General features: G+C 38.2%; 1 protein-coding gene across 1 annotated transcript; it reads left to right on the top strand.

The window, feature by feature from the left end:
- Positions 1-73798: 73798 nt before the first annotated feature.
- FAM135B (family with sequence similarity 135 member B) lies at positions 73799-196710 on the top strand. The gene is made up of 19 exons (XM_085221732.1): positions 73799-73887; positions 98361-98440; positions 130236-130375; positions 135953-136023; positions 137911-138084; positions 145997-146123; positions 167665-167818; positions 170794-170843; positions 173889-174044; positions 176078-176151; positions 179556-179710; positions 180762-182823; positions 183762-183928; positions 185140-185231; positions 188394-188491; positions 188793-188944; positions 189358-189468; positions 191824-191937; positions 193192-196710. Exons 1-19 carry the CDS (start codon positions 73811-73813, stop codon positions 193395-193397), a joined length of 4260 nt encoding a protein of 1419 aa, XP_085077858.1. The 5' UTR covers positions 73799-73810; the 3' UTR covers positions 193398-196710.
- Positions 196711-288358: the final 91648 nt, after the last annotated feature.

Below are 288358 nucleotides of genomic sequence, written 5' to 3'. Positions count from 1 at the left end.
ACATGTGGCTTTACCCAAGTTACTAAGTCCAGAGAGCCCTTGAGATTTATTAGCTCAGGCTCTGAGCTGTATGTCTGTGCCTATACCGTCAGCCAGCAGTGACTGGCTATTTTTGTTTTCTCTGCCTGCATAAATCCACAAAATGTATTCCGGGAGATCCTGGTCTGAGGTTTACCAGAAAAAAATTGTGGCTTGAAGAATAGCAGATTTATTTTTTTCAGCATTTGGAAGAAAACAGCTTCCCCAAACATCGAGGTACATTCTGCATAGCACTAAATGTTGTGTGTGTGTGAGACACTGCAGTGCCTGTATTTGCATTTATGCTGAGAGAGCAGTGCTGCGCAAGGAGGTGCATACTGAGACAACCTGAATTATAGCAGCCTGTTAGACTTCTGCTGGTGAGAAGAGACATGTTAAGGATGTGCAAAAGAGCATGACTGCTTTATCTCAGGTGTGATTCTGAGCTTTTTGTGAGGTTGTGATTGACTTTTTAGAAAGAGTATTTGTCCAGGCTGTCCTGCAATGAGGGTGAATTGTCTCAGACTATTATAGGATGCCTGCTTCTGGTAGCACTAGGGAGATAAACTTCAAATGTGCATAAATGTGCTTATAGCTTCTGATACGCATGTGACTTCTGCATCTATATCAGAAACTGCTAACAGGTAGGGGCAATAGAAATCTCATCTTCTCTCTCAAATGTAAGAAACTCAGTGCATGGAGTTGTAGAATACATGTGTGTTTGCAGGGGATGTAGGTCTGTGGTTTCTGGCTGGAGCAAGGAAGTGTAATGTGAAATGGATGCCAAGCAAGTGAGAGTCTCCTTGGTGAGGAGCTGATGATTGGACTAGATGGTTATAATGGTCTTTTCCAACCTTAATGATTCTATGGTTCATGTTTAATATGCAAACTTTAGCCCTGGATGTTTTGATGGATGTAACTCAGATGTGCTTGCAGTATCAGTATGCGTACAAAGGTATGAAAGATCCTTCTATTTGGTCTACAACAGATCTTCTGATGTCTATAGAGTTATTGCCATGAATGGTTTTCCATCAGCTGTAGGAAGCATAATAACTGTCCAGCCTAGAAATCCAGATTCTTTTCATTAACTTTCCTACTTTGGTTCTCAAACAATGCTTAAAAGAGAACAAAATTCTATGTAATTATGACCACTGGTGTAGATACTTGAAGTTAGAATACACTAAATTAATTACAGAGAGAGAGAGTACAAATCATGTGTTGGCGCTGAATGAGCTGTAAACTTGATGGTTTGTTTCTAATCTGCCCTCTAGTGTTCAGGACACTGTATCCTCTGGAGCTTATACACGTTCAAGGATTTTTATAAGCACGGAAAAGAAAAAAGAAAAAAAAGGAATTGGGATAAAGGTTGAAGTGGTGGGTTAGTCATATTAGAGGAAAAGGAGAAAAAGTTAAGCGGGAAAACTGATGAACAGCTCCTATCACATCTCAAATTTTGAGTCTTTTAAAAGATAAAGCTGACAAAATATTTTGTGTGTGCAAAATAATGAGGGGAAAAAGGCATTTTTAGATATCTATTTCCTTTTGATTGAAATAGGAACTTAAAAGTACTTATTTGTTACATTTAGAACATCAAAAATACAAATTTGAAAGTAGTTTAGAAAACCATTCTGTCTTAGGTGCAGCAGAGCTCATCATTTACAAGCAAAATTGTGTCATTCCTCAAAATTTTTTTAGATCTCCAAATCCAATTGGAAGAGAAATATCAAATGCAAAAGTATTACCTGGTGCTGGAAGCATGACATGGCACTGTGTACTAAATGTGTACTAAAACTGCATGGAACTAATGCAATTGTGCAAGACCCAAATTTATGTTTGTCCATCTGTATAGAAGGGCACACACACATAGACCTGTATATCAGTACATGATTATGGACTGAACTGTATTTTCTGTGTGTATGGAAATATGTATAAAAATATACAGCTTTTTAATATATTATGTATATATTAAATATATTAAAATAATATAATAAAATATATTAAAAAACATAAGGAACTGGAAAACTACAGCTTATATTTTGTTTCTGTTTCTAGAGGATTGGGTATCTTACCTTGTTGGTTGATTGTCTTCATGTAGATGGTCTAAATGGCCCCATCAATGTTTTCCTGCCCCAGCAATAAGAGGGAAGTTCCTGCAGCAGATCTAATGCATACAGTCCTAGATTTGTCAGTCTCCCGTTTCACTCTATTTGCTCAAGGTGTAAATCACTTCCAACTGCTTTTTGGGTGGCACATCATTACTCTGCATCCACCCTGACCCTGCTTGTCCCTCATGTTACAGCTGTAGCTCAGCAACAAATTTATTGATGTTCACCCTGAAATGAGTAATGGCACTATTTGGTTATAAAACACAGTACACCAGAAATGATCCCAGTTTTGTTTCAAGAAAAAATATATGCATGTGAGATATCTGGCCACAGTAATGAGTTTGTTTCTGCCTGGAAAGGAAAGGAGGAGCCTGTGCAATGTAATCAGGGTTTGAGTAAGTTCTCACAAGTTTTTTGCCCCTTTATGGCCAGTGATGTGCAACATGGAATATGTTGCAATTTTTGATAGAAAGTGGGGCTTGTCCTGGATTTGTGTTGCGGTCACTCAAGCATAAGATCTCCTCGGTTTTGCTGTGCTAAAACACAAACAGAATATGCTGGTTTGGGCTTTTTATGTAGATAGCAGGAGACAATGCTGACTCCTCATTCAAGCATAGAGGGGATATTAAAATTCATTGCCCCATGCAGCAGGGCAAACATGCCTCATGTTCTTTCATGGGAACTGGACAAAGCAACAGATCAGTTCTCACGAGACAAGCTACCACAAATACCTTACCTGCTTTCCACCTTAATTTCTTCCTCCTTTATCTTCTTTCATGCTCTCGTGTCTGGGTGTTGGCAGTGAACTGGATCATGTGGGCTTTCAAGGTAGAAGGAAATGTTTACTTTTCCCTTTATATTGAAGTCTCTCTCTTGCCCCATTTAATTTCAGAGCTGGGTAATGAAGCCAATGCTATTGCTGTGTTTGTGACTGGAAAAAAAAAAAAGGAGAAAAAAAAAAGATCATGATGTAATGCTCTGATAAATTCAGTGATTATCTTTAGCGTTCTGTAGTTCTCCTTTATATTGCTTTGACATATACCTGCTGTGCCAATCTGTTAGCCAGAATGACTGTCGTCATTGAGAAGTATGCAGGCATGCAGGCACGTTGTCTCTCTGTTTCTTCCTTTCACAGCGACTGTAACACAGGTCGCTAAGTGAAGATTTGGGAAACAGAGAAAGAGAATTCTGTAGTGAGCCAAATAATAAGTAACCTAATGTAATGCAAGAGGTCATCTCCCTGCTGAATGCAGTCAGCTGTGAAGTCAGCTAAGATTGCTTAAAGTTTGTTTGGCCCAGTTTAGAAAACCTCCAGGGATGAAACATGCACAATCTCTCTGGACAGCAAGTTGCACTGCCTGACTGCCCTTGTGGAGAAAATGCTTGAATCTCTCTTATTTAAGCTTATGCCTGTTATTTCTTGTTACGTGGTTCAATACTTACTATATGGTTTCCTTGTAAACAGTGGGGAGATGGTGAGCCCTTTGACAGTGCTTCCAAAGCAATCTCTTCTCCAGGCTAAAGAAGTTCTTATCCTTTTTCTGTCCTTACTGGGCAAGTGCTTCAGATCCCACTGTGTTGGTGGTCCTATATTGCACATGATCCAGTTTGTCCATGATCTTATTGAGCTGTGGGGACCAAAACTAGGGTGGTGAAGTCTGAAGAGTGCTGAGAAGAGACAGATAATCCTTCCCCTAGGTCTGCAAGCAGTGCTCTTTTTTCAATCCAGGAGGCTGATTGTATCTGCTATTTGCTGTTAAGTCTTAAATTCATTTTACTGTCCACCAGAGCCCCCTGGGCCTCTTCTGCAGAGCTGATCCTCAAACTGTAAGCTGTGGTCTCTGTGGTTTCCAGGGTTTCTTCCTTCCCAGTCTCCTGTAGCAAATGAGTAACTCCAAGGATACAGCAGTGTTTGCATCGGCCATGTTTTGCAGTTCTCTTCATTGATTGCTTGCTGGATCTAAATGTAAACAAGATGCTTTCTCCTTGGGCTATGATAGGGTTTCCAGGACTGAACTACATCTGTGTTGCTGGGACAGAGTACTGCTGGGCATCTCACGTTCCCACCTATGCTGTCTGCTATGGTGTCTATAAAGCATCCTACTTGAACCTCTGTGATAGGGAAGATCATGATGCATGCTCTGAAGATGAACCTTTGAGTCTGAGTAAAGCTCTGTTATTCTTAGTGAAGGTTGGATTTTTTCTAGCTGGGGTGGGATATGGCAGTGGGAACAAAAACATGTTTCTCTTTCTCCCCCTGCCACCAATCTGGGAATTAGAGAAGGCAAAGCTTCTCTCCTTCTGTCACGTGTCCAGCCTCTGCAGTAATCCCCTGGATTCTGACCATGTCAAGCTGTATGAAGTGTACTACAGCTGTTCATCAAGAGTAACATATTGGTATCAATATCCAGGCTGTTCAGGCTCAATGTTAAAGATATTCAATGAAAGGATGCTACAGTGCCATCACTCTGGATTAGCTCCATCTCCTCAGCTCTTCAGTCTTTGTCCTCCTCACTGAGGTAAACCTGTTGAAGGCATGTATTATCAGTGACTCATGTTGTGATATGATCTACAGAGGCATACTGTCAATTTAAGGGTATTGAATGCATTTGAATTTTGTATCCATGGACTTCAAGATAAATCCTGTGCTACAAAAAATCCATGAAGCCCTCTAGTTGCTCTCTGATCCTGTACTTAGAGTAGTTCTCATTCTCTCTTCAATAAATAACAAGCTATAAGATGATATCAGCAGGTGTCTACACAGATATTAAGATATGGTTCTGTGATTTCTTACATGAGGTAGTATCTTTCATCTTTCTTCAAACTGTCATGGAACTAAAGAGGCTCATATAGCTGTGTAGCCTCCTCTGTAAACCCTTTATGTTCAGATTATCTTTAAGGTAAAGCACACCTTAGTGCTTTTATAACCTCTTTTAGGTCTTGCATGCAAAGAGAAGTTAAGTTCTACAAGCTACAGGTAATTTTGGTTTATCTTGTTCCATTTTTCCAGCCACCCAGGATACAGGTGAGAATTAGTCCTTTAGCACTGTGTACCATGGTCTATGGGATTTCGGATGTCAGTAAGACTGAGACTCAGAAAGCATCCTCAGAACTTAAGGCAATTTACTGCCTCCATTTCTCAATTTAAATAATCAAGTTCAAAAGCTGTGAGGCACTTCAAGAAGTCCAGTGGTACTAAAGTCCCACTGTTCTACACAAACTGTTTATTTTCTGTCCACCAGAAAAAGTCCAAAACATCCTAGTATTTACTTTGATTTTCCAGATATTTTTTACAATGGAAATAACAAAGAAAACAAAAGTAGACATCAAAGGAAAAGCTCTCCTGAAATGAATCAATGACTACTCTATCTACAAAATTGTCACAAAACTCTCCTGGAATCTTATCCCCAGCATCTGATAATTCCTTAGACTATGTGGCACATGCACTTGCTATGGCTGTGTAAGTATGGGCCAGACATTTGCCTGAGTTCATTCAGGGACAAGGAAGAGCAGGAATATCATCCAATTTAACACCAGAAACACTACTATTTTTCAATTATTCTTATTTTTTGAAGTAAGATCTCATGAAATTTGAGTCATTTGTTCAGTGAAAGTCTCTCCACTATTAACAGTAGTGAAAGGTTTAGTTTGATCAGTTTGATCTAAACTCAGCTTTATGGTATACATCATCTTAATGCTTTTTTGATTACAAGCTCATTGCTCCTCTCTATCATTCCCTAGAGTACTCTATTGAAGTTAAAACTTGCTAACTTGCTTTGCAGGGTAGAACCTGAGGCTTCATTCCTCCCAATAACTCAAGAGAGGAGAAATGAATACAAGATAAAGAGAGAGAATTGGTAGTTATGTATTTCTTTCTTCTTGTAGAAATAGAAGTAGATTCACTTAAGCAGTGTACTGCTGCATTTGCATTACATTTACACTACCTGTGCCAGTTGTGCAAAACAGTCTGCAAAGTAGGTACACCTCAAAAGTTGTTACACTGAGCTCCTTCCACCATTTGATACTATGAATGCTGTAAGCCATTTTGAATACTAGGTAAGGAAGTTTGGACTAGCAGATTCTAGCATTAACAGAGTTGACTGGAACACTGAAAAATAGCTTCTCCTATTTTTGTTATAATGGTCACTGTAAAGATGTGGTTGAAAGTTGAAGTCATCAGTCATCAGTCTGGATAACAATATCTTAGGTTGCTCTACCCACACCTGTTAGAACTGTTTAGAGTTTGGTCTTTCTTCATAACATTGCTATTCTACCTTGATCCAAGGACAGTAGGAACTTCCATCTTGAAATGGAATTTGGAGTGTTGTTGACCTAGAAAGCAATACATTTTTTTGGAAGCTAGAGACCAGTGCTTAAAGCAACTTAAACTAACTGTTCAGATCTCAAGTACAGAACTCCACCACTGTTGAAAGTGCTTGTTTGTCACTCGCTTGGGTTCTGTACAGCAGCTTGCCATCATATGACTGAATAACATTCCATTTCTTGGATTCACTCTTTGCTACGTGATCCTTTTTCTACCTGTAACAGAAATTTCCTGTACCACAATTAGTTTATCTGTGCTGTGGTTGATCTAGAGATGAATGAGAATAATGTTTTTCTTCTACTTGGAGGGTTGCAATGTGAAGCTTATTGAATGAATATTGATATCAATGTACTAACAGACTGCCTGCCAAATGGTATTTTGCATTTAAAAGACGTATATATAAAACAAGCTGAAGAACACCAAGGAAGAGCCTTAAACAAACAAGCTCATCTGGCTTTTTAGAAAATTAATATGTATTTTAGGCTGGAGTGATACCAACGAGTGTTAGGGTTGTCCAGCTTTTCTTATCTTATAAGTTTGTTGTGTATTAATTGCCTGGGCTGAAATTCTATGCAGGGACATCTGCCTTGCACTGAATTCATTTTGGAAAACTGTAGCTAAAATACCTCAGATGTTTTCATAAATGAATCAAAGAGAAAATGAAATGGCTCATAGGCTTTCCTTTGGAAGACTTGCACTGATGTGCTTGGGAGCAGATATTAATAAATAAATAAATAAATAGTGTTTCACTCCAGCATTTGGAGACTTCAGAACAGACATTCAGAAAGTCTCAGCTGTGTGTGTGGGTGCTCTGAGGAAGCCCATGTGGTGCTTTCCCATGCATCAACTAAGTGGTAATGGCAGTCATCTTTCTCACAGAAGTGTTCAGAAACATAATGACTGTGATTCTGTGAGGTACTACTGCAACCTGTGAGGATGCATGTTGCATGATTTTCCACCCTCGATTACTCACATTTCCTCGTGGGCATGAAGCTGAATGGTAATGGTCTTCCATGTTTAGGCTTATTTTTTTTCTGATATCTATATTCAGGTGCCATGAGTCAGCTAACAAACATACCTGCACATTAATGTCCCAATTTTGTAGAGGCCTCTAAAAAGCTGTACTTAAGTAGATAGCTGATTCTGTTCACTCTTTAACAATGCGCATGTACAGAATGTGTTTATCTTTCATTCCTATGGCGCACCATGGGAAGATGTGTTATTTTTCCAGAACTTTGTTCTAAGGCACATAAAGACAATTTAGAAGTGGTTTTTGTGTTCCTAATGCTGCTACAGTTCAAGTCCTGTCAGCTTTTTGTATCATGTTAAGCATTTTAAATGTGATTAATTTGTTTACTCTGGATTTTCTATCTATTATGCAGTCCTTAAAGCTGTGAATGAGATAACTGTATTCCAACCTTTCCAATTGCCTGCCAGGTAACAGAAGCACTGTTGGGTAAATGCAAATTTTTCTAGGCTGTTGACTTAGCAAGGTTGCTGCAGCAAATAAGATGATGGGCTCTAATTGAATGGCAGAATGAAACAAAGTTTTGAATGGGTGGCAGCTGAATGAGGATTCTGTGGATTGATAATGGGATAAGTGTAAAGACTTGTAATGAAAAGTATAAGAGTATGTCCTTGAAGATTTTCTGGGATGCAGCTATAAGCAAGCCAAGTGTTCTTGATAATTGCATATATTTCATGGTACAGATTTTGTGTAAACTCAGCACTGCGTAAAATCATAGAATCATAGAATCATAGAATGGCCTGGGTTGAAAAGGAGCATAATGACCATCTAGTTTCAATCCCCCTGCTATGTGCAGGGTCTCCAACCACCAGACTAGGCTGCTTAGAGCCACATCCAGCCTGGCCTTGAATGCCTCCATGATGAAGTATACTTTATTGAGCAAGGGATTATTATTTTTCTAGTGCTATAGTCTTTGCCCTTAATTCTCCTGTGTGATATATAAATATGCTGCATGATTTAAAAAACACATTTACACATTGATACTCCTCTAGAATTAGTTATATTTCTTAGCTCTTACACCACTACAACAAACCAAATTTAGATACATCTTAGTTAGCCAATCTGGACACATTTGATTGAATAGCAGCATGAAAGATTTCCTCTGATCTCTTATCTTGTTTTTCTCCTTCTCCATTTGCGTAACTGCTCCTTTATTACATAGCATGAAACTAGATTATGTGAGGCTATGTTGCCTGTTGTGTCAGTGTTTCAAAAAATGCTATGGCAAGCCTTCTTAAAAGGGTCTTTGTCATCCAGATGCTCCAAGAGGGTCTAGAGGATCCAACAAAAATCAAAACCCTGAGATTTGAAAGTGCTGTCTATTCTTGGACCAGGCACCTTCTTCTTGGACTTTACCTTTTCTTGAAATGGTAAAAAGTAGAAAGCTTCATCACCATAGAAACTCTGCATCAAAACCAAGAGGTAAATTGAGCATCTCAATTAATTACATGAACAGCTTTTTCTGTGCATTAACTACTGAGCTGTTGAGTATCCTGCTGCTTGCCTGAAGCATGCATTTGGGCTTATCATCTGCTTGCCACCCATGGTATTGATGTTGCACTTCTACAATGTGGTGTTAAAGGCTTTCCTGTGCTGTATCTCAGGAAAGTTGAGGAAAGTTGAGGAAAGTTGTTGCAACCAGTATGGATTCTGTGCCTGCAACCAGTTGGGTGCTTCAGGTGGAAGCTTAATACTGTAGTCTTTCCCTGCCATGTGGGGTGAGTTGCCCAAGATGCCCTTGCCTCCTTGTACTCTATATATTTGTTTAACCTGCACACCTGTGTCTCATCTTGTAAGGTTTTATATACTAACATTTAGCTGCTAGGAGAAGTTTATGTTATCGATCTACTTCAATTAATTTATATATATATATATATATATATATAAATATATATATTATCCTGTTCTTACCAGAATGGATAGACTAACTATAATGTTACAGGTCAGGCAGTAGAAGATAGTGGAACAAAGAGGAGTCTAAAGTGTATAGAAATTATTTGCAACTCACCTTGGGCCTTGCAGCATAGACTATTCCACTGAACATCTGTTAAGTATATTTTTACCTAATGGGAATATCAATTCCAGGTTATTTTTCAGATCTAAGGTTATCTACACAAAGAATCCAGAATATGACATTTGGTGCTGTGCAGGCCCTGTGACATCAAGTGTTGGTGCCAGCATTTTGATTTTGTCTTTCATCATCAGACATCAGACCTCAGGTGGTTGGTTTTGCTGAGGCAACTCTTCCAAATAAGAATTAGGGTTGGGACTGCTTTTATTTCAGAGTGGTTGAGATAAGTACAGCTTATTTAGTCAGCCTTGGGGATCTGTCATAATGTCAGAGGAGAGAAAAAGTAACATAAGGGAAAATTCAGTTTGGATATTAGGATTTTTTTTTTCTCTCTGAAAGAGTAGTAATGCAGTGGAACAGGCTGCCCAAGGAGATGTCACCATCCCTGGAAGTGTTCAAGAAAAGGGTAAGTGTGGCGTTAAGGGACAGTGGGCATGATGGGGATGGGTTGGCTGTTGGACTAGATAATTTAGTGGTTTTAAATTAGTGGTTTAGATTTTATGATCTAACCTGATTTGTTACAGGATTTTACCTCTTTTGGCTGGAGACATGGTTGTGATGCCTGAACATAGGTGTGTATTAACATCAGTGTCCTCAGAGGTCTGTAATTCCTTTGAAACTGTGACACAGTCTCTAGACTTAAAAATGAAAGTTATGACTGAAAATGCAGGCGTTTCTCTAGGCTGTGTCACAGATGGTGGGGATAGGTCCTTCTTTAGAGAAATCAACACTTTACATATTGTACATGACTCAGTTCCCTATTGAACTAGTGCAAGTCACTACTCCCACCATGCCAGACTTTCTTGCATGACTGAGAACAATATATATATATATATATTTAATGTTGAAGCTTTACATCCATATTGTAATCCCTTGATACAGCTGAAGGTGTGCACTCTGCAGTTACCAGGCAGTGAGGTAAAGGAGCCATGTGTTTTAGTAGGCTCTGCATGTCCTTAGGGGTGGATATTTCTTCCTTGTTGCAAACCAGAGCCAACAAACGATTTAAGGTGGATAGATTGTCAGTGGTGTAACACAGCCATACTGATCTAAAGCATCTGAAGACAAAGGGTCTGACTAGTTTTTCTCATATGTCCTTTTGTAACTCAGAGATGTGGCTTTCAAGAAAAAGCTCTTACAAGCAAAGGTAAAAAATACTTGCTTTCAAGATGATTATATGTATATCTCAGTGGTCACATTTTGCAATACACTCCCTGACTTAGCAGGAATAAAGTCTGTCTGATGTTTTAGAGATCTTTTCATAAGAACCAGGCATTTTGCTGTCAGCTAAAGGGATGATTATTTGGATTTGCTTACAATTAGTTATGCAGTGAAATCATCTTCCCTTGCACCCCAAATCACAGCAGGGAAGCTCCTTGGCCATACATACCCCAAATACCATTTCTCAACTTTTGAGAAATGATTCACAGTACTATCTAATTTTACGTGAGCACCTCTTTTAAGGCTTAAAACAGATGATATTTCTTCTTCCATTTTTTGAGTGGTAGAAAAGCCCTTTGAGACTACTGTTCCTTATAGTCTTTGAGTGGGGATCAGAATTGTTGCATAAAGGGGCATTAATTAAAAACCTTATTGGGACAGTGGTTTATATAGTAAGTAGTCTTATAAGATATATAAAGACTGAGAAATGAGAAGTTACCCCAAAGAAAGTTGGATTTAACGTATGCTAGCTGGTGCATTTTGCTCCTCAGATGAGTGATTCCTGTAGCAATTAAATATATAGAAAATGCCTTTATTTGAATCATATTATGACTCTTCAAATGAACATGATGTGCACACACCATGTTCTAGAATACTTCAGGCAGAGATGCTGCCAGCACACATCCTGCAGCCACTAATTTAATAGAAAATACTTTCCAGCCCATCTCCTTGCTGCCTCAGGCTCAAAGGTTAATGCCCTCTGTAACATCCAGGCTGTAAAGAGAGCTTTGGCAGCAGGTAGCATATCCCTTTAGAAAGGTTCCACCAGTGATTTTTCTATTTTTGTAGCTTTTAGACAGGGTATCACAGTGTCCTGCAAACAGTACCAGCTCAGGGAAGAACTGTCATAGCTTATGAGCAGTATGCAGCATTGTACTGACATGTCTGGATGGAGGTGACATTTATTTGATTGTTGTGACCATGATGCATCTTGTGATGTTCCAGTGCAAAATCAGAGCCTTGTGACATGCGTATTTCATAGATAAATGGCAACTGAATGCCTCAGTTTCACATGTCTCTCTCAGTTAGGACTCCACATTTTGATCATGTGGCAGCCCATCTACCTTGGATTTTTCCCATCTTATTTTCAGATCCCTAGAGATAGGCAAAGTTCAGCTTGTTTGCTCCATGTAATTAGGCATGAATTATAAATGTCCTGGGCTGCGTAAGAGGGCTCCTTTTGGAGATATTTTTTCTGTGTTTTGTGGTGAGAGGTAGCTTTCTCACCCAAGGAGCTGGCTCCTAAGCGGATTTCTTTATACAAAAGAGTGCAGTCACAGTAGGGTTTGGAAGGGGCTTCTGCAGATCATTCAGTCCAACCCCCTGCTACAGCAGGTTCCCTACGGTAGGTTGCACAGCAAAGCCTCCAGATGGGTTTAAATCACTGCAGAGAAGGAGACTCCACAACCTCTCCGAGCAGCCTGTTCCAGTGCTTTGTCACCCGCAAAATAAAGAAGTTTTCCCTCATGTTCATATGGAACTTCCTGTTTTCCAGCTTGTGCTGGGATAAAATCTTATTTTTAAGGCCTATTTTTAACTCTTGTTTTAAAGAAAGAGGATTGACCTTCATTTTAAATGATTAAAAAGTTCCGACTTGCATCAGAACAGGAACTTTGAAAATTACTCCCTCTTCCACTTTACTACTTGTTCCCTTCCCTACAAAAATGCAGAGCACCCCCAAAATAACCTCCTGGCCTCCCAGAAGATGCTGTTTGACTTTCACAGAGATAGACTTCATTTCCGTGCACCCATTTTGGACACAGCGCGGCATCCCTGAGCCCCGACATTTCTCCAGAGAGCAAATGCCCTGCATGCTTCCCTCCCTCCCTGTCCCTCTGCCGGGGCTGTGGGGTGATATTGCACACCCGTGTCCTTCTATCCCTTTGGGTGACAAGGAGTTCAGGGTGCTGGGGCAGCTGTTGCGCCGAGTGATGCTGCCGCCGTGGAGTTGAGTAACCATAGCAACAGCATCATCGCCAGCATCCTCCTCCTCCTCACACGCTCTCCTCCTCCTCAGCATCATCAGGAGCAGCAGCAGCAGCCTTGGCAGGAGCCAGAGCCCGGCAGCCGAGGCTGCAGCCAGCCGCCTGCCTGCCCCTACCTGCACCGTCACCCCACCACAGCACCGGCCCCGCTGTTCCCCACGGGGGGCAGAAATAGGAGAGAGGGAGCGGAGGGATCCCGCACAACCCAGGTAAGAGCCTGCTGGCAAACTCCCCGCGATCGATGTGCTGTGTGCCTGCTGTGTGTTTGCGTGTGAGTGTTTGTTGCTAGTTTTCCGGCTTCCAATGGCAGTGTGATGACAATTCAAGGCAAGCATGTTTTCCGGCTCCTATTTCCCATCTCTGCCATACTGTACCCTCTCCCTCTCCTGCATCACAGTAGATGAGGGATAAGGAATAATATTTTAAAAGGTTGTTTGGAAACGAAGTGACTGGGGCACCCGATGTGATTAAGAGTGCTGAACGGCTGTGCTTCCAAAATAAAAGTGGGCAGCAGCCGCACAGCAAAGGTTGACATGGTAATTAATAACCCTTTAAAAAAAATGTCATGCGACAACACACTTCTGTCTCTGCCCACTCCACAGATAAATCTCTCTCATCGTGTTCAGCAGAGCTGCAAGCCAGAGAGGTGTGTGATAGCCAAGACCAGCAGCCTCGCTGTAGTCCAGCAGGTTCACCTTAAGTGCTTTAAAGCCAGACTGAATCATTGCAATAACAATACAACCATATCTGCACATATATATACACATATACGTATTTGTAAAAACACTGCTCTTATGTCTTTATACCTTCTAAGAAGAAAAATATATCTTCTTAAAGATGTGGGTGTGATGGCCAAGCAGTGAGATGCTCACTTCATCTCTATAAGAGAAAGCATGAATGCACACAAAAAGCCAGGAAAATAGCTCTAATCCAGAGCTGTGTGGGGACAATCCTTGTTGTTTTAAAAACTGAAGGGATTCAAAGCTTTGGAGTGTCCTTGTGAAGGAAAATGTCTGTGGATGAATACGTACATGCCTGGGGAGTGCGAAAGAGGAGAGAATAAGAAGTAAGTTTAAGCCCAGCAGTAAGTGTTTGCTATGTAATGACTGCAGAGAGAGAGCTCTTTCCACCTCCATGTAAGTAGTATTTGTACTGTTATTCTCCCTCTCACTTTTTGGACAGCAGTAAGGAGAGCTGCTGCTGTTGTCTCTGTCTCCTCTAACACCCGCTCTCTGTCTGATGTCCTTACGTTCCCCTGTCCTTCCCACATCATCCCTGTCTGCATGGCTGCATGCCCCTAGCTTAAATGATGATAAGCATTCTAACAGAAGGCTTTTGAGCTTGTCCCACAAGATGATACAGTCATTATTCTACTTCCTATTTATACTATAGGGACACTCCAGATATGACAGGATGCCAGGTATTATAGTAAAGGGGCATCTGTCTTTCATGTGAAACCTGAGTTGAAAATCACAGGGCTTTTTTTGTCAAAGCCCTGTGTTTTGCTACTTGCTTGCAGATCCCTCTACAACTACCTAGAGCTATAAGATAATCTGTGATTTCCAAAAGAGGTATAGAACAGAATTGGACCCATCTTTTCTCTCTGATCATAAACAACTTCCTCCTGCAAGCTACAGCAAAGCAAAGAATTTGGATAGGCAGGACCTTGTATTCTTATGCAGAAGTGTTGTAAGAATCATCTAGGGATGACATCCCATTGCAAGGAAAGTTGGTAGGATGAGGGATAGGAAAAGAAAACAGAGGCAAGGCTTTGGAATAGATGCTTCAATTAGCAAAATAATTTCCTTAAGAAGCCTGACCTTATCATCACTACAGGTCTACAAGGGGCTGTTTGACCCTTGTTAAGAACAGTGCTCATGGACATGAGATTTAACAGAAGGGGATGATTTTGGATTCTCGTGTTAATTCAATACAGGAACTGTAAGACCACAGTCATCAGGACGTGGAAGCAGCAGAGCCACATTACAGTGTATTTCTACATAAGGTTTCATGTCTGCCTGAAATCTAGAGAATATTTCAATTTTGCAACTTCCCCTTGACAATAGCAGAGAACAAAAATACCTACGAAAATGCCCCTGAAAAGATCATATTTCTGGCACAGGGACATCAGAGACAGGATTAAAACTGTGTTTATATGTGTTGCAGAGATCTGAAATGCATAATCAAGGGGCACCTCAGTATGGCATGGAGCAGTGATCCTCTCATCAGTACAGCAAATGACTGAAGGTCAAAGGGCTTTGGGGATTACATATTAACACCCTGCAAATATTCAGATGTAGTCTTACTTTGCTGCTTGCTGGCTTTGGGGAGATGATTATGAGGAAGGCAGAACTCATCCATGGACTTCTGATTACTACAGGGAGGCAAAACTTCTCCTAGTAATAGCTCTGGGAAAAGGAGGAAACGTGCATCTTTTAAAAGCAGTGTTTTGTCAGAAAATTCCTCTGTGGAAAAAGCACTGTAAACTGCTTTTGCTTATGGAAAGTTGGGGCATCGTATCTAACATCAGTGTAAACAATAAAGATTCTTTTCCATATCAAATACCCAATTTTTAATGCTTGGTGTCCCCCCTTCTCCCTTTGCTTAGATGGGAAAGCTTTTTTATTTTACCTTTTGTCTCGTTCAATTATACTGATTTGTATAGTAACTGTCTTTCTATTGTTTTGTGCACAGCTGTTAACAGCTGATCTCTTGATGACCACATAGTGTTGCTTGCTAGCACATTTCTAAGGGAAAAAGCTATTTATGTAACTAATGGTATTATTAAGCACCTTTTAAAATCCAGATCCTTATTCTCATTAGGCACCCGCTGTGTATCTTAGAGCTCGGAACAAAGGGAGACTTGTACTATAGTTGTTCAGAAGTCAGCATTTGCCAACAGGTTGAAACAGGCATTTCTGAAATGTGGCAGCCTGTGCTATTTTTTTTTATTTTTTATTTTTAAATAAGGAAGCTGCTGTTTTCCAGATTCTACCACACAGTAATCTGAGTCAAGAGAAGATCTGATGATCAATGTTGTACCTGGCATTCAGTTTAACAATGCTATTCATTTATTTTGAGGCTATGCGTAAACTGCCTTTTATTACTCCATTCAGTAATCATGCGCTGTGATTTTCCTTGTTGCAATTCTGTAATTGTCTGCCTCTACACTGTATGGAGATTGGCTAGATCTGCTGCTTAATGAGACAGACACGTAACCATGGAAAATAAAAGTTTTTCCTGAGAGCAAGGGGAGGGTGAGATCAAAGATTGGACACTTTATCAGCTTGTTCCCCTTGAAATTAGGAGGAGCTGTGGGGCTGATAAAGAAATAAACTTTTTTTTTCTCAATACCCATCTGGTGTTTAGTCTGGTATTGGCAGGTTCTCCTCAAGTCCAAACTGTGCCTGTGCTCGTGTAATATGGACATTTGTGTCCACTCAGAAGATACTTAACTTTTGGTTCACCCTGAAAAGGTTGGACAGTTGGGCATGGTCTTTGGATGTGGATCCCTTCCAAGTGAACTATGCTATTCTGTTTTGTTGTATTCTATACCTTCTTTAGCACTTGGAAAGACTTCTTTCTTGTCTATCGACTCAGTAGAGTAACCAGTTGGTTACTTTGTTCAGTATTTCCTTGCTCATTAGTTAAAACCTTCCCCAGGTTGGTGAGATGGGCTGTGAGTCCGCACTTCCTTCAGCACAGCCACAAGACTTTGACGGAACGGTGTCTAAGAGCATGAATAGTGCAGGTATCTCCCTGTGCATTTCCTCTTGTCTTCCTCATGTTGTTAATAGGTGGATGGCTGGATTAGATGATCTTTTTCAACCTTAATGATTCTATGATTCTATGAGTCCATCTTTGCACACTGGCAGTGCCCTACATGCTGCAATAAAACCAGGGGCTGTGACACAGCATGACCTTTGCTAACATTGCTCCTGGAGGCAATGGGTTGAAGCTGCCCATAGTAGTTGTGGCTGCTGGGCTGATCCTGCTTTGGGAGGTCAATACCATGACATGCCTAATCTCAATTTGTCAGGTGAGTGAGTCACAAGTTGGCTCCTTGCAAATCTAGACCCAAAAAGACATATATATATTTTTTCTCTAATCGTATTATTAATGTTAAGGATCCATAAGAAGAGGGGTGGCCAGCAGGGACAGGGAGGTGATTATCCCTCTACTCTGCCCTTGCGAAGCCCCGTCTGGAGAACTGCATCCAGGGCGGGGGGCCCCAGTACAAGACAGAGAGCTGTTGGAAAGGGTCCAGAGGGGGGCCACAAAGTTGTTTAGAGGGCTAATGCATCTCACCTACGAAGGCAGGCTGAGGGAGCTGGGCTTGTTCAACCTGGAGAAGAGAAGGCTGCGGGGTGACCTCATTGCAGCCTTCCAGTACCTAAAGGGAACCAACAAAGAGGAGGGCAGTCAACTCTTTGAAAGGGTAGATAACAGCAGGAAAATGGGAAATGTTTTTAGTTGAGGGAGGGAAGATTCAGATTGGATGTCAGGGGGAAGTTCTTTACAGAGAGAGTGGTGAGGTGCTGGAACAGGCTGCCCAGAGAGGTTGTGGATGCCCCCATCCCTGGAGGTGTTCAGGGCCAGACTAGATGGGGGTCCTGGGCAGCCTGGTCTAGTATTAAATGTGGAGGTTGCTGTCCCTGCCTGTGACAAGAATGTTGGAGCTTCATGATCCTTGAGGTCCCTTCCAACCCTGGCCATTCTATGATTCTGTGATTCTGTGCAGCTATCCAGAAGTTTTACTTTTCCTCCATCTGTCTGCAACAGATAGAGCATCCCAACAAAGTGTAAAAAAAAAGAATTCCTTTTCTGTCCTAAGATGCTGCTGGCATCCATGTGTTAACGCAAATCAGCAGAGAATCCCTTGCAGAGGGGAGTGCTCTCTCCAGTTCTTCACAGAGCTCCAAGAAATCTGATGGCATTTCCATGTCTGTCCCAAGATCAAACATGCCATGGTGTGATTTTCGAGTCATTGGAGCACCCATACCTCAGATATGGCTATACATTAGTACTGAAGTTTATATAGTTGTGTCAGAAAAAGGGTGATTCTAGTTCTGCAGGAGTCCACAGAAAAATTCTAAGTGGACAAACAGAGCCACACCATTTTACTGTCTGACTGTAGTTGAGGCAGTATAAGATAGATGTGATATCCTTTCATATCCTTGATGTGATGTGTGTTGTGTTTTCTCATCTTAGGATAAGGCCTGCTGGTATACATGTTTATAAAATTGCTGCTTTTGTACCTTCTGATTTGTGTTCAGTAGACATATTTATCTACATTTGTTCTAGTTTTTATTTGTGTAGTGTTCTCATGGATAGGGTAAAACAGGTTAGTTTTACCCTACTGATGATGTGTTGTTGTGCTAGTCATCCTAGGCTAAATATTACACATATTATTGGACTTCAAAGGAAGAATTGTAGATGTCAGTCTTTATACTGCATAGCTGTACTGATAGCGCATAGCAGTGGTGCTACAAGAAGTCAGCATCTGTCTCTTTGGCATGGAAATTTCAAATTCTGTCTTCCTGGAAGCAGTGTGGCTCTTAAAGATTCATAGCATGCAGCACGACAACAAGTGGGGCTTTCTTAATGTAATTTGGCTTGGGAGAGACAACTTATCTGCTGCCATCACTGAGCAGCATGGAGAGCAGCAGGCTTTTTCTTTGTCCAGTTTGATGGGCAAATGAATCTCTCATGTTGTGTTTCTATCCAGATCTGGTGACTAGGAAAGAATCTGGCTTTGCCAGAATCTTTTAACATGCAATTTTGCCTCCTAATCTATTGATAACATTGCATTTATTTCCGAGGCTAAGAAGCAGTGTGCCATGAGTTTCTTATGGTGAACATGAGCATTACTTGGAGGATGTGGCTTGAGCGAAATATTGTTTGCATCTTAGTCGATATATCAGCCCCTACTGCTAAAAGCACTGTTTCAAAGATGGAACAGTAGGAAAAGGAAGCCTTTTTTCCTGAAATTATTTCAAAAAGAGAGCAAGAGGACCAGTAATTCCCCTCCCTGAGTCTCCTACAACCATGGTGTTTCAGTATGAAAATATCCATTCCTATTATATTATCTCCCTCTCCTGTTCACTACATCCTCTTGTTGCTTCTCAGTGGCTGTGACATGGCTTCACTGCAGACAGATGATTATTGTGTATGTAACCTTATGGTCACACTAAAAATGCCCTTGGCTTCTGAGCACCAGCTTTTAGGGTGTCTACATGAAATCACAGTGAAATGATTTTGTCTGTGTAAGGAAATTTCCCTTTTGTTCTCTTCTAGAGATGATGGAAAAGAATAGGGCAAGAGAAAATTTTGGAAGAGTAGGTCTCTTTGAGTGACCCTCTTCTGGATTTATATGATCTAGCAAAATCTGTGTTGTGGCTGATTTTTTTGACTTCTACAGAGAATTAAAATTAACCTCTGAGCTACACATTTTGAGCACAAGGCACAGGTTTGCTAGCTGCTGATACCTGTGGCAGTTGCCCACCCTCTGTGTGATAGAGCACCTGAGTTCAGCAGGTACTGGCATAGTTCCCGACTCTCCCATGCCTTAAGACATGAGGGTCTCTGTGAGATAAATCACATGGATTTCAGTAGAGCAGAGCAGTGTCTGCTGCTGCTGGGGACTTCTTATAGGTGCTTGCAGGCTATACCACACTGCATTCTATGCCATGCAGCAATGCAGCTTTATTTATTTTCTTTGTCTTCCTGTCTTGGTTTAAAATCTCAGCTGAAAATATCTATTTTCTGTCCATGTATTCTCATTGCTTTCTTTCTTTTTCCTTCTCCCTTTGCAGCTGCATTTAAGCTGAGCTGTGTGAGAGTACAGTTTTCCAGGGTAGATGTTACAGAACATAAAGTTGCATTGTGTTAGGTTCTAGCATGCCTTGCTCAACAGCTAGCCAGTCCTTTCACTGCTGCAGTCAAAGGGATGTTTGCCACTGACCTCAGAAACAGTAGGATTTATCCCCATGCACAAAAGGCTTTTCAGAAGAAAAGATAATGCACAAGGGTGTACAGAAATTGTTGATTGAGAAAGGCATGGAAGCCTGAACCGTGTCAGTGGAAGGGCTTTCGTTGACTGTCCTGGGTGGATCAAAGTCACACTCCTGTTTCAATTTGGGATGTCTTGTCCAACATAACGTTCCTCACTTTTATGTGGGGAACTGAGCAGCAAAGTCCAGGGCACCAGGAGGCAGAAGAGGGACTAGGTGTAGAGAAGTTATGTCAGGAAGGCTACCCTTTTTTGCAAGAATAAACATCTGCAGATTGGCCCAAAAGAAAAAGGAACAACAATTCCACAGTGTTATGTCAAATGTGCCAAGATGGTGGGGAAGGGAGGAAGATGTTGGGAATTTGGGAATAGATTTAAATTGCATCAGTTCTTTTGTCTGTGGAGGGAAGAAACACTACTGTAGGAAAAAACAGTGAGAAATGATCAGCAGTCTCCTGCTAATTTTGAGTAGCACTGTAGATTAAGCCTTGTTTTCTTTAGGTGACTTGCACTGGTAGTGGGTGACATTAGTGCTTTATTAAACTTGCTGTGCCAAGCAGCTCATTGGTTTTGTGTAGCTAATAATAATACCCTAATTGTGAAACAAAGGTAGGATAACTCGGCATCAGAAATTGGAATGCAAAAATAGTTGCTGCCAGATGAACTAAAAATACACAACAGCATAACTCTTGCCTACAGCAGCACAGGCTGAACACACATCGCGTTCTGGCAGTGGGGACAAATGGCTTTCCTTTGTTTTCAGCAGCTGCTGATCAGTGCTGGCTGGTGACCCACACGAGCCACCGCCAAGCTCCGCCTCAGGTGTGTGCTAAGCCTCCTGTAGCAAGTCAATTAGTATCCTCAGCAAGTTAACCATTACTCAGAGCCATAAACAAGCTATGCAAGGTGACTACTGAAGCCAGTTTGTGCTAGCGTGGGCAGTGACCAACAAGGTGGGAGTGACCTGCAGCAGGGACAGGGGGTCTTCTCTTCTACCACATTCTCCTGCTGTGGGTGCTGTGGGGATAAACAGCAGATGCTACAATCCCTGCTGAACTGTGTGCCTTGGAGTGTTCTCTACACAAGGGTTGTTTGTTCTCAAAGTGATTTATCTGCTATTCTCTGCAGCCTCTCGGAGCATACCCATCCTGTCAACTTGGGCACTACAGGGGTGAAATCTGATTTACCATGTGCTTGTTTTTCTGCTATGAACTTTGAAGTCCCTGTGCCAATAAATGTAGAGTGGCATACATGCAATGGTGATGGGGGACCATGAAATAGGTTCGTTAGATTTAATTAGGAGACATCTAATGCCAGCATCAGCCATGCAACACAGAACATTGTCAGATATTAGATCAAAGACAGGGCACACACTCTAGAGTAAGAAAGGTGCTCTGTGAAAAGAGATAATTAACTGTATTGGACACAAGTGATGAGGCATCCTCCCTGGAGAACAGACACAAAAGCAGCATAGGGCTGAAAGAATGAAGGCAAGAAATTGAAATTCTTGCAATACGAGTAATAAATCCCAATTTTGGTGGGAATCCTTCACTATTTTGAAGACAGAGACATGAAGGGCAGAAGAGAATGACTGGTTTGCTCACCACACCTGCAGGTGGGAGGAGTGGCTGGTGGCTGAATTCTCATTTGTGCCTTGCTTTCTTTCCCTAAGTCAGGTGTCTGGTTACTATACAAAAAAGATGCTTTGCTCAGAGCAGAAAATGGCAGTATTCTGGAGAACTGTAGCTAACAGAATTGTTTGAAAGATTCAACCTACAGGTAAGCTCTTTTCTTGATGCACCTAAGCTTTTCTTCTGCCTGTTTTCCTTCCATGGTGTATTATTACAAGCACTAAGTCTAAGGACATGATTTTTCCTTGTATCTCATCTAATGCTTCTTGGTGTCAGAAAGGTCTGCTGTAGACAGGCCAGGAAAAGCTCAGAGGTTATTTATTCTGCTGTAGTTGCTCTTGAACTTCTCTGTAATGAAGTTATTCTGAATAAAGGGAGCATCAAAAATTAGAAACTACTTTCTGAGAGTGCTATTCTACTTATTCTTCAATGAAGGGGATGGCAAAAGCCTTTTTTACTCATAGGATAAGTTCATAGGATCATTCAGGTTGCAAGGAATCTCATGAAGTCTCTATCCCAAGTTCCTGCTCAAACAAGGGTCAGACTTGACCCTTGGATTCAGATTCATTTATGTATGGGTTCATGCATACTGGCTTTTTCCAGTACAGCTTTTTACCCATCTATAATGAAAAGCAGATGGCCTGTAAAAGCTTTGGAATGGTCAGGATGGTCAGCAGCATCTTTCATGGAAATATCGTATTCACAGATGGAAGAGATCTGAGAGCACATGCAAAGAGCATTTCCATGAGGATTTGAGGATTTCAGACCATAGAGGTGCCCAGAGGAAGCTGGGAGACACTGAGACATGCAAAGTGTGATAGAGGTGAAGAGGAACTTCTTAGATGCATCCTTGAGCTGTCATGGGTGGATTTATTCTTTGGCATAAGTGACTTCCTCTGGAGGGTTTTGGAAAGCTTTGCCAGGAGAAAAGTGCTGATTTTTATAGTGAAATGAGCTATGCTTCCTCTGCTTCTGTACATGGCAGACCACTCTTTTGGGAGATAATGCCTTATGTCAGTTATTCAGTTATGGCTGGTTTGGAGACCTTTTACCATCACCAAGATAAGGCTTGAAGGATGACTTTTGGAAGAATGATCCACTCAGAGGCAATAATCACCAAGAAAAGATTATTTTAGAAAATAATTGCTTATTCATTTCCCTCTTATCTCTTTTTCCCACCAAAAGCTCAGTTTAAAAAAGTTTCTGCTTTCAGGAGCAATGTCACTGATAATCAGAAGCCTCTCATTGAAAGAGCATTTTAGAAAGAATTTGAGGACCAATTATATAAATGTTTCCCTTTTGTAAAAACAGCTTGGGACTTGTAAACATACTTGGTCCACATCTCTCTAAATAATTCATTATGATGAATTATTTAGTTGTATAAGCCGTGTTTCATGTAAGGAAATGCTTTTCTTAATGCAGATTTTCAGATAATTTCCAAAGGAGTAGCTGTCATTTTGTTCTTTTCCTTCTGTCTGCAGTGTGATTGATTTTTTTTTTTTTTGTCATGAGTGTGTTCTTCAGGAGTGGCTGATCCTTGTCAAGGTGACTTCCTCAGCAGTGACAATGATGAGACCTTTCAGCAGAACAAGGCTTAGCAGAAGTCAAGGAGTCCACTTATTATTATAGATGTGAAGAGGGCAGATTTTAGAATCATTGTTCGTTTTCCAGAAGAAATCAAGGATGATGACTTCAAAACATAGGAGAGGAGTAAAAGAAATGCTGTTATTGCCCAAATTATTATTTTTTTTTATCAGTGCTCCTTCATTTTTGAGGCTTATCTGTGAAATTAACTCCAATTTTGTTCTATTTTTATATTTTGCTAACTCTTGCACTTTCTTTTCTCTCCTCTTCCTTTTTCCTCCCTCATAAACAGATGAGTTTGAAGACAGCATGAATGAAACAAAATGTTGGCATGGTCTAGCTGGATTTGCTGACAAGAAAAACATTGTTAAATGTGAGACATATGCCTTAATGTGTGACTGTAATTTTATAGAAACTTTTATATGTTATGGTTGGCAACGGAATCCCTGTAGCCTATTCTGGCTAGAAGGAACAGTGTTTCTTAGTTTTAAGACAGACACACAATCTAAAGTAAGCTGAAGTATGAGTGGTGGAGTGAATCTTTGTTATGAAGTTCCATTGTGTTATGTTTTATAAATGTAGATGGTTATACAACCATGGTGCATTGTGATGAAGGTTATGATGATCTTATTATCAGTAGTTCTCTTTTCTGTCTTCATCCCACATTTGACATTAAACTACCTGGAGGTACTGCAGCTCTATTTACTCCCAGTGTAGAGCTCCGACTTGCACTGGACAAGAGTATCTTCTCCAGGATTTCATGGTTGGAAAACCAGAGGGTTATTGACTCCAGGTTATCCTGTGAGACGCTGTTTGTGCAGCCAAGACCACTGGGGTGGAGATGAATACCCCCTTGCATTTGGGGTCTGGTCATGCAGTCTCGTTACTTGTTGAACTGCAATAAGTCAGCTCTTCCCGCTTGCTGAGAAACTTGCAGCTGAGCCCCATTCTTCCCTTACCTTCTTACTTAAGGGTCTCCATATAAAAAGACTATTGCTAATTCATGTATGGGAAGATGATGTCATATGAGTATTCACTTTCTAAATGAGATCCTGGTCATGGGTAGAATTGAATTTGCTTTGCTTCAGTTTTCTGTGGTGGCTTCAACTTCGTCTAAAGTTGCCAACCTTCTCCTCATGGATAGGGCAGAGGAGAAGCTATTTCTAAGCCATTACACAGATAGGCTTTTAAACACCTACTTTAGGATGGAAAGTTCACACTCAAACTTTGCATCTAAGGGAGAACCTGGACAAATAGTTGAGGAAGAACTATTTCCACTGTATACATCCGTCATTCTACCAGTTGTATCCAGTGTTATTTACTCTCAAAAGATGAAACACACCGTGGACATCCAGCCTTAGGCCAATTCTCCAGGTGCCTTTGCTACTTGTTTTTAAGTTTCCTGCAATATGCAGTATGGTGATCTTCTTGTTGCAGAAGAGGTCACATGCAGGCCTCCTGCCTTTGTCATTCAAGGTTTCCAAACTGTTCTGCTTATTGGCCTGGCAAGACACCCCTTCTCTCAAGACTAGTTACTTGCTGCGCTACAAGAAGAAAAAGAATGCTGAAACAACCCTAAGCACTGCTTCACATTACACACTGTAGCGGTAAGATGTAGTTAGGGAGTGAATGGTTTATTTGGAAAAAAATGTAGCCTATTTGGAGAAATCAATTTGAACTTTGAGATTGAAAAGGCCCATGAGTCAGCTTGGATAGTTGAAGCACTATAACTGCCTTAGTTTGGTGCCCAACTGCACCAGAACATCACTGCGATCTACTCTATATGGTGGGGTCCTCTAGCACTGCCCTATCTTAGCCATGTTTCCCTTGCTCCCTGTAGAAATTGTTTGGAGGCAGTTTATGCACACCTCTGCAGCGGTTTGGATATGCAGTACCCTTTGTTTAGAGGAGTCATTTAGTTCTTTGTGTGGGTGCATTTATGGGAACACACAGCTCCTCTTGAAAAGATACTTATGTATCTGGCGGTTGCAGAGGTAATGGTAGTACATTAAGGAAAAAAAAAAAAGATATTTTGGTGGAGGAAATTTCCATTATTCACCAGTTCTTTTGCAGGCCGCGTTATTAATTGTGAATATGTTATTTATATCTTAATAGCTTTTTCTGCGCAGGGGGAGAAGGATGGTGGGGATTTGATTGCCGAAAGGATGAGGTATAACCCTGGCCATTCTGTTATTCTGTGAGGTGCTGGAACAGGCTGCCCAGAGAGGTTGTGGATGCCCGGTCCCTAGAGGTGTTCAAGGCCAGGTTGGATGGGGCCCTGGGCAGTATTAAATGGGGAGGTTGGTGGTCCTGCATGTGGCAGAGGGGTTGGAGATTCATAATCCTTGAGGTCCCATCCAACACTGGCCATTCTGTGATTCTGTAATTCTGTGTATGATAGAACAGTTTGAGTTGGAAGGAACTTTAAAAATCATCTTATTCCAACCTCCCTGCCATGGGCAGGGACACTTTCCACTAGACCAGGTTGCTCAAAGTCCCATCTAATATATCAGCAACAGCCTTGTGAAAAGAATTGTGCATTAAGGTCTTGTATTTGCAAAAAAGTGACAATGAGCAACTCCTTTCCAGAAGGTGAATGAGCCATTCTGATCCCATCTGTGGCTCCTAACTGTGGTATGTGGTGCAGGCTGAGCTGATGGTGCTGATGCCAGTGTGAGGTGCTGTAGCTGCTGGAGGAAGCTGTGGCCTTTCTCCAGCCAGTGATTAAATAATCTTGTTGCAATACTACACTGCATGATGCTAATAGGGTACCTGATGGGACAAAGAGCACTGATCTTCCAGGGTGTTTCTTATTTTATTTTATTTATTTATTTATTTATTTATTTTTGTAGAGCATACTGCATTTTGGAAGCTTATTCCAGAATTTTCACTCCTGTTTAGTGTTCTCTTAGGACAGCTTAAACATTGCTGAGTATATGTTGAGAAGTAAACTTAAATGGTTGTTCTCTCTCTGCTGTTATGCAATATGACACACAACTATTGAATTCTGTGGCTGCTCTCACAGGGTCTGCAGGTCAGATGAGTGTGTTATCAGCAGGAATCTAAGCCAATTGTATAATATTTTTTTCTCTCTTCTTGTCTGGAGCAATGGAACTGCTGAGGGAGAATGTAAAAGGCTTTCTTATAATTTTGGGAACGCTATTTATCTCATTTTGTTTATGTATCCTTGACAAGTCTCAGCAAATCTACTGTGAGCATGTATTAAATCAACGATCTATAAAAAAAAGGAATGATCAGCAAAGCAATAAAGTTGTAAGAAATGTAAAATTATCGAGTTCAGCATGCGGAAACAACAAATCCATATGAAGGAAATAGAACTTCTCTGTTGATGAATACAAGGTAATAAACAATGGAAATAACTTGAATGTCTCAATACCCCTTGCTATGTTCTAATTCTCAATGCTTGAGGAGAGAACCTTAGGAATACTTTTCTCCATGTAAAATTTTTTGTAAGCAAGTAGAATACTTGGTGCATAAGAGCTGGAATGAGAATTATTTGTGAAAATAAGAATTAATTGTGATTATTTTCCCTCAAAGAAATGTTTGACAATTTAAAAAAAAAAAAATCTGATATAATTCTGTGGAAAGTATTGATCTTCTAAAACTTAGTTTGTGAATAAGCTGGAAACTAAGTGGACTCTAACCCTTTTGGAAAGCTCAGGCAGTTTTATTTTGAAGTGCCTACTTTTATTTCAATCTTCATTTGTCTTGGAAAACCATTCATACAGAATTGAAAAGAAAAAAAAACAAATTCTCCAAACAAACAAACCAAAAACAAAAAGACAACACAAATGAAACATGCTGATTCATTGAAACACAAATTTTCAGATCTATCAAGATATTTTAAAAAATGCAGTTCTGTGAGAAATACGGGGTTTTTATTTTGAGTCTGAACACATATAAACACACACCTACTCACACAGTCAGACAATTTCTTGCTATATGTCCCACAGCATGCTGCCCAAAACATTGCACTATATGGAATCCTCTAAAATAGTGTATTTTAATCTGGTGATTGTCTTCTATGGATTCTATATTTTAAGTAGAAAGTTTCAGAAGCAGGTGACCAGAACTATTAGTGATAGAAAGACTTCCATGCTTTGGATTTGCAAAGAATTAAAATGTTATTTCAGTTGTGAATATGAAAAACTCACGGAAAGTTACCCTGAGTAACTTTCACTTTAACTTTTACCAGGGAAAGTTATGGAGCAAATCATCTTGGGTGAGATCACATGGCGTGTGTTTGGTGTCCAGGGGATTAGGCCCAGCCAGCATGGGTTCATGAAAGGCAGGTTGTGCTTGACCAACCTCATCTCCTTCTACGACTGGGTGACCAGACTGATAGATGAGGGAAAGGCTGTTGATGTAGTCTACCTAAACTTCAGCAAAGCCTTTGACACGGTCTCTCACAGTATTGAGAGCACCCTCAGTAAGTTTGCAGATGACACCAAGTTGGGAGGTGGTGTTGATCTGCCTGAGGGTAGGGAGGCCCTACAGAGGGATCTAGATAAGCTGGATCACTGGGCTGAGATGAATGGGATGAGATTCAACAAGGCCAAGTGCCTGTCTCGCTCCAATTTATAGGAGGGAGAGGAGGTTCTTTTAATATCTTTTTACCCAGCATGAGATTAAGAAACAACGGTTCAAATGTTGGTCTGACCAGTTTATTACAAATCTTAATTAGGGAGATGGGGAAGGGGAGAACAGACACTATTATGAATTAGGGTAATGGGAAGGGAAGGAGGATGATAGAAAAGATAGGAAAGAAGAAGCAAGGAGTCTTAATAGGAAGCAAGAGGGAGATAGTCACCACCATGGATCCAGCATGGTATGTAGTTCAGTCATTGATCTTCAGTAGTGGTGGGTCATTGGGCATTGTTGTTCTGTTGACTACGACGACAATGGTGATGATAGCCCCTTTTCAATGGTTCCAAAGTGGTCGAGTCAGTTCTCCTTGGAGTGGCAGCATCTGGCTCTGGGATCTCAGCAGAAACTCCTTTGTTCCCACCTTCCGGGCCTTGCCAGCAGATAAGAGGGAGCAGGGATGCCCATCTGCATCCTGTTTCTCACAGGACACGATGGTATCATTGCCCGATCTTCCCATACCAAGCTGGAGCTATTTAGTCACAGGCCAGATCTTCCACCAGTAAACACTCCTGAGCACTCTCTTCCGGAGGCAAGCAGCTCTGGAGGAAGGGGCTTTCAAATGTTCCCAAAGTGATGTTGACTGTCACACGGTAGCACCCATCGCTTGCCTCCTCAACAAATCAATCAGAGTCTTATCACAAGAAATACCTCAGGAAGCAAGCTTTGAGCCAAAAAACAAAGAAGGATTCTCACAGTGCCGGATCCTGCACTTTGGCCACAACAACCCCATGCAGTGTTATAGGCTTGGGGAGGAATGGCTGGATGACTGTGAAGAGGAAAGGGACGTAGGGGTGTTGGTTAATGCTTGGTTGAACATGAGCGGGCAGTGCGCCCAGGTGGCCAAGAGGACCAATGGCATCCTGGCCTGCATTAGAAATAGTGTGGCCAGCAGGAGCAGGGAGGTAATCATCCCCCTGTACTCAGCTCTGATGAGGCTGCACCTTGAGTACCGTGTTCGGTTTTGGGCCCCTCAGGTCCAAAAGATGTTGAGGCCGTGGAGTGTGTCCAGAGAAGGGCAATGAAACTGTTGAGGGGTCTGGAGCACAAATCTTATGAGGAATGGCTGAGGGAGCTGGGATTGTTTAGTCTGGAGAAGAGGAAGCTCAGGGGAGACCTCATTGCACTCTACAACTTTCTGAAGGGAGGTTGTGATGAGGAGGGGTTTGGCCTCTTCTCCCAGGCAACAAACAGGACCAGGGGAAATGGCCACAAGTTGTACCAGAGGAGGTTTAGATTAGATATAAAAAAGAACTTTTTGTCTCAGAGAGTGGTCGGATACTGGAATGGCTGCCCAGGGAGGTGATGGAGTCACTGTCCCTGGCAGCATTCAAGAGGTGTCTGGATGAGGAGTTACAAGATATGGTTTAGTGCTTGTGGTAGCAAGAGTAATGGGAGGACGGTTGGACTAGATGATCATGCAGGTCGTGATTCTATGATTCTATGATTTTATGAACTCCATAACTGAAAAATCTGTTATTGAATTTTAAGCTCCTATCATAGAAATTAATGAAGTTAATTGAATGTAGAGGAGTTTTTACACCTGTTCTTAAGATCAGAAAGGTAGATGACTTGCCAGAGTACGTGCAGAAGTGCACTGCACAAATAGCTGCTGACTATCTAAGATAATAATCAGATAAATTATTAACATTTTCTTTTTACATAATTTTTAATAATGGAGGAGGATGATAAAATTCTGTGAAAGTGAAAAGCAATACACTGAATGTTGGTTAAAAAATATTTTTAAGCTGTGAAGCTTACCAAAAGGGAGGGGAGGGGGGAGGGGGGAGGGAGGGAAAGGGAAGGGAAGGGAAGGGAAGGGAAGGGAAGGGAAGGGAAGGGAAGGGAAGGGAAGGGAAGGAAGGAAGGAAGGGAAGGGAAGGGAAGGGAAGGGAAGGGAAGGGAAGGGAGGGAAGGGAAGGGAAGGGAAGGGAAGGGAAAGAAGAAGGGCTTAGCAAAATTTAAAGAAGGAAGTGAAAACAAACATACTGTTCAATTTTACAGACAGTGAAGACTTCCACAGTTACAGCTTGAAATTAAAGCCTCTTGTGCATGTGTAGAGGCTGAAAAAGAGGCTATATTCCCATCAGATTCATTTTTTGCATCCAGTAATGTCTGAGGGCAATTATGACAAAACTTGCTCATTGGTAAATGCAGTCTGTAACTTTTCATTGCAGGATTATTTTTACTTCTTACTGAATTCTCTTTCAGAGAATTGGTATTGCTGTTGCATATATATTTTCAATACTCATCTCCTGTAGACTGAAGTCAAAGGGTGATCTCTGATATCTATTTCTTGGTTCATCAGTCCCTATCCATACATAGAAGCCATTGTAGGTTTTTTCTTTATTTGGTGCTGATACTGGTAGGCTGGAGAATGTATAACATTAGACTTTATTGCATAGACAACTATATCTGTATTTTTCTTCGCTTCTTAAATGTCACAGTGCATTCCTTGTTAAAAGGCATTCATATATCCTGGTTTTGGTGCTGTGTTTCTTCTGCAGTAATGTATGTATTTTAAAATATGTTAATTAACTTTCTCTGGTTATTAAAACTGCAGTGTTCATGATTGCACATTTAAAACATGAAGGTTAAAGGCAGCAAAGCCTTAGCGGGCAAACTTCTTTCTTTTTTTTCTTCCCAGCTTAGAAAAAAGCTCCACACCTTGTCCTCATTTTTTCATCTTTGCCACCATCTTAGGATGAGAGACAGTGGTCTAAAGTGGCTAGGGGAAGTTCAGATTGAATACTAGGAAAAAATTATGCTCAGAAGGAGTGCTGAGATATTGGAACAGGACGCTTAGTGAGGTGGTGGAGTCACTGTCTTTGGAGGTGTTCAAGAAAAGGGTAGATGTGGCACTGAGGGGCATGATTTAGTGGTGGGGATGGGTTGATGGCTGGACTTGATGATCTTAGTGGTCTTTTCCAACCTTAATGATTCTGTGATCTACCTTAGGTCAGAGGTAGGATGGAAGGACCTTTCAATATAATGAAATTTTCATAGTGTTGGTGGCCATACCTATTTACCTGTCCATATACTGCAGATTACCAAAGAAACAAGGGAAATAATTTTACAACTGCACTGCATCACCGCTGCTTCATGAAGACTGGGCCTGAAATTAGTGTTGTTTCAGTAGGTAGCACAATTGATTTCCTCATCTCTAGCATCATGGACATGTTCTGTTTTATACCTCTTGCTAACTTGCCCTCAGCTCTAATCTCTTTGTTTTTGTTGCCTTTGCATGGAAACATGCCGCATTTCAGTTACATTTCAGCTTTTAGCCCAGCATGTTTGAGTTTGTTCTTCCTCTTACTCCTCTAACAAATAGTCAAGACAGAGAGCTGTGTTGGCTTGTCTCCTCTGCTTTTGAAGGTTAGCTTTTTTCTTTCTACTCTCCCTTATCTTCACAATTAAATTGTATTTGCCATAGAACTGTAGAATAGCCTAGGCATAAGAGACATTAAAATATCATCATGTCCAAACTTCTGTGAGAAAAGGGAGCCTAGATGAGATTATCCAGCACCTTGTCCAGTTGCATCTTGAAAACATCCAGTGATGGAAGTTTTCCACGCCCATTGGAAGGTTATTCCAGTGATTCATTGTTCACACTGTAAAAAAATTCTTTCTTACATCAAGACAAAACCTTTTCTGGTGCAGCTTGCTCACAGTTGCCCCTTGTCTTCTCCATGTGGCTCCTTATGAAGAGAGCCTCTGTTATCTTTGTAGCTACACTTTAAATACTGGAATACTGTGATGAGGTCTCCCCCAAGCATTCTATACACCAGGGTCAAAAGACCTGAATCCTTCAGCTTTTTTTTTTCTTCATGGGGCGAGTTCCACAAAGCTGTGATCGGATGCAGCACTTAGGGACATGGTGTAGTAGACACAATGGCGATGCAGTGATGGCCAGACTAAATGATTTTAATGGTCTTTTCCAACATTAATGATTCCACAATCTCTGTGGCCCTCCTTTAGATCCTCTCCAGTCTTTCTCTGTCTTTTTTGGATTGTGGGAACCAGACCTTGACAATGCTCCAGATGCAGCCTAACATGCTTCCTGATTCCCTGCCCAGTTTGGATAAGTGACATTAAAGGGGATTTATCCTTATGCTTCTTAATCACATAAGAAATGTTAAAAATAAAGTCCTTACTTTATTTGACTTAGGTGTTTGTCTCACTGGGAAGCAGAATGTGGGTATTCCATCCTCAATATCTTGTTCCGATTTAAGAATTTAACAAGTTCCTGCAATCAACTCAAGTCACTCAAAACTAAATCTCCTATTTTTAATTGTATCTGCAGCCCCTTCATCTTAGGTGGGCTTGGGATTGCTTTTTTTTTCTAGTATAAGAAGATGGATCATGTAGCATTTTAATGGGCACAGTCTTGGTGAGTTTATAGTTGGACTAGATGATCTTAGTGGCCTTTTCCAGCCTTTGTGATTTTATGATTCTATGATCATATGCATTCTTCCTTTAATTTGCTGGCTTCCTTTTCTGTACCTGCATTTCTTTTCCTTCTAACCTATGAGCAATCTCTTCTTCACCAAAATCTCAGCATCTTTCCCATCACTCTCTTCTTCTATAACTCTCTTACTATCTACACTCTCTGTATTAGGTAGAGGGCAAGTCCTGAGAGGACTTAGCTCCTCTGCTATCAGTCTTCTGGAAGGACCCCCCTCCTCATCTAATCCAGGGAAATTATAGAAAGAAAATGACAGCCTTTAACGTTGTCCTCTGTAAGCATTTGCAACTAATTATGAAAGCTACAGCTACCATGAGAGCAGATGATAAACTCCTTGAACGGGTCTCTGAAGACTGTATTAGAAGCGGATGAGTCACAGTTGCACCAGCTGATTGCAAAGAAGTGGGTGGGAGGGGAAGAGGCCATGTACTTTGTTCTGCAAGGTACAAATAAAAGAGCTGTCAGCAGGCCCTGGAAATGAGCAGGGGTGAGTTTAGACTGACAGCTCTGCAGCAGGGAGATGGAGGCAGCTGAGTCAAAAAAATGAAGCGTGAGCTTTTGAGTCAATTCACACCTTGGAAACATCCCATCCCAACAACAAAAGTGGGAGATCATTTGAGGAACTGCTGGGTTGTGGAGCTATGCAGTTTATCATGTGGAGTAGAAGATTTATTGGTCTTGCAGTTTGTATCTTCTTGAATATAAATGTTTGGAATTAGAATGCACTTCAATTTGAATCAAATTAGTAAATGCATTTACGTTCCAGCATTTAAGATTGGGGTGAAACTACATATGTGGCCCAATACCCCTTGCTTGCTCCATGATCTCACAGAATCTGGAGTGTGTTGTATTTGTTTTGCAGTAAAATTGCAGCATTTTTTGTGGAAAACTCACAGCACTGGAAGCTGAGAAAATTCCTTTCCACATGTTGCTGTTCGGCCCAACTGTAGTTCATAGAATCATAGAATTGTTTGAGTTGGAAGAGACCTTTAAGGCCATCTAGTCCAACTTCCCTGCAATGAACAGGGATATCTATAGTTAGATCAAGTTGCTCAGAGCCTGGTCCATCCAGTTAATGTGTTACTAGATCAGAAGAGATTTGTCTGCTGTATGAAGCTAAGCTTAGGCCTGTAGTTAGTTCCTGAGGTTTAGGGAGAAGTGTCACCATATGGACAAGAGATTCTGCAAGTGCTGCTCCACTGATGGATGGTGTTTCCCATGGCTCCCATTAGTTTGTAGTGTTCCACTGTGAACGGCTCTTTGTATGATTTGTGCTTTTTAATGATAAGTGCAACCACAAACATCAATATGCTACATTTAGAGATTATAGTATTTGGCAGTATCGTGGAGGGTGGTGCACAGGGTTCAGAAGATACAGACATGCGTTGAATGTGGGCTTTAGCAAGTTAGTTTTGCATGTCTTGTAAAATTCATCCAGCCTAGACTACATAGTGTTTTCTGCTCTGTATGGGGACATAATGTTCTTGTTTGACTCACCTTGCTAGGGTTTTTGAGGCATCACTTGGCCTTTTGAGATGTGCATCTTAGCTTGCTTTATTTAGTATGCCATATGATACATAAAGCAGAATACAGTCTTGCAGATGGATGGACAGTGGAGGATGGAGAGCCATGAGTTAAGTTTAGCATGGAGCCAGCAATGCATTTCATATTATGAAAATAAGAAGCTATGGAGGACTCATGACTGGGAGATGAAGGCAGTGTGAGAATGTAGTCTTCTTGCAGCCCAGAAAAGCAGTCCACAATGGTTGCTCTGGAATAAAAATCACAGCATTCTGGAGCAGGTCAAAACAATTCAGGCAGGTGCATCATCAATAACTGATTATTTGCAGCTAAAATTAGACTTGGAATTGGCATTTTGTATCTTAATTAAAACAAAGCTATCTTTATCAATAAGCTATGACAACTTTGAGGAGACATTTCCTAGTGAATGTTAATTCTTCAGTCGCTTTTGATTAGTAGATAGGATTATATTAAAATCGATCCTTCTCATTTGTGCACTCTTCCTGAGTATTGAATTACATAGCTGGCCTCGTTCCAGGAACAGGTCCCCCATCGAGGCAATGAAATCACAGCCACAGAGATGCTCATTTGTGTTTTACAGTATGCCATTTATTTATTACAATGGGCTCAGGAGACTTAGTGCCTTGGTGAGATGTTATCTTAGGCTTCAGATCTCTGTCAAACTTTATTACTTTCTTTTCAGTTCAGTTTGCACATAGCTGGCTTTTGAAGATCAGAGGGGAAGAGGTAAGGCAGGAAAACAATGTCATATTTAAAAAGTAGGCCTAGTGAGATTTCCCCGGGTTCACAAAATGAATCTCTGAATTTCAGTCTGGGATGAAATGTTACTGGAGGAAATCAGAGAAATGCATTACCTTGGAAAGATATGGGTCTTTTAAAAAGGTGTCCCCATCTGGCTCACGTGTGGGCTTTGGACAGCCAACCCTGAAAGAAGCTGTCTCTAAATTGTGCCAAGTTACTGAAATTGTTCTTTTAAGGTCCCTGTGAAGCTGGTGGGAATCACTGACATTGGTCCTCACTGGGCAGAGATGAGCTCTCATGTCTTTGTTTTCTGTTTCAAAGTTGTTTCTTAGAAATTGAGAGTAATTAAAGCTATGAATAATCCTTCCTAGGGAAACTGGAAAAGCTTCATGAAAAGTATCAGAGAAAAGCTGTTGACAGTCTGGGAAGTGTAAGAGCTGGACAGCTTTCCATTTTACTCCCTCCCACCTTTTCCATCTGTAGCTCTTGTCATCAGTCAACAAGCCAGCCAGGAGACGGTGAGAGCTAAGCGGTGTGCATTCCCTTAAGGTTCAAGACTACATCTTTCTTTCCTCTGTGATATCCTTTAATAGTCAGCGTGCTATGTTCCCTGACCTACGTAGTTGTGATCTGGAAGCTATCTTGCAACATCTGACTGGTTTGGTGGCACTTGGAGTTATATGAGTATCTCTTGAGAGTGGGAACTGATCTCTTAACTGAGCCTATAAGCTTAGTTCTAAGCCTGCCAAGGCTGAAATCTGAAGTGGAAACACATATATAATTTAGACAGGAAAAATAAAACATTATGGGATTCCTTACACTGTTGTAAACAATATTCTGTATCACTTTGTTTATGTGATTTGGCATCTCTAGCAAAATTAATGCTCTGTGATGTTGCTAAGAAGGATGCTTTGCCAGAGTGGAATGGAAGTAATGTGGGATGAGAATAACTGATATTCGTTGAAATGAGGAATAAGAGACACAGCAGAAGACTAATTATGTAGTTTGTCTTCTTTATTTTTTCAAGGAAGGTCACATTCCTAAGATTACTGTCAAATGGAGAAGTCAGTTATTCATTCTCTTGGTTCTGATTATTAGTAGATTTATCTACTACTCTATTAGTAGGTTTATCTTTATATACCTGTGAGGTGTCATAGGAGTTTCTGAACAAGCAAGATAGACATAATATCTTATATTTTGCAGAATGAATCTCTCGTGAAGATTCACCTTAAATATACATTCAATTTTAATTTTATTTACTTGATTTTATTTTTATTTATTTATTTATTTTTGTAGCAATACCTAGGGTTCAGAGTAGATAATTTATCATCTTGGACTGTCATTCAGCCAATATCTACCCTGTAATCCAGGTTGTGCAAATTCATTAATGAAAGTACAACATTTCATGTTTCCTGGAACTACACAAAATTCTGGGAGGTGATGTAATTGCAATTTTTTATTTTCATTTTTATTTTTAAACAGTGATCCTTTAACACAAGAGAAAGTATCCTTTATTAGATTGGTTAATACACAGAAACGTTAACCAGCTTTGCAAACTGAAGTTGATGATGATGATAATTCTCTCTTGGAAAGATAATGTGAACACAAACATATGTTGTTTTAAAACAGCTTGTGTCTTCTGCAGAATTATAGAATCATAGAATGGTTTGGATTGAAAGGGATCTTTAAGAGCATCTATTTCCAGCCCCCTGCTATGGGCAGGAACACCTCCCACTAGATTAGGCCCCATTCAGACTGACTTTGAATGCTTCCAGGGAGGGGGGCATCCACAACCTCCCTTTGGCAACCTGTTCCAGTGTCTCACCACCTTCACAGTAAAGAACTTCTTCCTAATATCTAGTCTGAATCTACTCTCTTCTGGTTTAACGCCATTTCCCTTCATCCTGTCGCTACCTGCCCTTATAAAATGTCAGTCCCCAGCTTTCCTGTAGGCTTCATTCAGGTACTGGAAGGCTGCTATAAGATGTCCCCTGGCCTTCTTTTTATCACTGATGTACCTGTAGAATTTCTTCTTCTTCCCCTTTATATCACTGGCTAGACTTAATTTTATCTGAGTTTTGGCTTTCCTAACCTTATCCTTAGCTGTTCAGACAGCTTCTTTGTTGTCTTCTCAGGTAACCTACTCCTGCTTCCACTCTATATAGACTTTGTGCTTAAGAAAGAAGCTCCTTGTTGACCCATAGAGGCTTCTTGGCATTCATGCCTGCCTTCCTTTTATTGAGATGCATGGAAGAGATGACTCTTGAGTACTGACCTTGGGTCCCTCTTCCCTCCAGGGCTTTATCCCATGTCACCCTGCCAACCAGTTCCCTGAGGAGTTAGAAATCTGCTCTCCTGAAGTCCAGAGTATCAAGCTTGCTGCACACCCTCTTTGGTACCCTAAGGATCTTGAATTCCACCATTTCATGGTCACTGCAGCCAATGCTGCTTCACGTTACTCACCAGCCCCTCCTTGCTGGTGAGGACAAGATCCAGCACAGCAGCTCTTCTTTTGGATTTCTGTACCACTTGGAAGAGGAAATTATCAAGACATTCCAGGTACCTCTTCAGTTTCTGGTTTCCTGCTGTGTTGTCCCTCCAACAGTTATTGGAGTGTTTGAAGTCCCCCATGAGGACCACATTTTGTGAATGCAAAGCTGCTCCTGTCTTTTTACAGAGGGCCTCGTCCAGCAGTCTGCACCCTTGGCTTCCTTTTAACCCTATCCCATAAGCTCTCTTTCAGCTCTTCATCTATCACCGGATGGAGATCTATGGACTCCAATTGGTCATTGATGTAGAGGGCAACACCCCTTCCCTTCTTCCCTGCCTGTCTTTCCTGAAGAGTTTATACCTGTTTATTCCTACATTTCAGTCGTGTAAGCCATCCCACCACATCTCAGTGGTGCCAATGCCATCATAGTCCTGAAGGCATGAGCATGCCTGCAACTCTGCTTGCCTGTTCCCCATGCTCTTTACATTAGTGTGCAAGCATTTGAATTGGGCTCCCATTGAGGCTGATTTACCAATTGGAGTTCCCTTATCTGGCACTTTAGGTCTTGCTGTCTTACTGATCTGTGATCTAGCTCCGGACCCAGGGCATCCATTACTATCATCAGCCTCAAAATAAGATGGTTTGAGGATCCCTTTCCCTGGCAACTCTAGTTTAAAGCCCTCCTATTATACTGGAAATTTCCCTCCTTGTTAAATTGGAAAGCTAGTTGCCAAAAAAGCTTGTTGCTGCATTGTGCTGAGGAGAGAAACCTCCCATGCAAAACTGAAAAATAAATGAAATAGAATACATTCAAAAGTACAGAACTAATTGAAAAAGTCCTTCTGATTGGTTTATGTATTTCAGATGTCTTTGCAAGGCTGTGGGAAACTTGCATAATCTCGTTTCTTCTGTTCATTTTGGGCTTCTGCAGTGTTGTTTCTTGCAAAACTGGGGCCTTTCCATGCTGTGTTTCCAAAGACCCTGTGGTGTACACCTGAGCTGTGCTTTCTTGGGACACTGTCTCACTTGACTAGTTCATTTTGTTGTATGATAGCTGACAAGGAGGATGAGAAATGTTGAATTTTCCTTTTTTATTTCAGTTTCTTCATTCTCCTGTGGCTAAATCTCTCCATGTAAATAATGTTTTTGTTCCATTTCATTTTCCTGGATGTTAGTGGCTTTCTCCCAGCTCTAAGAAAGCTTTCAGTAAGCAAGCTGATTCTCTTTTTTGTGCCTATCTTGCTGTGTGCAAGTTGGAAGTTGTTCATCACAACAGTTGGGAGCTTGCTGCAGTAAGGAACATTAGAGCCTTGAGGCTTCCACACACCTAAACTGTGTGGCTGCATTACACATACATGTCTCATCAGAAAAGACTCCTTCCTACAGTGAAAAAGGGTGTTTTTCAGGCCACTGGTTTATGTGAGGGACTGAGGGGAGGCTGCAGATCTTTGATTGCCGCAAATCAACTAGTAGATCTCTACTAGCTTTTAAAGCTAGTGGAGCTGTTGCTTAAATTTGATTTTACTAGAAATGTGAGGAAACACATTTTGGGAGCAATCAGTCCAGTAGTGCCAACTCAGTATTTGACAGACAACATGAAGTAATATCAGAAAGTAAGACACAGTGATTTGGAGCATGTTGTGATAGCTAAGTCTCATTCCCTGCAGATTTGCTTGCTCAAATTTAGGCACTATTTTTGCACTTTTAACTGGAGCTGCCTCTGCTTTGGGTGTTGTGCCTCCAAAGTCAGGTTAGGCTGCAACTGGGATTGAATTGCCATGCATCCAGGTTGATCTCAGTATCAAGTTTTGCCTGGAAAAAAAAAAAAAAGAAAAAAAACAACATGTTTCAAACAATATCCATGTATAAAACTTCTCATACCTGGTGAGCCTAGCTTTTGCACGTTGCACTGGAAGAGCATTTATAAGGCAAGTCATATAGACTTTCATTTGGTGTTTCATTAGTAGGATAATTTTACTTATTCCCTCTAGTGAGACAGCATTTTAGTTGAGCTCACTGCTTTGACATACAGAAAATAAGCATTTCTTAGGACTTCATCAATTCAGTACACGATAGTAAATAGTTTCCTTATAACTTCTGTAGTTTCTGAGCTACATTAACACTGTTCTTCCTCTGCTAGTGATTAGAGTTGTTAGTGGGTCTGGGATAAGACAGACTGGTTTGTGCCCAAGGGACTCTGTAGATCAGTGCAGAGAGAGGTGGCAGCAATCTGTGGCCAATTAATTGTCAGTGATTTGATAATATTGTCGAATATGAGACAAAGGAAAGGGCCAAACAAGAATTAAATTTTATGTGCATTCTAAGCGTACTCACTGATAACTATCAGCATAGTGAAAATATAAGGAGTTTCAACTAGTTATTGATATTTAAGTTATTGAAACCATACACATTTCTTCATACCTTTCCCCTGCAGAATTGCTAAAGCACCTGAGATGGACACAGTCAGTAATTACAGTCAGCCACTGAGGATGATAAGATGCTTCCTGAGAGGTGTGCTTACCTAAAACAATCTGCTGGAGCCTAAATGAAACAAATACTGCTACAAAAGTTCTTTTGTGAAGACAGGGATTCTCTGATATAAGGCCAAAGTATTTATTGGCTTGAATTAGACCAAGATTTCACCTGCTAGTTTTTCAGAATTAAGCCTTCTAATGCTTACTGTTGGACAATCAGTAACTTCTGCAAGAGCCACAGATGGGGGGCTGAATATCTCAGTAACCATTTCAGACATGAAATTCTTTTTCAGTTTTTGTGCATCCAGCAATTTTTCAATTATAGTACCCAGCACTTACAGTTATTTACCTCTTCAAAGCACTGCACAATTATTAGCAAATTAATTACTGCTTCATTACCCTGTGAAATACCCTGATAGTTATCTGATTATTGGACAGTCCTCCAGTGAATGAGAATAACCATGTAGGTTATAAGAATACGTCACGTATGGTAGAAAACTCAAATAAATATGTATTAAAAGCTGAGACCACCTGTCCTGTCTGTACTGGACCAGAATCTGAACAATTTGATCTAGTTGTAGATGTCCCTTTTCATTGCAGGTGAGTTGAACTAGATGACCAGTAAGGGCCGCTTCCAACTCAGACAATTGTGTGATTCTATGATGACTTGCACTGCAAAGTTTATTTGCTACATATAAATCCTGTAACGTGACAGATGATGTGAGAACAGGAAGAGTGAAGGGATGTTTCTGCAGTCATAGCAGCAGCCATGGGAACTTCTGTTCACTTGGAAATGCATTTTGCTGGGAGTGGCTTAATAGACAGAGTACTGTGAGCTCTGCAATCTTTTCAGAGAAATGGGAATGGAAATGCTGTGGTTGAAAGGAATAATATCTGAAGTGATGCAATTAAGAGGAAGGCTTGAGTGGACAGAAAATCTGACCTATCTTTTTGGAAGAGGGGAGCTTCCATTTAATTAGTATTCTTTCTTTGCCTTCTACAAATTTAAGTATTTCCTTCTAAGAAAATATGATCTAACGTGAGGATTAATTAGACTGTTAACCATATTTATCTCCTTTACACAAGAGATGATTCCCTGGTGAGGGGGGGAAAGGGATGTTTTATAACAAGTAATGAAAATATGGCAAATTAGAAAATTATCATAGTGTAGTGGCTGACGCAAATTTTTTTTTTTTTCTATTTATAAGACCAAATATGTTAGGCTGTCAGAGCCTCGAGAGCTAAATGCTGGGAATGATGGACCCCTAGTGCCAAGGCTGTACAAATAAGCAGAGGGAAGAGTTGCTTGCTGGGGGCTAAGAGGAAATCTAAATGACATGGGAATTGTTCCGTGCCTAATAAAGCTCCAATTTCTGTGCCTCCTTTTACAAAGTCTACAAGTTTTAAAATGCAAATGTGGCAGTTTAAATGTATTTATCATACTTAGGAATCTTTAGGATTTCTATTTGATAGTTTTGCATAGATCTTTTTAGGGTGAAGGTATGCATTTAACATTTGAGAGTGATAATGGGATTTTTAGGCTATTGGCATGAAAAGGCATCTAATAACTTTCTCATACTTCCTACCTGGATTGTCTAATGGACTCCATGCTGATTTGACTTAATAAAATATTGGGATTAGAAGTCACCAGCTGCCTTGTGAAGGATGCAAGCACACATCTATTGTAAGAATTAGACTTCCTCCTATCTGACAGTAAAGTATCTGGAAGTTATGGATAGGGGACACTAGCAAACACCTGCTTAGTTTTAATTTCTGTTGAGATAATAGGTTCTTTGTTTAAGATTATGTGTTCTGAACTCATTCTCTGTGTAGTCCTTCTTTTGTTCATTTCTCTCCTTGATGGATTTGTTCTCGTCCTTTGGAACTTTTTTTTTCTTACAGCTTCTGTTTTTCTTACTGCTTCTGTTTTTCCAGTACTATGTTTCTGATTTCTGATTTTCAGCTGGAGTTTGTGCTAGAGATACTGAATCAGTGATTTGGCCACTAGATGCTCTTGCCGGGTTTGTTCCTTGCCACTAAAATAAGGCGACAGCATGTTTCTGTGCTTTTCATTTAAAGGAATGGATCTTCCTAGCTGGCAGTACCCTCTAGTAAAAAGGATGTTTGTACTGTGAACATTGTTTATGCATATGAAATTATCTCATTCTGAAGATGTACTTAAGGTTCTGCTTTATGGGATTAGGAATAAAATCCTCAAATTTTTAGTTTATTCTAGCACTTTAAAATTTAGCATTTTGATTTTTTTTCCTCAAAAGGTTAATGGAGAAATGTTGAATAAATATTTGTGTACATTATATTTACATAACCCTTTTTCTGGGTCGGATTCCAGATTTTCTTGATTTCGTATGTTTTATAACTCCTCAGGAGAGACTAATTCTATGTTAATTACCATGTTAGGGTTGACTCAGTTAACAAATATAGTTTGTGATTTATATAACTTTAATATCACTTTACCTGTTAACTTTTTAATTGGATGTTTAAAATTCCATTAATCTGAAATAATAATAATAATAATAAATTTCTGTTCAGCTCACTGACTACATTTCTGTTTTTCCTGTTATAGAGTACTCTAGAAACTCTCCAGGCTCCACCAACTTTTAAAAGCAATGGGTTACCTAGGTGCACATGCAGGCACATAAACTCAGATATGGAGCCAAGTCCCCACATAGCGAGGTTCTTTAAATATTTTGTCATTGCATGGTAATATGTTCCTGATAGCTCTTTCTCTTTGTTTCACTGTTGTTGTGTCCTCCACATTGACTTTGAACACCAGTTCACAAGTATTTGATGTAATCTTCATAACATGGTGTTATCAACAGATATACTGTGACTACTTCATCCCATGTTTCCTTGTGTCCCATTGCATTATTGTTTTCCAGCAATGGTAACTATCTGTGTTACCTATGAGTTTCATAAATTGTTCCAAACTCCAGTAATGTTCCTATGACTTTTTGTCTACCAAAACTATCTTGATCTTATTCATTTCAGTCAGATGTTAAAAAGAAAACAAATTCTTGAAGTCCTCAGATGTAGCTTGGATGTACCCTACTAAAAAACCACACATTTAAGCTTTAAAATGGTCTTTCATTGTTTTATCTATAGTCTTGTCTTTTTTTTTTTTGGTCAATTTTCTTGTTGTTTGGTTATGCTGTCTGATGGAAAATATTTAAAAGCTACAACTGCAGCAAAAAATAGCATAAAAATCCCAGTGTCCATCTGTCTCTGAACTGATAAACTCTGACCAGGTCATAGACAATCATGGTGTCTGCAGTGTTTAATATGTACCTCTTTTAGTCTATGAGGACAGGCTAAGAGAGCTGGGGCTCTTCAGAAGGAGAAGCAAAGGTTCTGAGGAGACCTTATAGCACCTTTCAGTACCTGAAGGGGACCTACAGGAAAGCTGGGGAGGGACTTTTTATAAGGACAGATAGTGACAGGATGGGGGGAAATGGTTTTAAACTGGAAGAGGGTAGATTTAGACTAGATATTAAGAAGAAATCCTTTACTATGAGGGTGGTGAGACACTGAAACAGGTTGCCCTGTGAGGTTGTGGATGGCCTCTCCCTGGAAGCATTGAAGACCAGGCTAGATGAGGATTTGAGCAACCTTATCTAGAGGAAGGTGTCCCTGCCGATAGCAGGGGGTTGGAACTCGATGTTCTTAAGGTCCCTTCTAATCTAAACCATTCTATGATTCTATGATTCTACATTTGTCTCTGTATGTATTGTATACTGTACTTTCTTGAAGCATTAACTATTTTGAAAGACACCTTTTATCAGCCATGTTCAGAAGTGTTTAAAGAGGGAGTTCAGGTCCAGGAAAAAAATATAATGAGACTGCAGTCAAGAAAAATGTGGGCTGTGTATTTGTTGTCCAAGCACATCTGCCAGATTCCCAGATTGTCAGTTCTAAAGCCATTGCGTTAAATATTAGTTAAAGGAAACATAAGTTGAAGTGAGAATGGATTGTTGGCACTTGTGGAAGGCTGTTCAGTACTGTGAGCAAGCTGATGGAGTACAGATTGCCTGGTGTAATGGAAGAAGGAAAAAGTATTGCATCCAGTATCATTTAACTTATTCATCAGTGACTTGGAATAGAATGTCTCCATAGCAAGTCTGAGCAAGAACTGAAACACAGGAAGTTCTGTCTGAAGGTGTGCAAATACTTCTGTACTCTGTGGTGACTGAGCACTACCACAGGCTGCCCAGAGATGATGTAGAATTTTCTCCTTGACGATATACAAAAGAAGCCTGGCATACTTCTTTGGGTGTCCCTCTTTGAGCAGGGGTTGGACCAGATGGACCCAGGGATCCCTGCCCAACCTCAGCCCTTCTAGAATTAACTGATTCTATTTGAACTAGCCCAAGAAGAATTCTACATGAAACACTTTGCAGGGATTCATAACTCTCATGCCTGCGCATTTCATTTTAGCCTTTGAGCTAAGTGAGTGAACTGAAGAGTGATATTCATACCTTTTTTTTTTTTTTTTAAAGGGAGTAGAACCATGAAAAAGCTAAATGACTCATTCAAATCACCTAGAAAATATGTCACAACAGAAAAAAATTGGATTTCTTGTATCACAAGATTGCATAATGTTCTTTCAGTCATGCTTCCACACTGAGATGTGAGCATAATGCAAGGCTATTTTGTATTGAATAAATATGTATGCAAGAGTAGGGATGTGAAATTAAATTCTGAAAAGGATACAGGGGCTGCAGGAAGCCCAAACTGGAAAAACAAAACAAAACAAACAAAAAAAAGATAGATCAAGTTTGATCTAGCCAAGATACAAATTGGGGTGTGATCCGGGTGGTAATGAGCTCAAGTCTAATTTCAACACAATGGTGAGATTGAATAGAATGATGGTTAGAGTAACTTTATGGCTTTTAACCAATTACACTGGCTGAAGTGACTATGAGTAAAACAGAGTCAAAATCCATAGACAGAGGAAAATATTTTGGAGGTTCATAAGAGTTTCCTTCCTTAATATATTTTCCTTTGATTTCACATTGTCTGTTGAATTCCTTCTGCATTCTTATTGCCATCCAAGAGTGACAGCAGTCACCCTTGACTATCTATGAAAATCCACAGGAGGCTGGCATGTCATGGACAGATCTTAAATACATTTCTTCTCAGATGAATTATGAAAATTTGATATTTCTTTGTATAAACCTCAGAAACTCCAATTCATACAGAATACTCAAACATGTCTCTTCAGAGATCAGACAATCAACCCCAGGTAGATGTATTTTATTTTCTGTCCAAGAAGAGCTGAAACATTTTAGTTTTCAGTAGCATCAGACAACTACAAGACACCTCAGAGATCATCTAATGATGATGAAGAATGTAATTTGTTAGATAGCTCTTCTGATTCATTTGAACTCTATGAGATAAAAGCTCTTACACATATAAGAGTGGAATTTTTCAGTGGAAAACCAGAAGGTGACCTTCCAGAAGCTGAAGAGAGCTGCCTTGTGTCTCACTACTCTATAAGAATTATTTTCTTTGAGTGTTCGTTCTTTATTGTTGACAGTGAAATGATAGGCTAGTAACAAAAGTGGAAATGTTAAAAAAATAAAATTTCGGAATCCATAAAACTCTGTGATTCTGTAGCAGGAATCACAGTTGTATTGGGATTTCTCTTTTTCTGGGTTTCTAGCTGTTCTTGGAAGAGAAAGGCAGCAAATTCAGTTCTCATAGGGCTTGTTGCAGAAGCCCAGTCTGTAGCAGAAATGTACTTTGATGTCTGACTGTTTTCCCTTCTGTAACTTGTTTCAACATTGTTCATCTTTGTCAGCACCATTAAATTTGAGGGTGCCTTTTTTGATTTTGAGTTTGAGCCAGGGTGCTCCCTCAGCAGCAAATTCTAAAGCTCAGTGAAGTAAGAGATGAGACAACAGCATACTGACTGGCTGCAATTTGAAGCATTTCCAGTACAAATGACAAAAACACACTCTTAGAATTTCAGGGTCTGCTCTTCAGTGTTGACATACCCCTAGTATGCTTATAAAAGTCTTCATTCACCACCACTCTATGCTTCAAATGAGCGCTCAGGATATTTTCAGACACTCCGTGGTGGAGGATGTACTCAGATATGGAACAAAACCTTGCTGTTATCAGGACTGTTGCAGGGATTGCTAGCCATGTTCCTAAGCAAGAGGAATATGTTCTTCTTGAGGTTTAGATTTATCTATTAGATATAATCATCCAAGCAACAAGCTGGGAATTTAAATATAGAAGTTTCCTATATTTGCAGTATATAATTCAGCATGTGTGCATAATTCTGTGCATGTGTCTGTGTATGCATGCACACATGTTGGTAAGCATATGTCTTCTTTCAGTCTAGAATAAACATGTTTTGATCAAGCATCAGCCACAGCCACAGAGTTTCTTTCCTTCTGGTAGCTGTGGTCTGCTGACTAAAGAAATCTTCTGATAGTGACAAATCTTCATAACTGCTTAAAAGTTATGTCTGCTTAGGTCTTTAAGAACCTAACTATATTCCTTCTCCCTGCTTAAGACTGAGAAAGAAAATGCTATTTCTTACTGAAACATTTAGCCACCATTTTGTAATGACAAAACACTCTGGGCTGTTGACGGGCAGAGAGGAATGAAAACAGACTTCACAAAATACAGCATGTAGATACCTCCCATGCGTACTTCTTGCTGCAGTAAAGTGTAATAATACACTGACTTTCCTCAGCTGGAATTTTATATGTTTCAAAATATAATGTTCATATGTTTTAGTGTGAAAATCTCTGGGAAGGAGAGGTGGGAGCTGGTTCTTTACTTTCAGTTGTGACTGGGTACAGCAGGATTAAGAATTTAATTGTGAATTTACCTCAAACTCAGTTAGTTTGGGCTCTTCAAATTCAAGGCATTTTCCAGGTATTTCAGGTGTCATCTTGCTGGTTAAATGCCTAGGCATATCTGACCATATTTGTATACCAGATTGACACCTCTATCTGATGTCCAGGCTACACTGAGCTTTCTTTACTGAAATCCTGATTGAAGTGGATTATTGGTTTAGAGACTGTTAGATCAGATGCAATCTGTGGCTTTAGTTTGTTGTGTACAAAATAAGATGCAAAAAGGAAGAATTAACCTTAAAGTTTTCTGATGTTGTTTTAACTTATCAAAAAAGAGAGGCAGCATTTCCTCAGGGTAGAGAGAGGATTTTGGCATGGGTAAAAGAGAGAAATAACATTTTCCTCATCCCGTAATGAATCCCATTGTCCCAGGTATGTCACTGTGTATATACAGGCCAGGAAGTATGGCTCCTAAGGTCAATTTTTATGTGTACCAAGGTTTGAAGGAAGATAATAGCTTTTATGAGGAAAGGCTGAGCGAACTGAGTCTATTCAGCCTTGAGAAAAGAAGACTCAGAGGTGATCTTATTAATGCTTATAAATATCTTAAGTGTGGGAGTCAAAGAGATGTGGCCAACCTCTTTTCAGCAGTCTGTGGGGATAGAAGGGGAAACAGCCAGAAACTTGAGCATAGGAAGTTCTGCACCAGTATGTGAAGGAAATTCTTCGCAGTGAGGGTGACAGAGCACCAGAACAGGGCTGCCCAGGGAGGTTGTGGATTCTTCTTCTCTGGAGAGATTCAAGACCCACCTGGATGCCTACTTGTGCAGCCTCCTGTATGGGGTCTGCTTTGCAGGGGGGCTGGACTTGATCTCTGGAGGTCCCTTCCAGCCCTTACAATTCTGTATTTCTGCGATGCTGTGATTTTGTATTTTTCTGCAGCTGCTCAACTTGGACAACATTTTCATTTCATTAAGTCTGATGTTATGGGCTGCTGGTTTGGGGAGTTTTAAGTGGTTGACCAGCAAATATTGCCATACAAAAAATCATGTTCAGATGTCAGGGAAAGATGTAAATGACTTCAGTCAGTTCCTTTACAATCTTCAGTTGTGGTGTGGTACCTTCACTGCCTGATTCCAGTTTCTCTAGTCTGGACATGCAGCCTTCCATCTCATTGGTACTGAGCTGTGCTTGTCCTCTGAAGAAGTCATGTGTCTTCCTGAGAATATTCCTACTTCTGGTGGTAACAAAATCATAAAAGTTCTCAGAACTGAAAAAGAAGGGAGGAAAAATTAATTTCTTATTTAGATCACCTAATGTATATTTTCCTATGTAACTTTACAGTATTTTGACTTGATATTCAGTGAGGTTATTTATTTCAGTACTTAGTGCAGCAATAAGAAAAAATGAAATAGGACATCAACACTGGAAGGCTTTTATTGCAAATCCTTCAAAATTAACATCTTTCTTCCTAGATAGGTGTTGACCTTGGAAATCTTTTTTTTTTTTTTTTTTTTTTTTTTCCCATTGAACCAGATTCCTGGGTGTTAAATTTTCAGATGACCTCTGTAAAATAAAGAAGCAGTGACAAAAGCAAACTTAAAACTTAAGAGGAAGGAAACAAAAAGATTATCTTATAATCCTTCATGTAGTAATTTTTGATCAACAGAGGATTTTGAGACTATGTACATTGTCAAATTCATATCCTGCTCCCATCTGATCTGTGGTGATATTATTCAATAGCTGACTGCAGATTATAAATATAAATTCATGGGTGGAGGAATCAGCCATATGTCAGACATCTTCTGCACTTTCAGTTTTCCTTTATCCCTCTCCACTTTTAAAAATCTTTGTCCTTTCTCTGGTCTAAAAAGATATTTTTAAATAAATGCTCTCCAACTGGGATGCAGTGTAAGTAATTTACTGAGCAGGAAGGTTTTATATCATAAATCATGAGTATATTGAGAAGCTTTCATGTATCAGTGTGCTGTATTATGTTTGCTCTATGTGAGAAAAGACAAATTCAACTCTTTCTTCTACAGTCTACGGCTCTTATCAATTTAATGTCCAGTGATTACTGTTGATAGGAAAGCACCAGTACACTTAAATCCGAGAGGAATGTTATTTCCTCTTGACCACATCACAGATGGTTTCAGCTCAGAAGAAGAAATGCTTTACTGTACACCTGAAGTTGCAGAGCTCTCCTTAAAGCAATATCGGAATTTGTCACATTCAGATACATGTTATTTGAAATGGAAATTTATACAACAGACTGGTTCTCTGCATATGCGGTAGTCTTACGTACGTTCGAATCGATGTGGCCACACATTTGTTAGGTGGTTCCATACCTGCTATAATGAACAAGTTGGATATGCTCTGTTGCAAAAATCTTTTATTTCTTAAACAAGACAAACTGTGATACACTGCACAGAAATAGCTCGTTTGTGTATGTGTTTAGAATACATGTCAGTTCAACTAACTAAATGAGAGTGAATTACTAATAGAAGATTTTTACAACAAAAGAAAATAGCTTCTATCGTTCTCACAATTTAGACTATGAAAAATTCATTGAAATGTTAATCTACAACCATGATCACTGCTGGTTAACGGTTACGTTGATGTCCTCTTAACAAGAGTGCATAGCTCCTAAAGCAGCTATATTGGCATTTCAATCTTTTCCTGGTATAAAAATTATACAGTGGGTAGAGAGCAAGTTCTGAATTGGTGGATTGTTGAAAAAAAAGAATACACCACAAATATAATTTGTTCAGTAGCTATCTGAAAAAGCAGATGTGCAGATAGTATAATGAGCTAAATGAGGTGTTGAAAGTCTTAGGTTTGCACATGCATACTTCACTAACAACTTCCAGGCGGGCAGCGTACAGGTGGTTTTCAGTAATTACTAGTTACTGAGATTATTAGTGACTTGCTGATGTTAAAGTACCCGTGTATTCTATTTTAATGCACTTTGTGGTGTAGGTATAAGGGCTGATTTCCAGATGAGCTGGCCTTCCACAAATTGCAGTTAATGGGAGCTGCAGGTGTTCATAAGCTCTTAAAGAAAAGGTGAGCAGAGAGATTTTCTGAAATTTCTGATTTTCCTTTAGTGCTTTTGCAGCTGCCTGCTCCTGCCTGCCTCTTCCCACACTGGAGTCAAGTAACGTCAAGGCTCAAATGCCATCCGTAAGATTTTAGGAACTTAAAATCCTCTTTTCAGGTGAGATGAAGACTTCCCAAAGCAGAACTGTAACTCCCATTTCCCAGGAGAGAGCTCTGCCAGTGATGCAGAGAGTTGTCTGTTTTACAATGTGTCTTTCTTGATTCATTTTAATATCCTATTTTGTACTTTAAAAATTAAACACTAATGAGAGTGGGGTTGGAGCCAATGTCTCTTGCATGCCCTCCAAATTCTTTAGCCTTCACTTGAAGAAAAATTTGATCTGACTAATCATTTTTATTTTTTTTTAATTATTTATACATATTGGAATGTTTCCACTGGGGAAAAGCCAGAATGAAGCATTCTGGAACTTCCCTCTCATTACAGAACTGTGAGTACTGGGTTCCCTGCTGTGGTTAGGAAAGAAGGAGGATGTAACATTCAGCGCTTTGCCTATGTTGGGTGACCTAGACACCGGGATGAGGAGTGACACTGATCTCTTTTTATTCTCTTTTTAAAAAGTCTCTTGCTTGTAAATAAAAGTGCCTGGGAGATTATAAAAATGTTTCACCTAGCATTTATTTTTTAATTATCATATATGTTTGATATTTATTTATATTTTTTATAGTGGAGATTAAGGTGATGAGAGGAAGAACATTTCCATTTAGGTTGATCTTTATTTACCCCATTTGTGAACTTCTAAGTCTTCTCATTCATCCTCCTGTAGGATATTTCTCAGTGTTCAGCTACCTCACAACACATTATTAGAGATTACTCAGGAAAATGTTCCCTCTGTTGCAAAGGCTAGTGTATGGATGTTAGTAGTGGGCAAAACAGTACATTTACTTTTAACATATTTGCTCTCTATTTTGATTCGTGAAAATGTGCACTAACAAATCCTGTCCTACAAATTTCAAACAAAGTTCTACCAAGTAAGAAAACGGCAGCTACTAGTCAGTGTACTCAGTTTTCACTATCTCCCAGTATTCTTTAAGTTAAAAATATAAATAGAGGAAGTGATTTTACTGTGAAGAAGATTTTAATACAGGGATGACCCTGTCTGACTATTTATTGATTCACACATTGCTACAGAGGTAATCATTTAGGATTGCAATCATGACAGTCTCTCTCTAGTCTACCTTATACCAATGTCACTGGGTCTTTTAATCCCACTTCCCCTCTCTTGCTCTTGTACCAAAACTGTCAACCACAACCAAATTATCATTGACCTGGACAACTTGAGACAAGGAATGAAAGGTGTACCACAAGCCTCCAGTGCTGTAGCTCATCCCTGCTCTGGACTCCTCTCCTCTTCTCCCGCTGCTCTGTGTATGCGCTGCTTCAGTTACCCTTCTGCACCCAAGCAAGGAATGATTTGGGAGGGTCGGTCGGTACAAGCTGTGAGTCTCACAGTCGTGAGCAGCTCTGTGTAGGTGTTTGCCAGGAGCCTGCTATGAAAGCTCAGATTGCTGCAGAGTTTCCACCTACCTCCCTCTTGAGATCCTACATACAGCCCATTTTGTTTGTCTAATTGTTCTTAGGCTGTGATCTCAGCTTTGCAGAGTCCTGGACTATGAGGAAGGGACATCAAGGAGGTGGATCTGATAGCCTTTATGTAGAGCTTGAAGGTTTTTTTCTTACAGTTGTGACTGCTGAGTTACATACTCACTACTTGCTTTGAAATATTCTTGCTCCTGAAGACAGGACTACAAAATCTGTGTTGATGGTTTCCTCTATGTTTTATGTCTTTCTTTACATATGCCCAGCAAATATGATCCTTTATGATGTCCTTCCCCAGTTTATCCCCTTGTAGTAACAACACAGATGTGCAGTCTAAAAAGCCCTGATTTAGCTATGCCTCTTGGGAGGATCATCTTTATGCTGCATGTTTACAGCCAGCTTTAGCAGGCATCATGATTAGATTAAGCTCCTTGTCAGCATGACATGACTGCACAGGGCTGCAAAACATGGTCATACTTTAATAGACTAATTTTTGTTGGAAGAGACCTCTGGAAATAATCCGGTCCCACTCTTGCCCAAAGCTTTTGAAAGTTTGTCATGTTGATCAAGGCCACTTCCTGATGAATTTTAAATACGGAGATCCCACCACCTCTCTGGACAACTTTTGAGTGTACAACCACTTGTGTAGTGAAAATATTTTCCTTACCTCTGATCATAATCCCTTTGCTGCAACTCATGTCCATTGTCATCTAAGCAAAATATTTTGCCTGTCTCATACATTAAGTGATTCTTTGGTTATTTGTTTGTTGTACTGAAGGTCTTTTTTGCAGAAAAGAAGGGCAGCACTTAGATTGCAAGAATTTAACCTGTCTTCTTTGTAAATCTTTGGTGCACTAAGTGATGTCTTTTAGATCACAAGAACAATAGCTTCTAGCAAAAGGAGTAGGTTTTTGGTTTTACCCATATCAAGTGGGATAAAAAAGAGGTTAGCGCCATGACAAATTACTTTTCAACTGAATACCCAGTCCTATCAAAATCAGCTAATTCTTCATCTGTGAACCAAGCAAGCCTAATAAATTAGATTGAGGATGTTGGTATCAAAGTAGCATATGTTCAGAGGTACTTAAGCAACCAGAGAGGTAGTGAGTGAAATATTTGACTTGGCAGAGCTGGTAAGAAAGTGAGAAGTCATTTCTGCAAAGGGTCGAGACAGGAGAGCTTTAATAGATAAAAGCAAGTGGCTTTGAAATGTCACTACAGATCTTCTACATCATAGTGCAAGTTTGACCCTTTGTAAGTTTAACTGAGAATAGCTCCATTGCCTTCTCTGCATCTCCACTGCTTCAGGCTAGATGTTCTGAGTTTATTTTCACATTCATTTAGTGCCTGTGGCACAATGATATCACAGTTACTGTGCAGGGAATAGACTGTGCTGAACAAATATTACAGCTCAAGCTGGAGGAAGAAATTGTGATGGAATATTTTCATATCAGAGAATGTTGTTTTTGTCAAAAAAGGTAGTAATAGTACAAGAAGGTGTTGATTGTGATGAAATTTTGCTGTGAGGATAAAAAATAGACTGGAACTGAAACATCCTGAAATATATCAGCAATAACAAAATCATCTGCTTTGAAAAATTGAGTGTAAGAAGTTTCTTTTCACTCCAAAAAAAAACAAGACATTCTTCACTTCTATTGCTGTCAGAGGGAAGGGGATTATCATAGAATCATGAAGGCTGGAAAAGACATCTAAGATCATCTAGTCCAACCATCAACCCGTCACCACCGTGCCCACTAACCATGCCTCTCAGTGCCATATTTACCCTTTTCTTGAAAACCTCCAGGGATCATGACTCCACCACCTCTGAGTACAGAGGTATGGTCACCTCCCTTGTCTTTATGACTACACTATTTCCAATACCAATCAGGATGCCACTGTCCTACTTGGCTACCTGGGCACACTGCTGGCTCATGTTCAGCCAGCTGTTAGCTAACACCTCCAGATCCTTTCCCTTTGCACAGCATTCCAGACACTCTGCCCCAAGTCTGTAGCGTTGTATGGGCTTTGTTGTGAGCGAAGTGCATGACCCAACACTTGATCTTTTGAACTTCATTCCGTTGGCCTCAGCCCAGCGATAAAACCTGTTCAGATTGCTCTGTAGGGCCTCCTTATCCTCAGGCAGTTCAACACTCCCTGCTTGTTATCATCTGCAAACTTACTGAAGATGCACTCAGTGCCTTCACCCAGATCATCAGCAGAAATACCAGATAGGGCCAGCCCCAGCTCTGACCCCTGATGAATGCCACTAGTGACCAGATCAGCTGGATTTAACTCTATTCTTCACCACTCTCTGGCACTTCTTTTACCCTGATAGTTTTTTTTTAACCCAGCATTACCTGCCCAAGCTGTGGGCCACGTGCTACTCCAGGAGAGATCAAGAAGTAAAAATGAAAAAGGAAAATCAAAAATACAACCCTTCCAGGATTATTCTACTGTAAATCTGCCATGGGAAATGGCAAAATTCAAAAACAATTCTGATTTAAAATCCAGTCTTGAATTCTGAGAAATGACTTAACATTGTGTTTATTTGAGATATTATCGATGGACAGTATGGCCAGGGGCACTGATCAGGGACCTCGGTCATAGAAAACCCTTGCATCTGTTGCTTAGAGCTGGCATCTCTAAAGAGAAAGAACAACCTGAACCTCCAAGGGCTGACCATGTGGGACTCCTTCCTGGAGCTGTAGTCCATGCTTCATAATTCCATTTTATGTTCTCCAGAATAATTTATCATTAATACACTTGGAATCAGACTACTTTAGGATGACTTCCTAACCATAACCCTAATCGTTCAAATCCTTGCTTTAAGCAGAGCCACTTTCAAAGGTAGTGAGACTGCTCAGGACCTTATCCAGATGAACATTTTTGATAGAAGATGAACATTTCTACATTGTTTTGCATGTGAGATCTGGAATTTTAAGAAAAAAAAAAAAAAAAGAACAAATCAAAACAAATATTTTGAAATGAATCTTTTTTTTTTTTTTTTTTCCATGTCCCTTTTCCATTACCCCTCCTCTTACTTTATCTAGGATGTAGAATTTATGACTGAGCCAATTAAGTCTTTTGCAGAAAATGTCTCAAGGTTAAATTTGTAAATAAAAGAAATCAGAAAAAAAGCACATTGCAAATAGTTCCAGGCTGAAGAGTCTTTACAAAGTAAAACAGGTTAGTACTTCCCTTTAAGTTTTGAATTTTGGCTGAGTGATAAAACAAGCAGGACTTTGCCTAAGACAGTTGAATCCTCTCTATTGATAAGAAGGGTCTTGGCATCTCGTTGCAGGTTCTTAACAACTTTGGTAAATATTTAAAGCATACTGATTAAAAATTAATACAGCAATGATCCCCGGTGAAATGAAATAATTGAGCCTCTAGGCGCTACCATCATAATACAACTAATTAGAATCATATCAGAGAAATGCAGACCAAAGAACAAACTTCTAATACTGGCTCCATAAGACACTATGATCCATTGGTCTATTTGGAGTGCTTTGATCTTTTCTCAGCTGCTGGAGGTATCTAAGCACCAAAGAAGACAGAGAAAACACCATGACTGGTAATGTTTTCCACTGACATTCTCTTCTGTGCGTTTTTTCTTCCAGTTTCATGAGCATTACCTGCTTTCTGTTGAAAACACCAGATTCTTTTCTATTGTTTTGGGAATTTGTTCCATTTTCCTTCTTTACATGAAAACCCAAACCTCTCCAGATGTAGAGTATGCAGTAGCTACCCCAACATCCAGAAAGCAGGAGCAGAGCCCCATCCTTTAACACAAGGTCCCACAGCTGTGTGCTTCTGAGCAATTCATTGCAGCAGAGAAAGCACAAACTGGCAGCTTTGTCAGACCATGTTAACACACAGGAGGACAGGTAGTGAATGGGTTGCTACAAGAACTATTTATTCTTTTAGCCATAAAATTCCCACTTCTGTGGAAATTTGCAATCCACTCACCACCTGGATTTTTTTCCCTATTTCTTTTTGATTGTGAAGCCCTGCTGTCCAGGATGACCTTGCCTAAGCAAGAACAGGTTTGCAGTAAATAAAGCAATAAATACTTTCAATAATCCAAGCTACTTGCCCTGTCTTGGCTTCCTGTGGCTGCTCTATGTATTCTTTCAAGATGTGGGTTTTTGTTCTCCCTATGGCTGGGAAAGGCTGGGAAAGGCAAAGGAGAGATTTCCCAATATGGGGAATGGTTTAATCTAAAAGAGGGGAAATTCAGGTTATATTTTGGGAAGAAATTCTTCACTCAATGAGTGAAGCACTAGAACAAGTTGCCCAGAGGAGTTGCCCAGGGATACCTCATCCCTGGTGGTGTTCAAGGCTAGGTTGAATTGGGCTACCTGATTTAGTGGTTAGCAACCCTGTCAATGACAGGGACGCTGGAAATGATCTTTCAGGTCCCTTCCAACCCCCATTCTATGAATCTGCTTCCCCAAGGCTGCTGAAGTGTTATTTCTGCTTAAATTAATGTGCTTTTCTTGCATAAAATGACTGCGGTACTCTGCAAAGCTTTGTCCCTCCCACCCCCTGAACTTCCAGTCTCATCCCTTAGCTTTTCTACCATGGCAACATTCCTGCTGTACAGTCTGTTAAATATAGGCTGGGTAGTTGGAAGATAACTGAACGTTTGTTAAAGTAAATGAGGCAATAAATGTCTGAGGTTATGATGAGCAGAAAAGTCAAGGTATTTATCAAATTGCCACGGGAAATAGCTTTGCCAAGCATTAAGTAATAAACTTTCAATTATCATTTTTATACTCCTACTGCTGAACACTTTTCAGATCAGATTTGCTTGTGTTGGTTCAAATAGGGTGAGAGGTGAAGTTGTTTTGCTCTGTGAGTAGAGAGGAGACGAATGTCCTTGTGTGAGCATATGTACTCAGAGGTATGTCTATGCATTATGATTTTGGTGTTGGGTTTTTTGTTGTCATTTGTATTTGTTTGTTCATTTCTTTGTTTCAGTGCTTTTTTTTTTTTTCTTTTAATTATTGGGAGCTTCCTCCTGCTCTGGATTAATAAATCTGCATGCTGATTTTGAGGATTTCAGGATTATCTATTAAATGGCTCTTAGGAAGATACTTACCTTTAGATGCAAAAAAGATGACTGTGCTTGGTTGTTGTTGCTGTTATCACTCCAGTATTATCTTCTGCCTGATCTGAAATTCCCAGCTGTAGGCCAGCTTCTCTGTCATCTTCTTTCTGACAAAAGATAGAAGGATTACCTTCTGCTTGACGCCTGGTTTGACAGGCTAACTATCGAAGCATACTGTGTTTAATATCCACCTTTTCCTTAATTTCAGTGAAAATCAAGTGAGGTCTAGGTGATTTTTTTTCTGTAGGAACAGCGTTTCTTTGGCACTTGGTAAGGAAAAGTGCACAAGGAAAAAATCCTCAAAACCAACGTGTCTAGATGAAAGGTCTAAGATAGTTGCTTAAAGCATAAGGAGGTATTGAAAAGATTGTGAGAAATTCTTGACATCTCACTACTGAGCAAAAAATATATATATAAGTAAATAAAAGGGAAATCAGGTAGGTAGTAGTGGAAATTAATAACTAAAAAACAAATATTCTATGCCATTATGTTGTATGCTATCAACAGTGCACGTGCATCTTAGGTATGGTTTGTATTTATGTCTCCTCTGTTTCAAAAAGAGCACAGAGTAGGGAAAAAGTAATCACAAACATGTCATAGTTTTGCAAAAAGAGAGTTTAATAGGCTGTATTGAGCTTGGAGGGGAAAAGCTGTATATTTTGATTGTTTATGAATGTCCCTGTGGCACTGGGGCACTTTTCTCCTGATATGCTCATAGCGAACATTTCATGGCCTACACATAGTTATAGAATAAAGATGATAATGTGAATTAACCTCCAAGGAGAGTATGGAGTAGAAGTACTGCTAAAGTTTCCATATGACCAGGTTTTGCACAATTACTAAGTTTTGCCACTCATATGTTTTCATTTCTATTAGGAATATTAATGGAGTACGCTGTTTCATACCGGAGTCTTTACATGTAAGTGTTCATTGGCTTAATCAGAAAAAGTCCCACAGGGTCAGTTGCTCTTGACATATCCCAGAATCATTTTAGCCATGCTCCAAAATTTCCTGAAGCACAGAATCAAACTTTTCTGCTCTTCAGAGTTATTACTTCCCCTATCTTATATAGCACTGTTGCAATATTTAACACCTGCTATATCTGGAATCTGCTCCAGCACCTGGATGCTTAGCCAGCAGCTCACAGGCAGCCTTTGTAAAAGCAGACTCTTTCAAAACCAGTTTGTTAAAAGCATGTTCCTCACAAGCTTTCTGGCGTGCTGAATTCCCACTGAAATCTGACGTGTTCTTTTATACCTCTGAAATAGCTGGTGATTTCAGAGGGAGTCTGTGATGTGCTGGTTCTGTAGAATTACAACCTTAGCAGCTGTAACATCACAAAAAGACTTATTCCAGAGAAAGACTGTGTCATAAATGAGGTGTTCAAAGACTGAAAGTTCCAGCTACAGCTTGCTAACTATGCCTGCTACCAAAAGTGATACTTCCCAGGAAAGTACTACTCTACCCATATAGATGATCCTTCTTTTAAAATACCCCAACTGTAGAGAGCTTGAAATCCTTAGTGAGGATTTTTGTTGGTTTCTAATACAATGCTCATAATTTCCAGTGATGAGGTCCCGGCAGACGAGTTACTGTAGTTAGATCTGTGAAGACTGAGAATGCTGTCATACTTATGTCCCTCTGTCCTGCTTTGGAAGCTTTAGCTAGGTTGTAACTAGATGGCCTTTGAGTTTCCTCCTAACCCAAGCCATTCTGTAATTCTATGATTCTAGGATTCTGCAGTTTGTACTCCAACACAGAAACTTCTGGTGGAAGGCTGAGAGTGACAGACGGGGATCTCTTTGAGCATCAAGACTAAAACTGTTGAAGTCAAAGCCAGGAATGTAAATGTAGGAGTTGCAGTGTTTAACCAGACAAGGCATAAGGTGGGGAGATATAACAATAATGTTGCAGACTATGCTTAAGCTCTGTCTCTCCCCTCTCATCTTTAGGGTGCTTCTTTTGATTCCCCAAACAGCCTTTTCAACCAGCATTTTAGGTTGGGGTGAAAATTTTCCTAGCCACTCTGGAGTATACTTTGCTCTTGTCTGAGTGTTTTAGGCATGCCCAGATGATGCTTGCTCAAAGGACTTCATCAAAAAGATGCATGTTTTGAAGCTGCCTTGTCCCATTCAGCTGGGAAATGGTAACAGATCTGCTCTGCCAAACTGATGTTGGTCAGGTCTCATACAGAACTGCAGGTGTCAAGGGAGCTTTGTCAGCAACAGCTTGGAGAAGACACTGGCTGAGGTGGAAGAAGTGCAGACTGGATCCTGGTCTTAGTTTTGGCAATGTAGAGCTCTAAATTTAAAATGAGTCATTTTGTGCGTCTGGATTTTAAATGTTGGAAAATTTTGTGCTTTTTATTATGCCAAAAAAATGCCATAAAAAACAATTTGGAGTTCATTTGCTTTGCAGATGATTTTACAGGCGCAGCAATTGGGATAAAACAGAAGCTAATTTTAATTCAAAAAGGTTGATTTTGCTTCAGAAGGGGTTGTTTCAGATTTAAATCAGTGTTTTATTATGTTCCAAGGGTTAATTACATATTGTAACTCTGTGTCTGCGGGGCTTATTAAAATGGGTCTTCTGCCTCAGCTGAACATTCTCAGAGCACAAATCGCAATCATATTGAAGAAATACAAACCAAACAGACAAAAAGTACAAATTTCACAAATTTTTATCCAAAACAGATTCCTGCCCCTTTTCTTCTCTTTATGTCTAATAATGGATCCTTGAAATATTTTTAAATCCAGTGGTTAATTTTAGAAATGTTTTGATCTTTTCTTAATGCTGCTGTACGGATTTGGCTGAGAAAAGTGTATTATTTGTTTCAGAGCACAATTTCAAATTTGCATTGAGCTGAAAGGATCAATAATAAATTCCACCTCAAACTGTGAATCTTCTGATGTTTTTCTAAATGAAATCCAGAGTTGTGTCAGGGATATTTTTATCCCTCTGACACAGAAATCGTGTTTTTCAGGAGCCTCGGCTTCAGAAATAATGGCTTATTATAGGAGAACAAAGAAGGCCAAGTTATTTTAAAGATATAGTGGGAAATATCCTCCCATGGCATAAGTAGGCAAAAAATCCTTGGTCTCAAGCTGTACTTATATGCACTAGCTAAACATCTGACTGCCATGAGAAATATTCCAAGTATATTTTTGTGCAGATTACCTGCTGTTTGATAATTAGTGCTTTTTGTACAGTAGCAACCCACAAACCCTTTCAGCTTGACAGATTCATGAGAGCACTTTTTGTAATTTTCAGTGCTTTTTGTACCTTCTGAACTTAACACTGACATGTAGCCATATGCAGAATTTTTCAAAATAGCCATTTTATTGCTTTGGGTGGGAGTGGGACCTTTTCTATTTTATTGATGGCCAAATTAAAAATGTTTCACAAGGGAGCCACAGAATTCAAGCAATTTTTTAATAACATAGACATGGAGGGTTTCTTTCTCGCTTAGCATGTGCATGAAATAAGGTTATATGCTATAAGTAGTGCTCAATATAACTCATCATATGGCTGGATGTATCATTTTGCCCATGCAAGTAGAAAGAAATGTTTTTCACTATTCTGAGAAACAAACAAATAAAGCAATTCCAACATATGATATTGCAAGTTATTCTATGTAAAAGAAAGAAATCTGGAAAGGTCAGAGTCTACACTGTGACAGAAGGGAGTGTATGACATTAAATGTATTATTCAGCTTGCAAAATACCGACACCGCTTTTAATTGAACAGAGATGGTGTCAGAGTTCACTTGATATTTTAGATGCTCAATATCAAATTTATGTGAGGAGCTAGATCATTAAATTAAGAGTCTTTTGCACTCTCTAGTGCACACAGTGTTGCTATTGATAACATCTTAACCATGACCTCAAGTGCAATTTTGGAGTAGGAAGAGGGATATAGTGGTTTCTTTTTCTCATTTTTCTGTTCTCCCTGAATAGGTGTTTAACACTCATCGACAGAGTAAGAACCTATTCTCTTGATGCCAGTATGACCAGAATTGTATCCAGCGTAGTTACTCTTACTGCAATCAGTACATTCCAGGAATCACTGGGCTATTACTCAGTGTGTGATGTTGTCTTTGCTGCCAAGATTTTATCTCAGAAGACACACAGATGGCATGTTTCTGCACATAAACACAAAGTAAAAAGTGCTGGAGCAGCATGAAACATGCTCATCTTGCAAGAAATCCTGCAAACAGAATTCAGCCAACACGAATTCTCTTTTGAAGGATGGAATCATAGAGTCATAGAATTATCTGAGTTGTAAGGGACCTTTAAAGATCACCTACTCCAATCCTCCTGCAATGAATAGGAACACTTACAACTAGATCAGGTTGCTCAGAGCCCCATCCAGGCTGACCTTGAATGTCTCCAGGGTTGGAGCATCCTCCACCTCCCTGAGCAGCCCCAGCTCTCTCTGTCCTCATAGAGGAGGTGTTCCATCCTTTGGATCAGGGCATAACCCTCGACCAGTGAAATGCATATCCTGGCCAACAATATATTTTCTTCCTCTGGGACCTGTACGTTGCTTGGCTGTTCTGAAGCATAAAACACACAGTCAGGAAACACGCTACTCTCTTTATGTCTACAGTTGGGATGTTGTGGAAATGTGACTGCATTCTCCTGATGAAAAAAAGATGTGAATAGTTTGGGTTGCCTGTCTTCATCTGTTTCATTGCGATATTTACTCAAATACAGGAGAACAGAACATTTCCCAGTTTGCTATATATGGCCTGCTGTAGTTGTGTTCTCCCGATTTTCAATGTTGTATGAGAATTAAATTCCATGGATGTCTGGTTGCTAATAGGAGGATGAAATTTGAAATCTGTGATTAATATTTACTCAATATATGTTCAAGATTATTATTAAAACTCTGAAGGCCTTGCTGAGATTTTGCCTCCAAATATCACACTGTTTTCAGTTTTAGAGCTCTTTCTGAAGGAAGAATCTGGTAAGCCACTGAAAACTGATGATGACTCCTAAAGTTCAAGAAAATAAGCCTTTATGTTTTCCTGCCCAGAATGATAGGCCATCACTCCTGGGGAAGAATTAGCTTGCTGCTTTGTTACTTTGTACTAACAACAATTCACACTAACTTACGCCAGAAGAGCACCAAAATGTTCTCCAGAATGCGTGTATTTCATTTCTGTCTGTGAGATGAAGAAAGCAACTATTTTGTAGCAACAAAACTAGTAATAGTTTGCAAGAGACAATATAGCAGTGGAAAATTTATTCTATAGTATACATAATTCCTGAAATTGGGAGTTAGCTGAAGGTCGCTATCTTTTCCTCTTGTGAATGAACAGAGTTCACTTTCATAATGCAGTGCCTGTTGCACTTAGGGTACTTTTTGCTTTTGTTTAACCTTAACTTTCCTTTCTACAGAGTCACAGGAAAATAGTAAAATATAAAGAAGACCAACAAATGGGATTCCATTCAAAATTACTAAAACTGATGGATGTGATGTTCATACACAATGCCCCTAATTCAAAGTTTTGGATCCATTTTTAAATCCCATTATTTCCTCTTCTGTTTTAGGCATACTGTCTATAGACAAAGTTCCACTTAAATGCCTAGCAATAATTTTTGTTTGTTTGTTTGTTTTTGCCTGTTGTGTGTATCATTGAAAATTCTGTTTTTTTTTTAGAGAATTGTTTTGACTTTTGTTTTGGACACCATTGAGATGAAGCTATTTAAAATTTAGTTTCAAGTGCATCTTAGGTACCCAGAGATGGGTGTAGATGTCTGGTGATGTTTCTGAGAGGCAAGTGTCTAGTCCTTAATCTCTACCCACTGTTACAGAAGTGGAATTTCTTATCTATCTTTAAAAAGTCTACACCAGATATGAGCACTGAGATTCCTTGCTAGATAAGGGATGTGACTCATTTCAGTGTAAAATGGATGTAGAAATATGGGTTAGAGGAATGTGTTTCTAAATGTGTCTGCTTTTTTGTTGTTGTTGTTGTTGTTGTTGTTGTTGTTTTTGCTAGACAAGCAACCTATATCAGACATAGAAAATATAAATACCTAAAATAAGTAAGATGAATTTCAGTTTAAGAATAGGATGCATTCCCAGATTGAGGCACCTACATTTAGGTGTTAGTGTACACATCATATATATAAGTCCAAGTGTTTGTGCTTCCACTGCAACCACGAAGTGAAAAGTGAAGTTACTGAAAGTGGAATGACTTCAGCAGCAGGGTTACTCAATTGTTGTCTAGGCTTTCTTTTTTTTTTTTTTTTTTTTTTTTGTGCTTGTAGGCTTTAGAGAAAGATTCAGCTGCCTACTGAATGTATTGCCAACTCAGATGCTTTAGGATGTCTCATCTGGTCTTTAGCTGCTGCTTCAAAAGGGTGCTTCAACAGAACTCCTCTACATCGTAGGTCAGCTGCCAGTTGTGTATGATTTTATGCCTTCACATGGTATCTCTATGTTTAGATATTGCAATTTCTCCCAAGGCATTTAATTGGTATTAAAAATAGAGCTTTAGAACTTTCATATCTAGTGTAATGGAAGAAAATAGTACCAGTTTGTCATTCTGGCTATGCATCTGTGCCTGAAATATCCCAAATTACACTTTTCCCAAAGTAGCTTACTTGGATTTAAATTTGCTGAAGTCAAAATGAGAGATGAAAATAACATTGCTTTTAAAAAGGTAATAAAAAGACCTTGGAGGCTTTCTGTTCATTGCATCTTGTTGATTTTCAGATCAGACTTGAACTATTTCCTTGCACAGCAAGCTGGTGTCTAAAATTCAAACTGAGATTCAAACATGAAGATAGTTTTCATCCTGCAGGCACTTCAACCTTTTGGTTGAGTGTTCTGCAAGCCAAATAACGCTTCTGAAAAAAATTTTAAGTTCTTCATCTAGATCCTGTACAACAGAGTTAAAATGAGGTTGTGGGAAATCCAATAAATCTCTTGGATTCTGTTTATGTTTTGTTAAGCTGTATATAGCTCTGTGTGCACCATGAATTTTCTTCATGTTCCATATATTGATTGCATTTCTAATATAAAACAATGGGGATTAAGTTTTGATTATGGGACACCCAAAATGATTCATCTGTTACCAATAATCTGGCTATGAAAAATTTGCAGAATTTGTGCTAAGTATGCCTGAACAGGAATATTATAATGACAGGGACTTTTATTTAGGTATTGACGTATTTATTTTTGTGTATAGATTTCTGGCTAACTGCATAATTTTTACTTCAGTTTCATGCATACCTCACTTTCTTATTTGGAGACTGAGGAAAGGCCCTCTGCTTGTTTTAGCGCAGATACTTGATCTGTGCCCTGCATTAGTATCTCATTTTACTCCAGAAGCTTTTAAGATGCTCTCCTAGGCTGAATCTTCATTGTTAAGAGGCCATGAATGTTCTCCATTGTGGTATGTAAATACAAAGAGCTCAAAATTTTGCAGGGTCAGGATTTGGAGACTAGCCCTTTGTAGCAAATTCAGATACTTAGGAAGTAATGTAAATAATTTTAAAATGACACTGTAAGCAAATGACCTAATGAGTTTCAGGGTACCAGAAGGATGGATTTGTCTTTCAGTATGACATAAAACTAAAAACTTAACTGCTTCTCCATGTTTGCTAAAGTCGTTTTATCTTGTTGTTTTTTTTTTTTCAAGCCAGTAGCTTGGATTGTGATTGCGTAATCACAGTGTTGTGTGATATGTGTGTCGTTATACATTTTCATCAAGATATGCTTGTTCCTGGAATTGCATTTTAGCAGCGAAATGAGAACAAAGAAATAGAAAGAATACCTTTTCTGGCTACAGTTTGGTCACAATGTGTACATGGTGTTGGCTGGGTGATTCACTTAATTCTGCTGATATTACCCCACACAGTGAAAAGAGCTAGGACAGCACCTTCTCCAAGATGAGAAATTTCCTTTTTTTTTTGTTCAAACTTGATGAATATATCTAGATGGACCAATGTACCAGTGTATACCAGTATCTCTGTGTTTTTGTTAAATGGATATCTATCATTATAAAGACATGAGAATGTGCTGATAAGCAGAAAATGGAATGCAGAAGGCTCCTTCTGACCTCTGACCATCTGAAAGTACTGTTGTGTTATGAAGGTGGCTGAGCACTGGCACAGGTTATCCAGAGAGTCTCCTACTTGGAGATCTTCAAAAAACGCCTGGACATGGGCCTGGGTACCTGCTCTGGCTGGATGTCCCATTTGGAGCAGAGGTTGGACCAGATGGATCAGTTAGATGTTCTTGCTCTCCACACACATTACAATTGCTGAGCAGTGAGAATTTGTATTTCCTCTTCATAGTGCTAGGAAGGCAGATCTTCAAGAAACAGCAAGGGACATGGCAGGACTACTGTACTGATGGTTCAGCAGCTGCCTTTCTAGAAAGCTCCCTGTCTGTGCTGCCTAACTTTCCGTGGCTTGATCTAATTGGGCAAAGGCAAAAAGATTTTCAGGGAAATAAACAGCTTGGAGTTGGTTAGTTTTTTTTTCTTGTTAGCATATCTTCTTCCTCTTCAAGTGCTGTTCACTGTGCAGCTACTCAGGTAAGGACAACACCAGAGATGACATGTAGGTGCTTTGGAGAATTAATGATTCACAGAACAGTATGGGTTGCTGGTGCCTACAGTTCTCTGAAGAGAAATGCAGCTCCTTCTCCGTCTGAACTGCAAGAGCTCTGCATTCATCTTACAAACCCTTACACATTGCATAAGAGTCATTAGCTCCGTGAGATGACAGAACAATGTGATTGCACAGTGGCAGAAGTTTGTCAGGCAAAGCTTGAGGGTTAGCTGTACTGAGATAATGGATATAAGAACCAAGGACTCCAGGAAAAATTACAGCTTGGCTTTGCAGGACCATCATTCCGGTGAAGTTTACCAAGATGCTGGCCTAAACTTGAGAAATAAATATTTTTCTGCTGTTCTGATAGACCGCTATCCTAATTTTATTTATCAGCTGAAATATAGGCTCTGTTGTGTTGGTCCCATGTCTAGCAGTGCCTCACTTGGCCCCTTCTTTCTTTTTCAGAGATCAGGCAGTGCCATGACAAATACATCATCCTTTTCCTCTGTTTGTAAACTACTTAATTTAGCTTTTGCTTTACAGCAAAACCTGTTGCAGTTATTTATATCAACACGGCCCCAAGCAGTTAAAATAAGATAACATTCTGATTATGGCTCTGCATATTTTACTGCTTATATTTATATCGTGCTGCTCTATACCAACACCTGTTCTTCCTTTACCAGCATTCCGGTTTAACAGTCAGTGTTTGTCCAAAGAACCATCATGATGAAACTGGCCTACAGATTGTTGTTTCTATAGCAGTGAATGTCCCTTGAAATGTATGATTTTTTCAGAGTTCTCATGAAATTTGTTAAATATTTTAAATCTAAAGATGGCTATAAAATAATAATAATAATAATAATAAAATTAAATAGGCCTGAAAGCAAAATACCATGTTGTATTAATTTATGTAATAAAAATACATCCTCTTCCAGAGATACCAGGACCTTTGTTCTGATGTTTCTTTTGAAGGTCTCTCTCTGTCAAGTTCTTTTACCTTATCTTTTACCTTATCCTTATTCTTCTCCCTCCATTCTCCCAGCCTGTAAGCAGTTTTGGTGACAACATTCCAACCCATGACTTCTTGTCAAGCTTTCACTACTCTTGTCTTGCTTAGTGTGTGAGAGCATTGCACTGCCTGCAGTGGTGTTGTCTTTTGGTTCAGCATTACAAATAAACAGTTCAGCAGCTCCTTAACAGAATCACAATTTCCACCTGACTTCATGAGAAACTTCAAGGCAGGTTTTATCAGTGTTTACTTTGTTATTAATTTCAGAGAGGTTAATTAAAGAAAAAGAAGTAGGTGTTGATGGTCACATGAATCTTGTTGACTCTATTTGCTAGATTTCTATTGATTGTAGCAGGACTCTAAACACCTTGTTCATAAGAAGGAAAGTCTAGTTAGTGAGATTAATCTCATGGGCAAGTGACCTCGCTTTACATCTGTCACAAATAAAGATAATCAGTGCAATGAAAGTAAACTACTTGCTCTTATATGCTTAGTTAAATGTCCTCAGAACATATAAAGCAGACAACAACTTGCCAAGTGAAATTTTGAAGTGAATTTGATGAGACAAAATGCAAGATAAGCACTTATAATTTGACAAGGACAGCTGAGTTTACAGCTGAGTTAGACAGTAGATTGAAATTTTCTACGACCAGAAATGGAAATGCATTCAGAACAGTGCCAAAGAACATATTATTTATTAGCCTTTCTGTATGAGACTGTCTCTGGTCACTTACATTCAAGACACACAATTTGGATTCTTAGGTAACAGCTCTTTTGACATAATAGTTTGTCCTCAAGATCAGGTAGCTCTTTGAGTCACAGAATCACAGAATATCCAAAGTTGGAAGGTACCCACAAGTGTCCAAGCCCAACTCCTGGCTCCACACAGTATCACCAAAAATCAGTTCCTATATCTGATAGCATTGTTCAGATGCTTCTTGATCTCTGGCCACTTGGTACCATGACCACTGCCCTGGGGAGCCTGTTCCAGTGCCTGCCAACTCTCAGGTGAAGAACCTTTCCTGATATCCAACCTGAAATGAATCAGGCAGTCAGTCACATGGCTCAGCAAGAGCTCTGAACATCACCTTTCCTCCCCTACAGCATCTGATTACAGAATTTTCCAAGGGGAATCTCAGTCTACTTGTTTATCCTGTCCAGATGTGGCCTTCAGAAGACAGAACTGTCATTTAGGTGTTGCTTAGGAATAGAATGGAGTTAAATATCTTGATATACTCCCAAGTACTTAGTATAGACCTGTGTCCATGGAGTCTGGAAATCAGTCATGTATAAACTTGAATAGAATTTAAAAAAAAGTCTTTTTTGGCAGTTTTAAAATTGCAAGAGAATAATATGTGGTCTGTTTTAGAGCTCTAATTTCCTGTTAAAACTAATAAAAGAACCCAGATCAAGAAGAGTATAGCTCCTTTAATTACTGAGAGGACCATACTCAAGCGTGAGAATGATGAGTAATTCTGACTGTGTCCTAAATCAAATCAAAAAAGCATCAAATAATTTGCTGCTTTTTCTAGTGTTTTATGATTTTAAGACTGATAGAGAGAACACCAGGAAAAAAAAGGTTCAGGTGAACAGTGGGAATAAGGGAAATAACTGTTGAAGATTGAAGATGATGATGTTCATAGGTGTCAGATTTTTGGTTCTTAGTCATGAGTAAAGCTTTAAAACCTCTTCTTTTGGATGTTTTAAGACAGAGATACAGTGTGGGGAAGGAAGAGGTAAGGAGGTGAGGAGTATGGTGAGGATTATGCATCAGTGGGAAGCTAGTTCAGGTGAAAGTTTTTTCCTTCTGTTTTGCACTCCCTCAGCGGTCTGAATTTTTCCTGCTATTTCATTTTGTGCATGGCGTCAAAAGCAAGTTATTATTAACTTTGTAAGCAGATAGTAATTTGTGCTGAGCTGAACTCAGATCTGGTGTCCTGACAGGCACGTGCTCACAGAGGACAAATCGAGGTTGATCTTATTCATTTTGTCGAGTGATCTGACCTAAATTTGCACAGCTGTGTTCACATTTAATCCCATCTAATAGCTCAAAGGCTTTATATCTCGTAAGAGCAGCCTACTGGCACCTAACATTTATTCTGGCCCTGATTCAGTTTTGCCCTACAAATCCTCTGGCACAACCTGGTATTTTTGTTTTTCCCTGGTAGATTTATTCCTCCATCTAAATACCCTTGAAATGAACAGTCTCTGAATGGTATAATCTAGACTGTCGGTTTTCAGCCTTCCTGGCTTTGCTGACCTGAGCAAATTCTCCAGTATGGATGGGTCATAGGCAAAATGGGAGCGGAATTGAAGTAAGTTTCTGGGTTTTTTTACTAAGTCACTTTGTTCAGATTCCTGAGCTGCACTGTTTTCATCCATGACTATGTGGACTGTATGTTTAAGACTGTTGATATGGTGTGAAGGTTCTCTACTGCGACATGCAACTTTTTTTTTATTCTGGCAATCTCATTTTGTTGCTGCTGGTTAAATGAGTACTTACATCACTCTTCAATGTGAACCAATGAGCTAGGTATCATTGCTACTTTGTGAATTTTAGCTGGCCAAAGAAAAAGTGTAATGGATCTTGTAAGTGAAATAAACCCGACAAACATAAATAAAGCAGCTCCTTTCTTATTTGCTCTATTTTGAATACTCTTTGGGTTATGAGTCATTTTTTAAGGCTCATTTATTATGTCTTCTGTGTCTCTAATTCATAACATTTTGGTGGTAGAAATCAACGAACCTTGGGAAAAGTGATTCACAGTATTGCGCTGTTTATGAACATATGTCTACTGAGTCTGACAAAATTGTGGATATTGATTTTCCAAAGAATATTAAGCAGAAAACTTTATATATGCGGGTTTTTTTTTTTTAACATTGAAAGATTTTTTTCAGGGCTTGCATCCAAATTGAGTTACGTGTGTGGAGTATAAAACAGATCAGTCTTTAACATTTTGAACTAGGCTAGATGCTTACATGGTGGGGGAAAAAAAAACACAAAAAAACACATTTAATGGGTTTGTTTGAATAAGAGCCTTGCATTTGTTTTTACCTGTGTCACAAGTCTTTATTTTGGCTTACAGATTGAGGAAAACTTTCAAAGGTTTACAATAAACTGGAAAACCAAAAACCTTAGCAAAATAGCTGCAAGGGATTGTTGCTCTCTTTTGCAGTGATGCTATCTCATTCTGTAAGCTATTCTGGTTAATGTTAGATGATTGTAAAGACTGGAGATTTTATAAAGTAATCCCTGATAGCTCCTAAACACAGAGTTAGAAGGTTTCTCATGACTATGAATAACAAGTTTTTTTAAAAGAGACTTGAAAACAAAGTTCTAAATAGTAATGCATTCTAAAACAGAAAAATCACAACCAGGCAGTGACCCCAAACTTATGGTTCTTCCTAAGTGCACTTAGAGAACAAACAAAGGAGCATTCTGGTTGAGTTCTAAATTGGGTATGGGCATAATCTGTGCAGATTTTATTGCATATATTCTTTACTTCCAACTTAATAGAAAATTGTTGAGTGAATCCATACATTACATAACACGTCTGTGTTTCATTGCATGTAGATATTTTATCAATCTAATGCAGTACTTGTGCCTGAACATGGGAGCCTGGGTACCAGGTAGTACTTTTTTGATACAGTTGAAGCTGTGGCAAAAGGCGACTCTGCAAGGCTGTTATGCTTCATTGGCCTTACCCTGACTCAGGGTAAATTCTCTCCCTTGTTGACTATGCTATAGTAAGATGGATCACCTAATTCAACAAGTCAAACTTATCCTTGAATCACTTCTCTAAAGTAAAAACCAGGAAGAAAGAAGTTTTATGATAATTTCAGTAAAAATTGTACCTTCCTGTGATTCTTTAGCCTTGCAAATCAAAATGTTTAAGGAAATAAGAGGCATTATACATAAAAATGAAGGCCATGAGTGGTCAAAAAAATATATTATTTGTCCAAGACTTCCAGATTCTAGTCACTGTTAAATCAACAATTTGGATTGCATGTGATCATTTCAAACTGGCGGTAAACTGAGCTCTAACACATTGCTTTCACACTCCCATTCTTCAAAAGAACAAGAGTAAAATACAAAACATTATAACTTTTTATTTAATAATTTTTAACTATTAGCACTATTAGCTATTAGCACAGCTAAACAAGCTGTGTTGTTTCCTTGTATCTTTTCATACTGTATTTAAATTGCCTCGTTTTATAAGTTCAAAGGAAATATCTTTCTATCTCCCAAAATCTTAGAATTGCCAACTCTGTTAATTGTAGAATCATAGAATGCATCATAGAATGGTTAGGGTTGGAAGGGACAGTTAAGATCAACTAGTTCCAACCCCTCGCTATAGGCAGGAACACCTTCCTCTAGACCAGGTTTCTCTTCTGAAAAAAAATCACAAGAAAATAAAATATGCTCTAAAAGCAGTAAGAAAAGTGATGCTATCTTGGAGATAGTATGTGCTGTTTCCTGAGAGGCAGTTTTATTCTCCTAAATGAATGTTTTGAGGTTTATGAGTCATTGCCCTTTATCACATGGTGCTTTGTTCTTTTGTCCTCGGGCATTTTCTTTTTTTTTTCCCTTTCATTTTTTTCCGGCTTCTGTGACAGAGATGGACAGAGATGGTGAAAGCACTGAAGAGATGTCTGGTTTGTTTTACACTCAGATGTAATTGCACAAATGCTAGAAAGTTCATAGCCTGACAGAATGTGCAGTGGCCTGTCCTTATTTCCACCCTGTGCTGTCCCCATCTTCCCTTCTTCTTTTCCCTTGGTTTGGGCCAATGCTGATTGCCATCTCAACAGAGCACTGTCAGACTTTTTTAGCTTCAAGATGTTTAACAATTAATTGCGTATGTGTAATATGCAACCAATACCCACCTGCTGTCAGGAGGCTTGGCCAGTTGACTCTATATCTAAAATATCATAGCACAAACATGAGTTACAAAGATTGGTGATGGCAATGGAGGATAAAGATAAATAAAGCCATTGCATTTTAGCTAGTGTCTTACATTGAAAAATCCAGAAGTTACCTCTATTGAAGAGGAGAGGTGCAGAGGAGAGTATAAAATCAAGTCTTCCTTTAAAGGAACAAGTGGGATGCTCTCTAATCTTTGAATATATAGATTTTTGTAGGGCTTTATATCTATAAAAGATTCTGATTTTCAGTTAGTGTCTCCTTGCTAGAAGGAAAATGACAAATGAAATTGATTATCTATTTCTAGGACAGAACTCTTGCTAGAAGGACAAACTGTCCAAGTGGTGACCTGGCTGTTATCTTCAGTGCCTTTAGGACAGCACAGCACAACCTGTGGTGATGGCAGCACCTTATGAAGCAATCCATTGCTTTGAAGCTGATGATACTGATAGTTGGCATTGCTTTTACACAAGCATATGGCCAAAACACTTCCCAAGCATTTTTTTTCTAGCTTTGTATGAAAATTTGCTTACATCTTCTTCAGTGCTCTTCTGGAAAATTCAAAGAGTGTAACTTAAATATGGACATTTTGGAAGAACTGATGTACTATAGCCTTAGCAAGAATCACCTCTGTATTTCTCTATAACTGCTTATTAGATAAATTCATGATACTACTTTAGTAATGGCAACAGTCTGTGTTGTTTTTCAATGCTGATGTAACAACATCCTTCAGCTCAGAGTTATTTTTACCAACTGTTCCTCTATTTATAGCCCAAGGTTTCTCCCCATAGCAATCAGTGAGTAAGGGATAGTCTGAGGTCCTATACAAGCCCTGCATTTTGAAGATCTGTGATCAGCTGCTTTTAAGGAGCAATGTGGTATAGCAGTGAAAACTTGGTGAATCATTTTAAGTACTTGTGTTTTCCCCATCTTGGCTGCCTGCAGCTGTTTTGTCTAATTTTGTAGCTTTTATTTCAGTGAAACATAATGGCTATGTCTCTGAGCAATTTTTCTTTGAACCTTGCTAAGTGCTGTGATGAGTAGGTGTGCCAGAGGCTCCTTTTATCAGATGCACAGAAGGTACTAGGCCCTGTTGGTGACAGCTCAGTCCCTCTAGCCTTCACATGTAGATTTACATGCTCTGAGCCTCTGTTTTTCCTGTGGAATGGATGGATGTCCAACTTGGTGTGACAGCTATTTCCCTGTTCATTCTGGTGATCTGTGGGGGAAATTAAGCTACAGAAACTTTTTTTTTTTTTCCCCCCAAAGACTGTTCTCCTGTATCTGCTTTGAAAAGGTAGAAAGCAAGTGAAATAAAAATTAACTAGACAGAAGACCTGCCTGTATATTTCCATGTATTTAATCTTTACTTTTTCATTCACCCTAGCTGATCTTAGCCTTATGCCATTTTTTCTGTCTTTGAAAACATTGGTGCTTGTCTAAATGAACTGGCCACCTATTCACACCTCCCCTCTTTAAAATGTTGTCTTCAGAAGTACAATTATATCCTTTTTTATATTATATTATATTATATTATATTATATTATATTATATTATATTATATATTATATTGAGATTTTGTTCTGGAGAAATATGCCTGAGACCAGCATACAAATTCATGTAGAGGTTATTCTTCTGTTTAGGAGGAACTCTCCTCAAGACTGAATACCTTGCAAAAGCATTTCTTAGTGTTGTGTGATTTTTCTCTTGGCTTCCCCCACACAGTCTGATTTGCTTTGATGCTGTACACTTGGACAAGACTATCACATACATTACCAGGAAAATGTGGTATTTGCATGCCCTATAAGCAGTATGCAGCTCCCTCAGGCTGTGCAGAAAGGCAAAGTCAGAAAGGATTAATCTTGTTTCTGTTTAAATTGTAAAAATAAATACATAAATAAAATAAGGAGAGTGGTCAGATAAGTAGCATAGCAATTGTACTTCTTTCTCATATATTGCATGTCCCATTCTTGTCCTTCTAGAGTCAACATGTCTAACTTGTTTCTTTGTTTGAGGAATGTGGATGAAAAATCAACATTTTAACTCTGAAATATCTAGTTTTGAAAATGCCAGTGCTTGATAGGACAGACAGAAAGAAAACAATTTAAAATAATTAATATAATAAGCCAGTCTTATCTCAGACCTTCATATATCAAACTCTTCTTCTTTCTTCTTTCATTGGAAGCAATGGTCAAATCTTTGAGTGCCATGGAAATTACAGGTTAGCCTTTATGGGGATATTCTTCCCTTTGAAATCTGAGTTTGATGTTTCCTTAGAACCCCATGTGTCTCAGATGAGAATTATTAATAGCCCTCACATGGGACACCCCCATAGATGGCTGCTGTGAAAAAGCTACACAGGGGTGCTTCTGAACTGTGCTAATTAAACAAATCTGATGGCTATCTTGTCCCTGATGCCATAGACAATTTCCAGCCAGCAACATCTTGCAGGTTGCCAAAAGAAGACTTTCAGGAAAGGAGGAAAGAGTAAATGGAAATTTCAAAATCTATCTAAAAGCTCTTGGCTTGTCTCTGCTGCAATAAGGGGAACGTCAAGGGTTTACAATGGTATGTTAAGTAGTGATAGATTGGTAACTGATGTAGGTAAATCTTATTTGAGTAAGGTATGACCTCCAGGTATTTCTTCCAGCCTGAATAATTCTATGGCTAAAAGGACATATGAGATATTATCTGTAAGCGGTTGTAATGCTTCAAAACCTTGATCTGTCTTTTGTGGCTTGATTATTACCATTTTCCTTAGGAGAATCTCTTCCATTTATTATTCTTTAAATTATTCATATTCCCTTAGAAATTTCTCTTCCATGCCTTTAGTTAAGCCACAGAAGGGGTCAAAAGCACAAGAATCCTGAATTCTATTCTCATCTGTCTCCAAGTTATGTCTTTTTGTCCTCTGTTTTTATGGAAATGGGCTCTGCTGTTCCTGCATGTCTGCCATTTGATAAAATAGGATGAAAAAAAAAAATCAATTTCCCATATAAGAGTAGCAAGACAGTTAATTAAAATTTGATTTGGAATTCTTGCACAGAATATATTATTTACATTTTTGCCTCTTCTTCTTGTATTTCCCATAATACTATCATTCCATCCTCAGGCCTAATTGGATATTTTAGCTTTCTTAATTACTGCTTTGATCTTGTTTTTGGAAGTTTTTGTGAAGACGGAGCTCAATGAAGTAATTGAAAAGATTCCAGTTGATATCAGCTTTGCATGAACCCCAAGATGCCAAACAAAATGTGATTACGTAGTTGAGGATTTTTTAAGAAAAATACTTCAAATGTTTATTATCCCTCTTTATATGTGTTGTTTAGGTGATGACCTGAAAAAATCATGTCTGAGGTCCAGGGTACAGTCGAGTTTTCTGTGGAGCTACACAAATTCCATAATGTGGACCTCTTCCAGAGAGGGTGAGTTGATGTCTCTGTTAATTTGCAGCTGATTACAGAAGAGTTATTTTCAGAAAACAATTACAAACCAAAACAGATAATTTTCTGCCAAATAGAGTTGTATTTCATGCAACCTCCAGGGCAAGGAAGGATGTCATTGGGCTTTCTCTGCTGTCAGGAAGGATCAATGTCCATTACTTTCACTATAAAGTCAGACTGAGTGACTTATTTTTGTAATAAAGTATTGTAATGCTCCAAATTATTTTAAGCGTCTGTTCAGATATAAGCACAATAACCACTTTAAATGCTTCTGGGTTGGTGTTGAGCCTCTGTGCTAAATTGGTAACTGCTTTGAACTTTAATGAAAATGCATTCACGTAGAGTTGTAAACCCTACGACTATTCTTTTAATTATATTAATGGATGTTAATTTAACTCCACCATTTCAGAGAGGAATGTGAATATTCCTGTTCACCTAAAGTTCTAGTTCGGATAGCCATATTGTATTTTCATGTCCCTTTAAGTTAAAAGAACATGTACAACTTCTACTTTACTCAAAATTTTGCCCCCATTCTTTTGCACCACTTTTCCTGATAGCCTTTATACTAACCCATTGGCTGTTGAATGGAGAAGCCTAACCAAATGTGAATAATTGTTCTACTTGCATATTGGACCCCACATTTTTTCATGAAGAAAAATATATTATACTAAAATACTTGACCAGATGGGTCAAAAGAATGTACTTCATGGACAACTGTGGATCTTGTGGAATATTATTTTCTTTCATCTAAGACAACTGAAGTATACTGCACATAGAGTATAAAGAGTATATTGCATATACTCTTTAATGCCTTAGTTTTGCAAAGGAATGGTTAATAGCTGATCTGTCCATCTTGAATTTCATTTCTAGTGACAAAAATATGGAATTGGTTCAGGTGCTGGGATGAGTTAGTTAAAACTAGTTTCCATCTAGTTGTAGGCTTTTTTTAATTTGCTTTTACTGTGATGATTTATGTGTTAAAGATGCCATGAACTTGGATGAAGGAAGCACAGCTGTATTTTGTTTTAACAGCTGGCATCTGACATTCTGTTAATGCCTCCAAGTGAATATCTGTCAAAGTTCCATTGGAAAGCATTCTGACTATAACAAGTGCTTATATTAAACAGAAAAAAAGTCCTCTGTGTTTGAGGTGTTTGGTTTATTTGCATTATAAGTGAAGATTCCTATGTACCTTGGCGTTCATGACCTTAGAAGACAATCCTTGCCTGTAGATTCTTAATTTGATGGTCAGTGTAATAACATACTTGATCCTCCTCACATTTGAAAATGTGCACCCATCTGTGGCTTCAGTGATTTGTTTGGATTTCAGTGGTAGGATGCTCAAAGCTTAGACATCTCACACTGCTGAGCTACCTTTTTTGTTGTTGTTATCATATAGACCTGCATCTGTGAAATGTTTTCTTTGGCTTTGACAGTCAGATCAAATCTCTGGTGTGGGGGTAGGCCTAGCACTAACACAGATAATATATTCTGCTGTCACACTAATGAGTTCCTAATTACCCTTCCTTTTTTTCTCCCTCTGGTGCTTACCCTGCTTTACTGATTAATATTCCAAACATGCAGGGCTATAGGTTATACTGCAATAATTCATTTATTTAATTTTTTATTTCTTTGTAACCTGCACAGTATTATATGTATTTGCTTTTCTTTCATAATTTTACTAATTACATTTCCAATAATATCCTTTACTACATTTCACACTTGCTGATCAGCATCCTCTGTCTGGCTTCATCTACTCAGTAGCTCTTATCGCTGTAGCACGAGAATGTGAAGAAAATGAGTAAATGATTTTGCCAAATTTCATTTTAACTTGGGCACAGTTATTTTTCCTCTACTACTGTTGTTGATATTCACAGTGGACATCTGGAATATCTTGGATTGACATATAGTCTCTCCGGATGAGAGGATGGTAGAAGTAATGATAACAGGAATTTTCTATTTAACTAATGTTTTTCTTCTCTGAGTACCTTGTAAATTGAGTCAATATCGTTCTGTCTCACTGAAGGCCAGGAAGGTAATTTGTGAAAGGTTGTCCATCAGGATAGCAGTGGACCAGAAATGAATCTTAATTTATCTGGAGGCACACTGCTGTGGTTTTTTAACAGCAAAAGCAACAATGAAGAACATTATTAATTATTAAGCTAATAAGTAAAAAATGAAAAATCAAAACCAAGGACATGATTATATATCCTTAGAAATACATAGCAGCCTTGCTACTGAAATCAATAGAAGTAGACTGGAGCTTCAGTCACCAAATTCTGTGGAACACCACTAGATTTGTGTGCCAAATTGACATTGGACCATATGGTTGAAATTCCTGAGTTGGTACAACATAGCTGCACAGAAATAGGAATGAAATTTCCAAAGCACTTAGTCTTGGCTATCTGTCCTTCTTGGGAATCTGGACTGGTCGACTGAATGTTGTCCCACATTTCAAGTAGGGCAAGAAAATTTTCCTAGTAACTACAGGTCTGTCAGTCTCACTTCAGTGCCTGGTAAAGTTATGGAGATTATAATGGCAGTTACTGAAAATCACCTGAAAGACAATGTAGTTATTGATCATAGTTTATGAGAGGAAATTCCTGTTGAATTAACTACATTTTCTTTTATGATGAAGTTACCCATTTAGTTGCCCAAGGGAAGCCAGAAGATGTAATCTTTTGGATTTAAGCAAAGATTTCAATAATATTTCTCACAATATATTTCTGGTCCTTAGAGAGGGATCTGGAAGTTCTGGCTGATGGCAAGTTGAATGTGAGTCAGCAGTGTGCTCTGGCAGCCACAATCACCAAGTGAGCGTTGAGGTGCACCAAGCCCAGCATTGCCACTGGGCAAGGGGAGGGGTTGTCCCCTCTGCTCACCTCCAGTGCTCGGGGCAATTCTGTCCTCAGAAAGACATACAACTATTAAAGAGTGTCCAGAGGAGGTCCATCAAGTTGATGAAGGGTCCAGAGGGCAAGGCATGTGAAGAACAGCTGAGGTCCCTGGGTTTGCTCAGCCTGGAGCAGAGGAGATGAGGGGAAGCTTGATGGTGGCTGCAGCTCCTCACAGGGAGCAGAGGGGCAGCAATGAACTCTACTCTGTGGAGAGCATAGTTGAGCCAACAGCAAGCCTGTGAGAGAAGAGTCCTTAGTGCAAATAATGGCATGAATAAATCATCAAGGTTTAGCTAGAGAACCCTGGAAGAATCAGCCGTTCTGGAGCCATTAGGTGTTGGTTAGTAATCAGACTGATTAAGAAGATGGTCTGCTAGCCTAAAGCCACAAAGCCAAAGTGTTTTAAAATGTTAGTCCTTCAGTAATGGTTCTGGTTCTATTTGTGGTTGCTCTGGAAGCTATTTTGAACTGTGTAAGTACGCAGAGGCAGTTGCCATCTCTCCTTTCCCATGAGATGTGGAAACTCCTTAATCTACATGAATTCTACATTGTGATATTTTAATCATTGCCTTACAGTCTAAAACTAATGTTTCTTAGCCTGTATAAATGGTTAATAGAGACTGATACAGAAAGCACTCGGGGCTTTTATAAATACTTACTGTGGTTTTATGTTTCTTCTATACATAACAAAAAGGGTCATCAGTAAAATATATGTTACAGGTAGTCTGATCAATTATTGCTGTTAAATTTGTCTTTTTCTAAAGCACAAACAAAACAATGTCAGAATTTGCCAATATCAAAGTTTAAATGCTGTAGGTACTGATACACAGGAAGAAAGAACCTTTTCTTTGGCCAAGCCAAAGGATTTGCAGTGCATTTTGAAAGACTGAGTAATAAGTAATGCAACTTCTGCAAGAAAAAGTATTTTTAAGTTTTCTCTCCATCACGTTCCACTTAATAACTGGTGACAGATATTTTCTCAAGTGAAATCAGCTGACTGATTCTGATTTTTCTTAGTAGAGAAGGAAATAAAATTATCCATGACTTCCAGAAATCAATTAATTGATTTGTCTGGTTCTGTCAGAAGCAATTCTTCTGCACCTCTTTTTCTTAAAGCATTCCAAATATGTATGATGGATTTCCTTACTTAATAACAAAACCAAACTAAAAGCAACAGAAAACATGCTAGTAAGTTCACAAGATAAGTAACTTTTGAAGTCTGGGAGGGAATAGAGAGCACAAAGAAGGTGATATTCTGTCTTCATAACTTTGGGATTCTGGCAATTATATGTTAAGAAACAAGGATCAAGGTATGTCCTTACCAGTCACAGGGTGGAATCAAAGTCCTTTCACTCCTCAAATTCAGGCTGTGATTTGTAAATGTCTGACAGTTACACTGGTGTTTGTGTTTAGAGAGTGACGATAAAAATCAGGGGAAAAAAAAAATATTCCAGCTTCTAAACTGGATACAGATTTGCCCGAGTGACCAGAGAAGTGGTCTCAGTGTTTCTGGTACCTTGCATGAATCAAAGAACTCTTATGATCCAGACCTGTCAAAAAGATGATGGTAAATCTTAGCAGACAAAGTCTTTACATAGTAAAACATCGCTCTTGCCTATTGGATGGACAGCAGTGTTTCATGTAGTCAGTTATGACATACTGCACTGTGCCACTGACATGAACTATCTCCTTTCCTCAACATGCAGGGGTTCTGTAATTAACCATGGCCTTTTCTGCCAGAATGCATACCTTGGAAATACAAATTATGATCAGAGATTTAGACCTTACTTCTTGAAGACTTGTAGGTACAGTGTCAGAATGTACAAGTAAATAAATAAAAAGTTTAGGACAGAAGAAAATCTTGTTACTTTTTTCCCATTTCTTAAAACTTCTAACCTGTAATGAAATATAAATCACTTTTAGATTGTAAATCTTTCATTTTGAATGTACTTACCTAATTTATATAAGATGCATGGATTCTTTTTAATATAAATGAGATAAAAAGAAAATGAAGAGCTAACAGGCATGCCAGAATGATGTTTTTCTAGAATAATGATTGCTGTCCCTTGGAACAGATATATTGACAGAAATGACTTTTTTTCTTGTCACAAAGACATATTTCTGTGACTCTTTATCAGATCTTCACTGAAAGGCAGCAGATTCTGAAATAAAGGGCTCAAGAATAAGAAGGCAATGACATAGTCTTAGTGATAGTGTTCAGAGCCTTATGCACTGAACATATAGGATTTAAAACTGCATCACCAACCTGTATTCATCAAAGCAGCTGGGGTGCAGGTGCTCAGACAGCTAAATATCAACATCCCAAAGGATAGCAAATGCCTAGCTTTTGGAGAATAATATATACTGATTTATTTTCATGACTATTGGTCAAGACAGTTCTCTTATCTGTCTGTCAGTGCTGCAGCCTTCAATTTCTCACTGATTACTGATGATAGGTGGACTTTCCACTGCCAATGGAAGGGGGAAGAGATTGAACCCAAACAGGATAAAACATAACTTAAAAGACTGTCGTACAGGTGCAGAACATCTTCTCAACAAACTCCTTCAACACTTATCAGTGTTGAACATTGGAAATTTTTCTTTCTCCTTCAAATAAGCAATGTTCTGATGTTTCTTACGTGTCGCTGTCGTGTCACTTCTTTGTTTATAGAGATATCTAAATAACTAATGGTTTTGAATTTGTCAGCTACATATGGCAATATCACAAAATATATGCAATCTGAATTCAGAAATAAAGGGCCTGGATAGAAATAGAATGATGGAATCATTAAGGTTGAAAAAGACCACTAAGATCATCTAGGCCATCAACACCATGCCGACTAACCATGTCCCTCAGTTCCGCATCTACCTTTTTCTTGCAAACCTCCAGATGGTGTCTCCGTCATCTCCCTGGGCAGCTTGTTCCAATGGTTGGTCCATCTTTTAGAGAAGAAATTTTTCCCAATATCCCGCCTGAACCTCCTCTGGCACAACTTAAAGCCATTACCTCTTGTTCTGTCTGATAGGAAAAGATGGTATTCAGTACTCAGAGTATCTGATGGTATCTGGTAGAATAGACGGTACTCAGGACTCTGAGATTTTTCACCTGCTAGATGTGGAGAAAAACCTCCATCTATCCTTTCTGAAATGCAGTGTACAATGATAAAAACTGTGCCCTGCCTGCTGGACCTCCTTCTTCTGTGCTCTACTTTGGTCATTTCCCTTTGCATATTTTCCGCCATTTTTGTGAAATGTTTGCAGATTGTACAATTAGCCAGGTGGTATAAAATCAAGTGACAACATTTTGCAGAGAATATGAAAATTCATCTGTTGTATATTTGTGTCACTCTATAGTGGTTCAGTGAGTAGCTGAAAAAGGAGAAAATGAACCTAAATAAGACACAAGCTAGTAGTTAGAGGACAATTTCTTGTAGAGTAAGGCTCTCTATCCTTTGGTGAAAGATATATGTATCCATAGCTGGTCTGTCTGACCAGCAGCTTAGGACTGTCCCTAGGCAGCTTGCTGATAATAGCCCTGGTCAATACACGTCTTCCTGATACTGCTATCTCTATTTGCTTAGGAGATAGCCTCTCACAAATATTCTCGTGTCAATTATTCAGAGCAGCAGAACGTCATTTTTAGGGAATTACCATTGTTACAAAACACTCCACAAAGGTTATTGTGATCAGGTTGGGTGCTGCATCATGCAAGAAGCCAGTGTAGGAAGCAGAGGATAACTTACTGTTTTCATAAGGCTTTGCAGTCAGTGACCAGAATCTAGTTATAGGTGGATTCTTTACTTCAGGACTGAATTTGATCAGCATTTTTTTTTTTTTCTTAGTTTAAGCAGAATAGAACTTTGTATTAGGAATGGAAAATGTATCTGCATGAAAGATGACCTCTTCCCTGAGCCTGACTGGAGTGGTGCAGTGAACCCTTATAGGATAAGGCATTATCTCCAAGGGTGAGGCGTGTTACAGCTGATCTGCCATCTCTGACAAGAGTACACAATACATAGAGTGAGTGTGTGCTCAGAGTATAGTTAAAATAGTTAAAATAGGAAAACTTCTGCTGCTGAAATTTCTCCCCAACAGGAGAGAATAACAGAAAAAAATGTATCATAGACCTCAGTCTTGTTGGAAGCACTGCTGAGGATTGCTCAGATATTAGTGATGATTATCATGTGTAATATAAAAATTTCATTATTAATGAGCTAAAAAAAAAAGAAAAAAAGTCATCAGCTTGTGTGTTTATGTATGTGTTAGTAACTAAAGAAGGATTTAAAATTTTGGATGTATAGACAAAGCCAGTACAAAGCAGTAAGTATCCTTTGTAATGATCTTGTCAGCAATTGGTTGTGAAGAACAGATGAATAAAATAATACAAGCATCTACATCTCAGAAAATATATGGTTTTCACTGTGCTTCCAGTCTCAGTTTTCAAGACTGATAAGTACTCAGGAAATCAATTTAAACTATGTGGCACTTTAAGTTCTTCAGGCTTCTATAGCCTTGTTCAAAACCATTGACATTAATAGGTGTCTCCATCAGCTTGCTGCAGTATGTCTTCTCTGATTTAGAGGCTGACAAGCAATGCATCTCTGAAACTCTTGCCTCTGAAGAAGCTTTTTTGTGATATCTAATATTAAGCAAGGACTGAGTAAAATTTCTGTGCCAACTTGTAACTGAGCCTTTGGCAATGTCTGTGCTTTCAATGCAGATCTTACACTTTTTTGAAAGATGTTTCCTGGAGTCAGGCAATTAGAGAAGAAACTTGTATTATTTAATATTAACCTGTCAATGCTTATATATGCTCTGGAAACCGTAGAAGGTAGTATCTTCCCAAATAGTTTCATAGTCATTTATTTGTAAAAATCTATATTTTTAAAACTAAGTCCAGGATCTCAAGTATTAACCAACCCTTGCTGGTAATCAGTTCTGGAAGACTAGAAAGCAGGGGGGATCCTTGCAAGCCTTTTATTCTGAAAGAAAGAGTGGACTAGCTGTTGTAATTCGTTGACCAAAGAAAAGACCTTTGCTCCCTTAACAACTGGATACTATTTCTCCAAGGAAAGCAAATGTCACCTCAGACCAAGTGACATTTACATTGCTCCTTTGATAACTTTCTGAGTGAATAATGTCAGAAAGAAGCTTCAAATTCACCCAACATAATTTACATTTATACAGAGATACACTTCAAATGTTGGCTTCAGTTCCTAATTCATAAAGCTACAGACGGACCAGTGTCTACCAGTGGGAGTCACTCACATCTGCGTCTCCGTTTTTGCATAAGGGAAAGGAAAGAACTGAACTGTAGAAGAACGAGATGTAAACACTACAGCAGCACAGTGTCAATACAGCTATTCTAAACAAGAGGAAGAGTGCCATAAATTACTGAATGGACAGCTCCAGTAATTATAAGATGCTATGGAATGGGAAGTTATTCTTCAGTTTTTCATATGAGAGTGCATTTTCGCCCTTTTGGCACTTTTCCTCACTTAAGCACTTTGCAAACAGCAACTAATTGAGGCAGATGAAGTTGTCTGTGTTCAGAATGTGTTATCGCATTGTTACACTCTGTGCATATCCCTAGAGAAAGTGTGGCATAATCGTCAGTAGCAAATGCAGTGTTTAAATATAGGACAAGCTGTTCAGAGAATAGCTAAACCTGGTTCTTTCCCACAGTTACTGGTTAGAAGGGAAAATGAAATCCTATGAGAGTAGTCAAGCACTGGAATTACTTGTCCAGAGAGACTAGAATCTCTGTCCTTTGAGATGTTCAAGACCTGACTGGACACGGCCAGAGGCAATCTGGTCTGAATTCAGTGTTGATCCTGCTTTGAACAGATGATGAGCTGATGGTGTTCCATGTCCCCTCCAGATTAAATGAATCCCTGAGTCTAGGATGACTGTGATCTTAACTTTCCTCAAAAAACAGAGACATCAACCTTGAGCAACATCAACTCAGTATCAGCCTTTGTAGTAGTTAGTAGTTTCTACTGGTTTACTGTCAGAACCATGGTTCCCAGTAGTTCTTCTAGCTATCTAAATTGTAGCTCAAAACAGGTTGATTTTATTAACATTAAAAAGTTATTTTAGCTGAGAAATGCATCTCACAAATAAGATTAAATTCTGCTTTCCATTGATATTCAATGCTCCACCCCTTAAATCTTGATATTTCTGAGTCCAGATCCTCACCATCTTGCAAGTTCCTTCCCTGTCCCAGAGAAGACCAATTTTTAATGCTGTGCTTAATGCCTTCTGATTCTAAGAATTTTTTCTTTTTTTTTTTTTTTTTTGGTCATCGATTCTCCACTATATCTTTTAGCACAAATACTTACTAGTTAAAATAATTAGACTTGAGTGTGTGAATGAAGAGCACAGCTCCCTCTAGAAGAGCCAAGAGTGAAAAGCAACTATTTATTGTACAACATCTATTTGTTCCAATAGAAATTCACCACAAAGATATGACTTCAGCCCATTAAATGAAAATCTTTTCTTTGTTGAACCAAGAACTTAATCAACTTTCTTAAGGGTAATTAAAGCCACTTTGTGATACTCCAGACAGTACTCCAGAATACTTCTAACTTAAGATCTCTGCTTACAAAATATTTTTATTTTATGAAGTATATTTATTAAAAAGTGGCAAAGCACTGCCCAGTTAAACTCCAAAAGCTTTGAAGAAAAATTTATAGTAGCCAGTTGTTAAAGTTATAGGCAATGGAATAAGCTGTCTTGCAAGTTGATGACTGATTAGCTTTAAAAGGTGTCTAAACCCCAGATTTTCACTTTATTTTCTTATCTTCTTAACTGTATTATCCCCTAAGATTTTCATCTAACATCACATCTTGCATTTTGTTTCCTAAGAGAATGGATTCCATCTGTTTGCATGACATTCCTCTTGGCTATCACTGTCTGTATGATATATTTTAATGTTTGTCTTTCAAGAGAAAGCACCACAGCTTCTCTGTCTGCATCCTTACCTCTTGACTCCTGAATTTTCCTGGTGTGTGCAAAACTTTCCACCCAGGTAGACAGACTATTTATACCAAACTGTGCTCTGCATAAGTATCGTCACCTTTTATCCTTGTATCACAAATCACTTTACAACCTTCACTTATCCTTCAAAATGTCTTTCCTTAGTTCGAGCTGTTTGTATTTTACAAATGAGAAAAGCTGATACACAGAATACTTTCAGAAAGAAGGCAAGAAAGTGAATATTTTGATTCACTAAATCGTACTTTTTTTTTTTTCTTTCTCAAACTGTGACTCCACAGAGGCCAATTTGCTGAACGTTTTGCAATGTGTACTTACAAATCATTTGTTTTAATGACTAATCAGGATTCTAGCATTCATGACCAAGAAAAATCAGCTGCACTCCCACGTGGGAAAGGTGACTGAAGTAAAGTGAGCACACTCTTCCTCACCAAATGACTCAGCTAGTTCTGACTAGAGAAAGACAAGTATTGAATGTGGCTCATCTGGGCTGAAGTGAAGTTGGGTTTGCAGAAGGAAGGGATGCCATCCAAAGGGATCTTGATAAACTCAAAAGGTAGGCCCATATGGATTTAATGAGGTTCAACAAAGAAAAGTGTGAGGTTTTGCATTTAAATCAGGTTAATCTCAGATATATATACAGACTGGGAGAACCCTTGAGAGTAGTTCCTGCTTAGAAGGACTAGGAGTCCTGGTAGATGAAAAACTTAACGTAAGCCAGAAGTGTGTGCATTCAGTCCAGAAGGCCAATGGTGTCCTGAGCTTCATCAGAAGAGGGGTGGCCAGCAGGACAAGGGAGGTGATTGTCCCTCTCTACTCAGCCCTTGTGAAGCCTCATCTGGAATAGTGCGTGCAGGTCACACCTTCAGCACAGGAAAGATGTTGAGCTTGTGGAGAGGATCCAGAGGAGGGCCACAAAGATGATCAGAGGGGACCTTTCCTACAAAGACAGGCTGAAGGAGCTGGGCTTGTTCAGCCTGGAGAAGGGAAGGCTGCAGGGAGACCTCATTTTGGCCTTCCAGTATTCAAATAGAGATTATAAACATGAGGAAAATCATCTTTTTACACACAGTGATAGGACAAGGGGGAATGGTATTAAATGGAAGAAGGGAATTTAAATTTGATGTCAGGGAAGTTTTTCACTGAGAGAGTGATGAGGTGCTGGAACAGGCTGCCCAGAGAGGTTGTGGATACCCCATCCCTGGAGGTGTGAAAGTAGAGTTGGATGGGGCCCTGGGCAGCCTGGTTTAGTACTTGATCTAGTGGTTGGCAGCCCTGCCTATGGCAGGGAGGTTGGAACCTGATGATCCTTGAGGTCCCTTCCAATCCAAGCCATCCTGTGATTCTATGAGTAGTGATAAGATGAAATTTGGAATTATCGTAAGCTCTCAAATCAATATAACATTTATGGCCTCTCCAACATGTATTTGTTTTAAGTAACTACACTGTTCAGAATTTTCTCTCTGATATTGCATATGCCTGGCTTCAGTACTTTCTTAATGACTGCTGGAAACTGAATATGTAAAATTTCAACTAGGGTTGAGCAAAAATATGGTAATTTCTCTCATTATCATGTCACTGATTTAGTGCCCCACACTCATCTTTTTAAGAGGGAAAGCACTAAATAGTGGCTAGGAGATGAGAGTTCAGGTCTATTTCTTTGCCATATGCTTGAACTAATCCATTCTCTTGGCAGTACTATCTACACACTTTTCCACAGTCTTGTAATTTTAATGCAAGTATACTGTATGGGAACTGTTGAGTCACGGCCCGAACCACTGATTCATCATCTGAGGGAAAGACTGGGTCAACTGCGGGAGCACAGGCGGAGGCAATTCACCTGTGTGACCTCCTAGACCTCATTTAAGAGCTGACTAGCACTGGCGAAGGATCTCTTTTTGGAGATCCCTCCTTTTTGGGAGCTTTCCACCACTAGCCTAAATCCTCAGACATGGGTAAGCATTTCTTCCTTGATTGTTTCTTTTTCACCACGATAATCTTTCCTACTATAAAACTTGTGAAGTACCATCCTTACCACGCTAATCTTCCAATTGTATGTGTACCAAACCCAAGTGATCTATGACTTTTATTATGTGCTGGAGTGAGTGATGAGTTTAGGAAATTTCTTGAGGTGGGTCTGAACAGCCTTTCAGTTCTTCAGCTTTTATCTGCAAACATGGGAATAGTAATAATTTTTCAGAAGATTGTTCCCAAGAGTAGAATACAATCACAAGTACTCAGATGATGAGGTTATAGAAAACATTATTGGCCACGGGAGAAGTTTGTCCCAGACTGTCTCTGGCTCCTGTTTTCTAGATATTTTTTTATTCTGCTTAAATCATCCCAAAGTCTAATTTTCAGAAGGGAAATTTGTACACTATCTCCATATCAGATGTCTTTAAGATGGCTTTGGTGAGGATCCCAAAATCATTACTCTTTTTGATGCTTCATCCTTTAGAGTCGCCTTATGTTAATAACTGCTTGTGTAACTGGGTAGTTTAATTCTATGGATGAAATCAAAGTATATAGAGTCTGTACTGCAGACAAGGTGCGCTTGAGATGCAGTGAGAAAAACAATTGGCCTTTGTCCTTGCTTTAATGGAGTTGACTATATGGAGTGTCTGGATGGGAAGATCTGTTTTAGCACTTTAATTACTTAATGTACTTGTTGCAGCAAAAGTGCATTAACAAATGCAGATCAATTTCTCCCATCAATCTATGTCCACTCTGTTACTTCAGAACAGTCATTCATTTGTGGGATAACATCTGCCAATGAGAGGTGTTACAAATCAAATGCATCTGAAAAAATGAACTGTTCTTTAGTAATCTCTTGTTCTCATGTGGTTATGCATGATAAATATTTATAACGGTATCCTGCAATAAATGAGAAGTCAGTTTATAATGTGACTGTTTGGTGTGATGTCTGCAGCCAATCAACAGCAAAATTGCTGAGGATGCTGTGGCTGTGGATTTTTAATTCATTTTCTGAAATTTTTGCTGACCAATTTAATACCAAGCTGTGTGGTGTGGTCAACATGCCTCAGGGATGCGATGCCATTGAGAGTCATCTAGACAAGTTTCAGGAGTGGGCCCAGGTGAACCGTATAAGGTTCAAAAAAATTCAAATGCAATGGCTTGCACCTGGATTATGGCAACAGCTGCTATCAGTAGAAGCTGGGGAATGTAAGGAAAAGGACATCAGGGTACCAGTGAACAGCAGCCAGCAATGTGCCCTTGCAGTCCGGAAAGCCAACCATAACCTGGGCTGCCTCTAAAGAAGAGTGGTTAACAGGTCAAGGGAGATGATCCTGCCCCTTTGATCTGTGTTGGTGAGGCCTCACCTGGAGTACTGTATTCAGATGCAGAGTGCTCAGTACAGGAGAAACATGGTCCTGTTGGAGTGTATCCAAAGGAAGGCCACATAAACGGTCCTAGGGATGGAATGCCTCCCTTAGGAGGACAAGCTGAGAGAGCTGGGGCTGTTCAGCCTGGAGCAGAGAAGGCTCTGGGGAGGTCTGAGAACAGACTTTCAATATCTAAAGGGGAGCTATAGGAAAGAAGGGGACAGATTCTTTAGCAGGGTCTGTTGTGATAGGACAAGGGGAATTTCAAACTAAAGAAAGTGAGGTCTAGATTGGAAGAATTTTTTTTGTCATAAAGGTGATGAGGCACTGGAACAGGTTGCCCAGAGATGTGGTGGTTGCCCTGTTCTTGGAGGCATTCAAGGTCAGATTGGACCATGCTCTGAGCAGCCTGGTCTAGTTGTAGGTGTCCCTGTTAATTGCAGAGGAGTTGGACTACGTGGCCTTTAAGTGTTTCTTTCAACTTAAATGATTTTATGATTCTCAGGTAAGAGCAACTCTGTCTTGCTCAACCACTGGATATGAAAAGAAGGCTTACTTGTGCCAGTGGGAATAATAGTTATGCATTCAGATTTAGTACAGATCATTTCATTTAAGCTGAGGAAAATTCAGACCTATGATGGGTCTTATGTCTGGTGTTTTTATTGCTATCAGATATTTGGGTACTTTGCTTTCCAGGATAGAATGTACGAGTTCAATTTAGGTTCATTTATCTGATATGTAGTGAATGGAGGAAACTAGTTAGGTGAATAATTATATTCTCAAGCAGGATGAAGATTTGGAGGTATAAGGATGTGTCTATTTTACAATGCTGATCTGAGATCCAATTAATATTTTTTATTCAATAAAAACAGGAAGAGTTTCAGCAGGAGTGAAAACAGTACCATATGGAAAAGAACAGAAAAGGCATAGATGATCTCAGACATAGGAGGGAACTGGACCCAGCTGTATTGAGACTTAGTTACAATATAACTGCAGAAAAGTGTCAGCCCTCTCTTCTCTAAAAGGACTCTTTACAGACTTGGTCTGAAATGGTATGATTATTGAGGAGTACTTGATTTCTGCATTTTGATTGAAGAAAATGTAGGTTTTATTCTTAGTTATTTAGAAAATCACAGAATCATAGAATAGCCTGGGTTGAAAAGGACCACAGTGATCATCTAGTTTCAAACCCCCCTGCTATGTGCAGGGTTGCCAACCACCAGACCAGGTTGCCAGAGCCACATCCAGCCTGGCCTTGAATGCCTCCAGGGATGGGGCATCCACAACCTCCCTGGGCAACCTGTTCCAGTGTGTCACCACCCTCTGAGTGAAAAACTTTCTCCTAATTTAAATCTCCCATCTTATTTTAAAACCATTCCCCCTTGTCCTATCACTATCAGCTCATGTAAACAGCTGTTTCCCCTTCTGTTTATACGCTTCCTTCAAGTACTGGAAGGCTGCAATGGGTCTCCTCGGAGTCTTCTCTTCTCCAGTCTAAACAAGCCTAGTTCCCTCAACCTTTCCTCATAGGAGAGGTGCTCCAGCCCTCTGATCATCTTAGTGGCCCTCCTCTGGACCCGCTCCAAGAGCTCCACGTCCTTCCTGTACTGGGGGCCCCAGGCCTGGATGCAGTACTCCAGATGGGGCCTCACAAGCTGAGTAGAGGGGGACAATCACCTCCCTCTCCCTGCTAGCCGCCCCTTTTTTAATGCAGCCCAGAACAGTTGGCCTTCTGGGGTGCAAGCGCGCACTGCTGGCTCATGTCCAGCTTCTCATCTACTAGGACCCTGAAGTCCTTCTCCACAGGGTTGCTCTCAAGGAGATTGTCAGCACTCAGTCCATTTAGAGAGCTCTCTCAGTTTCTTGTAGTATCAGAAGAGTTCTACTTGTATTCAACGTACATCTTATATACCATTCACTTACAAACAAGAAATTCCTGTTCCTCTAATCAGTTAATTAGCCCTAGCTTCTCCCAGAGAACAGTGCTGAAGGATGGAAGGTTTCTCAAGCGTCAAGATTAACAATGCATACAGAAGAACCTACTGTTTACCTTTAGACGCGAACAGATGCCGTTTGCTCTCTCTGTTACACTCCAGTCTCCCAAGGTTTCACAGTGATGCAGTCTATCTAATAGTATGATAAGCTCTTTGGTGACTCACTCACAGTTAGGTCTTCCTGCACAGGAGATCTTTCCCCAGCTTGTCTAAAAATGTGGGATTGCCCTGACTCAAGTGCAACACCTTGCACTTGGCCTTGTTGAACCTCAGATTCACATGGGCCCACTTCTCCAGCCTGTCCAGGTCCTCTGATTGGCTTCCCTTCTCTCCAGTGTATTGACCGCACTGCTCAGCTTGGTGTCATCAGCAAACTTTCTGAGGGTGCTCTCAACTCCATCATCTATGTCACTGATAAAGATATTGAAGAGTACCAGTCTCAAGACTGACTCCTGGGGACACCGCTTGTGACCAGCCTCCAACCACAGAATTCCAGAGTGGCCCCAGTTGGAAGGGACCTCAAAGATCATCAAGCTCCAACCCCCCTGCCACAGGCAGGGCCACCAACCTCCACATTTAATATTAGACCATGCTGCCCGGGGCCCCATCCAGTCTGGCCTTGAATACTTCCAGGACGGGACATCCACAACCTCTCTGGGCAGCCTGTTCCAGCACCTCACCACTCTCTCTGTAAAGAACTTCCCCCTGACAGCCTAAATCTTCCCTCCCTCAACTTAAAAACATTTCCCCTTGTCCTGCTGTTACCTACCCTTTCAAAAAGTTGATTCCCCTCCTGTTTATAGGCTCCCTTTAGGTACTGGAAAGCTGCAATGATGTCACCCTGCAGTTTTCTCTTCCCAGATCCCTCAGCCTTTTTTCGTAGAAGAGGTGCTCCAGTCCTCTGATCATCTTTGTGGCTCTCCTCTGGACTCTCTCCAACAGCTCTCTTTCTTGTACTGGGGGCTCCAGACCTGGACACAGTACTCCAGATAGGTCTTCACAAGAGCAGAGTAGCTCTTGCACAAGAGCACCTCCCTGTCCCTGCTGGCCACCCCTCTTCTGATGGAGCCTAGGATGCCATTTGCTTTCCAAGCTGCAAGAGCACATTGCTGACTCATGTTAAGTTTTTCATCCACCATCCACCAGGTGGCATAGAACTGGTGATCACAACCTGTTGGCTGCATCCAGCCAACCACATCTTAATGCATTGAACTGTCTGTCTTTCAGATCCATACTTCTCCAATTTAGAGAGAAGGATGTGATGTGGTACCGTGTTCTGCTCACACAAAGAGCATATTTGCAACTATTTTGGAGATATTACTTATATAAGCTTAAGGAGCTATGAACTCCAGGCACCTCCACGATTTGGTGGTATCTCAGGTGTCATATAATTTGTTTCTGCTCTACTTCTATTTTGTCTTCTTTAAAAAAAAAAACTAATACTGTGAAAAAAATTCTGGAATGACTCTCTCTGAATTTTTACATGATTAACATTTTGAGGATTAGCTCAAAAAGAAGGTCAGAGCTTTAGCAGAGGCAGCAGATTCATGAAGCAGTTGGGAATCAAGACTCTATTCACTATTCTGTACAGACTTTCTGTAAAGGAGAGAGAACTTGTATCAGCAAAAACATTCCGAAGAGAGGTTTTGATGCAGTTGTTAATGATACATCCATTCCACAGAAAACAATAATTTGATCTCCAGAGCTGTGAGGTTTATTCCAGAACAGAGTGTACTTTTAGAAGAAAGTATTCAACTTTCTTGGAAGAGGGGTAATAGTTCCTTCAGTACTGCCAATACTTCAGTGAGAAAAATAGGTAAATTTGGGTTAGTTCCCACACTTACTAATTTTATTTGTATGGAGTGAGTGGGAGGAAATAGAGATGGCCCATTTTCTGAAACAATAGAAAAGAAAACCTGGAGCGAAAGAAGTAAAAATGAGAAAAATAAGGAAAAGGGCATAAAGAGAAGGAGGAGGAGAAGGAAAATTTCTTTAGAGGGCAATGATTTGGTTGTCTTCAGTCCTTCTATCCCCTTTAGTGAACTCAGTCCCATTGTCTGTATTGTTAATGAAGATATTAAGCAGTATAAGTCCCAGTACAGATGCCTCAAAAACACCACTGACCTCCACATGGGTATCGAGCCATTGACTACACCTCTTAGAGTGTGGCCATTTGGTCAATTCCTTATCTGCTTTCTAGTCCACCATTCAAATACATATCTTCCCAATTTAGTGACAAGGATGTTTTGTGAGAGTGTGTCAATGGCCTTACAGAAGTCCAGGTAGAGGACACCAGTTGTCCACCCTTGCCCACTGACGTAGTCACTGTCATGAGTCACTGTGTGTCAGATCACTCTGTATCTTGGTCATGTTCCCAGGCTTCTTTCTTTTGGAAACAAACTCAGGGACAATAGCTGGGAGACACCCAGGTTTTGTATTCATTTGGGATTGGAAAATTGCCAGGTTGTGCATAAACTGAAAAATATCTTCCTGGTCTGCTAGGTTAGATATATCCATTGTTTCCAGTGAGTTTGCAAGACCACTTTGGCTTTCAGTCTTCTGGGAAGATGTGAGAATCATATCATGAAAAGGTTTGTATGCTTTTTAAAGGCGCAGCCTTTCTCAGCCTTCTGAGAAGCCGTTTTCTGGTTATCGTTTTCTGTTGTCTCTTCCAAATCTAAACACCTGCATATACATCTCAGTTTACAAGTGTTACAGAAAAACTTCAGAAGTCATGAGAGTCACCATGTTTGTCTGGCTGTGCATCTTATGCTTGTAAAAAAAGCTGTAATGTAACCATTTGAACTAAGAATGAAAAGAATGACCTTCAGAAATATTTATCTCCTTTTATATCTATTAAATAATTTCCATAGAGTGCCTCTTCTTGACACCCAGAACAGCTAAGGGTTATGTATCTCTCTGAGATTATTTCAGTGTCAGATATTTCAGATGCTTCAGCCAGAAGAGCTGAAAATCTTTCCATCTCTAGCTGCTCATATAATTTAAAAACAGATTGAAAAATGTTACTACTTGACTCTGAGACTAAATTAAACCATGTTTCCAAGGTTTCTCATTGCCTTTGAGAAAAGAATATAAGTGCTCATATCCTTATTAGGGTCCTAATTTTTCTGCCCTTTCCTTTGCCAACCTCTCTTGAAAACAATAGAGCATGTCTACTTTCATTTTACTCTGCTGTTCATCATTCCACTACCTGCTCTTCTTCACCTCTAATTTGCCTGAAATGGAAGAAAATGGCTGATTGCTTTAAGAGTATGGATATGGAACCAAATTAAAGACAGCACTGCTACCTTGGTGAGCGTGAAAGGGCAAGAACCCCTGAAGTGAGTGTAAAAGTAGATGTAAAGAGTGCTAGTTGGTCTAATTGTCAGAGAGCTGCAGGGATGCAGGGCCTGGAGCTTTTATGGCCTGTAGAGTTGCAAGGTTCTGCAGAGAAAAGATCATCTGATGGAAAGGTACAAGAAGTTAGAAGTATAAAAATGATCAAGGTTCTGGCTTACCTGGATCCAAATGAAAGCCTTGCATCAAAAGTATCAAGTGCCAAGTATATGCTTTGATTCAGTAACACACTGAAGTATGGAAGCTCTTCTCTTAAACTTAATGCTTGAATGCCAAAAGGTAGTATATCTTTTCCGCATTTTATTCAGGCCCACTTAGTTTGAGAGTTTCCAGCCCTACATCTTGGGCTCAAGATTTCTATTCAGGCTCAGCATGTCTATTTGTATTTGATCTTGGGACATACTAAGCATCTTCAGCAAGATCCTGAGATCCTTTGCATACTGTTTGCTTGGATGATAATGAATCACATAAATACTCTGTAGGTTTATAAAGCTTAATACAATTTATTGTTATAACAATAAATGAAAAAGGAAAGAAAAAAGGAAAGGAGAGGAGAGGAAAGGAGCGGGAAAGGAAGGAGAGGGGAGGTAAAGGGGAGGGGAAGGAAGGGGAGGGAAGGAAAAGGAAAAGGGACTACCAAACATTTATAACTGGAAAATTTCCTTTTTCACTTGCCTGCTTGTCTACAGCCTCACTGTAGATGGCCAGCTTGCAGTATATCAACTATGCCCTCAAGCTAGAGATGAGGGCTACATTATTATACTGCAAGGAGGATATGGATTGTTCTTCTCATTTTCTATTAATTTTAGATCCACCTTCATCAAAAGTTAAAGAGCCTGAGGATTTTGTAACGGGCTGCCCAGGGAGGTGGTGAAATTTCTGTCTCTGCAGGTTTTCAAGAAAAGGGTAAATGTAGCACATAGGGACATGGTTTAGTGGGCATGCTGGGGATGAGCTGATGGCTGGACTAGATGATTATAGAGGCCTTTTTCAACCTTAATGATTCTGTATCTTTAATGATTCTTTCCTCTATCCTAGATGTAAAACTATTACCTTCTCTTATTCTGTCTTTGAATACCATACAGAACCCATCAAAAACAATATGCTATCCAAATCCTATGCAAAATAGACCACAAGGGACAGAGGATGGACAATGCACTGCTATTTGACTCACGCACTTTATAGACCTGTGAAATACTGTTGACTTGTCAGATATGTAACTGTTTTTTTTTGTTGTTGTTTGGTTGGTTGGTTTTTTGCCATGAGCGAGGAATATCCTTTTTTGTTTGATGCAAAGTTACAAAATCTTTCATAGCAATGTTTCCAATCTGTCTTACTGATGGGAAAACAGAAATACACCTGAAAGACAGAAAAGTATTGTTTTTTTAATTTTCATGTTTTCATCATGAAGCTAATTTGCAGGTATGCCCTTTTTTCAGCCCCCAGTGTCTGTACAGGAACTAATAGCTTGTATTTATTTTCTGACTGATTGTTCAGTAAAATCCTAGGTGCTGTATTTTTCTAGGAATCATCCTAGATAATTACAGTTGTTTCATCTGACCCTGAAAATCTTCTGGAATGTATAGCAACTACTTGATACATATTTAGAAGTCCTCATAAGGGAATAATCATCACAAGACAAAAAAGGCTTACTAACATTACCAGAGATGGAATATATGTTCTTTCCTGCAGAAAAATAACAAGTTTAAACTCCTCTTATAGCCAATGATGTTACTTCTTGGATAGAGATTTGGGGTCTCATGCTATTCTGGTGGAGAAGTCTCTCTTCCTCATTGTTTTCCAAAACAGTGTGCTGCTGCAGCTCCCTAGCAGCAGTAATTCAACAGAAGTTTTGCTGACAGGGACTGCTGGAGGGCATCTGGTCTGAGAAGCAACAGGAACTCCAGGCTGAATGACAGGACTCAGCATGCAGTCAGCTTGTTTGCAGTATTTACTAGCTTAAGGCTTATTTATTAAAATGCAGCCAAAGTCAGGATGAAATTCTAAGCCTTAGAGTTGGTCAGGTATAATTCAAAATAGGCAGAAGCTATGTAGTTTATCCTGTAGCATTGTTACTGGGCAACTTTTTTTTTTTTTTTCCAGGCTGAAGGAATAACTGGATAACTCAGGGCTCCTAATGGGAGTGATCCAGTTTGATAGAAAGATACATCAAATATTATCCACCAAATTTCTTTTCTCAGATTCACCAACCCTTCTTAGCCTAATCTCTATTATGCCATCACTGATGTCATTGGCAATGGAAGTCAAGTACATAGCACCTTGGGAGATGAGATGATCTGGCATTAATCAGAGAGGAGTAAGCAATGGCAAGATGTAGTTCAAGTGTCAGAACAAGGCTGGTACCAGCCTTCTCCCTCGTTGCGTTTTTCTTCTGTTTTTTGTTGTGAGTCCTTTGGGATTAGGCACTGCCTTTTGTAAATCACTAGAGATGACATGATGAGCTTCCTGAAGTAAAAACATTTGATTCGCTTAAAACTAAATACTTCCTCTGTGCATTTCAATACGACAGTAACAGTTAACAGAGAGTGAAACAAACCTCTGCACCTTGCCTGAGCATTAAGTGAGCAGTTAACATCTGAGAGCGACATTGGTTCTCCTGAGAGGAAGTCTGACCACTTCTGCGCTGAGAAGCTGGAAGGTGCCAGTAGCTCTGACTTCTGAAAGGGAGAAGCAAGGAGTGGCTGTATAACCCAGCACATCCATTAGTAGAGTCAGGTTCCCAACGGAGGTTCCAGTGTCAGTGCCCCAGGTGAGTCAGTAGAGGTCATCAGGGATCAATGAGTGTCCTGGCATGGAAAAACAAAGTTAACATTCAAATTATCAGTCATCTTAAAGATGAGCAATTCACAAATGGCCAGTGAAAGTGATGACGGCAAATTCATTGCTACTGGGTTGACCTATGCAGACAGTCTCACTGGAGAGATGAGATTTGGACTGGTACAGACTGCCTACGTAAATAATGCTGGTCCTGAAGATGGGAAGGATCCAAGTCCTATAGATCATTCAGAAATTTACTGTGTTTCCCCTAAAAACAAATTGGCTTTTTCATCTCTGCTTCTACTAGGGGAAAGTTTCACAATCTTGTTCATTTGCTAGCTACAACTTCTGGTTTCTAAATTGCATTTATTCATGGACAGTTATATGTAGTTGTTCTTGTGCCAATGTTGTACTTTCTTGTACCTTGCTCTCCTTCTTCCTTCCTGATGTTTTTCCTTTCAGTGTATTTATAGATATAGAGGGGATCTGATTGCTGTGTTTTGCTGAGCTATGTGCCAAGTTCCTTTAGATCTTTTCTTGAAATCAGCTTGCTGTTTCCTCATCTTTCCTTCGCAGCACCTGTTCCTCATTATCCATTTTTCCATGGTATTCCTATTTTACTAAATAAGCTTTTCTGCACTGTTCTTATTTAAAAATAACATCCAATAATAACAGCAACAGCAACAAAAAACACGCACACAAAAATGCTATCATCTGTTTACTCAAAGAGGAGTACCACCTAACCTATTTCTCACATGCCAGGTATAGCCTATGGACTGGACATTGGGTTAGACTGGATACTAGGAAAAGGCTCCTCACCAGAAGGTGAAGCAGGCTCCAAAAGCAGTGATCATGGCCCCAAGCTGTTGGAGTTCAAGAAGCATTTTGATAGTTCTCTCAGACACAGGGTTTGATTTTGAGTGGTTCTGTGTGGAGCCAGTGGTTGAAATCAATGATCCTTATCAATCCTTTTCAACTCGGGATATTTTGTTTCCCCTGTTGCTGGTCAAAGGAATGGAGAAAAGTAGGAGTGATGGAGTGCTGTTCAAACTGGGAAAAATGGCATGGAATGTAGGTAATGTTTGGTTTTGTATCATACTACCCAAACTGGCAGGAAATCATATTAATTTTCTGCAAGGTGACTCTATTTTGCCAGTGATTGTAACTAGTAATTGACCCCCCACTCTTTATTTTGACCCACAAGACATTTTGCGATATTTTTTCCAGTTGTTTTGCTGAGGAGAGTGGTTGAGAGAAAGGCTGGGACTTTGACCCTTAGCCAGGGATAACCCATCACAATTCCATGAGACAAAAATCTAGAAGAATTACAAGACAGCTCTAGGAAGTCATTCTTAGATAAGTATACTGGAAGTGACATGAAGTAACATTATATTAATTCCTCCATACTGAGTACTATCTCATTTCACTGCTGTGGAAATCCACTAATACCATATTGGTGTGATTTTGAAATGCTAGAACTGTGGATAAACCAGTTAGGGAATATTTTTTTTTCCAGTTAAACAATGAAAATATGGAAGGTTTTAAAACATAATTCTTGTACTTGTTTTGGAAGACATTAACACCAATAAAATTAATTCAAAACTTCCACTGTTGTGAAAGAACAGTGTAAGGAATAGAAAGATCACACAGTTAAGCTTTGGTTGACAGTCTTTTTAAGTGGCTGTTGTGTGTTTAGAATTCTGTAAACTGAAGAACAAATGCAGAGTTTTCATTTCCAAGCTGTTGCCTAAAATGGATACCAAAAATTGCCAGAGATCATGCTGGGACTATTTCCAGGTGGACAAGGACCTACAGGGTTGATTATGTAGGGTAATGTGAGCTTTCTGCTGTGGGGGACAACGAGTGAATTTCCACTAAAGACTTTTTTCTCTCCTCATCAAACCCCTTCCTTCAGCTTTTAACCCAACAGAGAGATCTGGGTTGCTCACTACTACATGGCAAGTAAAGATGGTAAGTGTAACTTCTGTGAGCTGTTGTTTATTCAGCAATTCAAATAACACTGGGCTTTCTAACAGTTCATTTCCATGTACTGTTGTATGTACTTTCCTGAAGAAGTAATTCAGCTGTCTTAAAGTCTTCAGGATAGATCTTTACAATTCTAATTTTTGTGTTTAGAGGCTGAACACAAATCAGGATGAAAATATCTCCAACTACTTGTGAGATAACCCTGTTGTGAGGAATTTATAAATGAACAGACCAAACACACTGTAGGAAGAAAATGCGAAGAGAGAAGAATTGGCACTAGCGTGGTTTTTCAGCAGCTCAGTGGGAGAGCTGCAAATAAACAGTAGTGTCCTGTGCTACACAACAGCTTATATGCAGTGCCTGTTATTCCTTGCTTATGAAAGTGCTGACAAGGGAAAATTCTATAAGTTTCTTTCTCTGTTTAGACTGAGCTCTTGTTTTCAAACTTTCTGAAGTGTCCTGCATCTGTAATGAGCTGGTGAAACTGCTGGTGTTTTCTTCTCTTTTGTCATCCTTTTGTCATCCTTCACTTAAAGTAGGAATCACCTACAGAATGGCAAATAACTAGAACACAATTGCTTTAGATATGATTAAAGCTAATGACAATATGTCGTGTTCCTGTATGGGAATGATAATCCCTATGTATGAAGTGAGTTTTTCCAGGTCTGAGATTAGAACATTTGTTTTCTTTCCGCAGAAGTTTCCTCTTCCCTTATTTTGTATTAAATATTTGTCTCTCTTTATTTGTCTCCCTGATCAGTGTCTGATCTCACTGCATTTTACCACAGATCTTTCTCGACTCCTTTTTTCTGTACAGAAAGCCAAGATCTTTTTACAACCTATCCTTATCATTGGAGACACATTTCCTCTCCATGTCCACTCAGACTGCTGTAAAATAGAATGATCCTGATTGGCAGCAATATAAATTATAACTGTAGCTAAAATTATACAGCAGAAGAAAAGGTTCAGTATTTCTGAGCATTTCGGTTCTTATAGGGGCTTTTGTTTGTCTATGGATACCTAAGATGTTTTTCTCAAAGATTTTTTAAGTCAGATCAAGCCAACTGTGTAACAGCATGCCATCTCTAATCCTTTCTTTGCAGATATTACCAGATAAGAGCTGGACTGAAGATTCCATCCAGGATTCCCCACAGGCTGTTTGCTACAACTGCAGGACAGACAGGTAAACTGGTCCCTGAGGAATGGGAAGTGACTGCAGATGGTGTGGTACAGAGAAGGAGGATGTGTGTGGGGAATGGGTGAAGGATGGCCGTGAATTTCAGAGTCTGGCCTGGATTTTCTTAATGATCAGTGGCTGCTCATGACTTCATTCTGGTGTGGGATGTTACTGAGTTAGACTTCAGGTGTACAGTAATGGTCCAGGAGAGTATGGTGCAATCCAAATATTACTTAGATATATATATATTTTTTTTCCTGGAGTTGCAAGACCTGGGGGGCCTTATGAATTGGGCTGGGACTAAAAGATGGATGAAACAAAATTGCATACTGTGGGAAAACTGTTCATACAAAGACAATTCTTCATTCCTTGCTGTAAAAATGTACACAATATTGTGTAACGTCTCCCTGATGCCCTATAGAAGTGGGTACATTTAAGTTACTGAACACTAGTGAGTGCTGACAGAAATTTTACCAAATCCATGACCAAGTTCAGACTGAAGGAAACTGATGCAGACTTGGATGTATAATCTTTAGTGTAAAGATATCTACTGATAAAGCGATGTCCTACTGTAGGTCAATTGCAGAATTTTCCGTTAGATGTTCTCCATATATATCTTCATAATTTTGACATTTCTGGACAAACATCAATTAATTTATTGCAACATTGTTGTTACCAGTATAGATTCTATAAGTATTTGTAAAATTTAAACTGAATTTTCTCTGTTGGGATTCCATGTCAGAAAAGCTGTGGAAATTCATGCCATCTTATTTTATATGTGATTTTCCTTGCTGACAGTGGAAGAAGTTACTTTACTGTTCTATGAGATTCCTGGATGAAAATTGTGTCAGTGTTAATGACAGACTGTACAAAAAACCAATAGACTCCTTTTCAGTATTGCTCAGAGAAGACAAAAAACTGTGAATGCAAGATTGATGAGTTCTTGAGTTTGAATATTACATCAAACATAAAAATGTATTTTTTATTATTTTATTACTTTTTACCTTTGAACTGATCCAATTTAACATTCTTTCATGGATTAAATGTTCGCATCCTTTAATATTTTTTTCCAATTTGAAAGTCTGGTTCAATGAACTTAGATTTAATTATATACTGAAATATAAAATAATTATACAAACTATATTTTTATAAAATACAAATAATTATAAAAAATCCAAAGATGTCTGAAATAAAAAATTCAACAACTCAAACTCTGAGTAAAGAAATTGTTTCTGAAAAAAAAAATCTATTTCAGTTTGATATAGCTTTTTGTATGAAAAATCCTTAAGGAAGTAAGAAAATGATTTTTCATTTTGTTCCAGTGTCCCATCCAGAATCTCATGGAGTTCCTTTATTCTCTGTAAATGTCCTAAATTTTCAGCAGATTCTGGCATAAGCAGTCTAGAACTAAAATTCTGGAGGCTGGTGACCCTGCCTGTGGCAGGGGGTTGGAACCTGATGATCCTTGGGGTCCCTTCCAACCCAAGCCATTCTATGATTCTATGAAATATAGCTAAAACTTTCCTTTCTATGGAAGTAACAACAACAACATCAACAACACAAAGAAACAAACAAAAAAACCACACTCCTGTTCTACATTGCTCTAAGGATGGCAATTTTATGTAAAGAAAAAACTGAACTGTTTTCTCTCTTCATGTTTTAGTCAGGTCAGTATTTTCTTCTGCCTGATACACCTGATACACAGTGTTCTGTTTTCTTTCACCTCTTCTCAAAACAATTCATATTAGATATGAATAGGAGAGAGGCGAGTCAGGCAGTGTGGTTACAGAATTAGCTGCTGACTTGCACAGTGCTAACGAAATCCAGACTGGAGTTTAATAGCTTTATAGAGCTAACATCAAGACAGGGGTTAAAGCTTTAAATGTTTTTTTCTTGGCTATCTATGCAAGTACTTAATTGATTTCATAGGTCTGTGAGCATTATTTAATGGAACTGAACTTAATGGCAAGCAGGCTATAATATTCTTCTAATTCTCATGCCAATGAACACTCTCCGAGTTTGGGCATAGCTGGGAGGTAATTAAATTTCTTCTAGTGTTTCCTAGCATAGTAGTACTATACTAATACAGTGTGGCATTATATAGAATCACAGAGTCATAGAATGATTTGGGTTGGAAGAAACCTCAAAGATTACACAGTTCCAACCCCCCTGGCATGGGCAGGGCTGCCAAACCAGTAAATCAGGCACTAAATCAGGGTGCCCAGCAACCTGTCCAACATGGCCTTGAGCATTTCCAGGGATGGGACATTTACATCGTGAATAAACTCCTAATTCACCAAAAAGAATGAAGGCAAAAATAGTTGAGTTTGGTGTAAATGAAATCTTTTTGATCTTTTCCTTATCAAGTTCTTAGCATCATGAGAACTAAGTAAAACTTTCTAGAAATCAGTAGTAGTAATATTTTTTTTTTCCAGTGCATGCAACATTTTTAATTAACTACTGTGGAATTTACAATAAAACTGTTAGAACTGACAGCATTAGCATATACTGCTAGGTATTTTCAGCTGCATGATCAGAAAAGACATAGTTCTGAAGAATTCAGCAGAAGTGAAGCCACCGTGCAGCAGTCTGCCCAAGGCAGAACTAGCAAGGTGTACAGGAGTTCTAATGAGCTACCACATGGTCCATAAGTCTGCTGCATCCTGACTATGTTGTAAGAAAGGAATGAGCTTTGTACACCAGCTAAAGCAATAGGAAACTGTGCTGAAAACTAGTATCCCTTGTAGCTTGGCAATGTAGATCATATGTAGATCATTAATGCTGCACATTATCTTGTGTTGACTCAGATGCAGCATGTACATATATACATGTAAATATAAATACATAAAAGTATATACCATTATTTAACCCCTCTCATAATTATTAGTCACAGAATCACAGAATTGCAGGGGTTGGAAGGGACCTCAAGAGATCACTGAGTTCAACACCTCTGCCATATTAGATTCCCTAGAATAGGTTGCACAGATAGCTGTCTGGGCAGGTCTTGAATATCTCCATAGAAGGAAACTCCACAACCTCTCTGGGCAACCTGTTCCAGTTCTCCATCACCCTTACTGTAAATAAGTTCTTCTGCATGCTAGCATGGTACTTCCTTTATTCAAGTTTTAGGCCTTTAATTCTTGTCCTATTGCTATGCACCACCAAGAAAAGAGTGTGGTGCATTTCCTTAAAACCAAAAGTAGACTGGTGACTAATGACTTCCTCGGTGCTGAAGAGGAGAAAGGGAACAAGGCTGGTTGAGCTTTGGTTTCTTTTATGTTGGTTTTGAAACCCCATGAGATTTAGCTTCGTGTCTCTGAATAGGCATCATGACTGATGGAGCCTGCTTTTGGCTTATGAAGAGGAAGCTATGCTTACTACTTTTTCTTGGCAGTGACATCAGTTTCAGCATCAGTTCTGAAGGGCTGAGCTGATGGATGTGCCTTAAAGCCAAACTCTAAAAGCGCCTTTTTGAGTGGAATTTTTTATTTTTTTCCTCTAGTGTTTTTCATCAGAATGGCTTATTAAAACTGTGGTACAATTATGTCTACCTGCAGCATACATTAGGCTGAATGTGCAAAAGCACACAAAATATCTGGGAAAGTGAAAGTACCATCTCATAACAGCATATTGGTGTAATTCACTAATTGGATGAGTTATTTTGTGATAGGCTAAATGTCTTCCAGAAGTGTTGGAGCTGTTGTATAAATTTTAGCACAGGAATTTGGAGAAGTATGAACATGCATTAAGTGTTTTCTAGGCTATAGGTAGAAGATACAAGGAGCTTATCTTTAATATATTTTTAAAACATTTTTATTTTAAAATTTGCCTATGAGCACACACGATCATTGGTGAATGGAAGAAATAATAATGATCTGAAGCATTTAAGATTAGATGTTTTTATCTTAATTTCCTGTACTACGGAAGAGTGGAGAGCAGTGGAGACCAGATCAATACAAGTGGAGATTTCTTAAAGAAGGTGATGTGTTGGGGTAAACAAAGGAAGTTGAATTACATTGTTGAAGAAGCCAGTGAAGACAAATCTCAATAAAGATTTATTTTTGAGTTTTCTCTGCAGTGTTTTGCAGTAGTATACATGCCATCTGGATGCATTACTTTTTTGGAAAGAGATATATTCTTTATTAGTGAAATTTGCAGTAAGATTTTGCTGTGTGAACTGTTTTTAGATCTCCTGTATCTTATTCTTATACACCATAGCAATGAGTAGCTGCTTACTTTTTTATGTTACAGATGAGGGTAAAATATTACGTGAACATTATGAAAGAATTACTTAGCATATAGTTTATATCTAAAGAAATTACTTAGGACTTCAATTTGAGTCCAGATTTCCTTTGCTTCTTCCCTGCAGAATCACCGCATGAACAGTTTTCAAGACGACTTTCTAAGCAGACAAATATTTTTGGCAACTTGTTCTGAAAATATGAAAAGTAATACAAAGTGTTTAAGAGAAGTTGTTACCTATCAGTCTAATCTTTAGTAGACTGTAGCAGTATTACACCTAATTTTACTCAGTTAAACTGGGCTATTTGCTAAGTGAAAACCAAAGAGTGACAAGGAATGTGCATTTCTTTGTTAGTTATCTCCAACAAGGCAGTGGAGACAAGATATGATATTATACATTAAATGTTTTGATGCTGTAGGGATGTTTAATGCACATCTGAGTTGATGATTTCTTATAAAATGGTATAACTGACATTAAGTGTCAAGGAAAAATTAATGTTATACAAATGGGACACTCAAAACAGGCATTTATAGTCAGTTGCTCATTAGAGCACGAAGAAACAGCACCGTGACTTGTGGAATAGTGTGAAATTGCAATCATTAGTTTCAATAATTTTTTCAAAGATAATTTCTGCCTCCATCAAGTGAAGATAAGTTTACTGCTTTTGAAACATGAGAAAGGGGGCTAGAGATTCAAATTTTAGCAAATATATGTTTTTATTTTCAAGGCTTGTTAAATTAATCTGAAATAAATACATATTTTATATGTAAAATAAAGCATACCTGGCAAATATGGATTTTATCTAAAGAGAATCTTCTTATTAGAAGAGTTGCTTTGGGGATTGGTTATTTTACAAAAACTTATTACCTTTGAGACCTTAAAAGACACTCAGAAATTTTAAGAATTGGTATCAGAGAATTATAGAAAGATTTGGATTGGAAGGGTCATTAAAGATCATCTAGTTCTACACCTCCTGCCACAAGCAGGGTTACCACTCACCAGATCAGGCTCCCCAGGGCCCCATTCAACCTGGCCTTTAGCTCAGAGATGGGACACTCACAGCTTTGTGGCCCTCTGCTGGACACACTCCAACCGCTTCACTTCTTTCTTTTAAACCTAAAGAGAGGGGTAAATATAGAGGTGGACAATTATTTCCCTTACTCTTGTGTAAAGCTTCTTATCTGCCAGGACCCCTAAGTCCTTCTCTATAGGGAGAAATATGAGCAAAACAGAATTCAGTGATATTCAGTAAATGAGAAGAATGTTGATCTGCACACAAGAAAAAGAGGAAGAAGCAAAAGATATCCTTGACTTACATGCTAGTTCTGAGTGTATGTCTTGTAGCTTTTCCAGTCAAAGGTTTACCTTTTGGCTCAAAGTATACAAATTGGAAAGGAACATTTGTGACTGGGAAATTCTCCCTTGCGGACTGAAATATTCCTGCATATTTCTTCCCTTCCTTCTTGCCAGAAGCTGAGACATGCAAAGTGGATGGCAGAGAAGCAATGGAATAGACCACTGTATTGGAGCTGCTGAACAGCATCTGAAATTGAGATGAACTGAGCACAAACTGACCATGATCAGTAAAGGATGCCATAACTGGAAAGGGTTTGTAAGCACCAATATATGTCACAAGGTCCTTTTCCCTGGACAGTATGTCTGAGGAAAAAAAAAAAGGTCTGGTAGAAACAGAAATCTGTTCTTCAGATGCAGAGTGCCCTCAAAAAAATTCTGATACTTGAGGCTAATAGTGGCCTTTAACTCTCTGATGAAGTGGACCAAAAATTTTTTTCAAACTTTCTGCTATGATGTGAACTGGACCTTCAGAGAGGTGTCTTCCATTACAGGTCTACTTACATGTATCTAATTTCTCCATACAGAGAAATACTAATACTTTCTGTCTAATGTAGAGTCTGACTGTGAAAGTCCTTCAATATCCACCATCCTAAATTTTGAATAGTTCTTTTCACTAATTCAGTGAGTGAGTATTTGCATCCAGACAATTGCTTCTTCCTGCTCTGTACTGAAGCAAAAACAAAAACAAAAACAAAACAAAACAAAAAAGCTGTGTCCTATTGTGATGTCCTTTACTTTATTTGGGGAATTTTCTCATCTGAATTAATATTTCAAATAAATGTGTAGAGTATCTGCTACACAGTTAGGTGACAAAACAAGCAAATTTTTACTAAACTAAGTTTCTGAAGTTATTTTTAGAAGTGAATCCTGTAACTGAACTCCTAGGGAACTGGCAGTGAGTTTGAAAACAAGAAGGAAACGTTTTTAACAAAACATTTTAACAAGCAATTTGTAACAAAATGAGCTAAGAACGCACTGACAAAACTTTATGCTATTGATAAGTACTAAGTTATTCTACCATCCCACATGTCAGCATGTCTGAGAAATGAACCTTGGTTATAGAACAGTATGGTGATAAGAGACTGCATTTATACAAGGCATCATTCATAGAAGGAAATGAATAGGTTATCTTGCTTTTTATCCTCCCTGAATCAATGTATTGGTAGAGAGGACATTTTATTTAATTCTTTCCATGAGGCTAATTGGAAGTGTCAAAAGGCAAGGTTAAGATAAAAGATTCATCTTAAAAATATGCAGCTTTAATTAAAAATCTTACTAAGGGAGAAAACATTCTGGACTTTTTGATCAAGCAATTTAAAAATAATAGTGTCTCCTTTAGAAATTATTTAATCCAAATATAACTTCTGCATTTCTTCTAAATATAAATATACTAAATTTAGTATTTCAAAACTCTTCAAACATTTAAATAGGGAAATGATGATGCAGTGAAAATGTCTGTGCCTGAAAAATGTTGCCTTGGCGCTCTCAAATTCAGCTTATTTTAGCTTAATAGGGAATCTGTGTGAGCATTCCTCTGCTGAATAATGTATATGCTCAAGCATCAGCAACAGCATTTTAAAACCTTCAGAAAATCATCATAGAATCATGATAGAATCATTAATATTGGAAAAGACCTGTGAGATCTTCTAGTCCAACTGTCCACTATATTGTCCACTAAATCTTCTTTGTAAGTACTACGTCTTCACCTCCAAGTACAGGAACTCCACCACCTTCGTGGGCAGCCTGTTCTGATACCTCACCAGTCTTTCTGAAAAGGAATTTTTTTCTTAATATTCAACCTGAACTTCCCCTGACACAGCTTAAAGCCATAACCCCCTCCCCTTATTCTTATAGATTTTCACTTGTCCAACTTGTAAATAAAAGGGCATAGATAACTTTGTTTAAGACTGTTAGTAACCTGTTAAAGGGAGAATCTTCCATGTGCCAAAAGTGTTGAAGAGAGTGAGTGGTCATATTAATGAGTTGTGTCTGCAGCCATGTGTTAGAAGGGCTTCCCAATAAGGAGCTGACCCATCACGATCTGTCACCTCAGTCTCTTCATATGTTTTACTTTCAGGTTCAGCAGGTATTTCTGGTTGAAGATTTTTGTGATAATCTGGAGACTTTACCAAACATCTGAGAAGAAAGATTTTAGAGTCTAAAGAAATAAGAACTAAACGAAAACAATTCAGGAAGATGCAATTTTATTTTTATATGAGGAACATGAGCACTTCTTCAGACTTTCTCTAAAAATATTTATGGATGGTGAATTTTTAGAATAAGAGGTAATGGCCTCAAGTTGCACCAGTAGAGGTTCAGGTTGGATATTAGGGAAAGTTCATTCTTAGAAAGAGCAGTTTAGGACTGGAACACGCTGCCCAGGTAGGAGGTAGGGTCATCGTCCTTGGAGATGTTTAAGAAAAGTGTAGATGTAGCACTGAGGGGCATGGTTTAGAGGGCAACATTGGTGATTAGCGGACAATTGAACTAGATGATCTTAGAAGTCTTTTCCAACCTCAGTCATTCTATTATTATATCTCAGTGTTCTGGTCAGTGAGCCATTATAGGAATGCTGCAGGAAGCGATGGCTTCTTGGGAGTATTGGGATATCCTAGTGATTGCACAAGAGAGAGGATTTGAGGGATAAAGCAGTAGACTTGGGTTCTGGAGTGCTGTTGGCAAGCTTTCTCTCATGACTGTGCCCCATCAGTTGAACAGAGGTGGTAGTGTTCATCTCCATGAATTTATCCTTAGATAAATTGATTACATTTTTATACAAGAACCTCATATTCGTTATCTGAAATATATGTATGTACTTTTAAGTTACAGATAATATTGGTTGTTCTTCAATGAGGGTGCTTTGCACAGTGAGAGTATCTTGCATTATTTACATGTAAGGTTCTGAACAAACTTTATTCTAACAAGTTTTTGATACTTTCAGGAAATATTTGTCTTATGTGTTAGTTTGTATTCTATGAGGAGGCAATAAATAATCTGCAACCTGAATTATGTCTGTGAGGTGGAAGAAGCCATGGGAACCTGTGACTAAGTGTAGGAATCATCTTATCTAACTGCTGATGTCTCCGCTGTGAGCATCTCCTCCTAAGCTAATCAGCTGGGCTACCTTTATAGTCAGAATAAGGAAATAGGTAATTTGAAAGAGTAATTTAACGTGTCTATTTTAAGATAAGTTGAATCATTCCTATGTCTTTCAATTTACTATAAAAGAAGTTGCAAGAAGTTTTGCAGAGAGAGACAGTTCCATTGTGTTTGTAAAAGGGTTGGCACAAAAAGGCTATGATTGCACTGTGTGCTTCATGTCTGTATGCAAATTAGGAAGTAATAATAAAAAGCAGCAAAATTGAATCAGGCAACATAGAGAGCAAGTGGTGCCTATGACGACCCCAGCAAACAATAAGAAATGATCATAGAATCATAGAGTTGTTTGAATTAAGAGGGACTTTTAAAGATCATCTAGTCCAACCTCTGCAATGAACAGAGAAATCTACACCTAGATCAGATTTTGCGTAATGTTTTGGCATAATTTCTCAATTTAAAAAACAGAAACAGGAGAAGCCTACAGTATGAGATCAACATCAACTTGCCTTTTCTTTTCTTAAGATTTTATTCCAGCACTAACACACACAAAAAAAAAAAAAAAAAAAAAAAAAAAAAAAAAAAAAAAATCTGAACTTCTCTACATATCTGGTTCCAGTTTCTTCAACAAAAATTATGGCTGGACAGTACTCAAAAAGCTGCTATATGAGAACAGGGACACAAGGGTAGTGATCTAAACAATGAATTCATGTTTTCCTTCTGGAATTTCACAGTGATTTATTAATTAAAAAATAATGGGCATTGTGTAAATAGTGGTTTATTTATATTTTATAAGACTAAAAATACAGTTATATTTTCACCACATATTTGGTAGATGGACAGAAAATATACAGGGAAGTCGTAGTCAGGATTGAATTTTGATGAATCTGGAATTAAATTCAAGGTTCAGCAAAGCGTTTTGCACTCTTAACAGTTGTGTAGGACACTGATCTATGATTAATAGCCCTGAAGATTAGCATTATATATTAGATGTGAACATAAGTTGGAAAAATGAGAGAATTTTCCGTGCATTCAAGTGTACTCATGGGCTTTTCAGAAATATTTACTTTATTTAATATTCCAGCCAAGGAGTGCTGGTTGGTTTAATTTCCCGTTGGCAGGACTGGCAGGGACAGCTCAGAAAAATCTTGTGGCCTACAGACTGAAACAGAAGACATAGACAGAAGGGCAAATGGTTTGTCCTTGTCTCTGTCTTATCTGTAAAATGATGGTACTTCTTCAAAGTTGCAATTATATGAATGGCAATAACTTTACAAATGTGTAAGATAAACAACAGGATCCAAATAACTAAAAAGCTGTTCCCTTTAGCAGGAGATTTAAAATCTTCCATCAGCAGAAAATTTATGTTCCAGGTAAAGATAATGATGTCAAGATGAGAGGGAGATCGTACAACCGTGGAATCACGGACCCGTTTAAGTTGGAACAGACTCTTAAAGGTCACCTAGTCCAACTCCCCTGCAATGAACAGGGATCTCTACAGCTAGATCAGGCTTTTCAGAGCCCCATCCAGCCTGGCCTTGGATGTCTCCGAGTGAGGCATCCACGACATCTCTGGGAAACCTGTTCCAGAGCTTCACTATCCCTATTGTAAAACACTTTTTCCTTATCAGGTCTCGCCAGAGCCTCCTTTTCTCCACGCTGAACAGCCCCCACTCATTCATTACTTCTTTTGTTTCCAGAAGAACCATTTTTATAGCTGGTCTGATGCCCTTTGAACCTCAGCTCCAGAACCTCAGCTAGTGCTTCCTTATAGAAAGCACAGGTTTAGTTTTTGAACCATGGCATATCTTTATAGATAGATATTCAGGGCTAATTTTTTCCACTTGAAACAAATGGTTGGCCTGCTATCTGTGAAAAGGTTTTTATAATAAACAGAAATGGAACACCCGTTGCCTTTTTAGCGGCTGTAATCAAAGAGATTTGATGTCGGCTTCTTTTGTCTTTGTCTTTTTTTTTAAATAGTCTTCACCTTCTTGATGTTCTTCTTCTTGCTGAAAGGAGGCAAAAAGTAGAAATTGTTATGACCAGCATAAACAAAAAAGTATGGATTTGAATGTAGTTACTTCAATTTTCTTTTTACTGCAGCCTTATTTATCCATTCTGTGTGAGAAGAAATAAATAGATCCATTTAAGTACAAGCACTTTTCCTGGTCTGGGATTACCTTTTAAGACCCTAGATTTCATTTTGATTCTTAAATTGCACAGAAGGTCTATGTGTGATGGTGTAAAACTCTGTTTAGAGTCAAATCACTTTCTCACTGATGATCCGTACATTGCCCTTAAAGAAAGGTCTTTCTGCGTGGGTGCTTTCATCTCTCTCAGTATCCCACCTGTAGCAGGACCTTTGAGACTTCCTGTAGGCAGCTTGTCCAGCAGTGCCTTGCAACCTCCTACAGCAATGCTTATGGTACACTCATCAGTCCTGGCACTGGCCTACAGGTCCTTATTGGAAATACCCAGTTTTGATTTACCCTTTGTTCCACAGCATCTGTTTGCATGAAAAACAAGTCTGGTCTTAACAGCAGCCTTGAACCCTCCTCTAATTGCCAACTACAAGACTTGAGCTTTGTATAACATTCTGAAGAGTAGAAGAACAATCCCAACCTTCTTCCTTTTTTCGACTTATATTCCTTAATGATGTGAGACAACAGTTAGGTAATGCTGGAACCCACCACTTCCTTTCCTTAGATTTCTGCACAAAGCAGTAATGTAATGCATATGTTTATAGATTTAGTCAAGTACTCTTCTTCTCCTCTCTTTGTTGAAAAGTGATAGAACACAAGGGAATGGCATGAAACTACGACAGGAGAGGTTCAGATTGGATATCAAGAAAAAGTTCTTCATCAGGAGTGTGTTCAGGCACTGGAACAGCCTTCCCAGAGCAGTGGTCATGACCACAAGCTTGACAGAGTTCAAGGAGCATTTGAACAGTGCTCTCACATGTAGGGTTTGATATTTGGGTGATATTTGTGGAGGAGTTGGACTTGATGATCCTTGTGTGTCCCTTCCAACTCAGGATATTTTGTGATTCTATTATTCTCTTTTTGTCTTCAATTTTGTGCAAACCTCACATCTTTTATGTGGACATGGAGCAGTCTGCATTGTCTTTGCACTGGCACGATTAGTTAGGAAACAAATGAAGTGGAATATTAAGCCTAATGGCTCGAACAGCTGCAAGATATTTGGGAGATTAAAAAAACTCACAAATTTACAAATTTTTGTTTTCTTCTTTTCTACATTGCGATTCATGTAAATTCGGGTCCTTATTCATGCTTTTTGACAGTATCACTGTTTAACTTGCTTCACATTATATGAAGCCTCTGAATGCGACCTGATCTGTTAAAAGAAGATGCCTCCTCTGGTGGCTGTTGTAAAATTCTGCATAGCAAAATGCTGGATTGTGACTTGAAGCTTGAAAACAGTCTTGTTTTTGTTTGTTTATTTTTAATGGATTCTTTTTTTTTTTTTTTTTTTTTTTTTTTTGGATAAGCACTTAGAATATTGCTAGATTAAGGATCAGTGTTACAAAAACTTTTGATTTCACCTCGACTCTAAATTATATACCTAGTGGCATAAAAATATGCAGTGCATTTGCTTACATTCTGTAGAAAACAACAAGACTCAAAATTGCATGCTTGGCTTTTATGAACAGGTAGTAAAAGGTCACCTTCTACTGCAGATACCATGCAACTTGATCATGTGGGTGAAGTTATAGTGCACATTAAAAATGTGCTACCGCCACACTATTCACTCGTAAGATCATAAACTCCCTGAAATTGCTCTGCATCCATTTAGATGTGCCTCCAAGTAGTGCCTCAGAATAGATCAGGAGTAGATCAGTGGAGTAGTAGACTTGCTGTGTCTTTCTCTATAAGGGAGAAAGTGATGAAGTTACCTTGCAGCCACTGTCGGCCACACTTTTTTTAATCTAGTATTTCAGACTACAACCTTGAAAGATCTGTTTTGTGGAAGTTTATAAGTGCTCGGAATGACATTTGACTGGCAAAGGAAAGCATACGAAAACCTGCATGTAGATGAAAGATGGCACTGTGACTTCTTATTTCTTCATAAAGAAAGAAAAGATATTGCACATCATTGCACGTTACCAAACAGACATTGAATGTTAGAGTCAAAAGCTGATACAGAAAAAATAGAATCTAGGCAACAAACGCAGTATCCCTTATGAATAAAAATAAAACTTTCTCATTATATTAATATAAACAGTCATGAAATTGCACAATTGAGATTGTTGTTTTCATCAAAGAAATTTATTTTAGAATTTGTTGCTTTTATAAAGAAGCCTGACTATGATAGTGTAGATGATCCTTGTATTATTGATGTTGTGTTTGGTTAAACTAATAGAGAAAACAAAAACAAAACCATGGCACAAGTGGATGGCAACTAGTATATCAGAATTTAAGCCAGTGAGTAACGGAAGTCAAAATCTCAAGAAAGTGCTTAATGGAAGCAAAAGCCCCTGAGTGTTTTTAACAGTGGATTAGCATGAATTTATAATGTATGTTATGTGGGACATATGATAACTGGAGAATTTGAAGACCTGGGAGGATTTACTATTCCTTAATTTCTATGATTGCTGGGCCCTTTTTCCTAGTGCTGTTCTTGAGCAATTAGCCTCTGTTTTAGTTTCCACTGTAAATGTAATGGGGTTAATTGTATCTTATCATAAGGGTATTGTGAAGCTTAATGACTTGTTATAAAGTGCTTTGAAATTCTTGGACATGTGACATTGTAGGAGAGCAGAAGATCATTTGTAGTCTTGAAAATTTTTATGAGTGGTTCATCCTTTAGCAAGTGATACAATGGATCTGAAGAGGGAAATGTCTGACTTATGATTTCTACTAACATTGCTTAATGACTTGCCATGATAACAGCAACCTGGGAGTCTGTTAATGTAGTTAAAACTACTGACATTTCTTTAGGTGGGAGTTTTTTGAATATGGCTCATGTCCTAAATGGAAGAGTGCTTCAATATCATCATTGCTGCTGCACCCCATCCAAAATTAGGGGAGTAATCCTGTTCATGAAAATATTTCTCCCCCACCTCAACACATTAACCTAGCAGAAATAACAAACGTGTGTTTGGTAAGTCTTCTGCAGCAGTTCACCACTTTAGGTTTTCACATTCTGAATGCAGCTGCTGGCACATGGCCAGAAAAAAAGGATTAGTTTGGTGGAAGGTATTGGTCGTTAGCACTCCAGATTTGGTGACATAGTAGGGGGACCAGAGGTGTCTAGCTAGGACACACTCTTTTATTATGTGAGAAGGAAACTATGAAGTTGCATCCTTTAAACACAGATTTAAATTACTGTCAGTTCACAGCAGAACTCCAACATGAGAGACTCCTCACAGTGCCTGGTGCCTTGGTGTGTGATGGCCACCTCTGCAACCAAATCCAGGGGGTGAATCATGGACTGAGTTTAGATCTGTCCTAGCACACTGCTCTATGGTTCTCTGTACCCATCAAAGCATGGGGCTGAGAGGATGCTGAAGATTCTTTAAGAGTATGAAACAGAGACCAGATGTGAGTAGTGTCCTATCAAGGGCTATTCAAAGAGAAGGAGATTTAAGCTGCAACCAGCTAAAAGTATTGTTCTCCCCATATTAGTTATGTCCCTACTGCACATTGACTGAGAATCATAATATATGCAACCAGATGCTTCCTTCCTAGAAAATTTATCTTTAACACCTTCTTCAACTCAAGGCTACCCTTAGACAGATGAAATCTTTGTGTTTGCTGGGCAATGTTCTTCCTGGGAAACATACACTAAATGCCTGTCATGTACACAGATATCTATGCAGATGCATATTTATGTGTTCTGAAGATACAGAGCAAGATAATTAAAACATGAGGGAAAAGAACTAATTTGTTTTAAACAGCTCAAATACACTGATTAATGATTTTTAGTATTTGCATATTACTAACTACAAGATCTCGATACTTCTATGTAATACTTCCTATCTGCACTGATCAGCATGCCTCGTTATTGTGAGGTAACTCAGACTTAAGGCCAAATTCTTAGGAAGAAGGAACTTATGTTTGTACTATGAAACCCAAAAACACGATTGAAAATCTCTGCTATAGCTTTGACCTGATACACTTCTGCAAGTGAGTACAACTTCTTTAAACCAGCTTACTTGCAATGTTTCTTTGTCCTGGTGGAAGTTTACTGAGTATAATCTTAAGGGTATTTACATCATGCTTTGCTGTGCAGATGTTGATCTCATACCAAGTTTTTTTTTTCACGATTTCCACCAAGAAAGACCAAAAACCCACAAAGATGTATGACGAAAATATTAGGTTTTGTCTGTTAGAAGCTTGAAAACAGAACAGATATTATCCATGAAAGTTACAAAAAGTATAGGGTGAGTTTTGTATGCAACTCCTCCTGAATGTCCCCTGTTCTTACTGAATGAGATATTCCATCAGTGATGGTCTTTGGTCAAGGTTAAGGCCTCATGCAAGACTACTGTTGTGTTGAGTGTACTCTAGTCACAGTAACTAATATGGTTATTTCCTGGATTTGTCACTCATCTTACAATTCAATAAGAACATGTTTATTTATAGAGTGAATATCACTTCACTCTGGATTTATATTTAGTATGTGTCTACAGTTTCTGTCATACATTTGGCAGGGTTCAGCTCTTGCGTCACTGTTTGTAGTTCTTGACATCAAGCTTGTGATCTCAGGAAGAGGGAACGGATTTCCTCACATAATCTTAGCAATAGTTACAGACTAGAATAGTCTTAAACAGAGACTGAGTAGCCCAGGATGATAGTGTAAGTTTTCTGCATAGATTATACTGGGAGGATTTGATTCTGCGTACCTGAAGGATGAATTTTGGTTGACAGTGCCTTTCTCCTATTAGGTGTTTCTTTCTGTCTATGGGTTATAAAAATAATCAGCTTAAATTTGTTGCCTGCCTTTTCTGTGGCTAAAATAGGATACAACAGATCCCAGGTTATACATTTTATTTAAGGTTAACATGTTTAACTACGTGGTGGTACTGGTTTGATGTAGATCTGAGGAGCATTACTAGTAGACTCTGTTCTAAGAAGTGTGTGGAAGTTAGGACTTGTCACCATGTGACCTACTCAGAAATATCAAGGTTTAATTTCCTCTCCTGTAAGCACTGAGAAGTACCATAATAACTCAAAACAACCACTAATAAAGTAGGTATTACATTTGTGGGGGATGAAAAATCTCTTCTTATACAAATAACACAATAAGGATCTCTGTGGTACTAGCCATAATAATATTTGATTAAAAATACACTCACCAGAGCTCAGAATCTCAGAATTTAGATTAGAAGAAATAACACAGGACCTCTGATGGGATTCAAGGAATTAATATATGTTGTCATGACGGTGTGGCAAGCAGGAAACCAAAGCAAAGTTTTATCATGAATTTCTTTGGTCTGTGGATTGTAATAGGCTGGTTTTTGGGAATTGCATTTTAGATTTTAATGAAACCAAATTAAACTACAAGTTACTGTGTGTTTTGATTTCCAGTAATTGAAGTTTCTACAATATTAGGAAGAAAGGAAGAGGACAGGGAGTCTAGACTTTTGCTGGACAGTGAGATCTGGCTTCAATTTCCTACTCTGCAACAGACTTCCTCTCCAATGCTAATCAAGGCACTTTGCTCCAGAACTTCTAAGTCCCTTGAGTGCCTGACTTTCATTGGCTTATACTGAATATTGAGGAAACAGACCCAAGCCACCCTCTGTCTTAGGTTCCTACCTGTAAAGTGGATATGAGTAACAACCACAATCAGCATCACAAGTGATAATGAAGAAAGTGAAGAACTCAAATTGTGAAGATGTGATAACAGGCATAAAAATGTTCATGATTGTTGCCAAGCAATTCAAACAACATTGAAAGCTTTCATGTCTCATCAAATAGATTTAATTCATAGTGCTGATCACTTTTACATTGCATAGTGCCTGGTTTAGGTAGCAGTTAGTTATAAAAAGAAATTCAGTGAATTTGAATTATACCATCTACAGGTAGGTTTTTATCCATTTATTATAGCCCTTTTGGCATAAAAAGAAAAAAAAAAACATACCTGAAAATCTTTGTTGTATTTTTTTAAGCTTAGGTTGTCAACTCTTTTCCCATCCTGATGTGAAAGTTATTTAACGTTGTTCATCTTTTAACTTGTGAGCTGTGAAAAGCCAATGGGAGTGATTGGAAACTTCACCTCCATTTATATAATTGCTATGCGAAACAGGAAATTGGCTTATGTGAGAAAGAAATCTGAGGCTAACTTGTGATGAGCATCTTTAGAAGTAAAAGTACTCACTGACACGTTGTTTGCCTGCAGAAGGAGGATGTTCTTAGGGGATACATTTCACATTAGCTAGCTGACAAACAAAAAGCTCAAGTGAACTGAATTTAGTTCTTGCCTGTGTCTGTGAGGGTACTTGTTTGGTGATTGCAAACAGAAGCCTGATAACTGTAATCATAAAACAAAGTAAGATGGTGAATACAAACTCAGGTGAGCATGGGAAGAGTTACTGCTGTTTCATACAGTGTACTCATTATACGCTGAATGCTTCATAGGTTGATTGGTAATGTAGAATATGTATAAAAACTGTACCGAATCCTCCCTATTTCGTAAGACTCTAGCTATAAATGCAAATTCTGAGGTAGCAAGCCTGCTTTCCACACAGGATTTTACTGCATTCATTTACACTTGTGGTGGTTTCACCCTGATGGGCAGCTAAATTGTACCACTTTGCTCTTTCACACTCCCTCCTCAAAAGAACTGAGGGAGAAAATACAAGAAAGAGCTCAAGGTCAAGATAAAGTGATGGAGATGCTCATCATCCTGGGCAAAACAACCTCAGTGTAGGGAAATCAGTATAATTTTTACCAACTACTAACAGACTAGAGCAGGGAGAAACTAAAGGCAAGCTAAATAAACCTTCTCTCCATCCACTCTCTTCTACTTTCTCTCCCAGATCAGTGTGGGAGAACAGAAAATGGATTATAGTCAGCCCATAATACTTTGTATTTGCTCCTTCATGGTCATTCTCTGCCCCGAAACATGTGTCTCCCTCATGGGATGCCATCCTTCCCTAAATGATACTGCGTGATCTTCCCAAAGGCTACAGCTCTCCAAGCACTGCTCCAACACAGCTCTGTGCCACAGGGCCCATCCTTCAGGCACTGCTCCATACAGTCCCCATGGACAGCAGCTCCCCCAGCCTTTCTGCCTCACCATGGGCTCCTCTCCATGGCTGCCACTGCAAATAGGGTCTGCTCCTGTGGAGGCTCTCCATGGACTGCAGCTCCCCCAGGCCTCATCCAGCGCTGACCATGGGATCCTCCATTGCTGCATGTGGAGAACTGCTTCATGTAGTGCCCATGGGCCTCTCCTGGGCTACAGGGAACTTCTGCTCTGCATCTGAAGAACCTCCTGCCTTTCTTGAACCCCTTTTCTGACCCATCACTAGAGGAGGGGGTTAGCAGTGTTTTAGTGGTGAACTTGTGAAAACAAGGAATTATTAAATGCCATCTCATGTTTCAAATAATTCAAGAAGGACCAGTGTCTCTATGAGAATCAGTCATAGGGTCCACACATTTTACAATCCACTGAAAACCTTATTTTCTTTTGCCCCAGGTGCCTTTGTTTTTAGTATTACTTCAATCTCTCCAAATATAGTCCAACATAGGCCAAGGGGACTAGAGCAATTATCCTTAATTTAAAAGATTAAAAAATGAGAAAGTGGAAAAAAAAACCCTGAAATTTAAAGGATGAGCAGCAGATATGACTGGATAAAATAAGCAAAGTATCTTCACTTTTACTCTGGCTTAGCAGGGGCTTCTTGTTAAAAGTTTAGTGACAATCCGAGTACAAGTCAGACCTCAGTATATGGCCACTACCAAAAGGAAACAGCTTGAAGAAAAAAAGTTTAGTAGTACAGGGAGCTGTATGAAATGTTTCAGTGGATTGTAGCAAAGAAGAATTGTTCTACAGTTGGGATTACTCTTTAAAGCTTGCAGGTTTGAGTTAAAAGTGATCTTTTTTTTTTTCTTCATGTATTTTAAGAGTTTCCAGAAATGACCCTCTAGGAAATGATATGACAGTGTTCTTGAAACAGGAATAGCACAGCTGTGCTGAATGAAGAGATGCCGTCCTAATATGAGCAGTCTTCAGAGGTGCTGACCCAGCTTTAGAAATTGTGCTTGAAACTTGTAGACCTATATTTTTTTACTGAAGCAGTATTTCTGGAAAAAAAGCATCCAGTGCCATCCTAGGGCTTTTTGAGTTTGAGTAGTGTCAGCAAGGAAAATGTAGAAATTAAGAAAGTGGCAAAATGATACTAAATAAATATTTACTAGGTGTAGATATTATTGTCCTTTAAATTCTTTACTTGATTGTTGAAAAAAAGATTCAATAAACTGCTCAGCCCCAGTTTTGGCTGATTTAGCATTTGTGCAGAAGTCATTTTTGCAAGGCACCTTCTTGACCTTTTCTTCTTCAGAACTTCAGTTGCATCTAAGAAAAAAATCAGAGCCTGTTGTTGCTACTTTACTTAGTTGACTATTTTCCCAAAATTCTGAATTGTTTACATGTCTGTCTTCAGAAAGTTCTGAAAAGTGTTTCAGAGAATGAGGCTCCTTTAAATTTTTCTACTTTTGGAAATAGAAGGGTTTGTGATGGTGGCATTTGTACTAATGATTCAGCCTTTTGAATATGTGGCCAAGATTTTATTCCAATCACATGTAATTTACTCAGTACTACAGAAAAAGTCTGATTAAACTGGAAGGTTTAAAGGTGTTTCTTGTTTCAAGTTCAGTGCTGAGGTCACTTGAACTGAATTAATATTTGCATTATGGTTTTATTTTTTCCTTGTTATCTTTTTTTTTTTTTGTAATAAATAAAGGAGAAGCACAATCTCCCCAAATTAAACACCAGTCAGCTGTGCATGTCTTCTACTACCTTGTAAGAGCTTTCATAGTACCTCCTACTTCCAACTTCTTCCAAAGACTAATCAGTCCTGACCATTGTGAGAAGAGAGATTGATTCACAAACTGATAGATTGGCAATGGGATGGAAATCTTGAAAGAGCTCTGTGAAAAAAGTTACATCCACAATTTCTGACAGAAATGTTAGGCAGTGTAGAAAAAAAGAACCTGTCTTCGGTGCACAGAAGAATATAGCAAGAGTTAACACAGAAAGAGCAGTGTAATAAAACAAACAACAACAGGAACAAAAAAAACACTAAATAACAGTTGTAGGGTTTGGCCAGACAATCTATAACAGCAAAATATTAACTAATGCATTGAAATGGTTGTTGTGATCTATGGATAAACTGCAGTTCTGAGTATCTTCAACTGCTGAACTCTTCCAGCTGATGATTCTGGAACTTGTCTTATAAACCATGTAAACAAATTCTGAGCTTGACTACTGAATTTCAGACAGAAAGAGAATAGAAAAGTATCTGGAGATACTGAAATAACACAAACTTAAGTGTCATCAAAGGAAATTTTTTGTTGAGACAGTAAGACTGAAATTCTCTGGCATCAAATACCATTGAAGTCTGTATTAGCTGATAAAGGTGCATATGAATACCATATATCTCAATAGAGATGTAAAAAGTAAAGTGAAGTTGTGTGTATGAATCTCTCAGATATATGCTAAGGAAGCAGTTAGTTGTCCAGTTAAATTTTCCACGTATTTTCCAGGAAAGCTCATGCACTGAGGTGTTTCTTATGCAATGATGATTTAGTCATGAGAAAACCTATAGATTTCCAAGTCTTCCTTCCTTCCGTTTCATTTTCTTTTCTTTTCTTTTTTTTTCTCCTTCATTTTAATTTATGAAGGCTTTTAAAATTTCTGCCAAAGGTTCTTGCCAAGCCTATACTGGATATTTTCCAGTTTCCCCTCGGTTTTTCATTCTTGCCTGTGTGAAAAGTTCCCATCAAGTCTTTAAATTCCCTCTATTAATTATAAATAAGAACAAGTTAACTCTTAGGCTGTTTTTTTGTTTGTTTGTTTGTTTTCCTGTAATTCATATCCACAGGCTTTCTTATGATTTCCCATAGCCTTCTTTTTCAATGGGCAACCATCCTTAAAAGGACATGGACATATGCAGAAGACTTAATGCAAAATGAACAGTACTTTTTTTCTCTTTTTTTCACATTTTTTGAACAATCTCAACCTAAATTACTGTTCCTGGAGTAATGGTAAACCAGCATTCTGTTGGCTTACAGCAATTATAAAGGCACTGAAAAGGGAATGGAGTTTGTTTCTATGACTCTTGTTTCCTCTTACCCTACTTTATAGATTGGCTTGCTTTTCTGATTACTCTAGGGTATTTGTCACTTGGGATCTCCAATATTTGTTCTTCTCTTAGGCTTTCCTGCCACTGAAATCCAGAGGAGCAATATAATTATGTGTTCATTTTCTTCATTCAATGTAATATCAGAAATGATAGGCTGTTTCCAAAGTTGCATCAGTTGAATATTTACTTCTTATTGTCTTATTCTTTAGGAAAGAGGTTAAAAACTAGGAAAGAAACTGTAAACTGCAGCAGCACAGTTCTGATGTTTTCTTCCTTGAACTTTGCAAGGAGTGACAATTTTTCCAGCAGACAACTGTGTAGATTTGGAGATCTAAGAGCCTGAAATTCAGCTTAAGTCAGAGATGCATATTTGTCCTGTGGACTACACTTGGGATTGTTGATCTCAAAATCATTAGGAGTGTTGATGAATCAGTTTACATGATGAAGGAAGAGATTCGAAATGTTATAAAGCTAATAGGAAAAGTGTAAATGATTGTCACTTGCAAAATTATATCGAGGGAAATATCTGCACAATTTATGTATTGTGAAGATAATCAAAGGCTTCCATCCTAGGTTCAGTAGGTGTTTCATAGCTAACTTAGATACAGAGACTGATAGTCTGTGATAAGCGTTGTAATAAAACTCAGGGCTAAAAATAGCAGCTGCAGACTTTAAGTGAAATACAAAGTGAAGAAATAATTAACCTGTGGGAAAATGAGCCACAGAGAAGCTTCATGATTTGCCCAGTATCTCTCAAGGGGACAATGATAGCACTGGGCATCTCACGTGCTGCACAGTGTTAGTGTTGCCATTTCAGAGCATGTTTCTGTTTGATGGTAAATAGAGACCTTTCTTTACACTGAATTAGAGTTCATTTCCAGCTCTACCATTGATTCTCGGGATCATCTTTTGATTCACCATATTTTTGTGCAAGTGATTATAAGATGGTGGAAGTAAAAATTTGGTAATCTTTATTTTTAAATGCAATTAAACCCTTTTGTCTCAGGGTGCTTACGTGAGATTTTTTGGAGAGACAAGATGCGGCCCATTTCAGTCACAGTATCTTAAATGGATTTTGTTGAGGAAGGCTAGGAGGAATAGACTTATGATCCTCTAGTCTTATAGTGCTAAGTTGTCTTAAGAGCTTACTGCAGAACCATGAGATGTACACAACGTTTGTGTCAAACAAAAAGACAGTCTGTTCAGAAAATGGTAAGAGTTCCTTTTCTTGAATGACCCTTAATTCAGACTGAAGGCAATGAATAGCCTTACCAGACATCAATCCAAGGAAGAAAAACTAATGATACTCTTGGCACATCACTGAGAAAGAGAACATTAATGCAGTTTAATGAAATCCCAGACAGAAAGCCAAATGGCTTGTGCCTGACATGCATTGACAAAGTATGATAGGTCTCTTGCTGATTTATGTGCATGTGTGATCCAGATGAAGCTGCAGGATTTCAATTGAAAATAATGTGCATAATTAAAAAGCAAAAAATTTACTGACGGAATGGCAGAGGTTGATGGAATCTAATTGGAGAAGTAAGTGAGTAAGAAAAAATAATTTTATTGCATATTTGTGCTGAGCTGTATAGAGAGTTCAGCAATTAAATCACTAATCATACAAGAGCTGGCTGACCTAGGAGAGGAGCATTCTTATGCCTCAGCTGATTAGAAATTAAAATATCTGCTAAAAGATACAAACCATACAGAAGAAAATTAGGAGTTTCTGATTAATCCTTCCACTGAGAGTCTGAAGTCCTTTCTGCTAGATCCTCAGTCTTTTTGTTTTATGGTGGAATCTTAGAGACTACCTTTCACATCTTATAATTAAACTTACTGTAATATTTTTGATTGTCAGAAAAAAAAATTTTTGCTTATTTAATTCACAGTAATTTATCCTCTGAGTCCAGAAACTCTAAATTTCTCAGAAACTAATATATCCCCAGCTGGGAAACCTCGAATCTCTAGTTTGCTGTAAAGGCTGTAATTTTAGTTCAGGATTTTTCTGATTCAGTTACTGATGTTGATGAGATGATGCCAATTATGCTATGTGAGCACTGGGAGAGTAATTAGTAGGTCCTATGCTTGCTATGTCTGTAAAGTACTTACAGACTTACAGTCAGGATTGATTTTTGGTTAGGTTTGGGCTTTTTTTTTTTTTTTTTTTTTTTTTTTTGTATTTCAGCTCTGACATATCTGAATCTATAAATATTTGTGGTGAGAAAAATGGAGATGTTTTCCTCCCCTCCCTTTTTTTTTTCTTGCTCTGATCTCAAACAACATGCTTTAACCTTCTTGTCAGGGCATTCTCCTTTTGTGCACCACTAATTCACACAAAGAGTTTGTGAAATTTTTAATGGAAAGCAGCTACCTAACTGATGATTGAAATTAAGTAACTCAAAACATACTACTACTTTCATTTGCCTTTCTTTTCAGAAAATCTTAATTTCTGCCAGAATAGTACTAAATTGACTAGAAGGTCGGCATGACATTCTGAAATTTCTGTATTCCTGTGATGCTGAAACACATACCTAGCGTTTGGGTTATCTTAAAGGCACTTCAGCAATTTGTTCTCCATATTTAGGACTGAATTCATTTTTATCCTTCATTTTATCCTTTCTCATTGCACAGCAATGCAAAGTGACACTAGCACTGGAGGCAGTTATAAAACATTTGATTGAATGGTGTTAATGCACATTTATACAAGTAGACATTTATGCAAATACCCATTGGACATTAAAATGAAGTCTTGTCTTTTTTAAGCTTATTAAGAGATTTACTGTACTCTAAATAGTCTGGAATCTCTCTTCCAAAATTTAATTTTAGTATTAGATCCTTCTTTTCCCAGGTTTCTCAGTTCTAAAAATCATATATGTTTGTGACAAGGGTATTTCTTTTCTTACTTTGATTATGTGGAACAGCACAGGGACAGTGAAGGAAAACTCAGAACATTTGGAGCTCTGGTAGAGTGCATAGCAATGGATATTCATTAGACAGTCACTCTCAGTCCCAAGGTCTCTATTGCTAATGTACTTTGTGTGAACTCTTCTTTGATGCTTATTGTTCTGAATTTATCTCATACCTTAACACAAACTTGTGCCTCAACTACAACTACAGTATACCAAGAGCAGAGAAACAGAGTAAGCTCACTACCTCAATGTCTGTTTTAGGAGGAATTTTCATATAGAATAAATGAAATTTCCAGCTGAAGTTTACCACAGTTTGCACTATTTGATTAGTTGTGGTGGAGACCTATAATTATCTCTTATTTAAGAAGACATATGGTTCCAACAGATGGTAAAGGGAAAAAAGCAAGTTAGATAAACACTGCTATTTGCACAAGGCTTTCTGATCTTTGGTTATGTTTTACAGTGAAGAGCATAGGTTCTGGCAAGATAGCATACTGTTCATTCAAGGAATGTCCACATGTCTTAAATTTCACTAAAAATAGAAAAATTAGCATGGCCTACAAGTGTTTAAGAAATTTGGCAACAGTAAAATAAATTACATGACACAGGAACTTAGTAAATACATATGTATTTTGTAGGAACTCTAAACAAGAAACATCTCTCTTCTGATTAGGGATATTAGTGGGAATTTTGTATGCCAAAGATCAGAAGAACAGTGTGTCTGGACAGGAAAAGGTAGTCAATCAGTAGACATACTGGGGTTATGTTTATGACAGTACTAACTGGGAAGATACATGCCGTAGAAATAATTCAAATTACATGCAGGTGGGATACAGGTAGTCCAGACTGAGATTTTAATGACGTTGCTATGTGTACCCCTCAGTGACCCATCCTCGCCATTGAGCTGTGTGAGAAGACTGACTGTTTCTAATTTGCTTCAGGGCAAGGGCAGTGAGCTCATTTTACACTGCCTTCCTCTGTGATGCTCCAACAGATGACTTTCTACTCAAGAAGATTAGGAAAGATCACAGGAACCGGTGACACAGCTTGTCTGCGTAGGTAGTAACATAAGGCCTGTGGGTAGGAAGGTATTGAAGTGCTCAGAGCTCTTTCTCAAGTGAGTGTGTTGCAATGCCCTTCATCTATCTGTGCACGAGCGACCAGGAGAATGAAACTGTATTTGAAGGGATGTGACATTTACTTGTGTGGGAACTCAAACATATAGACTATGATACGTTTCTTGAGTCTGAATTAATCTGAGATATAAATGCTTCACTCTGTGCTGTTATTCATAATGAAATGTTCGTGGTAAAGCTCTGTTTACAACTACAGCACCTTGGTTTGCCCATGTTATTGAAGAGTATATCTTTCATTAAATCAAAACTTAGCAGAACTCTAAATTTCCATTTATTTGAGCAGCAGTGTAATAATACTTTCCTCAGATGGCAAGAAAGATTTAGGATTTTTCTAGTAATTACCTTGTTTCCACTGCTATGGATGTAAAGGCATTAAAGAGGATAGATTTGAAGTTAGATTACTTTTCCATATGGATTTTTTCCTGTCGCTGTAATCACTTTCTGTTCTTTTTTAGACCTCAAACACAAAACTCAATAAAGAGCAGAGATAGAATTCTGGAGAAGGCAGAATGTAAACCTGAAGTAGACTTTCAAAAAGGCTGTCATACTGATATTCCCTGGAGCTGTGATTTTATATTTAGAATAACAAATATGACTTTGTTTTCTGCCCTGCTTAGGGAATAGAAAGTGATGTAATCTCTCCAGCAGCAGAGAGCTGGGACCAAGTCATCACATTTCCTACTTCCTTATTTTGAAAAATTACTAATTTGTCTTGCTTCTCTGGGCTAGTGAATAAAAGTGAGAATAAAGGTCAGGGTGAGTCTTCTTTCTGATCTTTCTTTGTCAGACCCCGGGATGAAGTGTACTAAAAGTGGAGGTAATGGAAAGTTATAAGTATGGTGTTTTCCCTCTATAGTTTTCAGTAAAGCTACAGCTGACATGTTCTACAAGATTAATAGAAAAATTGTATGTGGGAAAATAAGCTTTGCAGGAGATTTTAATATATTTTCTCTTATTCATACTGCTTTTTCTTTACTCAGAGGGTGGTGAGGCACTGGTACAATTTGCCCAGAGAAGCTGTGGATGCCCCATCCCTGGAGGTGTTCAAGGCTGTGTTGGGTGAGACCCTGGGCAGCCTGAGCTGGTGGGTGACAGCCCTGTCCATGGCAGGGGAGTTGGAACTGGATAGTACTTAATATTCCTTTCAACCTAAGACATTCTGTGATTTTATGGTCCTATGATTTTCATGTTTCACTTATGCCTTGTTCTCCTGGTAGTGTAATCTGACATTATTTAAAGTTAGTAACAAAGTAAAAAAAAGAATAAGCCAAGGTTCTAATACCAAGGCTTTCTTCATTCCTCTGGTACCCAGTGGGACCAGAAAGTAAAGCAAAGTGATGTAGCGATAGCCATTCTACTTGTGCATGGTCTCTGTAGCACTACAGCTGAGTACCTCTTCCTTTCTAATGGTTGATTTTTCTTTAGAAATTCTCTAAAATATATTGCCGTTCACCCATGGCTATGTTATCATCTAATGTGAAAATTTGGGTTAGGGACTGTGTTAGACAGTTGTTTGTTTGTAAGCCCTGATGAAATAAAAAGAAACACAGCTCCATCATTTCTCAAAGGTCTCCTTATACTAAAGTTCCCAGGCAAGTCTGGGTCTCAGGCAGGGATGCCTACTGTCCTTGAAAAGGACTGTTGCTTAACATTTATTCCAGTTTCCTTCAGCAGGAAGGAATAGCAGGAGGAAGCAAAATTGAAAATGCAATTATGGAAATAATTTAGCTGATGATATTGGAGCATCCTAATGGCTTATATGCCAAGCAGATTGCACAGAGCTTAAGAACTGTCCAATCCTATTGCTAGCAAACAGCAAGGATCCTCATGACTTCAGTGGCTCTGAGGGATCATTCATCAAGTCTCCACTACAGTAAGATATTGCCAGTTCAGAGTCCCTCCTTGACAGAAATCAGAGGTTGAGATATGCAAGTGTCATTATCAGTTGAATTTGCCAAGGTGAAATGTTATTGAACCTTCTCAAGCCATTTTCATAGACATTAAAAACAAACAAACAAAAAAAAAAATAAAAATAAAAATAAAAAAGAGTGAGTACACAACGATTAAAGTACAGAAGGTAAGAAAGGAGATAGCTGACGCATAATAAGAGGCAAAGTAGTAGAAGTAGGGGGTTAAAAAGGCTCAGAGTTGAAAAAGAAGAAACTGATAAAGCTGGAGAGGACACTAGGGATAACTGGCCAGTGAAGTCTAAGAGGAGACATATTCTATCTGCTTTGTGTACTGGGGTCTTAGAAAGGTCAAAGGAGCTGTTCAAATTTGAACAACACTGTCTTCAGATGTTCTTCAGGTCCTAGTGCTCTTTCCTGAGGATGTTAAACAGGTTTGCTTATCCACTGCTAATTAATTACTAACTCCTACTTTCCCATCCAACTCATCTCTATGTATTCTGAGATATTATGGAAAATTTATTTTCTAGGAGCTTTTTCACATCTGCCACAGACAGCTCCCTATTCAAATTCCTTTCTCCTGGTGATGGTCCTCAGAACAGTGTAGTTTCTATTCTCACTAAGTTTGGCTGAAGTTAAAACCTCAATTTGTTACTTAGCTGTTTCACTTTGCAGATATTTTGAAGGCTAATTTCACCCAAAGAAGAGAAGCAGTAAAGAAAAAGCCATTTAGGAAAAAGATGCGGGAAACAGGATTCCTGGTGGTTTAAGGGACATAGCAGGTGTCACAAATACACCTCCTGACAAGAAAATTTACTGAGCAAAAGCTAATTACTGCAAGGTTAGTCTTTCCTTGTTGAATTTACCAAAACTTAGGTATTTGAAACTGTGGAATAAGGAGCTAAACACAGGTCAATATGGTCTTAACTCAAGCTCTCACCAGGGATTGAGAGCTTCCAGCAGTTTCCACATACCTCCTTGGAGAGCACATGGCCTGTGAGCAGTGCAGACATAACTCAGAGCTGCATGGGTACGTGAGGTTTTGCTAGAAAGGGGTTTGGGAGAGCTTCAAGTTTCTCTCCCACCACCTTATGCTTTGTGCTAGAGGATGGAGAGGGGTGTATGTGCGCATGTGTATATCTGCTATGTCACAGAATCACAGACTCACAGAATGGCCAGCATTGGATGGGACCTTAAGGATCATGAAGCTCCAACTCCCCTGCCACATGCAGGGCCACCAACCTCCACATTTAATACCAGACCAGGCTGCCCAGGGTCCCATCCAGTCTGGCCTTGAAAACCTCCAGGGACGGGTCATCCACAACCTCTCTGGGCAGCCTGTTCCAGCACCTCACCACTCTCTCTGTGAAGAACTTCCCCCTGACATCCAACCTAAATCTTCCCTCCTTCAACCATTTCCCCTTGTCCTGCAGTTATTGAATCTTTCAAAGATTTGATTCCCCTCCTCTTTGTAAAGACCCCTCCAGTCTTTAGGTACTGGAAGGCTGCAATGAGGTCACCCCGCAGCCTTCTTTTCTCCAGGCTGAACAAGCCCAGCTCCCTCAGCCTGTCTTCATAGGGGAGGTGCTCCAGTCCACTGATCATCTTCGTGGCTCACCTCTCCTGTGTCTTCTTCTAGCAACCATCATCATAGGATTATCATAGAGTAGTTTGAGTTTGAAGGGTCATCTGATCCAACAAAGGTACTATCAGGTCTCTGATGGATGTCAGCCATGGTAAATGCCAGCCTTCTTGCTACTGTGTCTGTTAGCTGACAAGTTTGTGCATTTAGGACAACGTAACTGTCAGGAAGCTTCCCGAGAACAAGGAGAAATCTGCAAAAATTACTGGGATGATGGTGGTGTTTTTATGGAGTAGACTACAGACATGTCTGTCTGGCTTGGTACCACTTCTTATGAGTGAAAAAAGCTTGAGTATGGTCATGCAGCCAGGTATACACTGCCATTCATTAATGTTTGCTGAACATTGAAGATCAAAAACTGCATGCGAGTACAGTGAGGTGGTGGGTAGTGTGTTTCAGCAGTGGTGACAATAGGCAACCTCCACTAAATGCAGATTTTTGCAAGCACAGCATGTTGGCTCTCATTCATTGCTGGTGAAAATAGATAGTTGGATAGAGTGGTGGTGACTGATGAAAAAATCATGTTTTGTAGCAGAGAATTTCGTCTATCGAACAGTGTAATTCTCTTTTTATGTGTAGGAGTTTCCATGAAAATAAATTGAAGGCATTACTTTTGGAGTGACCCATATAGATCTGTTCTTAAACTAAGCAATTTTTGGCACTGTATTTTATCTGCATGTCTTTGATTTTTACCTTCCCAACAAGAGAAATGACTCTTTATGCCACCTTGCAACTCTGGCTCCTAAAGCAATTACACACTAGCAGTGGTCTGTGCAGAAGTGCATTTGAAAAGTAAATGACATTAAACTTTCCATCTCAGAAGAGTAGCGGTATATCAATATCCAAATCAAATAACATAAAGCTCCCTTTGTCTGCCAGATAGGAATAAGAATGCATTATAACCCTAATATGATTTTTTCAGTGTCTCTAATATGATGAGGTTTAAATTAAAATAAATATGACTGCATGCTTTGAAGGACTAATCAGGCTGAAATGTTCTAGCCTAATGGGTGTAACACTAGGAAATAAATGTATATTTCTCTAGGCTGCTTGGACTAAAGCAGAAGTGCTTGGAAGGATATATGATGGGAAGGCAATAGCAAGGTGAAACACTTTGTCACACGGGTGTTCTTGGTGAAAGTCATTAATAGGAAAATGATTTTAATTTAGTTTGGGTTGACATCCCCGTGGTCCTGCTAATTGATTAGCAGAAGTCTTATTGCTTTTTAATGAACTCTTTCCCACTGACCCTTTTCATTAACTTATTTATTTATTTATTTATTTATTTATTTATTTATTTATTTATTTTTAGAAGGTACTTCTTTGTCTGCAGTATTCCAGTTCCAGCAGACAGGCATCACAAAACCTAATTATTACAATTGATTCAATTGATTATAATGTCAAGGCTCCATTCACTTATCTGTTGTGACATTTAGTACTCTTTTCCTTCCTTCCTTCCTTCCTTCCTTCCTTCCTTCCTTCCTTCCTTCCTTCCTTCCTTCCTTCCTTCCTTCCTTCCTTCCTTCCTTTCTTTTTTAAACTCTTCTTTTTGATTTTTTTCACTTTAAACAAACTTTACCCTTGGAAATTTTTAGTGCTTTGTCAGTATCAATTCAACATCTTCTGATTGCAAATTATGTATGATATTTGCACATGAAGCAAAGCAGTAGCTTTAGCAAGGAAGAACTGACCAATCCTGATTTGAAACTCCTGACAAACCAGCGGTCCCTAAGCCTTTTTGACCTAGACTTTTATCCTATCCCAGACCATGGGCTCAAAACAATTCTGCAGACCCAAATGTCCAAAAGTTACTTTCTGAGATACTTTTATTCTTTTTAAAAAGCGTGTGCTTTCTGGCTTCCTGACAAGATCTGTCTCTCTCTGAGGTACTGATTCTGGTACACCTTTTTTAAACACATCTCGTCAGGAGAGTTACAAATTACCACTCACTAAAGAATTAAATTTCAAAAGCTCAGGTTCATCCAGCACTGAAAGCTGTAAAACGATGGAAGTGACTAAAAGTAAATTTTGCAATTAGTTGCTCAGTGTCAATGGAAGTAGCATTAACAAGTGATTCAGGTTAACTGCCAAGACTGAATTGGAAAGAATCTCACTCTGGTGCTCAGCTACTCATTAGGTAAGCACACAGATATCACAAACTCCTGTGGATGGAACTCATCATGGCAAATGCTGTTGCTTTCAGTGTAGTTTTGAAAGCTAAGCAAGTCATGCTCTGTACTTGTCAGTGAAAAAAGAATTAAGAGACAGTGGACTTCAGGTAAAAATTTGAATTTTTCTCATTATAAATATTTCATCCTTTTTTGTCATATCACTAGTGTCTTAAAACCCATGGGTTCCTCTGTAGTCATAGTGTTGTCTTAAAACCCACAGGTTCTTCTGTAGCCAGAGAAAACTGCATATAGTGGAAGAATTCAAAGTTAGGAAAGGCTAATTCTACCTGTGTATTTGTGAAAGTTATTTGTTCTCCTGTGACATAACAGCACACAGGTGAAAACTTTGTCTGAAAACAATGGGAAGAAGCTTAGGCTTGTGGTTCTCGATTTCCTTTATTCAGTCTGTTTTGTGTGGGCCAACTTGGCATCTCTCACATGGGCCAATGGCCTGTAGGATTGCACAGGGCTTTCATCTACTTGAATAAAATGTACTTCTATTCTTCTATAATTTCAACCAAGGTGCCTCTGCACTTTGGGGTTCCTCATTTGAAATGTGCTATTAGCTGTTGTTTTCCCTCCCAGTTAGTGACTTCTAGAAGCACCAGAGGTAACAAGAAAGTTCCCTTTTCTGAAACATGCTCACTGTAGACAAAAGTTGAAGTATTTCAGGTGAGCATCCATAGCTCATGCTTCTGAAGATTCCCCGGGGAACATGTGATGCTTTAGGTTTCATTAGAAATAAAGTTAGGGTAACTGCTGGTTTAGCTATTCTCACTTTGAAATCAAACCTTCCTTGTTCTGTTTAACATTTTTTTACTTTGAATACTGTGGTTGGAAACCTGCAACAACCTGCTTCATTAACATTAATTATTGAGAATGCAAGTGTTTAATCACGAGTTATAATAAAACTGGCCTAAATAATCATGAAGTAAAAGCATAGGAGAGAAAATAGTCTCCCTGCAGAAATCACACCAGCAGTCTGTTTGTGTTTTGTGCAGGTGATTCCAGCCTTTGCTCAGCCTGTGTGCATGAAAACAACGTTTACAGCAGAATATTTCAGATTTTGTACAGGAACGAAGAGATCATTCTTAATGAATCGATGAACTTCAGAGTACATCTGCTTCTGGATGGTGAAAGGGTGAGTTGTCTTGGGATGTTCATAAAATACAGGAGGGTTGGGATTCCTCATACCTGACTTTAAGTGTCCATCGTATAAATGCCTCCACTTGAGATATTACCATGGAATCAATATGCTGTCACAGGTCTCAGTATTAGTGATGGAGGTGAGTACATGAGTTATCTGACCTACTGTCAGCATCTGCATTAGGAGATCCTGTACTTATCATATACATGTGCTGATGAAGGTGCTTGGGATAATTTGTTTAGATGCAAGTGCCTACGCTGTTAACATCTATATTAGGACAGATAGAACCTGGGCTCTGTGCCTGTTATCAAATATGTCTACACCATGGCTTTCCAGTGGAATATGTTGATATCCTGCAGTGTGTCAGTGAATCAGAAACTCAAACTCAAGCGTGTCAACTATAATTTGTCATTTGTGCACTAGATCACCCATTCTACGTCTGCATAGATCAATCTCACCTGACAAAGTCTTCTGCATCTTGCTTCTCCCCTTATCATATATCACTATTATCTTCTCCTCTTTCCTTGTGTTGTTTTTCCCAGTAGCAACAATATTGTGACCAAGTTGCTCAGTCCCTTTCCATCAAAGTTCTCTTAGCTTTTCTTATCACTGTTCCAGACAGCAGGAATGTATGTTGCTACAGCTTACTGTCTCTATTGCCTTCCCGTTGTGTCAACTCCCTCAAGCCAAGAACCCACGCAAATGAAGTACATAATCTAAAAAACTCATCCTGTGAGGGATATCTGACTCCCTCTTATTGATCAGAAACCAATGTCTCCCAGTGCTTTTCCCTGTATCTTAGAGTTACAAGACAGGAGTAATGCTAGAGTACAGGGAGTACAATTTTTCCAGAATTTTACACAGAAGGAGGAGAAAGATTCATTTGAGCATGACAATTGATTGCGGCCCAATGTGCCATTTCTGTGCTTTGCCTACACAACGACTGGTACGGAGTATATGGCATTAGGATCTTCTGTCAGTGATAATGAGAGACAAATGACATCAGTTGTTTTTTGTCAGATCAGCTTGCTGTCAAAAATAGAACCTATTAGTTGAACAGCCAGCATGAATCGTGTGCTGTGCATTGGGCCAGAGATGCTCAACGGACCTTTATTCTATAACTTTGAACATAAAGATATTTAAAATTTCTATTTGCACTGATTCCAACCCATATGTACTTGGATTATATAGAGAGCTAAATTAAAATGGGTAAAGAAACTAATTTAAACTTATTTCTCATATTCCATTTCCTTCTCACTTTTCTTTTTATTTTATCATAAGTTGTGATCAATTCATTCCCCCCTTGAATTGTTGTTTGAATGCTTACAAGAAAAAATATTAAATGTATTAATATTCATTAGAAAAATGTTCCAACATTTTAACTGAATGATAATTTTATCCTTCCACAGTGGAACATCTCTGATTAAGCATCCCACCCCTCAAATTACAGCAGTTTCCACTCTGTTAAGCGGCGATGATTTCTGATGATGTTTGTATTAATATTCAGAAGAGCTGTGGACCTCACAAAATTGAAGAAATAATCCCACAAGATTCCTCACAGTTAAAACTCATCCTGACTCTTCTGTCTGATGTCCATCACACTCACCTTTATAGAGGAGGCCCCCTGGGAAAAAGATAACTGCCCAATTCTATGTTTGTACAGAGAGATTTTATAAAGAGAAAAGTCCCTTATCTCTGTATGATGACTGTTCTGACTTTTCAAGTGTGTAGAATATGATGATTAACAGGTTTCTTGGCCCCAGATGAGCTGCTGAAGATATTCTAAAGAATCAAATGCAAAAAAGTAAGGGTTTGTAAAACTTTCTGCCTTAGGTGGTTAGCAAAATTCACTTCTTAATGCTCCTAGGCCTCTGATTTATGCTGTGTTATTTTATCCTTCAGGATTGTAAAAATTCAGTATAAATGTGGGAGGAAGCAAAGAGTGCTGCTTAATAGGGCACCATGCTCAGAAGACTCTTGGTGATTCTTTGATTCTATGATTCTATTATATTTGCAACTACTGCTGAGAGACAGTATTGCATAGTATTGCATGTTTGTCACATAATCTGATACGTCTGATGCAATTCTTGCAGTGTAGCTTTGTGGAACTACGTATAGGTCAGTAAATTCTATTCATCACTTAATTTATTTAATACACAATAGATGCCAGTTGTATTCAAATCTGTTTAGTGCTATGGTATTTATTTTTGACTGAGGGTGAAGCATTTGTTTGCTGCTTTTTTGTCTAACGATACGGTAAATATACAAGGTAGTTAGGCTGCAAAGTGGGGGTATTGAGTTTATACGCTCCAAGTTGTTTCTGCTGCCAGAACTGATGCTATCAAATATTACATCAAGGAAGCAGTCTGCCTTCTCCTCATGGTGCTAGTGTAGTTTTGTTGATGAGTTTGGCTCAATTAAAAGAAAAAACATAAAACAAAAAACAAACAAACAAAAAAAAAAAACAGGAAAATAGAAAAGAATAGCCATGGGCATGTTAAGATTAGATTATTTGCTACTGTTTTATTTCTGCATAGGCCAGGTGGATACTCAGATTTTTTGTCTGATGTTATATGGAAGAAACCTCAATTATCCATATAGAAGTGACACTTGAACATACTTTCACCATTTAAATGGTGCTCTAAAACTGTATTATTAAATGCCTTTTTCTATGTCATTCCAGAATGCAGTACTCTTTGAATTTGAAACAATTTTGCAGACTTTGTTGTTACAGAGAACTCTAATTTTCTTCTCTGTCTTTTTTTTTATCAAGCAGTAAAACAAGTAACTTGTCTCCTTGCTTGCTGGCTCAGTTGGAGAACAATTTAGTAGCTGAAGGTGGATAGAATGAGGCATGCTGAAACATAACAGTACTTCTATAATTTGTATTTTCCAGAGAAATTTAAGATGAGACAGCCAGATCATTCAGACTGACCTCCTGGATAAACTGTTAAATATTATGGAAGTACATCACAACAATTATGGGAACTTCACTTATAGAGTTGCTCTTAGAAAATAAATCAAAGAAATAAACATAAACCTGAAAAAAATAAAATTCAAATTTGAAATGATGAATTTGATTCAAGACTGCTTCAAGAGAAATATGAATATGTTAGTTTGCGTATACAATTTACTGCATGAAATGCTTCTTTTTTTCATATACAAAACTTTTTACTGAATAGATTCCAAAGAGTATTTAATAAAGTACATTTCCCTACCAATGTATTCTTTTGGTGATGAGAGAGTCAGAGGGTAGAAAAGAGCCTGAATTCTAGGCAGTGTTTCCTGGAGTATTTTGTGCTCTCAGCCAAAAATGCTGTGTTTTTTTTTTCACAAGCTTGGCCAAGGTTGGAGTACCAGGGAAATGTTGACTCAGACAGTCCAGTAATGAAAAACTTTCCATGAGATACAAGTTAGTGTTACAAGAAACCACAGGGCAACATTAGAACTGATGTAAACAGTTTAAATTTCTATATTCCCACAAAGGTATTTATCTCCTCTTTCATCAGTTGTAATTTTAATCGTTAATACAACTTTTCAAAAAACACCAGAAGACCCTTCACAGTGTATCTAGGAGCACTACTTCCTGGCTTAGACAGTCAAACATGAGTTATATTTCAAAGAACTTTTTCAGGCTAATTTCTTAAGTAGGCTGGTTTAAAATCTTAAATCTTTACTTCCGGGAAAAACAAAAATAAAAAGAATACAAAAAAATTGATGGTATGTCAAACTTTTGGACAACTATGCATTCTGTTGATGATAAATGTGGAAATAACCATGACAGTAACAGAAGTACTAAGAAAAACAATGAATATTTCATTAAAGACAATATTATTACATATTGAAGACTGACAAATAGTAGAAATTTCAGTGTCTCTTCTGTATGAACCATGGGAAGGACATTTCAATTTTTCCCTTGTAAAGGATCTAATGCTGCTATGGTTCTAATACATGAAAATAAGTAAAACACAAGAAAATCCAGCAAGAATCAAAGTGGTACAGTAACTTTCACCATATAACTTTTATATGTAACTGTCATGTCTTAGAGTTGGATTGGATTCTAGATAATGTGTATAATGTGTATAATGTGTAATGGAGAAAAGAGATTTAGACATTCAACCTATACATAAGCATTTTAATGTTATTTTCTCCTAAAGATTTCATTTGTTTTGAATCCACAGTCCAATTTTCACTAGCTTTATAATTTAAACCTCCAATATACAAAGGAAAATGTATAATCTCTGTAGTGAGTACTATGGTATGATTATATGTGGGTTCTTGCACTGTGCTGAGCAATCTGATTTCAATATAGTTGTGGAACTAAAAATAAAGTTGCTCAGTTGCACCTTAATGCATGATCCTGTGCAGAAATGAATATCTCTAAATCTCTCAGATACCTACTCATTGCCTGAAGATGTTCTGGGCAAATGTTTCTAGCCTGCTATATCTGAAGCTGTTCAACTTGCTTAAACTCAAACAGATTCAGTGACAGCTGAAGGAGCTCAGTAGTTCTTAGGCACAAACCCAAAATTTCAACCCCTCTGTGGGCAGATGAGGTTTCTTTGTGTGATGCTCTATAATTGATTTTAATTCCTAGTTTAAATTCAGAGTGTAACTTGAATAATGATTATTTCTTTTGCAACTGCCAGCAACTATGATTTTGGTGACAACAACTCATTAAAAAGGAAAAAAAAGCCTTTTTTTTCTGGAGACTTACTTCCAGATGTTTTGAGACAAACACAAAAGAGAAGGCACATTTTTAGAGAACAGAGGCTGGAATTTTTTTCTCACATCTCAGTGCCTGTGATTATGCTAGGAGAAATACCATATTAGAAGGCTCTATATTTTACATCTTTAATTATTTTCATGAAGTACAATCAATCCTTGTCTATAACTGTTCTTGCTTCCACAGGAAAAGGCGCACTGCAGATGGAGTTTGAGCTTTGGGAAATGTATCTAAACTTATTTTATTTCCTCTAGAAATCCTACTAGTCAAATTGTAGTAGATTCCTCTGACTGTCTTTGGTGAATTTTTTGAATATTCTGCTAAGAAGGTGCTAACTTGCTGGAAAATGTAGAATTCATCTTGTCTAATGTAAGCCATCTAAAATTGAAGTGTATTTTCCTTTGTATTTTACAAAGAATATGGTTCAGGTGCAAATCAGTGAGAAACTTCCTTCTCAAGCTGTCAAACGCTGAGAAGAGTGGCTGAGAGACTGGATGGCATCAGCTTGATGAGAAATTAGCTAAAAGACAAATTATGAGAGACCAGAAATTGTCAAAAGTGTCTGAGCAATTGATATTTGAGTCATAACAGTAGGGAACCAGAAGGTTTCATGGCTATTTATCAACCAAGAAAAAAACCGTTTTTGACATGGAAAAAGTACCTTCAACTGCTCTGGCTCCCTGACTCCTTCAGTAGTTACTGCTATTGTATTTGTTCTGTTCTGCCATGGCAGAGGGATGCTACTGTTGCTTAATATTTTTGCCTTTGATTTTGTCAGGAAAACCTTTGCCTTCAATGTTGTAGGTCCCAATTTATGAAGGCAGCCTTTCCTTTATCTTTTGTAGGTGGAAGATGCATTGAGTGAGGCAGATTTTCAGCTCAAGTTGGACCTGCATTTTACTGATAGTGAACAACAGTAAGTGCTGTTTTAAAGCTCACTTGGTAATATAAGGGTTTCTTCGTTTGGAAAATGGCTTCAATGAAGTGAGAGTTCTTTTGGAAAGAAGGGCTTTGAAAAGAAGGGCTTATGTCTTTCATTTGCCTTGATGTTGAAGTCTTTCCATTTTTCCTCTCTGTGTTTGAAGAGTGTATCTCATAGTCCTTTTCTAAAGAACATTTTCATTTTTAAGTGTGTGCTAAATGTTGCTCTATTTCTTCTTGCAATTAAAGTCAAAGGAAAATATCGTCATTGACCTCCGAGAGGGGCTGGGGTTGAGGAATGCATTTATCGCAGGAGTCAACCAAGTGGCTGAAGTTGATTGAAAAAAAGTTATTCTAAAATAGTCATAAGCAACATCTATTTGAAAATTTTAATTTGTATTTTCTGAAAATAGAAGAACCCAATCCTAAATGTATTGTTTCTCTGTGGTTACTTCGCTTACTCCTTTGTTTGACCTCCTGCAAAAAGTTTTTCACATAAGCTATGTAGAAAGATACTCCAAGTAGTGATGTTCCCCAGGGATCGGTATTGACTCTGATCTTGTTCAATATCTCTGCTGATGACCTGGATGAGGGAATAGAATGAACCCTCAACAAATTTGCTGATGCTACAAAGCTGGGAGGAGTAGCTGACACACCAGAAGGCTGAGCTACTATTCAGCAAAATCTAGACAGACTGGAGTGTTGGGCAGAGAGGAACCTGATGAGATTCAATGAGAGCAAGTGCAGTACATTCCTGCACAGGAATAATCACATCCGTCAGTGCATATTAGGGACTAACCTGCTGGAAAGCAGCTTTGTGGAAAAGGGTCAGGGTGTTCTGGTGGACAACAGGTTGGCCATGAACCAGGAGTGCAGTGTTGTGGCCAAGAAGGCCAGTGGTATCCTGGGGTGCATTAAGAAGAGCGTGAGAGAGTTCAAAAAATATAGGGAACTTCTAGAAAGAGTCCAGTGGAGGGCCACAAAGGTTATTAGGGGCCTGTAACCTCGCCCTTATGAGAAAAGGATGAGAGAAATGGAAATGTTCAGCCTGGAGAAGTCTCAGGGAGGATCTTGTCAATGCTTATAAATATATACGGGGCAGGAGTCAAGTGGATGGGGATAGGCTCTTTGCAGTGATGCTCAGCTTCAGAACAAAAAGCATTGGGCACAAACTGGAACACAGAAAGTTCCATATGGACATGAGGAAAAACTTTTTTACTTTGAGGATGATGCAACACTGGAACAGGCTGTGCAGAGAGGTTGTAGACTCTCCTTCTCTGGAAATATTCAAAATCTATCTGGGTACTTTCCCCTGTAACCTGCTATAGGGAATCTGCCTCAGCAGATGAGGTGGATTATGGTCTCCAGAGGTCCCTTCCAAAATCTACAATTCCATGATTCTGTGATTCTGTGACTTTGTCTTGCTCTCTCTGACATAGGACTGCTTCTACCTCTCACAGGCTGCCTGAGGAAAAATACGTTATTGTTACATTAAAAACTACAATTAGTGATCTGTCCTGGCTTTTAACATTCAAATAAGCTGAGCACTTTTCTACCTGCCTGTTACTTTTTATTAACACTTGATGAGTCCAGAACTGGTAGATGAGTGGACAGCAAGGATAATCACCAAGAGAAATTGGATCTGCATCACATCTATTTCTCTTAGTACATCATGTTTCTATTTGTTACATTTGTGATTATACTAGGTAGAAGTATAATATAAGATACTCATCAGTTATGTAAATCCTTTTGAAGCTGTGAATTTTACCAGGAAGTAATAAATATTCAGCTCAGGCCATCTCCCAGTCTGCTACTTGTAGCATGTTATAGGCTGTGACAACTCAAGCTTTCACTAATCCTTGTAAACTGCCTTCTTTTCTAGGCTGAGAGATGTTCCAGCCATCCCCATGATCAGCAGCCGTACACTGTGTCTTCACTTCCACCCCCAGAGAGGTCTGCACCACCATGTTCCTGTCATGTTTGACTATTTCCACCTGTCAGTGATATCTGTCACGGTGCATGCGTCACTGGTAGCATTACACCAGCCTCTGATCAGGTAAGGGACACAGAAATGTCTCTTGAAAGACAGAAGAGATCTCTCTTCTGAATACATTTCCTTATTGTATGGAAGGAGTGGAGATTATAATTTATTTTCAAGATTTTTAGATCTGGGCTAGGTTACTAGTGACTGGGGATTAGTTTCAGACTCTGACATAAGCTCCTTCCCTTGGTAAGACATTCAGGATCTGACCAAAAACTATCAGAGTCTGCAGAAATTTCAGAGACATGACCTCTTTATTCTCCACCTGTGACACTAGTGAAATTTCTCTTCTCCTTGTTTGTCTTTTCTCTTTAGTCAAAAAGCACCTGAGAACATTAACATTTTTTTCACTTACTTTGTAAAGCATTTAGGACAGTAGGTCTCTAATCTCACCTCTGGCCTCTGGGCATTAGCATAATTCATAAAAAGGCTGGAAGTAGGTATGCATGAATTGGTACTTGAGAAACCTTCTGTTGAAGTTTTACCTTGCAGGATCATCTGATTTGATCGTGCAGCAGTGTAACACTAGATTACACAGTGTGATTTGTGTTATCTGAATCATAATGGCAAGAAAACAGTTCAGAACTCCTTCAAATAAAACAGGACTAGAGGTCAATATCCTCTACTTTTAGAGCAGGTGAGGAGAAGAAAATGTCTTTAAGGCAATTTACTTTCTGTCCAATCTGGTCGTCACAGAAGATAAGAGTACTGAGAGGAAGAGAGCTCTTTGGGTTCTGGAACAAAATGCAGTGTTCAGCACTGTTCAACTTTTTTATTCTAGCAGAGCCTTGCTGTGTGCCAAATATCTATTGAGTGACAGATATGAAAGAAAAAGATGCTTCTCTAGACTTTTTTTCTCAGGATTCCTGTTTTGACTTAATATGTCTTTTCTTGTTTCTTCATTTGTGTAAATGCATGGTGTATACTTGGTGCCATACAATAAATTATGGTTATAAAAGGTTGAGCTGTGACAGCAGTGTGAGTTGCATTAGCCCATCAGATCAACAGATCTGTCTTTTCTTCCTCCACTGAGGTGCTGGTAACTGCTGTTATTTCCTCACTGTTACATGTGGATATTTAAAATAGTGAATTAAATTGTATCAGACTACTCCTAGCCAGATAATTTTGCTCAGATAATTTATCCATTGTTCTACTATACAAAAGAATGGAAGAGCCATAGGCTTTAATTGCTGTTTTCAGTGCTTTGTTATCCTCTAATTAATGGAACTACAGAGAGTTGTTACAGCTATTAGGCATAAATCCCATAATAAGCAAATGTTCTACAGTCAGATTATTATAGCTTTTAGAGTATAATTTTGTGGACATTTATGAAATATACAATATTTTTACTTAATATAATGGAATGAAGGTTTTGACAACACAATATAGAGTTTCATTTGCTTAAGCCAGTAAAATTGCTTTAAAGTGCGGTACTGAGGATTTGTTTTATTCTTGATAAATATTCAAAGTGTAAAGAGTTCTTATATCATGCATTCTATACATATAAATCAGGGTGAAGTCAATAGTATGAAAGAAATGTCACTGTGAAACATTTTGAAACAAAACCAATCCAATAAAGTTTATTTTCTCTTCTCCCCTTCTCCCAGCTCCAAGCTTACTTGCTTAGCACTTGTCATTGGAGCTTACTGAGACCATGGAACAAAAGGTTTAATTTTAAAAGCACATTATTATTTCTAATGCAACAGAAAGAACCAGAATGATTGGAAAGTCTTTTTTGTGACATTATAGTAAAAATAAAATTGTTGTATTGCCTGAAAAAGACACAAATGCTGCATTTTACTATGTTTTATTTTACTGCCTTAAACTGTTCTGTCATAATATTTTACACATATATACACTTTATTTCTACACATATTTGTACTCATATCTATGACAGCAAGGATTCTTGTTAGACATACCTTGGGAACAAAAAAAAAGACCTCATATTATTTGGAATTAAAATTTACTTCTGTTTTGAAGTTATCCTGGAGAACAACTTTGCCTGAAATAGCTGTCCACTCACATATTCCCTATGGGTCAGATTTTCATATTTCTTAGATCTGTTGGCTAATTAAATACTCTTCTCCAAATCCTTCCCAGATGCCTATATTTAAATAGTAGAGAAAGCAGTAGGATTGATTCTGGCCTTTCCCTGCTGAATAATGCTCACCAACAAAAAGTTCCAGCAGATCAAACCTAATTTTTAGAAAATGAATATTTTGATAACAATGTTTGTCCTGGTTAATAATTTCTTATACAGTAAATATAATTATTAGGTTTGATATTTCAAAGCCTTCATCTCTTATAGATCTGAGAATAAGTGAAATTCTGGATTCAGTGATTCTTTGTAGGACTCTGATGGAAAATTTTGACCCAGCTTTTCCCATAGGCATAAACTTCAGATTTGTAATGGGGTGTTGGCAATCTGATAATGATTTTATGCATTTACTAATTGAGATGGGAGCCTGGATCAGGTGATGAGGAAGGCTTCTAGTCAACTCACATTGCCCAGCTATGTGGTGGATACCCTATCCCTGGAGGCATTCAAGGCCAGGCTGGATGGGATGACCAGGAGCATGTTCGGATGCTTACGTTCTTGAATCAGTTCCTTTTGTTGCTCCTTGGACAGCCTAATCCCTCTGAAACACTGGTACAGAGAGGGCTCTGAACAGAAGGGAAGGGGCAGGGAAACTTTGACTTGTCCTTACAGAGCACACAGACATAGCTTCATTAAAAAATCCCACTTCAGGCTCCTCTGACTTTTCTAAAATGCACCCCAGAAGTGGTTGGAGAAACTGGGTCATGTTGAACTGCGTCCAAAATTTTGGATTTCCTGGCAGAAATGCAATAATAAGGAACAAAGATGTGAGGAGCCTTGATCTGAAACACTGCTTCCCTCATCTTTTCCATTCCTAAACTTAAACCCTTCTGCCAGGCACCAGAGGGCTGGAGTTCTGCTGCTGCAGACTGCAAGCAACTCACCTTCCCTCCAGGAAGGCCACTGAAGAAGAAAGATGAGCAAGTCCAGTTTTGGATTCCAATTTTCTACTTAGTCTTTCTTTCATACCAGTTTCATTTCTGGCCTCAGTCATTGACTTTTCCTTTATCTCCCTCTCACTAGCTTCACAACTGGTCCAGTTTATAAGCAGAACAAGCAGCCAGCAGCCCAGCATCAGGAATTAGAAAAGGTGCTCTGATCCAGTTTAGCCCAGACCTCAATAAATACTACTTCTTTTCCCAGTGGGGCACATCCATTTCTATGTTGTGCAATTTAATAAGTCTTAGGCATGCTTCATGCTCAGTTTCTTTCTTAAATTGGACTATTTTAGGACACACACAGAAAGAAGCATGGTTATGTTCTTCGTTTATTCCAAAGACCTTTGGACCACTCCTTCCCAAGAGGAGTTGGCCTAGTGTACTGTTTGTTAGAAAAAATACAGCTTGTGGATAATCTCTGAAACAAGTGCAACATTCTGTAAGTGCTGAAACCAAGATCTGTACACTGATATTTTACTGCCCTGAGCTTACTGCTGTAGGAATAAGAAGCAGAATCAAAGGAACATTGGGTATTTAAAGGTTTCAGTCCTGACCTAATTCATCTCAGCTCTACTGCACTGAGGAATCAGGACAGCCTTGGCCATCCTCGAGTAATTTTATCTTAACTAAATCCTTTTTTTGCCCAGGCATTTCCTGTTCCTCAAAACCAGCACCAGTGACATATCTGTGTGATATACACACTATATCTATACCTTCCTGTGCACCTTGAATCTGAGCGCTGGGTCAATTTTCCTACAATCCTGAGTGTAGCTGGCTCCTACTTATGGGCAGCTTATGTCTGAAACTGCCACAGAATTAATCCCGGGTAGCAAAGGTTATGACTTACTTTTCCTCTCCCTCATTTGCAAATAATGTAATCTGTAGAAAGAAAACTGAGTATTTATGTGGGAAAGAAATATTACTTCCATAAAATGCTTATTTAAAAAATACTGTTCCTTTTTTTTTTTTTTTTTTTTTCTCAAAGAATTCTTGAATAATTGCTGGAATAATAAGTGTATTTTCTTTTAATTTGTTGCTATTTGTTTTATATCTGCAATGGTGAACCTCTGTTTTGACATGCTGTTCTCCTGACCTACAAACCAAGAAATCACACAAGAAAAAAACTATTTATGAGTCAAACTCTAAAAACAAACAAATAAGCATTAATAATTGTTACCATCTCTCTTTGTCTGATTTCAAATTTTATAGCAAGCTATGTTCAGGGCAACTTAACCAGTATTTTCCAGCAATCAGAATCACTACAGATTGCAATCTGGATTCCACCCTGACTCTGTTTGGGATCTAGGGATTTTTTTTTTTTTTTTCTATTAAAAATGCTATTTTAATAATTCTTAAGAGCCTTACTCAAGAAGCTCAAAGCATTTTACAATCACTGATTATAACCTTAGTGAAAATCCTTGTGTAAGAGGGAGTCTAGGGGAACACAACCTGTAAATATCCACCTATTATTCTAAAAAACATAAGCAAGTTCCCATACTGAACTTCCATTCTGGTACTGTCACAAGACTGTCATTTCTTGTAATTGGAAATGTGAGAGTTTTGTTGTTGTTGTTTGATTTGTTTTGTTTTACTTTGTAATTTATAGTTTTACCTTTTCATATAATGCATGATCATTTTTTGCAAATAAGATTCAGAGCCCAATCTCTTACCATTTTTCCCCAACTGTAATGAAAGCTACAACAAAAATTTAAAAATATCACTTAACTTTGTATCAATTTAGTGGAGGAGGGAATATTTTATTTTATTAGTATCCTGAAGCATTTATTCTGAATTACTTCAATAACATATCCGAATTAATATTTATCAATAACAATCTATTTCTTGTGCTAGGGAACTGTTATCTCATTTATATGTTAAATAATAGTCCACCGAAGATAAAACCTAAGGAATGACTACTTAATATGTTGTGCAGTGCAGGAACTAGAAGTGCCACATTCAATTCTGCAACAGTAGGTTGAAAATGAACAGAAAGTCTAGCACATATTACAATATGCAGTTATTTCCATAAGTTTCTGTACAGGCTAAAAGTATAAATCAGAAGGGCTTGGAATCAAAGTCACGTAAAATAACCATGACTGCAGAAATGATTGCATAAATATAACCTCAAAGTCAGAAAGTTCTTCCCAAAATGTCATTCTAGGGTGGTGCAAAACTTTCTTTTTTTCAGTTTAAAGCTCCAATTGAGCAAAAATGTCAGTTACATCTTCCTCAGGAGAGAAGCAGAGGGACAGCACTGAGCTCTGCTCTCTAGTGACAACAGGACTCAAGGAGATGACATGGAACTGTGTCAGAGGAGGATCTGGTAGGGTTAGGGAAAGGTTCTTCATTCGAGGGTGCTGTGGAACAGACAGTATGGCTGATGGAGTTCAAGGAGTGTTTGGACAATGCTGTTAGATACAGGGTTTGATTTTTGAGTGGTCCTGTGCTAAACCAGAAATTGGACTGGATAATCCTTGTGGGTCTCTTCCAATTCAGAATATTCTGTCATTCTCTGATTTTATGATTAAGTGCTTCAGAAGGCACTAGGGGAACCTCAACAATCTGTAATACATCCAGTTAAACTTTGCCTCAACAGTCAGATGACATTTTGGCAGGTTTCCCAAAAAAAGGTTTCTGTTTTACAGTGCTATGTGAACTCAATTTCCATAAAACCAGCAGATTAAAATCCCTTCTCAGCTGTAAAAGCAAAAGATAAATAAATAAAAAAGCATTAAAAAGTGCTTTTCTCTCCCTTAAAACCTTTGAAAGCTTTGCTAATATTCAAATGAGTTTTTCATGGGTAGGCGACATTTATTTAAGCTTCCCTCTGTTACCACAGCAATCATTTTTTATTTCTACTTCTTGAGCCTTTCCAACAGACCAGAGCACACATCACCATCCAATAACAGCAGAAATTGTTCAGAGCACTGTTCATCTTTTGGCTCTTTGTAATTGCTTTATTTTATTTATTTATTTGCATCTTAAATGTAAGGAAAGGCTTCCTGCTGCTTGGAAGCAGCAAGCTAGCAATTTGTTGGATTGCATCAATTAATATACATTAACAAGGCCAGATAGCTGCAAAGACTTTCTATACCATCCTCCCCCTCATGGAACGTTCTTTTTGTTAGTATATGACTACTGTGGGATATACAAAAATCAGCAGTTTAGAGTTAGAGAGGAAGTGGGTATTTGTGATTAACCTAAAATTTTTCAGTTTTCCTGATTTTACTTGAAATCTGTTTTCTATTTTGCACATTACTGAGTTTTCCTGCACATCAGAACCTCATCTATTATTTGGGTGATAGCGAGTATTTCTACTCCTCTCTTTTGTTTTAGCATAAACACCCTCTCCTTGCTGTTAACAGTGATAGAATGAGAGGCTTTAAGTTGTGCCAGGGGAGGTTCATGTTGTGTATTAGGAAATATTTCTTCTAAGAGTGGTGAAGCATTGGAACAGGCTGTCCAGGGAGGTGGTGGAGTCACCATCCCTGGAGATGTTAAAGAAAAGGGTAGGTATGACACTGAGAGATGTAGTGAGCATGATGGGGATGAGTTGGTGGTTGGACTACATGATTTTAGAGATCCTTTCCAACCTTAATGATTCTATGATTCTGTGATTCTTTCATTTGTCTGTGTTTTTGTAATGCAGTCAACGCTCTAGTCCATCCTTAAAAACTGAATGAAGTGTAGAGATACATGAATTATGGCTGATCTGAACCGACAAAGCCTCATGATAAACACTGAGTTAGGGGTATATGCTAAAATTGGAAAGTTTTGGCAGAGTAAGTGCTATTGCCCTCTGGCCTTTATTTCTTTCAGTTTATAGTTGGAAAATGTTTTTTTGTGCTCCCCCTCACAGGAGGTAATTTGGGATACCTGGGTGGGAAGCACCATTTGATGGTGAGTGGTGTTCCTGGTCTGAAAGCTGTAGCACAAGCTCAGTGACATTACATCTGCACTGAGTATGAACAGCAAATATGATGGAATTTTTTTCTTCTGAGCAATTATTTCAATTCCATCTTTACCTGTGTGCTTTTTAAAATCAACTGTGGTAGCTTGCATTGGTTTTTAGACTCAGATTTTTTTTTTCTCAATGTATTCTCCATGAGTAGCCTGATTTCTCTCCAAATCTTGATGTAGTTTATGCACAGCACATGCTAACAGCATTTATATCACCTAATTTTGGTTGTTTATAAGGCAGTCATCCTCACCTCTCTTTATAGTCCACAGTAACAACTAAGTGCTTTGGGAATGAAGTTCATCTGACCTCTTTGATAGGACCACTTCAGAAAGAGATGACTCACACCCATTCCTCTCCAACCTACATCATTAGTGGAGATGTAGACTTTGGTCAGATTAATCCAGAGTAAGTTCCCTAGTTATTCATCAGGACTCTGGTGGTTACAGTGCTGAATAGACTCCAGGCATGGTTTTTCATTATTAAGAAATTCATCCTATAAGACAGGAAACATACAATTCAAACAAGAAGAGTGATATGATTAACACCAGAAAAATGCTCCTTGAATCAAGATGCAAGCTGATGAATAGTTGTACGAGAACGTTATCTATGTAGATAAATGAAAAGATCATCCTGTTGAGATGTTAGGCTGGAAAAAGGCATGTAAGAAAGCAGAGGAAGGACTGAAGGAAAAATAACATCTAACCCATTGGACTGAATGCCAAGAAAGAAAGCCCCATTCACATAGTTTTAGCTAGCGCATATTGAACAACGTTCATTTAATAAGGGAAACACGGTATCTGGAGTTATGACATCGACTGGAAATAAATAGCCAAATAAATAAATTCTGCAAGTATTTTCTTCACAAGGGAGGAAATGTCTCTTCTTTAACAAAACTGTTCTGATTATTTTTCTTATTTTTTCTTCATTTAGTTTTGCTCGTCCAGGGAAAGGTTCATGGCTTGGTAAAGGCAACTTGGATACAGGACCAGACCAATCCAGTATGTCATTAGAAAATCTTGTGTTTGGAGCTGGCTACTGCAAACCCACTTCATCAGAGGTAAGAAGGGTGGACAATAATACTTCACTTGTATTTGGTCACACAAAATGTTCATGTTGTATTGAAAGAATATGCCCTGGTTTATGTCACTAATATAGGGATTTCTTTTGAAGAATCCTTCATTTCTCTAGAATTACCTGGCATTTGCGTTCATAGTTACTGGGTGCTCAGATCAGTCTCAGAAAACTTCAGGAAGTATGGATATTCCCCTGATTACCAATTAACTTTCAGGGTTGCATTCACTTGACAAGATGTTTGCTTTAGGGTGAAATTAATTATTCAGTAAAAGATCCTTGTTTTCAGATCTTATATTTACCAACCAGAGCCCTTGAGTAGTTACTAATAATGTTGTGATTAGCAGTAAGCCAAAGCTGGTGGCAAGAAGGAACTTGGAAGGACTTGTGTCTGAAATACTGAGGAATGAGTACTGTGTGTGTGTTGTTGAAGGGGTGTTATGTACCCGGCCTTACTTGAGGCAGGTCCCATAATTAGTGTATGCCTTTGATCTTGCTATTTACTGTAGATGATGAACAGAGATTATTATGCAGCTTTTAGAACAGAGTCATCTGTTTGAAATAATGAATAATTGGATTTTGTTTGTTTTTTTGTTTAGCAGGAAAGTGCTAGCTTTGTAGTGTTTTGCTTGCTTGTTTGTTTTTGTCAAAAATATTTTGTCAAATCTAGAGCCCCAGCCTAGAACACTGGAATCATCTCATTGTTAGAAAACCTAAATTCAAAGGTTCTGATTAAAATGCTGCCCTTAACTTCTCTCAAACTTTCTGTTGAAAGTATTCTCGTCTACCTATTAATAATATACTAACCTCAGGCAGTTGGTGCAGAACTGTCAGGGAATTAACACAAAATGAGAGAATGTTTGGCCTGAGGCTGTTGTTGGAGCTGTTGGGTCACTGTATGCTACTGACAAACAAACTGACCTCTACTTCTCTAGTAGACAGTCCCAACGTATCAATTTAAATAACTGTTTATCATAAAAAACTAATGCCTGTATGTCTCTACATAAGAAGAGAGAGGAGAATGGTTCCTACTTTTCATTATCCTCTGGAAAAATCTCTGTTTTAAGAAGATAAATGTAAAGGCTAACTACCAACTCCTATTTTTCATTTCATTTTCTGCAGAAAAATCTCTGTTGTTGTTTAGGAAACTTTATTTCCTTACCAAATATTTGCCTCAGGTGCAAACCCTATTTTCTATCCACTTTGACTGACTAATCTTCTTTGATTACAGATCTTTTTTTTTTTTTTTCTTTTTTTTTTTAAAGACAGCATAATTATTGTCCTAGCAGGTGACCTATCAAGTACTCTATCATGAATAGGCTTTAGCTCTCTGCTATGCTGCAGGTCATCTGAGCATCAAACTGGTCAATTAGAAATATAATTTTGCACACTCCACCTCTGCACGTCTAGGTGTGTATTTGCTTAGCTTGAGAAACCTATATAAGTCATGACATCTATTCTTGATCTGAATATTTTAACTTAATAGACTGTGATGGCCTATGACTATGGATTTTGCATATGCTATACATGATTTATGATAATAAGTGAAGACTACTTCTCTTAGTGTAATGTAAAAAGTACAAATTAAGAGCTAGTAAAGGAACTGCTCTGAGGAGGTAAGCCTGAAACCAAGTGAGGGCCTTATGACTAGCTGCTGTTTTATGTTGAAACTCATATCAAGCCATAGCTAATTAAAGAATGAGGAGTAATATTTCTCGCAGTGCTGCAATGCTTTATATTGAATAGAATTTATATCCCTTTAAAAGTGTATAAATTCCCTTCAAGACTGTTTGAATGCATTTATAAAAGATAACTTCATCTGGACTATAGATGTGTCCAGTATTCAGGAATTATGCAATCACCTTCAGTGGTCATGAGAATAGATCCTTCTTAGACAAAAAACACAGACTTTTCTATTCCTCTTTATATATTCTTGGTTGGACATTGCCTGTTTCATGTCCAAGTCAGTAATTCTTAGATACCTTAGCACAAGATATACCACTACATTTTTTGTTTAGTTGTAAGGAACTACGGTTTGATACAACCAGTTAAAGTCTAGGCTATAACAATCAGCGTATCTTGTCTTCTAAGACAAATAAGCAGTTCACTGAGCAGAAGGGCATGGAAAAATCCCTGCTGTTATGAATGGTAAGGAGACTTCAGATAATTTTCTGGAATAATGGAATATAATGCAGGAAAACTGTTTGTTTTGGAATATAGCAGATTTCATGTTTTAGTTGGTTGTTTTTTTTTTGGGGGGGAGTTCATCTCCATAATCAGTTCTGCCGATTGTGTGTATTTCTGTGTTGCACTTGATCTGAGAAGTCTCTGGTTCTGTGACCTTAAGAGGCATCTGCTGGCCAAGTGTTTTCTTTCTGATGCTTATTGTAGAGAACTGAATCTGCTGGTTCTCTGACATGCTGTGAACAATAGGGATTTTCCAGTGTTTGAGGTCTATCTCTTGTCAGCAGACAAAAAAGAACTTTCCCCTCCACCATCTGCGGCACAATTAATATTCAAGAATAATTCCATGTGAGTGGAAGTTTGTAATGGGTAGGAGTTCTAAATCATTCTTATTGCACCCTCATCCTCAAGACTGGGAGCTGTGTAGTTTAAAACCTCGGCAAGTGGGTACTTCAGTATCTCTGAAGCACTTATTAACTCAATAATGTATGCAATTTCATAGGCTTCATAAATTCTCCACTGTTGTGAAGCAGACTTGCTCACAAAAGTCAGTTTTCTCCTCATTAGTGTTATCATACTCAGTAGATGATTAGAGTTATGGTTCAGACAGAACATGAATGTTTAGCTTCAATAGCAGCTGGATTTACATTAGTGCTGAGCTTTAAGGAAAGCTAGAATTGTTCTAAAAATCTGATGTCATGCCTCCAAGCGCTTCCTGTGTATGAAGTACATGGTACTTATCTTGATATATCATCTCTAGGTCATACAACCAGTTTTACCTTTTTGTTCCTCATGAAACTCAATTTTACTCAATTTGCTTTTTTTTTTTTTATTAAAAGTACACATTACTAGCTTCATTACCAAAGAAGGTTCATATCTATCATCAGCTCCTCTCACCACTTACAATGTTAATCATCTGCATTCAAACTGCTGAGGTACTACTACTTTGTGATACATCGTGAAGGCTCCGCATTCTGCAATTCTGACTTATCCACATGGAGGCTAATTAAATGACAGCAGCTCTGGACTGTACCTATGTGATTTTCCTAGCTCTCCACAGGTGACTGCTAAACACCACTGACAATATTCTCTTCTCTCAGCTCAGTGGAAAAGTTGTAGTAATTGAACCTCTCTAAGGCTTGATATTTATTTATTTATTGATTTATTAAGATTTCCACTCTTGTCCTACATAGGAAATAGGAATCTTCCCTCCTCCACCCCTTTGTCCATATCTCTCTAATATTTTCTCTCTACCTGCGCACAGGAAGTTTCTTGAACCATGCTGGAGTGTAGGACAAAGTGATTTTGTTTTAATTCTGTGCCATGCTCTTCCTTTCAAGAAAAGTTATGACACCAACACTATTTCTTGTTGATTACTGCCTTTTGCTGTTAGATAAATATGAAAGAAAATGATTTTCTGGACAAAAAATCAGTAGAGAATAATCTGCAAAATAAGAAAATGTACTATTACTTCCTAAGGATCTCTTCAGCTTATGAAGAGATCATGGTATATGCATATCAGAGGGGATTAACAATATTCAAAAGGACTTGGGAGATGTTGTGGCATAAAGCAGACCCATGAACTGTCTGTGACTAATTTCTCCCAGGGCATCTCAGTTCCCAGTGGTGACTGGTAAATTGTTTCTTCCCATATTTAGGGTGCTGCTCTGGATATTTGGATGTTGTTTGGATGTCTCAGAACATCACACAGACTCATGCTTTCGTGTGATAAGAGCAGCCATAAAAACTAGACAAAGAAAAATATCTGCAGATCCTACATCTACAAAAGAATAAAAATAAAATGTCCCTTGCAGAACTGAAAATTACTGGGCTAAAAACTGAAAACTATATTGGCACTCACACTTCTGCAATTTTGTACCTTACTCTCCACCACACACCTCTTCTATATTCACTGCTGTCAGGATGTTCTTATGACTTTGTAATATTGTGCATCACGTGCCTGCTGTGTTATAATCAAGACATATTGCAGGTTATTAATAAGTTGTACTCACAGTAATCTTGTTTTCATTTGGCTAGCAGATGCACTGCAGATAAGTTGACTTGTAGGTAATCAAATTGATTAATCATATGATTTCCCACTAATAAGGCATCAATGTCTGATGAGAAGTGTTCTTCTCCCACCTAGCATTAATGTAGCTATCCCAGAAGACTTAAGTTTATGTCTGGATTAATACAAGAACTAGGAGTGTCATTTATATAGAATTACAGAGTTCTTTCCCAAAGACAATTTGCTAATACTTTCTTCTTCCTAGCAATATATGAAAAAATGAGGTTATTTCAGTATAACACAGAAACAAAACACCAAACCCCATGCTTTTATGTCACACAGAAGTCATTTGCAATTTGTTCTTATGGTCTTCTACTTGGTGCTATTAAATCGCTACACGTCACTTTTTCAGATCAAGGCAGGTTATAACAAGAGAATAACCCACATAAGACCCATCATGGGAATTGCAGTGTGTCCTGAAAGCTCAATTTATTTTCAAGAAGAGACATATCTTATACTTTCCAATTCCTTCCATGCATAGAAACTATATTGTAGATTTTCCTTTTACATCTTTTTATATTTTTTTCTCCTTAGCAAACACCTTTCTAGCTTGTTTCCCTTGCTCCTTTTCTCAAGGAATCATAAAATGATATAAGAAAGACATAGAAAGGGAAAAAGAGAAGGAAGAAAATGGAAGAGAAAGGAGATCTCTCATGCTTTAGCAATCATTCTTAATGGGTAGTTTTAAAAGATTAGGACTCTTTCAGTGTCTTGCTTAGGCAAATGGGGATTAGTTGTGACTGGGACTCTAGCAGATGTCCAGTACATAATTTTTCTAAAATAGCAAGAGAACTGGTATACTGTTCCTTGTAAGATATAATGACAAGTATCTTTAATCAGTATGCTCAGGGCACCATTTGTGATAATCACTGATGAAGTCTTTAATCTTTAGTTGCCTAAAAATAAATGGCTGATCTTTAGAAAGAACTGTAAATGATTTCATTCCTCTAGCAGAAAACATGCTAACTAATAATGTGATGCTAACTGGTTTCTTTAGTCATTGACATATTTTTTTTTTTTCTGACTCTTATTTTTTGACCTGACCTGCAGAATACAGCAAAGCAATGATCTGCATTTTGAGTTCAAAACATGGAATAAATTGGCATTAGGTATAAAATGTGATGTTGAAAAATTTAGCAGTATTCTCATTTTGGTTCTACTGTCATGAAATAATCTGAAGATTCCAGGAAACCTCTAGGCAAAGTGACGATGGAGTCCTCTGGAGAGAATCCTTAGGAATTGCTCACATTTGGTTCCTTTCTGAAAATCAGTGGAGTTTTCATAGGAGTTCCAATTTTCTTACTTGATTTTACTGTTTTTCTACTGTACACATGTATTGTAGAAAAAATCAAAATGCTGCAATCTGTTAACAAATATCACTGTTTCTCTACATGTGTCTGTGAAAGTCAATCACACCTTGACTTGTGCAACTGTAATAATTTCTTATACAACTAATTTAGGGTGATTTTGAGAAAAGTAATAAAAGTCATATTCCTCACATAGAATTTACTTCTCTTTTGTAGCTATCATTAAAGTTATATCCTGATCACTGATTACGGTGATGGTCTACCATCACTGTAATTTCTTATTTTGGGGCTGAAATCCATTGACATGGCTTGTACTGTTATTTACTTGACTGATATTTTTTCAGTTAAAACTTTCCCTTTCTAGAGATTGCATCATTGATTTTTGAGGCAGCTTACGGAAGAGGGATTGGGACAGATATTTCTTTCTTTCTGTCTTTAAATGGAGTGCAGAAGCAGCAGAAAAGTCCTTTCTACTCTTCACTTTGGGATGTGGACTTGGTTGCTCCCTTCTTTTAATCGAGCACTCTATGATTCAATTTTTCTTTCTTCTCAGTGCATTTCCCAGTGGTTCTTTGTTGAAAAATCATCTTCATATGCCCTAAAGAACACTGCAATAATTCCCACTGACTGATGGTGAGAGAGTTGTTGAAAGGAGTCCGAATCAAGTCTCATAACTTCTGAGTTGATGGCCTTTCCAACAGTAGCACAGATGCCAACAGCATCACAGCCAAGATCCATCATCTGGAGGCAAACTCTTTGCTGTTGGCAAGAGTTCCAGACAGCAGTTCAGGGACTGGCAATGAAAAGAGAGATTCTCTCTTTTTCCAACCACTTTGTTATATTTTGTGGAAACAAATCTTCAAGTGACAACAAAAGCTTGTACCTCTGTTCAAAGCCAGAATGCCAGTCATAATGACCTACAAATAGTTTCACAGCAAATATGAATTATAAGTTCTGGTGCAGTGCTTGAGAGGACTTAGAAATGCAGTACCCACAGCATCAGCTTATGTACAGGAGCTGTTTCTGCTCCACTATCTTACAAGTTATCTGACAAACTTCAAGAATCTGACAAAAAGAAAGAAATGGACTGAGTGAAAAGAGATGGGTCAGTGATTCTCAAGTCTTCCCAGTAATAGCAGTTGTCAAATTTTTAGTCAGTATACAAATAGTGTTTTTAGAACTCCGTGGGCAAAATAAAAAAAATTTGAGAAGTGCTTTAATTCAAGAATGAAATCCCTCACAGTTGACTGTACTTAACCCTATGTTTACTGAGTGTACTGGAGTGCTTTTATAGATAACAAAAAAATAAACAAATTGCTGGGTAGAATTAGGTAATGCTTGAAGGAAAGAAGGGCAAAAATGTTGGAGAAAAAGACCTGAGATCAGAACTGCTCTATTTGCAACCCATCCCGCTTAGCTCTGTGTTGAGTTCAGTTTCTTTTTCCAAGCCTATCTGAATCAAAGTAGCTTTAGAGAAAGCCTTTATCATTTATTTACACTAAATGATCTGATGATAAAAGCTAGTTGAGTTGAATACAACTGGCAGGTACATTTGGAAATGTGTCTTGGACATTTATGTTCTTCCTACTTAATGTTCCTGATAACTTGAAAGAAATTCTTCAGCCACTAAATCTGTTACTACCTTAGTTATAATTACCATTGTGACTGCAGTGATTGCATTTCAGGTGTCTGATCTCCATGATGACACCTGGGTATGCCAGGCTCAATACCACTTATCTATTTTGTAAATGTTAACTCCATAATTGAGCAGGAGAGTTTTCAAGAGGCAGCAGAACTAGCATCAAGCAAAGAATGTTTAACTTCCTGTGTTGCAACAAAAAACTTTTCAACGTCTTGACTAAGAATTGGCCTGAAATGAGCAGAAAATAAAAGTTGCTTCGTCACTGTAGACTTGGTAGATCTGGTACACTGGGGTGAAGTGGGATAAGCAGGATGCAGACAACAGGGGAAAGTGAAAGGTGTAAAAGCATAATATATCATTACAGGGTACACATAAAAAATAAAAATTAAAATTAAAAAAAAAAAAAAAGAATAACAAATCCATAGCTTCAGGTCTTCACATAACTGAGATATGTGTGTGAGTGCATTCAGGCAGAGATAAATGAGTATCTGAGTGAGAATCTAGGACCAGAGGTTCTTCTAGGGTAAGCTCAATGTGTCTGCTATGCATATAAGCTTACACTACTTCCATGACTGGCTTAAACCTTCTTTCCATACTCTTTTAGTGAGAAAGAGAACGCCATAGGGTAAGTGGAGACATGATGGGTCTGTTCTCTGATGTCCCAGATGAAAAATCAGGATCATCTCACAGACTGTGTTATATCTTGGAGCAATCTGTGTGTCCCACTGGAGTAAGATCTACTTGACATTGCCAGACAGAGTTGCTTGAGGCAAGAGTGAAGGCCTAAATGGGACAGAGGGGTTCCTTCAAAGCAGTGCTGAGTATTGTTCCTGCTCTACATATTGTGCCTTTCTTGTAAACAAACATGGTTTGACTCTCCAACTGTCAGCCAACTCCCAATTTCTTTTCTACTAAACTGACTGGAAATATTTCATTTAAAACATAAAATGATGGCCTACAGAATAAGCGGTAAGTGACTCGTGGCTCATGAAATTTGATTGCCTTTGAGGGCAAAATGACTTCAGGGCTGGAATATGTACTATGCATAATATAGGAGGTATCTACTGGCCTAGGAAAATGAACCTGTGAAAATACAATACTTATGCAAATTTATACAGCTCCAATTATTCAAAAATTCCCTGTTCTGTTGCAGTAAATTATAGCAAAATGATGTAATTGTCTTTAAGTAATATACCCAGGAAAGTTTCCGATTAGCCATTACTTCTGTTTCAGTGATAACATAGAAATTGTGGATTTCTGAAGTGATATAAAGGGCTGTATATTGTTTTATAATTGTATTTGCAATTTGATGTATGTGTATATGCATGTAAAAGAGATATAGATGATTCATTGCCTGAATATGTCAGAAGTGAAGACTTCAAGAATGCAGCATAATGACAGCATTAAGCACTGAGTTGTTTCTTGCCTTAGAAACCATGTCCCCTCAAGTGTCAAAGAAAACAGATCAGCCATACAGCACATAGTAAAGCATTTCTTGAGTAGACTGTTTGCAAGAAAGAAAGGATTAGTACCAGGGCCACTACTGATTCTTTCGTTGTGTGATTGGTTGAAATAAAGTGTTACTCCAGAAAGAGCAGGTTCTGAAACATTGCTGTGAGAAAAATCCAATAGATCTCATTTGGTCGCTTAGAAAACTTGAATTATGTGAGTGATGGAACTCTCTGAGCCACATAATTATCTTCAGCAATATAGCTGAGAAAGAAATGGAAACTGATTTACAGCAAACTTTGGAGTAGTATTTTGCAAAAGAGCTTCTGTTCATTGTTTTCACTATATAAGGATGGACAAAATTCATTTAAGCTGAAAAAATAACTAATAAAAGGATTATTTTTTTCCTCCAATTTTATAGACCATAGGAAATTCAGGATAACATATTGCTGGAAGGTGCTTCTGTGAGCTTAGAATTTTCTACTATTGAGAGAAATGACAGTGCTGTCAGTGCCTACAGGCATTCTTTGGAAAGTGAAGGCATGTGAAGGGTGCTGCATGAACCAGTATTTGGGCATTTTGAGACATTGCCAAAAGGCATGCAATTTCAGAAACTATCAGGGCTTAGATTTGTGGGTTTTTTTGTTTGTTTGTTTTTGTTTTGTTGTTGTTGTTGTTGTTGTTTTTTCTTGGCTTACAACTCTGTCTATTTAATGCTTGACTACAATTGGTTCCAAAATATAGACTTGTTGAACTTCAGTTCTGTTCCAGTTTGACAAAGCATATGCAAAACAGTAGATTTTCCATCTTTGAGGGAAGTTGATTGTGAACCAAACAGAAAAAAGTGGGTATGCAAGACCATTCGCAAATAATAATAAAAAATAATAATACTATCAATAGAATCTTGATTACTTCCCACCTGCTTATGACTCACTGGAACTTATTTGGTAACTGTGATTGAAGAGCAGACTTGAAAGAAACAACAAAACAAAAAATCTGCCTTAGTAACAAAATGTTACAATGTTTTAAAAAATAAATCCATAAAGGTTGAAGTAATTTGCCACTGAAAAATGACAAGTAGGTATTTCCTCCTTAGCCATGTTTTGACAGCGCTTTTAGTGTTAAAAGTTTCCAAGTTTAAGAAGAGGTCAGTAGTGCTATGATTGTTCTCAATTTTTATCTCAATTTGTGAAGAAGCTAATTAGCTTGCATGCAGAAACTTCTTTGATTATGGAGATCTCCACATTGAATTCTGGACAAGACTGTCAAGTAAATAGATTTGCATGGGTGGGGGTGGCTCCATCTACCTTCTCTCCTTTGAGACTGAGTTTGATTTGGGATTGGATACAAAAAGGAGCCAATGAGAAGCAATTTTCAAGTAATAGCCATTGTAAAATTATTTCATAGGCCAAGTAGATGGGAGTAGGGGAAAAAAATCAAATTGATTGCTACAGGTGGACTTCTTTAATGAGACCAATGAGTTGATTTTATGCTTAACAGTGGGTTAATGATGTTAACGATGATACAGCACCTTAAAGGTAGAAATCATAAAATGCTTTAACACCATGACACTCAATTTTGAGACAGTTTTAGTAACCATTTCAGAATGACAAAACAGGAACTAAATTTCAGAAAACCTGAATGGAGTAGCAGTGGGGCAAGTGCACTGGTTTCTTTCTCAGAACTAGGTGACATGCAAAAAAATTCATGTCAGCATAATAGTTTCTTTATATGTTGTATCCCATTATTATACCATTTTCTTAACAAGTGGGAGAGCCCAAATTCTGTGGTCAGAGATAGGAAAGGATGATAGAATCACTGAGTTCAGTCCACTACCTTGGTGGGAAACAGGGAAATAAACATTTATTTCAGTATATTGAAATATATTTTCCACCAGAACATCCTCTCTGCATCCTGCAGAGTACTGATTCTCAGCTTAAAAATTGCTATGGCACGTGGCAATTTGTCTAGTTTTGTGATATTGAGGAGTTTAAGGTATGCTTTAATTAATATCTTTAGTTTGTTAAGAGGGTGTATGAGGTGGGTTATGGTACTTAGCTGACAAGTCTTGACTTGTTATGTCACAATAATGTGATAAATTGCAATCATTATTAAAAGTGCTATTGGAAAGAAAGAAAAGTTCATTTCATTTCACTATGAACAAAGAAATGATTTCTTTCTGAGTTAACATGTTATTTTTTCCTGGATTAAGACTCAAACTGAAAAATCAATTATTCTCACAAATCTCATGAACAGAGATTCAGGCCTGAAGTAACTCTCTCTTTATCAGTGACTGTCAGTATTTAATACAGCCTGGCATTTCTAAATAGGAATCTGTGGTCCTCACTATTACAGAATCACACAGAATCACAGGGTTGGAAGGGACCTCAAAGATCATGAATCTCCAATTCCCCTGCCACATGCAGGGCCACCAGCCTCCCCATTTAATACTAGACAGGCTGCCCAGGGCCCCATCCAATCTGGCCTAGAACATCTCCAGGGACAGGGCATCCACAACCTCTCTGGGCAGCCTGTTCCAGCATCTCACCACTCTCTCTGTACAGAACTTCCCCCTGACATCCAACCTAAATCTTCCCTCCCTCAACTTCCATTTTCCCTTGTCCTGCAGTTATCGACTCTTTCAAAGAGTTGATTCCCCTCCTCTTTGTAGGCTCCCTTTAGGTACTGGAAGGCTGCAATGAGGTCACCCTGCAGCCTTCTTTTCTCCAGGCTGAACAAGCTCAGCTCCCTCAGCCTTCCTCATAGGGGAGGTGCTCCAGTCTCCTGATCATCTTTGTGGCTCTCCTCTGGACCCTCTCCAACAGCTCCCTGTCTTTCTTGTAGTGGGGGCTCCAGACTTGGACGCAGTATTCTAGATGGGGCCTCACAAGAGCAGAGTAGAGGGGGACAATCACCTCCCTGTCCCTGCTGGCCACCCCCCTTCTGATGGAGCCCAGGATACCATTTGCCTTCTGAGCCACAAGGGCACACTGCTGGCTCATGTTAAGTTTTTCATCTATCAAGACCCCCAGGTCCCTCTCCACAGGGCTGCTTTCAAGGGCCACTCCTTTCAGTCTGTATGGATGCCTGGGATTCCTCCAGCCAAGTGCAAAACTCTGCACTTTGCCGTGTTGAACCTCATCAGGCTCACCTGGGCCCACCTTTCTAGTCTGTTGAGGTCCCTCTGAATGGCATCTCTTCCTTCTACCGTGTCAACCGCACCACTCAGCTTGGTGCCATCAGCAAACTTGCTGAGGGTGCACTCGATTCTGTCATCGACGTCATTGATAAAGATGTTAAAAAGCACTGGTCCCAAGACGGACCCCTGGGGGACGCTGCTCGTTACCAGCCTCTACCTGGACATAGAGCCATTGATGACCACCCTCTGTCTGCAGCCTTTCAACCAGTTTCTTATTCATCAAGTGGTCCACCCATCAAATCCACATCCCTCCAATTTGGAGATAAGGATGTGGTGGGGGACCATGTCAAAGGCCTTGCTCAAGTCCAGGTAAATGACATAGGTCGCCTTTCCCTTGTCCACCAATGACATCACTCCATCATAGAAGACCAAAAGCTATTGATTTTATTAAATAAAGAGCATTTCAGAGTGAATGTTTGCTCTAACTTTGTGCATCAGAAAGCAAGACTGAGACTATTTCTGTGATGCATGAAGCATGATACAAGTTCTATAAGTTTAATAGCATATTGTGGCAAACACTATGAGAGAAATGTCACGTGCAAGGGAACTGGTTTTAACTAATTTTAGGGGAAAATCACAAGAGAAGATCATGTAGGTGTAGAAGGCCAAGAAATCAGTCCACTTCCACCCTTGTCCTTCTCAGGCATCAAGGCTCATTCAACCCTGTGTTCAACCAAAATTTCTTTCCCTTGAGGAAACTGGCACCAAGCTAAAGCAAAATGATGCCAGCTCAAATCCTTTAGGATTTGCCCAGGAGGCATTTTTCCTTGTAGCAGATTTCTTTTGATAAAATTTTATTCTTTAGACACAATTCCCTTCCCTTCACATTCCTTCCCTTACCTTCTTCATCTTCTCTCCTTCTTTTCTTTTTCTCCGTGTAACTGAGCTGCAGTGAGATTCACTTAGTCGATCTGGTTCCTGTGAACCTTGGCAGAGCTGAGCTATATGTCCACAGCAGAGAGATGCTCTGGGAAAGTGTTGTCAGTTGACTGTCATACAGACTTATCATACCCTCCTGTAGGGGGGACTGGGAGGATGACACAAGATGGGACATCCATTTCCATACATACATCTTCACTTCCCTTCAGTTACAGTTTTTTTCTCTACAAGGATTCCCAGAGACACACTGGGACCAGACAAATACACTCTCCTTGGAGCCAATAGGTTATGTCTGGGTGAAGAATGCAACTCATGATGTCTGAACAACAAAAAAAAAACTATGGAAACTCAGAACACCCTACAGTTCTCTCTCTTTGCATGTACCTGGAAAGAGATAATCTTTCTGAGGATTATTTTCCTTAAGTGTAAAATTGAAAAAATGCTACTGATTTATTTTTGATGGACTTCCTATTTAGGAAATAATAATCACTATAAAATATTTGAGTACTATCATTTATTTATTTATTTAGGATCAGGCAGTACACAGCAGTGGGGCAAAGGGCAAAATTCATCCACAAGCTGCTGTAGTACACAAGTACATGACATAAGGACATCTCTACTGCACCCAGAGCCCATGTCCTTCCATATTGCTATTTGTCAAAGTTGAATCAAAACATTTTTTGTACTTTCTGTTGTCTTTAATGCAATTTCTAGTGGTGCAATCTCATTACACTACTGAACAGCACATGTGCGTGAGTTGTGTACATAATGTGTGGGAGAGACACAAAAAAAAATTACTAACAAGTTTCATTTTGGAACCTGACTGGTTTTATGCCTGCTACCTGCAGTGATGTGTTATAACAAGGCAGTTCTACAGCTCAGGGGTCCTTGTTTGATCACAGCAACAGAGTGGATTTCTTTCCTTATCTGCAGATAAGCAGCATGGGCTCTACTTAATCAGAAAGGGCATTGCACTGAAGTCTTTTTTGATGTCTCCACTGTGGTATTTTGTTTAGGAGCTCTGAATTTACATAATGTGTTGTGTGTTTGTGTAAATTTAAATATATATATTTTGTAATTACATATGAAAGTCAGCTTTTTATATATTCATAGATGTCTGTCTGAGATTTTGTTGTTTTTTTTTTTCTGGATAATCTATTAAGTTCAGAGAGTTTGAAAAATCAACCACTACATTTTCCCATAAAATAATTTGTCAGTATTGCTGTACCTCTTGGCCAACAGACACCTCAGAGTACTTTGTGACTATCCTCTAAACAAGACTCTTAACTACGACATAAAGATATGGATTAATATGTGTCATTTTGATACACACATCTAATAGAGGGAAAGGAAAGCATGACTTTTCTTGTCCCAGATGATTCAGTGCTCATCTTGGAAGAAGTATGCCTCCAGTCAGACACCTGCTCTAGCTTTCATGAGACATCTTCTCCAGTGTTTAATTTATTGCTAAAGAAATATTTTTATGGCTTTAATTTTCCCTATAGCGATGTATAACCTTAGAGCTCAGGTGAAGGAAATGATTTTCTTCCTTATCCATCATCAGCAGAATTTTGTTAAGACTTCTAAGCCTTTTTAGTTTGCTTTCATATGAAGAGCCACTGTGGTAGTAGACACTGCTACTGATATGTTAAGATGTAACTTGACCTTTGAGGCCTTGGAGAGGTTCACTTTTCAAGGTGATATGTGAAATAAATTGGAGGCAGACTGAGAGACTTCAGATTTTTGCTTAGTTTCTATTGAAACATAATTCAAAAACTGTGAAATCTCTTCTAAAAGTAAAATTTGGAGGGGGGAAAAAAAAAACAACACAACCAAAATCAAACCAAGACACCTGAAAATGGAAGATAACTTTATTTTGCTTTGGACTTTTAAAATGTATAATATTATGCTGAGTATGAACCTGACAAAAGAAAAAAATAAAAAAATTTGAGACTTTATTTGAATTGAAAAAATCAAAATGTTTTGTTCTGAGGGTGTCCAAATGAGACATTTGAAATCCTGTCAGGGTTTTACCAAATTTTCACTTAGAAAAAACTTTAATGGGAACCCTTGAGGCCGTTGACACATTTTCTTTTTCTAGACCGATATTTTTAGATGTAAATTGTCCTATCAACACTTTATTGCCCGATTTGTCTTTCTCAGCCATTTATTTTCTCAGCCATTCTTAATGTAGAAAATACAACTTGTGTTTTTTAACAGTATCTTTTAGTATTGAAACCCTGAGACAAAACAGTTAGAACCTACCAGGATAATTCTCTTCTGCCTGTTCAGATAATGCTTCATTTTCAAGACGGATGTTTTTTATTTTTCAAGGGTTTGAAGTCAAATATTATCTTCATGCTAATTTCTGTACAATGTTAATTATCATTAAATTTGACTTCAGTCTTGAGCAATTTTTCCACTGTACTGTCATCCCAGTGGTTTTGGCAAAATAACCCTAACTATGAACTATTAAAATAAATGCCAAATTGTATCTTTTATTATGAAATACCAACTAGAATTTCTTTTTTTTCATAAAAGATTTAATGAGAGGCAAAGCATTAATGCTTTCCTATATTGTCAATAATGTATTGTCAGCTATTTCCCATTATTGACACTTTTGGATTAGTGTTGCTAGTGTCATGTAAGTCAAAAGTAAATACAGTATAGTGATTTTACTTTTATTTTAAGAGTTTTGAGTAATGAAACATCATATAATAATAGAATAGCTTGGTTTGGAAGTGACATCAAAGATTATCAAGATTATCCCCACATTATCTGCTTTGGGGAGAGTAGCCACCAACTACATCAGGTTACCAAAGGTCCCATACAACTTGTTGATTTTCCAGCAAGAATTCGTTGACTGAGAGAGAGAAGGGAAGGTCAGAATAAATTATTTTTTGTTGTTGTTTATTGTTTTTAATTTTATTATAAAATATCAATATTTCCCTTTGTTATGTGTTTTCCTGTACATGTGAAAGAGTGTGCTTCTGCCCCTGTGCTTCAGTCATATCTCTTAGGACCAGAAATAATCTTTTAATCCTTTCTCAAGGATTAAAACTCAGTAACTATCATTCTGTTTCCAACTACCAGCTCACAGAAGAGCTCCTATCATGAAAAGCATTCTCTGTGGTAAATATGCAAAATCTCCATGCTCACTGGTTTTGAAGCTATACCAAAATTAATATGTTAGGTGACAAATGCAGGCATCCAGATGAATGGGCAGACACCATGCTCTTAGGGACTGCATTCATCTTGAGATGCTGACCTTCGTTACTCTGTTCCAAGCAGATATCTAGATCTTCACTAGAAGATGATACTGTCTGCTAATGAAAAACTACTGGAAATGCCAAACTCATCTATTTAGTCTGCAGTAGTTTCTTAGTATCTTAGAATTCTTGACAAGCATTTGAATTTGAATCTGAATTACGAAATGCTGTTTTGAATTAGATTAAATGTAAAGAGTCTAATTTACCAATTGTTAGTACTATTGTTGAATGTTTCACACAATTTACATAGCTTGTGAAATTACTTTAATACAAAACAAATACCAATAACTGTGTATAACAGAGCATAAAATCCAATTGGTGCCTTTTGATATTAGATGGATTTGGTACACTGCAAGTGGTTACTCACAAATTGTTCTTTGCATTAGAATAATGAATTAGCATGAACCTTATTTAAATTGTGTTTGTTTTTCTCAAGTAATTTTCCTTTCTCTTGTTGTAAAGTACATTTATAAAGTAATACACTGTAATTATAGGAGAAATCTATTCACTAAAAAGAACATTACACAGGACACATTCATTTTAAAGGGTGATTTATTTAAGTCTATTTAGCAGGGGTATTGTCAGGAATGTTTTGCTTATTTTGAAGTTGTTGAGTTTTTAGGCTATTTTCTTTGGCTGAGTAAATACTAGAAGAAATTTTAGAGGACAGGTGGACAAAATACAGTATATATACAGGATCTGGTTTTGCAGAACATGGCCAAATTCAACTGAAGGCTGAACAAACCAAGTGATCTCAGCTGCTCATCGCACACTTTGCCCTCTAGATCCTTCTCCATAGCTTCTTCAAGTTCTCCCTTTGACTGACTATCTCTTAGTTTTATGCCCTTCTTACATCATGGTGCCCAAAACTGCACACAGTTCTCCAGGTGAGGGTTTATCAGATACATGTTGGCAGCTAATGGGACAACTTTATTCTTACTTTCATTTGGGATCAATACCACTGATATTTTTCAAACACCATAGAAAAACAAACTCTTAAAGCAACCATTGCATTCTGAAATTATTGGTGTTATTTGCAGTTCTTTGCATTGTTTTCCTGACTGACCATTTCTGTCTGTTTTTCTATCATCTTATGGCTTTCATGATATATTTTGTCTCTGATGCTGTTGGCACAATAAAAGTTGTACTTTTCTCTGGTGTCAATACTAGTAGCTTCTGTATCATCCTCCATCACTGCTGTTGGAGTACATTTAGGTGGTAGGTCTTGAAGTGAAGATTTCTAAGACGTTCATTTGCTCACAAACTTTTCAGAAGTAAATGAGAACAAAAGCCAGAGATATTCTGCTATTGCAGAGAAGTTCATGGAAAAGGAAAGCAGTACAGATACATTTTGAACTAGCATAGAAAATTCTGTTCTTACTTAAAAACCAATGAGAATAAATTAACATAGACCAAAGGAATTTACTCAAAATGTTCAAGTAAGCTAATGTAATTTCACAGTGGATTTTACAAGCCCAGACAGTCACTATGTTTTGGACAAGCTTGGATTATCAGCTTCACTATGTAAACTTGTTTTAACATGGGTTGTGTCTTAACCAGAAGTAAATCCTTTGGAATAAAAGGTATTTGTCCTGATTCAAGGAGCACAGATTTCTGAGCACTTTGTAGTTGTTTATTGGGTCATGGACAGTATTTTTCCTGGATTGTAGCTTTTCAGTACTCTTTTTCATTAGACTACTATGTTCCATGATTGCTACTAAGCTTCATTTTTTAGTATTGTGTGAAGCTAGGCTATAACCAAGAAAATGGCAACCACTTAAACAGTGTAGTAGAAAAAGCAATTAAAAGTAAGAATGTGGAAGGTATGCAGTCTTCAGACCATCCCAAAGGAAGGCATTTCTTGACATTTCTTAGATTACTGAACTGTGACGGATAGGTTGATTAAGCTACAGTAGTTTATAATGGTCTTGTCTGACAGATGCCTACTGTGTTTGGATCCCCAGCAGACAAGGACGCACAGGCCTTAGCTCACATTACCTAAACTGTCCCTGAAGTGGGTTTAATAATCTCTCTTGTATCCTGCTTTGCCTCTGTGTGTGCAAAAACTTTCCAAAGAAGCAGTCTTCTGAAGGCAGTAATTCCTTACTGTCACTGAAGCACCAGGGATTTGGACCTTGATGTCTTTTTTTTTCCATCACTCTTACTTCCCACCTTGACAAAATGATATTTCAAATTAGGATCATAGAATCATAGAATGGCTTAGGTTGGAAGGGACCATAAAGTTTCTAGCCTCTGCCATGGACAGGATTGCCACCCACCAGATCAGGCTGCACAGGGCCCCAACTAACCTGGCCTTGAACACCTCCAGGCATGGGGCATCCACAGCTCCTTTAGGCAACCTGTTCCAGTGTCTCACCACTATCAGAGTAAAACATTTCCTCCTAATACCTAATGTAAGTCTCCCTTCTTTTTCTTAAAACCTTCCTTCCTTGTCCTATCACTAACTGTCCATGTAAAGTTGATCTCCCTCCTGTTACAATCTCCCTTTAACTCCTGGAAGGCTGCAGTAAGTCCTTCCCACAGCCTTCTCTTCTTGAGGATGAACAAGCCTAACTCCCTCAGCCTTTCTTCATAGGAGAAGTGCTTTAGCACTCTGAGCATCTTTATGACCCTCCTCTGGATCCACTCCAACAACTCCACTTCCTTTTTTTGCTGGGGGCCCCAGGCCTGGGCACAACACTCCAGATGGGGCTGCACAAAGACAGAATAGAGGGGAACAATCCCTTCCCTCTCCCTGCTGCCACCCCTCTGTTGATGCAGCCCAGGATACTGTTGGTCTTCTGGGCTGGAAGCGCACACTGCTGGCTCATGTCTATCTTTTCCTCCATCAAAACCTCCAATTCCTTCTCTGCAGGGCTGCTCTCAAGGAATTCCTCTCCCAGTCTGTATACACACCTGGAATTGCCCCAGTCCAAGTCCAACACTGCACTTGGCCTTGTTGAATATGATTAGGTTCTTGTGGGCCCACATTTCAACCTCATCCAAGTCCCTTTGGATGTAATCCCTTCCTTCTATTTTGACAATAATGACCAAGTTAAGCTGGTAACACATAATGTAAACTATTTTGAATAATAATTGTTTTCCATTTTGTGTTTTAGTACTATGTAAATCTTTGCAAAGTATTCTCTGAGGAGAAATTCTCCTGAACTCCTATGTTCTATAACCTAAACTATTCACTTCCTAAGAAATTTTCTTTATTCAGCACTATATGAATATTAGACAAAGACTAATGCACTTAAGGAAGAATAAACTGATGAGGATTTTCAACATCGTTAAATCACACATTTTGGAGCCCACATGGAGTTGCATTTTCCTATTATTTTTTACTTTTAGTTTTAAACAACAATTTATTCCAAGAAAGGTTCTGAATACACCTATTGAAATTTAGACTTGTTCAACAATACTGTGTTACAGTACTGATATGAACTATGAAATTACCTCACATTTTTCCTTCTGCTTGTCAGTACAGAACTTAAATGCCAGAACAATTTTTGCTTAAAAAATCAGCAATGGATTATGGAGCAGGACATTTTTGTGACATTGTGTATCAATCCACATCAGATTTTTTTATTATTCCCAGCAGCATTTGATTATGCTCTTTTATTTTTTTCTGTTTTCCATTGCAAGAATAAAATTTGAGAGTTTTGATACCTTCCAGGAACAACTAATACAGACAATCATCACCAGATCTTTGTGGGTCAAGCTGAGAAGTCCCCATTTTGTCTACCACAGTACACTATTTAATATCTTGATGATACACAAGAAAGTTGATAAATGCATCCCAGCTCAAGTTAAGACCCAGGAAATGCAGGTTTACTTGGGGACTCAAAGATAGAACAGTGTGGGAATTACACTGGCATGTGGTTGGTGAGTCTTCACTGTTCTGGGAAATGGCTGTTGCGGCCATTGGCTTAGTAACTACTAACTTACTCAATGTCCAAAAAGGCAGACAGTACCTAACCATGGTGTAGGAATTATATTCTTACTCCATTAGAGATCAGTTGTGGAGTAAATTGCAAATTGTTCTTGCTTCTCCATATCCATACATTAGTGGGAGCATCCTGACTTATGCCTTTGTGCAACTCATCTGCTGTAGATCTAAATATATTCTCAATTTACCTAATGTTTCATAAAGTTAAGGATAGAGTACCTTGGTGGCTTGCTTTCTTTGTCTTCATTATCCTTGTTTCTTGTGCAAAGCATATAAATTATTCCTTGTGATGGAACAAGAACCAGCTATTATCATTGATTGCAAGCTGTAACAGATCCTTCTGCTACACTATTACAAGCAATCAAAGAGGATGACAAGTCCATGATCTGGCTAAGAACTGTAAAATGCATTGCTTACAGAGACCTAGGAAATATAAGCTGTTACTGACAATTGTCATAATAATTCTTAAAACTCTCCATGAAATCCTGGTCACAAAAGCACAGTTTAAGAACCAGTTTTAATTTACATCCGAGCCTTGCAAATTTCAAATTTACATTATTTCTCCAAGTGTTTTTGACAGAACTGAAAACTTTGATATATGGTGACTTTATGCCAACTCAGCTTATGTTCAAAGAGTAAAGAAGTTTGGGAAAAATTTTGAATAACTGTGCTGCAGTCTGTCCATTGACATCTCTTCCCACAAGAGAGATCATAATCCCGGTGTTTATCCTGGAGGACAAAATGACTCACATTAGTAGACTGAATATCATTACCATCAGCATTTTTTTTTTTTACTAATATTCATAACAAAGTATGGTTGTTGGACTACATAATATTTAAGGATCACTTCCAACTCAAATGCTTCTAAGATTCTGTGATTCTATCCCACAATGACATCAAACTCCAAACTTCACAGAAGGGCTTAAGACACTATGAGGAAAATGGAATTTAAATGTAGTCTTCCTTTTAGTCCTCTCTATCCATTATCACTCAGAGGGTGGTGACGCACTGGAACAGGTTGCCCAGAGAAGTTGTGGATGCCCCATCCTTGGAGGCATTCAAGGCCAGGCTGGATGTGGCTCTGGGCAGCCTGGTCTAGTGATTGGCAACCCTGCATGTAGTGGGGCATTGAAACTCGATGATCTTTGAGGTCCTTTTCAACCCAGAATATTCTATAATTATCCTGTAGCAAAGGATGTGCCATTGCTTACACTGTCTGCTCCGTAGGAATATGTTTGTTCCACAATGGGATATGGATGAAAAGCAGAGCCAGACTGATATGTTGGAGCATTTGGACTGAATGTTTTAGTACATGGGACCATGTCCACTTAGTTCATTTCCAGGACCTACTCATTTTGCTATGGTTTGGGAAGAGCATGCACAAAGAATGAGATACTATTGTAAACATATGCCTAGATATTTAGCTGATTAGGAGGTAGGTCTGAGTGCCAAATGCTTGATTAGAAGTGAAAAGCTGTTGAGAAAAAGATTTTTATGGAAACCTCCTGGACAATTGGAGAGCAAGAATTTTAATATCTGTATTTTTCTATTCTTTTTTCTGATACTTCTGTTATATAGGGAAGTTTTTATGTCCCATCTGAAAACTGCATGCAACATGCATATAAATGGCATAAGGATCTCTGTCTTCTGCTCTTGAATGCTCAAAGAGGACTTCACGTGTACTACACCCTCATAATGAAGGAGGTTCCTGATTTACCACAGCTGAAGTTGGGTAAGAGGACATTTTAGATCACTGAACATAATCCACTGCTATGTTTTCAATATAAGTTTCAGTAGAAAAATTCTCGACATGTTGAAGATTTTAGAGAATTTTCTCACCTATTTTCTGATTAGTGTTTACTTTGGCACAGTACTGCCAGACTACCACTTTCTCAGTATATGAATATCCTTTCATCCCCATCTGAACAGGGCCTGATGAGCAGAGAGGTAAAAATGTTCTGGTATTTTTCTCAAAATACATGCTTTTGAATGATATTTTGACTCATTTGCTTTAACTTCCAGTTCTGAATCATCATGAGGTTTGGGAAGACTGGAAATTTTGCTCAACTGTGTTTTAAACTGAAAACACAAATTGGAAATAGTTGATATGAATGCTTTTGAAACACACTCCCTTCCTCATACTTTGCCATACTTTTTCTGTCAATAGCATACTTACATCTTGCTCTTTAAAATGACACCGTTCTTCTTTCTAATTCATTTAATAGATTTTCTAGCTTATGGGCAAAACCATTTTTGGCTGATCAGGCTGTTTGGGTCCAACATGGAAGCGCTGGTTGGATTGGTGGGACAGAGCTCTGTAATTTGCATTTGGTCATGTCTGTAATGATAGTGTGAGCTCCTATGAAAATAAGGAGCATCTCTGACTAATTCCTGCTCTCCCTACTATTTCTACTGTTTCTTTGAATTCAAGGAATGTGTCTCATCTGTTTTTGTGACTTTGTATGTCTGTATACACAGCTGTCAGATTGTTATATTGCAGAGTTAATTATATTAAGAGTATGCAAGGCATTAGTGAACAGATTTTAAAAGGGAGGGAAAAAAAATTCTCTGTGTAGATGCTACAAGCTTTCAAATATAACACATTATGCTGTACAGACTTATGGGCTTGATAGCTTCTATTTTCCGCTTCATGTCTTATTCCCTGATATATATTTCCAGTCAAAATAGCCTGCAACTCATGGAGTGGGGAGAACACATACTGCGTTATTCCATTTAGCTACAGGAAAAAAATAAAGTTACAGCATTTTTATTTGCAACTTATGAGCTGTCAAACAAAATCCAGCATGCAGCAAAACCTGTACTTCAGGCATCTTGGTTATCAGGCACATTTTTAGATGATTTATGTTTTACCTGAAAAGGCTTATAGAAGGGGAACTGGCAGAGTTAAGTTTGGTTGACCACAACTGAAGAACAGACTCGGATATGCATGTATTGGCTTTCTGAATACAATTGACTTGGTTTTCAAATGACTTCTGGTACTGAAGCAAGCACTTAATTTGCAATTGTACTTGTTGTAATACATGCAGATTTGCTAAATGCAAATACCCTTTCTAGCTGCTTGAGCAGAGCACTATTTGCATCATTTTATTCACAGCCTGAACATCTACTGAAGATTTGATTTTAAAGACAGACTTCTGAGGCCAGTAGCAAAGCCTAGCAAAATCATGGAGTATAAGATTTACCCAGTATGATGAATGTCAAGCTTGTTTTTGTGAGACAGTTGCCCAGACTGTTCTTACAGTCACTAGGGAGAAACAGACTCATTTAAGACTATAAAATATATTACAGACAAATAGTGCTTTCTACCTTAAGATGACATGAACAGCACCTTCTAGTTGCTCATTTTTCTACACTGACCACTAGAATGTAAATGACTCATTCAGTTTTAGACATCTATATTTGGTGAGATTAATCTCATCATAGGTTTCTAAAGATAGTTAAGATAAATACAAGACTATAAATCTGCTCTGTGGACTTTCTTAATTCTTTTTTTTTCCCTAGCCTTCTGAATAGTATATTAAAATTTAATAGTCTAGTTAAGACATTAAAAGTGGAAATGATTGTTTCTCACATTTTGCCAGCTAAAGAGAGATCTCAGTCTCTGGTACTATTTGAGAAAAATCACTTGGGATTGGGAAGGGAATTAATTTTAATTAATTAATTAATTAATTAATTAATTTAAATGTATGCTATTGGAAAGTTCCACATCACAAAATCTAGCTGCAAGAGTTGGAGAGTTGATATATATCCTCCCCTTCTTCATAGTTTGTTGTGCATTTAATGTGGAGTGTCCCTATGCTGGATTCTCTCAGGACTACATCAAAGCAAAGCTGCATGCTCTAGGCAAAGTTCTTCACATTGCACAGAGCAATACAGAGATGTTCATCTATTACCATTCAAATGTGCAGGACTTATCTTACATGGCCTTGTGTAACATGATATGGAGAATTATTTATTGTACATCATTTGATCAGATGTTCCAATGGTGAGACAACATTTCATTTAGTTGAGCATGTGGCCATAAATCACGGAATGACTGAATGGTTTAGGTTGGAAGTAACTCTGGGTCCATTTGTCCAACCCCTGCTCAAGCAGGGACACTCAGAGCAGGGTGCCCAGGACCATTTCCAGGTGGCTTTTGACGATCTCCAAGGAGGAGATTCCACAGCTTCTGGGCAACCTGTGCCAGGGTTCCATCATGTGCACAGTACAGAAGTTCTTCCTTGTGGCTGGGGGAATATCCTGGGTTCTGTTTTGTGCCTGTTGGCACTGGGCGTCACTGAAAAGTTTCTGGCTCTTTGCAGCCTCCCTTCAGATATTTGTATATACTGATAAATTTCAAAAGCTAGTAAGGAAATTTCTATTAAGAGAGAGAAAATAAAAGCCAAATTCTATCCTGTATCCTGGCAACAACCTTCCAGAATATCTACAGGCTTAGTTTTCTAGGTCTCACAAGCAGAAATTGTACCTGTACCCCTGCAAGTACAAGTTGTATTGTGCATGAACTTGTCCAAATTGAAACTTGTCCACTGACAAAGAATGTCTTATTTATTGTCTTATTTATTATATGAACAAACAGTACAGCTTAACATTTCATATCTACTATTCCTAAATCTGATCGTTTCTTTCTCTGTTTTTGTTTGTTCATTTGTTTTTTATTTTGTTCTGTTTTGTTTTTTCCTCTAGAGGAACTACCTGTGGAAGATACGTTATCTCAGTTCTGTGCAGAGCTGCAGGTATTGTCTTTAACAGAATCAGTTGGTGCTTTTTTTCAAGTCTATTTTTTAAGTGCACTGAGACAGCACAATCATGTATTGGAGTAGGGAGAAAGGTAATTTGGTGCCAGAAGAAAGTTGCTGGATGTTTCTTTTCCACCAATAATTTCACATAATTTTGATTATTCACTTACATGATGTTTCTGTTATTTTTAACAATTCACCAGCTGGAAGCTTCAGCATCCTCCAGTGAGCCCAGGCAGAATGTCAATAGTATTCACAAAAGTTGATTTGGGGTAGGTTGCAATCACAACTTTTGTGCTGACAGGAGAGAATACCCCTTGGCAGATTGTGCAGCCACATTTTTTTCAAATAAAAACATCTAAATGTCTAAGAAAGCTTGTGGGAAGAAAAAAGTGATTTTGACACAGCAGTAACTGAATTACTGTCTTGAACTTCTGCTGTTTTGATTTCAAGTGAGACATAGGCAGTTATCAAGGGAGCCAGAAAGAAATGCAAACGTCAGTTGATCACTGGGGAAAGTGTTTTATAATCAGAGATTTAATACTTTTGATTTGCTCAGTTTATTAGCAGGAAGACGGCACAGGAAAGAACAATAAAATAGCAATTAATGGAGCTGAAACAAAATCAAACTACACTTGTATTTACACTGCAGTTACAAGTGGTGAGACAATGTTTTTTAGCCATATGTAAAAAAAAAGGATTGAAATAGCAAATTTCTTAATTTCAAATCAGAATTGGATTATTAGAAATAAATCTGATTTCATCTAAATTTAGAGAAATGTAAGTTATGGGACACAGCTCAACTGGACTGCAGAAATTTAGAAGCCTTTAGGGTATTGGCGGTCAGACAACATTATCTAGAGTCTCTTCGGGACCAGTAGGTCCAAGAAAGTTCATATTGACTTGGCATACATCAGAAAATGTCATGTCTAATTTCTCTGTATTTTCAAATTCCTGTCCAATTCTTGTTCTCGTATTGACTGGCTTTGCATGACCATATTTATAAAGCAGGCAGTTTGTTTTTAAATTTCTGGGAAAAGAGTAGTAACAGATAGGAAAACACAATATCTACAACAGCTGTTTATCTAGAATGATATAAGAACTTTATTATGGTTTTCATGTATACCATTAAAAATGATGGTATTAGCATCCCAAAACAATGTTTTTTGATGATTAATGACTGAATTTTCAGAGACTAATAAGACACAAATGATGAATCATTGTACAGTGTTGTTGGGACACAGGACTAGCATTGACCAGCTCTGCAATTAAGTGCAAAAGTCACTGAACCTCTGTATAGTTTTCAGAAGAGTAGTGGCCAAGCTTTCCGAGTATTTTGCCTCTAGGAAAATGTGAACTGATACCATTTCTCTTCAGCAGAAAGTACGAAGGACAGAATGCTATTAAAACTACACAGAAGGAAGCCCGTGGGGTTAGTTTCCCATTACCACTGTGTTACCAGGGTCTGGTCCATTTTTAAAATTAAATAAAAACAAAAGAAGAGAAGAAGGTGAATTTTGCCCTGTTTTGTATTTAATCCAAGGACACAGTAGCTATTCAAAACAGGAAAAAATAGAAGGCTTGTCTTTTTTTAATTTTGAAAATGATTTTTAAATGGTCAAACATAATAATTTCTCCAAAATCTTTTCTAAATTTGTTTTGACTAACAGTATTGTTAAAACCAGACCACACAGCACAAAGTACATGAACACAATAGCCAGAATTGTATTCACTGGCCATTTTAACCCATGTGCAATGAGGAACGAAGTCCTTGAGAACTGACCTGCATTGCAAGGATTGCTAGGCTATTGCCCAGCTGGGCAGCTAAACTCTCAGAATTAAAGTACATAGTGCCTTCTCCCTCCCTCCCTCCCTCCGTTCCTCCCTCCCTCCGTTCCTCCCTCCCTCCTTTCCTCCCTCCCTCCCTCCCTCCCTCCCTCCGTTCCTCCCTCCCTCTCTCCCTCCCTCCTTCCCTTCCTCCCTAACTTCCTCCCTTCCTCCCTCTCTCCCTCCCTCCCTCCCTCCGTTCCTCACTCCCTCTCTCTCTCCCTCCCTCCCTCCTTCCCTCCCTCACTTCCTTCCTTCCTTCCTTCCTTCCTTCCTTCCTTCCATCCTTCCTTCCTTCCTTCCTTCCTTCCTTCCTTCCTTCCTTCCTTCCTTCCTTCCTTCCTTCCTTCCTTCCTTCCTTCCTTCCTTCCTTCCTTCCTTCCTTCCTTCCCTGTGTCTGTTTTTGGTTTATTATTTCAGAGCTTTCAGCACCATCTGGTGGATAGTTTGGAATCTGCTGTCTTTGTCGTTTCCCCCCCCCCCACATACACCCCCCCCTTTTTTTTTTTTTTCCCCTTTCCCTGTTTACTACATTTGCAGTAAAGTTTCTGTAAAGATTGAGACTATTCCCACCTCACATAATCAAGGAATGGATGTGTTTTGAAGGTCTTTCTGGATCCATCTGACCCAACACCTGCTCAAGAACAGACACCCAGAGCAGGGTGACCAGGATCTTGCCCAGGCATCTTTTGAAGATCATGAAGGAGAAGGCTCTGTGAACAATTTGCACTAGTGCTCCATCACCCACACAGTACAGAAGTGCTTCCTGATGGGTAGAGGAAACCTCCTGTGTTCCGGTTTGTGCCCAATACCTCTTGTTCTGGCACTGGGCACCACTGATAAAAGCCTATCTCTGTCCTTTCTGCACTCTCCATTCGGATATTAAAGGACACTGATGAGATCCTGAGAGCCTCCTCCTCTGCAAGCTGAACAGTAGCAGCTCTCTCAGCCCTTTTCCCCAAAGGAGAGATGCTCCAATCCCATGGTCATCTTAATCTTCTTTCGCTCCAGCTGTTTTGTTTTTTTTTTCCAAAATGTATGACTCTTTAAGGAGCCAAAGTTTCACTTACAGGATTTTGGGTAAAATAGTGCTTTAGTAATAATTCTAAGTCAGAAGGACTTTGTTTTTGTTTCTAAAAGGACTTCATCTAAGAGGCTAACTGATTTTCTATCCTGCCATTGTCTTGTTCTCAAAAAGCCCTTTCTTCCCTGTAGCTGTTGAGCAACCCAGAGAAGATAGCAGAACAGATAAGCAAGGACCTCTCCTGGCTTTGCTCCCACCTCCTGGCCCTGTGGACCCAGTTCCTGGAGGTGGCAACACTTCATCCAGAAGTCACAGCTTATCTGATTCAAGAACATCATATGCTAAGGGTAATGTTAGGAAGTTAAAAGCAAGTTCTGTAATGCTAACCTCCTGAATGATATTAATGGTGTATATGGACAGATATTTCTCTTACTCTTATGCCTTTATGAATATTTAAGGGAGATGAATTGGTAAGACAAAGACGAGAAAAGAGGATTTAAATACAGATTTCAATTTTTGGAATATTAGAAAGATGTTGCTATTACAGTACCCATAATCTTGTATGAATGTACTCTGAACAGCAGAATCCAGCAGGGAACATGAGGTGGGTGGAAAGAGGTAGAGATGTCCCATATTGGTTACTTATCCAGCAATCATAAACATGTTTTAAAAGGCACAAACCACAATGACAAATAACCAACAGATGAGTTTCTTTCAGCTTCTTTCTCAAAGCACAGAATTATGCCATAAGGAATGCTCCCTTCACTAAGTCACATATATACAAGTAGTTATTGCCCTTCTCCTAGTAAGTTTCACAAAATGAAATATTAATACTCTTCATGTGATTTTTTTATTTATTTATTTATTTATTTTTGTAATAAAGGCACAAAAAATGATTGCCTTTTGAACTGACTTTGTCAGATCTGCCTACCTGATTAGTGAGCAAGTGCTGTGCCTTCCATGAGGACTTTTTTGGTTATTGAATGTGCATCACTTTCATCACTTCAGCTGAGCTGAGCTCCTAGGCTGATCTAATCATTAGATTAGAAGCATACAGAAAATGATAGGATTCATCTTGCTTTGCTTTAGATGTCTAGAGTGTAGGTATTAGCATTCCAGCTTATATACTGATAGTTATAATAAGTTAAACTTATTACTGGAGGTCCATTATCAATGAAGTTGAGAGAATGTGAATGCCTGAAAAAGGGAGACATAAAATTCGGGAAGATATGAACAATGTTGAGACTCCCCTCATTATTTTGGCTTGGTCTCCCTTCATTTTGAGAGGTCCAGAATCAGCCAAAGAACACAACTTGACAGGTCCCCAGCTTCAACAAGGTGAATTTCAGTATCAATGGATGCCTACTGCTGGCATGACCTGTGACAAATTACATATCCTCACATACTTCAGTTTCTCTCCATGTAAGCTGTGCAATAGTACTTTCCCAGTTATGTAAAGCAGTTTGAGAGCTCCAGATAGAAAAAAACGCAGTATTTTAAAGGGTGTTAGTCCTTCTTTTATTAGAAAAGCCATTTGTTGATGTATGACTGGGATTTAGTGATATGCTGAGATCCTATGATGTGGTTTTCACTGCCATTCTCTGACACCATAATAGAGATGGCTCTTACAGATTTTCATAGTAACGTATAGGCTGCAGCTCGATAGTTCATTACTATGCACATTATGATGGATTGACTGAAACTCAACATTTATTCCATATCAGACAGCAATACTGAATTTTTTATAGCTTATTTTGCACTCTGTCCTCTGCCAGATCTTCAAATCTGTGACCATTTTTTTAATTGATTATGCAATCTACTGTCCTTAAGGAGATCTGAAGAGCTCTAATTTGTATATACTGTGATGTATGCTGATATGTTTCTACCATTATAGGGCTTATTCTCTTCTGGGATGATGTGTAAAACTTCCTTTAATATCTCGGGAATTGTGACTGTTCCCATAGAAAAGATGTTCAATTTTTAATTCTTCTAATTTGTCAACTCACTCCACTTCTGCTACGATTTGTACAGTGGGAAAGGAAGAAGTCTTCCTCATTTTAATATTACAGAGAAAAATGTTAAATTTGACGCTTTAAGGAAAGTAGTGGGAAGACACACAAAAGAAAGTCTTAGTTTACTGTCAAGGGACAGTTCTTCCAGCAAGATATGCAACAACACTAACAGCTTTGTACTAGAATGGGAAAGTAAAGCAGAGTTGAGCTCTTTATTTTCTTTCTGACACCAGAGCGGTGCAAAGCAAATGAAACATTAAGGAATCTAGTCCTGACAGTCACTGCTCTGCTTTTAGCTTAATTTTAGCTTAATTGCTCCTGGCACCTTTCAGTAGATCTTAGGTTTAACTTCCGTGTTTCTTCTCCAGGTAAGGAGATTCTCAGAAGCCTTCTTCTACACTGAACACAATAAACTTGCAGTGCTGACGTTTCAGGAAGGCCTGTAAGTAACTGATTGAATCTCTCTTGCCACTGATATAGCTGAAAATATAGTTGCTTAATATATTTTTGTACAAAGAGTGAGATTTTTTCTGCTGCTTATGGGCGGGGTTGTTTTGAGAGAAGTCACCAGGTCTATTCTAGCTCCATGCAGTAAATCCACTGAAAGCAATGTCCAAAGTAAGATGATGCCTCAGAGATGACTACTTCTAAAACTCTTATAATTCATATAAGAGAGTTCTTCTTCTTACTCCCTCTCTTGCATTACTTTCAGATTCAGGGAACGACTGAAACACTGTAGCAAGAGCATTCAAGTGATAGGATGTAGGAGATCCTCTTTCCCTTGTTATTTCCCAATTGGATGCATATATCTTAGAGCTTATCTACAACAACACCAATATCAGGGCAGACAGAAATGTCTTTTATGTCTTTGTTCAATTAAATTTAATAAACTTCCTCTACAAGATTTAGTAATAGAAATCTTAATAGGAGGTAACTGTTGGAAAATAACAAAAAAATAACATTTATGAATTTGTTTTCTACTCTTCCTTGTAACATATTTGGGTGTAGGCATTCATGAATTTATTTTGATATTTTGTCTATCCCTACTTTCCATAGCAATGAAGATCTTTAACTGTAGAACCTTGATTTATTATATGGTCATTGCAGAGATGTGAACATTCACTGGATGCAGCACCAAATGAGGACAACCACCACATTAGCTAGAGGAAGTGAAAGAGTGATGTGAGCTCAGGGTTGATAATTAATCAATTAAGAATCATAGAACCATAGAATGATTAAGGTTGGAAAAAACGTCATCTAGTCCAACCAAGAATTGACAGTGCAAAACAATCTGGAAAAATAAATGTTGCACTGGGCTGCATTTGCAAGAATATGCTATGAAACATGAGCAAGATAATTACTTCCTTCTGCTTGACACCTCTTACTGCCTATAAACCCAAATGTACAGCATGGGTAATGCTCATGACTCGAACCCTGAAAGCAAAGTTCAAGGAAAGCTCTGCAGATTTGAATTTTAAAATAATGAGGGATGTCCAGATGATATCTGCATGAACATGGGAGAAATACAACATTACAGAAACAGAAGCCTGTCTTTCAGAAGTGGCTAAAAGGCCATGATGGCCAATTCTGTCGTGATGACAGGGCTAAAGTGAGACATTTGTTTCCAACCAAGATCAAAGTAGAACATGACTTTCTCAGAGCTATCACTAGAAACATTAAGGCCTATTTGGTGCTGGAGGAAAGCTCTGTGGCTTCATTAGTGAACTAGTTATACAAGGCTACCTTGTTTTGCCAAATTATAGCAGAGTCATGGCTGCAAGGGCCCAGCTATGTTCACTTAGTCCTCATTAAGTCACGTTTCAAGTGAGATGTGTACAAGAAAAGTCCTATGTCAGGACCCTGTTGTTAGGGCAAATATCACTCATGGCCCTATCTAAGCAAACACAACCCTGCACAGAGGGAAGCCTAATTGCATGAAGTGCTTTTATTTCTCCAAACAACCACAGAGCTAACCCATTTCCTGTAGATAAGCATCATTTTTCCTCAGTGACTATCGAGGTGAGGGAGTACAAAAAATAAAATTATTTAGCAAATGCTAAATATTGGTCAATTGCAGTAAATTTCATTAATTGGTCTATACAGGCTTCATGTCAGAATCCTGTTTTCCTTTTGATTGGACCATGTGGTGCAATTAGAAAAGCAGAATAATTCTCTGGTAGAAAGGCTGCCAGAGTATTATTTCTGGCGGGGGTGCCAGCAGGGAGTTTTAATTGGGTTCAGAGAGGCTTCAGATGAGGTCAGCTTTCAGTGTGCCAGATACTGTACAAACACTTCAAATATGAACATAGTTTTTCCCTAATTCTGTTTTTCTTGTTACCAGACAAAAACATTTTTTTTTTGCCTCCCATACTGTGGTTGTAAGTCCCTAGAATCACAGAATCATATAATTATTTGAGTTGGAAGAGATTTTTAAAGACCATCTGGTCCAAATTCCCTGCAATGGACAGGGACATCTACAGATACATCAGGTTTCTCAGAGACTTGTCCAGCCTGACCTGTGTTAGGCCAGACACCTACATGCATGGCAGTTTTTTACTACTCAAATACAACAAGAAATACCATTTGAGATGGACTGGGTATCACACAGGATGGCAGGTGACACAGTCTCCCAATACTTTACAGAGAAAATTATTGGTATTAATGATTCATTTTTCTTGTGCCAGAGAATGGTCTCAGAGAATATTTATAATTTTTTACATATTGCCTTTAGTATAAATGCTGGTGCTATTTATTAGTGTCAATAAGAACTTAATTATGGTGCTAAGTTTCAATTCCAAATACCCAGATATTGATGCAAACAAGAATGAGCATTTAGATGTTTCTGACTTTTCCCTGAGTCATGTTTTAGCAACCAATAACTCGCTTATCTCTGAGGAAAAAATATCTGGTAAGAGCAATGGTGGTCAACAACAATTATGTTCTAAAGATGAGGCCAATATGATGGTTTGCACAATTTTTAATTTTTATTTATTTATTTATTTGTTTGTTTTGGTCTGGTTGTAGGAATTTTCCATGCTGGCATGAGGACAGATCAACTGAATTACAAATATTTTGTCTGAATAATTCTTCATCTAAAGAATGTTTCTTCTAGTTAACTAGCACATGGTGATTACCTGCCTCCTACCATTGATAATCTGAAAAATTGCCAAAATGTGGTCCTGACTCCATTCTTTGCCAGGCCCACACTCCTCAAGATCACAAACTCAGCCAGGGCATGCTTGCTCAAGCTCAAGGTCAAGCTGCCTCCAGTCATAATGCCTTTAACTATCCCCTCTGCATTTATGAGCACCAGGTCCAGTAATACTTCACCTGTGGTTGGCTGGTCTGTCCAATACCCAATCCAGAAAGTTATCATCAATGAACTCCAGGAGTCTCCTGGATGGATTGCAGCTCACTGTGTTGTTTTCTCAGTAGATATCTGAGTGGTTGTAATTCTCCATCAGGGCGAAAGCCTGTGAGAACAACACTTCTTGCAGCTGAAGCAAGAAGAACTTGACAACAGACTCCCCTTGATCAGGTTGCCTGTAGTAGACCCTGACCACCAGCTGTCCTTTATTGGTCTCATCCCTAGTCTTAACCCACATGCTCTCAACCTGTTCCTGGCTGTTTCTCAGAGGGATCTCCTTGCAGTCCATCCACTTCTTAATCTGGAAGGCAACCCTTCAACTCCTCCTACCTTGCCTGTCCATTCTGTAAAGCTTATAGCCTTGATATCAATTGAAAAGCATTACTATTAACTGCCTTTGCTGCCTGGCTTGCAGGAGTGACTGAGAAACAGCACATTAACCACTCAAACACTCAATTTCTTTTGCATTTTGCTGCCAGGATCCAAAGTCATGCACAGATTTCTACAGAAATTCGTAATTCAGAGTACTTCACCAACATGCCCCCGCTGCCAGCAGAATGCCTAGACATCGATGGGGACTGGAACACTCTTCCTGTTATTTTTGAAGATAGGTACATGGATTTGCCTTGCAAAGGTGAGTGAAACATCCTGAGTGTTCATGAGACAGCTGGAACTGGGGACGTTGACTTCCCTAGCCCAAGGTATTTGATCTCATCTATCTTGAACTGGCTCTGACTTGGATGATAGCATAATCCTCTACAAAATAGAGCTGAAGTCACCATTTTTTTTTTATATATATTGAACTTTAAATTATTTACTGTAACTTCGCATTTTTTTCATTTAACACAGTGTTTAGTTGAAAGGGCTGGAAGCAAAATCCAGAAAGAAAAAAAAATTGGATTTTTGTTACATTAACAAACAGAGCAACAAATTTCATACCCAGAGTGACATCTAGCGTTAAGAAAAGTCAGAACAAAAAGCCTTACAGTTTCTGTGAAGACCAACACTGTCCCCATAAGGCAGTACTGCTTTTCTTAAAAATAATTTCTCCTAGAGTGCCTAGGTGATTTTTCATTAAGATTTGTCATTAAGAAAATATTTAGTTCTGCAACGCGGAAGTACAAACTTTTAGTTTTTGCTTCCTTTTTCTTTTTAAGCAACTATTAAGATTAGCAGAGAGGTAATACATATTAATAAAATAAGCGACCATAGTCCAGTAAATGTAGCTTCTTATTCAGAATTTCCACTCTTCCAGAGCTATCAAATTGCCTAAATTTTGACAGTCATAATTACTAATGTTTAAGCCATTCAACTGTGTAATAAGCTGATTGACAAACAAGATCTACCCTACATATAATGTGGTACAACAGTAAGAACGTAAAGTGCCGTTCTGATTAGTTTATCAGTGCTAGAAACTAGCAGTTTAGATAATATCAGTAAAATATAGTTCCCTCAGTATAATTCTGTCTTTTTTGGTCTACTTTTAACTTGTTTACTGATTATAATTCCAGTTAAATGAACTCTGGTATTTGCATTTGTAATATATTTCTAATGTAGATATAATTTATATAGTATAAATATACATACTTTTCTAGGCCTTACAATTACTGTTCCAAGTCCCATATATGTATGTAGCGCTGAGTGGAAGTTGCAGATATAAATTCTTTTTTTTTTCTTTCTTTCAGATCAGAATTTGGATTCTTTCCCAGATTTTGAGGCTCCTGCCAATACTCAAATTGATACAATACATGAGAAGGAAAATCTTGCATCAAATGATGACACTGTAGAAATGAAAGGAGACTTTGGGAAAGGTACTTTGCTAATACACACAGACAGGATAAATGGGAATCCTTGCCTGTATAGTGATTCCAAAGGTGTTGCTTTTGCAGCCAAGAGTTTAAACCAGCACTCCACATCTCAGGTATGTACAGCGAACAAAGAAGGCCAAAAGATACCTGAAAACATTTATGTTTCAAGTAAGGAAACTACTTCTGTCTCAGAGCTAAGCAATACAGAATGCATATCAGAAGAGTCTAAAACATGCAAGGAAGTTTTATTAAGAGACAGTAGGCATTCAGTGGGTATTACCTCTGAAGAGAAGAAATCTAGCAATAAGGGTGCCCACAAAAGTGAGCCCGTGTTGATTGTCAGTGCTCAGATTGAGTGTGGGGCATGCGGAACTGATGGCTTGGAAGGCAGGACTGAAATACATAAAATGACTGAATCTGGTCATCCTGAGAATAATTTCAGTTCTGAGCTTGCACTGAGTGAATTCACCAGGCTTGAAAGAATACCAGATGCAGATAGCAAGCCTCTGCAGCCTGTTTTGAAAGCTTTGCCCTCCCACAGCTTGGAGGTGAAGTTGTTTGCGAAGGAGCAACGAACTGAGGAGTGTGAAGAATTTACCCTGATGTCAGGGGTCATAAAGAGATCCTCCTCTATTATATCAGATTCGGGCATCGAAAGTGAACCAAGTTCAGTAGCGTGGTCTGATGCTCGGAGCCGGGCTCTGGAACTGCCCAGTGATCGAGAGATCCTGCACCACTTGGTACGGAGACATGCCATCCACCGGAATTCCCTGGAGGGTGGGCACACAGAAAGCAATACCAGCCTGCCCAGCGGGATACAAGCGTCTCTCACATCCATTAGCTCTTTGCCCTTTGAGGAAGAAGAGAGAGAAGTGGAGCTTACCAAACTGACTAAATCTGTCTCAGCTCCTCAGATCAGTAGCCCAGAGGAGCCTTTGGAGGAGGTGGACATATCTAAACACATTGAAGCAACCTCACGAGACTCAGGAGGATATTTAAAAAGCTGCAGGGAAACAGAGAATGGAGATGGGCAATCAATGATCGATTTTTCTATGTGTCAGCTCACCACTAAAAGTGGGCAGCTAGAACCAAGAGAACCTCCCAAACCCTCTGCCAAAAACAGAAATGACAACATAGAACTACAAAGGGAGGCAAAGGAAGATTTCTCAGAGACTTACTGCAGTTTGGAATGTGCAAAACCACCTGCATGTAATCCTCTCAGAGATAATGACTCTGAATGTCAATCACTGGAAAGCAATGATGGGTGCAGCTTAAAAACACCAAGGGCTAATAATTACTTGGACAAAAGCATAGACGAGTTTGATAAGTACATTACAGATCCAAAGGATACATCTAAGCCGGACAGCTTAAAAATAGAACAAAACTTGTACATCAATGTGAGAAAAACAGGAGAGGACAGTTTCTCACAAAGCATAAAGCTGGTTCCACATATCTGTAATCCTGTTTCAGGTCCTTCAGAAACTTCAACAGAATTTGGCTCAATGCAAGAAGAATGCAATAGCTTTCTTGCTGATGAGAGCCTGCTGGTGTATGCAGAAATGCAGGGGTTACAGGAAATTGAGCTCAACGACTCACTTGCCTTAGCAGATCCTGCTGCAGAATCCTGCCAGGACAAATATCCTCAGGAACTTGACAACCAAGGGCAGAAACTTGTAGCTAATGGCACTGGGTTTCACTCAGTTACAATGGATGGGGTAACACTGGAAAGCAGAAAGGCTGTTGATGTAGTTAACCTCTCTGTCTCTTGCACGGCCACATGTCTTCCCTTTTCTTCTGTGCTCAAAGAGACCCCTGCGATGGTTGGCTTCTCTGCAAAGCAGGCTGCATTTCCCATCACACGTCAGCCTCTGGGCTCTTTTGGAGTTGTTTCTTCCCATTCAAATGAGGTGGATGAAGAGGCCAATGAAAGGATGCTGAAGTAAGAATGTCTGATTAATTAGTCAATGTTGCTGTCATATCATGACACCTTGAAAAATTTCAGGACCCTAGTATGGAAATGGGTTGTGATGAGGGGAGCGTCAGCCTTTTCTCTCAGGAAACAGCAATAGGATATGAGGTAATGGCCTCAAGTTGTGCCAGGGGAGTTCAGGTGAGATACTGGGAAAAATTTCTTCTCAGAAAGAGTGGTGAGGTATTGGAACAAGTTGCCCAGGGAGATGGTAGAATCACTTTCCCTGGATATATTTAAAGAAAAGGTTGGTGTAATACTTACGAACATGGTTTAGTGGGCAATATTGGTAGTACATGGCCAGTTGGACTAGGCGATCTTAAAGGTCTTTTCCAACCTTAATGATTCTGTGATAATGAAAACTTGTATTCAGAGACAGTTACTACCTGAGAAATTATAGTCTAAGCAATCCAAAAGACATATGATTTATACATAATAAATAGTCTAAGTAGATAGGAGACACAGAAAGACAGAGAGACCCAAGATCTTCAGAGAAGTTAGGTCCTTAAACCTCATGGAAATGAGTGAGATTTGGATGTGTATATAGTCTTTAAGATTTTGCCCTCCATTATGAGGTCATGGTTAGCCAGACGTGAATATTGATCCTATATAATTGCAGTGCCATAGCTTGTTTTTCTCTTCTGCTTAATTTTACCAATTAACTAAGCTATGAAGGGGGATCACAGATGGGTTGTAGGGATTAGCTTCAGTTTCTGAAACTGGAAAATGGGAGAATGGATGTTCACAGTACCTGGAGAATAGATTCTTTTTTTCCCCTTCTCTTTCTTAGCCTATTATCTTCTCTACATCCTGATTTCTCCCAATCAGAATAGAACCTTCTCATTTCTAGTTTGAGGGTTGGCTATTGAATACCCAGTTCTACTGTGATTAATTAATGTATTCTCCAGTTTTTATCAGGCCAAAGAAAAATTTAAAAAAGAAATGAAGATTGAAGGATTTCTGTACAGTGACTTATCTGTACTAGCTTCTGATATCCCATATTTTCCACCAGAGGAAGAGGAAGAAAATTTGGAAGATGGAATTCACCTGGTTGTCTGTGTCCATGGATTGGATGGTAAGACCAGGAGCAACAGCTGTGTGTAAAAGTCATTCTGGTGTAAGCAACAGTGAAAAATGCAGATCTACAGGAAATGTGAAAGAACATTTATCTTAGAGTTTAGCTTTTTTAAGTTATTATAATAAAGAGTCTGGGAGAATATTAAGTATTTAACAAATGAGTACTGCAGCATATTTTTGTCTGTTTTATTTAGGCAGAATTCTGCACCAAATTACATCAGTCCTTCAGTGTACAGTATGAGTATATTACAGTAACTCTTCATGTTTTTTTGGAGATTGGTTGTTTAGCCAGTTGTTTATCTGGTTGTTTATGACACCAGGATGAAAGCATTACTTAACAAAGTATACAATGTTGTAAAAAAGATTTTTGCTGGCTTTAGAATGTTGAAGAATAACACATATTCACTGTAGTGGAAGGCTGGCCTGGAATATTTTGAATACTTTCCAAGCAGAAAATGGATATGTTAAAGTTGAAACTTTTCTTAAAGTTATTGATTTCAGTGGGCTAGGTACAGGTGTTAATGTTGAGACTACAGAGAAGGAGGGACCAAGCCTCAGAAGCGTGAAATTCTCCCTGATTTATGCAGGCATGTTTGCCATTCAAAATCCCAATGGCAGCAATGTATTTCTCATAAAAAGTAAATCCTTTTCCAGTAAAATAGTTCAGAATAACTCAGAAATTGTCTAGTACGAAGTTGGGGCATTTTGGTCATCTTCCAAAATATTTTAAGACCACATTTCAGAATCAGGTTTAATTGCAAGTACAGAGAGGCAGGCTATTCTGCATGTGATTACCCATCCTTATACTCAAACACAGGTGCCAAGGACCCTTGAAGGTCTATTATCACTTGGTGCAAATCGCAAGGCACAGACATCTACCTTTTCATGACCCCTTGTCTTATCTACACTGTTCAGAAAATAGGGGACTAAGTTATTCTGAGCTCAATCTTTGCCCTGTCCTCCACACTACTTGTGCAGCTCATGCAGTGCCCAAAAGCAGGAGGTGAGGTCCAGCCGTCCTTGCACAGAAGACAATGTTCTTGCTCTCCTATTATTTCAATGCATGACCCTATTGTGTGGTAAGCTGTCATGGCAACACTTAGCAAGAGCTTCCTGGTGCAAAGGTATACTAGAAGATAAACGCATTAAATCAAGTCTCGATTATTTTTTCTGTCAAATTACATCTTATAAAGTGTCATTTGTTTCTAGGTAACAGTGCAGATCTCCGGCTGGTAAAGACTTTTATAGAACTGGGACTCCCTAGTGGAAAACTGGACTTCCTAATGTCTGAAAGAAATCAGGTAGTACAGAGCTAAATTTTGTCTTCCATTAGATCTCCTACAAGCTGTTGGTGTTGCTGAAACATGGCCTTCAGGAAGGCTTTCACAAGCTGGATTAAGCAATAGAACTGGGGAATTCAATGAGTTTTAGTAGGATTGAGCTCAAACACCTGTTCTTGTGTAAGATGGTAGGGAGATTGAACCTTTTGGAAATATTTAGAGCATTGAAGTCAAAAGGAATTAGGTTATTACTTAAAAGACTAGAACCTACACAAAGAAAATTGATTTATCTTGTGAGTTTGAAACCTTTCAACCTCTGCCTGTTGGATGCTGAGTGACACAACACCAACAGAAAGCAACATTTAATGATGTTAAATTCTCTGGAGGATGTAAAATATCCAGAAGGTGTTGTCAGCTTCTTTTGGTGCATCAACCATTGTTTCACCTGTTAGAATATTTGTGATATTTATATTCTTAAATGATAAAGAAATATCTTTCAGGAAAATGCAGTGCCCGTCCAAGCAGAGCAACAAAAATAAATGCAACACTCTGCTTTGCAGTGAACTCATATTTATGATACAGAGGCTTACATTTATGCATAAGATAAGGATTTCCATTGCTGGATCAGAGACATTATTATGATTTAAGATGAGCTGAGAAACTTGAGTCAAAACTTTCCACCCTTTACTCAATAGCTTTTATACTTACAAGTGATTAAGTTTGTGTTGGTCTATGAATTTGCTGCCTTCAATGAACATTATCATTATCCTGAGGTCATAATTGGTACTTTCAATCCTACAGTGTGAAAAGATAAGAAAGTTCCTATAGCACTGGAAATACAATGTTTTTTGGCTTTTTATTTATTTATTTATTTAAATTAAAATTGATTCTTTAAAGATCCAGTCACCTTTTTTCCCTGCTCTGGGAACCATTCTGAAAATGACCCACAAAATCAAACGTTTAGCTGAATTTTCCTTAAGAGAGGAAAAGTCAAGCCACCTTTTTTTAGGCACTCCTCTACTTGACAAGCTCAGTTAGGCTGAGATACTGAAGATACTGAAGGATAGATATATAACCTGGTGAAATATGACTTTTGATGTGTTTTAGTTGTGATTAATGTCCAAGCTGGTATTTTTCCACTTTTAAACAACCTGAAAGATTTGGGATGATGAGCCTGAGAAGAAATCATTAATTATCAGTGCAGACTAAACAAACAGGCAGGAGGTTAGTGGACTGTTTGTAGTTTATGTGAACGTTTATTTTAATGCAGTATTGCAAAGTGAATATGCTCATGTTTTCTTTTGCTAGAGTTGCAATTAGCAAGATGGGTTGTGTCACAAAAGCATTAATTACTAGATATGTTTGCTCTGAATAGCTGCTCCAATATTTGATGATTGTTTCTGTGGCAACTCGTTAGTTATTTGATTTAGAGTCCTGTTGGTTTGTCAGATGACACAGTTCTGAATAAGATTTGCCTGTAAATGTGTAGATCAAACTATATATATATATATATAATTTTTTTTTTTTTTGTATCACAATTGTTACTACTGTTGGAAGCAACAAATTGTTTAAGTCTCTCTCTGGCACTCATTGTCTTTTTATTGATATTGTTGAATATCCAACACACAACATTCACACAACATTTCATTAAATGGCATAATAATTTTGTGATCACATCCTTAGCATCAACATCAGCCATGTATGTGTAATGCATGTAGGTTGCTCCGAAAGTAATGCTTCCTATTTATTTTCATGGAAACCACAACAGATACAAAGAACACGATGACACTATTTGATAGACCAAATTCTCAGGTACAAAACACCATTTTTCTTTATAGTCACCAGCATAGCTATGCATTTTCACCAGCGATGAACAGAAGCCTGCATACTGTGCCTATAAAAATATGCAACAGCAGAGGTGACCTGCTGTCACCACTTCTGAAACATACCACCCACCGACTCACTGTGTTCACATCTACTGTTTATTCTCCATAAAAAATCAGTAAGCATCCATGAATATCAATCGGTGCAATTTTTTCCACATGAAGGAAATCAGTGACACACCTTTGTTTCATACACACTGACTTCCATGTCAGGCGCCATTCTGTCAGACTGCCTCTCTGCTGCCATCTGTCACACAGCAACAAAATGTAGCAGAACAGAGCTTCAACCTCTACTACCATATCACCAACATCTGCCTCTGACATTGTGGACCAACATAATAAGATAGGATGTATTACTTTCAGAGCCAACCTTCTATATTCTGTAAATTATTTTATCATAGTAATCTATGATTCAATTCTAAAACGTCAAAAGCTTTTATTTTGTTATGCAGAATATGGCTCAGAGGCTGAGCATTAGCAATTCTCACCACTATTAAATCAGGCCACTTCAAGCCTTAATTATGAAACAGAATCACATAATTATAGGGTTTGGAAGGGACCTCTAGAGATCATCGAGTCCAATCCTCCTGCAAAGCAGGTCCCCCACAGCAGGATGCACAGGTAGATATTCAGATGGGTTGTGAATATTTTCAGAGAAGGAGAAATCACTCAGCCTGATATTGTTAGACTTACTGTTAACAAATTATAGGCCCAGGCTAATATTATCATGCCTAAGTTAGAGGCATTGTCATTGGAGAAAACAGAAGCAACCACGGAAAGTGATTTAACCCCTTAACATACTGTCTTCTACAGGGTCCTATTTCCACTTCCCATGAAGGAAGTGTAGGATTAATCTTGTTCGTAATTTAATACTCATGTTATGTGTCTGAAGCTAGAAACACAAAATAGGGTCAAATAAACTCTGACAAAAGATTTTGCTTTACCTCACCTGAGAGCTCAGTGAAGAAAGTGAATTTCCACACAGGCTGTACTGACAGCCATGTGATCGATAGTAACCAGTTGTTTCTGGTGATGTGAGAAATACTTGAGTAAGTATGCAATGTTGCCTGGAATATTTTTCTAATAAACTGAAAGTGATTTACAATTGTTTTCAAAGAACTTAAGTTTTTAGAAGGTCAGGAAACTGAGAAAAATTCTGACCCCATTGAGCATTCATATATAAAATTTGGAATAGTTATTACTTTTGTGCTTATGATTTATTTTGAAAATAACAATAGCCTGGGATATATGTATGCTGCAATAGCTTTTGATTCACCTACTCAAACCTTTTTTTCACCAGACTGATACTTTTGCTGATTTTGATACAATGACTGACCGATTGTTGGATGAAATTATTCAGCATATTCAGTTGTATAACCTCTCCATATCCCGAATAAGGTAAGCATTCTGACTGAATTGTCTGTAGCTATCTGTGGCCATGAGCGTCATTCAGTAAAATTAGCTTTTCCAAAACTGTCCTATGTCAAATGCCATTGAGGTCAGTGAGCTGAATTTTTACATTGTAATAGGTGGTAGAGAGTAGTAATGAGGCTTAACAAAATATAAAACGACAGCTAAATTATACTACTAAAAGCCCCGATAGAGGCCAATTGAAAGCAATTTATGTTTCCCCTATACTTACTTTAAATATCATATGCGTGTTTTTTTGTATTTATATTATTCTGGTCTTTCCCAACAGTTTTATTGGACATTCCCTTGGTAATGTCATCATCCGATCTGTACTAACTCGCCCCAGGTTTCGCTATTACCTCAACAAGTTGCATACCTTCCTGTCCCTCTCTGGGCCTCACCTTGGAACCCTTTACAACAACAGTACTTTGGTTAGTACAGGTAAGAGTTAATGGGAGGGCACCTATGCATGGTTTAAGACTGCTCTCTGGAAAATCCATAGGTGTAGAGTAACGAAAGAAGAACTCGCTTCCTCTGTGTTCTTCCACTTCTTTTTGTACTGACAATGGATAGAGGCATCTCCAAAGCTGAAAAAAAGACCGTAGTGTGAGAACTGAATGTCCCAGTGTTTAGCCTTCCTGGATGTTTATGTCACCACAACACTGGACGGTCCAAATGACACACCTAGACTTTTCTCCTTGTTTATTACCAATTCAGGAGGAAACAGAGACATAAAATAAGTAGTTAAAGTGCTAACCTTACTGAATTCACTTTATTATTGAAGGCATGTATCTTTAATCCCTTTGGTTGATAATTAGCAAAAAGGTAAAAATATAGTCAAATTTTCATTGCAGGTCTATGGCTCATGCAGAAATTGAAAAAATCAGGGTCACTTTTGCAGTTGACCTTCAGGGACAATGCAGATCTGCGCAAGTGTTTCCTTTACCAGCTCAGCCAAAAAACAGGTGAGTGAGGCTTAATGTAATTGTGCAGATGTTGGGAATTATTCCAAAGGATTCTGCTAGATTGCTGTGTCCTCCAAGGAGTAAAAAATATGCATGCTATTACATACATCTTTATTTAAATGTTCTGGCTTTTGAGAAGGACAACTCTTTCTAACTTTAATATCTGTTTTATTTGTGCCTTATTTCTGCACAGATATAAATGAATATAGTTGCCAAACAGTTAGTGCCCAATTAAAGCCTCCAGGATGAAGCAAGCCTGCGCCTAATTTCATATTCTTCAAGCAAGAAATAACAGGCCACCATCACTTAATTAATTTTAATAGATGCAAATCATTTTTTCTTCTTTTTTATTATTTTTAAAATTTAACATTGCTTATCTCTAGGAAATAGGTGCTGTGAAATGAAGAGCAAATTTTATTCATGTCTACTGTGACACCTCTATACTGCAGAGTGAGACATATGGCCTCACAATGCAAAAATGTTGTCTGCACAGAGATCATATTACCCCTTCTTTGGTCTACCATGAATAAATGAAATAAATTATGCTTTCCCTAAGAAAAGAAACTTAGCATAATCCTTCTGTTCAGGCAAATGTATCCCTCTAAGTGTTATTTTTAATGTTGCATATGAGCAAACTTGTGCAAAGTATGCATTTATTGATTTTGTTTCTACAATTTTTGTTTCTACTGTTACTTAATCATTTGTTTTGAGTACTATTCCATTTTTAAAAGAAAAAAAAAAAAAAGCTGTTTCACAAAATGAAACAACAATTTCTACTTTCTTAACAGAATTTAGACATTGAGTTACCAAGGCATTTATTGGCATTTTAAGTTTTACTAAAAAAAATAACAAAACAAAACAATTCACCTGTCTTGCTCCCAGTTCCAGATTAGATACCAAAGCTGCAAAAATAGAGACAGTATTCATGTTCTCAGAACCTTCTTTCTACATGGAGTGTCACTAACTGGTACTTAATTTTATTTCTTTTTTTGCACTCCATTATATTGCTGTTAGAAAATGAAAACTGTGTAAGATGAGTACAATTTCTTAATTTTTTTTTTTTTTTTCTGACAGACATGGAGCTGTTTAATAATTTTCTGAACAAAGTATATGATCTAATTAATGTTCCTTATGCTTGTCTGAAAGTGAAAAACATTATTCTCTATTGAGCCACTTCACATAAGATTTTAGTTATGGTAAAACTCAGTGATGCTTCACCTACATCTTTCTCCAAAGCAAAAGCTACAAACAAAATTGGTTTGATTACACAGGAAGAAAATGGTGGTCTCAGTCATATTTAGTAAAGGGAGTTGGCAGAGCTCTCCTGTGGTGGTGATGGTCAACTTTTCTATGAAATCTAGAAAGCCGAGGAATCGGTTCTGGACCTAATTTCTATAAGGAGAAGGGAAGGATGAAGGTCAAACACAGCCCTCCTGTGTTCAGAATAATCTCTGACCTACCAGCCTCCATCATGTGTTCATTCTCCAAGTTTTCCCCTGAATGAGGGTGTTGGAGGCCTCGAGAAACCACATACAGAGCAAGCAGCAGGAACATTTTTCTGTAGCCAGTGGCAGCCCCATTGCCTCCAGAGAAGAGGGAGAATTTATGGTTTTGAGTCCATGTACCATCACATGTATTTGTGACTGAATCCCAAGGCTTTTTCCATACTGATGAAATAGTGTGATGTCTTAACAGTGAAAGTGACCTATTTCCTCTCTCTCTCTTTCAATTCTTTTTTTTTTTTTTTTCTATTTTACTAGCTATTGGGTTGTTGGTTTTTTTTGTGTTATTTTTTGAATGTCATCCCCAATTATGTGAATTGTAAGTACACAGTGTTTCCAGTATTTACAGGCGTAAATATTTGCAAAGTGAAGATTCTAATCAATCACTATTTGAAACCAAGTCAGTTCTTGCTTTTTTTGTTGTTGTTGGTGGTTTTTTTTGGTTGTTTTTTTTTGTTATTGTTGATATGTAATTAACCTATATGCGCACTGGTAAGTATTAAATAGCTCACAAAAGGAGGATAAATAGTTTTAAAGCTATCCTTATGAATTTTAGTTTGTGCTTTATGTTTTAATTGTTCTTTAACTATTTTGCAGTATATATTTTAAAGTGTTATTTAACATAAATGTGTTTGTACTGCCCATCATTGTGCTGGACCAAAGAAGTTGTGAATGACCCATCTCAGGATGCATTCAAGGCCAGATTGGATTGTGCCCTTGGCAGTCTGATAGAGAGTCTGTTTTAATGGTTGGCAACCTTGTTCGCAGCAAGGGAGTTGGAATGGCTTCTATGATTCCATATTGGATTCTATGATTCTATGATAAATGTATTCAATGCATTTGTTTATTACAGGTCTTCAGTACTTTAAAAATGTTGTATTAGTGGCTTCACCCCAAGACAGATATGTACCCTTTCATTCAGCAAGAATAGAAATGTGCAAAAATGCACTCAAAGACAGGCATACAGGTATGTTTATGTTTCTGTATTTGCAAAGCTGTTGAGAAGTAGTGTTTTTGTGTAACTGAGTTTGTTGTATCACAAGAGTATTTCATCAGTGATCAAAACTCAGATGCATATTTCATAAGGAAGAAAGTGTTGTTTTTCCACAGGAAATTACTAAAATAAAGAAAAGCTTTTAATGATGTTATTTGCTTGATGAATATAAATTTCAATTAGGTTGTGATCAAAGATTTCTTATTGATTCTTTCCCTTGCCATCCTAATTTTTTTTTTAAACTGATGAAAATAGATCTAGTTCTTAACAATGCTCCTCTATAGTTTACTGAATTATTAGTATTGTCTCATACAATGAAATCTCTCTCAGCACATCCTAAGTTAATGAGTTTTCTCTTTGTTTTCAGTAGTGTTTGGGTGATTGCCATGTAATTTGAGAGATCTAAAATCGTATTGGTTTGGAATAAAATCATGCAAAGCACATCAGGACTCAATCCACCAGGTGCCTAGCTCTCCTGTGAGCACAGCTGTGCACTGTTCCTAGTATTGCCTTTGTTACTTACAGTTTCCCTCTTTTATAGAATATTCCATTGTTTCAGTCTGATACTAATTCCAGAAATAAAGTTCAGTATAACTTTATACATGTTTCACATGTATGATTAACTAGAAATTGCAGTACTCCTTGGAAGTAGAGATACCCAAAAGTCAACATGGTTGCCTTCACACAGTTCTTTCTTTTTTACCCCAGATATGTACCAGGGACATCTTTGGTCTAGTATATGCCAGATCTACAGTCAATGTATGTTCATGAGTACAAGTTTTCTGAGCTGTTGTTGTTGCCCTATAAACTCCTGAGCTGTCTGCAGAATGATGATCTTCCTGCATCACATTCCCCAGAGAAACCTGAATAGGACTCTATGTCTTACCAGACCCTTTTGCATTCAGTTTCACAGACAGCATTAGTCCAACCCTCTTCCCCAGAGAAACGGGAGTATTTCCGTCCATCTCAGGAGAAATAGGACTGAGAGATGTGTCCCACTCTTTGTGCTAGGGGCTTCATTAGACTACCCTAATAGACAGAATAGATAGACAATGAAGAATGACATTTGTAACATGCTGTTACTTGGCAAATCTTTGTAATAAAGTGTTTCTATTGAGTTTTGTCCTCATTTCCATTTTCCACTGAGACTGTCTTTATATGACATGGAAAGAAAGAGGAGGTCTGACATCTTTGGCACGTAGGTGTAACATCTAAAATCTTTTGCAGGTCCTGTTTATGCAGAAATGATTAACAATCTACTTCAGCCTTTAATTGGGGCAAAGGACTGCACTTTGATCAGACACAACGTGTTCCATGCTCTACCAAACACCGCCAACACATTGATAGGCCGAGCTGCCCACATTGCTGTGCTGGACTCTGAACTTTTCCTGGAGAAATTTTTCCTCGTGGCAGGACTCAACTACTTCAAATAGTGCCTGAAGTGTGGGGTAACTGAAACAAACCATTTCATTGAATGGAGGAGAATCCCTTAGCCAAAAGCTTCTAGTATTAGAAATGAGATCAGGTGGGACTTTCAGACTCTCCATTTCCATTTCTGTTTCCAGAAAATAAAGTGCTATGGCTTTAAGGCATTCAGGCTTCCAAATATTGGTGCTTTTGGAAGAAACAAATTCTTTTTCAGTTTTTATGTCGTTTGTCTACATAAAGACATGAGTGAATTCCGAATGAGAGAATCAGAATATAGATAGTTAATTATCTAAATGAGGTGTGACCAACGTGTTTGCAATTTCTCTCAAATACTAACCCAGGAACTTAGCTGTTCTTGATTTAATGCTTATTTATGTATTAACAAACACATCTGTAGCACTTTGGGATGATTAACACAAGAGGAAAGAAACGTATATGAACTCAGGTTAAAACCTCCTTTATGATGAACTGAAAAGTCAACATTCATGAAAATTTCAATGTTTCCATTTCTCAAAAAAAAAAAAAAAGATTTCATTATTCATAATTATTTGTAACATGCACATATTCATATCATGGAAAGGGGGGAAATATTTAACATAGAATGAAAAAAAATCTTGATATTTGTCTTTTTTAAGAAACCCTTAAATTAGTTGGACTTTTGTTCAAATTAGAAGCTGCCAAACTGGTAAGAGACTATTGGATTACTTGTGAAATAACAGTGGCATCTGTTAAGACTTCTCCTGTTTACATTTATAAAATACCATTATTGTGCTCGTCATTATAATCTTAGAGTTAATTTTTTTACTTTTACATTTGTATCCAAATACATTTACCCCAAGATAATTGTTTCTGTATATCATTCTGACCCTGAAATTCGAAATTTGACCAGTAATGCCCCTGTAAAAATAATCCAATGGAAATGGATCAGTGACCAAGAGCAGGAAGGATTACGGAAAGCTCAAAAACATAAGGCTTCCTCTGCAGTGCTCTAAGAAGGTTTTACTAATGCCCATCTGTAGTGCCATGTGCAATCCTAATTATTTTATGGTTACCGCTTGTTAAAACATGTAAGAATTTATTAATACAATGATATCAGAGTTCTTTTTAAGAGTGTGGAAAATAACCCATTTTTCACTTTTCTATTTTGCATTTTTTTAAAATTAAAAGTTACCAGCATTTTAAATGACAAATTTCAATAAATTTCTATAATTTTTCATACCATTTTAATAAATTTTCAATGTCACAGCAGCTTTTTCAAAAAAAAAATATTTTTGTCTGGAAGGAAGACCATTTTTTTTTTTTACTGAAAGTGTAATTTGTTTAGAAACATAACTGACCAACCTTGTATAATGAAGGAAATGAACATAAAAAGTGACAAAGTTGGTTCCAGATGTCAAGATTGTCAACAGAGATCTAAGATAAAGTGGTGTAGATTTCTGAAATAGGAGGAACCCCCAGGGAAATATTTGTACACACACAGGATAAAACTTGCTGCGTTCTGAAAAAGAAAAGTGGGAAAATTACATAAAATTAGTTCAAGAAAAGAGTTGCTAGCAAATAGAAGTGAAGATGATCTAGTTTAGGCATGTTTTGAAATAGAAAGGAATAAGTAGGAATATACAAAAAGCTGAGACTAAGATCATGTGAAATCAGGTAGGTATATTTCACTTAAAGATCATCTTCTGCCCTTCAAAAGTGACACAAATTAAATAGAAAGAATTACATGGTGCATTTCAATAGTGACAATTTTTGTAAACATTAAATATTGCTGTAATATTTGAATAGGTGGATACTATTGTTGGTTTTTTTTCTTTGTTTGTTTTCCTTTTAAAAATTAACATTTTAAAGCTAGAAGCTGAATTTACTCAGTTAAAGATAAATTCTGTGTCAGGAATCAAGAACTTCTGGTATCCACATCTTGGTTTTGGAAGTCTTTATGGCTTTTCAGCCTCAAAATTTTAGTGCCAGCTAAACCTATTTGTCAGCATCCTTCTTCCTTGGTAAACTATTTACACAGTGTTAAACATACTGAGACTTTTAGGTTAAGCTTTTATACAATGCAGTGGTTTTGATCTGAAGCCACTGACTTCCATGGAGTATGTGAAACGCAAGGAAGGAAAACAATCCCCAAATATCAGCAGTCTTCAGTGAATTCTGTAGTGATCTGTTACTCTTTTAGAAAATTTTCATGAGTCTACACATTGAAAATTTTTGAAGTTACTGAGAGGCCATTTTATACATATATACATACTTAATGCATGCGTGTATGTACGCAGTGTATACAAAGAAGTACAACAAAAGAATAGTGCTTATTTCAAAGTCTCATAATTCCATTCTTTTTTTTTAATCCTGACTATACTGAATATGACAGCATACCAGTATTGTGCTTCTTAAGCTTAGATTGATGATTGCACATTAGACAGCATTCTTAAACTTTTGTCCACATGACTGTAAGGTCTCTTTTGTATTATTACAGAAAACTGGTGGCCCTTTCAATACTCTACACTGCTAACAATGCTGGGATTGATAGGTGAACATACCTAGAGGTTTCTGTGTTCTTATACATACAGTGTTCTTCCATGGCCTGGTGTCTGATTTCAGTGGAGTTTGATTAGGTCCATGCAGCTTGCCCCTTAGAGGATGTGATAGAAAGCTTCTACAGAGCCTCCAAAAAAATTTAGAAGACATCATTCCAGTGAGATGATGTAACACAGATTTTATCTTCTTTATGCTGCCAGAACATTATGGGAAATATTAGCAATAACTGTCTAGCTTATCTTTCATTTCAAGGTTCTCAGAATAGTCTCCCTCTTTTTTTTTTTCTTTTCTTCTTTTTAATAGGATATTGCCTTGTTAATAACACAGGATGTTTTAAGTCAGCACTAACAGTATAAAACATCTAACTGGCTGGACTTTGTCACAATATAGCAATCAACATTGACTCATTTTTAGAAGGTTTTTATATGTTGATTTATATAGAGAGAAATATATATTAAGAATTAACTTTGTAGCAAATATCAGCTGTACAGTGAGCATCTTTTGTGTTAACGTTTGGAATTTGAATGTATTGTCCTTACATATAAAGCTTCTTTATATAAATTTAATTCCATTAGCAGCATTGATAAGGGTTTCCCTTCAAACTGCAAACATTTGCTTTGATATATCTTTGGAGGCTGTGCTTATTTCTTAAGCAAAACTCTTACATTCACAATGGAGAAGGCAGTTTTTCAAGGCAGAGTTGGGGACATTACTGTATTTGAAATGAAACTCATCTCTGTGGGATTCTTCTCTAAAGAAGGAGAAAAAAAAAAACAAAAAGCCAACAAACACAAATATAATGTTTCTTCCAGGCTCCAATGAGTAAAATAAGTTTGTCTAGTGAGGTTTGACAAATAGCCCAAATGAATAAATTCTCTCAAGGAAAGATGATAGATCACAAGAAGGAAAAGGACAACAAAGAGTAAGGATCCCAGGACCTTGAAGGACAATATTAAAAGCTAAAGGGAAGGAAGGAAGACAGGAAAGTGCACTTAATGTAAGACGTTTTTGGGTGCCTAGAATGTATGTGAAAACTGGACTGAATCACACTTGTAATTATTAGCTATATTATTTTATTCTTTGAGGTTCAAATTTTCACTGTTACAGCTGGATAACAAGAAAACACTAGAGACAAATCATGATCATTTAAAATTTGGCTTGAAATGAGTCTTTTCTCAGCCTGCAATGATGCCCATTTCTCTTTAACAAAATTGTTCACTTGTTTTCAAAATCAGGTCTTTCCACTGACAGTAGTGGAAGCTGAAATGGATTAGCTTTAAAAGGTTGTATCCTAAAGGTTTGAAACCTTAGCACAGAACTTTAGAAATCACTAGAAGGAATACTGAGCTTTTACTTCAAAGTGCTTCATAAATATTCACTGACCAATCCTCTTTATTATTGGCCTTGCTTAAGATAGGCCAAGCTTGAAAGAGAAAGCTATTATATGGTTATACGAAAACTAGGAATTCAGGCTTTCATTAGGACTTGTAGGTTCCTCTGGTGCTTTCTGCGTGTTAAGAGAAGATCTCTTCCTTCCTACTGCTGCATTTGAAGTAGCTAATTGGTGATACAGGAGGAAAGTGAAAACTTGTAACAGTGGTATTAGAACCTTTTGAAGGTTTATGTAAGTATCTCATTATATAATGATTAGTCATGGTGCACTTCTGCAGTAGTCATAGCATGCCAATATGTATCAACCTATCTGAATGACTGTTTTCTTCATAGACTTAAATTTCCATTTGAAAATTATCATCAGGACAGACCATCATGTTTCACTCCAGCTGGTCATTTGGATGCTAAATGTCATGCCCATATAGAATTATCTTGAGAGTGTTTTAATTCAATACATATGCACAACAATTTTGATTTTGAATGTTATTAATTGCCAATTCCTGGTCAGTCTTTAATATTTATTTACCCCTTCCTTTTGGAACAAATGTTGTGACCACGGCAAGATCTTATGATTCCTCTAATTTGCTATCTCTTGAGTAAGTTAAATTGCCTTAAGCAATTCTGCTTTGCCCAGTCATTCCAAAGTTTACACAGTTGCTTTTCCATTAACTGATTTCATCTCCTGCTTTTCTTTCTGGCTAAAGCTTCCATTAATGCCTTTTCTTTTCATCCTTCAATCCTTACCTTCAAACAAATCTACAAAATTATCTCATTATCTGAATACCTTTGATGGTCTCAAGAATAACCCTGGTGACTGCACCAACAAGTGTATCATATTGTCACCTTTTGTAGACCTCTCTTTTAGCATGTAATACATCTAGGCCTGCTTTGCACTCCTGCATTCCCACTACGATGCTAATTCATGTTTTTACATGTTTTATTTAATGTGATCTTAGTCACAGTTAATCTTAAGGTAAAGGCTGTGATGCATAGACACCTAATGCGAGTCATCTCCACCTTGGCATTAGAGACAGCTGTGTTTTCTCCCTTTGTGACCATCAGACCTATGGCATGCTGCTTCTCAACAGGTTGTGTGATCTGAAAGAGCTGCTGTTTCTTCTTTGTTTTAGTAAGACTATATAATACATGCATGCTTCCCTAAGAGAAGTCCATGCACTGGGTAGAAATGGTTATGAAAACAATTTCATCACTCTGGAGCCATTTTAAATGCAGATGAGCTAGGCTTTCTCTGTATAGGATAAGAGCATAAAGAATAAATATGTATAAGCTCTGCTTATGCAAAAGTTCAGGCTGAATTAACTTCTATTACAACCTTGAAACTGATTTATCTGCTTTTGTAAATTCAACTCTCTACTTCCACACAAAGCACTGGAAGATCCTATTATCTGTGCAGGAAACTAATCACATCTGTGCAAAACTGATTCCCACATGTACATGTGCGTGCCAGAAATCCATTAGGTATATGCATGAAGTTATACATCTTCAAGCAACTTCTTCATTGGAAAAATAAGAAACTGCGGCATAGTAAACAGGACTGCTCTTATTCACTCTGGCAAGTGGTTCAGACTTGGAGAGTTATCAACTGCAAACAAATGGTTCATCCAAAGGAACAAAAAAACCAAAACCAAAAAAAAAAAAACAAAACCAAAAACAAACCCACCTCTGTGAAGACTAGCTAAAGTCCAGTCTCAAATAACTTTTTTTTTTTTTTTTTTTTTTTTTGGTCAGAGTTGGTACTCTGTGAGAGCCTGATTTATTCTACATTTCCCATACAAAGGTTAAGTAGAAAAGCCAAGAGCCCCAGTATTTCAGTTTTCATGATGGTTTATAGCAATTAATTTAAGAACCTTTTCATTCCTTCCTGAATGCTAAAGTACAAGTAAGAATCTACTTTTCCCAGTTCTGGAGAAATGCTCCCTTACATATGTGGATGTCTACCTGCATTACTCCTCATGGTGGAAAGGTATCAAGTTATTTCTCATACAGTGTTATAGATGCAGCTGTATGTGCTGCAGATCTTTTTGATCTAAGATGTCAATAACACATATTTTAGTTCTTGTATTCCCTACATACCATTTGAGTGATATGCCTAACACACCTATGTATATAGAAAGTGTCTTTTCCATGATGTATGTTATATTCTTACATGTAATTAATGTATATTGCCGTATGTAGTGTATGTATATCAAACTGTACTTTGAAGCTGGTTGTGACTACAGAGTCTAATAGGTTTCTGTTCCCTTTGAGGGAACATTTTTGTTATCTTCCAGAGCTCCTGTGAAGGAGAATTTTGCTGGTTTCCTCACCTCACTGGAGGAGAGATTGGTTTGCACAGAGGTTGCCTCTTGGCAAACCATTCATTTAGTAATTTTATCTAAGCAGCTTTGAATTTGCTGTGTGTTATTTACCAATTCTGTGGCTTCCATGGTCAGTGTAACATGTCAAACCTAGCTGCACTGTCTTTTGAGACAGGAAGGTTGCCACCATTTTTAATTTTTTCTTGACATCCACCCTTTTCTACTAAACATTCATTTTTAAGCTGATAGGTCAATGATTAGTAAGCTCTGTTTACTTGCTGTGTATATTTGGCTATACATCCAGTTTGGGGAATTCCTTCTGCTTTAAATTTTCTTATGAAGTATGTGAGAGATCAGTCTAGACAAATCATGGCACTGCATTTTGAATGCGTGTTTGAAAGTAAAATCACATAAACAGTAGTTTATTATAGGTTTATTATCACTGTTTTACCAAGAAAGAAGCAATACTGGTGCTTGGGCCCATGTGTTTCAGGATTATCCTTCTGAGTGAGAATCTGGATCAGTATATTCCTGAACACAAAGTTCAGAAATAAACTGAAATTCATGTCTATGTCTTGTTATTTGTACTTTAACAGCCAGCTTTCTTAAATTATGAACAGCTTAATGGTTCAGTTTAATGCAGGGTTGGATTAATATTGAATTGGAGTAATAATGAATCCTTTTAGTACTGAAGAATTTTTCTAACCATCTAGGACTAAAACCTCTATCATCTATTTAAATCTATCAGTGCATACTCATACTCAAAATGGAGTACTCTGAGATTAAACTTCCATCTTTTAAATTTCCCACTTATGTTCAGACAGTCACAGCATCTAGAATATCAGAAAAACGCAGTTTTCTATGTAATTGTAATTACCTTTAACAAACAGTACAAACTTTTGTTGGGAGCACTTGCTTTCTAGGGGACTTTTGGTCTTGTTCGGAGAGAACAAGAACGAAGTTGTGACAAGAAGTCTGTTTAATTTAAGCAATTCACAGGAACAGGCGAATCCCCACCTCTGTCCTATCCCTCTATTCCATGCAGCAATTTTCGCACTTGGATGTATAAAATCTGAAAATTATGGTTCATATTCCAAACAAAACACATCTGTGAATCAGGACTTGCTTGTTGTCATATCTTTCCGTCTATGCGATGTGCATAGGGAATTACTATTTTTGACATTGGAACCACTGTTTTGCAAGAGTCTTGAAAAACTTGATGAAACTCCCTTTTAAAAAGTATGAAGATTATAACCCTCAAAATCCAGCTGTAAGTTTTTGATATTTAAAGTTAGTGAGGTCACCAGCAGTAATTTCTGCTGCACAGTATCTATTCAAGTAGAACACCTTACACTGCTGGATTCACTCTCAACTCAATGGTAACACATTAGACGTAACCTTTACTGTCCTTCAGCTGACAAATGGAATAGAATTTGATCAAAAGGAACACACTTCTATGAAGATACTGTGGGTTGTTTTTTTTTTTGTTTTTTTTTTTGTTTTTTTTTTCTTTTAAATAACTGACAAATACTTTGGGGCTGAGTTTCAAGTTATTAGTTGCAATTTTAATCAGCTCAATGAAAGTAATAGTAATAATTAAAAAACAGAACAGAACAAAACAAAAATACCAAAAATGAGACTGACCCCAAGACTTAATAACCATTTGTACCCATCCTAGTGGTTGTAAAATACTAGCACTGGTTAACATGCCCATGTTTGTACACACAGGCTGCAAAGCAATGCATCTGAGATACTTTGTTCTCAAAGTACTGTACTCCAAGGCTGATTGTTCAGGGCGAGAAATATGCATGATTAACTGGTCGATGTACCATCTTCTGCAAATTTGGGTTTAAAGCCAGTAATTTTATATGGAGGTTGAACTTTGCAGATGACAAATCTCTGGTATTTTTAAGTCTAACTATTTCTGTTGTCTAAATATGAGAAAAACTGATTCTGTCATGTGGCACTGGAGGTTGTATTTTTAAATTATATATTATTACATTTGATTGAGGAAGTTATGTTTCTTTGAAATTATATTTCAAATCAGACAGAAGAGGCAATAATTAGGGTCTGTGAGCTTGGAAATTTTGTACTGTGTATTTATTTATAAGAATATTCAAAGATTTACAACACATGATCCGTTCTGATTCTCTCTAATTTACTTTCTTTTCCCTAATAAGTATTTGTCAATTGCCATGTACTTCAATTTTCTTTAACTATGTCTGTCAAGATATGAGAGACATATTAAAAAAAAAAAAAAAACCCTCACAAAATGGCAAAATGAAAATGAATGAAGTTGAATCAGTTCCATGACATTTTGGGGAAAATGCAGGCATGAATCAGTTTTCATGAAATGTACATTCTGACTCAGCATTCACAAGGTCTTGACTAAAGTTCTGATCCTGAGAAATGCTGCTTAAATGCACTCTTCTATAATGGGCCAGATCCTCAACTGGGTTAATGTGGTAAAGCAGTTTATACCATGCAAGTATCTTGCTGAAAGGCAGCCAGTAGCATTCATGGCATCTCATAGATGGACCATCAGAAGATAAAAAACGTCCTGAGTTCTTTCTATGGCCAATTTTCCAATTGGTCAATTATGTTTTAGAAGTAATGTCTTTTTAGACAAATGCAGACCTCTTCAAGGGATCAAGTCAATGGATTAATGTGGACAGATCCTTATAGGTTAAGGGAAAGGGCTTTTAATTTTTAACTCTTCTAGTTAGAATCATGATCATACAAAAAAAGTGAAGAAATATCTGACATGGTCCCTTGTATAAACAAGATTATGAATGTAAAGCTTATAATGCCACTGTGAAATTTTAATGCTTATTTATTATGGTTATGAGGAAACCTGTACTATAAGATGATGATAATAATAAGAATAGTCATCAGTGCCAATATGATTCTACTATTTTTCTACATATGCTTTATTGTGGCATTTTGTGTAGCTTGTGTTCTGTGTAAAGAAATGTCAATAAAATCTTTGCTTCCTTTTGTCTGTACTTTGTGTGATTCTTGATATTTACACAAGAAGTCCCAATATATTTTTGTCTATGTACTGTGAGGGAATAGGATGCCAGCAATAAAGAGGAGTAGAATATAAAATTCTGAAAGCATGAAGCAAGAAAATGCATGAACTGTATGAGGAATCTTGGCCAATTTGTATTAGGAATTTCTGCTTGAAAAGACAAGAAAGCACTGAATCAGTACTGCATGGAAATTATTAAATAAGCTAATCATGACTTAGAAGGCTTTGAATGTGGAATTCATATTGTCTGATTAAATGAATCTGGAAAACACTGAAGGCAGCAACTTATTTAGTGCTTGAATGCTTCTTTTATAGGCTTTTGTATGTCTGATGTTTAAGAACTAATTTCAGGAATATTATTCATAACCAGACTTCTCTGGTACCAAAAAGTTGAGGCAATGAATCTATACACACTTGTATACCATCACCATGAATTTACATTAATTGTTAGTGGGATGGGGATGTTTCTGCTTCTTCATGCCTCTTTGGCAACGTCTGTACCAGTTAACTGTACAAGGAAAGGGCATTTCTGCTTTTTGTCAAGTTCTGGTTTTATCCCAAATATTTCCAGAAAAATACATCTATACTAAAATTGGTCAAAGGTTTATGGGAACAATACAAGTATCTGCTTTATCCTCACCTAAAATGACATGGATATATTCCTGTCTATTTGATTAATTTTACCACAGATAGGATTACTGATGCTACCAGTGATATAATATGGCAGGATGGGATCCATCACCTTGTGAAATGAAAGGGAAGTGAGGAAGAAATGTGTGCAGTCTCAGAAGAAATTTCCCTTTTGATAATAATTACATTGAAATCTCACAAGTCAGAAAATGGATTGACCCTACCGTAATTCCAACAAGTCATTCATCCATCCTTAAAATATTAAGGAGCTGGCATATTTTCTGGAATTTGACAAAAATGCACTTCAAAGCAGTCCAGATAAGCAGATAAGTAGATACTTTGGACAAGGTGAAGAGACACTTATTGGTACAACTGTTCTAGGAAAAACAAACCAACGCTAATTTCATTATGTCTAGTCCAAATTGGTTGATTTGGTCTGTTGTTTCCCTAAAGGCTAAATTCATTGTATCATTCTTGTAAGTAAAAATGTGGTTCTGTGTTGTAAACTATATCCTCATCAGACTATATGTTCTGCTGGGGATTCCTAGTGAAAAAACAGCATTGCTTGTTATCATGACTGTCCAAGATGAAGTAGATGCTTTCCAAAAAGAGCTGTGACACAACCTTACCTTGGTTATTATGATTGGAAATCTAAAATTGAGTAGTCAGGCTAACAAAATATTGCTGTATACAGCCCTAGGTGAATCTAGGCTAAAATCTATTAAACATCCGGTAGCAGTTCATTCTGCGTGACACCAGCCTTGCCACAGACCTTAAATGAAAGCTTGGTTGTATTTTTCCATTGGAAAATGTGCTAATATTGAACTAGAAATGGAATGAAAAAGGTTGAGTTTTCATCCCACCCAGATGTAAGATATCTGTAGCCATAACCTGTGTCCCTTCCCGTAGTGTTTATAGGCCAATTTCTCTCTCCTTTGATGATGAAAGATTGGCTGAAAAAGTCAGGAGTCAAATTTAAAACTAAAGAGACTGGGTTAGAGACAACACAAATACCTACTGACATAACTAAGACTTGTATTCAGCAAACCAAGAAGCTAAACCTGGTTTGCTGGACTTTGAATTCATTACAATGCTGGAATTGAGGCCTAATTACTCAAAAAAAGAGTAAGTGCGTTCATCCTTTCAGATGTCATTTATCAGATGCTGATGTGTAAAGTGTGGTCATATTAGCAACCTGTTCTTCGGCTTGAATGGTTCCTGGGAGCTCTCACTGGCCTGATCAGGTTTTAGTTATCATGCCCCAAAGATTTTTCCTCTCTAATTTGAGTTAGAAAAGGAGTGACACATAAATTTACATGTGCACTCCCCTTTCATAATAGCAGCATCTATCTTCCGTACAGTTAATTTTGCTGTAGGCCTATGTCCAAATAAGCCAGTTAATAGCTTCATATTCATACAAAACTGCACATATTTGGAAAGCTTGGGATACACTTTTCTTCCTTGAGCCATGAAATTGCAATTAAGAATCAACATCAAAAGCACAATTCCAGCACTGCTTACTTTTCTCCCTCTCATTACGTGTACTGCATTTTTTAGTCAAACTCAGCCTCTACTTGGTCATTAATAACAGTGGCAGCCTGTATCTGCATATAGAGCAAGTTCATCCCACAAGCACCATGAGATGAGATTTCAAAACAATGCTCATTACAGGGACTGCAGAGTGATGCTGTTCTACTGAAATTGAGGAAAGTCTGCCTTGCACCATCCAGTGGAGTTAGATTATTTCAGGTAACATGCACTATGCTCCAATGACTTGTGACTTGGATGGAACTTGGGCAACAATGTCATAGAATATATGATTATACAACAGAAGTATTCCACGTGCATAACTTTTTGTATAATTCAGAGCTGCCACAAGCTTTTTAGCTGCAGTTATTTATGGATTACCCTCTCTGATCTTTTATATGGAACACAAACAGCAGCATTTCTGAACTGCTGCACTCCACTGTGCTAACTGTAAAGAAGCAGCAGGCAGCTCAGAAAGAGCATCCGTAAGAAGCTTCGATAAATCATAAAGCCAATCCCTATGTGGCAGGAGGACACAGCTAGCCAAAATGAAACTATTTTAAATCACCACTGATAGTAACTGGAGACTTTCTCTGTCTAGGGCAGCCTGGGTTTAATGGGAACTTTCCCAAGAGTATACTGTGCTTCACAAAGATGTGATTGTGTTATGGCACATTGTCTTGGCTCCTTATGAATGTCTTTGGCAAGCAGTGTCTTTAAAATGGCTAAACAGACAGCAAAACTCTTTTACTGTTCATGGCAATAAGCTTTCCAGCCATCATAATGCCCATATGGCCATGTCATCTCCTCTGTAGCTGAAATGCCACTGACTACACAAGTGAACAAGCAAACTGTTGTTACCAACACTAAATTAACTGCAAAATAATTTTGTGCCTAACATGAAGGATGATCCTTGTCTCTGGAAAATTTCTGAATCAAAACAAGAGAATATGTTTTTGTTTTCCTTATGCTGGTTTACAAGCTCCAAGTCACTAACATCCATTTAGAAAGCACAGTGACTGATAGTCCTATGCTCAGCAAGCCATGAGCGAAGCCCGAAGAATTCGCCCTTTGCCAGGCAGCCACACGGTGTCAGTGTTGGATCATATGGACACAACAAGTTGCGCATTTCCTTGGCTGCCACTACGCACCTGTGCGAGACTGTGACACGCTAAGGTTAGGACGTCAGGAGGAACGCCAGGTAGGTGGCATACTGCTTCCAAGACCAGAAACAGAGAGAGTTATGTGTTCTGATGTGTAATTTTGTCTTCAATAAATCACTTCTCTTTTCTCGACTCTCATCCTGTATCCCAAGGATATGTGAATCAGTATTTCCCTATGTTTTTCCAGTCATAAACCATTTGAATGTAGAGTTTTAGAGCCAGCACATCACAAATTTAAGATTAGTGCCCATAGGCTTGCTCTACATCATTAATTTCTCAGAAGTTGTCCACAGAGTTCTTAGAAATTCTATTTCTTTTACAGTCTGTTAAGGGCTTGCTGCATCCTATTAACAATGCTATGAGCTCACATCAGGCTATGGCACTGTATTGCATTGTATTAAAAAGCACCAGGGCACAGAGCCTGCTGGAATTTAACAGGAAGCTTTCAATGCATCAGACTCTGAGCACAGGAATTGCCATGAGGCATTAATCAAATACCACCCTTGCGCTACTACACTTCCTCATTAAATGAATGGTGACTCTTTGATATGGACATGGCCTCCAGCAGAAGGGAAGACTTGTCTGACACAAACCTTAAATGAAAGCTTGGTTGTATTTTTCCATTGGAGAATATGCTAATATTGAACTGGAAATTGAATGAGTTCGTTACTTTCACTTGGCTTATGAACTGACTTTCCTCTTCAGGGCTGAACATCCTTAACTTTTTAATGAACAGCGCTGAGAGCCTGTAGTGAAAGCTTAATACATTCAACTGGTAATATGTCAAATCTCAGCTGAAAGCATATGCTGGATACCTTCTTATGTAAGCCTTCTTATGTTCATAAGGTTTCTAATGTTTTGCATTTTTTACGAGATGATTGATATTCTGAGAAAGATTAGCACTGCATTAGGACAGCCCTTTTGTTAATACTTATATAATTTAATGTTCTCTCTATTTCTATATTTTTTCACAGCATAAACACAAACTACAAAAAAAGGTCAAATCATCGTTAAATACTGAAATCCTCTTAAACCCTCTAGTGGGCAGCCAGCTGTTGGAGTTGTTGTCATTAAGCAACAAATTTGTATTTTGTAGCATGATATTTGTTTTAAAGTCTTCCACTGTTGTCCTCTCTGGAAAAACAGATACAGCAATTGAGCCAACTTCTCACCATTTTGCCACCATCAGTTATTGAAGATACCCTTAGTTGTTCTCCAAGAGTGTCACAACAGCTTTCTATGTGTCTTATGCTTCTTCACCTCTTTTTACTGTGATAGATGCAAAAAGATGGCAATTAGAAACACTAAGGTCTTTCTAGGCTAGAGGTGTCTTGGAGAATTATGGAAATGTCTTGATATTACAGATTTTTCTGCTTGGGATGCAAGCCTATTTGCTTAGTCTGGGCCGGTAGCCTTTGCTCAGATCAAATTCAAACATCACACTCCAGAAATGAAAGCCAGGGTGAAACCATGTCAGAGCTAAACTGGGAAGTATTTCAGTCTTTCTGGCTTCCTTAGCAAATAACAGGATCAAACTGCACCTCTGTTCTTCCTCTTCTTTTCTCTCTTACTCTAAAGAGAGGAGGGACAAGACATACAATGCATAATATTTATGTTCCAGTCATCTTTTCTAGATAGTACTTGAATAATTAGAAATGTACACTAGAAATAAAGAGGGAGAAATAAAACAAAACAAAAGTTTTAGTCATTAATCTTGGCTCCTTAATTCAGTGTGAAGTAAAATAAAATAAAATAAAGGAGGGCAACACTCCCAGACATATGGTTTGATTCTTGAATGATAATGTGTAGATCCAGGAGTTGGACTTGTTGATTCTCTCATCCTTCTAACCTGGACTATTCTGTGATTCTCATCTTAGAAGAAACTCACCTTCACATAGTAGAGGTCCTATTATGCAAACTCAAAGCCCAACACATACATCTAAGATTCTCTCCCTCTTCAGGATTACTCTCATCAGCATAATGTGCTCAATGTCTCCAAGGCAGAACTGAATTTTTTGGGAATAGCATTAATTTACTGATAGAGAGTTTGGCAGTTTTATTCCTACATTCTACAATTTCTGCCATAGCAAGTCTCTACAAGTGGAATTCCTACATGGTGATCCTTGGCTGTTAGAAGAGTTTGTGATACAACTTCAGAGAGGTGCTGAGAAATCCACGTTTCCCTTGACTTTAATTTGATATGCTGTTTGTACAGAATATTCCAATTCAGTGCAGTGTTCTTGAATGTCAGGTGTACCAACCTCCTTTTCCCAACCCAGGTGGCAAATGGCTGAATAAGACATCAGACAAAACCCTCACTCCCACCTTAAAGTCCTAATGTAGAAACTCATGTAATAGGGGAAATTAAAATGAGATGCTGTAGTAGAAGGAAAAGCTTTTGTAAAAAATATTAATCTTTCTATAGACAGTCAGTCAAGACTCTGTCAGAGATTTTAAAGGCTTCAGACACTTTAACCAAGGTCTTTCAGATACCTCTGCAGTGTTCGCCATTCACACCATTGTCAGGCTCAAGTGCTAAAAGAAACAAGGACAGTACAAAAGAAAAAAAGAATCATATCATATCATTCTCAGTCCTTTCACCATCTGGTTTATCTTCACTGGGGCAATTCTGAAGAAATATTTCTATTAGACAAGAGTAGTTTAAAGGTTTTTAAGAAAAATTCCTGGATGGTTCTGCTATCAGTGCAAATATTGACCTGAACCCCTCCTTTGAACAAGATAAGAAGGAAAAGTGAAATCAATTAAGCACATCTTCTGATGCCTACGTACAATGTACAATGAAAGGTTTGCAATCAGTTCCAAAGAAGTTCTATAGTACAGTATCAGTGCTCCACTTGTTCTCTCAGGATAAAAGTGTTTTCAAAATTCCCTCAGCAATTTTATAGATTATTTCCTTGAGGAAAAGAGGATCATACTGTTCTGCTAAGTAATTCAGCTGGAGTCCAATTTCATCTAATTTGATGGAAGGGAAAGAGTTCACTAGGATGTTACGTTCTCATTCTTTCTGTAAAGAGGAAATTCTGCAAGGAAAAAACAAACAAACAAAAAACTAGCACAAAAAAATCAAACAACTGAAACGTGTGTCTCATTTTTCTGCTTTCCTCAATTTTTTTTCTTTAGCACCAGAGTTACTCAAGTTAGAAAAAAATTAATTTATCCTTTCCGAACTCACATGATTATTTATTGCTTTTGAAATTAGTATCTGTCAGTATGATGGCTAAACTTGTTAAGTACTTCCTAAGGTTCTAAAGTGAATAAGGAGACCTTGATCACTCCTCTTTCTCTCATTTTTTCCCTTAAAATTTATAAGCACATCTAACCTGCTTTGTTACTGTCCAGGCTTTTTGGTTCCTTCTACTTTTCTCTGTACAACAGTAATTGAGTTATTGTACTCATCTGAATGCTAAAACAACTTTCACCTATGCTATATATTTTAGGGGGATTTAAATCTTATAATTGTACAAAGTTATAATTTATATGCCACGAGAAAAAATGGAAGAGATAGAAGTTATAGATAAAAGCTGAACTCTAGGATCTGTCTGAGATTTATGTCCTGCATCCATAGAAACATAGAATCATTAAGATTGGAAAAGACTAGCAAGATCATCAAGTCCACCCATCGACCCATCACCACCATAACACTAAACCATGTCACTCTGTGCCACATCTACCCTGCTGCATTGTGTTACTGCATTGACTCTGCCTTCATCGATGGATGGCTTTGTTCCTAGGTAAAGAAGAAAGATACAAAATTCAAAATCTTGTTCATCTGTTTTCACCGGTGGCAGAGGTGGAGAATGCCCTCCCTGGGCAGCATGTTACACGCAGTTTGTGAGTTATAGACAAGTATACCAAATGCAATTTGGAGAAAAACGATTCTAAAAGTATCTGTGACTTCAGTGTTCCCAATCTCTTGACCACAGTGGCTATGTGCTTTCTAATAAAAAAAAATGTTTATTGTCTGTTGGAAAAGCTGGGAACAAAAACCTAATCTCTCCCACTCCTGCCATCACTACAGGAAGGCCAGCACTGTCTGATTAAGGCCAGCACTTACTTAATTAATATTTCACAGCCTGATCCACTGTCCCTTCCAACCAGGTGGAGAGTTTTGTCCTGGAGCCAAACTGGAGCTGGGTGACAAACTGTTCCTGCTTTGCTTGGTTGCCATCTAGCTGGAACTGATGGCTTTTGACAAAGTGCCTGTGCCTGTTAAAGCTCTCAGATGCAGAAGACTCCTGATAATCTCATAGCACAGGCTCCGTGGTGTTTGTATAATGGACAGTTAGTTCAGCTTTCTTGGCTCTTATTCTCCACAATGCTGTGGCATGATGAATAGCAAACTGTCCATGTTATCTTTTCTCTTCTGAGGCTTTTTATTTTTAGCTGTAACTGGGCTTCTGGTAGAGCTGGCTAGGACACCTTACAAATGAAATGTAATTTGAGGGAGGATTATAAGTCTTTTCAGTGCTGGATCTAAATTACACAGCTCTGCTTCAGCAGAGCAGAATATGATTCTTCATAGTCTGTGGCTGCTCCTTTGGCCAGGAAGTAGTTATTTTGTTCCATCCCTGCTGTTATAAAGGCTATGTAATTATTATAACATCTAGACTGCTCAATAGTCCTGGCTGGCATTGGTCCCCATACTGCTGAGCTGTCTGAAGACTTCCCTCTGCATGAATGGGAAGTTTATAAGCTGTTGTCTGAGGTCTTATCTACTCAGGGAGGTGAGGCACTGGAAAAAGTTGTCCAGAGAATATGTAAATGCCCCATCTCTGGAGGTGTTCAAGGTAAGGTTGAATGGAGTCCTGGACAACAGAGTCTAGTGACTGGTAACCCTGACCATGACAGGGGGTTGGAACTCAATGATCTTTAAGGTTCCTTTCAGCTGTCCTATGATTCTGTAACACATAAGATGTGACTGGGAAGACAATCAGACTCCAAGCACCTGGCTCCTTCTATAGTTCCTCCCTTTGAAAAGAATTCATATATTATAGAAAACTGATCAAAATCTAATGATTTTTTCATCCAAACCCATGGTTCATGTGTGTCCATAAAGAACCATCAAGATGACTTCGGAACTAGAAAAAAGGAACACAGAAGGAAGGATGGAAGAAAGAGAGGGAGAAAGAGAGGAAGGCAGAGAGGAAAAGTGAGAAGACTGATAACAGATAACCAAGGAAACTGGCTTCTAATCTGTGGGAAATACAACATAAAAAGTCCAGAGCAGACGAGCTGCTGCTTTGCCTAACAGAAAGCTACGCTATACAAGCTCAGTCAATGTCTTTGCAAGACAGAATTGAGTCCTAGAGGCAAAGAAGTGATTGCGAATAGATACAGATCAATTTGTTGATCTGATTAGTACACAACAATTGAAGGATTAAGAATAAAGATAAATAAATAAAAGAATAAAAGAGCTTGCAAAACTGATACAAAATTCCACAGAAGACAACAAAACCCAAGAAAAAATATTTTAAAAAATATTAATTTAAAAGACACATATAAGGTTATAAATCTATCTGTTATACTACGTACGAGTGAACCTCATCTGAAACTGAATTTACAACTCTGGCCACTTCTGCATAATTCATGCTCAAAAAACACTAAATGAAACGAGGACGAAAGATTGTAAAAAGGGAGTAACGTCACAAAATTACAGAATCATAGGGGCTGGAAGAGGCTTCTAAGGATCATCTGGTCCAACCCCTCTGCTAAAGCAGGTTCCATGCAGTAAGTTGCAAAATACAGAGAGAAGGACAGCTCTTTCAAGATCTACAGAGCTTGGCCTTAATCTAAAAAACAAAAAATAAAAAAAAATCAATGTCTAAAGATAGGAAGGTTGCCCAAAATGTTAATGGTGAGGAACTGTACAACTGAGGTTCCAGGACACTGTTTCCTGCAGTAAAAGCGAGATGAGCTCTAAGGGCTAAGAAAGAAAGTGAAGTTGTGACCATTTGATGTATCATTTTCAGATGTCTGAAGAATGGCCAAAAACATGGGAAAAGATTAAGAGTGCAAGATAATATTGACGATCAGTTCTCTTAGTGATAAAGAAAGGTGAGAAATATTCACATTTGTAAACATAATAAAATTCACAAGTAAGTTGAAATGTGAGAATTGCTATAAGAGAAAACTAAGATTATTTTAAAAAGACGTTCATTCACAGTTGAAATTTGCAATGTTGCTGAATGATTTAGTTTAAGTCCCGCCTTCACATAGTTACTTGAAAATTGAAGTACCATTCGCCCTCAAAAAGATGCAGGAGCTTAAGACGTTCAAATACTTTAAAAATAAATATCCTCTGGTTTATTCTGCTGTCTTTGAAGGCACTTTGTTTCACGGCAGAGAAGCTGTGAATATGAGATGCTGACTTAAAATACTCCTAATTTATTGTCACAAAGAAAAAGGAGTATTTACAGTCATTACTAGTGCAGTACATTATGTAAAAGTACAATTCTTATGCCTGTTAAACACAAGCATATGACTGCATCTTGCCCTGGTTATCAAGCTGTCACTTAATATGGATACCCTGGACTTGTAACTATCAATCTTTATCTGTGATCTGAATGTCTAACTTCAATTTTGAATCAGCCATCAGTGAAGATATGAATAGGCTGCCCAGAGAAGTTTGGATACTCCAACCCTGGAGGTGTTCAAGGCCAGGCTGAATGGGGCTCTGGGCAGCCTTGTCTTGTGGATGGTGGTAGGCAACCCTGCCTGCAGAGGGATTGAAACTAGACAGTCTTTGAGGTCCCTTCCAACCCAAGCCATTCTATGATATACAATTAACCACCCCATCATGCGCGTGAAAACATTAAGACAGGTCCAAATTTTGGACCTATTAACAAATATTAAGCCCAGACCAAATCACCGAGAGTAGATGAATATTCTACTAATAGTGGAGTTTCACCTGTTGTTGAAATGCATTACATCCTGATTTTATCCACAATGTGTTAAGCACTGCAACTTAACAAAGTTACAAAGAACAACTGGCAGTTTCTGCCCTCAAGTCCCTACAATTTCTAAGTATGACTAAGAGGTGACTGAGAACTTTCAGAAATGGATCAAGCTATGCAGGATAAAACTGTCATCTTTCATGTGCTAGACGTGCAATTGAATTACCTTCTTGAGTTTGATTTCACTTTACTGGGACCAAAACAGGATGCAATCTGTAGTCTTTGAGAGAAAAGCCTCATCAGCAAAATGAAAAGGGAAAATAACTCTGAAAATAGTGCTGAGGTAAAAGCCCTTTCACTCCTGCTTATCCTTCCAAATGTCCGGGGGTGAGAAAGAACACGTTGCTAACAATGTAATGAGGCACAGATTGAAAATTACTTAAAAGCCTGTGCACAGTAATGGGGAGGATTTTACCCAGTGGCACTCTGAGAAAATTATTGTAATTGCACTTTTTAGTTATTATCAACTTGGTCTCCAGGACCTTGGTAAGTGCCATTAGACATCTGCTGTGGGACTGTTCTCAGCAAGCAAAGACAGCACCAACTCCTTTAAAAAATATAAATAAGTGGGGAGCACAATTTTTTTTCCTGTAGATATGCCTTGAAAGCAACATTATAGAGAGCTTTCTTTTTATAACTTTAAATATTGCTATTGAGGTTGGTTGTCATTTGTTATTTGACATAATGAGTGCCTTCCAGGTGAGATGGATAGCATTTATTCTACTCATTTTAATAATTATCATAGCTGAAAATGTGATTACAGTGAATTTTCTAAACAATTAAAGAAGGGTATGCTATAAATTGATAGAACTTGAGTGTTTAGTGCACTCACTTTTGAAATTGCTTAACAGATATTTGCTTTAGTTCTTCCACTGGTCTGAAGAAAGGAGAGGATAGTGATTAAAAAGGAATCGAATCTAGAAAAGAACACATGGATTTAAAGAAAGAGTAATTCTCTCTCCCAATAGACCCCAGGCTGCAGCCCATGGTATAATAGGCTGTCCCTCTGCTCTATGGTGGATGGGATTGTGATGTGAGCATCCAATTTTTAGCATCCCTCTTGGATTATTTCAGATTTGTAACAAAAGTGTTTCTAGAAGAAATACATTTAGGGTATACATGCCCATCAAATGAAATGTACTGGCATGGAGTAGTCAGTATCTATATTAAAACCTCTTGCTTTCAAGGTACAGTAGCTGCAGCCAGTCCCAACCACCAGCCATTTGCAGCCCAGGCCAAAGTTACTGAATTACTGGGGCATAACAGCACAAAACTCATTTTCATAGCCAGGATGATTGAAAATATGTTTTTAAAGGGGTTTCACACTAAAACATATTTTCTTATGATATATATATGATTGAAATGTGAAATAGATTCGTAGATTACCCTGAGTTGGAAAGGACCCACAAGAATCATCAAGCCCAACACCTGGCTCCACACAAAATTCAAACCCTATGTCTGAGGATGTTACCCAAACACCCCTTAAATTTCAACAGTTTAAAACCATGAATGTTGCCTTAGGAAGCTTGTTCCACTACCGAACTGCTTTGCAGGGGAAGAAATTCTTCCTAATGTCCAATCTGAACTCCTCTGTTGTATCTTCATGCCAATCCTATCCACTTTGTAACACATTTTTCTTGCATTAACTTCCTACTTCATCTCAAAGAAGCATTTGCTACTTCTTCCTATTTGTAACTCAAAAGTACTCAAGCACTTAAACAAAGCCAAGTTTTTCTTCCCAACAAAGCCAAGCAGGGTAATTCATCCTCTCAGAGATCTATTCTCTGGAACTTCCAGAGTTTTAACACATCCTAAGTATTTAAATACATTAGAGGAGTATTTGATGACTGGCATAGGTGAACTTACATGTAAACATGCAATTAATTGATTAAGAATGTGTAAAATCATTAACTTCATTTTTGTAAAAGCTGTTTTGATTATGCAGTATATAAAGCAATAGTTAATAAAAATGTATAGAATATGAACGGTGCATTTTCCAGACAATTTTAGCAAAACAAATATCTATTAAAACTGCACTCAGCTGTTGATTAATCAAACTTTTGTAATTATGGCATTAGACCACCATCAGGTGTTGCTATGAGTTTTAAAACTCACTAGCACATATGAAACCACTCTGTGGCTAATGAGAGAGAAAACACTGAAGTAGAGAATGATTGCAAGGTGGATTTTAAATGGACCCAAGTTGGTCAGTCCTTAGACTGACTAACATTCTTTTTCAGGCTAGTGTTGATTAAAAGACAGGAGTCTTCCTTTGCAGATGGAGTCTTTCCCTTGCAATAGCCGCATAGCAGAAAATGCTTAGCTGGGATAGCAGGAGGGCATGGAAGAATTCACCCTTCAAAAAGGGAGCTCACTTCTCTCGCTGTTTGCTTGAGAAAGGTGACGTGGTAGGGCAACAATAACCACACCGTGACTTTGCTTTGTTCCATTCTGCTATATATGTGCTGGCCTTCACACATCATTAAGGCTCTGGGCAAAAATTAGGACACTGAATATAAGCATAACTAAGCCTTCTCACAGAAGTAAGATCTCGGTCTCCTGCTTGTTCCTTTTTTTTTTTTTTTTTTTTTCCCCTGGAGGCCTTACCCGAGAATCAAACACAAAGATGTTCTCCATCCTTTGAAAGTTGGTAAGACAAAATGGAGTGCCTTGACAGGAAAGGTAACTGCAGAAGAGCAGGCAGCCATTCACTTGCAAATCAAGCCTCTCGGGCTGTTCCCTGTATTTTTTGTTCTCAGTTCCCCCCTGATCAAAGCGCAGTCTCCACAGTCTGCATAATATATGAAGCTGAGATAGCTAACAGCATGCTCTGGCTCAGAGAGCTTGCATGTGTGTAGAGAGACTTTTATGTCTGCATGCTCCGAATGGCCCTAATATCTGCTCTGCTCTTGTTTGCCGCCGCACCCCACAAATTCCTGCTCGGGAGCAGAACTGCAGAATTACAATTTCCTGACTTTGTTGACTAGGAAGGTCTTTTTCTCTATATAGGAACCTAACCCTACTGGTGCTATCTAATGCCTAATGAAGCAAGTGAAGGACAAGAATCCTATCAACGCAGTGAGGAATAAGAGGAGGAACAGAACTTGTTTAGAGACAGCAGCAGCGATGGATAAATACAGGGCACTGTCTCAGAGTGGAGCAAAAAACATCCCCAACTACTGCAAGAAAGAAAGGGATTAGCTTTCAGAGTTGAAGCCATGCTTTACGGCAAGCTTCTACACTGCTTTGAAGCACAAGCCTGAGAAATTGAAAAGGAAACAATCCTTAATCCTACTTTTTTTACAATTTAGTGATAAAGTCAAATCCACTTTGCTGTAAGTAGCTCAGCTGATTTTTAGAAGCCAGGCTATTTCCTGAGATACAAGGCTTTGCTTATATAAAGAGATTAACATTGTTTATTGGGGCGAGGGGAGGGGAAGAGTAGGCAGTGGTGTGGGGGAGAAGTTTGGATCATCTCTGCAGAGGGCTGCCTCTTGGTTTCATTATTGGTATTCCAACTATTTATTTGCTGCATGATTCAGGGAGTAGGGGATAGAAACGTAAGAAGAAATATGAGAGAACAAAGAATACAAGTGGCTTGAGCAATGTGAGATATCATAAATATATTCCTATGTTAAAAAAATTGAAATTTTAACTATTTTTAACAAGAATGTTATAGTTTTAATTATGTATATGCCACCCTGGAAATCCAAACCAACCTAGTAGCCTTTTATGATGGTCAATGGAGAAGGGAAGAGCCACTGACCTCATCTATCTAGATTGCAGTAAGGCCTTTGACACGGTATCAAAATCCTTCTCTTCAAACTGGAAAGATACTGAAAGATATGCAAAATATGAGTGGACTATTCAATGGATGAAGCATTAGCTGCAGAATTGAGTCCAGAGAGTGGTGGTCAATGTCTCAATGTCTGGATGGAGATCAGTGAAGAGTAGTGTCTCATAGGGATCAGCACTGGGACTGATTCTCTTTAATATATTTTTATCAATGACATTGGCAGTGGGGTTGAGTGCACCCTCAGCAAGTTTGCTGATGGCAAAAAGCCATCTCAGAAAGCCAACCATGTCTTGGACTGCATCAGAAGATGTGTGGTAAGCAGGGCGAGGGAGGTGATCCTGCCTTTCTCTGTGTTGGTGAGGCCTCATCTGGAGTACTGCATCCAGATGTAGAGTCCTCAGAACAGGAGAGACATGGACCTGTTGGAATGTGTCCAGAGGAGGGCCACAAAAATGATCCAAGGGGTGGAACACCTCTCCTATGAGGACAGGTTGAGAGAGCTGAGGCTCTCAGCTGTTCAGCCTGGAGAAGAGAAGGCTCCAAGGTGACCTGAAAGTAGCCTTTCAATAACAAAAGGGGACCTACAGGAAAGAAGGGGATAGACTCTTAACATGGTCTTTAGTGACAACAGTGGGAAATGGTTTCAAGCTTAAAGAGGATAGATTTAGGTTGAATATAAGAAAAAATCTTTTACTGTGATGGTGGCGAGGCACTGGCACAGGTTGCCAGAGATGTGGTTGATGCCACATCCATGGAGACTTTCAAGGCGAGGGTGAATCAGGACCTGGGCAGCCTGATCTACCTGTGCATGTCCCTCATTGCAGGCGAGTTGTACTATCTGATCTTTAAAGGTCTCTTTCAACTCTAAGAGTTCTATAATTCTATGAAATTAATGCATAATACACATACACACATGCACACACATTCAAAACACAAGTTAAAAATCAACGTCCACTCAACTTCTTCCTCAATAAGGCTGCTGTGTACACTGAGGATCTTTACCAGTGCATTTCAAGGGCTAGTCCAATGACAAAAGTTAACTGCAAAGAGATAAGCAGCCATAATACCACTAGAATATTGTATAAACACCGTTAATCATAATTGATATTTTAAATCAGGAAGCTTTTGTTGATCCACCTACTGAATACAGGAAAAAAATAGCTTGGGACAAACGAGAAAGGAAAATACACAGTTATAAATTCGCAGTCCTACTATTGATGAAGGTCTTTACATTGTTTATTTGGGAGAGAAGAATAGGTAAGATGATGTCGTAAAATTTAATATTGGCTAAATAATACCACATTTGGTAGCAAAATCTATCAAAAGCTTTAAGTGCAAGCTGAAAATAAAGATGTCACATACATCACATTTTAGCATCCTGAGAGCAGAATACATTCATAAATTAAAATAAATAAAAAGGTTTGAGACATAAAACATAAATATGACAGTCCTGCATTTTTCCATTTTTGGTAAATGATTTTTGTTTCAACATGAGAGCACAAATAAATTTTTTTTTGTTTTATAATTTGCAAGGAGCACGGATCAGGATTTCTTCCATAAGTAAAAAATGAAAATTATTAAGTTTTCATAGTGCTTTGTTTAATATCCAATTTCAGTGGACTCTGCAATTTATGAAGTCACCAGATGGCTTCAAATTAAGTGAAATGATATCTTTATACCCTTCTACAAAGACCTTATCAGTGCTGTTTTTGAAGCAGTCCTATGAATACATATACATTCCTAACTTTTCCTTTGTTGTTGTTTTTCTCTTCTACCTGTACATCCTCTCTACTACATTTGATGCTTAAGTAACCTGAAAGTTCAAGTGGACCACTGCATAATTCAGAGTTATAGCTCAGAGTAAACTCTTTAATTGCCTCTTTCATCCTAGGCATCTAAGAAAACCATTTTTCTGTAATGCATTATAGTGGTGACAAAGATCTGTCTCAAAGATCATCTTATCTATGACATCTATGACAAAGATCATCTACTCCTATGACAGGCAGGTAGACAATACACTTTTCTCTCCTCCATTGCTTCTTCCTCTGTTCTATATGCCTTTTTCCCAAAACACTTTTTTTTTTTTTTTGCTATGGAATTTTCACTAAGTAAAATAAGTTAATCTTGTAGAGATAAACTTGCTAGTGAAAATCTTGAAGGAATTCTGGAACTCTGCTTTCGTGAAGAAAGATTGCTCTTTCACCTGCAGCTGAAGATCTGACAAGAGAAATCTTGATCTGTGAGGAGGACAGAATGAAATACAAACAGTAAATTAACTTAACTGGGGAAACTCATGTTGGACTGTCACAGATAAGTCAAAGCAATCCTGCTGAAATGCAGGCGTATCTTCTTTCACTTCTTTTTCTCCACTTTCATTTTCTGTCTTTCATTCACCTTCACTCATACGTGCCCTATGATTCATAGTGTGTTGTCAGTTGCTGTCTTCATCTGGAAGAGGGTGTATGACTTAACTGGAAACTGGGCCATGGTAAGTATCTGCTCTCACCACCAGAAGTTTGTCCAGGGGCTGTACTAAGCCATATCTTAAAAGATTAGTGATATTATTTTCTTACTGTGGCTGCCTTCATCATACTCAAATTCTTGCAGGATACCCTTCCAACTTAACCAGGGCTACAACAGAGGACAGAGTTGCGTATTCTGCTGCCCAATAACTAAACTACTTAGTGCCTGTTCCAGTACAACGGTGGTCTTAGATATAAATAGTATCTCCTACATTAATTCAGAGTTAATTATGCAGTTATTTCTTCAGTCATTAATCTTTTTCTTGTTCCACTTTTTGCAGGGACAAACAGAAAAAAATGGTTTCAATCTGCTGATACAATGGACATGATCTAACCTTGCAATCTACTTCAGGATAGTCTGAATTGCAACCTATGTGATACTGCATAACATTAACAAGAATGGAAACAATAAGAAGAAAGGGGACAAATCAGAATGATTCTTCTGAAATATTACTACAGCCAGATAACTATAGTAAATACAAATGTAGAAATGTTTTGTAATGGGAATATATTAAGTAGAAAACCGAAGTCAAATTCAGTGAAGAAATTCAATATATGCCTGTAGAAAAAAACAGAAATAATTTACTTTTTATATTTATCATGAGATGACATGATTAGATCAGTTTATTCTCCATTTTATACATGGAAAATATGTTGAAAAGCCATTAGAAAAATTGCTTGTCAATATAAAAGAAAATAGAACAATATATGTGACAAAAAACATGGACTAAATCCATGGTATAATTCCTGTTACAACCAATTGTATCCTGAAGTCTCCTATTCAAAAAGAGACCTCAAATCTGTAACTCAAGTGGAAAATCTTCATGCTACTTCAAAAATGCATTTTTACTGTAAAATATTTTACTTTCAGGTAGATATCATTTCTATGAAATGCCAGTTTTTAAATATTTTTTTGCTTTTATAAACCTTTTTAATATTATGATAGCAAAATTAGTGTTTGATATTCCTTTTATGATCTCTCAGGCAAATACAAAGGTTAAAATATCAATTAAGTGGCGACAGTGGTACTGTGCTACTATGTAGAATATGAAATTAAGTGGTTAAGAATGAACTTTTATAAAATAACCAGTTGAGGCAGTATTTGAGAGGTCTAGTTCTGAGTTTGTTGTCTGAAAATCTTGATCTTCACATAATAATTTAAAAAATATTTCAAGAAGAAAATGAGTGCCTTTGCTTCTGTTTTTGAGAGCACATGTGCACCAACAAAATATGACGTATGAATAAAACAAAGACTAGACATAGGGAAACACAGGTTTTCCTCTAAACCACCTGTGTAAATCTAGGCTCCAGTTAACCGACTTCTTCATCCAAAACAGAGATGAAAATAGACGCTCATCTTTGTAGTTTAGGTAAGTCCTTGAGAGCTTGATGTTGAAACTGAGATAGTAAAGATGTTCAATGTCCATTACATTTTACAGTGAAGATGTTTTGCTCAGTACATGAGTACTTTCATATACAATGTCAATTCTAAATTCATGTGGTCATTTCAATACTGAAATTGAGTGCCACGTGATATGAAATGAACAACTTAGTCTCTTCCTGAACTTGATTAGTAGTTTTGTGATTATACAGACTCAGCTATAAAAATATTTTTCTGGGAGGTATCTAACTCAAAGTGCCTGAAACGTATGTGTTTAGTTTCCTGGGCTTAAGAGGGTCTGTTGGTGCAAGGCAGGCTCTTCAGAAAATCAGAAAACCCAGAGTCACTGGCCACTTCCAAAATTTACCTCTGATAATCTTACAGCAGAGAAAAAGGAAAGATGGGAAAAAGACTGAATCTTTGCGTGAGCTACATTTATCAAAAACCTTGAGTATTCACTGCTCGGTGTGGGGAAATATATTACCATACATTAATCTTTGTTATCAAAGTCACCTGGTGACATTTGATGAAGCCAATTAGACATTTTGAAAACGACAGTTTAAAGCATTTTTTCTTCAGGAAACTGAATAAAGCAACCTTGTCTCAAGTTGTTCACCCCTTTCAGCAATAATCCCTCTGTTCTAGATGGCTTCCTGGGAAGGGAGGGTCTTCTATTTTCTCTTCCTGATGGGTTCCACAGCAGGACAATACCCTAATCCTTCTTCTCTGTTAAGGTTTCTCCTCATTATATTGTAAGTGTTACTACATCTATCGCTATTCCTTTGATCCTTGCCAGGTCCCTATGTCCCTATATCCGACTAAGGCCCTTTAGTCGGATAAAAATATCAGTGCATAGTCTTTGACAGAATTAAGACTTACGTCTCTACATAGCTGTTAGCCCAGGCTCGGAACTCCAGTAGCATGGTATTTTATCAAATTCCACTCCTGGCTATGGCACCAGATTGCTGCATATCCTTAAACAACTTCCTAGCTAAGTTATTTCAGCGTCTGCAACTCAACTGCTAAAGCAAGAAAACAAATGCATGCAATGTCATAACAAAGGAGTTCGGTTTCTATTCTATCTCTAATGTGTACACATTAGCATTAAAGTAAACTCCTTAGGTTTTGAAGGCTTTAGAACAGTCCTTTCATTGCTATTGCCCCCACATTAGCATCTCAGCAGCTTTCTGGGTTCCGTGCTCGCACTGTGTTGTGCGTACTATTCCGTGCTAAAACTAACTGGTTGCTGTTTCTCCAGAATTGTACATCAACTTCTGTTTATATTTGATAAGCACTCTGCCATAATGCATACTCTGTGTACCATAGCATCACTGGACGTATGGAGATTTTTTTTTTTCTGGTTGAAACAAAACAGGAATGTGTTTTGAGATGTAGATAAGTTAATGAAAGTATGGTGCCTGCAAATCCTGCTTTTTCACCCTTTCTCCACTGTGTCTGTTAACTGTGAGGAAAAAAATAAAATAAAATTAAGTGGCTGACACGATTTTCTTAGAAAAGATTCACTGCCGCAGGATAATTAAGTTCTATGTGTTTGGTTGTTTGGGTTTTGTTTTTTTTAAAAAATGCCTAAGGGTAGAGTAGGTGTAGTCAATGGCTTTCATGTCCTAAAAATGTAGGAAGAAGAAATAATTCTCAGCACCAAGCGTGAGACTAAAATGATGAAAGCGCAAAAGATGTGGAGAGAAGGAAGGGCTCAGAAGGAGAGCATACAGACCTGTGATTCCTGTAGAGATTCCAGTGACATAAATAAAGAACTCAGAGTTGTTATTACAGCAGAAGCTCTCTAAGGGAGTGATCATCCCTGAGGAACTTTAAAGGGATGCATATTTTTTTTTTCCTTGACAACACAATTCATCTGCTATGTATTACACTTCCATAGCAACATAAATGTACTTAATGAAACAACTCCTTTTTGCACAAAAGAAGGTTGAGTATGCCTGAGTACATTGATGCAGAGAACTGCACGTGCCCTCCCACACCAACTGCATGAAGGTCAACATGTCACACAAACGTGGATGGAAGAGACTAAATTCTTTCTCATAAAGTTTTCTCCGGAATTTATTTCCCCAAGTAATTAAACATTTAAACTATACTAAACTAACTGTACTGACTTCTGTCTGCCATCTGCTCATGGTGGTCAAGCCTTCTGATCAATGCAGAACAGAAATGTCCATGCCTGAAACCACTTCTGGTTCCGGAAAACTGGTTCCTCTATTTTCATATTGTTTTTCCTTTTTATTTCTAGTTGAAAATGAAACCTTTTTTTTTTTTTTCATCTTTTCAAAAGGTAGGAGTGACTGAAGATGGAAAGACTCACAGACATTATCAAGAAAGTTATATTTCAATTTCTCCAGGATGGAAAAGGGAATCTGGCTGTCTCGTGCCCTGAAATAAAATGCTGCTTGACAGAGTGATATTTGTTATCTTTGCTTCCATCAAAACTTGTCTGAAGAGTTATTAAATACAGAGAATTTTTTTTTTCTAATTTCAGTGCTGTAGCATGAATGAGCAGGAAATAGGTAGATACAACTAAGAGAAAGTCATGTATTAGACAAACAGAAGCAAAGATGAACAAGATTATTTTTTTTTTCCCTAACGCAGCTGTCCAATCAAACCTTTCAGTATTCTCTTTTCCATTCTTTCAATTTATTCGTAACCAAGCACAGACCAAAATACAGTAGTAGGCATTTGCTATTTCATATGTTAAGCTGTGCATGACCAGTTTTATTCAGTTCCCATTGGGTGGATGCCTCTGACTTAAAAGCCATCATTATGTCTGCCACCAAGAGAACTGTCTGAGTATATCCCTGCATGACTGTGGTCAAATAGGCAGAGGTGATACTTTTAATACTAATTCAGAGTATTTGCTTAGCATGGATATCTTCAGGTTTTTCTTTTTTCCTTTGAATTGAAAGTCATTGTGCCCGCTTGCTCTTCTCTCACACAATGACAATCCATTTTTTACCTAAGGTACAAGATGGGAACACGGTACTAATCAGAGCAGATGTCCCTTCCTGAAGATCTAGGTCTGATAATGTGTGGAAGGAAAAAACATGCAGCCTTCTCTGTCGTTTGATTACTTTTCCTTTCATACTTTTTCACTGGGTCCTATTTTCTTTCCACTGGCTCACTGAGTTTTCAACAGCTTGATTATCCTTTCTAAATGAATTATAATGAATGCTGGGTCTTCTGGTAACAACTGGCCCAAGTCTGTGTACAACATGACTCTAAAGCTGTAATTGCATTAATGGTGTCCTTTCCTTTGTTCACAATGTGCTCTTTCCTTAGCTTTAAATAAAAAATGCTCTCTGCAGTTCCTTTCTTCTTGAACTTTATATGTTCCTCCCTCTCCCTCTCTCTCTTTCACACTTGGTCAAATAATTATAATTCCTCCCTTCTAAGTAATTGGCTTGCTAATTCTGAGAAGCTTCCAATCCACCTACAGAATTGTAGCTCAGTGAAGGATGTGCTGAATTTTTACCATCACCTCATTACTGCTCACACCTTCTTCTAGGTTTCTATTTGCTGTCTCTGTTTTCTATGCTCTGTCTCTTTCTTCTTAAAGAAGCTTGCAGGTCTGTCTTTGTAGAGTCCTTTCACATGATCCTAGTTAACTGGTGATGCTTTACTCTGTTTAATTATATTCCACTAGCTGTGAAATCTCTTTGGTGATTACAGCATCAGCAGAGTATACTCTGAAATGCCAGTTCCATTAAAATAAATGGAAAAAAATATTCACCCTGGGATTTAATATAGGCAGAATTTGTGCCAATTTATTTTTTGTTACACGTGATTTGGGTTCAATTTCTCTGTATCAACAGCTTTCTTCAGGAACACCATTTGCTCTTGGTGACCTTTTATTCTGCATATTTTCTTTCTTTCCCCCTCAATCCCATCGCATACAGTCTCAGGACTCACTGAATAAAGACTATCCTTTGTCATCCTAGCATAACATTGTAGGAGAGATATGTAAGTTTGAATCTTACATTGCATACACCATACTGCTCTTATGTGAAAGACCACAAAAAAACTGAAGATAGAAAAATGACAAAAATAAGTGATTTATTTGTTTTTACATGGATGTTTTGAAGATATTTTGGTCTAAAAACATTACCAATCTGCAACAGTGGAAAAAAAGTCAATATCTTCTCATTACTGAGACTAAAGTTTAAGGTCCCTTGTTGCACTCCTGATCCATATCAGTTCATGCTGCTGCCTTCCATTACATTCTGCACAGCTGCTTCTAAGCTGCTGGGAACAGGTGGAATACAGGGTAGCTGTACCCCAGTACAGCTGTTAATCAGTCTGGCCTCACAGCTGAAGATGAGGATAACAGCCTTGTGAGAAAAAGAGAAGGCTTATAATATTAAGCATGAGCTTTCAAAGTGTAAATAAATTGTAGATTTGTAGTATTTTTAAGTTCTGGGCTGAAGGTGTTTCCTAGAAACATAGGCAAGCAGTAGAACAAATGAGACAAGTTACTGATGCTGTGATTATATAAAATAATGTATTTATGTAATTGAATGCAGTCTGAATCAGAGATTCTTTCAAGTTGATCTCTAATTTTTCCTTCCAAAGAATAAGCAAAATTGTAAGTTTTGTAGCTATAAAAGCACATACAATCTTAATGAACTCAAATGAAGGCAGCAACCTTTTAGAATGCATTCTCCTGTGAATAAGCTGGGAATGTGACAAACACATTGCTAATTAGTCTAACAACATTCATCTGAAATGGCTCCAAAGAGGTTTTCCTTTCAAAAAGTGGATTTGATGATTCAAAGATACTGCATTATTAAAACGACCATTATTATTCCTGTTGTAGGAATAGACTCTCTGTTTACTCAAGTTTTTACTTATTTACAGTTTCAGTTTCTATTCCTTTTTTGGGTAATTTTTACTCCCACTGAAATTTATGGGAATGGATATGAATCATAGCACCTATGTCCCATTACGTGCATTGTATATATCTCACTCTCCCACTATGTTACCAGTGGACATTATAACCAGCGGATCTTAGTCCTCTCTAGAATCTTCTGTTTAAGTTTTTGGTTGCTGGATAAATTTTGGTTGCTAGGTTTCTTCTCAATTAACATTTTCCATTTAAAACCACAGGGTTTAGTATAAACTAGAGCAGGATTCATCTCATCCAGTGTTGCCTATTTAGAGTGCAGGAGTCCCTGTCCATATGAGGAATTTCTGTTGTTATTATAGTTTACAAAGATACTTTAATACAATTATTGAAGTTTAGGAGATAGCTAAATTCTGCTGAGTGCTTTGACCATAGAGAGAGCACAGCATGACTTGATGACATGGATGTACCAATATGAGAGACAAAACTTCTCGTTTGATCATTCAATTGTTTTGTTAAATTAATAGATTAGATGGATGTCTAACTCTTAAAGTGGTGTTACCAGAAGCAGTTGGTAAAATTTCACCCCTCCAAACAACATATCTTCTGAGAACAAGGTCTGGATTTTCTTTCATGTTCTTTCTCTGACTGCATGATTTTAGTCCCTCCACTGGGAGCCTATGGAGAATTGTTATATGTACAGGACCATGCTGATATACCATATGCAGCCCCATTGTACTTCACAGACATCAAAGTAAGCATGAGCACAGATGGAGAAGAATTGAGAAAGTGCTGAATTCTTAATGGGAATATATGAAGACTATAAAGCCAAAACTATAGGAAATTGAAGCTCCTGGACAAAAATGAACAGAGCACAGTCATGCAAGAATGAAGTGCTCTGTATTTTAGAGAAGTGACTTCAGCCCTGTAGTTATGTTTCATGCCCACTGCTCCAAACACAAGTGTTGTCTTGTTCAGCCCCATGACAGCACATTCCTCTTTTGAAATCTGACACAAACTCTTTGAGAAAGGCAGAGCATAACCATCACCGAACACACATTAAACACAGGGCTGAGAACAATGTATCATGGCCACAGGGCTGACATGCTTACAGGCCTTTGCCCACCCTATGAGCCTGCCAGAAAATGACATCCCATTAAAAAAATAATAATAATAATTCCAAATCCCCAGACCTTATAACCCTAGATAAACTCCCCAAGATTCTCAAAAAAATGGATCTGACACTGATGTTGACAACATAAATGAAAATGGTAGCTGAGAATAGGGTGGATTCTGGTCTAATTACTAAATTACTAAATTAACTGCCAAATCTGCAGGAAATACTGATTGTGTAATGGGGACAGATACAATGCTGATCCAAACTGAGAGGGGGAGAAAAGCAGTCTGTATAATAAAATAATAGAATCATTAAGGTTGGAAAGGACCATTGAGATCATCTAGTCCAACTATCAGCTTATCACTACCAAACCACTAAACCATGTCCCTCATTCACACATATATGTTTCTTGAAAACCTCCATGCGATCCCATTGCCTCCCTGGGCAACTTGTTCCAATATATTACCACTCTTTCTGAAAAGAAATTTTTCCTGATGTCCAACCTGATCCTTCTCTATATGGCTATATGGCCTTGGCCACAATGCAAAGCACTCCACCACTACACTTGTAAGTTTTCACTCCATTAAGGTAACAACAAAGCCAGGGAATGTATATCCAAAGGCCCCTTCCAACCCCTACAATTCTGTGAGTCTGTGATAGCCTTTGTGTGTCACAAACACACATATCTTCACTGCCCAAATCATGCAAAGAACACATAGCCCCTGCAGCTTCTGTAGCCATGTGTTATTTCTTAAGCAAGCCTTTTGGATAGTCTCCCAGATGTGCATTTACTTTCTGCAGTCTTGGACAACAAATGGTGAGGGGAGAAACAGAAAGCAAGTCCTCAGATTTATTTCTCCAGGCTTTTCTTGATCATATCCTAGTTTTTCATCTTGATTTCAAGCTAGACGCTGTAGCTATTTTAAAGTTTAAAGAAAGAAACACTGCAAAAAAATAATAGAAAATGATTAGGAGTACAAGGTGGTTTTTGGAGTCAGAGTCCAATCCTCAAGTTTACAGCCAACAAGGCAATTAATGTTTGGACAATAGAATATATACTTGAAACTCTAGGGCAGAAAATATTTTCAAACAGCCTATATGAAACTTAAATTTTATAGGGAAAGAACAAAATCTCCAAGTATGATGTGTGAGAGGGAAAAAATGCAAGAGGTTCAACACTGCCAGTGTATTCATCCCCTGCAAAAGCCGATGATGACTAAGGAATAAATAATGTGTGATTCTAGAAGAAGATCATACTTTGCAGGACTGCAGAGCTTTGTTCCACAAATTCCTTTCTGTTTGCAGAATGAAAATCATGTATAGAAGAGATGCTGTCTGAATAATGCAGTGATTTCTGTATAGCTCCGACCCTCAACACATCCCACCATGGACCCCTTGGCAAACCCTGAGGTGTCAGACGAAAAAAGAAACAGAGAAAATAAAACCAGTGATTAAACCCACAAGGAACTATGAGCATGGAAAGGAAAAGAAGCATATTTCTTCTCCAAGTGTCAAAAGTTATTATCTTTGGAGATATTCAAGACCCATCTGGATGCTTTTCTGTGTGACCTGCTGCAGGGAACCTGCTTTAGCAGGGGGGCTGGAATAGATGACCTCCAGAGGTCCCTTCCAATCTCCACAATTCTATGTCCTTTAAGATCTTTGACACCATCATAATGGTACAAATCCCTGACGATCTTCTTTCTGGTCCCACTTTTCCTATCTTTGATACAGGGAAATGAGAATACCTTTGTACTCTCTCTCATTTCATCAACTATATGAAGGCACAGAAACATGTGGTCCAGCATACTCCTTCAGCAGATGGAAGGAATAATTTACTTTGAGTCAGCCTCTATAATAGTGCTTTACCTTCTCATTAAAATAAATCACAACAAGTATTGTCATTGCATGCTCGGGCTTAAAGAACTCCTCAGGTGGTCATTTGTATCCTAAAGGACAGACATAAAGGCAAATTATGAATGGCATATGGAGAAAAAGCTTCACAGTGGGAATAGAGAGTAAACTTTCACTGTGCCTGCTCTTGAAAAATCATATTTTGGAGTATACTAAATAGTCGCTGAGATTTTACATGTATTTGGTTATGTCATTGTAGTGAAGTATTTCAAATAGTCATGGATGTACATATATGGCTGTCATTGAGGACTGGTGCCTCTGTGTGCTTGTGTGTTTTACTCTCTTGTTGGGAAACAAATGAGACAACCATATCATCTGGGAATTAGTTGCTAAATTCTGAAGATTCAACACATTCCTCCCACACGCACGTGGGGAGGTAGATGCATATGCTCCCAAATACCCACATATGTATGTGAAATATGCATGTATATAGGTACCAGCGATATTCAAAGGGCAGGATCAGATTTGATAATTTATCTCAATTCTGCAGGTTCTAAGCAGATTCCTAAAACCCCACATACAGATCTCCATGGGTGGTTTTGTTTTTTTTTTTCCCCTTCTTTTTTTTTTTTTCCCCAAGCTCTGGATAGCGTCTCCTCACTTCCAGGGATGTTTCAGGAGCGTGTGTGGACTCCAGCACCACAGGGGCATTACTGAATATTATGCTAGGTTGTTACTTTCCTGTGGAACCCCTGAGGACTGCAGCTCATGTGGCTCAGACGCCCGTGTGTCCCTTGCATCACTAGATGGCACTGTTAGCTCAAAATCATCGCACACCTTCCCAGCAGCCTCCCTCCAAGCTTCAGACACAGGAAAAAAAAAAAAATATATATATATATATATATATATATAGTAAAGAATCTCTTTGGTGAGAGAAAAGGGAGTAGAGTGGGAACGATTGGCAAAATAATCGACACTGTTAATATTGCCAGGTTCTTAAACTGGTACGGGTCCAGAAAAGGCTCAGGACTGCTACAACCACAAGGTAAAAAGCCTCAGGCTGGTTTAACTCCTGTTGGGATGCTGCTCGCAGGAAGGTCTGAGTTGCACCTCCAGCCCTACGTGGGCTGGCTCTGTTCTCTGCTCCTACCATGCAGTGATTGTGCCTGCGGCAGGACGATAAACACAACATAAGTCGGCTCATTAAACCATTACTGCCTCTAAGCCCGTGGAATCACCCGTTTCATTGAAGTAACAGGAAAAAGAAATACAAGTGATTGCTAGGAAAATCACAGTTAATGAAGTTTTTATCTGAAACAAAACGCAGAAGTTTCCCGTCTTTAGCAAGCTAATATTGTCTACTTCTTATGATCGATTAGTGGGATAAATTACATGCTGGTCATTGCAGGATCCTTGACAATTTGGGTCAAATGCAAGTCTGTGTCGATTTGTACATGTAATTGTGTGTGCTGCTGCTCTTTGTCTGCCGAGATCCTACTCTCGTTGCCCATTCTGTAGTGCTTGATTGGTGCTGGGGTCAGTGTAGTTGCAAAATGAATGTGAGAGCCCTCTCCTACGCTTGGGGTAGCATTTCCGGGCAGTGGGGAGTGCAGAGCCAGCACAATCCCAGCTGAGGCAACTGAGATTCTAGAGAAAAGGATGAAAGCTTATTACTCTGCAACTCCCTGAAAGGAGGATGTAGAGGAGGTTGGCCTCTTCTCCTAGGTAACAGTGATGGGAAGACAAAATGGGCTTGCACTGTGCAACTTAGGGGAGATTCAGGGCTGGAGATAACTCTGTATAAATGGTAGTGGGAATTTAGATTTGACCTGTATTTCTGAGAAGCTTTGGGTCAAGTTCAGTGCCCTCTTCTAGACAGGCACCACTATCATGTCTTCTCTTTTCCTGTAATTGACACAGACCAGTAGAATTGTGTCAGAAATTATGGCTATCTTAATATACTGCACTGCTCTAAATACTTCTGGCATCCTTTAAGGACATAGAGACAATTAACACATTGTGGTTTCCCAATGAGAACAGAGCAAAGGTGAATTCACTCCTCCAGGATTCAGCATGAGGAAATGAATATTGGGCACTCAGGGGCTGCAACTCCTAAATTAATTTGTGAGGTGCTCGGACTCCGTACATGGTGGAGATGAAGAGGCAGAATGTAAAAAATGGGACCTGAATATGAGGTAGCAAAAGCCAATTGGTAAGAAGGCAGCTGAAGATATAATTCCTTCAAAGGCTGGGGAGTTGTAGCTTCACAGACCCATGCATCTCTTCTCAGGAGTCATTGACTTTGGCAATTGCATGCCCAAAGCCCTGTAACAAAATGCAAGGAGGGCTCAATTCTTGCAGTCACAGCTATGGGTGCCAGTAGTGCCAGCGTCTCAGTGCCTTCTCATGGAATTTTTTACCATGTGATTAAGGGTCACCTTTGAAATTAGGGAATGGAGATTCAATTAATATGTAAATATTTTAATAGAAAATACAACAGCTGAAACAATCGAGTTGACCCTGTTCTCCTACCCCCACCTCCCTTCCCTTCAGTATGCTTTGTTGCCTGATGGTTAAAGCTTAATCTTAGGAAATTGAAGATGGTTATTGAAGTACACTTAGTCTTCCTCCATCCATAGTGCAATACACCGCAACAGTAAATTTCTTGCGGGGGAAATAGAAAAGGTATTATATGAAGGACTCTTTTATTTTTTCTTTGATTCTGATGCACTGGAGGTTTTGTGCCATTTCTGATGAATACCGAGGACCACAACCAGGGCAAACTGTGGGGAAATACATGTGTGGGGGAAGAAATCATAAAAATGCTTAAAGCATAAAGAAGCTTTAATAAAATGTGAAAATATTGTCGCGGCGAAGTCTGGAGCTTTATAAAGAATGAACGATGCATGATTGCTAGTGAGTGCTGTGTTGATGAGCGTTAATTCTGAGATCTCACTGTAAGGGTAAACTCTCATCTTACAAGACACCAGATGTGTGTGCAGAGATTTTTTCCAAGAGGTATGCTTTAGAAATGCTTTAAGCAGCAAAAGAAAGTATTCATTTTTTCTTTTCCTGTTTGTCTTACTATCCACACACACAAATACATACACGAAGCTTTGGTGAAAGCACAAAATATCAGCTACCCCCCCCCATTATCCCCTCATTTCTAATTTCTTGACATATTTTCTGCACTTCTCTTTCTACTACTGTTGCAGCCAAAGTCTTCTGACAATTTTGTGTTGCCATGACCCCTTCCAGGAAAAGGAAGATGGGACACAAATCCTCCTTTTTCTTTCCACACACATAATGGTAGTTATTGTTTTAGGAGCTGCTCATGTGGCAGGACAAATCAGCCTGTTTTATTTTTCTCACCAAGAAGTCACCCTTATGAGAACCACAATGACTGCTTTCAAGACAAGGCTGACTTTTGAGTATATTTTTCATCAAACTGGGTCAGGTCAGAGGTGAGGACTTTCAGGAAGAACTAACATATTGCAGGAGGTAGAATGTATTAACACCCCATGTCGGTTGTCAGCCCTGAACATTTTCTTGAACTGTCATTTCTAGCTTAGAAGGCTGAATTATATTTTGCTTCTGTGGTTGATTGAAGATTGATTTAATAAAGCAGCTACTTCTGTGAGGGGATCAGTTTACTTTCACACTGTTTTCACAGAAAGACTTCTGGGGAAAATATGGGAAAAAGAGAAAAAAACAGCTGCATGTCCAGATTCCTCCTCTACCCCCAGCCCGGCAACATCTTTCAACACGACTCTGAGTAGGCATTTGTCTGTATAGAGCTGTATGTAATTACCTTTCCACAGATACCACTAAACATGGAATAAGCAATGTGATAGTTTTATATATATATATATATATATATAGTAGAAGCTCAGTTGATAGCTTACAGCAGGTTTTGCAGGTAGAACAGATGAAAAAATCCATAACTGTACGTCTGGGATAATGGGAATGGAGAGGAGAGAAGGAGGGAAGGTAAGGAAGGAAAAGAGGGAAAAGAAGAAAGGAAAGAAGAATAGAAGAAAGAAAGGAAATGAAGGAAGGAGGGAAGGAAAGAAGGGAGGGAAGGAGAGAGACTGCATGAAAACAATTTAATAAAGTATATTTTTCTGTATACTTATTTAAATACTAGAACAACAGTCTTGCTTCTGGAAAACAGTGTTTATGTATGCCCCATTGTTGGAGCTGTTCAAAGATGGATGCAACCCAGGGCAACCTGATCTAGTGCTTGCTATAGTGGTTGGCAACCCTGCCTGTGGCAGGAGGTTTGGAACTAGATGATCTTTGAGGTTCTTTCCAATCCAAGCATTCTATGCTTCTGTGTTTTAAGTCAGTATTTGTGCAGGGGTGACTGACTGGTTTTCTCCAGGCATGAGAATCAGATAGAAGGCAACTGTTAATTTGCTACTGGAATGTATCCAGAAGCTATGGTGAGAGAGCTAGGATCTGTAGGGAAGAGAATAGCCACAGAACAAGGGAGCTCAGTGGATATGGAGAAGCAACAGTGCACATTTCTCAGCATGCTTCCACTGATAGCAAAGCTTTTATTTCTACCCACAACACTAAAATCTGCTGGAGCAATGTGTAAGAGTTTAATGTTCTCTTTTTTGTTTTGTTTTGTTTTGTTTTGTTTTGTTTTGTTTTGTTTTTTTCATTTTAATGTTAAAAGGCATCAGAGCCACGGTTTGAGTCAGTATACCTAATGTTCTGGGAGTGAAGTTCACTGAACCATGTAGTTTTAACTTTTATGCTACTTGCCACGTAGGGGGATACATGAATTAGGCATCAGAGCCCTAAAATTGCTCTACAGTGAACGAAGAACTAAGACAGGAAATAGGAAGCACTAATGTGAGCATACATGAAATCCATCCTTTGTGTATGTATATAAGATAACTTTGACTTTAAATTGACTGGAAATTCCTTGCAGGATAAACTGATTGTGGACTCCTGATTTACTAATCCAAAGGAGTCCCAGAGCTAAGAACAGCCAAGAGATGCTCAGTTCAGCCAAAACTGCAGTTCTGGGTAAGTATAAGAAATCAGGATCAGATAGAAAGTGGTTAGAATGTTGGAATGGGATCAGTCTTGGACTGCGGCTCTACATTTGCACTCTGTAGGGACATCTGGTGTCTAACTCTCTATGAGTAGGCATACCATAGGGATGATGTGTTCTGGGGATGTTGTGGCTGTCTGTTCGGACAGTGTGAAGTAATGGAGTGTGATTTACAATTCATAGGTGCATAAATCTTTGACACTACATAAAACTTTGACACCAAAAGGAAACATAACTCCTGAATTACCTCTGAGGGAATCATGCACCTCAGTCAAGGTTTTGGGAAACTGGTTAAACCTAGAAAGAGCGAAGACCCAAAATCAAGCTTTCTCTTTAGATATGTTTTCATATTGTCTCATTGTCTCATTTTATTATCAGCTGATGGGTACAGAAGGTCCAGCACTGTGCTCCAATTCTTGTCATTCCTCTGACAAGATAAGTCAGAGCCCACTTCATTCAGTGAAAAGAGGATGAGGAGGAGATAAGGGATAAGAATGATAAGAAGAAAGTGAAGTGAGGCTCCACTACACAGTGTAGTCTCTACCTTCAGGTAGAATCAGACAGTATGTAGAATTACCTTCATTTTTTTTGTATGTAAATTAATTGAATTGTATCATACGAGTTTCGTTTGTTTGGCTGGAAGAATTTATGAATGCAAATGACTAAATACATTTCTTTCCACTTCTAAATGAAATGTCTGCTTATAATTATTTTGCATACTTTTTTTTTTTTTTTTCCCCTTCTTTGTTTTAAGCATAAAATATCTAATGTGAGATTAGGGAATCATTATTGCAGGGAACAGACGTACTGGTTTTATTCACAATCCAGGAGTGCCCTAGATTGTCTTATCAGTGACCTCAATTCTGGATTGCTGTGACTTATCTGAGAAAGAAGTACAATTCCACCACTGGGCTTACCAGAAATATCCTGAATTCGACCAGTCCACTGGGACCAATCCAAAATCCTTCTTGCATCATTTGATTGGTCTATGAGACAACTCATACATAATAGATTTTTCTAAACCCTGAGATTCTATTTTCAAATATCATCATTACTTACCAATTTCTCTGACAAAAATACTTATAAATCCTGTCCAGCTTGATTCTTAACTATTCTTTCCTGATATCCTGCTTCATTGCTTTACTGAGACTATGATGATGTTAGAGATTAAACTAATCTTAACCTAACAGTACAAACAGTGATCTCCTTCTGGATTTATGAACACCATTTTGAATAGCTTCAGACAATCTGAGAGAGTCACAAAGCCATGTAGTTGTGTCACAGACATCCCCTTATGGTTCTCAGGTTATACTCTTCAAGTGACACCATCAAAACCAGTCAATGGGGATTATTTTTCACCTATCCAACAGAATGATGTATACAGGAGTTTGGGAAAGGAGCTGTAGCTCTTCAGAGAATATGCAAGAAAATCCTCTTTCAGAGATATCTTTGAACCACTATCTAGATCTATAGGACTGATAGAAGCTAATGTACCTTGTAGACTAGCTCCATATCATGGCAAATCTGATGAAATGAAAGTGATCGCAGCTTCAATATGATATACAGAGTGGTGGGATCACTGAGTTCAGGTGTCAGCAGCCCTTCAGACAACAATAATACATTCAAATGAACAGTGCCAGTATCAGTATGAAAGGCAGAGAGGCCTTTCATGAAGTGATCAATCTGATTTGCTTAAAGATTGGGTTACAAACTGGAGAAGTGCTCTAATCCCCTCCTTTAAAGGATAGTTCTGACCTCGTGTGCATGGAAGATACTCACATTGCCAGTGTAAGTCTTGAAATGCAGTATGAGTTTAATCACCGAGATGAACTGAGGCAACGGCATTAACTAAGAATTTTGCTTGCAGAATCATGTAAGCATTAAAAGAGGCTGTGAAGTGTTCACTAAATAGAAGGCTAGCAGTGGATTTTAAGGTCAAGCTTGAACTCTTGGGACTGTAATTAAGTTGCCTACCATTCTTGTTCAGCGTGGCTGAGAGGCTTTTGGAGGCAGAGCGAGACTTTGGCTTGACTTCAGTCCTCGTCTTTGTCCTTCTCTCCGTTTCTTTGTTCCAGGATCAGCCCTGCAAAATGATTGATGTTGAAACATAAGAATAATCCTTTTCTTCTTGTTTTGCATTCCTGTCTTGTTTTGCTGTGCTGCTGGCAGATGTGCTGAGAGACAGTTTTCTGACTACACTCACATCTCCTTCTACCGCTGTGAGGGAAGGTAAGTCATCCAAGTCCCAGCTTAATGGTTTCATTGTGGCTTCAAGGTCACAAGTGAGGCTCAGCTGTGGCTATGGAAGGGTTTGTCCATGATTAACTTTAGATCTTGTTCAGAGAACCAATTCACCCCTCAAAATCCAAGAGTTAAGGCACTTATTTTTTTATCACAATAATGTTTGGAAGGGTTTGTTGAGAAGTTCTCCATGCAGTATGTCATTTGGGCTTCAAGGACCACTGTTGGTTGTTATCAGAGCTGTTTCATCCTTTCCAGTGACCAGGAGTAGTTTTAAGTGGGACCAAGGATATCACTTAAGACCTGAAGTATCCCTCTGTCTTCACAATTTTACCCTATATTCCTCACTGGATTCAAGAACAGATTGATATCTGACAGGTACTTGGCAAATACTAAAACTAATAGGAATAGTGGAAGGGCCTGGGAGAAGTGCAGCATATGTGCACAAACCCCTCATGCTGTCCTTCCAGATTCCCCTAGGTGGGCAGCTCTTCACTTAAAGCTTTGTGAATGAGAACATTTCTCAAAGAGAGTTCTAAGGATTGTCCAAAGTAGAAACTTGATTATATGTTGTCACTGATTTTCTGGTTGTTTTTAAAGCTCTATGGCTTGTGTGAGATGACAGATCTTGCTACAGACACCTACTCCAACAGATATTAACATATCTGAATTCCTTCTAATATTTGTTAGTCATGTTAGGGCAAGATGCCATGCAGATATGGATAGTGAAGATATCATCCAACAAAATACACATTCCTCTCACATTACAAAACTCTCTAAGTATACCAGGAGTGTTAATGGAAGAAGTTATGTTCACCATGGCCACACAGGAAATCCTTTTAACCAGGCATCAGTTCATATATATTCCGGAAATAAGAAATTGTTTACATGGAATAGGTTTGTTCTTGTAAAGAATGAATTGGTACTTGTGATTCTATTTTGTTTTTTTTCTCAGTATAAGCCTTCTGGTACTATTTAAACCACCAAAATATCACTTCAGGATCAATTTTCCCTGTGAAGAAAGCTGAATATGGGAGAAATACAGAGGACTGTAGAGTGAAAAATCACATCACCCTCTCCAAGGGGTGTTAATATAATTTCCTGCCTTGAAATCCAAGAAAGGGTAAAGTTAGATTGCTTACAGAAAATGACAGTAGTTTCCACAGAAACAAAACAAAAACAAAACAGGAAAAACAAGCATGGTACTACAGGAATCACTCTCTCCTCTGCAATTTTGGTACTCCTCCTTACTACTTGGAAATCAGTGGTGTTGTAATATTGGATCCACTGAACCAAGGCTCTGTGTCCCGGATCAGGAGTCCCACAGATGGTATGCAGTGTCCTCTACCCTTGGCCCAGATTCCAGAGGTCCTTCAGAAGGATCATCAGATGGCCTTGAGGGGAATCAGTTTACAATGCAGCAGTATGCACCATGGAAGGCTGCAACTCCCACGTAAGTGTGCAGTGGTGAATCATAAGCTCCTGCTAAACTGTAATTCTAAAATTAATATATAATTTTAACAGATCTCTAGAGTAGTGCCAGAACTGCCCAGAACTTCAGTTCTGGGGAACTCCAGAATCTGGAAGTTCACAAACAGCCGCAAGGAAGAGGGGTGGGGGGTCATGAGTGCAGATGTGCTCAGCTTTATGAATTTTTTGAGCAAGTGGACAGATTGCAAGAGGAAATCACCAGGCTGAAAAGTACTCAGCAATCAGAGAAAGAGATTGATGCATGGTATTGTGCAGTGACACAAGCAGACTGACAGTTCTGGCTTCAGTTCCTGCAAGAGGAATAAGAAAGCTATCTGCCCAGAGAGGTGATCAAAGATCTGTCCTTGAGGACATTCAAGGTCATGCTGAACCAGGCTCTGAGCCACCTTATCTAGCTGTAGATGTCCCTGTTCATTGCAGGGGTGTTGCACTAGATGACATTTAAGAGTCTCTTTCGATTGAAGAACTTCTATGATTCTATAAGAAGGCAAACACATTCAGGATGAGGAAGACTGAACTCTTGTCTCTGTTTGGCCTTTTTCCTGAAGTCCTCCTAACCAACAGATATGAAGCTCTGGGGATGGAAACAGGATATGGATAATGCTTCATAACCAAAAAGAGACAACCACATTAAGATGGTCCAAACAAGGACCTAATCAGAGCCAGTGCCACCAATAGAAAGGCAAAGAATCTTAGCAACTGGGGAATCCATACTGAGGGGCACTGAGGCACCCATTTTGCCACTCTGATCATCTCTCTAGAAAGGTTTGCTGCTCAGATCTTTCATTCAAGACATCAGAAGAAGCTATCAGATATGGTAAAGCCAGAGGATGTCTATCTGCTCCTGTTCCTTCAAGCTGGATCGCAAGAGGCTATGACTAGGAAATTACAGAATTTTTTTTTTTTTTTTAAAAAGAAGACTTTACATCTCTTGGAAGAAGTTGATGGGACATTAAGCACAAGTAGTGTTCTTCTTGATCCTTCTGGTTGAAGACTAGAAACTGGGCAAAAGGAGGAGAATGGACCAGTTGAATGAATGTTTGCATGGATGGTCTCACACTCAGGGTTTCAGGTATGTTGATCATGAACACACCTTTGAGAGACTAAGCATGTTGACAGTAGATGGGACACAATTGAACAGTAGAAGCAAGAATACACTGGACAGCTAGCTGGCTGGGTTCATCATCAGAGCTTTAAAGTAGATTTAATGGGGGAAAGGGATGTATTGCTGAGTGACAGACAAAAGGCAGGGAATACTGTCACTTTGAGAAGTAGTGGGGGAAAATCTCAGATTTGTCCCAGATGAATTTGGGAAGGCTCCTACGAGAAGATAACATAGCTAGTAGCCTGGAAATAAGTAGGAGAAGATGAAAACTGTGGTGCATTTAGAAAACTATGATCTAGTTGGTGGGATGACTTATACAGCTGGAATACTATGATGGAGAGCTACAAGCTCTTTAGAACAGATAGGCAAGGTAGGAGGGGCAGGGAAGTTGCCCTCCATGTTAATAAGTGGATAGGTTGTGAAAAACTGCCTCTTAGAAACAGACGTGACCAGATTGAGAGCTTGTGGGTTAGAGTTCAGGCTGCCCAGTGAGGCTGTGGATGCCCCATCCCTGGAGGTGTTCAAGGTCAGATTGGATGGAGCTCTGGGCAGCCTGGTCTAGTATTAAATGGGGAGGTTAGTGGCCCTGCATGTGGCAGGGAGTTGGAGATTCATGATCCTTGAGATCCCTTCCATCCCTGGCCATTCTGTGTAATTCTGTGTGATTCTGTGTGATTAGTGACCAGAACAATAAAGGACACCTGGTGATTGGAGACTACTACAGGCTGCATGATCAAAGGGAGCTTGTTGACAAGGTCTTCTTGCTTCAGCTACAAGAGACGTCATGCTTGTAGGATCTAATCTCATGGAGGATTTCAACCACCTGTGTATCTGCTACCCTAGGCAGCCTGCTGGAGAGGTTTACAACCCTGTCCATGGAAGGAGTATTGGAACTAGATGATCTTTAACGTCCCTTCCATCCTAAGCCATCTTTTGATTCTGTGATTCTATAATAATACAGTTTATTGTAATTGAGACAGCAATCTGTTTTTGAATTAGAAAAGAGGGAGGCAATATTTTAAGATGTAAGTTCTTTTGTGCAGAAGCAAGGGGGCTTGGAGTGCTTATAGAGAACCTATTTATAAGGAGCCAAGGCAAGGGATGTTTTGGTACTAACAAAAAGAGTTAACAGCTGGCTTTTTCCATTTTAGAGGTAAGAACTGCTAAATGAGCCAGCATATAATAACTTTCCAGAAGCCTGAACAAAAACAAACTAATCTGCATCCTCATTCACTTTGTCAGAAAACTGGTGCTTTTCTATGTGTTCACTAGCTGCCTCTTCTCCTCCAGAGGAAACTCTTCTCTGCTGGTAGAGCATCATCACATCCTCAGATTTCATTTTTCTGCTCTGGTGTTTTGCCTCCAGCCAAAAGCAGATGTGAGTTTAATTTGGGTTGTGCAATTTCATGTTATGCACACTATGTTGTTGGGTTTTGTTGTTTGTTTGGGTTTTTTTTGCTGTTTTCTACACTATGCTGCTGTATCTGATGTATTGTAATGCTGTTAACACTCAGAAACAGCTTATAAAATAGATTTGGTTTCATCTCATGTTAGTAGGGATTCAATCATAGCTAATCACTGGCATGTGGGGTGGGGTTGATGAGGAGAACAACATCTTTCACCAAAACTGTTTGAGACAGCACAAGTCAGTCTGCATTTCCAAGTCCGCTTCTCAAGTAGCTCTAATAGGGAACAAAACGCTCAATGGTTTATTTTCATGATGATATTCTTTTTACTGCACAAGTTAATTGTTGCAAAAAAACCAAACTGGTGGAGTGAAAACTTTTACATACATGAATCAACACTGAGAAAAATATTCTGATATCCACCAAGCCCCTTGTAAGGAAGTTCAGTGAATGTCATTTTTTGAGACATTCAACTCACTGGTAATGAGTGTTTAAAAACCACCAACAATCCTTCACTATTGCTTCAAATTATACCCACCCATGTCCTTTCAGCTAAGGACATGGATATATTCAGAAGACAAACCTTTCTTGAAAATAGATGTCCATGCTTACCCTTCAAGAGTTCTCCAAAGTTCGTGTTGGACAACCACATGAGACATGGAGTTCAGTGCTATCAGAAGTGTTCCTGTCATTTAATTTTTCTCAAATCCTTCACATTTCTAATGGAACTGGATCAAAACCATATGATAGAAATAACTTGTGATGAGTTTTGCTTGTTTTTTAATGCTTGTTGGCTTGCACTTTTTTTTTTTTTTTTTTTTTTTTCTCCTGAATCATCCTGCAGAGCTTTGAATGAACCTGACTTGGATATTCATTCCCCATTTTCAAAAGCCGTTTTGATCTGTATTACTAGCCTCATAAAGAAAAACTGTCCAAACCATAACAATAATGAGAAGTCCAGGCTGTGCTCACAGGAATAAGAGAGATAAATCACTCTTCTTTTGTATTTCAAATTCCCTTAAAAAAATAAAATCCCAACTTATGGGAAAAAGAGGCTTTGAAGATCTTATATCCCTGAGGATGTGTTGCTTTTGTTTGTTTTCTCTATTCATTAATGACCAAAATTAGCTTTATTAGACAATAATGTCCTATATCCAGTAGATGGTGCTGTTAGTTTCAGCTTTTCACTCCATCACACCTGCTGAGCTTTCAGAAAGAAGTGGGTCAAAAAAAGGCAGAGTCGAATTGCAGCAGATTTGGATTGTGTGCAAGTTGTTTGGAGTCAGGGACAAAGGGACCAGTCTGTGCACAGCTGACTTGCTCGGATGCTTCAGATTCTCCTGGCTGCAGCTGGCAGCACTCAATGCATCCATCCAATAATAACCCCCTGAGATCATCGTTTCTGCTTCTGAGCTCTTTAGCTGGACAAACATATAATTCCAAGGGCAATTTCTGCACTCCTAAATGTATACGCATCTGACATTTCTCAGGTACAAAACCTACGATACAGTTGGCTCTCAGCTGGACTCCAGTGGGATTAATTCTGCACTTTCTTTTACTTCCCTCTACATGTGCCTGCCTTATATGAAAAGGACAGTCATTACAGAGAGTGTGCTTCAGAAGAAATGACCAGTTCCATGCTCCATCCCTGGGAATAAAAAGAAAAGCATAAGTAAACAACAAAAATGCTTTCTCAAATGACCTTTTATTCTTCCTTCCCAAGGACTTTTTGAGCGATACTGACAATGCACAGTTCTATGAAGGAACCTTGGTGAGCTAGACCAAACATCCATAATATGTAAAAGGACATCATACAATAATAATGTGTTTGGCAGCTGTGTGGAGGTAGAGTGGGCTCCATGACAGCTGATGTAAAAAGCACTATATTTTAGAACAAATGAACAACAAAAAAATGGCCTGAAATAAACGGCCATCCACTCTCCGCTTTTCTCACGGGAGAAGATAAATATATTTTTAGCTTCTTTTTGTTCTTTGCTTTTCCTTGTATTTTTTTTTTTCACTGCATTCACCAGAGAAAAAGACAAAGGCAAAATGAAGAAGCATCATGCTCTAGCAAAAAAGTTTTAAAAAAATAATAATAAAGCAAACTGAACTCCAACAGTCTGTAAAACACAGAGCTAACATAGCCTGGTTTCTATGGATCTGTGTTTCTCATCTGATCAGATTTTAACTATAAAGAATTTCTTCTCATATCTTTCAACCTCTCAGTGTAGAGAGTGACCATAAAATGCAAGCTGCCATATTTGATTGCAGGAGCCAGCACATGAAAGTTTTTAGAAGCAAGGCTATGAACACTCAAGGCATGGGTTACTCCAAGGGTTGAACCCTGGTAATGTTTCCTAACAAAAACAAAACAAAACAAAACAAAACAAAACAAAACAAAACAAAACAAAACCTCTTATCAGGGCTATTCCTTGGATAGAAATACTTTTTGACATTTCTAAATCTTTCACAGGCCCTACCAAGTCCCTTCCTTGGAAGCTTTGTAAATGAGGATGGGGTAATGGGACAGGTCACAACCCTTCCTTACTTTCTTCTTCAGCCTTTTCACTCAGCAGCCTTGCCTGGGCAGAACCATTGCTGCCTCATGCAACACAACCTAAACTAATGCTACTCCCACGCATCTTATTTGGATTTTCTAGTGAACAAGAAACTATAAATTCTGATCAAACCTTTGCATTGGAATGTTTAGGAATTCTGTAGATTTTTTGTTTGTTTGTTTTATCTAGTTGCCTATAATATCTGTAGGAATACAGACGTTTATGAATTCTCTGTTGATTTATGACATCAAACATTACTATCAAATCTCTCAGGAGATGATGGTGAAGTCACATATAACCTTTACATTCATAGAATAAGAGAATCACAGGGGTTGGAAGAAACCTCTGGGGATCATTGAGTCCAACTCCGTGATTAAGAAGACCTCCTACAGTAGGTTAAGCAGGAAAGTGTCATTGGGGCCATATGAGTCTGGGTGCTTAGGTAGAACACATGAAAAAAAACCCTCCGTTTGAAGCATACATTGACTTGAAGTTAAATTTTCAGGTAGTTGGGAAAATTTTTGGTATCTTCATGCTCATTTTGTGCTTGTCAGTGACATCTTTACTTTCCTAACACCATGTTTTACTATCTGGCTTTCCTGATGAGAGTCAGAACTTAAGTACTTCTGCATAATTCTCCCATTCCATTCAGTTTCAGTTAAGATGCTCTTGGTAAATCCTTAGAGGATTTTTAAATCTAACTCAATCCTCATCCACTCCGTAAAATCTCTTCCTTCAGCAGCTGCTGCTGCAATGGACTCTCATCACGAACGCCTTGGGACAACATCTCCAGAACCGTGAGGACAATTTAAATTGTCCTGATATGTTTTGATCTCCCAAGTAGCCTTCTGATGGCCAGGGTGGAAATGTCAATATTCCCAGACTAGATGTACAGACAGTAGTCACTCCAGGCTCAGAGATGAGACTGGACATCTGTGCAACTGTTTTTCCAATTGCTGTCAGCCACAATCATCTGGATAGTCCAATCTGATCCTGTATGGGGAATTTTCAGGCTCACACACATGTACACTCCCATATACTAGCATATATACAAGAATATATGTGACAAAAAAAAAACCTACATGTTAAGTAATATAATTTCGTCAAATTAACACAGGCACATTTAGAGGCACTGGGAATAGGAAAATATTCACTATAATTGCTTCTCACTACAGATTCATTTTAGGATGATGACGAGACTGAAATAAACTACTCTTGTAAAGAGGCTATTCAGTGGGAGCAGAAGAGCTAATTTTATCATTCAAGTAGCTATCTCATCACTAGACTTTCTATTTTTCATATATGGATTTTTTTTTTCTGTTTTTTGGGCAATGGGGCAAATACAGTGGAAACTCCCAGAACAAAGCTATGTTTTCCTTTTGTAGAACAAGCATGTAGGCTCTGTGTTTAACAGATACGCAGTTCTAGGAGGAACTAAAAACTGTATTGCATTTGAAGACAGCAAATAGACGTGGTCTGTACTGCCTGTAATCAGTAAGAAACAAGGATGCTCCAGCATCCCTTATACCAATGATGAAAATCCATAACTGCACTACTTTGTGAGGCTGCTGATTTGTACTTAATTTCTTGTAGACGGATACATATACGACATTCAAAAACAGCTGCACAAAATGTGTGACCATCTCATACGTCTTCAGTTACATTAAGTAATCCAAACTGAACTGGAGGTCAATTTTTCAAACACCAGTGTGCACTTCTACTCTCTTCACAGTAGACAGTGAGCCTTTCAGGAAATTCAGGATATCTCAAATTTAAAGCTAAGCGTTCACTATTGTCACTTATATAAGGAATGTTATCTCCTACATTTCTACAGATTGAATTTAATCTACTAAATAAATTTAATTTTATCTCTTTGAAAAAATTAGGCAGCCACTGCAGACAAGGAGAGTGACACAACTCTTGTGCTTTCAAACTAATAGCTAACATGCAATCTTTCTAAATGAACAGAAATACAGTGCCTTCAAAGCTCTACCTTCAATTTTCCTCCTTAAAACATGAAAAGGAGATGCTTTATTATTAGATACTATTATTTCTGTAGTATTCATTTATGCAACACTAATTGAAGACGAATAGAGACCTGAGGCATCTAGAGAAAGAATATGAACCCAGAGGTCTGGGGACAACTTGGTACCAATGTTCATTTACTGTCGATACTGAGGAGCTGATAATATTATGGAAAATCGTGTTCTCAGTTCTCACAGTGAGACGACAATTTGCTGATGCTTTCTGGAGAGACTTCATACTGTTTGGAGATATTTAAACTATTACTTGGTTTGAGGGACCATACAGCTCTGTTACTATATTGCATCAGTAATTATTTGTACTGATTATGCTTGAGTGGAAATGGAGGGACTGATATGCTACACACTAATAGGCAATATTTACTCCCCTATTGGTGCTGAAAATTTGTATGAAAGGAAGCTGAGAAAGCAAATTACTGCCTTTTGTGTTTGCCATTTGAAGACATGGTTATACTTAGAAACAGATCAGCAGTTAGCCTCCTTAAAGAAAATTCCTTATCTCAATTTTGCTTATAAAAGGTCATTTGGTTCTGCTTCATCTTTGGACAAATCTAAAAGAAAGGAAAGCAAAAACAAAAACTGGCCCACGTGTCTTCTTATTGTTTTTTAATTTTATCCATTGCCATGTTTCTAGAAATTACATGGCACTGGGGGGGTCCTATATTGGTGGGGTGGTTATATTTGATCATGGAAATACAGGAATAATGCAGGTGTTCTGTCCCATACAAGAAATCAGTAGATCTTCAGACTGCTTTATGCTAGAATTTGGAGATATCTTAAGGATCTTACTGCATCATATTTTTTGAAGATTACTTACAAATTAGAAGTGCTTAAGAGGCAATGAAAACATTAGGGAGCCTGAGGATGTGCCCCAGCCCTTAGTAATAGTCCTTGCTTGACAAAATGAAATACTAATGGGGGTATCAGAAAGAAGGGACAGTCTCCTTAGCAGAGTCTGTTGTGATAGGGCAAAGGAAAATGGTTTCAAACTAGAAAAGGTAAGACTTGGATTTGATAAGGGAAAAGTTTTTTTTATGGTAAGAACAGTGACGCTCTGGAACAGGTTGCCCATGTGGACACAAGGTCCCTGGAGACATTCAAGGCCAGGCTGGATGAGGCTCTGGGTAACCTGATCTAGTTGTTCATTGCAGAGGATTGGACTAGATAAACTTAGAGGATCCCTTCTAACTCAAACAACTATGTGATTCTATAAAAACACCTCTGGTAACAAAGATGAAACAATATATACATATTCCTTTGATTAGTAATAATGTACAGTGTGGAGGGTTTTTTTTTTTTTTGTGTACAGGTAACTCTTTCATGAAAGCTCTTGGTGCAAAAGGCTTACTTTTGGAAAGCATTTTGATACTTGTAGATATGAGTTGACAGCCTCTGTTTTCATTGTTTCCTACCTGTTTTCTTGTGTATAAAGTGTTGGCCATGGAGCTGCAACAAAATCAATTTGTAAAATGTATTTTTTCTTAAGATAAATAAATCCGTAGGATTTATTGGAAAAGCCAATGGCTTGGCATATTTCTAAGCTCTCAGGCCCAAGAGCAGAATTCTGCTCTTAATTATACCTCTACAGTCCAGAGTAACCAAATCAGAATTCAGGCTGCTGTCACCTATACCCTATCATCCAGACAGTGCAATTATAGGCTATCATTATGTACTCAGTTAGAATGATTATGTATGGGACTGATTCCAGGTTAACAGCAAAGGCAAGATTTTGTTTATCTGCTTGTAAGGCTTCTAGCACATTTCAGCACACAATAAATAAGAATCATTACTAAGCCTTACAGTAAAAGAGCCCTGTGCAAAATGAAAATGATATGATTGCTACAGTATTTGATTGTTCCAGAGTCCACCAGTATGTCTACAGAAAAAAAAAGCCAATAGTGAAATGGACTTTGAACACGTACAATACTTGTTTATAAATGCATTGTATCCATAGGACTATTAATTCAAAGAAGGATGCCAATAGCACAGAATTATGATGTGTCAGTTTGCCTGCCTGGCGAACAGCTGTGTGCTCCGTTCAGTCCTCCCTACACAGAAATTTCTGTGACTGAATCAACAGCAAACAAAGAAACAAAGACCATCAGGAGCACAAGTATGTGAGTCCATTAACAAGAGAAAGGAGGTGTTTGAATCAACAAGAAGAGAATATTTATGTATTCCAACTGGTGAACACAAGTTAGTGAAAAAGGAAGTGGAAGAAAGAAAATAAAGTTATCTGAAATGCTGGGAGATAGATAGATTAAAGGAAAGAAATATGCAAGTGATCTCATGCTAATTTTAACAGATTCAGCTTGAAATTTAAGATCTATTTCTAGCCTCTCAGGAGGGTGGCTTGAATTTCAAATGTGCTTCAGTGATATCTCTGGCCAAGCCACAGTCTGGAATATTAAACTGCTGAGTTATTATTTGCATAACTGTACATATTTAGAATGCCTCTTACAAGCAAAAAACAAACAAACAAAAACAACAAAACAAGCAAACAAAGCCAGAATCAACAAACAAACAAACAAACAAAAAAGTCCACCCTCTCCAGCCCCCCGGCCCCCCCAAAAAAACAGAAAACAACAAAACAAAACAAAATTGACTGTTGATTCTCCAGTTCTCCCCTCTCTGAAAGAAGCCAGAACACAGAAATCTTTTTGTTCACCTGACTCTTGGATTACTTATCAGTCCTTTTATCCAGCTCTGAATTGTTTCCTCCTTTCTCAGAAGTTGCTATGTATTTTCATTTCATTCTTCTTCTCAATCCATGTCCACCTACTTTTTCACCTACGTTAAATGCTTCTGTATCTAAACTGTTTTCCTGTGTTGCTTTCTCTATTGTCGAATTCTCTTCATTTCCTGAATTATGTGATTCTTTTCCCCATATTTCTTGGGTAATGGCTGGACTTATACTATTCATAACTCTTTGACTTTGAATGGAATGTTGCTAATAATTATTCTCTATTCATCCATTCATCCATTTTATTTAAATCCAGCTGGGAAATAGTTTAAATTAGTTGAAATTGCACAGCCTCTGTCTGTAGGTGGAATCAGAGAGCAGGTCCTACATTCTCCCGAAGACTTTTCAAATACTGAAAAAATAGAGAGACAGAATTCCAACATGAAATTTGTGTAATTTTTTTTGGTGTGAAGTGTTGATATCACCTATCTGATCTTGGACACCCCTTTTTCTAATCTTATTCTTAACATTCTTTGAAAAAAAAAATCTATCTGTGTTGATGGAAAATGACTTCACTGAAAAGCAAGCTTATATTCATAGAAGAAAGTCAATCATCATCCTGACAACAGTGAGAAACTCCATCTAAATGAAGAAGTCTTTTGGGGATCTACTGACTGAAACCTGAGCACTATTTTGCTGCACACAGTTAGGATGGCAATCTATCTAATTCGCAGTACAGAATGACAATTGTCGGCTATAACATCTGATTTTTTTTTTCCAAAACCTTTCTGATGGTATTCCTCTAGAGTCAATTTTTCTGAGCACATCCTCAGAAACCACCTATATTCAGTATATTTCAATTCAAAATTAAAATTCCTTTTCATGCTTGTCTTGCTGTAATTCTGTTGCACTTTCAGATTATGTGTATGAGATCACACTGGTACTGTGCTACCAGAGGCAAACTCAAAGCATGCTACGTTGTGCCACACAAAATTTCCTCAGTATGCAAGTTGCCCTCCAGTTGCTTCAGATGACAGACCTACTGCTGATATGTCAAAGAAAACTACAGAAAATAGGAATAGCAATTTGAGAGTATCTCAAATATCACTAACGCCTATGATTGAGCTATTGAATCAAAACTCAGAGCTCTATTCCTGTAGGAAAGATTGTATAAAATTCAGTTAGCTAATAGTAGATGTTGTCTAATAGTAATTTAAAATCATGATAAGTATCTCAGACATCTGCATGGGAGTAGCAGATTTGGCATAACAGCAACATGAGAGCTATTCTCTTCTGAAATAGCAACCAGAAGGTAGTTGAGATTTATAAGTGCTACTACACATGTTTTGCTAAAGCAATATTTTAAATACTTGTTGTCCAGTTCCCTTGTAGACACTAGCAGATAGGAACATAAGTGCAAATTTCTTTTCCTTAATCAGATTTCTCCACAATTTCAACTGAAATCTGCGTATCTATGAAGCCATCCCCAAGGACCTTGAGTAAATGAAAAATAATGTCCTCCAGGTTCTTCCCAGCACATATTCTGCCTCAGTCTAAGCTGGCTTCATAAACATACTCCAAGATTTAAATAAAATTATTAACATAAGTGAATGTAATTAAAGCAAGCAGTCATTTTCTGTACCTCAAGCATCAACTTCCAGGGGTTCTTAGAGCTAAGCAGTTCCACTAAAATGTAGATTAATTGACAGTAAAAGCATTTCTCCCTCTCTGTTTATCTATACTAAACACGTTTACATATGTACAGGCATGTACTGTTCTGGACCTATTCCAGATTTTAAGAACATGAAATGAATACAGGATTTTGGAAAAAATAATAAAAAAAAATAATAAAAAAATTCCTTAACTGGGAAATCCAGGTAGATATCGCAATAACAGGCAATTCAACAGGAACTCCAAGCAAACCATCATGTTTTCAGGCAGACTCTGCTCTCCACATGCTCTTTCTCTCCGTGGTTCTCCTGCAGTGATTATTCTACCTATCAATCACATTCATGGCCAAGATGAATGGATGGATAGATGGTCTTCTCAGAGGCCTGGGAATATCCTTATCTTTATCACTGAGAGATTGCAAGAGGCTTCTGCTTTTCTGCTTTTTTTTTTTTTTTTTTTTTTTTTTTGGTGAAAGAATAGTATGAAGCATGGTTATTTACAACAGCTGTGAGAAAAATATTAGTATTACTCTCTCCATTTTTCCTTCCTCAAATATAAACCAGTTATTGTTGTTTTGGTCAGGTGGGTTTTTGATTGAGAAGCCAGAAAGCAGAACTGGAGAATGTACACAAAGGGAAAAAAAGCAAAGCAAACCGACCAGCCAAGCAAAGACAACAGCAAACTTTTTTTTTTTTTTTTTCATTTGATCATCCAATGTGAAAAGTGACATAAATATCCCAATGCCTCTTTTCTTGGCTTTCTTGAGTGGCTTGGAAGAAGGTATTCAGGGTGGCACTGAATGTCAATGAGAGAGAAAAAGTTTCCAAGGAAAAAGGAATGCAAAGATTATTTATTTATTATTTTTTTTTTTCCCCCAGGAAGAAGAGGACAATTTGTTCAGTAAGATGTAAGAAAAGACAGGAATCATAGAGGCTGATAGTACTGGACAAATGTGAGCACATGGCTAGTGTGAACAGAGCCAAATAATAAAAATGGAAAAGCAAGACTCCATCTGCAACAAGAAATATGGCATTTGAAAAATGAATTCCGGAGATGCGTGACAGAGATGTGATCACCTACTGCTGAGGTTTCTGTTGTTAGTTCTTTCTGTGGTCTTGTGGTCTGCTCTTTTTTTTTGTTTTTCCTTTAGCTTTTTTGTCAAGCTACTTTATCCTCATAGTAATGTGTAACCACCACAGTTATCTGAGGAAGTGGTATATGAACACATAATAATACCTGCAGTGATGGAAGGGGAAAAAAGTGTCTCTTCAGTGACTTGCAGAGATTTTGAGCTCCTTGAGTTTCTCTTTTCTTTGGATTTAGAGTCAGAGAATCATTCAGGGTGGAAGGGATCTCATAAGGTCTCCAATCCAATTGCCTACTTAAAGCAGGACCAATTCTGAACTCTGATCATGTTGCTCGGGGCAATCTCCATTTCAGTCTTGAAAACCTTCAAGAGTGGAGACTCCATCCTCTCTGGAGAGCAAGTTACAGTACTTGATAAGATCCCACCAAAGATATCCCTCCAGCAAGCTTAATAAGTAACTCCTCATAGTTCTCCAGTCCCTAAGCATCTGAACAATCTCCTCAGAACCTGCTCCACTTTCTTTGTTATATCTAATTTCTTATTTGGACTGGTGCCTAAATTGGGTAGAGTATACCAAATGAATTCCAAATAAAGGGGAATAATGTTAGTTCCTGGAGAGCAAACACAGGAGAACCCAAACTATAGATAAGCTGATGTGGAAGTCAGTTTGATAGTCAGGCTACATTAAAAGTGTCTACACTGGAAAGATTTGTAACATTTCTGTTAGTGATTGAGAATACAAATCCTGCAAATCCTGTGTATCTTATGAAGTTTGGCAACATGGTAAGGAGAATGATGTTGGAGCATTTATGAAGACTTTGACTACCATGAAGGCAGAAATTCTTCAACCAAAATGTGTTGCAAATACAAACAGACTGAAAGGTCTGTGTTGACAAACAAGAAATGAGTGTAATTATTTAAAAAATGGAAGAGAGACTGAAAATGAACAGAGGCAACAGTAATGTGGATATAGTGAGCTCCCAGTACACATTACAGCAGGAGACTAATACAGCTTTTGGATGTACACTCCAGAGGAGAGTGAGTAGCAGCAGATGAGTAAAGTAGGTGAGTAGCAGGACTGCAATCCTGAAAGTAGTGCTTGGATTTCTTCCTCTTCTCCAGCCAGAAGCATGAGTTAGAAGCACTTACTACCTCCTGCACAATGACAGAAGTATCCTCTAAATTTGTGTGAGTACACATAAAAATTGTTAGAACAAAAAAGAGCTTTAAAGTGAGAAAACAGAACTGCTGCATGGGACAGACTAAATAGAAGAGTGTGAAAATTATCTTCCTTTATCAAGCAAATCTGCAAAATTGTTCTCTCCAGCTGTTCCACTGGAAACAATATACTTCTTTCCAGTGAGCTCTGCAGCAGCAGAACAAAGACTCAAGCAGATTTCTGTCCTCCTTCCAAGCATTCCCCTTATAATGGCACACACTATGTGCTGTATTCATCCTACAAAATCATTTGGGAACAAAGTAAATGAACCACTTACAACCAGTGTCTGTTGTATTCTGAATATTTCTTAGAAAAACAAGTTGTTAGACTTCAAAAGGGTTGGAGGATGAAATTGTTTGTCATTAGACAAATGGTTGCTGTTGGTCTTGGACTCACTATACACTTGTGAAGAGTGTAAGTTCAAAATGAATCAAACCAATATACGGACAAGTCTTCAGCAGCTTCAGTTTACAAGCACAAATTCTAAGTTCCTTTTCATTTCTCAATGAATCACTACTCTCTGTTTACTGAAAGATTAACATTAACATTTTTGTTCTTGCTTTTCTGTCGCTTGTACTGCAGAAATCAATGCTCTACTTACAGAAATTATTCAGCAGGTATTAATGCTTCTTCCTAAAACTCAATATCTGTTTTCTTTTTCTTTCTTTTTTTTGTTTTTGTTTTTTTGTTTTTTTTTGTTTTTTTTTTCTCCCCTGTTGTGAATTGAAATCCACTATGAAAGTGGTACTGCTGCAATCACAGTTAACTGAGTTCATAAAAGAAAATAGAAGGGGGGGCGGAAATTGAATTACAATAGTATGAATGAGGTGCTAAATGCAAAATTGGGTAAGATTTTGGGTATCTGAGTGAGGAAGTCAAACCTGCATCATAGTAAGGCAGCTTGCCTCTATCACGTAAATGCTACGTGTTAGAAAGAGAAGCAGGAGAAACATATAAGTAATAGTTCTTCCAATATGAGTTAACTTCTTTCAGAGCTCACTGAAGTCGCAATTCTTCAACTCGCATCAGCATAAAATAGGCAGTAAACAATATAATGTGTTGATTAAAACAAAGAGCATCCATTTCCATTTAAAGTAGGAGTCCAAACCACTTTCACTGGCAGTAAACAGTGTCACACATCAAATGAAGTAGAGAAAAAGATATCGAGGGAGTCTTCCTTACTGTAGAGATCTCCAATTTGAATGTGAGCACTATAATTTTGTTGTTTTATATTGCTTGCTTATTTGTTTGTTTGTTTGTTTATTTTTTTCCAACTGAAAAGTGTTAATTACTTTCTACTCCTTAATAGGGATAGTAGTAGTAGAGGTAGTAGTATTAGTACCATTGCCACTCTCTGTCTTTTGAGTTTGTTTCCTAGGGCTACAAATATTTCTGGTATACCTTCTGTGAAAAAGGTGTTAAAATCACTCACACAGACCAAAAGAAGCTATCTTAAAAATCCATAAACAGGATCTCCTGATCTTCTGTTTACTCCCCAGCTAGGCACTCTAGTTTGTGATACTTTTTTTTCGGGGAGAAATGGCATTTTTTGTAAACAGATATTACATTTAGTCAGTACACTGTTCTGCATTAAGTGCAAGAGGTAAGCTAATCTATGCAAAATATGAATTATGTAATGCATTTTTTCTCAGTATTTTCAGAGATTTTGGTTAGAAGGGAATTCAATTCATTTTTGATTTTTATTTCTTCTCTGAAAGGAAAACAACACTTTTCACTGGTTTCTAGAACCATCTTACTATACAGAACAGCCTCCTTTACCAGGCTCAGCTCATGACTTGTAATCCTTTTGTAATCCTCAGATTTAAGCTACCATACCTAGATCAATGTGAGCACTTAATTCAAGATCTGCTTGCTTCTGAGAGAATGCATATCAATATTTAATAAATCTATCAGTTGTAAGCATATTGCTAGATGTAATAATACTACTGACTACTTGCTTTTCGTTTAGGCTTAATGTGGAGGATACAGAAGTAAAAGGAAAGAACACAAAGCCATAAAAAAAACCCAGAGACACAAAAACCAATCAACTACCAGAAGCACTAACAAAACAGAAAAAAATAAGCCAGGAAAAAATAAGCATAGAATGGAAATTTTCAGTTTAGATAATTAAAATGCAGAAAATTCAGAAGCAGCTTACAGTCTTAGAATTATTTATAGACTAACCTTACATGTAGAAAATACTATCAACTAAGAACCGTAAAATTAATATTGGGATAATTTGATTTTTAGATATAGTTGATGTAATAATTAATGAAATGGTTATAAAAAGATCTAATGTTTTATTTGCCAAATCTAATAGTGACAAACATATTGAAGATGTGAATGAGTCTGATTACCACAGAATCTGTGTATTTCCAGCACGAATTTCCCAGCTCAGGAAACTTGTTCTGTACCTATAAGTCTACAATAATAACAGTAATGGGAACGTATGCTTAATGCTCTTAGGTTTTCACAGGGATTAGACGTGATAGATGATTAATAATGCACTGAATATCTATGTAAAATATTTACTTTTCTAAAACAGCCTTATGCAGTAATCTATTATTTCTATCCAGTAATAGCACCCTCTAAACATGTAAAACATATAGATCATGCAGGCTTTTAAGATCTAACATTTTTTTCCCAAACCAGAATTTCTATTAGAAATCTAAACACAGCTTCAAACTGCTCATTAACCTATTTAGTTTCCTCAGCAAAAGTCAGACTGAATAAAAAAGAAAATAAAAAGCGTTAGTCAAAATGAAATTTTCTGGTCATTCATGTAAATTTTTCTAACTTTAAAACCTAGCTTGACTATTTAAATGCTAGCAGACTGGAGTGAAATTTTTTGTATAAAAGGTACCTTTGGCTTTTGTGACTGAAAATGAATGATGAAACAATTACTCTCGTAGACTACAGAACATTTATTTATAAATAAAACGTAAAGCATTGTACATTAGCATTAACAACTAAGTAAGTAATTGCTACCAGCATGAAGTGTTGAAGATAAGTTATTATCACACATTTCAGATGTTATAGAGTTATTGTATAACCTACATCTAATATTAACAGCTCTAAACAATTCCTGAAGCACTTATAACTCTGCATTAGACAGTTACAAATCTGTGGGAAGATGCAACTTTGTCCCATTCAAGAGTCTGTTTATCCATAGAGCTTGAGATACTACTGCTGTTATCTGTTAGCTGGATCCTTAAGAAGGTGGCAGACATCTGCGTGTTAGAGATAAACCCTCTGGGATCAGCTGTCTGATGCAAACTGTGGCAAAAGCTGTATCTGAACTTTCCAGAATATCAACGGCAGGAAAAAAACTTCTGAAGAAGGAATATGCTTTTTACCATAAAAGTGTGGATGATACTGTTTTTGTATTTCACAAAAATTAAGATGTGTTAGTATATCTACAACCTAATGGAATGAATTGCTTGGTGCTGGTGATGAGAGATTAATTACAGCTGTGCTCCATACATACACCTAAAGTTAGAATAATATTGGTCTTTCTCTACAGTGCCCATGAGACAACTTTCTAAAAGTTTCCTCTCCCTGTTTTCCCTTCTTCTTGATTCTCTTAGGTCATTTTGTCATTTTAAACTGTAGACTTTCTAACCTGAGCTGACATTTGCTGGCTACTACTCATTTCAGCTACCTGTGCTACCACCTACAATATTCTTTACAAAGACAAACAGAATACCATCCTCCTTGATGGTACAACCTACTGAAAGTACACAGATGTTGCCTACCAATACAATTTCCAGTCTAGCAGCAAGGAAATATAGACACTGTCTCTTATAACATCCTTCTAGGTAAACTTATGAAGTGTGAGCATGATGAGTAGACAGTGAGGACTGAGAGAATTGAGAACTGGCTGACTGGCAGTGCTCAGAGGGCTGTGATCAGTGGTGCAGAGTCTAGTTGGAGGCCTGTAACTAGACATATTTCCCAGGGGTCAATGCTGGGTTTGATCTTATTCAACATCTTCATCAGTGATCTGGATGAGGAGATAGAATGAACCCTCAGCAAGTTTGCTGATGATACAAAGCTGGGAAAAGTGGCTGACACATCAGAAGGCTGTGCGACCATTTAGGAGGCCTTGTCAGGCTGGAGAGTAGGGTGAAGAGGAACCTGATGAGGTTCAAACAGGGCAAGTATAGAGTCCTGTGCTGGGGAGAAACAACCATACATATCAGTACAAGCTAGGAGCTGACATGCTGGAGATAAGTTCTGAGGAGTAAGACTTGAGGGTCCTGGTGGACAACAGGTTAGCCATGAGCCAGCAGTGTGCCCTTCTAGCCAAGAAAGCCAGTGGTATCCTGGGGTGCATAAAAAAGAGCATGGCCAGCAGGTTGAGGGATGTTCTCCTACCCCTTTACTCTGCCTTGGTGAGGCAACATCTGGAATACCATGTCCAGTTGGCTTCTCAGTTCAAGAAAGACAGGGAACTTCTAGGAAAAGTCCAACAGAGGGTCACAAAGATGGTGAGGAGCTTCGAACATCTCCCTTATGAGGAAAGGCTGAGAGACCTGAAACTGCTCAGTCTGGAGAAGAGGATATTGAGAAGAGATCTTATCAGTGCTTAGAAATATCTAATGGGTGGGAGTTAAGTGGATGGGGCCAGGCTTTTTTCAGCAGTGCCCAGTGACAAAACAAGTGGAAACAGGCAGAAACTGGAACACAAGGTATTCCCTAAATACATGAGGAAAAACTTCTTAACTTTGAGGGTGACAGAGCACTGGAACAGGCTGCCAAGAGAAGCCATGTAGTTTCTTCACAGGCATTCAAAACCTATCTGGATACTTTCCTATTCTTTATTAGGGGATTTGACTAGATGATATTCAGAGGTCCCTTACAATCCCTGTGAAATTTCATAGCTGTTACACTTCTTTGAATATTAAACTTCACTGACAAATAATGCGTTCCAGAAAGCAGCAAGAAGCCAGTTTGGGAATGCCCAGGTGCTAGAATACATGTCATATGCGAGATGTAGATGAAGATAGATCTGTATTATAAATATATGGATAAATATCTGGTAACAGCTGTTTTTGGTTTTCTAAGTAAAAGAAACATGTTTTCAGGTTAACCATTACATAATATAAAAGCTAATTATGGGGTATGTTAAGGAAAGCAAATTAAAGCCTTTATTGTTAATGTCTGCTTGTCTCAAGAAGTGATCAGTTATGGTCAATAATGATATTTTGGGATCTTCAAAGGAACATTTTGCACTGTGCTCAACAGAGTCTTGTTATTCTTGATTAATAAAAACAAGAAGTGACTTTGCCGAACTCTGCTGTGCTTTTTATTAATTACTATTATTTACTGTTTGGCACAACATATAATAGGGAGAAAAGCACTTACTTTGCTTAAATGAGTTCAGAATTGTATTATCTTGTGTGGTAAGAAAGAAAGCAGCACACTGAAACTATGTAATTAACTTGTACCATGAATGATGTGGTAGAATACAAAGGCCAGTGCAGAGCTAATGCTGTAGATGCAAAATAATGTGTTCTCATGCACAGCATTCTGGAGGTGTACATTATTCTCACCATTTATTATGTTCCCTGAATCACGTTGTTTGGAAAATCATTTGAACCAAAACAAAAAAACAAAGCCTAAATTGTATGCCTTTGTGCAGAAAAGAAATCTCACTAGAAATGCAAGTAAGTTTCCGTCCCTTCTTCTGTGTGTAGCAATGCAAAGAACGTTGTGTCAAGGAGCACAGCATAGCAAATAACCCATTTGCAGCTTAACTGCCTGACAGTCCCAGGAGCAACTTTGGAACCATCAACACAACTGCTCTGGCTGAGGTCCATTGGTTTGCTTTAGTCTAGTCACTTTGTATTAGCAGTGTCACTCATTGTGTTACAGCAAGACAGACAAAGCATGATGTTTTGTGTCACGGGAAGGAGCTAAAAGAAAATGTTCCCTGAAAACAGTTGATTTTCTTTCTTCTTCAAAAATCTCAACTAAAATATTGTTCCCCTATACAATATATTTTTTTTCCTATTGAGGATTCCCACAGCAATTGTCAACTCTGTCGGAGAAGGAATCACTTCACTCATCCATCTAATGCAACCACCTCTGGGATGGAGAGTGATAAACAAGAGGCAGCAAGAGCATTGGTGTGGGAGAGGGAACTCTGGGACAAAAACATCAGGGCAGGTCTCTGAAAAGCATTTCCTACAGAACACTTCAAAACAGAGAGAAATAGGTTTTTTCTTTTTCCGACCCGTTTGAAAAGACTAGCTCATTTTCTACTTGGATCAAATTTCATCTTGGAATAAAAAGAGCATATTGGATATATACAAAGCCAAATTATTTTAAAACTTATACCCTTCCACATCTCAAAATTCCTTTCAAAATAGAAACACCCCACATGGTGATTGGAATGTTTATGGAGAATATTTTTAAAACCTACACATTAAAATGTTGACAGTGTAAAAATAAGTTTAGTTTTCTAAAAATATTATTACCATTAGAGACACTCTGGCTATCTGTGACATCTGCATATGACTGACAAATATATGACATACAATCTAAAGAAGAATGCATCCTGTGGGAGGACAGATGATACAATTTCAGGTATCTTGAATGACACTGAAAATCTTTGTTTAAATTATTGAAATGAGCCACTACAGTTATCACCAGAGGTCCGGAAGAATTATTACTAATATTACTCAGAAGACCTCTTTTTTTCTGTTTGGCTGGGATCTTTTCAACCACTATTCAGACATAGGGTGGAGTCAGCAAAACTAACTTTAAAGGAGGACTGTGAGTTCAATCAACACTTTCATTCTCATACCCTCTAGTTGAACTCATACCTTTAGTTGAACGCTTCTTCTTATTAGATTAAGTGTCTGCTGAAGTGTCTGCTTTGTATGTGAGCAGTGACTAAGAATAAAGTTACAAATTTTATAATATTGTTTATTAAAGACAAGAGACTTCAAAAAATAGTCAGAAAATATTCTTCAGACATTGACAGAAATCTCTAGAGTGTATGTGACCTAAGAGACCTACCCCCAAAAGAAAGAGAAAGGCTACAACAGGATTTTCATTCATTGACTCACTGAAGCTATCAACCTACCAAAGATAAATAACTGTGAAAACTGGAAAAATTAAAAATGAGAAGCAGCTCATTTACTAGGATGCAAGATCTACAGAAAGGGAAAATAGAAGAATAGTTTTGTTTTCTCCTTTCATTCCTCTTATGTAAAATTAGATTAAGGTTGCTGTGGCCTCATTTAAACCATTTAGTTGAAGTGGAACAGAGACAATCCTGCAATAGTTTCTTCTTCCCAGTTCTTACCCAATCTCTTCTCTTTTTTCATTCTCAGAACAGAAGTTCTTGGCATAATGCTGCTGTTACCTTGCCCAAAAGGTAAAGATACAGCCCAAAAGGGAAAGATTGTGTCTATCCTGTCATATTAGGTTCATGCCACAGAAGACACTACCTTAATAGATACAGGCAGTTCTGTGCTAGACTTCAACAAACATTACGACTTTCACACTGAACCTTTATCAAAATACCACCTTAGAAAAAAATATATATATATCAGGATTTTGTTTTTATTTTCAATTTGCTGCAGAAAGTAGAGAAGAAGAAAATGAGAGAAATTCTGACAAGATCCGTGATAGTCATTCTTATTTAACAGTAAATCCTCATTTGCTGGATGCAGAAGCTAAGTGTTTAGGGATCATGTTTTCTCAGTCTTTCCATCTGAAATAATCAGGATCTGATAACCGTTGTAGTCAAGAGCCAAGAAGTTGTGTCTGATGGCTTAAAAGAGGTCTCTCTTATGTTCTAGAAGTCACAGAAACAATCCCAGGTCCTTCCAACATAACAGCAAGGCCACAGAGAAGGCTCATCAGAGACTTCCAAGTGAAGATAACACAAAGGAAGCTGCCTTTGAAACTATCATTTGAAACAGGTAGCATTGGAAGTTCTCTTTTTTTTTTTTTTTTTTTCCTTTCCGTCATACCTTTCTGCTAGTCAATACCACTTTTTTTGCTGGTATTCTAATGATCATGTCTTGTTTGGTCTAATGCTTTTGTGATCAAAGCAATGAATCCTGTTGAACTTCTGTGGTATCAAAGTAGATGTGGGACAAACTGATAGCCAGACAGTTCTTGGTGTTTATGCAAGTTGGGGAACAGGAAAACCTGCTGAGAGTGGAATTAAATTAAAATTCCAGCACCCACAATCTTCATAGTTGTCTTCCACACATGGGGATGTTATTTTTCTAGACTTTGCCTAGTGATACTTTTAGAACTCACTTCGCACCACTATTCCAATTCTCACTGTTAGAAACTTTGGTGGTTTTTCAGCTGAAGACTAATAGACTCTATGTGTCACAAAGTGAGTGTCACCTCTATACCCCAACCTATCAGATAAAGTCTTCTGAAATAAAGTTGTTAGGGAGAGAGACAGAGAGGAGTCTTTCATAACTGGCTATGTAATTGTTGCCTGCTGTACTCATTCTTTGAATAGGATTTAACAGGAATAATGATTTGTTGCTCTATCAACTTTACAATCCGTTTGTTCTCATTTAATACTTTATACTAATAATACTTTGTCCCGTTCCAGTCCCTGCAGACTGTAATTAAAAACGTTATTTTACTTTGACTACTTGTGTTTTTAGAACTTTTTTTTTATATTCCTATCTTTTTAGAAAAGGTGTGTAACCCTATTGACAAAATCTTGACTTTCATCTTCCATTTATTAATTACAAGTCATTTGTCGCTACCCAGGCATGAGTGTGGGATGAGAAAACACTGGCTAAGGGCCAGACTTCACACAGCTGCTTGCACATTTCCCTTCCTTCACAGAACAGGGAGTTCTTTTCCCTCCCTCCCTTCCTCCCTCCCTCCCTTCCTCCCTTCCCCTCCCTCCCTCCCTCCCTCCCTCCCTCCCTTCCTCCCTTCCTCCCTCCCTCCCTCCCTCCCTCCCTTCCTCCCTTCCTCCCTTCCCTTCCCTTCCTCCCTTCCTCCCTTCCTCCCTTCCTTCCTTCCTTCCTTCCTTCCTTCCTTCCTTCCTTCCTTCCTTCCTTCCTTCCTTCCTTCCTTCCTTCCTTCCTTCCTTCCTTCCTTCCTTCCTTCCTTCCTTCCTTCCTTCCTTCCTTCCTCCTTCCTCCCTCCCTTCCTCCCTTCCTCCCTTCCTCCCTTCCTCCCTTCCTCCCTTCCTCCCTTCCTCCCTTCCTCCCTTCCTCCCTTCCTCCCTTCCTTCCTTCCTTCCCTCCTTCCTTCCTTCCTTCCTTCCTTCCTTCCTTCCTTCCTTCCTTCCTTCCTTCCTTCCTTCCTTCCTTCCTTCCTTCCTTCCTTCCTTCCTTCCTCCTTCCTCCTTCCTTCCTCCCTTCCTCCCTTCCTCCCTTCCTCCCTTCCTCCCTCCTCCCTTCCTTCCTTCCTTCCTTCCTTCCTTCCTTCCTTCCTTCCTTCCTTCCTTCCTTCCTTCCTTCCTTCCTTCCTTCCTTCCTTCCTTCCTTCCTCCCTTCCTCCCTTCCTCCCTTCCTCCCTTCCTCCCTTCCTCCCTTCCTCCCTTCCTCCCTTCCTTCCTTCCTTCCTTCCTTCCTTCCTTCCTTCCTTCCTTCCTTCCTTCCTTCCTTCCTTCCTTCCTTCCTTCCTTCCTTCCTTCCTTCCTTCCTTCCTTCCTTCCTTCCTTCCTTCCTTCCTTCCTTCCTTCCTTCCTTCCTTCCTTCCTTCCTTCTTTCCTCCCTCCCTCCCTCCCTCCCTCCCTCCCTCCCTTCCTTCCTTCCTTCCTTCCTTCCTTCCTTCCTTCCTTCCTTCCTTCCTTCCTTCCTTCCTTCCTTCCTTCCTTCCTTCCTTCCTTCCCTGCTTGACTTCCTGTCACTTCATGCCTTAGAACAGTCTTCTACACAAATACTACAATCAGATCTCTCTTCTTTTAAAGTCTCTTTTATGTAATGGTTGTAATGGTTGGAGCCCTTTGATTCACATTTACCCTCCTCTAGGGTGAATAAACCCATTTACCTCAGTCTGTCTTCATGAGCTATGTGCTGTAGACCCCAAATCAATTTAGTGGCCCACCACTGTACTCTTATAAATTACATTAGGTATATCTTGCCAAGAAATTCTAATTTATTCACTAGCAAATTGATGCCTTAAAAGTTCCAAAAAGATTCTTGCTCAAAACAAATAAACAAATCCCAGAGCTAGAGAATCTGTTTCAAGATCTCTTTCAAAATGCAAGTGAGCTGGACAACTCTAAACACTGACTTTTGCATAAGTTCTTTATTTATATCTAATCTAATTTTTCATCGTAAGTACCTGTACCTGTACAGACAGATAATAGGTATTTAGAATGCAAAGTATGAATGACAAGGGAAAATCTATACAAACGTACAATCATTTTATAATTTCCTCTAAAGAAATGCAGAGGAAGACCTGTCAAAACAGATGATGCAATATGGATCACATATGACCTAGCTAAATCATTTTCATCCAAAGCGTAGTCTGGCAAATCATGATTATCCAAATAAACACTACATATCCACGTTGTTCCACTGTAGTTAATAGACTGAAATGCATGAGAATGAGTCAACATGTGAACACAGGCTGATACCCAAAGTTTAGTTGAGTGGGATTAATTCCTCTCTTAATAACATAAAATAACATTATTTTATCTTAGAAATAGAATAATTCATGAGTAAAAATGCATTGGAAGAAAAGTAAGGCCAAAAGAATATTTTACGTATTATCTACATATTTTGATTTCCTGTATTATTGAAGGAGATTGTCTCATACACATATAAATTTATACACATATAAAAATACATTTATTAAAAAAAATATTGACAACTTTACGAAATACTTTGGAAGGAATGTAATATGTAATGATCTAAAATTTTCATGTGACTTGTGAGTAATGATTCTCAGCATTTATGCATTATTTATACATGGGAATGCAGCTTTACCAGTGATTTTGAGCTATATGCATGCAGACATGCACAGACACTGGCATGCACACACATAAAGACAGACTCCACCAAAGCATCAAATAAAATCACTTTATCTCTCTCCCTTTTTGAATTTCAATGTCAGCAAATAGAAAGTCAATTATTACTGTGCAGAAAAATTTCCCTAAATTACACCTTCAGCCATTTTTATGACAAAGCTGACAGTGTTATTACTGAGTAGAAAAGAACACCCTGTTGAACAGTATTTTCCTGCTTTCAGTGTGAAACAAAGACAAAAGAAGAAAAAAATAGAGCATTTTTTTTGTATATCTCTTTGCGTGATGTGCTTTTTATGCAAATATCTTAGTTTTCTACAGTAATGGTACCATTAAATGCCTTGAGATTATTTGTAAAAGAAAAGTGTTACTTTGAGATTAAGACATAAAGTACTAAGTGCATTTTTAGGAATGGAGAAGACTTCTCTGTAAAGAAGTTAATGTTCCAAAGAAAGCTTTGTTTATTTGAAAGGCTTTATGGCTATGCTGTTTTCTTCACTTAGCACCTTAATTCTTTCAAACCATACGGCTGTCCAGATGTTTAAAATAAAAAGCCCATTTGGGTATTATCAGAGATTACTGAGAAAAGATATACAGACATGATGTTTAGCTATGCAACATAAATTCTCAGAGCATATAGTACCCAATAAATGTCACATCCAAGATCTAATGAAACTGAATCCATAAATCATAAAAACTAGACAAAGGTCTCATTATACTATTTACCTCTAGCCAGATGCCACCAAAAATATTAAATAGCTGTCTGAACTTGTTCTTTTTTTTTTGTTAACTCACTGAAGTATTATTAGAAAATGTGTTTTACAGGGCTGAGTATGTTTCTGCCCAACTCATGTGCACTTTTTGGATGTTCTTGTTGAGTGCAATGACTTGAGAATAGGTCTGGCTAACATCTAAAATACATGTATTCTCCTCATTGCCTGAATCTTCAATCTCCTCTCCTCCAGAGTTGTCTAATATGCTCACCAAGCGATTATTGTTTTGCTTTAGCTGGCTTGGCCCACTTGCCGAGTTTCATTTGCTGTCACACAGTCACAAATTACAGCATTTACTGCAGACTACCTCCATTCAAAAGTATCAGTTTTTGCTTGCTGAACTGGAGAGCATAATGATGAATCAAGGTGCGTTTGTACTAATCCATTGCAAGTTGATTCTCCAAAGACTGCAGCACAGTAGCTGTCTGTAGCATTTCCTTTCCATTTTAATTTGCTGGTGCTCTTTCCTAATATTTGTTTGCTATCCCAGGCTTTATTTAAGTCACAGCAGTTTGCTCTCACTTTTCTTTCTTGGCTTGTGACAGATTATAAAAAAATAAGGGGGAAAAAAAGAGGAAAATGGAGGGGAAAATGATTTCTGCTTGTTATTTTCTTTTTACTTTCATAAACAAATCTTCAAAGTTGGCCAGATTTTCTGCAGGTGTAAATCATTCGAGCTCCACTGTGCATGCTATTTTAATACAGGCTGTAATACAATACTTCTAAGATACCGGTGATGTAGCTGTTGTCTAGACTTTTTTTTTCAGCTATAGACTCACTTCACCTAGCAGAGTCAATTGCACCATGTTATCTATATTTACTGGAAAATTGCATCTTCTGCTTCAAATCCTTTGTAAAATATTTAATTCTAAATGTATGAGATTTCTGCATTCGAGTGGGCAATGAAACTTCTATGTGGGAATTATTTAGCAAGTGTTTGATGAAAAGTTTGGTTGGCAAATACTGATTGAATGGCTTGGCATTTATCTTTTCCTTTGTATTCTTCATCAGTGGTTCAGAATCTGGATTACAGATCAAGTCCCTGCTACTGTAGCTGCTGTGCCTGCACAGAATCAGTCAAAACTACTGCATTGTTCATTTTTGGGTTGTCACAATGGGTAATGTTGCATAACTACTATTGCTGTATTTTTCAGATTTCCTATGTATTGTCTGTTCAAATTATTAAAACCATGATACTACTTTTTCTCCTCAGTTTAATTTGCACTGAAGGCCAGTTCCTAAAAGCAGTGGCCAGCATTACTTGCACATTTCTCTCTGATCCTTCAAAATAAAAGCACTGCCATTTTGTAGAAAATATCTACTTCTCTTCTTTCAATAATTCTCAGAAAATCTAAGCTGATATTCTTATTAGAGGATATAAATGGAATGGAACTAACATCTCACAAGTAAACATGCTTGATAAAGTCTTGTAGGCTTAGACTTTGAAGTAACAAGGTCACCAGTTCATTGTGTCAGCATGGAAAATTAACAAGTTCTCTGTACTGTCATATATAACTTTGGACTTAGTGTTTGGTTTATATTCCCTGAAGTGTGCCTTAGAAAAGAAGGCTGTAAGAAAGGACAATCTTTCTATTGGTGGGTTAGTTTGTTGAGTTTTCTGTATGGGGCTATGGTATTCTATTCTACTGAAGCGTTTCTGTGGGCTTCTAAAGAAATACCTTGCCTAGTTGAAGATGCCAAGAATTGTAATTATTCTTTTTAATTTATACCAATCATAAAAATGTGTTGTGATTGATATTCTGCTTAAGGGGAAGAGGGAGTAGAGCCAGCTTGTTCTGTTTCATCAGGATCTTTCCTGGAGGGTTGTGACCTGTAAGTATTCCCACAGAAAACTTCATACAAGGCAAAACGTTGGGACATCATTTATTTCTTCCTTTTGCCCTGACTTACTTTTCTGTACTGATGAAGTTAGGGCACTCTCCCATGATTTTGGAGATGCAGATATATACCCACCTTTACTTGTAGATATTGAGTACTATGTCTCTCATTTTCTGAGTAAGCTGTTTCAACTGTCTTGATGTAGAACAGAATGGGGAAAGGAGGGAATTTGTGCATATTGTTATTCTTTACTCCCTCCTGAGGAAACTATTCTATTAGATAGCTAAATAATTTGAGATTCATGAAACCAAGCAGAGCATAAGTGAGAGCATAAGTCTGTAGCCTAGTGATTAGGACCCCCTGGAGACCTAATTTCCTCCTACAACAAAACCATTGCATGTGAAAACTGTTAAGGGATAAGATACAGAATATTTACTGATTTTTCACTCGCATCCAAGGTGTCCAAATATGATCTCTTTTCACAACAATGAGCTTTTGAACAAACAGAGCCATGCGTATAAATGATTTAACAGAAACGGGGCATAACCTAATATTTTGCAGTGATAGACTCTTGTAGTTGTTTAAAATATTCACACTACTTTTTTTGTTTCTTTGGTATTAAAGAAATTGGTTCTGGTCTTTTTCATAAGCTACAAATCTATTGCTGACCTCACCAAACACCTAAGAGTGATCAAGCAGATTCCCCAACCTCTTGAAGGTACTGGGTTACCATACCTATCAAAAACAGAAGCAGCTACAAAACCTCAGAAATGCAAGTTAAATGTTGTTTTTTAAATTCTGTAGAAGGCACCCTTAAGATAGTTTCTCAAAATTAACATTTACTGTGAAATTTGATATTTCCCTTTCCAAGTGGCTAGCAGAGGCAGCTGACAGACATAGCAGCCTACACAGCAGTTTTTGCACTGTGCTTTGAGGTCTCCTGGAAACTTCTGAGGTTGTCATTGGACAACCTGCATCTGGAAAAGTATAGCTTTGGGAAACCCTGACTTCCAGCAAACTCTAGAAGCTTGTAATGAACTCTGACACCTATTATTTCCACTCAGCTCCCTCCCCAGCTGATTCATTAGGTAGGGCTGAATATCTTTCCAGCAACTGGGGAGAAGCCTATATAGCTTCTGGCTTTAGACCACAGCTCCCAGATGCAGCATTTGATGCAGTAGGAATGCAGACAGGGACTAACTCTCCTGCTGTCACTTTGTGAGCTCAAAAGCAATGGTGTTGTACAAAGGACATGGCTCCTAGTAACCACAGTAATGACTACCCTAGCACATCAGAGCATTTAACTGAAATCTCAATGAAGGATGAAGATTTCTGTGGGAGAAGTCAAATACTGGCACAAGTTGCCCAGAGAGGTTGTGGAGTCTCCATCCTTGGAGTTCTTCAAAACTAGCCCTGATCAACCTGTTGTAGACAACTCCCAACTTCAACTGTTTTTGCTCAGGAAGTAAAGGGAATATTTCTAATTAATAACTAAGATGAATTAGATGATTTCCATTGCCGCTGTTCATGGAGCTTACTATTGATTTTGAATCTAAATATCTTTTCTATCCATATTAAAATGAAACATTTATAAATCTCTCTGGAATTACATTTTCTATTCCAATCATGCCCATGGCCTTCCTTAGGACCTTTGAACTAGTGCTTCTCAAGTATACTTATTTTTGCTTTAGTGTGTAGAGTTAATCAATCATCTTTCATTGGCTTTGGTGCCCATGGAGACCTTTGCATGAGTGATTCACTCTTCAAATCTCCCTGTTCAAAACAGAACTGTCTACTGAACTGTATCACTGTTAGCCTTCCAATTTTTTTTTTCATAGTTTTAGCTAACAAAAACAGTGCAATATCTTTTTTTTTTTTTTTTTTTTGGTTTAATGTGATACATCTTTCCAGTTTCTTTGTCCTCTAAAACTCCTTAGTTATAAAGGCTCTCCACCTCCTCCAGAAAAATTAGTGGTGAAAACAGTCCAATACTTGGCTGGATGTTAAACAGAATGACTTCCAAAGATCCTTTCAAATCAGTATTTCTTTCACTCTGTGAAACCTATTCTACTACTTCTATAAATTTTGTCTTGAAGTCTAACATCAATTTTTCATTCTAAAATTTAGATTGATATTTCTTATGCTGCCCTCCATGAACATTTATTTACTGAAAAAGTAGCTGAATTCTGTTGCCAGGTATGCTCCCAGTCTTTTCCTCTTTTAGCTGAACACTTGTACCTTTTCAGTATTTCCTAAAATATCATGGTTTCGGGTATGTGATCACTTTCATTCCTGTCGTCTGGCTTTTGTCCATATCTTTCTTGGATATGTTGTTCCAGAGGAGACCTCCCAGTGCTGAATAAATTGGAAGGACAATAGCATATGGTTTTGAAGGTTATACTACTGTTTTTATATTCAAGACAGAGGAAGGAGTTGAAAAATGATGACAGTGTTGACTGTTTTACTTGTGACCCACTATAACATCCAAATCCTTTTCTGTATAATGACTGCCAAAGCAGCTGGTCCCCATTCTGAAGTTTTACAACTGATTATGCTTACAAAGTGTTATACTTTGCATCAGTCCCCAGTGAATTTCATCTTATTTTTTTTCCAACTATCTCACTTGTGTGTTTGCATCATTTCAAATTCCAGTCTTGTTCTTGAGATTCTTGAAGCTTGTTGTCACCTGCAGATTTAATAAGTACATTTTCCATCCCATCATTTGGGTCATTAAGAAAAGTATTGAGTAGTTGCAAAATGAAGACAATCCCCTGGTGGATACTGCTCAATGATCCCTCTGTTTTGACTGTGAATGACTGGTATCTAATTCCTGAAAACAACTTTCTAATTGTCTTTTTGCATAATGGTTTTTTCCTCTAGTCCAGATTTCTCAGGTTTACTCAGGAAAATAACTTCTAAGACTGTGTCAAGAGTCTTTCCAAAGTCAAAATGTGACGTTTACAGCTATAAACTATTTACAGGAAAAAAAAAAGTTGGTTTGACATGCTTTGTTCATGACAAATTTCAACTAGCTATTACTCCTTCTTATTTCCTAGGTACTCAGAAAGAACTAATTAGATTTTGTAGATCTTTTTCAGTGCACAAATCACAGTCACAAACCATTGCTCAAAATTTCATATACTCCTTATCCAAAGCAATGTTATCTTTTTTAAAAAGACAGTTCAGTAAAATTTATCTTAAAATTGTGTTACAATAAACATTATCACCATGCTAACAAAACTTCAGTGCTTTGTAGTGAGAGAGTGCTTTTCAGCATAACTAGATTTATGCACAGAGATGCAAAGCATCTTATTTATCTATGCATAGTACCTTAAAATAATGTGCTCTGCAAAAGTACAAATATCTGTAAGTCTGCAAGTCCATCCATTTGACACAAGAAAGGGGAATTGTACCTCAGACATATATATGATAGAAGAAATACTTTATGATTATTTCAACTGCTAGTTATTGTGACTGAGAGGATGTGATTGTATGAAGGAAATGGGTATTCTTATTTTATGCAGATAGTTTCTGTATCTAAGGTTGTATGCTAAGCTTTTAATATTGCCTGTAGAGAAAAGTAAGCTCTGAGTCACCCCTGAGAGGTTTTTCACTTAGGATTCCAAGTAGAAGTCTACAGTCAGGCTATGCAATTAACCTCTATTTTTCCTTTCTCTTTTCTTCCATTGACCAGCAGTCTCATTCCTCCCTGTCCTCAGCCGAGTGTCCATCAACTTGATTTTTCCATACCTCTCAAGTTATAAGGTTTAGGTCTTGGCCTTAATTTTTCTAATGTGTACAAAATCAAATAGATTACAATCTAAATCCCTAACTGCAGTTCCTTTCTCTTTATTGTTACTATCACATGTAGGATGAAGCTTAATAGTGTGTTCAAGTTGGCTTTTTTTTTTAAACAGATATATGCTGGGTTTTGCTTCTGCAGGGAAATCAGAAGCTGATGGTGCTTACTACACTGCAGTTATAGGTTCAACTGGAGGCAAGACATCAAGTTTATAAGCATTTCCAAGCCTTACTAACAACTGTTTTTTGCTGTTGTACGTATAACACTCTGCAGTGAAGCTCTTTAGGGGATCCTCATGGGATGATCATTAGTGTTTTCTAATTGCTCCATGTAGAGGGAAATAACTGTACATGGCAGGACTCCACCATTGCTTTAGCCTGTTTAACTCATGAGCCCTGAAGTTGTAAGTGTCAAACCACAGAGAACGATCTAATGAGAGAAAGATTAGTGTAACAGCCCTCTAACGTGTTATCAGGAAGGTCTGTGCTATTGCACTAGGCTGCCTTGTTCCAGACTAATTTCTGTATGTCTCCACTAAACATCTGTTGTTTCCTTTCTTGATCTCCTTGCTCTCTCATGCTAGGTTCTGCAACAGCCCAGCCTGCTCAAGATGGCCACGTATGTTTTGCCACCTATTTCTCTTTAGGGATTTGTCTCTGAACATGCTACATGTATGCTTAGGAATGGAAATTAGAGAATTGTAGAGTCACAGAATATCCCAATTGGAAGAGATTCACAAAAATTACTGAGTCTAACTCCTCGTTCCACACAGGACCACCTAAAACCCAAGCCCTATGTCTGAGAGTGTTGTCTAAGCCCTTCTTGAACTCCTGCAGCTAGGGACCATGACCAGTGCCCTGGGGAACCTGTTCCATGCCCACAGCCTTCTGGTGCAGAACTTTTTCCTAACACCCAATCTGGCTCTGCCCGATTGCCTTTTAAATATTCAATGCAGAAAACAAAAATGAATGTTGGAGAAGGAGAGATATGGGATGGGAATTCAAAGGAAAAATGGAGTGCTGTTCCTGCCTCACTCTCACAGCTACAGAAAGCTGAAGTAGTACAAGAAAAAACAGAAGAGGAAAAAATTAGAATTCTTTTCAGAATCCTTTTTTTTTTTTTTTTAACCTCAGAACAAGAACTGTTTTTTATTGAACTATACATACGTAAATACTTAAGAACAATGAAATCTTTATGCCAAATTCTAACAACTGCTAAACGGAAAAAGAAAAGAAAGAAAAAGTAGATAAGATTGTTTAAGTGGCTCATATAATGAAAAATGATTAAAATAATTATGATGAAAATCATAATTGGGAACAAATCCCTTCACTGAGGTATGAGTCCAAAGAGATGCAAACTACATTATCTTCACAAACAACACCAGAAGTCCTGTACATCTAAGAAAAGCTGAAATCTGAAACTAGAGTTTTACATAAAAAGCTGCCATTTTCTCTGCTGGTACAGCAGTGTACCTGGTCACAGGTATTTGTTGGTATGGTGTGTCCATTTATACGTAGAATAGAATGAAGGAGCAGAACCTACAATAGTTGTCTGCTGGAGCAGGGTATTGGGATAGAGCATGGTACAGCTGGGGTCAATGTGACAAGTTGACCTCTATCAGACATTTTAAGTAATCTGATGGCACAAGGCTTCTGCAAGGAAATGTGTGTCACAAGGCTCATCTTTACTTCTGACATTACTCAGAGCATCACAGGTGCACAAACTGAAGTAATAACTGTGGAAGAAAATAAGATAGGAGGCAAAAATGTGTATATATTTTGAAACTGTTACTTAGAAGGAGGCAGTACTGGGTATTATGAAACAGGCTATAGCTAACTGGATTCCTAATTCCAACACATGTTCAGAAGCAGGATTTGTCCCTTCCTCCACAAACTCGTTAACTGATTGCATGACAATACTGAAACTCATTCAGCTGAATCAGAGAAGAGCTGATTCCTGATCCTATCATCTTGAAAACAAGAAAGATCAATAAAAAAGCTATGAAAAAATTTAAATGCTAATTAGTTCTTTCAATGTATATAACATTTCTGTAGCAGGATCTGATGTATTACAATGAAATCTAACAGCAGCTAATGTAGCTGAACAGCAGAGAAATGATGCAATTTGCCGGAATGATCATTCCGCATATTTTCTAAGTAGGTAAATTTGTTTGTTGGTTTTTGTTTCGTAGTTTTTTCTTTTTTAATCAGATATGGGTTTTTTTTTTTTTGCTTTTTTTTTTTTTTTGTTATGAATAAGAAGAGGAGAAATAAAGTGAAGAGAGGAAGGCAAAGAAAAAGGAAATAAAATGAAATAAAATGAAATATCCTGTCCTTCTGATTGTATTTCCCATTAATTAATTTCCCATGTAGTGAAAAAATAACTCAGAACTTTCTTTTTCCCAGCTTGCAATTTTAATCCCTCCAAATGGTTTCTATTAATTTACCATTCTGGGGTAACAAACAGTTGCAATGGTTTGGCAGGTGCCTCCGAAAATGATCTCTTCAGTGGCCATCGACTACTGATAATGACCATAAATCAAACATTTTATTTCATTTCAATTAATTTTTCTTCAGTTTTAAAATAAGAATATCCAAAATAATTAATGCATTCATAGTTCTTATTGAAAAAATATATCAGATTTTAAAGAAGAATAAATAAAATTTTTATTTCTTTATTCAGATAGGGGTGATGCAGGTCTTAAATTTAAGTTCATTGGTTTTGGCCTCAAGCTCTTAATGAAAAATTACAATTTTAGGTAAAGTTTATAAATAAATTCTCCTCCATCTTCCAGTAGTAGAGCTAAACTCAGAAACTTAACTTAGTTAAAAAATAGGGTCTTCCATGAAAAATGATACGAGTAACAGATACATTTCAAATGTGTCTGGTATTTCACAAAAATGTGGAAGTGTCCAAACAATAATAGGCTTTCCTGATGATCGATGCATCAGCTTTTAAATTGTTCAGCATTTCTCAGTTACTTTCAGAGGAAATTAACATTGTGTCTGCTGACATCTATTTCTGTAATAGGGAGACACCAATACTTTCTGCTTCTTGAATATTTATGAAAGGACTGTGGCAATTTGTGACCTATGAAGAATGTTTGTCTAAAAGACAAATAAAATATCCTATACATAATGCGGCAAAAGATATTTTGCATCTAAAATCTGAAAAACAGAAGTTTTGTAGTGAGGCATCTTATCATTGCATACTTAACATTTTGCAGAGTTTCATTTCAAGTTTAACTGCTTTCTACTAACAAAATTTGAATTTAAAAAATCAGACTTGAATGAAGAACATTTCATTTCTAAAGTACATTTCAAGCATTCTAAAATTGTTAAGTTGAAATAAGAGGAATTAATTTTAAATGACCTTTCATATTAAGTGTTTTACTTATCATGCTAGCAGTTTATAATTAAAAATGTCTTGTGAAAGATAAATGAGTACTTCTACTTATGGCCATAAGTAAACTAGATATGTTAAACACTTAGATATCTTAAATACTTAAGCTGCTGAATAGTTTAGCTCATGCCATTTTCAAAAATTCAAAAATGTTTTCTTATTTACTTTTAGAATTAAGACTTTTACTAATATTTGTAAAATGGCAAAATCTCTCATAGTAAGATTTGGTAAATACATTGACAGTAGATGGCTTTGACGGTCCTTCTATTGGAAAGCCCAATCCTAAATCCAATGAAAAATCAATAATGTGCTGTGATTGTGCCCATGGAAGAAAGAGAGTAAATTTCAAGTTATTGAAGTGCCTCCTATACCAATGATGATACTCTATTCTACCTAAATACCTCTTTCTAATAATCATAGCCATTCCAAAGAAGTCTCACCACTTATGTGCAGAGATTTCATCTAGAATACAATATCATCAGTAGACCGTGAAGTAAATGCGTAGATACAACATAGAGCTTTCCACTTAATAGCTTATCTTGTATCAGAATTAAGTCTTCAGTTGTTTCCTTTAATGTTTTCATCAATAACTAAAATGCAGGACTTGCAGGCATACTAAATAAGTTTGCTGACCCCACTAAATTGAGAAGAACTGTTGACTCTCTTGAGGGTAAAGAAGCTTTGCTGAGAGATATTGGGTAATTAGAGGGCTGGGCAGCCACCAATTGCATGAAATTTAGCAAGAGGAACTCCTGGATTCAGCACCTGGACTAGAGCAACTCTGAATATATGTACTGACTGGGGGATGAGAAGCTGGAGAGTAACCTCATGGACAGAGATCGGGGGTCCTGGTTGACAGCAAATTGAATATGAGTCAGCTGTGTGCCCTATAAGCCAAAAGGGCCAACCGTACCCTGGTGTGCAACAGGGCCAGCACTGCCACCAGGTGAGGGGAGCAATATTCCCCTCTGATCTGCATCACGCGGCCTCACCTCCAGCACTGGAGGCAGGCTTGGGTGCCATCATATAAGAACATAAAACTATTAGAGAGCATCGAAAGGAGGGCTATAGAGATGGGGAAGGGTCAGGAGGGGAAGAAATATGAGGAGCAGCTGAGGTGCCTGGGTTTGCTCAGCCCAGAGCAGAGGAGCTGAGGGGAGGTTTGATGGCAGCTGCAGCTCCTCTCAGGGAGTGGGGGGCAGTGCTGAGCTCTGTTCTCTGTGACAGCGACAGGGCTGAGGGAACGTCATGGAGCTGTGTCAGGGGAGGGGCATCTTGGGGTTAGGGAAAGGGTCTGCACCAGAGGGCATGGAAGAGGCTTCCCAGGGCAGTGGCCACAGTCCTGAGTTGTTGAAGTTCAAAGGAGCATTTAGACAAATCTCTCAGATGGAGGGTTTGATTTTTAGGTGATCCTGTGTGGAGCCAGGAGTTGGGCTCAATGATCCTTGTGTGTCCCTTTCAACTCTGGATATTTAGTGACTCTCTAATTGTATGATCCAAAAACATGCTTTTATTGCCTGCTGAGCAGTCTTCATCATATCCCAGCTTGACACCTTCCCTTCTCAAACATCAGCAATAGAGAAGGTAGAGCTAAGGATCCTACAGGTCAACTTATATGTACATCAAAAGCTTCCCCTGCAGGGAAAGGAAGAGATTTCAGTGTATCTAGGATGCATCCTTTGCTCTTGGTCATCCTGTAACTACTGGAGGTGAGTTCAAAGACCATCCCTGTATACAACAGCCAAGCCAATTATTGATGCAAATATCACATTGCCTTGTTCTGTATTCTTTATTGTTGACTGAATAGCCTGGTGAACAATGTTTCTATTGAAGGATAATTTTTGTCCCCAGCCAGCTCTAATCAATATATTCACCTTAATCTGCAAGATCACCGAGATGAATCCTGTCAAATAGAAAAGCTTTTGTGTGCCCCTTACTAGGTACTGTAAGAACAGAGAACAGCCTTCTCTAGAAAGGACTCAAAGATGATATCTCTAAATAACCTTAAAACTTATTTTGATGGATATTTAGAAAAGAAGTCAATAACATTATGCTTTCCTTTGAGTGATGCCATACTCCCCTTGACCACTGCAGAAATGTTTATCCTTTAGCAAAGTTAGTAAATCAAAGGTGGATCAGTCCCACGTCACTGCACAAAGTAAGTGACAGCAATCCCTGGTTTTCAGGAAGGTCTATATTGCATGAGGAAATGTCGGGGGACTGGAAGCCTTTGAAAGGCAAAAGAGTTCCATTTATTTGAACTTTAGTTTATCTGATAAAAATAGCTGTCAGATATATTCAGCTCCTCTTTCTTCTTTTCAGTGACTTTGAGACAGGTCTTATTGAGATAAGCCTAAGAAAAAGGGCAGATAGTCAGCAGTATTGTATAAAGTGACAGGAAAAAAAGGGCTGAGGAGCTCAGCTGGAAGTCCATAGTTAATGTTTTATATATTGTCCTCTTGAGTTTAAGTGCTGGTCAAAGCAATTTCATGTTAATGACAATTCTGCTTTCAAGGCATTTACCTAAAAGGAAAGCAATGCTGCTAATGAGTTCAGCACTTTTCCAGAGCAAGTTGTGCTTCACCACATAGACCCATGGTAGACAGAGGGGATTGGGCCCTGAATCGAAGGCAAGAGGAGTCTTTCTCTGTAACTCACGAGAGATTCTGAGTCCTCCCAATACGTGCTGAATGACAGTGGAAAAAAAATAAAAATGTTGAGAATAGATTCGTCTGCTCTGCTCTTCCTTAATGATGAGTGGAAATAAAACAGTATTCCGAGTCTTGAAGAATAACATAAATTAAGATCTTTCTATTCCTTTTCAAGTCACTGCAGAAAATAGAAAAAGAAAAAAACAAATAAGAGAATATCCATTTGCATTTGAAACTCATAAATAAACAAAAAGAAAGAACTAGGAAAATAAACTTGGATCTGTCCTACCACTTGTTTGTAAATAATTACTTTTTTTTCTCTTGGCTTCTGCACATCCTTTGCTTGTTTTCCTCTCTCTCTCTCTCTCTTTATCTTTTTTTTTTTTTTTTTAACCTTTAATTTAATTATATTTATCTCAACCCATGAGTGTTTTTTCTTCAATCCTATTTCTCCCGTCCCATTTCCTCTGAGGAAGCAGATTGAAGGAGGAGCAGTCTTGGTGGAGGTGAGCTGCCAATCGGTGTGAAACCACCACACCCTGCCAGGGTTAGAAGTGCAACTTTCAATCTGATTGGGGAAAAAAAAACTACACAATTTCAATAATTTTGACATAAACTGTCCTAGTTCCAATACTCTTATTCTCAGTTATAAGAAGAGTTTAGAGATTTTCTGCCACTTCCTCCACACTTATTTTTGGGCAATATTTTAATCTTGTGAATATTCACTTCTTTATGGACTGCCACACAACTACTCACACACTAAAAATGCACTTAACCAAAAACCTTACATATTCTTAAATATTGGCCAACAGAAAAGTAGCAATGATGAGATAGTCCCAGATTAGGCCAAAAGCATATTTGGGGAGCACAGTGACATAGCTTAAACTGAATACCATCTTAGCACATTTATAATACACGTAGTAAAGACAGACATGCTGGATTATGAATCATAGAATGTCCTGAGTTGAAAAGGACCTCAAAGATCATCTAGTTTCAACCCCCAATCACAGAATCACCAAGATTGGAAAAGACCTCCAAGGTCATCCAGTACAACATCCGCCTATCATCAGTATTTCCCACTGAAGCATGTCCCTCAGTACACCACCTAAATATTTCTTAAACTCCAGGGTCAGTGACTCCATCACCTCCCTGGACAGCCCATTCCATGGCCTGACCACTCTTTCAGAAAAGACGTATTTCCTAATGTCCAACCTGAATCTCCCATAGTGCAACTTGAGACCATTCCCTCCAGTCCTATCTCCGGATACACAGGAGAAGAGGCCAACCCCCATTTTACCACAACCTTCCTTCAGGTAATTATAGAGAGCAATAAGATCTCCCCTGAGCCCCCTCTTCACCAGACTAAATAATCCCAGCTCCCTCAGCCACTCCTCATAAGATTTCTACACCAGACCCATCACAGCTTCACTGCCCTTCTCTGAACATGCTCCAGGGCCTCAATGTGTTTCTTGTAGTGAGGGCTGAAAAGTGAACACAGAACTCAAGGTGCCGTCACACCAGTGCTGAGTACAGAGGAAAGATCACTTCCCTGCTCCTGCTGGCAGCACTATTTTTGATACAAGCCAGGATACCGTTGGCCTTCTTGGACCCCTGGGCACACTGCTGACTCATGTTCAGCTGAGCAATGATCAATACCACCAAGTCTGTCTCCTCTAAACAGTCTTTCAGCCACTTTGCCCCAAGCCTAGGGTTGTTGTGTCCAAAGCACAGGACCCAGCACAGATATGTTTGTGGTGAAATGGATAGATTTAATGCAGGAGTATTTAAGTTGCTTTACTCCTGAGCTTGTCTGTGAAATCTAATGATGGCTCAAGAAACAGAGCTTTTGTAAAGGTGGAGAATAATAAAAAGCACTGTACAAGACATGACTTTTTCCTCCTGCACTTTCATTTCCAAGGAAACAGATATAAGGTCAGTTGCCAACCTGGAATAAGTCTGCATGTTTTGTTTTAAGGGAGTGTATTGTTCATAAAATCTTATGAATATGTTTCTCCACTGATGTGTGGAACTAAATTTCATGTAACGTAAGCTTAGCCATAACACATGAGAGTTTCAGAAGACTTCTGCTTGTGTTATTTCATTATACGTGCATACAAAAACACTAGCAAGTCACACAACATGTGTGAATGGCTCGTTGACATTTTCTGCTAATTAAAACCACAGCTCATGCAAATTCTAATAGAGTCAAGACAAATCCTAAAAGCAAATGCCTAACATTCTCCCACTTCATGAGAATTTTTGATGCTTCCTTCATTATTGTTTTGTTTTCTATATGCCTTCAGATTTTTGCAATAAATTTTAAAACAACAATTAATGGGAATGTAAATATGCAGCAAATGAAGCCATTAATCTCTGGAATACCAAATGGGATTGATAACATTAGGGACAAACATTTCAGCTAAAGTCACATGTTAAATGAGTTAATAGACCTTTAAAGATCATCTAGTCCTACTCCCCTGCAAGGAACAGGGACACCTCTAACTAGGTCAGGTAGCTCAGAGCCCTGTCCAGCCTGACCTTGCATGTCTCCAAGAACAGGGCTCCATCACACCTCTGGACAACCTGTTCCAATGCCTTGCCACTCTCATTGTAAAAAACTTATTTTTTATCTCTAATTTAAGTCTCCCCTCTTTTAGTTTGAAACCATTTTTCTTTATCCCATCACAAATATTAAAAAAGTCAGTCGCCTTCTTTCATATAGCCTCTTTAGGTTTTGAAAAGCTGCTATCAGGTCTCCCCAGAGCCTTCTCTTCTCCAGGCTGGATAGCCCCAGCTCTTTCAGCTTGTCCTTTGAGGGGAGGTTTTCCATCCCTTGGATCATTCTTGTAACCTTTCTCTGGACACTCCAACAGGTCCACATCTCTCCTGTATTTGAGGACTCTACATATCAGTCTATGGAGGACATAGTACTCCAAATGAGGTCTCATCAGCAGAGTAGAAGATCATCTCCCTTGACATGCTGACCATGCTTCTTTGACGCAGCCCAGGATACAGTTGGCCCCAAGTTCTTTTTGGCAGGGCTGTGCTCAATCCTTTCATCTCCCAGCTTGTAGTGATAGGAGGGATTGCCATGACACAGGTGCAACACAGGCTTTATTGAACCTAATGAGATACACTTGGATCCACTCCTCAAGCCTGTGTAGGCCCCTGTGTCTAAGTCCCTCAGGCATGTCGACCACAAAGCCTGGTGTCATAAAATCCTAAAATGACTTGGGTTGGGAGGGACCTCAAATATCATCTAGTTCCAAGCCCCCTGCCTTGGGAAGGATTACCAACCACTTGATCAGATTATGCATTTAGTTCCTTGGTCATCGTTTCTACTCTTCTTAAATACGAGTGTGACATTTCCAGTCACCAGGGACTTCACCTGACTGCCCTGACTGTTCAGATGTCACCAAGTGGTTCTCTCAGGACTCTGGGATGCATCTCGTAATGTGGCAGCAGTTCTATCAGAGGAGAAACGCTGAAACTCACAGATGATGCAAGTGGGCATACCTTCACATATCACAAAGCACAGAATGGCGCTGGACATTTTTCTTACCCTGAATGTTCCTGCTCCTAGATTATGGGACTCGTCGTTGTCATGGTTTTATGTTTTTTTGTTTTTGGTTCTCAGTATTCCGCATCAAAACATCATGTAGTGCACTGGGAGTTAAAGTGTTAATGCTCCAATTCCAGGCACCTATCCCTATACATTACGGAAGTCATGGGATCTGGCCCTTCTGGGTGGGGAGATCTCTTACTGCCTGGCAGTGGGTGCTGGAGGGTGCTTTCCCGGCCGTTCCAAGCTTTTCAGGTTTTAATTGGTCTCGGGAACTCTCTCTCTCTCTTTCATTTGATTTATTCGTCTCAATTTCAATCAGATTGTATTATATTGTGTTATCTTGCATTCCAATATCATAGTTAGTAAAATAAGTTTTCCTCCATAGATTGTTGCTGCTGTTTTTTGTTTTCCTCCCTTCCTTCCCATTTTGTGGGCTGGGAGGGGAGGGCAGGGGCCTACTGCCCCCTGTCACGGGCATAAATTGATCTAGTTAACTCTGAGCAAACTTTTAAGATAGAATAATACAACTGATATGGTTCCTCTAACTTTGAGTGATTTCTTACAAACTTTGTACAGAAAGTTTTAGTAGGTCAGACAGTGGGCACTTGGGCTATATTTTCCTAGAAATAAAGGCCTGAAGACTATTCATTGACCTAAGCTGAACTTCATGGATCTCATTCTATGTTGTGCTTCATTAGGCACACAATTTTTTGCCCCATTATTCCTTGCCCGTATCTCAGAAATTCATACTTGGAGGTACTAAGTCAGTCCAAGATTTCAAGATGTCGTCAGTTAATCCAGTCTCTGCTTCCTTGTAGAGTGAGTCTCTTAAAAAATTTAGCTTCTGTTAACAGATAACTTAATAGATGGATCATTTTCCACTTAGTAACTTATCTGTCTGCTATGCAGATAGCTTCAGCTGGCATATCAAATAATTATACAACTCTTAGTTTTACTCTTGCTTGAGATTGTTTCCAGCAAACCTACCCATATTCATTTTATTAGCTAATCTTTCTTTTCATTATAATCTTTTGAATTTTTCTCATTTCCTTAGAAGAACATTAACTATTTCTAGTTCTTCCAAGTATCTTCAGCTGCTCAGGATATGAATTTGTGGTACTAGGTCAATACTTCCATAATTTGAGTGAAAAGAGACCTCTTAATGAAGGCAGTATTTCCTTCTCTCCACCCAGCTCGTGAGCAAGGCAAGTATTCTGCCAGCCCAGGCTCTCTGTGATCAAGGCTTGTGACATCTGATTATCCCTTACTAAAAATTCAACTGAACAACTAGACTGACGTAGTAGTTCCTTGGAGGTTTTCTTTATCACAGAGATGTAACAAATTAATAATTATTAACTTAGAATATCCATTGCAACAGCTCTAGGCAATGCTAAGCTACTGTGATTATGTTTATCTCAAATATGAAGAAGTTAGAAATGAAAAATAATATAATGCTGAACTGTACTTCACTTTCATCTGGAAATCAAAACACAACAAAGAAAATATATATTTTTTTCTTAACAGTGTCACATGCAGTTTCTTTAATTCTTCTAAAAATACAAGAGCCTGAGATGGTCAACAGGGATACACTTGCAGCTGACTTTTTTTTTTCAAAAAAATTTAAGCAATATGTTAAATTTGTTTCAAAAATAAATAAATAAGGCCCTGTGTCCCCAATGTAGTATGCATAGGTCGCCCTAAAAGTAATGCCTCCTACTTATTTCCATGGAAACTACAACACGTACAAAGAGAGCAATAACACTATTTGACAAAAAATGTTTTCAGCCACAAAACACTGTTTTGCTAAGCATTTTCACCAGTGATGGACAAAACCCTGCTTGCTACAAGCACAAAAATCTGCATCAGTGGAGGTGATCCACTGTTACTGTCACCATTGTTAGATCCCAACACCCACCACCACACTGTGCTCACATTCACTGTTTGGTCCCTACAAACATTCAGTAAATGTTGATGAATGTTAATGGGTGCTATTTTTTCCACATTGAGAAACTGAATTCTACATCTTTCTTTCATACTCACTGTCAAGTTAGCCACCATTCTTTCAGACTGCCCCTCTGCTGCTATCTGTCACATGGCAACAAAATGTAATGGAATACTGATAGGAAGGTTCAACCTCTACTGCCATACCACCAACATCCACCTCTGACCTTTTGGACCAACATAATGAAATATAAGGCATTACTTTCAGAGCAGCTCTTGTACATTATTGCACACTGAGATATTTTCTTTTTACAAAATGACAATTATTTTGCCACAAGATGACAATAAACCATGTGCTAAAATGGACTTCTTTTTTCTGCTGCTTGTGATAAAATGAAAAACTTTATTTATCTAAGAATTTGATCTATAAAATCTTAATCTTCCCTTAACATGCTATTACATCATTTTCTCTGTTAACCAGTTTGCTTGTAGAACCCCTCAGATTTACCTCTTTTTAGTACTTAGAGCCATTCTGTTTAATTTCTAACTTTTTAAGAATGTGAAATAAAAAAACATTAACAATTGATTCATACACACAGAAGTGAAAACAATAAACTTTAGATTAATTCAGTACTTACTAAATAATGCCATTTCAGAGGATCTTGAATTTAAGCTAACTGAATAATTCTGGTTAAATTAAAAAAAAAAAAACAAAACAAAACAAAACAAAAAAAAACAGTGCATTTGTGCATTTGCAATAGCTGAAAATAATTTGATAAAATTTTTGAAGAATATTGACATTCATTAAATTGACATTTGCAAAAAAATATATGTATACCCTCTGTATTTATACCTCGTGGTTACTCTTGTTAGCCAAGATACTAGATAGGCAGAAAGTCAATACAAGCAGGAATGACTGTATCCTGGCCAACAGTACACCCAAAGGGCTTATTTATGTTGCAGCACTTGATCTAGTGAATATTGAATAGACTTGAATATGGAATAAATTCAGAAGGATATACTGAGAATATCACATAAGATTGGGAGTTGATTATTGTGGGTTCAAAGCTTTTTAGAAATAAGCAAGATTTGAATTCTTCTGTCAGTTCTATGAATTGTCTTTCATTTTTTCTTTGATATAAAATATTTTGGGATTATCAGAAGAGCTTTAGAAAAGTATTTGCAAAATATGTTTTTTTTTTTTGGACTGAGAATGTGCTACTTACATGTTTTTTCTGCTATGAGAGGTGATATATAGGAGATACATGGAGATAACATTGAGATTTGGAACCATAATGTTTTGGTGCATACGAAAATGAATGGGAAGGACTGCAGTGCTTGTCACTTGAGAAACTTCTTCCAATTTAAATTAATATATAGAGCCTGGCATTTTTCTGCAGCTTAATTGTACTATAAACACTCTACTTTCTAATGAAAGAATTACTGAATTGTAAGGCTATTTATTTTGAAAAATAGGGAAGTAAGCTATTAAGAAAAATAAAAAATGTTACACGAACATACATATGTAACATAATGAAGGAATTCAGAACATCAGTTCTATTCCATTTAGTTTGAAACAGGCCTACAAGATAGGGGTAGAAAAATATAGCGTAAGAAGGAAGTTTTTTAATATGTTTTTAATTTTCATATACAAATTTCAGCCTTCTGTCTCGTAATTTGAAAATCCATTTCCTATTCCTTAATAAGAAAGAGTCATTATGTCCCAAGTTAAATGGATGTTGGTGTTCATAGCTCTATGATTGCCAAATGTTTCTTCTATTTCTTCAGTACTGTACCTGTAACTCTTGAAACTGTGAATTGCACAGATCAGTTTTTTCAAATCTACTAGCTTTGAAATGAATTATAAATGAAAATGACATAAAATAAGTTAAAAATCATAGAAAATAAAATCATAGAATCACAGAATCATTTGAGTTACAAGAGACCTTTATAAGTCATCTAGTTCAACCCCCTGCAATGAACAGGGACACCTACAGCTACATCAAGCTGCTCAGAGCCCTGTCCAACTTGACCTTGAATTTCTCCAAGGATGGGGCTTCTACCACCTTTCTGGGCAACCTGTTTCAGTGCTTTGCTACCCTTACTGTAAAAAACCTTCTTCCATATATCCAATCTAAACATCCCCTCTTTTAATTTGAAATCATTTTCCCTTGTCCTCCCCAAAGTCAGCAAATTCAAAATGCTGTCTGCCTTTTTGTGTCAAAACATTTCTAAAACTTTTTCTACTGAGAAAAGTCAGCTGGTGAATGAGAGCACTCAATAGTGTCAGTTCTGTACCAAATGCTTTTGAACTTCTTTGCCACTGGTTAATATTGCTAGTTATCTGTCCATTTATTTAAAATTTCTAGAGTCTTCAAAAGTTACAAACTCATTGCAGAATAAGGAGTATACTTTCATTTACAGCATCTTGCAAACACTGTAGATAGGTAAATGAGAGACATCTGCTGCAATCAGAATAAACAAATCAAATACTTCTGTCTCAAATATTTTTCAAGTAAGCTCTAGAAAAAGTGATATGCATTCAAGGAAATCTTACATCTCAGGAAAGCATTTGTTGCTGTTTGGTACCACATTGCTATTCCTATTTCCACATGGGACTCCAAAAGACACCAGCCAGAATGAATGACCTCAGTAGTGTTTTGAAGTCAGTAATTTTTATGGATATTTTTGAAGTTAGGTGTCTGATGAATTGATTACCAGAAATAGTATAAAAGACTTGAGCTGATTCCTTTGCCGATTACTTCAGCAGAAGTTAAGTTATGAGGATAGAATCATTGACCTTCTTGCCATTCTGTAAGTGATAACTTGGATATTGAAAAGATTCTTTAAGGTAAAAATGCTAATCTTATGCGGGAAACAAACAAACAAACAAACAAAACAAAACAAAAACAAAACAAAAAAAAAGAAAAAAAAGAAAACCCCCCACTATTTTTAAATTTTGAAGGCTGTTCTGTCCCAGGTTTACCAGTCCTGCTGGAACAATGGCTCAAGTCCAAGTGTTATATCCCTAATATGCTTCTGTATTCAACCTATTTAGGAAAGAATTCAACAAAATTCCAGCTATTTCACATTCGGTATAATCCTTCCCCAGAGCTCTGCAATGAGCTCACAATTATAATTGTAAATTTCCAAATGGAAAGTTTTACATGCTAAGATATACATTGTGTTTGGGGACTGAAATCTCGAGGTCAAGCTTTAGTTGTTTTATACCTAAAGAGGAATGGTATGAAATACCAAACAGCAGTCACAACAACAAAATATTCTATATCAGGAAAACTTAAACCAGAGACAGCAGTAAACAGACCTACAGAAAAGTAACGCACTCACTCCTAAAAATGTACTTAGTTTTAAAATGTAAATGAAATGTGCTTCGTTTCACTGTTCAGTGCTGCTGTGTAAATTTGCATATTATCTCCTTCTCCCTTTTCAGTATCCTCGACCAACAGCTGTGACTTGTCAAAACTTGCCAGCACAAGGGAAAAAGAAAATGAAGGGGCATATTGGAAACTGTGTCAGCTTATCTTTTGCTTTCAGTAAAATGTAATTGCTGAAGATGCCATTAAGAGGTGTCTGAAAAAATGTGTTAAGGCTGCTTAAATTGTTTTTTTTTTTTTTTTTTTCTGACTTTAATAGAAGTGTATGATACCTGGGAAGGGCAGAGGAGAAAGAATAAAATGCCTTATGCACTATTCTCACAAGTTGCCTCCCTCTGATGAAGGCCTGCTGAAGCTGATATCTTTGCAATGGTTTCAACAGAGTCCTTCATCACAGGTATCTTGCAGTGGCCTTTGTATTCCTTCTTGTGAATGCTTTCATCAGACCCTCTCCTTTCTGATGCTTGTTCTTGCTCTTGAGATGTCACATTGTACAGCAGAGAGCTCAAGGCTTCTTTCTTAATGCACAGTGGGATGAAGGAAGTTAGTAAGTGCAAGAAAACCCCTGTAACACAAACTTCCAAACATTTTCTTTTGTACTGTTGAGAAAGATCAAGCCTGTGTCATTGCTACTGAAATTATGCTATGAAAAAATGTCATATCTGAGACAAATGACAAGCCTGAGAAGATGCACTTGCAGACCAAGAGGCCAAAAGTATCCTGGGCAGCATCAACAGAGATGTGGCCAGCAGGGAGAGGGAGGTAACTATCTCCCTCTACTCTGACCTCATGAGTCCGCACCTGGAGAACAGAGTCTAGGCCTGCAGCCCCCAGAACAAGAAATATGTGGAGCTGTTGGAGTAGGTCAAGAGGAGGTTCACCTCCTTTATAGGAGAGGGCTGGAGCGCCTCTCCTATAAAGACTGGCTAAGGCAGTGGAGCTTGTCTGGCCTAGAGAAAAGGCTCCAGAAAGAACTCATTGCAGCTTTCCAATACTTAAAAGGAGCTAATGAACTGGAAGAAAACTGACTTTACACGATCCGATAGTAATAACATAAGGGGGTGTGGTTTTAAACTAAAAGTGAGGAGATTTATGTTAGATGTTAGTGGGAAATTTTTCACTGAGAGGTGCTGGAGCAGGCTACCCAGGGAGGTTGTGGGCGTCCCATCCCTAGTGGTGTTCAAGACCACATTGGATCAGGCCTGGCAACCTAATCTAGTGCCTGCCTCTGTGGTTGGAAAGCTTGTCTGTGGCTGCAGAACTAGAACTAGATGATCTTTGAAGCCCGTTCCTACCTGAGCCATTCAGTGATATGATGAATTGAAATCTAAACCTCAGCTTGTTCATAAAGCTCCAACATTTTGTTGGGTCTTGTTGTTAGGTAGGAAATAAAGATGATCATAAAGCAATGTAATAACATGTGTCTCTCATTGCTTTCTCGTGTGTTTTGTGGAGTTCATACTAAGATTCAGAGACTGCAATATTCCTGTGAGCAGCACAAGACCTCAGTTTCTCTAAGTGTTCTTGTGTGGCCCCAGAAGTAAGTCCCTACTCATCATTGTATCTGATAATACTGTGATTTGGGTGCATTACTATAATGCACTGGAAGTAATAGATTAGATTGTAAGAGCTCTGATCATCCACTGAGTAGACTCTACAAAGACACTGTACTATACACAGCCTGCTGTAGGAAACCTGCTTTATCAGGGAGGTTGAACTTGATGATCTTCAGAGTTCCTTTTCACTCCCTATGGTTCTGTGAGTCTGTTTCTATTTCACAGTATCTTCTGTTATCACTATGGCCTTCCATTTCAAATAGAAAAGGCCCATAATATTTTGTAGGATTCAGATACAAATGGGAATGCTCTGACAGGAGGGCTGGAAAATCAAACTCCCTGTATGAAATTTCTACAGTATAAGAAGAAATTTAGCTTGTGATGAAATTCTCCCTTACCCTGCAGATGACAGCTCTGTGTGGAAGTTAAGATGTCAACAGAAGAGTTAGAAATGAAGTCTCCAGCCTGCCATGGGGTGATTTATGGAACATAGGGTTATCAGATTGCAGAGCAGAAATGAGCTGAGCTGCACTAAATTATCTGGTGCTTTTCTGACAAGTGGATCAGAATTCTTTGTGTTTCCTGGCTGGTCTCATTAAGTTCCTATAATTATTATTTATTGATAAAGTCCTGTCCTCGGTGATACTCAGGAGATGCTGCATAATTTTAATAACACTATGTGAATGTAAGATAAATATACTAACAGAACAAAACTTGTCTTACAGAAAGAAAATTGTTAGTAGCAGGGATTCTTTCCTAATACTAGAAGTGAAGAGGGATTACCTTCCTGGAAGTGAAAAATTCATCCCTTCAAAAGGAATTTTTGTTATAAACTATTTCTCATTGGAACTGCTAAGGATCTGTTGTCAAGCCACCTGAGTAGTAATGTTCACCTCCTGTCCCTCTCAATGCTTTTGTGACAAATCCACACTCTCAGTTTTGTAACTGCAGATCTTGAGTTAGATTTCTAGAATTAGGAAAAATAACTACATCACCAAACTATGATGTTGAACTCTTTTCAATGGGAAAAAAAAAAAAAAAAAAAAAAAAAAAGGAAATTCTGAGTTACATTCTCACCCAAAATCAAATGTAGGAACACATAACAGACCTAGATCCACAGAGGAGTTTAGGCATACAACGATTTATCTGGCAAAAAAATGATCAGGTTAAAGAGAATAGATGAAATGTCTTCACTGAAGAGATCTAGGTGTTGTGATACTCAGTGATGCAAAGGGTAAGATGAAACTGCCAAGGTCAACAGACATTCATAATGATGGATTAAATGTATATGCTCCCCATGCAAAGGGAAGAGTCAGGTTCATACTAGATCAAGGATATATAAATTCACCATCAGGAGTAATTCCAAAGACATTTGCCCTCAGTGTGAGATCATCTATCTCTAGAAAATCACATTCACGTATTCCTTTTAGAGTGCAGGTATTTCTCATACTTAGAAATCTGCTATAAGAAGATTAACATTCTCCACGTTGCTTCTGTACAATTTACCTAGTTATTATCTAATTAGATATAACATAATTCTTTTATTTCAGAGTCAGGAATGATCCCTATTTTCCCATTACTAAGTAGTGTGATATGAAAGACAAGTGCTAAACTAGCACCTTGGTAAGCTACAGATGCTCACTCACACCATTTATGTGCCTGAACTTGTTAGGCAAAGTTTTCTTTGAAGATGATACAGGCTCCTTAATTCTGTGTATTTAGGATCCCAGTCACTGTACACAAAATGAGCATTGATTCGTTAACAGGAAGGCTGTAGTAGACTGAAAAAGGTCTTTAAATAGCCTACTATGTAGGCAAGAGGAATACGCTCATTCATTTTAATGTTGATTGAGTCTATGTAATTATGCAAAATCTTTTTGCTTCTGTGAGATTATTTGCACTGCATAAAATAAATATTTATTTGCCACTTCCACCTTCTGAGTATTGCTGTCATTCTTCTTTTAATTACTTCATAGCTTTTAATAATTGTGTGTATCCCCTATTCAGCAGCTTCCAGATTCAAAATGCTTTGCAAATGTGAAATATCTGTAACTGATATTTTTAGAGAAAATACTAGGAACCGTTAGAAAATTAGAAAGGCCAAAGTCCTGCATGAACTTCACCTAACCACCATTATTAAAGATAATAAAAAATGTTTCTACAGTTTATTTACAGCAAGATGGTGGCAAAGGAATATCTTCCACCTTTAGTGGCTGTGGCAGGGAATTTATCACTGAGTGTGAGGAAAAGGCTGAGGTTCTCAGTGCCTTCTCTATTTCTGTCTTTAATAGTAAGACCAGTTATCCTCAGGGTACTCAGTCCCCAGAGCTGGAAGACAGGGATGAGAAGCAGATGAGAAGCACAATAAACCTACAATTCAGGAGGAAACAGTTAGTGACCTACTACTCCCCCTGAACCGTCGTAAGTCCACGGGGCCCTGTTTAATATCTTTGTTGACAATCTGGATGAGGGGATTTAGTGTAGCCAAGGTAAGTCTGAAGATACACCAAGTTGGGAGGAAGTATCAATGTGCCTAAGGGTAGAAAGGCTTGTCAGAAGGATTTGGACAGGCTGGAATGATGGGAGAGACCATCCAACTAAACCAAGTGCTGAGTCCTGCATTTTGGTTACAAAAACCCATGCATCGCTACTGTCTTGGGTCAAAGTGACTGAAAAACTGTACAGAGGATAAGGATCTGGGAGTATTAGTCAATAGCTAGCAGAAAACACTGTGCCCAGACGACTAAGAAGGCCAACAGCATCCTGACTTGTACTAGAAATAGTGTTGCAGCAGGAGCAGGAGGTGATTGTCACTCTGTACTCAGCTCCGATGAGGCCACTCCTCAAGTACCATATTTAGTTTTGGGTACTTGACTACAAGAAAGAGACAGAGGCCCTGGAGCACATCCAGATAAAGGGCAATCAATCTGTGGAGGGTCTGGAACATAAGATTCCAGACATAACATAACATAACATAAATTCTTATAAGGAGCACCTGAAGGAACTGGCATTGTTCAAGAAAGACCTTATCATGCCCTACAACTCCCTGAAAGGAGGTTGTAGTGAGGTGAGCGTCAGACTTTTTTTTTGTGTAGCAGTGATGGGACTAGAAGTAATGGCTTCAAGTTGCTCCATGGGAAGTTCAGGTTGGATATCTGGAAAAATGTATTCTCGGAAAGATTGCTGAAGCAATGGAACAGACATGGTTTAGAGTGGTCATAGGGATGGCTTGATGGTTGGGCTAGATGACCTTATTGATTTATCCAACCTTAATGATTCTGTGATTCTATGAAAATACTTGTCTGCAATTTCTTGCGATAAAATAAGGTTATATGTAAATTAAACTACAATATCTTCCTAGATATATATCTGAATAACTA

The sequence above is a fragment of the Meleagris gallopavo genome, chromosome 3 (genome assembly GCF_905368555.1).
Source record: "Meleagris gallopavo chromosome 3, MGAL_WU_HG_1.1, whole genome shotgun sequence".
Classification (NCBI taxonomy): domain Eukaryota; kingdom Metazoa; phylum Chordata; class Aves; order Galliformes; family Phasianidae; genus Meleagris; species Meleagris gallopavo.
The sequence above is the reverse complement of the archived record's forward strand: the minus strand, read 5'-3'. Positions and strand labels throughout refer to the sequence as shown.

Coding starts and splice junctions, on each gene's coding strand:
- FAM135B (XM_085221732.1), top strand. CDS start 73,811: ATGTCTGAGGTCCAGGGTACAGTCGAGTTTTCTGTGGAGCTACACAAA. Junction 138,085..145,996: donor TTACACCAGCCTCTGATCAG/GTAAGGGACACA, acceptor TTCTTCATTTAG/TTTTGCTCGTCCAGGGAAAG. Junction 179,711..180,761: donor CATGGATTTGCCTTGCAAAG/GTGAGTGAAACA, acceptor TCTTTCTTTCAG/ATCAGAATTTGGATTCTTTC.